This window comes from Suillus subalutaceus (assembly GCF_016647625.1).
Source record: "Suillus subalutaceus strain FC151 chromosome Unknown DFJ58scaffold_72, whole genome shotgun sequence".
NCBI lineage: Eukaryota > Fungi > Basidiomycota > Agaricomycetes > Boletales > Suillaceae > Suillus > Suillus subalutaceus.
In genome coordinates this window covers 1-224,002 of record NW_024540321.1, presented here as the reverse complement: position 1 = coordinate 224,002, position 224,002 = coordinate 1, and the positions used below count along the sequence as shown (strand labels likewise).

The 224,002-nt window shown below is 48.7% G+C and overlaps 72 protein-coding genes across 72 annotated transcripts; 34 read left to right on the top strand and 38 right to left on the bottom strand.

Annotated features, from left to right (window-relative positions):
* Positions 1-9,134: 9,134 nt before the first annotated feature.
* On the top strand, positions 9,135-11,541 carry DFJ58DRAFT_906628 (cytochrome P450; the record flags this gene model as incomplete). The annotated part of the gene is given in 13 exon segments (XM_041395020.1): positions 9,135-9,524; positions 9,574-9,617; positions 9,673-9,754; positions 9,809-9,879; positions 9,934-9,948; positions 9,998-10,308; positions 10,360-10,418; positions 10,471-10,510; positions 10,563-10,573; positions 10,625-10,801; positions 10,851-11,144; positions 11,193-11,444; positions 11,464-11,541. 12 exon segments carry the CDS (start codon positions 9,135-9,137, stop codon positions 11,343-11,345), a joined length of 1,647 nt encoding a protein of 548 aa, XP_041242630.1. The 3' UTR covers positions 11,346-11,444; positions 11,464-11,541.
* A 945-nt stretch (positions 11,542-12,486) lies between these two features.
* Positions 12,487-14,694, bottom strand: DFJ58DRAFT_729415 (cytochrome P450; the record flags this gene model as incomplete). The annotated part of the gene is made up of 14 exons (XM_041385744.1): positions 12,487-12,639; positions 12,688-12,875; positions 12,915-12,981; positions 13,031-13,114; positions 13,176-13,208; positions 13,260-13,270; positions 13,324-13,363; positions 13,414-13,472; positions 13,524-13,834; positions 13,884-13,898; positions 13,953-14,023; positions 14,077-14,158; positions 14,214-14,257; positions 14,305-14,694. The coding sequence occupies 14 exons, from the start codon at positions 14,692-14,694 to the stop codon at positions 12,487-12,489; spliced, it is 1,548 nt and encodes a 515-aa protein (XP_041242629.1).
* Positions 14,695-16,377: 1,683 nt separating this feature from the next.
* DFJ58DRAFT_794531 (Mob1/phocein) lies at positions 16,378-17,639 on the bottom strand. The gene is made up of 5 exons (XM_041390459.1): positions 17,551-17,639; positions 17,268-17,503; positions 17,125-17,218; positions 16,950-17,077; positions 16,378-16,899 (listed from the first exon to the last, which is right to left on the bottom strand). Exons 1-5 carry the CDS (start codon positions 17,571-17,573, stop codon positions 16,628-16,630), a joined length of 753 nt encoding a protein of 250 aa, XP_041242628.1. The 5' UTR covers positions 17,574-17,639; the 3' UTR covers positions 16,378-16,627.
* A 74-nt stretch (positions 17,640-17,713) lies between these two features.
* DFJ58DRAFT_906625 (uncharacterized protein) lies at positions 17,714-24,471 on the top strand (the record flags this gene model as incomplete). The annotated part of the gene is made up of 19 exons (XM_041395019.1): positions 17,714-18,181; positions 18,231-18,401; positions 18,450-18,553; positions 18,608-19,399; positions 19,451-20,270; positions 20,328-20,536; positions 20,590-20,756; positions 20,813-20,918; positions 20,967-21,187; positions 21,241-21,400; positions 21,453-21,686; positions 21,734-21,948; positions 22,000-22,306; positions 22,358-22,660; positions 22,711-22,839; positions 22,888-23,214; positions 23,265-23,420; positions 23,472-24,035; positions 24,106-24,471. The coding sequence occupies exons 1-19, from the start codon at positions 17,770-17,772 to the stop codon at positions 24,469-24,471; spliced, it is 5,763 nt and encodes a 1,920-aa protein (XP_041242627.1). The 5' UTR covers positions 17,714-17,769.
* A 113-nt stretch (positions 24,472-24,584) lies between these two features.
* On the bottom strand, positions 24,585-25,627 carry DFJ58DRAFT_794526 (uncharacterized protein). The gene is made up of 2 exons (XM_041390458.1): positions 25,341-25,627; positions 24,585-25,292 (listed from the first exon to the last, which is right to left on the bottom strand). The coding sequence occupies exons 1-2, from the start codon at positions 25,430-25,432 to the stop codon at positions 24,620-24,622; spliced, it is 765 nt and encodes a 254-aa protein (XP_041242626.1). The 5' UTR covers positions 25,433-25,627; the 3' UTR covers positions 24,585-24,619.
* A 639-nt stretch (positions 25,628-26,266) lies between these two features.
* Positions 26,267-27,221, bottom strand: DFJ58DRAFT_794525 (uncharacterized protein). The gene is given in 4 exon segments (XM_041390457.1): positions 26,267-26,358; positions 26,378-26,804; positions 26,873-26,974; positions 27,023-27,221. The coding sequence occupies 4 exon segments, from the start codon at positions 27,112-27,114 to the stop codon at positions 26,302-26,304; spliced, it is 678 nt and encodes a 225-aa protein (XP_041242625.1). The 5' UTR covers positions 27,115-27,221; the 3' UTR covers positions 26,267-26,301.
* A 1,600-nt stretch (positions 27,222-28,821) lies between these two features.
* DFJ58DRAFT_704618 (uncharacterized protein) lies at positions 28,822-29,812 on the bottom strand (the record flags this gene model as incomplete). Its single annotated transcript, XM_041383681.1, has 2 exons — positions 29,543-29,812; positions 28,822-29,494 (listed from the first exon to the last, which is right to left on the bottom strand). The coding sequence occupies exons 1-2, from the start codon at positions 29,632-29,634 to the stop codon at positions 28,822-28,824; spliced, it is 765 nt and encodes a 254-aa protein (XP_041242624.1). The 5' UTR covers positions 29,635-29,812.
* Positions 29,813-30,584: 772 nt separating this feature from the next.
* Positions 30,585-32,990, bottom strand: DFJ58DRAFT_888607 (cytochrome P450; the record flags this gene model as incomplete). Its single annotated transcript, XM_041394700.1, has 12 exons — positions 30,585-30,928; positions 30,977-31,270; positions 31,324-31,500; positions 31,552-31,562; positions 31,616-31,655; positions 31,708-31,766; positions 31,818-32,128; positions 32,178-32,192; positions 32,247-32,317; positions 32,371-32,452; positions 32,508-32,551; positions 32,601-32,990. 12 exons carry the CDS (start codon positions 32,988-32,990, stop codon positions 30,776-30,778), a joined length of 1,647 nt encoding a protein of 548 aa, XP_041242623.1. The 3' UTR covers positions 30,585-30,775.
* A 2,702-nt stretch (positions 32,991-35,692) lies between these two features.
* On the bottom strand, positions 35,693-38,137 carry DFJ58DRAFT_704612 (cytochrome P450; the record flags this gene model as incomplete). Its single annotated transcript, XM_041383680.1, has 12 exons — positions 35,693-36,081; positions 36,130-36,423; positions 36,473-36,649; positions 36,701-36,711; positions 36,765-36,804; positions 36,855-36,913; positions 36,965-37,275; positions 37,325-37,339; positions 37,394-37,464; positions 37,512-37,599; positions 37,655-37,698; positions 37,748-38,137. 12 exons carry the CDS (start codon positions 38,135-38,137, stop codon positions 35,929-35,931), a joined length of 1,653 nt encoding a protein of 550 aa, XP_041242622.1. The 3' UTR covers positions 35,693-35,928.
* Positions 38,138-38,263: 126 nt separating this feature from the next.
* DFJ58DRAFT_447641 (uncharacterized protein) lies at positions 38,264-38,694 on the bottom strand. Its single transcript, XM_041380450.1, has one exon. It carries the CDS (start codon positions 38,629-38,631, stop codon positions 38,347-38,349), a length of 285 nt encoding a protein of 94 aa, XP_041242621.1. The 5' UTR covers positions 38,632-38,694; the 3' UTR covers positions 38,264-38,346.
* A 581-nt stretch (positions 38,695-39,275) lies between these two features.
* DFJ58DRAFT_794485 (uncharacterized protein) lies at positions 39,276-40,252 on the bottom strand. Its single transcript, XM_041390456.1, is given in 3 exon segments — positions 39,276-39,753; positions 39,773-40,008; positions 40,057-40,252. The coding sequence occupies 3 exon segments, from the start codon at positions 40,146-40,148 to the stop codon at positions 39,335-39,337; spliced, it is 747 nt and encodes a 248-aa protein (XP_041242620.1). The 5' UTR covers positions 40,149-40,252; the 3' UTR covers positions 39,276-39,334.
* A 6,688-nt stretch (positions 40,253-46,940) lies between these two features.
* Positions 46,941-49,052, bottom strand: DFJ58DRAFT_630103 (beta-lactamase-like protein; the record flags this gene model as incomplete). The annotated part of the gene is made up of 7 exons (XM_041381187.1): positions 46,941-47,348; positions 47,431-47,581; positions 47,715-47,857; positions 48,108-48,236; positions 48,289-48,526; positions 48,578-48,678; positions 48,735-49,052. Coding segments are annotated over 7 exons (1,488 nt in total), but the record flags the coding sequence as incomplete, so codon positions are not given.
* A 948-nt stretch (positions 49,053-50,000) lies between these two features.
* Positions 50,001-52,167, top strand: DFJ58DRAFT_794460 (cation efflux protein). The gene is made up of 9 exons (XM_041390455.1): positions 50,001-50,383; positions 50,441-50,492; positions 50,549-50,588; positions 50,642-50,789; positions 50,842-50,922; positions 50,975-51,550; positions 51,607-51,902; positions 51,954-52,029; positions 52,082-52,167. The coding sequence occupies exons 1-9, from the start codon at positions 50,305-50,307 to the stop codon at positions 52,105-52,107; spliced, it is 1,374 nt and encodes a 457-aa protein (XP_041242618.1). The 5' UTR covers positions 50,001-50,304; the 3' UTR covers positions 52,108-52,167.
* On the bottom strand, positions 52,168-54,420 carry DFJ58DRAFT_794458 (tRNA synthetases class I (M)-domain-containing protein). The gene is made up of 7 exons (XM_041390454.1): positions 54,196-54,420; positions 53,956-54,149; positions 53,817-53,903; positions 53,283-53,764; positions 53,013-53,227; positions 52,685-52,953; positions 52,168-52,634 (listed from the first exon to the last, which is right to left on the bottom strand). Exons 1-7 carry the CDS (start codon positions 54,347-54,349, stop codon positions 52,356-52,358), a joined length of 1,680 nt encoding a protein of 559 aa, XP_041242617.1. The 5' UTR covers positions 54,350-54,420; the 3' UTR covers positions 52,168-52,355.
* A 488-nt stretch (positions 54,421-54,908) lies between these two features.
* DFJ58DRAFT_888584 (uncharacterized protein) lies at positions 54,909-56,377 on the bottom strand (the record flags this gene model as incomplete). The annotated part of the gene is made up of 2 exons (XM_041394699.1): positions 56,148-56,377; positions 54,909-56,094 (listed from the first exon to the last, which is right to left on the bottom strand). Exons 1-2 carry the CDS (start codon positions 56,198-56,200, stop codon positions 54,909-54,911), a joined length of 1,239 nt encoding a protein of 412 aa, XP_041242616.1. The 5' UTR covers positions 56,201-56,377.
* A 17-nt stretch (positions 56,378-56,394) lies between these two features.
* DFJ58DRAFT_794455 (uncharacterized protein) lies at positions 56,395-59,406 on the bottom strand. The gene is made up of 3 exons (XM_041390453.1): positions 58,431-59,406; positions 56,724-58,373; positions 56,395-56,614 (listed from the first exon to the last, which is right to left on the bottom strand). Exons 1-3 carry the CDS (start codon positions 59,208-59,210, stop codon positions 56,522-56,524), a joined length of 2,523 nt encoding a protein of 840 aa, XP_041242615.1. The 5' UTR covers positions 59,211-59,406; the 3' UTR covers positions 56,395-56,521.
* A 46-nt stretch (positions 59,407-59,452) lies between these two features.
* DFJ58DRAFT_794453 (uncharacterized protein) lies at positions 59,453-61,282 on the top strand. Its single transcript, XM_041390452.1, has 2 exons — positions 59,453-59,649; positions 59,712-61,282. The coding sequence occupies exons 1-2, from the start codon at positions 59,614-59,616 to the stop codon at positions 61,086-61,088; spliced, it is 1,413 nt and encodes a 470-aa protein (XP_041242614.1). The 5' UTR covers positions 59,453-59,613; the 3' UTR covers positions 61,089-61,282.
* A 538-nt stretch (positions 61,283-61,820) lies between these two features.
* DFJ58DRAFT_608371 (cytochrome P450) lies at positions 61,821-62,282 on the top strand (the record flags this gene model as incomplete). The annotated part of the gene is made up of 3 exons (XM_041380845.1): positions 61,821-62,039; positions 62,096-62,139; positions 62,195-62,282. Coding segments are annotated over 3 exons (351 nt in total), but the record flags the coding sequence as incomplete, so codon positions are not given.
* Positions 62,283-64,057: 1,775 nt separating this feature from the next.
* DFJ58DRAFT_716874 (uncharacterized protein) lies at positions 64,058-66,720 on the bottom strand (the record flags this gene model as incomplete). Its single annotated transcript, XM_041384275.1, has 4 exons — positions 64,058-64,354; positions 64,425-64,577; positions 66,454-66,586; positions 66,641-66,720. 4 exons carry the CDS (start codon positions 66,718-66,720, stop codon positions 64,058-64,060), a joined length of 663 nt encoding a protein of 220 aa, XP_041242612.1.
* A 442-nt stretch (positions 66,721-67,162) lies between these two features.
* DFJ58DRAFT_794445 (uncharacterized protein) lies at positions 67,163-68,273 on the bottom strand. Its single transcript, XM_041390451.1, is given in 4 exon segments — positions 67,163-67,606; positions 67,677-67,809; positions 67,921-68,080; positions 68,092-68,273. The coding sequence occupies 3 exon segments, from the start codon at positions 67,947-67,949 to the stop codon at positions 67,169-67,171; spliced, it is 600 nt and encodes a 199-aa protein (XP_041242611.1). The 5' UTR covers positions 67,950-68,080; positions 68,092-68,273; the 3' UTR covers positions 67,163-67,168.
* Positions 68,274-70,323: 2,050 nt separating this feature from the next.
* DFJ58DRAFT_746550 (uncharacterized protein) lies at positions 70,324-71,423 on the top strand. Its single transcript, XM_041387474.1, has 3 exons — positions 70,324-70,699; positions 70,763-71,021; positions 71,105-71,423. Exons 1-3 carry the CDS (start codon positions 70,620-70,622, stop codon positions 71,402-71,404), a joined length of 639 nt encoding a protein of 212 aa, XP_041242610.1. The 5' UTR covers positions 70,324-70,619; the 3' UTR covers positions 71,405-71,423.
* An 873-nt stretch (positions 71,424-72,296) lies between these two features.
* On the top strand, positions 72,297-72,763 carry DFJ58DRAFT_447314 (uncharacterized protein). Its single transcript, XM_041380448.1, has one exon. It carries the CDS (start codon positions 72,328-72,330, stop codon positions 72,574-72,576), a length of 249 nt encoding a protein of 82 aa, XP_041242609.1. The 5' UTR covers positions 72,297-72,327; the 3' UTR covers positions 72,577-72,763.
* DFJ58DRAFT_447313 (uncharacterized protein) lies at positions 72,764-74,070 on the bottom strand. The gene is made up of 3 exons (XM_041380447.1): positions 73,981-74,070; positions 73,586-73,817; positions 72,764-73,534 (listed from the first exon to the last, which is right to left on the bottom strand). The coding sequence occupies exons 2-3, from the start codon at positions 73,659-73,661 to the stop codon at positions 72,951-72,953; spliced, it is 660 nt and encodes a 219-aa protein (XP_041242608.1). The 5' UTR covers positions 73,662-73,817; positions 73,981-74,070; the 3' UTR covers positions 72,764-72,950.
* Positions 74,071-74,077: 7 nt separating this feature from the next.
* Positions 74,078-75,222, bottom strand: DFJ58DRAFT_746549 (uncharacterized protein). Its single transcript, XM_041387473.1, has 2 exons — positions 74,850-75,222; positions 74,078-74,787 (listed from the first exon to the last, which is right to left on the bottom strand). The coding sequence occupies exons 1-2, from the start codon at positions 74,924-74,926 to the stop codon at positions 74,148-74,150; spliced, it is 717 nt and encodes a 238-aa protein (XP_041242607.1). The 5' UTR covers positions 74,927-75,222; the 3' UTR covers positions 74,078-74,147.
* Positions 75,223-75,973: 751 nt separating this feature from the next.
* On the top strand, positions 75,974-77,587 carry DFJ58DRAFT_746548 (heterokaryon incompatibility protein-domain-containing protein; the record flags this gene model as incomplete). Its single annotated transcript, XM_041387472.1, has 4 exons — positions 75,974-76,147; positions 76,198-76,976; positions 77,021-77,496; positions 77,555-77,587. Exons 1-4 carry the CDS (start codon positions 75,987-75,989, stop codon positions 77,585-77,587), a joined length of 1,449 nt encoding a protein of 482 aa, XP_041242606.1. The 5' UTR covers positions 75,974-75,986.
* Positions 77,588-79,221: 1,634 nt separating this feature from the next.
* On the bottom strand, positions 79,222-81,352 carry DFJ58DRAFT_704596 (uncharacterized protein). Its single transcript, XM_041383678.1, has 9 exons — positions 80,868-81,352; positions 80,743-80,813; positions 80,611-80,696; positions 80,453-80,554; positions 80,317-80,395; positions 80,241-80,260; positions 80,177-80,190; positions 79,952-80,112; positions 79,222-79,895 (listed from the first exon to the last, which is right to left on the bottom strand). Exons 1-9 carry the CDS (start codon positions 81,268-81,270, stop codon positions 79,635-79,637), a joined length of 1,197 nt encoding a protein of 398 aa, XP_041242605.1. The 5' UTR covers positions 81,271-81,352; the 3' UTR covers positions 79,222-79,634.
* DFJ58DRAFT_704592 (uncharacterized protein) lies at positions 81,353-86,240 on the top strand (the record flags this gene model as incomplete). The annotated part of the gene is made up of 4 exons (XM_041383677.1): positions 81,353-81,832; positions 81,887-82,320; positions 82,370-83,509; positions 83,558-86,240. The coding sequence occupies exons 1-4, from the start codon at positions 81,659-81,661 to the stop codon at positions 86,238-86,240; spliced, it is 4,431 nt and encodes a 1,476-aa protein (XP_041242604.1). The 5' UTR covers positions 81,353-81,658.
* Positions 86,202-88,488, bottom strand: DFJ58DRAFT_794426 (GTP cyclohydrolase N terminal-domain-containing protein). Its single transcript, XM_041390450.1, has 9 exons — positions 88,257-88,488; positions 87,983-88,202; positions 87,340-87,910; positions 87,170-87,291; positions 87,073-87,120; positions 86,859-87,004; positions 86,629-86,819; positions 86,517-86,575; positions 86,202-86,465 (listed from the first exon to the last, which is right to left on the bottom strand). The coding sequence occupies exons 1-9, from the start codon at positions 88,335-88,337 to the stop codon at positions 86,329-86,331; spliced, it is 1,575 nt and encodes a 524-aa protein (XP_041242603.1). The 5' UTR covers positions 88,338-88,488; the 3' UTR covers positions 86,202-86,328.
* Positions 88,489-88,565: 77 nt separating this feature from the next.
* DFJ58DRAFT_447158 (uncharacterized protein) lies at positions 88,566-89,639 on the bottom strand. The gene is made up of 2 exons (XM_041380446.1): positions 89,625-89,639; positions 88,566-89,557 (listed from the first exon to the last, which is right to left on the bottom strand). Exon 2 carries the CDS (start codon positions 89,433-89,435, stop codon positions 88,707-88,709), a length of 729 nt encoding a protein of 242 aa, XP_041242602.1. The 5' UTR covers positions 89,436-89,557; positions 89,625-89,639; the 3' UTR covers positions 88,566-88,706.
* A 673-nt stretch (positions 89,640-90,312) lies between these two features.
* Positions 90,313-94,294, top strand: DFJ58DRAFT_794420 (GNAT acetyltransferase 2-domain-containing protein). Its single transcript, XM_041390449.1, is given in 17 exon segments — positions 90,313-90,471; positions 90,534-90,625; positions 90,674-90,787; positions 90,835-91,015; positions 91,067-91,186; positions 91,206-91,314; positions 91,425-91,642; positions 91,727-91,750; positions 91,773-92,180; positions 92,224-92,565; positions 92,614-92,733; positions 92,789-92,928; positions 92,979-93,121; positions 93,172-93,297; positions 93,351-93,577; positions 93,631-93,911; positions 94,002-94,294. 17 exon segments carry the CDS (start codon positions 90,367-90,369, stop codon positions 94,192-94,194), a joined length of 2,943 nt encoding a protein of 980 aa, XP_041242601.1. The 5' UTR covers positions 90,313-90,366; the 3' UTR covers positions 94,195-94,294.
* An 835-nt stretch (positions 94,295-95,129) lies between these two features.
* Positions 95,130-97,475, top strand: DFJ58DRAFT_888537 (carboxylic acid transporter protein; the record flags this gene model as incomplete). The annotated part of the gene is made up of 15 exons (XM_041394698.1): positions 95,130-95,245; positions 95,301-95,397; positions 95,456-95,500; positions 95,551-96,025; positions 96,118-96,146; positions 96,207-96,287; positions 96,338-96,348; positions 96,400-96,456; positions 96,509-96,531; positions 96,581-96,675; positions 96,730-96,807; positions 96,857-96,890; positions 96,944-97,014; positions 97,065-97,129; positions 97,179-97,475. The coding sequence occupies 15 exons, from the start codon at positions 95,130-95,132 to the stop codon at positions 97,306-97,308; spliced, it is 1,407 nt and encodes a 468-aa protein (XP_041242600.1). The 3' UTR covers positions 97,309-97,475.
* Positions 97,476-98,397: 922 nt separating this feature from the next.
* DFJ58DRAFT_794406 (uncharacterized protein) lies at positions 98,398-98,966 on the top strand (the record flags this gene model as incomplete). The annotated part of the gene is made up of 3 exons (XM_041390448.1): positions 98,398-98,463; positions 98,516-98,638; positions 98,691-98,966. Coding segments are annotated over 3 exons (321 nt in total), but the record flags the coding sequence as incomplete, so codon positions are not given.
* Positions 98,967-99,317: 351 nt separating this feature from the next.
* DFJ58DRAFT_794403 (uncharacterized protein) lies at positions 99,318-100,004 on the top strand (the record flags this gene model as incomplete). Its single annotated transcript, XM_041390447.1, has 5 exons — positions 99,318-99,538; positions 99,599-99,699; positions 99,792-99,810; positions 99,883-99,918; positions 99,983-100,004. Coding segments are annotated over exons 1-4 (242 nt in total), but the record flags the coding sequence as incomplete, so codon positions are not given.
* On the top strand, positions 99,679-101,151 carry DFJ58DRAFT_794397 (uncharacterized protein). The gene is made up of 7 exons (XM_041390446.1): positions 99,679-99,699; positions 99,792-99,810; positions 99,883-99,918; positions 99,965-100,198; positions 100,251-100,529; positions 100,582-100,725; positions 100,777-101,151. Exons 4-7 carry the CDS (start codon positions 100,139-100,141, stop codon positions 100,948-100,950), a joined length of 657 nt encoding a protein of 218 aa, XP_041242597.1. The 5' UTR covers positions 99,679-99,699; positions 99,792-99,810; positions 99,883-99,918; positions 99,965-100,138; the 3' UTR covers positions 100,951-101,151.
* Positions 101,152-101,175: 24 nt separating this feature from the next.
* On the top strand, positions 101,176-102,817 carry DFJ58DRAFT_446975 (interferon-inducible GTPase-domain-containing protein). The gene is made up of 2 exons (XM_041380445.1): positions 101,176-101,867; positions 101,922-102,817. Exons 1-2 carry the CDS (start codon positions 101,387-101,389, stop codon positions 102,746-102,748), a joined length of 1,308 nt encoding a protein of 435 aa, XP_041242596.1. The 5' UTR covers positions 101,176-101,386; the 3' UTR covers positions 102,749-102,817.
* Positions 102,818-103,940: 1,123 nt separating this feature from the next.
* On the bottom strand, positions 103,941-111,643 carry DFJ58DRAFT_746539 (polyketide synthase). The gene is made up of 9 exons (XM_041387471.1): positions 110,635-111,643; positions 109,928-110,578; positions 109,706-109,873; positions 109,545-109,653; positions 109,312-109,496; positions 108,018-109,249; positions 104,724-107,965; positions 104,228-104,670; positions 103,941-104,175 (listed from the first exon to the last, which is right to left on the bottom strand). The coding sequence occupies exons 1-9, from the start codon at positions 111,238-111,240 to the stop codon at positions 104,119-104,121; spliced, it is 6,693 nt and encodes a 2,230-aa protein (XP_041242595.1). The 5' UTR covers positions 111,241-111,643; the 3' UTR covers positions 103,941-104,118.
* Positions 111,644-113,509: 1,866 nt separating this feature from the next.
* On the top strand, positions 113,510-114,937 carry DFJ58DRAFT_446924 (uncharacterized protein). The gene is made up of 9 exons (XM_041380444.1): positions 113,510-113,556; positions 113,605-113,726; positions 113,779-113,801; positions 113,851-114,023; positions 114,075-114,169; positions 114,221-114,304; positions 114,416-114,475; positions 114,534-114,719; positions 114,770-114,937. Exons 2-9 carry the CDS (start codon positions 113,688-113,690, stop codon positions 114,812-114,814), a joined length of 705 nt encoding a protein of 234 aa, XP_041242594.1. The 5' UTR covers positions 113,510-113,556; positions 113,605-113,687; the 3' UTR covers positions 114,815-114,937.
* A 2,763-nt stretch (positions 114,938-117,700) lies between these two features.
* Positions 117,701-119,919, top strand: DFJ58DRAFT_704581 (carboxylic acid transporter protein; the record flags this gene model as incomplete). The annotated part of the gene is made up of 15 exons (XM_041383676.1): positions 117,701-117,819; positions 117,871-117,967; positions 118,034-118,078; positions 118,125-118,632; positions 118,684-118,727; positions 118,765-118,845; positions 118,895-118,905; positions 118,957-119,013; positions 119,066-119,088; positions 119,138-119,232; positions 119,284-119,361; positions 119,413-119,446; positions 119,499-119,569; positions 119,619-119,683; positions 119,733-119,919. 15 exons carry the CDS (start codon positions 117,701-117,703, stop codon positions 119,845-119,847), a joined length of 1,443 nt encoding a protein of 480 aa, XP_041242593.1. The 3' UTR covers positions 119,848-119,919.
* A 364-nt stretch (positions 119,920-120,283) lies between these two features.
* Positions 120,284-122,701, bottom strand: DFJ58DRAFT_446888 (WD40-repeat-containing domain protein). The gene is made up of 5 exons (XM_041380443.1): positions 121,431-122,701; positions 121,317-121,376; positions 121,008-121,262; positions 120,661-120,957; positions 120,284-120,612 (listed from the first exon to the last, which is right to left on the bottom strand). The coding sequence occupies exons 1-5, from the start codon at positions 122,475-122,477 to the stop codon at positions 120,391-120,393; spliced, it is 1,881 nt and encodes a 626-aa protein (XP_041242592.1). The 5' UTR covers positions 122,478-122,701; the 3' UTR covers positions 120,284-120,390.
* A 1,327-nt stretch (positions 122,702-124,028) lies between these two features.
* On the bottom strand, positions 124,029-125,261 carry DFJ58DRAFT_716865 (mitochondrial carrier protein; the record flags this gene model as incomplete). Its single annotated transcript, XM_041384274.1, has 7 exons — positions 124,029-124,141; positions 124,162-124,417; positions 124,467-124,622; positions 124,674-124,695; positions 124,749-124,993; positions 125,058-125,128; positions 125,192-125,261. The coding sequence occupies 7 exons, from the start codon at positions 125,259-125,261 to the stop codon at positions 124,029-124,031; spliced, it is 933 nt and encodes a 310-aa protein (XP_041242591.1).
* A 439-nt stretch (positions 125,262-125,700) lies between these two features.
* Positions 125,701-127,908, top strand: DFJ58DRAFT_794371 (Alpha/Beta hydrolase protein). The gene is made up of 11 exons (XM_041390445.1): positions 125,701-126,045; positions 126,101-126,207; positions 126,262-126,434; positions 126,488-126,598; positions 126,654-126,753; positions 126,804-126,894; positions 126,948-126,972; positions 127,026-127,143; positions 127,195-127,251; positions 127,317-127,696; positions 127,747-127,908. The coding sequence occupies exons 1-11, from the start codon at positions 125,759-125,761 to the stop codon at positions 127,813-127,815; spliced, it is 1,518 nt and encodes a 505-aa protein (XP_041242590.1). The 5' UTR covers positions 125,701-125,758; the 3' UTR covers positions 127,816-127,908.
* Positions 127,909-128,327: 419 nt separating this feature from the next.
* On the top strand, positions 128,328-128,819 carry DFJ58DRAFT_794365 (uncharacterized protein). The gene is given in 5 exon segments (XM_041390444.1): positions 128,328-128,350; positions 128,363-128,689; positions 128,700-128,715; positions 128,728-128,730; positions 128,775-128,819. The coding sequence occupies 1 exon segment, from the start codon at positions 128,439-128,441 to the stop codon at positions 128,649-128,651; it is 213 nt and encodes a 70-aa protein (XP_041242589.1). The 5' UTR covers positions 128,328-128,350; positions 128,363-128,438; the 3' UTR covers positions 128,652-128,689; positions 128,700-128,715; positions 128,728-128,730; positions 128,775-128,819.
* A 4,008-nt stretch (positions 128,820-132,827) lies between these two features.
* On the top strand, positions 132,828-134,961 carry DFJ58DRAFT_794347 (Alpha/Beta hydrolase protein; the record flags this gene model as incomplete). Its single annotated transcript, XM_041390443.1, has 12 exons — positions 132,828-133,105; positions 133,161-133,267; positions 133,322-133,395; positions 133,450-133,494; positions 133,548-133,658; positions 133,713-133,812; positions 133,863-133,953; positions 134,007-134,031; positions 134,085-134,202; positions 134,253-134,325; positions 134,375-134,753; positions 134,807-134,961. 12 exons carry the CDS (start codon positions 132,828-132,830, stop codon positions 134,873-134,875), a joined length of 1,470 nt encoding a protein of 489 aa, XP_041242588.1. The 3' UTR covers positions 134,876-134,961.
* A 552-nt stretch (positions 134,962-135,513) lies between these two features.
* Positions 135,514-136,194, bottom strand: DFJ58DRAFT_888486 (uncharacterized protein; the record flags this gene model as incomplete). Its single annotated transcript, XM_041394697.1, has 1 exon — positions 135,514-136,194. The coding sequence occupies one exon, from the start codon at positions 136,192-136,194 to the stop codon at positions 135,514-135,516; it is 681 nt and encodes a 226-aa protein (XP_041242587.1).
* Positions 136,195-137,684: 1,490 nt separating this feature from the next.
* On the top strand, positions 137,685-138,625 carry DFJ58DRAFT_906606 (Mss4-like protein). Its single transcript, XM_041395018.1, has 5 exons — positions 137,685-137,817; positions 137,879-137,985; positions 138,041-138,151; positions 138,211-138,277; positions 138,331-138,625. The coding sequence occupies exons 1-5, from the start codon at positions 137,737-137,739 to the stop codon at positions 138,457-138,459; spliced, it is 495 nt and encodes a 164-aa protein (XP_041242586.1). The 5' UTR covers positions 137,685-137,736; the 3' UTR covers positions 138,460-138,625.
* A 98-nt stretch (positions 138,626-138,723) lies between these two features.
* DFJ58DRAFT_446620 (P-loop containing nucleoside triphosphate hydrolase protein) lies at positions 138,724-142,011 on the top strand. The gene is made up of 9 exons (XM_041380442.1): positions 138,724-139,255; positions 139,313-139,565; positions 139,617-140,087; positions 140,142-140,281; positions 140,335-140,497; positions 140,555-140,695; positions 140,748-140,903; positions 140,965-141,297; positions 141,353-142,011. Exons 1-9 carry the CDS (start codon positions 138,798-138,800, stop codon positions 141,740-141,742), a joined length of 2,505 nt encoding a protein of 834 aa, XP_041242585.1. The 5' UTR covers positions 138,724-138,797; the 3' UTR covers positions 141,743-142,011.
* A 396-nt stretch (positions 142,012-142,407) lies between these two features.
* DFJ58DRAFT_729370 (uncharacterized protein) lies at positions 142,408-143,830 on the top strand (the record flags this gene model as incomplete). The annotated part of the gene is made up of 3 exons (XM_041385743.1): positions 142,408-142,524; positions 142,579-142,599; positions 142,655-143,830. 3 exons carry the CDS (start codon positions 142,408-142,410, stop codon positions 143,828-143,830), a joined length of 1,314 nt encoding a protein of 437 aa, XP_041242584.1.
* Positions 143,831-144,448: 618 nt separating this feature from the next.
* Positions 144,449-151,701, bottom strand: DFJ58DRAFT_888478 (polyketide synthase; the record flags this gene model as incomplete). Its single annotated transcript, XM_041394696.1, has 9 exons — positions 144,449-144,690; positions 144,743-145,185; positions 145,240-145,452; positions 145,475-148,437; positions 148,490-149,715; positions 149,778-149,962; positions 150,011-150,338; positions 150,393-151,004; positions 151,102-151,701. The coding sequence occupies 9 exons, from the start codon at positions 151,699-151,701 to the stop codon at positions 144,634-144,636; spliced, it is 6,627 nt and encodes a 2,208-aa protein (XP_041242583.1). The 3' UTR covers positions 144,449-144,633.
* Positions 151,702-155,284: 3,583 nt separating this feature from the next.
* On the bottom strand, positions 155,285-156,902 carry DFJ58DRAFT_794328 (uncharacterized protein). The gene has a single exon (XM_041390442.1). It carries the CDS (start codon positions 156,752-156,754, stop codon positions 155,528-155,530), a length of 1,227 nt encoding a protein of 408 aa, XP_041242582.1. The 5' UTR covers positions 156,755-156,902; the 3' UTR covers positions 155,285-155,527.
* A 2,628-nt stretch (positions 156,903-159,530) lies between these two features.
* Positions 159,531-160,379, top strand: DFJ58DRAFT_729367 (uncharacterized protein; the record flags this gene model as incomplete). The annotated part of the gene is made up of 7 exons (XM_041385742.1): positions 159,531-159,643; positions 159,696-159,727; positions 159,779-159,852; positions 159,901-159,944; positions 160,006-160,105; positions 160,169-160,268; positions 160,330-160,379. The coding sequence occupies 7 exons, from the start codon at positions 159,531-159,533 to the stop codon at positions 160,377-160,379; spliced, it is 513 nt and encodes a 170-aa protein (XP_041242581.1).
* Positions 160,380-162,929: 2,550 nt separating this feature from the next.
* On the top strand, positions 162,930-166,249 carry DFJ58DRAFT_794305 (DAO-domain-containing protein). The gene is made up of 10 exons (XM_041390441.1): positions 162,930-163,498; positions 163,551-163,731; positions 163,827-163,856; positions 163,888-163,991; positions 164,040-164,218; positions 164,265-164,924; positions 165,001-165,122; positions 165,244-165,793; positions 165,887-165,983; positions 166,034-166,249. Exons 1-10 carry the CDS (start codon positions 163,156-163,158, stop codon positions 166,051-166,053), a joined length of 2,286 nt encoding a protein of 761 aa, XP_041242580.1. The 5' UTR covers positions 162,930-163,155; the 3' UTR covers positions 166,054-166,249.
* Positions 166,250-170,479: 4,230 nt separating this feature from the next.
* Positions 170,480-172,730, bottom strand: DFJ58DRAFT_729365 (uncharacterized protein; the record flags this gene model as incomplete). The annotated part of the gene is made up of 10 exons (XM_041385741.1): positions 170,480-170,566; positions 170,622-170,894; positions 170,956-170,974; positions 171,038-171,315; positions 171,372-171,391; positions 171,446-171,627; positions 171,698-171,864; positions 171,913-171,995; positions 172,073-172,409; positions 172,464-172,730. The coding sequence occupies 10 exons, from the start codon at positions 172,728-172,730 to the stop codon at positions 170,480-170,482; spliced, it is 1,713 nt and encodes a 570-aa protein (XP_041242579.1).
* Positions 172,731-173,692: 962 nt separating this feature from the next.
* On the bottom strand, positions 173,693-175,949 carry DFJ58DRAFT_842533 (uncharacterized protein; the record flags this gene model as incomplete). The annotated part of the gene is made up of 11 exons (XM_041392849.1): positions 173,693-173,779; positions 173,835-173,888; positions 174,022-174,108; positions 174,170-174,188; positions 174,252-174,529; positions 174,586-174,605; positions 174,661-174,854; positions 174,914-175,080; positions 175,129-175,211; positions 175,290-175,626; positions 175,683-175,949. The coding sequence occupies 11 exons, from the start codon at positions 175,947-175,949 to the stop codon at positions 173,693-173,695; spliced, it is 1,593 nt and encodes a 530-aa protein (XP_041242578.1).
* Positions 175,950-176,472: 523 nt separating this feature from the next.
* DFJ58DRAFT_729363 (uncharacterized protein) lies at positions 176,473-177,257 on the bottom strand (the record flags this gene model as incomplete). The annotated part of the gene is made up of 4 exons (XM_041385740.1): positions 176,473-176,565; positions 176,623-176,895; positions 176,918-176,966; positions 177,019-177,257. The coding sequence occupies 4 exons, from the start codon at positions 177,255-177,257 to the stop codon at positions 176,473-176,475; spliced, it is 654 nt and encodes a 217-aa protein (XP_041242577.1).
* A 37-nt stretch (positions 177,258-177,294) lies between these two features.
* On the bottom strand, positions 177,295-177,710 carry DFJ58DRAFT_729362 (uncharacterized protein; the record flags this gene model as incomplete). The annotated part of the gene is made up of 3 exons (XM_041385739.1): positions 177,295-177,368; positions 177,428-177,609; positions 177,664-177,710. The coding sequence occupies 3 exons, from the start codon at positions 177,708-177,710 to the stop codon at positions 177,295-177,297; spliced, it is 303 nt and encodes a 100-aa protein (XP_041242576.1).
* Positions 177,711-178,924: 1,214 nt separating this feature from the next.
* Positions 178,925-181,635, bottom strand: DFJ58DRAFT_794277 (uncharacterized protein). Its single transcript, XM_041390440.1, has 11 exons — positions 181,037-181,635; positions 180,646-180,982; positions 180,490-180,572; positions 180,273-180,439; positions 180,042-180,223; positions 179,973-179,992; positions 179,641-179,910; positions 179,238-179,510; positions 179,141-179,182; positions 179,092-179,112; positions 178,925-179,024 (listed from the first exon to the last, which is right to left on the bottom strand). Exons 1-10 carry the CDS (start codon positions 181,301-181,303, stop codon positions 179,092-179,094), a joined length of 1,662 nt encoding a protein of 553 aa, XP_041242575.1. The 5' UTR covers positions 181,304-181,635; the 3' UTR covers positions 178,925-179,024.
* A 3,299-nt stretch (positions 181,636-184,934) lies between these two features.
* On the top strand, positions 184,935-187,983 carry DFJ58DRAFT_746519 (uncharacterized protein). The gene is made up of 13 exons (XM_041387470.1): positions 184,935-184,964; positions 185,015-185,391; positions 185,450-185,461; positions 185,536-185,598; positions 185,649-185,677; positions 185,733-185,854; positions 185,907-185,937; positions 185,990-186,020; positions 186,074-186,172; positions 186,220-186,374; positions 186,427-186,504; positions 186,553-186,786; positions 186,842-187,983. The coding sequence occupies exons 2-13, from the start codon at positions 185,165-185,167 to the stop codon at positions 187,690-187,692; spliced, it is 1,932 nt and encodes a 643-aa protein (XP_041242574.1). The 5' UTR covers positions 184,935-184,964; positions 185,015-185,164; the 3' UTR covers positions 187,693-187,983.
* Positions 187,984-190,172: 2,189 nt separating this feature from the next.
* On the bottom strand, positions 190,173-191,947 carry DFJ58DRAFT_794259 (uncharacterized protein). The gene is made up of 7 exons (XM_041390439.1): positions 191,720-191,947; positions 191,429-191,661; positions 191,316-191,380; positions 191,198-191,265; positions 190,941-191,143; positions 190,732-190,871; positions 190,173-190,675 (listed from the first exon to the last, which is right to left on the bottom strand). Exons 1-7 carry the CDS (start codon positions 191,866-191,868, stop codon positions 190,355-190,357), a joined length of 1,179 nt encoding a protein of 392 aa, XP_041242573.1. The 5' UTR covers positions 191,869-191,947; the 3' UTR covers positions 190,173-190,354.
* Positions 191,948-192,759: 812 nt separating this feature from the next.
* DFJ58DRAFT_662281 (tRNA-splicing endonuclease subunit sen54 N-term-domain-containing protein) lies at positions 192,760-194,181 on the bottom strand (the record flags this gene model as incomplete). Its single annotated transcript, XM_041382286.1, has 5 exons — positions 192,760-193,102; positions 193,153-193,333; positions 193,385-193,622; positions 193,673-193,994; positions 194,042-194,181. The coding sequence occupies 5 exons, from the start codon at positions 194,179-194,181 to the stop codon at positions 192,760-192,762; spliced, it is 1,224 nt and encodes a 407-aa protein (XP_041242572.1).
* Positions 194,182-194,497: 316 nt separating this feature from the next.
* Positions 194,498-195,898, top strand: DFJ58DRAFT_888422 (mitochondrial carrier domain-containing protein). The gene is made up of 6 exons (XM_041394695.1): positions 194,498-194,568; positions 194,629-194,785; positions 194,839-194,942; positions 194,998-195,159; positions 195,224-195,409; positions 195,457-195,898. Exons 1-6 carry the CDS (start codon positions 194,527-194,529, stop codon positions 195,631-195,633), a joined length of 828 nt encoding a protein of 275 aa, XP_041242571.1. The 5' UTR covers positions 194,498-194,526; the 3' UTR covers positions 195,634-195,898.
* Positions 195,715-197,373, bottom strand: DFJ58DRAFT_906597 (TATA box binding protein associated factor-domain-containing protein; the record flags this gene model as incomplete). Its single annotated transcript, XM_041395017.1, has 5 exons — positions 197,263-197,373; positions 197,113-197,208; positions 196,340-197,062; positions 195,948-196,289; positions 195,715-195,897 (listed from the first exon to the last, which is right to left on the bottom strand). Exons 1-5 carry the CDS (start codon positions 197,329-197,331, stop codon positions 195,715-195,717), a joined length of 1,413 nt encoding a protein of 470 aa, XP_041242570.1. The 5' UTR covers positions 197,332-197,373.
* Positions 197,374-197,797: 424 nt separating this feature from the next.
* DFJ58DRAFT_888419 (Alpha/Beta hydrolase protein) lies at positions 197,798-199,011 on the top strand (the record flags this gene model as incomplete). Its single annotated transcript, XM_041394694.1, has 3 exons — positions 197,798-198,014; positions 198,093-198,397; positions 198,457-199,011. 3 exons carry the CDS (start codon positions 197,798-197,800, stop codon positions 199,009-199,011), a joined length of 1,077 nt encoding a protein of 358 aa, XP_041242569.1.
* Positions 199,012-199,317: 306 nt separating this feature from the next.
* On the top strand, positions 199,318-201,086 carry DFJ58DRAFT_794242 (Alpha/Beta hydrolase protein). Its single transcript, XM_041390438.1, is given in 4 exon segments — positions 199,318-199,746; positions 199,835-200,139; positions 200,198-200,286; positions 200,306-201,086. The coding sequence occupies 4 exon segments, from the start codon at positions 199,494-199,496 to the stop codon at positions 200,769-200,771; spliced, it is 1,113 nt and encodes a 370-aa protein (XP_041242568.1). The 5' UTR covers positions 199,318-199,493; the 3' UTR covers positions 200,772-201,086.
* On the top strand, positions 200,785-201,516 carry DFJ58DRAFT_888415 (uncharacterized protein; the record flags this gene model as incomplete). Its single annotated transcript, XM_041394693.1, has 1 exon — positions 200,785-201,516. The coding sequence occupies exon 1, from the start codon at positions 200,944-200,946 to the stop codon at positions 201,514-201,516; it is 573 nt and encodes a 190-aa protein (XP_041242567.1). The 5' UTR covers positions 200,785-200,943.
* Positions 201,517-201,687: 171 nt separating this feature from the next.
* DFJ58DRAFT_794234 (uncharacterized protein) lies at positions 201,688-204,288 on the bottom strand. Its single transcript, XM_041390437.1, has 14 exons — positions 204,191-204,288; positions 203,953-204,117; positions 203,828-203,887; positions 203,688-203,763; positions 203,370-203,643; positions 203,300-203,318; positions 203,160-203,248; positions 203,027-203,110; positions 202,929-202,970; positions 202,856-202,876; positions 202,557-202,798; positions 202,315-202,506; positions 202,175-202,266; positions 201,688-202,120 (listed from the first exon to the last, which is right to left on the bottom strand). The coding sequence occupies exons 2-14, from the start codon at positions 204,021-204,023 to the stop codon at positions 201,808-201,810; spliced, it is 1,575 nt and encodes a 524-aa protein (XP_041242566.1). The 5' UTR covers positions 204,024-204,117; positions 204,191-204,288; the 3' UTR covers positions 201,688-201,807.
* A 1,835-nt stretch (positions 204,289-206,123) lies between these two features.
* On the top strand, positions 206,124-206,522 carry DFJ58DRAFT_662193 (uncharacterized protein; the record flags this gene model as incomplete). The annotated part of the gene is made up of 1 exon (XM_041382285.1): positions 206,124-206,522. A coding segment is annotated over one exon (399 nt), but the record flags the coding sequence as incomplete, so codon positions are not given.
* Positions 206,523-206,634: 112 nt separating this feature from the next.
* On the top strand, positions 206,635-208,188 carry DFJ58DRAFT_445959 (uncharacterized protein). Its single transcript, XM_041380441.1, has 4 exons — positions 206,635-206,919; positions 206,975-207,160; positions 207,211-207,368; positions 207,418-208,188. The coding sequence occupies exons 2-4, from the start codon at positions 206,975-206,977 to the stop codon at positions 208,136-208,138; spliced, it is 1,065 nt and encodes a 354-aa protein (XP_041242564.1). The 5' UTR covers positions 206,635-206,919; the 3' UTR covers positions 208,139-208,188.
* On the bottom strand, positions 208,087-211,605 carry DFJ58DRAFT_914753 (uncharacterized protein). The gene is made up of 12 exons (XM_041395404.1): positions 211,434-211,605; positions 211,226-211,376; positions 211,031-211,170; positions 210,886-210,983; positions 210,208-210,829; positions 209,944-210,116; positions 209,754-209,917; positions 209,572-209,712; positions 209,084-209,512; positions 208,667-209,016; positions 208,409-208,433; positions 208,087-208,349 (listed from the first exon to the last, which is right to left on the bottom strand). Exons 1-12 carry the CDS (start codon positions 211,471-211,473, stop codon positions 208,238-208,240), a joined length of 2,445 nt encoding a protein of 814 aa, XP_041242563.1. The 5' UTR covers positions 211,474-211,605; the 3' UTR covers positions 208,087-208,237.
* A 1,366-nt stretch (positions 211,606-212,971) lies between these two features.
* On the top strand, positions 212,972-215,000 carry DFJ58DRAFT_716850 (uncharacterized protein; the record flags this gene model as incomplete). Its single annotated transcript, XM_041384273.1, has 12 exons — positions 212,972-213,022; positions 213,081-213,220; positions 213,472-213,610; positions 213,753-213,782; positions 213,829-213,902; positions 213,952-214,097; positions 214,118-214,218; positions 214,294-214,389; positions 214,533-214,649; positions 214,735-214,836; positions 214,861-214,907; positions 214,928-215,000. The coding sequence occupies 12 exons, from the start codon at positions 212,972-212,974 to the stop codon at positions 214,998-215,000; spliced, it is 1,116 nt and encodes a 371-aa protein (XP_041242562.1).
* Positions 215,001-215,182: 182 nt separating this feature from the next.
* Positions 215,183-218,162, bottom strand: DFJ58DRAFT_716849 (Sodium/hydrogen exchanger family-domain-containing protein; the record flags this gene model as incomplete). The annotated part of the gene is made up of 9 exons (XM_041384272.1): positions 215,183-216,031; positions 216,082-216,647; positions 216,710-217,198; positions 217,249-217,521; positions 217,588-217,791; positions 217,849-217,897; positions 217,945-217,977; positions 218,036-218,092; positions 218,148-218,162. 9 exons carry the CDS (start codon positions 218,160-218,162, stop codon positions 215,183-215,185), a joined length of 2,535 nt encoding a protein of 844 aa, XP_041242561.1.
* Positions 218,163-220,057: 1,895 nt separating this feature from the next.
* DFJ58DRAFT_704535 (uncharacterized protein) lies at positions 220,058-222,108 on the bottom strand. The gene is made up of 4 exons (XM_041383675.1): positions 221,890-222,108; positions 221,383-221,832; positions 220,610-221,326; positions 220,058-220,558 (listed from the first exon to the last, which is right to left on the bottom strand). The coding sequence occupies exons 1-4, from the start codon at positions 221,977-221,979 to the stop codon at positions 220,100-220,102; spliced, it is 1,716 nt and encodes a 571-aa protein (XP_041242560.1). The 5' UTR covers positions 221,980-222,108; the 3' UTR covers positions 220,058-220,099.
* Positions 222,109-223,253: 1,145 nt separating this feature from the next.
* DFJ58DRAFT_729346 (heterokaryon incompatibility protein-domain-containing protein) lies at positions 223,254-223,883 on the top strand (the record flags this gene model as incomplete). Its single annotated transcript, XM_041385738.1, has 1 exon — positions 223,254-223,883. One exon carries the CDS (start codon positions 223,254-223,256, stop codon positions 223,881-223,883), a length of 630 nt encoding a protein of 209 aa, XP_041242559.1.
* Positions 223,884-224,002: the final 119 nt, after the last annotated feature.

The window sequence follows — 224,002 nt, the reverse complement described above, 5'->3', positions numbered from 1 at the left end:
ATCTGATCGGATCTACCTCGTACTTCAGGGTCAAAGGGTCCTGGTAAAACCCAACTGACTCTTCCCTAGATACTAACTAAAAGAGATGTGTACGTAACAACTATACTCGCCAAGTGGGAAAACTAGAACGCCAAGGTGCTCTTCCAGCCGAAGCTTACAAGCGACCGAGTCTGGACTAGGAAATTCCTCTAAATACTCGGGTTAGAGTAGCCTACGTATCGTACGAAGAAAGGTGATAGGTAAAAGGAAATTATAGTAACGTTGAGCAGGCAGGGTCTTGGGCCAGCACTCAAAGTTGTAGTGACACGCCTAATGTCGTGAACACCTCCGTATACTGGCGGCTGCAATATAAGGCAGGGCCTGGTATAGGACTACTAACTACGAAAGGATAGGTATGAATGCGCTCAAGCGAGCAAAGGGGAGAGTGATAAAATCAAGGGTCGCAGCTGTTTAAGCCGGGCAAAGTAAAACGTGTAACGGTTCTGCTTGATTGAGGATCGCGGATAATCGCAAGATGCTCAGATCAAGGAGAAAAGGTATGCAAGCAGTAATGCGTGGAGTCGGAGTCCCCTATAGTTCAAACCTGATGTCACAACCCTTATAACGAATTAACGCAGGGGCAGAGACTAGGACTCAAACAAGGTTGTCACGACAAGAGAGAAGAGGATAGCAGGGACGTCTTAGGATTGCTAGCAGTAAGCTAATACAAAAGAGGTTTGAACTGGAGAACTACTGACTACAACGAGCTACCTATATACATACATTGAAACGGAGAATGAATCTGAGTCTGAACTAACTAACCAATCATTAAATAGAAAAGAGAATCGTACGATGATCTAAATATAACTACACCTATGATGTCATGGAACGTGTGATAGCTGTGCAAGGATTCTCGAAGGTTCTTGAGTCACGTGACTTGATTGCTTGAGTAAGGAAGTCGAAATCAGGGATGTCGGAGATAGAGGTAGTGGGCGCTAATGGAATGGAGAAGTTCGGGTTAGGGTTTGTGAAGGTTATTGGTACAGACGCTGGCTGGGCGCTAACAACAGGCGCTTGTGACGGGCGCTTAACGGGTGTTTTGCGAGTGTTCAAGAAAGAATAATGGTTTGTGTTTGGAATTCGTGACACCGCGCAGTTGAGTTGTCTTCAATCGCCAGCGAAGGACCCTTAGGACTTTCATGAACGCCCATAATGCAACAAAGGAACCAGCGACATTGAATACGCCAACTGAGCGTACGGTTGTCCAGAGACTTAATGGAGAGGGTACAGAGATGACCTTCATAGTTGTGTTGGAGTCGAAGATCCATTATGAGATTTATAGCCGTTTCTGTGGCAGCAGCATGGCTACGAAGTTGAACGGCTTCACGCAGGCACAGCAGTCGACTGCGGGGGTGTCCCGGTGCCGTCAACAAGGATCATTCATAGAAGCCGGTACGGCGCCACTATTACTCACCACCAGTTCCGATCAGGAAACCCACTGCTGAGTGAAGTGACCAATTGTAGCAGCGCGTAGCACAGCGCTTCTTTTGAATCGACAGTGGATGACTTGCTGTGGGCAAAATAATGCAGAATAGATGATTATACCGGAGTTTGTAAATGATTGGAAATGACTGATATTCCGATAATCGATGCAGCTTTCTTTTTAAACCGTAGTCACTTCACATTGATTAACATATAACAAATCCACTTTACTTGCTATTATGGATGCTGAAACTCTACAGTTCGTGACGATGAACAACGAGCAAATAGTAGAGCAAGAGGAGGATGAAGACTTGCAAATGCTTGTATCAATGGTTGTTGTTGGTGCGGAGATAGTGAGGCAAGACCACATTGAAAGTCGATGGCCAAGTCGTCTTTACCTTCGTCGCTCCGAGCTGCTGCCCAATCCACGACTGGGTATGCCATGGCAAGCCCTCTACGACAGTCAAAATGATCATGCCTTTATTACAACAGCAGGTTTTGCACAAAAGTGGTACACTACTCCTATCTCCCGCGCAGATATTAACACCTTGAATGGTGATGCACGTCCTGGAAGCAGATCTCTTGATGCTGCAGGAGCTCTTGGCCTCATTCTACATTATCTCAACTCTACTATGCATGAAACCAGTCTTCAACAAATCTTCGCTATCATTCCTGCCACAGTTAGGGAACTGTTGCAGTCAAGTACACCCCTATTCATTTTCTTTCTCTTACATCATTGTATTACATCACGATCACATCTTGCCGTCGCTAGATGATCTATTCTTGTTATCTCTGACTCGTCTTATCTCTGACTCATCTCTGACTTGTCTTATCTCTGACTCATCATACCGGCCCTAAAGTCGTTACCGTTCACTATATAAACCCGTTCTGTACTATGTAGTTCTTTACTTTAATCTTACTAGGTTCTACCTGGAACTTCCTTCACTTAAGACCTCCAATCTTAAGTCGTATTGAACGTGATTCAAGTCAAGGACACTCTCCTTGTCTTGTCTTAGTGAAACCACTGAACTTCAGTATATGCCGAAGCCTTGAACCGACCTTGGCCGATTACTCTTATCGAGTAGCCATACGTCTGAACCTACCTAGTTCGTAACAAAAGATTAAAGTCTTCCACAAATACATCGCCATCACGCGTTGTAACCAAGAAAGAACAAACCCTGGTCATCACAACAGATAGAACCCCAGGTCCCAAGGAGCTGAAACAAGCTGACGTCATTAACACCAATCTTTGGCGCTTTGAACTTAGGTGCTGTACCACCCATACCACCTTTGAACCCCCCAATGTCTTCCACGAAACCCACTGAAATCAAGATCGGATCTCCCCCAGTCTTTGACGGGGATAGAGATAAATCCGAAGGATTCCTGATGTCATGCATGTCTTACCTCGATATCAACGAGAAGATCTATGTCGATGACAAACAGAAAATCATTTTCGTAACCTCCTTCATGAATGAAGGGAACGCGCGCTACTGGAAGGAAGATTTCCTCAGAGAAGCGCAGGACCCCAACAACAAAACTACTGCAGGCCTCGTCAGAGGATACGGTACATGGGTTGAGTTCCTTGCCGACTTCAAAAGCGCGTTTAGGCTGCTTGATCCCTCGGGAACCGCGTTAGCCAAGCTTCGCAACCTGAAACAGGGAACCGAACTCCAAGATTACATCTCGGAATTCCTTATGCTCACATGAAGGGCAGGAATCCAAGGTGATGTCGCTAAGAAGCAATTCTTCTTAGACGGATTACACCCAGGACTGCTTGCTCGCCTTTACGGTACGGGCGACGTCTCTGACGACTTCGAAGTTGTCCTCTCCACCTGTATCAATCTCGACAACTCACGCCTTCACTTGAATGCCATCAGGGCGCGCAACCAACCCCAGAAGAAGAAGAACTTCGGATCTAACCGATACGTACCATCCAAAGATCCCAACGCCATGGTGATCGATTGGCTTTCTGAAGAAGAACGCGCGGAGCATTTCCGAACCGGAAAATGTTTTACCTGCCACAAGACCGGACATCTTTATAAGAATTGTCCTGAGAAGAAGAAAGGAAAAACCCCGATACGTCGCAAAGAAGTAGAAAGCAGCGATGAAGAAGAAGAAGAAGCAGAAGTCCGTCGTCTCAACGAGGATTTTTGATATGGGAGACTGGATCAACGTCAGTATCTCTCGATGTACCCATAAGACTTGTACGAAAAGTTGGTGAACAAAAAGAACTTCGGGTTCCCCTTTCCCTAATTTCGAAAACTCGTCTGAAAACTGTTGAAACCACCGCAGTTGTTGATTCCGGAGCAGCCGGAACTTTTATCTCAGAAGACTTCGTCAAGAAACACAAAATCCGAACCCACGCTCTCAGTAAACCCTTGAGGGTTACTACCGCCGATGGAAGCTATTCCAAAAGCGGAGCCATACGCTGATACTGCGTCCTTACGGTCAAGATTGACGAACGAACTATGATTGGAAAGTTCAACGTCACGCGCCTTGGTAGAAGAGACCAAATTCTCCTTGGCATCCCCTGGCTACGGGCAATGAATCCGGCTATCGACTGGGCAGCCAAAACCCTTATCCTCTCTCGAACGGAAAAGAGTAACCAAGTTGAAGAAGAAGTCGACAAAGAAAGGAAGAAGAACGATCTTCCACTTCTATTCCGACAAGAACCCATCGACCAAACCTGGAAGCAATCCAAACTCAGGAAAGCACCAGCTATCAAAACCCCCGTTGTCTTAATAATTGTGGGTCTTATATAAATACGTGTAAGAATGTAATGACACCACAATTACACTGGATAAGACTTCTTGCCAGTCCTCGATTAACACGGTCTACGACTTTTCTTCTTTCGTGGTAGATAACGTGTGAGTTCTTGGGAGGCTCGCTAAACCAATCAGTCAGATTAACTTAGCCGGAGCTTTATTATCTCTGATTGAAACTATGGGATTGTCTAGGATATACTGTCTAGACACTTGAACTGGTTTCCTGAATATACGGTTAAGTGTTGAGAAGCTGGTCTCAAATGTGACTACGTGGACCAAAGCTCGTGTTGGTCAATATACAAATACCTGGTGAGAACGCTGGTCTCACAAATAACAACAATGACAAATAACAACAATGACCAAAGCTCGTGTTGGTCAGTATACAAATACCTGGTGAGAACGCTGGTCTCACAAATAACAACGTTGATCAAAGCTCGTGTTGGTCAGTAAACACTATGTGGTGAGAACACTGGTCTCACAAAACTGGGTTTCTATCGCGAGAAACTTATGTAATCTCAAGGGAAACACTTTCCCTGCACTTGTCTGGACAGTTCTTACAAAGGAAATGGGCTTTGTAAGCAGCAATTTGTTCAGACTGAAGCTTCTTAGGTGAGAGTTCAATTTGCTCAAGTGGGAGTTCTTGAATGCAACAAGTGGGAGATCTATTTTTTTGGGGGGGAGAATGGGCTCTCCTTATATACATTTTGTGTGGGAATATTATGTAAGTAAAAAGGTGATGTAATGACTTCAGAATGTGAGAAGAATATTCCAAAAACTGGAGCAGAATGTTCTAGCAGATGCAAAAGAACATTCCAGAATATTCATGGTGGGATAATGACATCATTCTGAGTCACTATGAGTCACTTTGAGTCATTATGAGTCATTGGAATGTTCTAGCAAATTCCATGGAACATGACATCATTATGACATCACTATGATATCATATCTTTCAATCAAAATACCTGCAGGAGTGTAGGTGAAGTCCTATGACATCATTATGACATCATACCCTGTAGGTACAATTTTATGAAGCATCTGATTAGTCAGAGCATCCTAATAGAAAAGTAAAGTAAAGAAACACTAGAGAAAACAACTCAGAAATAATGGAACAAATAATAGTACACAATATGCAGGCTTTTTAGATAGGTTTTTGTTAGGCTTTGAACTTTTCTCTATGGGTTTCTCTAGCCAAAGTGAATAAGCCAAATGAAAGGCAATACCTTAACCTTCATTTTGCTTCTCATATCAACTAGGTCATTATGTGATTCCCATCTCACATATGACTTTTCTTCAAAACATGGTGGATTCATGAATCACTGAGGGAAAACTGAAACTATTGGACCAAGGTTTGATACCAAGGTATGGGTTGACTAGTCTGAGGACTAAGCTAACAGACTTTGTCTTTTAGGGGGATACCTAGTAGTCATGTCCATGCATGATTCCCAAATCATGCAGGACACCGGTCGTTAACCAATCCCAGACACGGGCTGGCCCGTCAAATCCTACATCAGGCCCGGTTATCAAATCCTACATCGCCCCCTGCACCCGGTCGTTGAATCACGCCCATGCCCAGGCCCGCCCATCAAATCCTATGTCGCCACCCTGGGCCCAGTTGTTGAATCATATCCATGCCCGGGCCCACCCATCAAATCCTACATTGCCACCCTGATCCCAGTCGTTAACTATACCCATACATCGGCCCGCCCATCAAATCCTATGTCGCCACCCTGGGCCCGGTCGTTGAATCATACCCATACCTGGGCCCGCCCATCAAATCCTACATCATCCCCCTGGGCCTGGTCATTGAAATCATACCTTATCCACTGGGCCCGCCCATCAAAACCAGCATCATCGCATTGGACCCGGTCGTGAACCATAACCACACCCAAGCCCGCCCTTCAGATCCTACCTTGGGCCCAATCGTAAACCATAACCATACTCGGGCCCGCCCATCAAATGCTACATCATCACCCTAGGCCCGGGCATTGAAACCTACATCATCCCCTTGGACCCAGTCGTTAACCATAACCATACCTGCCCCCCCCCCATCAAATGCTACATCATCCCCTTGGGCCCGGTCGTTAACCACAACCACAACCAGGCCCGCCCGTCAAATGCTACATCATCACCCTAGGCCCGGGCGTCGAAACCTGCATCATCCCCTTGGGCCCGGTTGTTAACCATAACCATACCTGGGCCCCCCGTCAAATGCTACATCATCCCCTTGGGCCTGGTCGTTAACCACAACCACAACCGGGCCCACCCGTCAAATGCTACATCATCACCCTAGGCCCGGGCGTCGAAACCTGCATCATCCCCTTGGGCCCGGTCATTAACCATAACCATACCTGGGCCCCCCATCACATCCTACATCATTGCCCTGGGCCCGGTCGTTCAACCATTTCCATTCCACATCCGTCGGGCCCAACTGTCAAATCCTATATCATCCTGGGCCCGGCCATCAGATTCTACATCACCCCCGGGCCTGGTCATTGAATCCTACATCGCAATTCGGGCCCAACCCACCACCACAACCAGCTCATCATCACATGCCCCTCGGGCCCAACCATCCTGTCAGTTGCCACCCATGGGCTGGGCCGTTCATATCGAAGCATCACAAACATCATGGGCCCAGCCATGACTATCGGCCTGAACTTGTCCCTGGCCCACCTCAGGTGGCCCATCTCCCATGGAAGAATCTCAACCTCTGGGTGGCCATTTAACACGGGAAAAAGTTACTGAATGGGCTCGCCAAGTCGGATATAGTCCGGTGCGATAAGGAAAAGTCGAGTGAGTCGAGGCTTTTGCAAGGGAGTGATGTATGGATATGAGGTGGACTTCTAGGATGCTCGACCTCTATAGCACAAAGGGGTTCTGCGAGGCTAGCCCGAGTTTGAACACCACAGCATGCCCAAGGAAAGCACATGTAGAACGAGTGTAGATCGTCAGGCCAATTGATAGGGATGCCTGGACATGCAATATTGTCTTTAAGAGAATGCAAATGCATGTCAGAACGCCACATATCGTCCCAATCATCCATGTTGCTGAAAATGACATAATGTTACACAATTGTTGACAAAATCAGGCCAAAATGAACTCACATGTGTTGATAACGAGGCTCAATCATTGTGCCGACTTTGCGAGTACCATGCTTTTGCTTTTGGAAGCAGTCACTGTGCACTTTTTGCTTCCTTGATGATTTGTTAGTGATTTGAACTGACCAGGTGCGCATAGAGGTAGGCCTGTGTGGACACTGGTCTGGGACCAGTCTCCACACTCAGGACAAAGAATTTTCCATTGGTCTCCAAACTGATCCGATACTTGTAGCCGATTGGCCTTGAATAATACATGCAGGGACTCAGGTGTATTGAGCTTGAATTGTGCCTCGATATCGATGTCATTATCGTGATTCATTATCCGAGACCGAGGCTGGGACTGAAGACGTATTTGATGATTGGCTGTTGGCCAAGGATTGTCGACTCAGCGAGCAAGAATTAAGTGAGGTATAGTCAAGTATACTACAAGATGAACTATGCAAATGATTGTCTGTGTGTGATGGCACTTGAAAATCTATAGTGGGTGTCTGTGAATGTCCTGATGATGTATTACAATAATGCGAATGATGACTTGATCCGAAATGTGTCGTTTGATAGGAATTGTCCTCGAAGTCCGTGATATATGCAGCATTATCATCATTATTACTAGAAGCAAACCATGAGTCGTAACATGTAGATTTATGAGTCATAGAATACATAATGAATGAGGTTTAAGGAGAGAGAGATGCGAGTCGTTGACGAGACGCGTCGAATCGATATTGACGCGGCATATTGATATGATTATTAGTCACGTGTTCTCGAAAATCACATCCAAGATCTGACATTTAGCAGGTACCGTCTTTACATGCTCGTGTTTCATTAGAATAACTATCGAGATCTATTCTACAGTAGTAAAAACACCCCCTTTATGGTACTCGCCAAACGATTTTACGATGATTTGAGGCCGCTGGCGAGGAACTCAAAATGTGTCGCTCGTAACTTCATGTGGCTATGTATTAAGGTTCTTTTGCTTATCTAAAGTTGAGCTCTGTGTTCGGGATTTTGCAAACGCACACCTCTTGGTTCAGCAGGAATAAAACTCCGCTACGGCAGACTCGGCTTAGTGACAGGCAGACGTGATTTTTGGCTCTGTCACACCTCAACAAAGATCTCGATCATTTCTTGACCAAATTTGAAGATTCAACTTCGCAATAGTGTATTATGGGTGTACAATGATATGTGCTTGAACAGAATATAATTTGAAGCAGAGTTGAGTGAGATATTGAAAAGTGTCCGAACCAGTGGGTGACCGAAGGTGTGGTAACCGATAGTATAGGTCAAAGTCAGCGCTCAGCATCAGTTATATATACATACAACCTTTCTCAGATGTCTCAGCTTCTGATCTTTACCACAGCCTACAGGTTTCCGTCTGATACGCCAAAAATATTCTTCAGGTGCCTCATGGACAAGCCGTGGCCAGACGTGGCCGCCGTACTGCCAGCGGCACGAACTTAACTGTACTTATCCCCTCCGTGACAAGGCTGCGCGAGCCGCGTGTTTGTAACATTCAGCCAGACGTATCATGTTCAAGCTTGAATGGGCTCCCGCTCAATATTTGTTTTGTACCGTATGGGATCTTCTTCACTGTTGCAGACTGACTGGCCCGCCCACGGAGGTCCAAGTAGTGTTCGACAATTTTAGCGTGACAAGTATCGGCTTCCATCAATAACCCTGGCTGACGACTCGGAAAAACAACGGCACCGGAACACTCCCGCAGTCGACAGTCCTATCAAAGCCGTTGAACTTCGTAGCTATGCCCCTGTCACAGAAACAGCTATAAATCTCCCAATAGATCCTCGAATCCAACACAACTATGAAGGTCATCTTTGTATCCTCTCCATTAAGTCTCTGGACAACTGTACGCTCGGTTGATGCATTCAATATCGCAGGTTCATTTGTTGCATTGTGGGCTCTCGTCAAAGTCCTCAGGGCCCTTCGCTGGCGATTGAAGACCACTCAACTGCGGGGTCCGCCTCGCACCAGCTTCATATATGGTGTTTCGCATGACCTCGTCGCATCTCAAGATAGTGGTGGAATGTATGAACGTTGGGCGACAGAATATGGGGTCGCGTATATGATTCCGAGCGTCCTCGGACAGACTAGAATCGTGCTGTGCGACCCAAGAGCTATAGCTCATTTCTATGCCCGAGAGACATGGACATATGTGCAGACGCCCCTTTCGTTGACGCTTCTGGAGGCAACAGTATGTCAACATCATCATCTTACCTTGTCTTTCTGACATCTCCTGTCAGATCGGCAGAGGACTGTTATGGTCTCAGGGTGAAGCCCACAAGAGGTACTGTTCAGCTCTTGTCCTCGCGCTAGCGACTTATCTACCACCTGAAAATTAGGCAGCGGAAGGCCCTCACGCCAGCATTCAGTAATGCAGCGATTCGGAAACTCACATCAGTGTTTTATGACTCAGCATACAAGGCAAGGGTTTTGCGACGTGGGAAATATAGCATCTCTGATCTTGATACTTTGCAGGCCAAAGGTGCATGGGATACTGCTATAGAATTGAGCAATGATGGCGACACTGTCATCGAGGTTCAGAACTGGTGCGTGACTTTCCTGGCTTGTCAAGTGTCATTTCTAATCGAAACGACTCAAAGGATGAATCATATATCGTACGCGAAGATAATTTGCTATTGAGGCCTCTAACTAACGCATCATCAGCCTGGATACGATTGGCATCGCTGGTTTCTCCCATGATTTTGGCTCGCTCGATGGAAAGCGAGCCAGCGTGACCGAAATATTTGATACTTTCGGAAACAACCAAAAGGCTTCAGCAGTGAACCAGGTTGTTCTCCTGCTCGCATCAGCGTTTCCTGTCATTACAAAGATCCCTAGCAAGCGGAGGAATCTGGTCAAGAAACTCGGCGTAGCCTTGAGAGAATTATTCAACGACTTATTGGTTCGTAGCCGCCGGGAGAAGGATGTAAATGTGAGCAAGAGAGACGAGGAGAAGTCCATCATCGGATTGTTGAGTAAGCTCTCCAAGAGATCCATCGTATTCTCTCGATTAACGCTGCGATAAGTTAAATCCGAAGGCCAGGATGCCGAGCTTCATATGTCGAAGGAGGAAGTAGTGGCTCAGGTCCGTGGAGACTGTGCATGACAGCAATGACTTGCAAGCTGATATCCTGCAGATGAAGGTCTTGCTTTTTGCGGGTTACGAAACGACGTCGAGTGAGTTCATTTATGTCCCCTGCCATCATATTAGCTGACTTTTCATCGACAGTGAGTCTTACGGTAAGCCTACTGTGCGATAATGTTTGTGCACGCTATTAATGTGATGATCAGTGGGCGCTGATCGAACTATCGCGACACCCCGATGTCCAAACCAGACTCAGAGAGGAACTGCTTGTGTTTGGCGCTGATCCGACATATGACCAGTTAAAGGCCAATCTCCCATACTTGGATGCCGTTGTCCATGAAATTCTACGACTCCATCCTCCGCTGGGCGAGTTCACCCGTCTTGTGAGTGTTCATGTCTACATGTGAATAGCCACTCACAATAGTTTTATAGGCAGCGGCAGATGACGTCATTCCCTTGAGCGAACCTGTGCGCACGCTGTCCGGGGAAATGACGGACAGTATATGTATAGCGAAAGGAACATTGATCACGATACCAGGCGCGGCGATCAATCGCTCTTCGGCCATCTGGGGACCAGAGGCAAAGGAATTTAAGCCTGATCGTTGGCTGACTGAAGACGGGATCAGTGGGAAGGCCAAGGAAGTCCAAGGTCATAGGCATCTGCTGACATTCGTCGACGGCCCGAGGACGTGTCTTGGCAAAGATTTTGCGATTTCGGAATTCAAGGTGAGTGATTCGAATCAGTCAGTTTGGACGTTATTCACTGTGATATAGGCGGTTTTATCTGTTCTGGTGAAGAACTTCGTGTTTGAGATGCGGGATGGACCTGATACTCCAGTCGAAATTGCGAGGGGACTTTTACCCCGCCCGCGGGTTGTTGGAGAGGATGGCATTGGGGTGCCTTTGAGAGTTCGTCGGTATGAATGATTTAGTTGCGTTGCACTAGCAATTTTACAATACTTATTTTTTCCTACTTACATGCGGCTGACACCTTTGGATTGTATTCAGGAAGAGGAATGTGTGATTGTTATTGTAATATGAGTACTATATAGTACTGTATATGCTATCCTAGCTATTATTTCTGCTGCCAAGCGGAGCAGAATTCCCAGAACACTGACACCCAGTAATAAGTAATATGTGAAAGCTGATCAATTACTTACATTAACATTCTGGTCGATTTTCTCGTCTGATTCTCCTGTATGGAGCTTCGCTCCTGTGGTACTGGTTGCAGGCTGCATAGGCGAGGTTGACCAAGCATAACATGCAAAGAAACCGCGGTTCGGCCGCCCTTGTGACATGGACTCATTTTCTGGCAGGCGGTGTCGAGAAATCAAGTTCCAGAAGCGACAAGTCCATCATTACCAGATGAGGTAATGCAAGCAGTCGAACGTGCAACGTCGAGGTAAGACCATGATGTGACCCGGGACATCGAGTCTAGCCTGTCTGTCACCTATTGGTCAGGGGCTATTATGTCTTCCACCATCTAGAGAGTGAGTTTCGTGTTGCGTCTTCCACATACCACGTAAGTACCAAGCTTTTGATACGAGACTACAGCTGAGCAGGATATTCACCACATCCTGCCAGGGATCACTAAGGAGTATTATATTCGCACTCGTGAGGAGCGATTCGGGATTCCATCATGTATGGGAGCAGTTTGCAACGCACGAGAAGAGATAGGAACAGTGGAATGCACTGCGTGCTGGATGCAATGCCATGGACGGATGGTATGCGAGGAGCAGCGGTCAATTCATATTGGGGGATACACCTTGTTTGCTGACTTCATGGTTGCGGGACTATACAATTGGATACGGTATTGCTTTGAGAATCGGGAGCAGTGGGACGAAGTGGCGGACCGCGGCAGCACTAGTAGGTAGTCTACATATGCCTGAATTTTTTTGACGTGAGTCGAGCAGCGCGTTGAGGTGTTTTGAACATTTTGCATATCACATGCATGTTGCAGATTACCCGGAATGATAGTATACAGAACTATATAGTGCTCATATGAAATACAGTACAAGGGTTTCAGCCGCGGACAAGTGGGACAAAATTGCTAGTTCAGCGCAACTAATCATTCATACCGACGAACTCTCAAAGGTACCTCAATGCCATCCTCCCCAGCAACCCGCGGACGAAGTAAAAATCCCCTCGCAATTTCGACTGGAGTATCAGGTCCATCCCGCATCTCAAACACGAAGTTCTTCACCAGAACAGATAAAACCGCCTATATCACAGTGAATAACGTCCAAACTGACTGATTCGAATCACTCACCTTGAATTCCGAAATCGCAAAATCTTTGCCAAGACACGTCCTTGGGCCGTCGACGAATGTCAGCAGATGCCTATGACCTTGGACTTCCTTGGCCTTCCCACTGATCCCGTCTTCAGTCAGCCAACGATCAGGCTTAAATTCCTTTGCATCTGGTCCCCAGATGGCCGAAGAGCGATTGATCGCCGCGCCTGGTATCGTGATCAATGTTCCTTTCGCTATACATATACTGTCCGTCATTTCCCCGGACAGCGTGCGCACAGGTTCGCTCAAGGGAATGACGTCATCTGCCGCTGCCTATAAAACTATTGTGAGTGGCTATTCACATGTAGACATGAACACTCACAAGACGGGTGAACTCGCCCACCGGAGGGTGGAGTCGTAGAATTTCATGGACAACAGCATCCAAGTATGGGAGATTGGCCTTTAACTGGTCATATGTCGGATCAGCGCCAAACACAAGCAGTTCCTCTCTGAGTCTGGTTTGGAACATCGGGGTGTCGTGATAGCTCGATCAGCGCCCACTGATTGTCATATTAATAGCGTTCACAGACGTTATCGCACAGTAGGCTTACCGTAAGACTGACTGTCGGCGAAAAGTCAGCCAATATCACATCAATGGACCAGAAATCAGCTCACTAGATGTCGTCTCATAACCTGCCACAAGCAAGCCCTTCATCTGCAGGATATCAGCTTGCAAGTCATTGCTGTCATACAGTCTCCACGGACCTGAGCCATTACTTCTTCCTTCGACATACGAAGCTCGGCATCCTGGCCTTCGGATTTAACTGATCATCGTGTTAATGAAGATACCACGGTGAATCTCTCGGAGACCGCACTCAACAATCCGATGATGGACTTCTCCTCGTCTCTCTCGCTCACATTCGTATCCTTCTCCCGGCGATTGCGAATCAATAAGTCATTGGATATTTCTCCCATGGCTACACCGAGTTTCTTGACCAGATTCTTGTGCTTGCTGGGGATCTTTGTAATGATAGGAAACGCTGATGCGAGCAGGAGAACAACCTGGTTCACTGCTGAAGCCTTTTGGTCGTTTCCGAAAGTATCAAACACCTCTGTTACGCTGGCTTGCTTTCCATCGAGCGAGCCAAAATCATGGGAGAAACCAGCGATGCCAATCGAATCCAGACTGATGATGCATCAGTTAGAGGCGTCAATGGCAAAATACCTTCGCGTACGATATATGATTCATCCTTTGAGTCATTGTGAGTAGGAACGACACTTGACAAGCCCGAAAAGTTACGCACCAGTTCTGAACCTCGATGACAGCGTCGCCATCTTTGCTCGATTCTATAGCAGTATCCCATGCACCTTTGGCCTGCAAAGTATCAAGATCAGAGATGCTACATTGCCCACGTTGCAAATCCTTACCTTGTATGCTGAGTCATAAAACACTGATGTGAGTTTCCGAATCGCTGCATTGCTGAATGCTGGCGTGAGGGCCTTCCGCTGCCTAATTTTCAGGTGGTAGATAAGTCGCTAGCGCGAGGACAAGAGCTGAATAGTACCTCTTGTGGGCTTCACCCTCAGACCATAACAGACCTCTGCCGAGCTGACAGAAGGCGTCAGAGACAAGGTAAGATGACGACGTTAACATACGAATGACTCCAGAAACGTCAACGAAAGGGGCGTATGCACATATGTCCATGTCTCTCGGGCGTAGAAATGTGCTATAGCTTTTGGGTCACACAACACGGTTGTAGTCTGTGTGAGGACGCTCGGAATCACATATGCGACCCCATATTCTGTCGCCCAACGTTCATACATTGCACCACTATCTTGAGATACGACGAGGTCGCGCAGAACACCATACATGAAGCTGGTGCGAGGCGGACCGCGCAGTTGAGTCGTCTTCAATCGCCAGCGAAGGGCCCTCAGGACTTTGACGAGAGCCCATAATGCAACAAATGAACCTGCGACATTGTATGCACCAACCGAGCGTACGGTTGTCCAGAGACTTAATGGAGAGGGCACAGAGACGACCTTCATGATTATGTTGGAGTCGAAGATCTATTAGGAGATTTATAGCTGTTTCTGTGGCAGCGGCATGGCTCCGAAGTTGAACGGCTTCATTATGCGGGCACAGCAGTCAACTGCGGGAGTGTCCCGGTGCCGTCAACAAGGATTATTTATAGAAGGTACCTGTCACGGTGTCTGAACTCAATTTGTCAAACACGACTTGGACCTCCGAGTTAATCATGATGGACGAACTGGTAAGTCTGCGAGAGTGAAGGGGATGCTGGGGCATATGTTGAGTGGCAGCTCATTCAAGCTTGAAGGTGATACGTCTGGCTGAATGTTTCAAATACGCGGCTTGGCGGCAGCCTTGTCACTGCGGAGACAAGTACCGTTAAGTTCGTGCCGCGGTGGTAATTTACCCTCTGGCACTGCGGCCACGTCTAGTCCCAGCATGTCCGCAGTCCTGGAGAAATGCGGGAGAAATCTGGATAAAGCGAATGATAAAAACTGTGGTCCCGTCCGTTTTGTTGCTAATTCAGCAGGGATTCTTGGATGAATAAATTCAACTGAGTACTGAGCGCGGTCACAGCAAGCTATGAAATGCCTGGCGCAGGTAAGGGGACCTGGGGACAGCTCTACCAGGCGTGCGGCGTCGAACGTTGATGCATCAATCAATTATCATGATGCTGACTCGATAAGGACTCCGTGAAGGAATTGCGTGTGCTAGAGCCAATGCGTGCGCGTGAACGTTTGAACTTTAGCTAGGACGCGGGAACTCGTGGGACTAAGATTCTAATTGCGTCCATGATCGTTCTACGCGTATCATGATCATGGCCTTACAAAATTCGACTCAACCGTTAACGTTTTAAATTTTAACCATGATGCATGAGCGCTCAATCTGTTATAATGTATCGGCTCTCACGTTGATTATCATTGATATTAACACATACAACCTACGATTGAAGCAAGGCGAGACCTATTGTGACCCGCGCAATCCGAGGGAGATGATAAATGCCCTGATAAATTCGCATTCTGCTTCTCCGTGACAGTTATCTGTAAGGTGTTATTGATGCTACAATTCAAGTTGCAATGACAACCTTCGGGGCCAAGGTCACTGCCTTTGTATGAGTCCGCCAGCGGCACAAGCTCACACATCAGGCTGGATCAATGGAAAGAGCTGCAGATGGGCGGTATCCAGTTAAATGGGATACCTACTATCTCCCAAAATGATACGGTATGTGCATCCTATATTCCATAATGACTGCTCATACTTATGAGCTTCAAGTCTGTCGTAGCCGAAGCTGTATATCACTAACATCGTGCAAAGTCCCTGCCTTGCTACATAGGCCCTTGTACTCTCTTGGGGAGTCTCAGAGAAACGGACAACAAGTTCACTGCGGGCGATAGTTGGCTCCACAAGATCTGGTCTCTGATTCATGCTTTCCATACGAAATGAGGCGAATTCATTACTGTGCTAGGTCATGGAGTCATACTTCTATGTTCCTTTTTTCTATTACACATCAAATTCTGTCGGTAAATTAGAGTGATGAATTGTTGAGACGCGGTTAAGCTGTCTTCTCCCGGTACGAAATTGAGCTGCGGACGGCGACGATACCTACGACAGGAGTTCTGTGTGCTGAAGATACGGGCATCGAGTCTTCAAGTTGACTGACGGATCCAAGTCCTGTGCCTCGAAAAGCAAGGTTTGCCCGCTGTGGAACATTCTACCATCATGTTTACTAGTAAACGTGCACCATCTCTTTTGGTGAATCTATGGTCGAACATACTTGCTCCATCAATCACAAGCCTATAGCACTACACTATGACTCCGATCTTGCTGCGTAAAAACGACGGCAAAAATGAACGTAATTCCAGATTATCAACATTAATACAACGAGGTGAACGATAGACCGTCCAACAAAATCAAATACCCACCACACCGCATACTTGTCCCGCAAGTAATCTAACCCTCCAAGATTCCCATTTCCCTCCACCTCTCCCAAAGCATGCCAACGCCAACAGGTGAGTTAGCAGCACCCTTCACATCTTTGATGTCTAACAGTTCATATTCTCGCCCAAATGCGAGAAAATGGGCAAAGAGGGAGTTGAAATGAGGCTCTGAACGGAGATGAAGGATTTGAGGATAATGCGCGTGGTAGATGTGTGCGAATACGCGAAGGAGTTGACGGTAGACGTGTTTGACGGTCGAGGGGAATGATTGAGGGAAGTCGTGTCCTGTACGAACGATTATAGAGGGAGGTGAAGCTAAGTAAGAAGGCACTCACCAGACTTTGTGGGGAAAACGTTTTCATCGTCGAGAAGGTTTTGAATCCATGTCATGACATAGTCGATGTAGGTGGGCGCAGCAAGGTGGACGCTCTTGCGATCTTGATTGATCCATGTGTAGTTAAGACTGCAACACATTATGAACGAACGCGCTCGGAACAGGGAGACACGTACTTTTGCCCAGCAGACATAGTCGGACATGATTGCTGCGTACAACACTCTGATATGACGCCATAAAACTCGTTGAGATTGGTGTAAAAGTCGAACACTAACGCGGTATTTGAGACAGTTTGGTAAAGTGAGACTGATAGACATACCATTGACGGCTACCCATTCCATGATGTCGACATACTTTGGAAGAACGACGATGGTTTTGAAGTTGCCTTTGACGAGTGCTGCCTCTACAAACGGGCTACACAAATAAAGAGGTTTTTGGATGCTAGTTGTGACTGGAGACGAAGGTACAGGTGGGGGTGGCATGTCAGACGAGAACGTCGAAGAGGTTGGTGTAGGCGAACGCTTTGGTCCGCGCGGTGTACGCGACATGGAACGACTGGAATGAATTGTTAGATGGTTTTACAACTCTTACCATGAGCTCACCCTATTGAATTGAAGAAAGACATGATAAACGAAAGTTCAAAGAAGGACGATCAGTACTTGACGATCGCGAGTAGTAAAGACTCAAGAGTAGAACTATCTTATCCCAAAAAGGAAGTTAAGTATGTTACAGTGGCGTGGGAGTCTACAGCAGGCCTTACATTGTCTGCAATTTCATTCAAAGCCTTGCAAGGCTCCGGTCATCGTCTCTCTCCATATTACATGGTGGGCACAAGGCGAAAAAGCAAGGCTGCCGCAGCCGCAGCCACTCAGCACGACTACGATGGTGCATCAACTCAAGGAACAGACGAGTTCAGCCATCCGCAACCATTCAGCGTCTCACTACCTATCGACATCGATGTTGAAGCACTTTCAAGCTTGATACCAGATGTCTCATTTGCCACCCCAACCCCTGAAACAATAGTATCTGTGTACAGATTGCTCCTTGCACAAGTCACCGAAACCAATGCCACTCAGAGAGACCTAGAGGAGGCGAGAGCAGAGGTCGAACGGAGGGAAGTGGAACTAGACCAGGCTTATCAAGATGCGGAGAACAAGACGAACAGTCTTGAAACTTCTTTCGAAAATGTCCAGAGCCAACTCACAGTCACGAGGCAAGAAAAGGAGCAGCTTGGTAGGTACAGTTCTACCGTTAGTGCATTCCAAGCTTATATTCCCCGCAGCTGCATCGAAAAGTAGCCTAGAAGCGCAGCTATTAAATTTCAGCACTTCGCAGTCCACTTCGTCGACCGAACTCGACCAATTGAAGCATCGCGTCGAGGACGCTGAACGCGAAAAACGTGACCTTATGGGTGTGGTAAATAGGTTGAAGGAAGATGCAACGCAGCGCGACGGTGCGTTATTCGCATTTCTTTCATGAATCCATAGTTCATATTTCGTAGATGAGGTGCAAAACTTGCGCAATAGCCTCCGACAGGCACGTCAAGAACACCAAACACAGGAGACTCAAGTGCGCGAGCTTCGCTCATCAGAAACGTCCAACAAGGCATGTATACTCTCTGCCTGAAAACTAGTGCCCTTTCATCTAATGCACCTTTAGTTCAAGATCGACTCCCTCACGCAGCAACTCCAGCTTGCACAGTCCGAAGTCGAGCGAGCAACCGCCGAATTATCATCCAAAATCGAAGAACACGCCAAGTACCGACGCACGAAACATGCCGAGTTCGCAACTCTGCAAGCCGCTCACGACTCACTCACCCAGCAACACTCAGCATCGGAGAGCGCGTTTAAAGCTCTCCAAAGCGCGCATTCATCTCAAGCACACCAGCTCACGCAGGCTCTTGCACGCGTGCAGGATCTGACTGGACAGCTCGCAGAACAGGAAGCAGCGTTCACTAGTGAAGCATCTGGGCTTCGACGACTCGTAAACATTATGGAAGAGCGCGAGAAGCAGGCGAAGGACATTGTTGAAGGCATTGAACGCGAATGGGCAGGTGTCGGAGAACGTGCCGAGCGACGCGAGGCAGCTCTGCACGCTGAAGTCGAGAAGGAGAAACGGGCCCGAGCGGAAGCAGAGCGAAAGGTTGATCAACTTGAAACAGTTCTTGAGCGCATGAATCGTGGTGAATTGCCCGTCGCCTCCCGCGGATCACCCGTTCCAGGAACCCCAGCCACCCCTGCTCGTAATTCTGCTCAAGCGGCCGGAATGGAGGGTATGCTTGGTTTGAGCCCGACGGTCGCAATGGTCAGCAGGGCACAGAAGACCGGCAAGACGTTTACCGAGGTCTATGCCGACTATGTTCGCTTGCAGGATGAATTTGCGAAGAAGTCATCCGAGTATGATCACATGGACAGAACTCTTTCTGCAGTGTTGGCTCAGATTGAAGAACGGGTAAGTTGCATTCCCATATCGTCAAAATGATAGTCTGATCCGTCTGTCCAGGCTCCCATTCTATCACAGCAACGCGAAGAGTACGACCGCCTACAATCCGAAGCCGCACAACTTGCCTCACAGCTCTCGACCGCACTCGCCGAACGTGAAGCTAACTCAAACGCATTCCAAGAAGCCTCGCAAAAATTGAAGAAGTCTCACTCAGAGAATGAACTTTTGCAACGACAGCTCGATGATCTCGGTCGGCAAGTTCAAATTCTGCTTAAGGAACTCGGGAGGCGCACAGACCCGTCTTTGCCCACGGATGCTGAGATGGAAGAAATGGAGCCCCTACCAGCCGAAAACATTGATGCAGTCATCACGAATAACCTCGTACTCTTCCGCAGTATTGGTGGGCTGCAAGAGCAGAACCAGAAGCTACTCAAGATTGTACGCGAGCTCGGCTCCAAAATGGAGGCGGAGGAGCGTGAGTACCGCGAGGCGCTTGAACAAGAGCAAAGTGAAGCTGTGAGAGAGGCGCACGAGGCGATTCAAGATCTGGCCGCACAGCTTGAGAGACAGAAGAAGAGCAGCGATATGACAATCCAGGCGTACATGAAGGAACGAGATGCGATGAAAGCCATGCTTGCGCGGGCTGAGCGCTCGGGACTGCATGCGGGCGTCAACGGCGACATCAACGGCGTTGCTGGTCCTATCAAGAACAATCTGGCTGCGGAACTTGAAGACGTGCAAGCTCAGTTCGAGGCTTATAAAACTGAGATGGGCACAGATTCTGTGAAGCTTCGAGAGGAGTTACAGCAAGCGCATCGCGATCTCAATCAGGTCAACGTTACGCTTGCCAAGGCCAATGCCAAGATCGAATATCTCACTGGTAAGCACTTTCAGTTTGTTCGTGCTTTCGGTCGTCTAATTTTTTTTTTCATTCAAGACCGTCATCGCATGAGCCAAGACGAAGCATCGCTACATACCCGCGATCTCGACTCCTTGACCAAGCGCAATCAACAACTCTACGATCAATATATCCGAATTGATATCGAGTGTAACCGAGCCCAGCAGGAGTTATCCGAGGCTAACAGTCGTGTCGAGCAGTTGCGCAATGAGAATGCCAACCTGCGTGCAGAGAAGAAAATATGGGAGGTGCGTTTTGCAATGTTTACGAGAAACGTGATGTTGAGTATTGTCATTTCAAGTCTATCCAAGTTCGCCTGGTGCAAGAGAACAAGACCCTTTCAGTGGAACGGTCTCACCTAGCTGACCTTATGGCCAATGTGCAGAGGATGCATGGCGACCTTGAACGATCGGGAGAAAATGACCGCCGGCGTCTGGAGAACCAGATCCAGACAATGGATGACCAGATGTGTGTTATCTGAATGTACCCTCCCGATGTTGCGAAAGGCTAATTGACTACCACAGGAAAGATATGAAGGTTCAACTCTCGCAGGAGCGCGACGCAGTCCGCCATGTCACGCTTCAGAAGGATATCGACTTGAAGGACCTGCAAACCCGCCTGGACAAGACGGTATGCTTCACTTTTTCATGGAGATATGCCGGTTCTTATACTTTGCAGACCGAACAACTATCTCAAGTTCGGGAGTCTCTCGTCGGTGCAGAAACCAGCAAAGTCCACCTCCAAGAGCGCGTTGACCAGCTTACACGCCAGCTACAAGGTAACGAGGAGAAGCTTGCCGTGTACGAACGTCGCCCATCGGTTGCCAATGGCGCTGCTCCTGCTACTGAGCAAGACCTTCCACGTGAACAGCGACTCGAGCAGGAAGTTGCGGAATTGCGGTTGGTGTGCAAGCACTATGTTTGTGGCACCATGCTGAATAAATTCATTCTAGGTCTGCTTTGAAAGTCGCTCAAGTCGATCTTACAGCTGCCCGTAGTCACATGCAGCAATTCCAAGAAATCTCTCAAGCAAACGAGGCTGCTCTGTCCGCACTGAATGCTACGCATGATCAATACAAGACTGAAACTGAGGCGCAGATTTCGAAGAACGAGGTGGGGTCTTCTCCAATTTCCAGAACTTTGATTCTCAAACCGCTTTTTACAGCTGGAGTACAAGGCCCTGCAAGATAAACTGCGCAGCGTTGAGGATGATGTGCGACAGTCTGCCGACAAGTTCTCTGAACTTCAACGCACATTCGAGTCGGAGCGACTAGTCTGGACTAATGACAAGAAGATCTTGGAGGATACTATCGTCGACTTGAGCACCTCTGAGAAGACTTCTGAAACTGACCGCACCACTCGCGAGAGTGAAGTTCGCCAACAGGAGGAAAGAGCCCTTGTAAGTTGTCATTATTCTGTCATTATCCTCGTTCTTAGTCTTTCCAGGCTGCAGAAGATAGATACTCGCGTGAAGTGATCGTCCATGCTGAGTCAATCAAGACCATCGAGACCCTCAAACAACAACTATCCGTCGCTCAAGCTACCTCCAGGGAGAACCTGTCAGAAGCTGCTAATGCCCAAGCTAAACTAGCGGCATCGGAGGGCAGCTGGAAGCAGCAAAAAGAAGCTTTGGACAAGGAAATTGCTGATCTCAACGCACGGTGGGTCCCTGATTGGATGCCAATCGGTTCTTAAATCTGATTTGAATACAGGTCCAAGGATCTGTCCGCACAGAATACTCTTCTTCATCAACATCTCGAGACTGTCAGCACCCAAGCTACGCGTATTCGTCAGGCTGCTGATTCCTCCGCTACGGAGGGCACTTCTGGTGACGCAGATGTTGGTGGCGATGTGGATACTAAGGTTTCAGAGCTCAGATCTGTTGTGGCTTACCTGCGCAAGGAGAAAGAGATAGTTGATCTCCAGCTTGAGCTCAGTAAACAGGAGAACGTCCGTTTGAAGGCTCAGATCGAGCATCTGACTCAGAGCTTGCAAGAGACCAGAGCAACCCTTGCTGAGGTACGTTTGTTAGTATTCGATGTTGTTGATAATGAATGACACTGGCATCAGGAACGGGAACGGGCGATGGAGGCGGCGACTTCGGATGCTCAGCACGCTGAGATGTTGGAGAGGATCAACCAGTTCAACATTCTTCGAGAAAGCAACGCCACCCTCCGCGCTGACTGCGAGACTTATGCTAAACGCTCTCGCGAGCTCGATGCGAAACTGCAGGCATTATCTACAGAGCTTGAACCTGTCAAGGAAAAGGCTCGTGTGGCACAGGCAGAGCTGCAAGCCAGAGATGCGCAGATCACACGTCTCGAGGGAGAGAGCCGCCGTTGGCAAGAACGTAACGCACAGTTACTGAGCAAAGTTAGCGTTCAGAACCCTTTATCTTTATTCAAGCTGACGTGGCTTGATAGTATGATCGTACTGACCCCGCTGAGATCCAAACGCTGAAAGACGAAATCGAAACCCTGAAAACTCAGAAGGCTGATGCGCATAAATTGGTTGCAGAACGTGACGAGCGAGCAAACGCTATCCAATCCCGAGTACGTATTTTCTTTTCAAACGATAATGCTGTTCTGACCAGTCTCAAGCTCTCGGCTCTCGAGGCTAACTTCAGAAGCCACAAAGAGAGCAATAGGACAAGTGTAGACAAGTTCAAACATAGCCTTGGGTTACTGAACGGTGAGAAGTCTCAACTCAACGCCACTGTCAGTGAGCTTGAGGGCAAGATCAAAACCCTGACCGCCGAACGAGACGCATTGCGCACCACCTCGGCACCTGATACGTCGCAGCAGTTGAACACCCAGTTGGAGACGCTACGGAAAGAGAAGGTCGCTTTGGAGCAAGCGTTAGCCAATGAGAGAGCTACGAAAATACAGGCGCCTGTCGAAGGTTCATTAGATCAAACTGCACTCATTGTATGCTTTTCTCGTCAGTCCGAGTTTCGTTACTTACCTCGTTCGTCTAGACTTCCCTCAGGGAGGAAAGAGATAAGCTTTTGGCAGAAAATGAGGCTCTGAGCAAAGCTGGGTCCTCTACTCTGCCTTCTGATACTGCACGGTTGTGGGAGTCGGAAAAGCTTGAGCTCTTAAAGGCGCGGGACGAGGCATTGGCGCGTGCTAGTGTTGGTCACTTGGTTTGACTGTGCGAAGCTAGACTGACGACTTTTTTCCAGGCCGCAGACGATTTGGCGAAAAAGGCGTCCGATGAAGTCAGGAGCGTCCGCCAATCCAATGAAAAATTTCAAACTAGAATTCAGGAAATGAGAGAGAAGGCCAAGAGTGAAATAACTGCCGGCGGTGCTTCTGTAAATACCGAGGAACTCTCGAAGAAGCATGTCCAAGAACTGGAGGCTCTGCGAGTTCAACTGACTGCCCAGCACGAGGCGGCCCTCAAGGTGGCAGTAGACGCTGCCACTAAAGCTGCTAAAACGGAGGCTGCCACTTCTCCCTCCGATGAGTCAACAAAAGCCGCTATTGCCGCTGCCATCGCTGCTCATGACGCAGAGCTCCGAGAACGACGTAGCTCAGAATTGGATGCAGCGGTCGAGCGGGGTAGATTGGAATCGCAGGCAAAGACCAAAATCAAAGATGGTCAACTTGTTCGATCTCAGGCCAAGCTTAAGGATCTGGAAGCGCAAGTGTTGGAGTGGCGAAAGGCTGGTTTGATCCCCGAGGCTCCGCCACCGCAAACGCCCACAGCATCGACCTCCAAGGTGCCACCCCCAACTACTGCTACAGTTTCTACTTCACAACCAGCCACGGCTTCCACTCAGGCAGCAACTGCACCAAAGTACAATAGCTGTGAAGCCTGTCGCCGCAGCCCCAGCAGGTCAACCTGCAGCTGCTAGTGGTGAAAAGCCACCCACCAGTGGTGCGGTCCCACTTGGTATACCCAGAGGTGGCCGAGGCAGAATTGCTCCGCGCGGCACTGTGAGAGGAGGCATCAATACCCGAGGTGCGGCTCCTGGTCGGGGTGGCGCTCCACCTCCTATTCCACCCCCTACTGCAGCTACCTCCGGTACTACAGGGATATCTATCATTGGCGCAGCTAGCAAACGTAGTCGAGAAGAAGATTTGGCCGCGGACGATTCTCTGGCGAAGCGGCTGAAGCCTGCAGCGGAGACCACCGCACCAAAACCCCCTGTTACTCTCCGTCGCCCGCCTCCATCATAGCCAGACCCGCAGTAGTGTATGTGATACCATGACTCCTCATATTGTATCAATATTTCATCTGTCGATTCACAATTACTATTACATCCTGTTTGTCATGTGCAGAAATTCTGGTCATGTAGGTAAGCCGAGCGCATCGCGCTCAACGGAACTACTTCGAGCAATCAAGATACTTGTCAGTTGCCTCCACCAGTCTCCTCCATCGTCCTCCATTCCAGCTCTTCACTTCTTCCCACTCCTCATTCTCATAGCAATACCGTATCCAATTGTATAGTCCCGCAACCATGAAGTCAGCAAAACATGGTGTATCCCCCAATATGAATTGACCGCTGCTAGTCGCATACCACCCGTCCATGGTATTGCATCCAGCACGTAGTGCATTCCACTGTTCCTCTCTCTTCTCGGGCGTTGCAAACTGCTCCCATGGAATCCCAAATTGCTCCTCACGAATGCGAATATAATACGCCTTGCTACCGGGTTTGAGCTTCTGAGCACCTCTAAAGCAGGCCAGCAAGAAGGTGCCATTTAAGGCGTTAAAGAACGCGGTTCGAAAGACGTGCACCAGCGCGGCTGTGCCATGTGGCAGTACTTTCGGTGTGTCAGGGTATTGCTCATCAAGGTACTGTGCAATCGCAAAGGAGTCTGTAATAAACCTATTCGTATTGGGATCCATGATGACAGGGAGCGTGCACACGGGTGTTAGGGTTCCCTTGATGCTATACGAGGTGGTGGGCACAAGAGAATGCTGCTCGTAGAATGGCTTGATCTCCGGGAACTCGAGCCAGACAGTCTGGAAGGGTAGACCCTTGAAGGTGAGACAATATCTATGATATGTCAATGACGAAGAGGAACTCCTAAGGGAGGTAACATGCCTTGTGTTCATCGTATTTGCAGACCATGGTTCATTCTGCACGATGTTGGGGATATCATAGAAGATAATGGGTTTAAGCCCTGTCATCGACATTGTTTCTACGATGTCCGCGTAAAGTAGTACGGGGTTGGGTTTTGCCAGTACTTGACGTACAAAGCAAAGCTCTTAGCGCTATATAGCTAGGGAAAGCTGTCCGCCGCCCATGGAATGGGGATCGATCATCACGCCGCATGGTAACCAATTGTGTTCAACACCACGCTAGCTGTGCACTGGTGGTAATGTTAAAACAGTGATTATCCTTATTTTGCGCGGTTACTGGTAAATATCAGTACAAAGAATATTTGATTACAATCTAGATAAAATCCAAGACAGATTGAGGAACAAACAGATGAAGATAATGAAGATCACAAAGAAGATCACAAAAGAAGAGGCAGATAGCGAAACAGAACAAAGCGGAAGAAGAGACAAGAGAACACGAGGCCGGTGCCAGTGTTTTTTGGGGTAGTCCCCCTCGTGACTGAACAGGGCCGGGTCACAGCATCAGGCCTTCAGGTGTCACCCGTCCTGGGACAGTCCGAGTCATAGGCGCTTCGTGACCCTGTACATTAGTTCGTGTTCTGTTCTGTGCACACCCGCTGTTTTTGTATCATTTGTATTACTAGTACTACGACCTAATTATAACCTAACTACATGCTGCAATGCATCCGTGAAGCGACATGCCTCCTGCCAGTGGACACTCAGTGCTGCTTCCCGAGCCTCCCATCAACCTCTCCGTCGGCCGCCTCCGAGTCCATCATAGCCGGACCCGCAGTAGTGTATGTCATACAGACTTGTGTCCTACTATGACTCCACATATTATATCAATATTTCATTTGTCGATTCACAATTATTATTACATCCTGTTTATCATGTGCAGAAATTCTGGTCATGTAGGTAAGCCGAGCGCATCACGCTCAACGGAACTACTTCGAACAATCAAGATACTTGTCAGTTGCCTCCACCAGTCTCCCTCCATCGTCCTCCATTCCAGCTCTTGACTTCTTCCCACTCCTCATTCTCAAAGCAATACCGTATGTAATTGCATAGTCCCGCAACCATGAAGTCAGCAAAACACGGAGTATCTCCCAATATGAATTGACCGCTGCTCGTTGCATACCACCCGTCCATAGTATTGTATGCAACACGTAGTGCATCCCACTGCTCCTCTCTCTTCTCGTGCATTGCAAACTGCTCCCATGGAATCCCGAATCGCTCCTCGCAAGTGCGAATGTAATACTCCTTGCTCTCGGGATTGAGCTTCTGAGCACCTCTAAAGCCGGCCAGTAAAGAGGTGCCCTTTACTGCGTTATAGAACGCGGTTTGAAAGACGTGCACCAGAGCGGCTGTGCCATTTGGCAGTACTTTCGGTGTGTCGGGGTATTGCTCATCAAGGTACTGTGCAATCGCAAAGGAGTCTTTAATCAACCTATCCGTATGGGATCAATGATGATAGGGAGCGTGCACAAGGGTGTTGGAGTTCCCTTGATGCTATACGAGGTGGTGGGTACAAGAGAATGCTGCTCGTAGAATGGCCTGATCTCTGGGAACTCGAGCCAGACGGTCTGGAAGGGCAGACCCTTGAAGGTGAGACAATATCTATGACATGTCAACGACGAAGAAGAACTCCTGAGGGAAGTAACGTGCCTTGTGTTCATCGTATTTGGAGACCAAGGTTCATTCTGCACGACGTTGGGGATGTCATAGAAGATAATGGGTTTAAGCCCTGGCATCGACATTGTTTCTACGATACCCGCGTACAATAACACGGGGTCGGGTTTTGCTAGTATTTGATGCACAAAGCAAAGCTCTTAGCGCTATATAGCTGGGGAAAGCTGTCCGCCGCTCCATGGAAAGGACCGGTTTAGCGAGACTTACTAATATACTGCAGGGCGCAAGTACTTGGAGGCTCCCTCAGATTATTTCCACAGTATTAACCATTTCGTCATTGATATCATCAGTCACCAGCGAGGTCACCACACCCAAGTGGTACCCGGGGGTATATTCTATATGTACACGACGAGGGGTAGTGGACTATCACGATCTCTGTTGGATGCGAGCAGAACGACGAGGGCCCGCGGATGACTGGATGGTGGGTGGAGGATGTGCCAATCTCGACGATGATGCCATGGCCCATGGGGATCAATCATCACGGTAACCAATTGAAGAAGAAGCAGGTAGCGAAACAGAACAAAGTGGAAGAAGAAGATAAGATCTATCATAGTCAAGAGTTGCGTCGAGGCCGGTGCCAGTCCCTCAGGGAACAGGGCCGGGTCACAGCATCAGGTGTGACCGGTCACCTACAGTCACAGGCGCTTCGTGACCATCATGATATTCCATGCCTGTACATTAGCTCGTGTTCTGTGCACACCCGCTGTTTATCATTGCTTTTTATCATTTTCTGTATTACTACGACCTAATTACAACCTAACTACATGCTGCAATGCATCCGTGAAGCCTTTCGCACTAGGACATACCTCCTGGACACTCAGTGATGCTTCCTGAGCCTCCCATCAACCCCGCACTTCTACAGGGGGGCAGCGTGTCATCAGATCTGGTCCTGGGCTATGGAGGGACTGCGACTGATGCAGAAACCAATGTCCTGGTGTCCTCTGGCACAAAAACACTTGCGGAACAGGCCGCCCACACACCACCAATTCCTGCCACTCTAGCTCGAGGCTCCTGGACGAACTCTATGGAGTTACTATGAACCTCCCCACGCCCATCCAGTGCGATAATCAAGCAGTCATCGCTCTAGCGCCTAACAATAAGTTCCACTCGCGGACCAAGCACATTAACTTTCATTTTCATTTTGTCTGTATCCATGTAAAGAACGGCACGTTCTCACTTGTCTACTACTCCCTGGACAACAACATGCAGATGCCTTCACGAAACCCTTATCTCGTCCCTGCCTTCAGAAACTGCACGCTCTGATGAGCCTAGGTTGCATTCAAGGGGGAGTGTCGGATTTGATGGATTCAGGAGCGAAGACCAACGAAGAGAAATGAGGATGAGAGTTACGAGTGCAACCGCACGATGTCTTGACGTCAGCCATTATTCAGTATGTTCGAAATTTTGTTCTTACTCTAATTACATATAAAGCTACGAGAATCCCCGTTTGAATGTCTCGGTTCTTATCCAAGATCGAGATGTCAGCCTTTATGTTCCCTTCTATATACTATAGCGAACTAACATCAACGGGTAGAATATATTTGTCTTCACATCTCCTTCTCTCGTTCCCCTCGCTGCTGATCACCAGAGAAGTGGCTGAAGCCTGCAGCGGAAACCACCACAGCACCTGTTACTCTCCATCGCCCGCCTCCATCATACTATTACTCTAGATGTCGTATCAATATTTCACTTGTCGGTTCACAATTATTATTACATCCTGTTTATCATGTGCATTCTGGTATGTAGGTAAGCCGATCACATCACGCTCAACAGAACTACTTCGAACAATCAAGATACCTGTCAGTCTCCTCCACCAGTCTCCTCCATCGTCCTCCATTCCAGCTCTTCACTTCTTCCCACTCCTCATTCTTAAAGCAGTACCGTATCCAATTGTATAGTCCCGCAACCATGAAGTCAGCAAAACACGGAGTATCCCCCAACATGAATTGACCGCTGCTAGTCGCATACCACCCATCCATGGTATTGCATCCAGTACGCAGTGCATTCCACTGTTCCTCTCTCTTCTCTAGTGTTGCAAACTGCTCCCATGGAATCCCGAATCGCTCCTCACGGGTGCGCATATAATATTCCTTGCTCTCGGGATTGAGCTTCTGAGCACCTCTAAAACTGCCCAGCAAGCCGATGCCCTCTATGGCGCTATAGAACGCAGTGTGAAAGACGTGTACCAGCGCAGCTGTGTTATTTGGCAGTACTTTCGGTGTATCGGGGTATTGCTCATCAAGGTACTGTGCAATCGCAAAGGAGTCTGTAATAAACCTATTTGTATTGGGATCCATGATGATAGGGAGCGTGCACACGGGTGTTGGGGTTCCCTTGATGTTACGCAAGGTGGTGGGCACAAGAGAATGCTGCTCGTAGAATGGCTTGATCTCCGGGTACTCGAGCCAGACGGTTTGGAAGGGTAGACCCTTGAAGGTGAGACAATATCTATGGCATATCAACGACGAAGAGGAACTCCTGAGGCGGGCAACATACCTTGTTTTCATCGTATTTGGAGACCATGGTTCACTCTGCACGATGCTGGGAATGTCATAGAAGATAATAGGTTTGAGGTCTGGCATCGACATTGCTTCCACTATCTATCAATCCGCGTAAAGTAGCACCCGGGTTTTGCCAATACTTGATGTACAAAGCAAAGCTCTTAGCTCTTAAAGAAAGCTGTCCGCAGCCCCGAAGAATGTAGATTATCGATCATCAATCAATCATCATGGTATCGAATGTTACCAAGAGTGGGGTTGGAGTTACATAAATTGAACGTTGAAATTGACCACTGGCCTACCAATTGTAGTAAATATTATGTATTAGATATTTAATTATTATTTCTAGGACAGTGGCTCTGATCTTACAACCACAGTGGAAGCAATGCGAGACTCATAGTGATCCCTGGCGGGAGGTGGTGAATGTCCTGCTCAGCTGCAAGTCTCGTATCAAAAGCCTGGTACTTACGTGGTATGTGGAGGACGCAACAGAAAACTCACACTCTAGATGGTCGAAGACATAATAGCCCCTGACCAATAGGTGACAGACAGGCTAGACTCGACGTCCTGGGGTGGCACATCATGGTCTGACCTCGACGTTGCACGTTCGACTGCTCGTATGACTTTACTCACAGGACTGTCACAGCTCATGCTACAAAGCCATCTGGTAATGATGGAATAGGTAAAACTTGTGTTTTTGTCATGCACACTGGCAGGGTACTTAGTAGTAGTAGTACTGAAAAAAGTACTTGTATTGGTCTTCCCATCCTTCTCTTCCATCAACATCATCTAGCACTCATCTCCCCCACCTGTCCTTGGCTTGTCGCTTCTGGAACTTGATTTCTCAACACCGCCTGCCAGAAAATGAGTCCATGTCACAAGGGCGGCCGAACCGCGGTTTCTTTGCATGTTGTGCTCGGTCAACCTCGCCTATGCAGCCCGTAACGAGTACCACAGGAGCGAAGCTCCATACAGGGGAATAAGAAGAGCAAATCAACCAGAATGTTAATGTAAGTAATTGATCAACTTTCGCACACTACTTAATACTTCAACACGATGGGTATCAGTGTTCTGGGAATGCTCCGCTTGGCAGGAGAAATAATAGCAAGGATAGCATACACAGAACTATATAAATCACACATTCCTCTTCCTGAATACAATCCAAAGGTGTCAGCCGCATGTAAGTAGGAAAAAATAAGTATTGTAAAATTGCTAGTGCAGCGCAACCACATCATTCATACCGACGAACTCTCAAAGGTACCCCAATACCATCCTCTCCAACAACCCGCGGACGGGGTAAAATCCCCCTCACAACTTCGACTGGGATGTCAGGTCCATCCCGCATCTCAAACACGAAGCTCTTCACCAGAACCGATAAAACCGTCTGTATCGCAGTGAATAACGTCCAGACTAGCTGATTCGAATCACTCACCTTGAATTCCGAGATCGCAAAATCTTTGCCAAGACACGTCCTCGGGCCGTCGACGAATGTCAGCAGATGCCTATGACCCTGGACTTCCTTGGCCTTCCCACTGATCCCGTCTTCAGTCAGCCAACGATCAGGCTTGAATTCCTTTGCATCTGGTCCCCAGATGGCCGAAGAGCGATTGATCGCTGCGCCTGATATCGTGATCAATGTCCCTTTCGCTATACATATACTGTCCGTCATTTCCCCAGACTCCATGCGCACAGGTTCGCTCAAGGGAATGACGTCATCTGCCGCTGCCTGTAGACCTATTGTGAGTGTCTATTGAATCACATGTAGACAGGCACACTCACAAGCCGAGTGAACTCACCCACCGGAGGGTGGAGTCGTAGAATTTCATGGACAACGGCATCCAAGTATGGGAGATTGGCCTTTAATTGGTCATATGTCGGATCGGCACCAAATGCAAACAGCTCCTCTCTGAGTCTGGTTTGGACATCGGAGTGTCGCGATAGCTCGATCAGCGCCCACTGATCATAACATTAATAGCGTGCACAGACATTATCGCACAGTAGGCTTACCGTAAGACTGACTGTCGATGAAAAGTCAGCTAATATGATGGCAGGGGACAAAAAATGAACCCACTAGACGTCGTCTCATAACCTGCCACAAGCAAGACCTTCATCTGCAGGATATCAGCTTGCAATTCAATGCTGTCATACATAATTTCCACGGACCTGAGCCACTACTTCCTCCTTCGACATATGAAGCTCGGCATCTTGGCCTTCGGATTTAACTTATCGCAGCGTTAATCGGGAGAATACGATGAATCTCTTGGAGAGCTTACTCAACGATCCAATGATAGACTTCTCCTCGTCTTTCCCACTCATATTCACATCCTTCTCCCGGCGGCTACGGATCAATAAGTCGTTGGATATTTCTTCCATGACTACGCCGAGTTTCTTGACCAGATTCCTCCGCTTGTTGGGGATCTTTGTAATGATAGGAAACGCTGATGCGAGCAGGAGAAGAACATGGTTCACTGCTGAAGCCTTTTGGTTGTTTCCGAAAGTATCAAACACTTCGGTTACGCTGGCTCGCTTTCCATCGAGCGAGCCAAAATCATGGGAGAAACCAGCGATGCCAATCGAATCCAGACTGATGATGCGTCAGTTAGAGGCGTCAATGGCAAAATACCTTCGCGTACGATATATGATTCATCCTTTGAGTCATTGTGATTAGGAATAACACTTGACAAGCCAGAAAATTTACGCACCAGTTCTGAACCTCGATGACAGCGTCGCCATCTTTGCTCGATTCTATAGCAGTATCCCATGCACCTTTGGCCTGCAAAGTATCAAGATCAGAGATGCTACATTGCCCACGTTGCAAATCCTTACCTTGTATGCTGAGTCATAAAACACTGATGTGAGTTTCCGAATCGCTGCATTGCTGAATGCTGGTGTGAGGGCCTTCCGCTGCCTAATTTGCAGGTAGCAGATAAGTCGCTAGCGCGAGGACAAGAACTCAACAGTACCTCCTGTGGGCTTCACCCTGAGACCATAACAGCCCTCTGCCGACCTGACAAGAGATGTCAGAAAGACAAGGTAAGATGATGATATTCACATACTGATGACTCCAAAAGCGCCAACGAAAGGGGCGTCTGCACATATGTCCATGTCTCTCGGGCGTAGAAATGTGCTATAGCTCTTGGATCGCACAGCACGATTCTAGTCTGTCCGAGGACGCTCGGAATCATATACGCGACCCCATATTCCATCGCCCAACGTTCATACATTCCACCACTATCTTTAGATGAGGCGACGTCGTGCGAAACGCCGTATATAAAGCTGGTGCGAGGCGGACCCCGCAGTTGAGTTGTCTTCAGTCGCCAGCGAAGGGCCTTTAAGACTTTGACGAGAGCCCATAATGCAACAAATGAACATGCGACATTGAATGCACCAACCGAGCGTACAATTGTCCAGAGACTGAATGGAGAGGATACAGAGATAACCTTCATAGTTGTGTTGGATTCGAGGATCTATTAGGAGATTTATAGCCGTTTCTGTGACAGCGGCATGGCTACGAAGTCCAACGGCTTTGACATGACTGTCGACTGCGGGAGCCCGGTGGCGTTATTTTTCGTCAGCAAGGATTATTCATAGAAGCCGATACTTGCACGCTAAAATTGTCAAACACTACTTGGACCTCCGTGGGCGGGCCAGTCAATCTGCAACAATGAAGAAGATCCCATATGGTGCAAATATTGAGCGGGAGCCTATTCAAGCTTGAACATGATACGTCTGGCTGAATGTTGCAAGTACGCGTCTCGCGCAGCCTTGTCACCATGAGGAGATAAGTGCCGTTAAGTTTGTGCCCCTGGCAATACTACGGCCACGTCTGGCCACAGCATGTCCGAGACATACGCGGGAGAAAGTGGGATAAAGTGAACGATAAACACACAAGGTGGTCAGGCGCTCCAGCTTTGGTGGATTTGGGATGGATTTCAACAGGTCAAGCGGCAACATTTGGCAATGAGTGTCGGACTTTCAAACATGCATGATATCATATGTAATTTTACGAAGGCATAGGCTACCACCGTGGGAGTCGGGAATAGTCTCTACTGACCCAGTTTCAACTTTCCACAGTCTCCATCGACCTATCATTTGTGTCATCTCCGCACGGCGCAGACTGCCATGATGGTGACCGATGACATATGGAGATGCAGATTGGAATTATTAAACTCCTAGACAACCATTAATCTGTGTTAACTATGGCCCCGGAGTGCCCCATGTCAGTGTCCACTATCTATCAATTAGCGTTAGGGAAACGCACGGGTACGGGTAACACCGCGGTTCTATGCTGACGGGTTTGGAGGGTACGGGTACGGAGTAGGATAGTCGTACCCTTGAGCATACCGTGGCCATTCACCGCGGGTTGACGGTGTTTGGGCGGGTATAATATACCAAATCGGGAACCAGGCGCGCGACAGCCATTGAACACCGTGTTTGATTCTCTGTTTTTCCTTCCTCTGAGAGCTTGAGGATCACAAGTGAATGCTATACTGATTTCTGTCATGTCTTTTGTACCCCCGTGAATCATTCTAGCAATTTATTGAGCTGACACTTCGTTGCAGAGAAGCTCGAGTCACTACCATAAAGCCAAGGCAAAAACTCGAGACCAGTAAGTCCACTGAGTCGTCTCCCCATGAAAACTAAGCTCACAAAGAAGGCATCTGATGCTTCGTCTACCCAGTCACACTCATCATCTAAGTCTATCTCGTCGTCCATCTCCGAGAAGGCCAGGTCACTCAAAAAGGCTGTTGCAAAGGGTGCTAAGGCTCTGGCCCGCCCCTTGAAGAAGGTCAAGCAGTCATTTGTGTCTCGGTCTTCTCGATCGAGCCCCACAGACACCGTTGATCTTACGCGATCAAGTACTGATTCACTTGCCACTGACGATAACAAATCAACGGCAGGTGCATTCGAGCCTGATCCCGATCCTTCTGCAGATCTCGCACCATCAACAATTCGTGCCTTTCTCTGCCTCGGAGCGTGGGGCAGAAGTGATCTTCTGGTGATGGAGGACCTTTTAGCCGCTGTCAGGACTCAAAAACGGAAGCGAAATGAAGTCGAAGCAGAGGAGAATGACAAGGAAAAGTAGTACTATTTTATTTCATTGTTGTTAATACTTAATACACTCTTCTTGGTAATGTACCCGCGGTGTTCAGAGACACCGCGGTGTTTTCCATAAACCGCGACATTGACGGGTCGGTGTGTACCCGTACCCGTGAAGGGTACGGTGTTGGCGGGTGCGGGTGCGGTGTCAACTTTCCGACCCTCGGTGTTACCCGTGCGGTACCCTAATCAGCGTAAAGTAGCACCCGGGTTTTGCCAATACTTGATGTACAAGGCAAAGCTCTTAGCTCTTAAGGAAAGCTGTCCGCAGCCCCGAAGAATGTAGATTATCGATCATCAATCAATCATCATGGTATCGAATGTCACCATGCGTGGGGTTGAACGTGGCCTACCAATTGTAGTAAATATTATGTATTAGATGTATTAGATATTTAATTATTATTTCCAGGTGATCTTACAACCACACTGGCAGTGGAAGCAATGCGAGACCCATAGTGATCCCTGGCGGGAGGTGGTGAATATTCTGCTCAGCTGCAGTCTCGTATCAAAAGCCTGGTACTTACGTGGTATGTGGAGGACGCAACAGAAAACTCACTCTCTACATGGTCGAAGACATAATAGCCCCTGACCAATAGGTGATAGACAGGCTAGACTCGACCGGGTCACATCATGGTATTACTCGATGTTGCACGTTCGACTGCTTGTATTACGCTCCTCACAGAATTGTCACAGCTGATGCTACAAAGCCATCTGGTAATGATGGAATAGGTAAAACTTGTGTTTTTGTCATGCACAGGACACTTAATAGTAGTACTGAAAAAAGTACTTCAAGTTGTATCGGCCTTTCCAGTCTGCTCTTGCATCAACATCATCTAGCACTCATCTCCCCCACCTGTCCTTGGCTTGTCGCTTCTGGAACTTGATTTCTCGACGCCGTCTGTCAGACAATGAGTCCATGTCATAAGGTCGGCCGAACCACGGTTTCTTTGCATGTTGTGCTCGGTCAACCTCCCGTATGCAGCCCGCAGCTAGTACCACAGGAGTGAAGCTCCGTACAGGGGAATCAGACGAGAAAATCGACCGAAACGTTAATGTAAGTAGTTGATTGGCTTTCACATACTACTTATTACTGGGTGTCAGTGTTCTGGGAATTCTGCTCCGCTTGGCAGCAGAAATAATTGCCAGGATAGCATATACAGTACTATACAGTACTCATATTACAATATCAATCACACATTCCTCCTGAATACAATCCAAGGGTGTCAGCCGCGAATAAGTAGGATAACATAAGTATAGTAAAATTGCTAGTGCAGCGCAACCACATCATTCATACCGACGCACTCTCAAAGGTACCCCAATACCATCCTCTCCAACAACCCGCGGGCGGGGTAAAAGTCCCATCGCAACTTCGACTGGAGTATTAGGTCCATCCCGCATCTCAAACACGAAGCTCTTCGCCAGGACCGATAAAACCGTCTGTATCGCAGTGAATAATGTCCAAACCGACTGATTCGAATCACTCACCTTGAATTCCGTGATCGCAAAATCTTTGCCAAGACACGTCCTCGGGCCGTCGACGAATGTCAGCAGATGCCTATGACCTTGGACTTCCTTGGCCTTCCCACTGATCCCGTCTTCAGTCAGCCAACGATCAGGCTTAAATTCCTTTGCATCTGGTCCCCAGATGGCCGAAGAGCGATTGATCGCAGCGCCTGATATCGTGATCAATGTCCCTTTCGCTATACATATACTGTCCGTCATTTCCCCGGACACCGTGCGCACAGGTTCGCTCAAGGGAATGACGTCATCTGCCGCTGCCTGTAGACCTATTGTGAGTGCCTATGCACATGTAGACATGAACACTCACAAGACGGGTGAACTCGCCCACCGGAGGGTGGAGTCGTAGAATTTCATGGACAACGGCATCCAAGTATGAGAGATTGGCCTTTAACTGGTCATATGTCGGATCAGCGCCAAACACAAGCAGTTCCTCTCTGAGTCTGGTTTGGACATTGGGGTGTCGCGATAGTTCGATCAGCGCCCACTGATCATCACATTAATAGCGTGCACAAACATTATCGCACAGTAGGCTTACCGTAAGACTGACTGTCGATGAAAAGTCAGCTAATATGATGGCAGGGGACAAAAAATGAACCCACTAGACGTCGTCTCATAACCTGCCACAAGCAAGACCTTCATCTGCAGGATATCAGCTTGCAAGTCATTGCTGTCATACAGTCTCCACGGACCTGAGCCACTACTTCCTCCTTCGACATATGAAGCTCGGCATCTTGGCCTTCGGATTTAACTTATCGCAGCGTTAATCGGGAGAATACGATGAATCTCTTGGAGAGCTTACTCAACAATCCGATGATGGACTTCTCCTCGTCTTTCCCACTCATATTCACATCCTTCTCCCGACGGCTACGGATCAATAAGTCGTTGGATATTTCTCCCATGGCTACGCCAAGTTTCTTGACCAGATTCCTGTGCTTGCTTGGAATCTTTGTAATGATAGGAAACGCTGATGCGAGCAGGAGAACAACCTGGTTCACTGCTGAAGCCTTTTGGTCGTTTCCGAAAGTATCAAATATTTCGGTCACGCTGGCTCGCTTTCCATCGAGCGAGCCAAAATCGTGGGAGAAACCAGCGATGCCAATCGTATCCAGACTGATGATACGTCAGTTAGAAGCGTCAATAGCAAATTATCTTCGCGTACGATATATGATTCATCCTTCGAGTCGTTTCGATTAGGAATAACACTTGACAAGCCAGAAAATTTACGCACCAGTTCTGAACCTCGATGACAGTGTCACCATCTTTGCTCGATTCTATAGCAGTATCCCATGCACCTTTGGCCTGCAAAGTATCAAGATCAGAGATGCTATATTTCCCACGTCGCAAACCCTTGCCTTGTATGCTGAGTCATAAAACACTGATGTGAGTTTCCGAATCGCTGCATTGCTGAATGCTGGTGTGAGGGCCTTCCGCTGCCTAATTTGCAGGTAGTAGATAAGTCGCTAGTGCGAGGACAAGAGCTGAACAGTACCTCTTGTGGGCTTCACCCTGAGACCATAACAGTCCTCTGCCGATCTGACAGGAGATGTCAGAAAGACAAGGTAAGATGATGATGTTAACATACTGATGCCTCCAGAAGCGCCAGCGAAAGGGGCGTCTGCACATATGTCCATGTCTCACGGGCATAGAAATAAGCTATAGCTCTTGGGTCGAACAGCACGATTCTAGTCTGTCCGAGAACGCTCGGAATCATATACGCGACCCCATATTCCATCGCCCAACGTTCATACATTCCACCACTATCTTTAGATGAGGCGACGTCGTGCGAAACGCCGTATATAAAGCTGGTGCGAGGCGGACCCCGCAGTTGAGTTGTCTTCAGTCGCCAGCGAAGGGCCCTCATGACTTTGACGAGAGCCCATAATGCAACAAATGAACATGCGACATTGAATGCACCAACCGAGCGTACGGTTGTCCAGAGACTTAATGGAGAGGATGCAGAGATGACCTTCATAGTTGTGTTGGATTCGAGGATCTATTAGGAGATTTATAGCCGTTTCTGTGACAGCGGCATGGCTACGAAGGTCGACGGCTTTGATAGGACTGTCGTCTGCGGGAGTGTCCCGGTGCCGTTGTTTTTCGTCATTCAAGGTTATTCATAGAAGCTGATACTTGTCACGCTAAAATTGTCGAACACTACTTGGACCTCCGTGGGCGGGCCAGTCAGTCTGCAACAGTGAAGAAGATCCCATACGGTACAAAACAAATATTGAGCGGGAGCCCATTCAAGCTTGAACATGATACGTCTGGCTGAATGTTACAAGCACGCGGCTCGCGCAGCCTTGTCACTGAGGAGATAAGTATGGTTAAGTTCGTGCCGCTGGCAATACTGCGGCCACGTCTGGCCACGGCATGTCCGAAGTCCTGGAGAAATGCAGGAGAAATTAGGATAACGTGAACGATAAACACACAGGGGGTGGTCGGACACGCCCCCAGAGTGAGACCCATACAATACCCCCGGAGTCCGTGACAGAGCTACCCCCAGGGTGTCCATTTCCCGGACGTTCTCAGTTTTGGTGGATTTAGGATGGATTTCGATTTCGAGTGGTCAAGCGGCAACATTCGGCAATGTGAGTCGGACTTTCAAACACAATTAACAAAGGTTGATAATATTTTAACATTAATGGTTAACGCCAATCCAGGAGTCTAATCTGCATCTCCATCATCGGTCACCATTATGGCAGCCTGCAGAGACGATAAGTCGATGGAGACTGTGGAAACTGGGTCAGTAGAGACCATATCATTCAATACCTTCGTAAAATTACATATCACATACTTGCAGGGACACCATACATCAAGCATGGCCCCGCACTGCCCCGTGTTACTAACAAATGTCACAAATCAACCGTAATTTATTCACCGAGCACTACCTACTAGGCTAGTAAATGTAGTCAAGAATAAGATCTGGCCGCGGATGATTCCCCTGGCCAAGCGGCTGAAGCCTGCAGCGGAGACCACCACCACGCCAAAATCCCCCGTTACTCTCCGTCGCCCGCCTCCATCATAGCCGGACCCGCAATAGACTTGCATCCTACCATGACTCCACATATTGTATCAATATTTCACTTGCGATTCACAATTATTATTACATCCTGTCTATCATGTGCATTCTGGTCATGTAGGTAAGCCGAGCGCATCACGCTCAACAGAACTACTTCGAACAATCAAGATACCTGTCAGTTGCCTCGACCAATCTCCTCCATCGTTCTCCATTCCAGCTCTTCACTTCTTCCCACTCCTCATTCTCAAAGCAATACCGTATCCAATTACATAAACCCGCAACCATAAAGTCAGAAAAACACGGTGTATCCCCCAATAAGAATTGACCGCTGCTCGTTGCATACCACCCGTCCACGGTATCGCATCCAGCACGCAGCGCATTCCACTGTTCTTCTCTCTTCTCGGGAGTTGCAAACTGCTCCCATGGAATCCCGAATCGCTCCTCACGAGTGCGAATATAATACTCCTTGCTCTCGGGATTGAGCTTCTGAGCACCTCTGAAACAGCCCAGCAAGATGACGCCCCTTGTGGCGTTATAGAATGCGGTGTGAAATACGTGCACCAGCGCGGCTGTGTCATTTGGCAGTACTTTCGGTGTGTCGGGGGTATTGCTCATCAAGGTACTGTGCAATCGCAAAGGAGTCTGTAATCCACCTATCCGTATTGGGATCCATGATGATAGGGAGCGTGTATATGGGTGTTGGGGTTCCCTTGATGTTACGCAAGGTGGTGGGCACAAGAGAATGCTGCTCGTAGAATGGCTTGATCTCTGGGAACTCGAGCCAGACAGTCTGGAAGGGTAGACCCTTGAAGGTGAGACAATATCTATGACATGTCAACGACGAAGAGGAACTCCTGAGGCGAGTAACATGCCTTGTTTTCATTGTATTTGGAGACCATGGTTCACTCTGCACGACGTTGGGAATATCATAGAAGATAATGGGTTTGAGCCCTGGCATCGACATTGTTTCTACGATATCCGCGTAAAGTAGCACGGGGTTAGGTTTTGCTAGTACTTGATGACAGATGTGCTCTTAGCGCTATAGCTAGGGAAAGCTGTCCGCCGCCCCGGAGAATACGGATCGATCATCAGATGCATCATCACAGGTAAGTTTGAACGTTGAAACTGATCATCCTTATTTTGCGCAATACTGGCCTACAAAGAGTATTAATGTGTAGTCCCAGTTTGGTCACGATCTAGGTAAAATTTTAATTCTCCATTACAATATCTCTAGTGTCCTGACTTCCATGTCGGGAACACAAGTCGCGTCTTTGAACTGTGCAATAATATGATGATCTGAGGCGACTCTCTTGTATTCTTTGCGGCACTCGTGCTTTAGCAAAAATGCGCTAAAAGGCTGTCCAAGGCGAACAATTAATCGCAACGCTTGTTCCAAATCAACTAGCCCATGTTTTTCGGTGGACCCGCCAGGCGAAACGTCTACGGGAGATCCGGGCGGGGTCCAATCGCCTATGCTGTGCACATTATCAGGCGACTCGAGAAGATGATGATCCCACGGACGAATAAGCAAGAACTCAGGCATTCGAGCGAATCTTGTCGGCAAGAGCTCGACGTCCGTGGTGATCACTAGGTCTCGAAGTCCGCTCGCCTTGACTTCATAGGTGATACGTGTATCTTGACCTCGATTTCTCTTCCGTCTGGTCACGGTGACACGGAATGCGATGCAAGGCAGGTGTAGACGTTGATCTGCAAAACGGGGAGCATGAAGGGAGTCAAGTTCGCTGTACAATTTCGAAGCCAATTGTACAGCCCCATCATCTCGTAGCAACGAGACTGATCTGTTCATCTCTTCAGTAGATAGAGATGGGTATGTGTACGGCGGAGCTTTGTATGAAGAGATTTCGGCTGGCAGACAGCTGTTGAACTGAGATGGTCTTCCAACCCAGTCTAGGGCAGTAATGTCGCCCGACTGAGCTATGATCGCTTGCAAGAGCCGCCCAAGGGCGTATTGCTTCTTCTCCCCATAATCAACGCCTAGGCGGACGCGGAAGACGCCAAACAAGGAGTAAGCGATGTCTTCCTGCCGTGTAGTGATACGCGAGGATGCCCATTGGAGTGTCTTTCGGACATTTCTTGTCCCTGGATGGAAAGTAACGAGGCTCTCTCGGTCTATGCCTGTGGTACCTGCCAACTCCTCTATAATCTCACTGGAATCCTTGTGGTTGGGAGAGCGATCGTTAAGATATAGGGTCCAATCCTTCTGATAAAAGAGGACGCATTTCGAAGCCATGAGTTCTTGAAATGTCCATCCTCGTTTGTTCCAAACACTCTTTGCCAGTGCGCCAGGCTTGGAGGAAGGTGGAACATCTGATAGGTAAACGATTGTAAGTGCTGAATGATGATACCAGACAAACATGGAGTTGATTGATTCGTGGAGCTCGACGTTGTTGGTCTTGTCAATGCAGCACGTATCCATCCAGGCCCAGCGATAGCCCGCATCGCAAGCAATCTTGCAGAATATCTGCAACTTCACGATGCCACCAACTGGATCCAACTTGTACACAATCTTGTCCTGGATGTCGTGCAACAGTGACTCCCCCGCGTCCCACCTGTGTGACAGCATGACACAACGGAAGAACTTTGCCACCACTTCTTTGATGTGCATCAATGGTGGATCTGGATGCTCCATCACGAATAGCAGAAGTTCCTTGTACTCGGTGTTTGTCTTGAAGGTGGTTATTTGGGCCTCTCGGTCACATAAAAGACCGATGGTGGTGTCTAATACACGAAGTGGGGCGTTTTCAAGTTGAACGTCAATGGAATTTCGGATAACACCCTCCGCCTCGAATGCACTGATATACTGCTTGCGCAGGTCTGGGGAAAGAGTTGAGTATCTTGACGGATGTAAAATTTTAGGCTTACTTCGTATATGCGACTCGGAAGCATCATCCAACTTGGGGAGCATATTGTCCAAAGCATCGATAGCTTCATCAAAGCGTTGTGCGCCATAACAAGCAACATACTTCAACTGATATCCAAGATAAGCCGAAGGCTCGAGTTCGATGACCTATGCATTACAATGAGCATTATGCACAAGAAATAGATGTCGTCGCACCTTTTGCGCATCCGGGACCGCTTCCTGCCATGCCCGTTTGTCTATCTTCGCCTTACAGCGGTTTACAAAGATGGTGTGGGTTGCAGAACCGAGGTCAATCGCTGCCGAGTATAAAACGATTGCTTTGTCATAATCGCGCGCAGCAAGGGCAGTATCTCCGTTGGTAACGCAGAGCGTACTGCATTCATCCTTGAAAGCTGAGAGACATGCGGGTGAGGATTGCAGCATGAGTGACATTACAGAAGACCTGCCAGTAGACCAATCGAGGCAGCTGGCCCGCGAGATTTCATCACTCATATTCATCATATGATGGTACGATTCGACGGCGTCTCGAAATCTACCCGACAAAAGGAGTGCATCGCACCGTTTCTGGTTTACAGTTTTCCACAAGGACTCGATGTCCCATCCGAAAAGCTGGGTAAAGCACCAGTTGGGCATGAGAGTGAGATTTTGAGAGGCTGCATCGTATCAACGTACCACGGATAAGTCCTCACATATGGAGTGGATGGCCGGTTTAGATGAGAAAGCGTCAGTGTCGATAGCAACAGTGAAGTAATCAGCAGCTTCGCTGTAACGCGCATCATCGAAGGCATTTATTCCCAGTTGGACATTTAGATACGCCTGACGTACAAAAGTCAAAATAATCAGTACCGACGAGGCATGAGCTGAGCTTAATTGAGTTGATATTTACTTCCACCATACGACAGGCAACAGTATCAGCACTGCGACAAACGGCAGCCAGCTCTTGGACACGCTGTATTGCATCTTCGTGTTGATCTGCATTAAAAAGTGCAACGGCCTGAAAACAGTCAGGAGCAAGAACTATGCGAAAAAACACCGACATGCCTTTATTAACAAAAGAAGAAGGGTGTTCTTCGAATCTCCGTCTATAAATATGAACGCAAGGTCAAATGTTTTCATTGCGGCCTTGATCTGTTTTTGTCCGCAGAGGGCAATGCCCTTGGAGATGTAGCCCGTCAAAGAGGGCTGGATTTTGAGAGACTACGTGACCAGTTAGCCTATGTTAAGGGGGAGATAATGGGACAATGTATCCTACCATAAGTGCATCATCAAGCGCGCGATCCCATTCGGATTTCTGCGCCATAAGAAATGAACGATTGGCGTAAGAAATGTAGTCGATTTTGGAGTCAGCGTTGATCGCTTGTGTTAGCAGCGTTTCAGCGGTAGACAAGTCCCCATTTATGAATGCATTGCGGATCGTCGTGTTTAACGTGAAGAACTATGAGTTATGCTCGAATCATGTTATACTACATAAGTCAAGAGTGCAAACTTACCTTAGAATTAGGCAATGCGTCCTCTGGTATTGCCCACTTTGAGATAGGGCCCTTATCTTCCCCTCCACTGAGGATGTGCTTGCCATCCACGGAAAAAGTAACGCGGAGGACATAGCCGGGGTGTTTGAATATGGCGATAGTCCGTCGATCCGAAAGCCGCCAAAGGCGGACATGATTATCATGAGATGCAGAGGCGATCAGGGTCCCATAGAAATTCACGGCAATAGCATAGATCATGCCAGAATGACCTGTCCATGGATCACCGACCTGCTTCCAGGTTGACGTATCCCATTCCCGTATAGTAGGATCCTTAGAAGGTCCTCCTGAGAGAAGCCGCGTGCTATCAGGTGTCCATGCCAGCGAAACATTCTTCGATTTGGCGAATTGTGCATCATAATGAGCCTTGAAGTTTGCAACACATTTCCTTGTGCGTGTATCCAATATCTGGATATCCTTGGTCGTCGCGATGGCGAGAAGTTCGCCAGATGGTGAATACCGAACGCAGAAGACTTCACTACCACAACTAATCGGATTTCCTTGCAGCTGCCAATTTTTTGTGCTCCATAGTTTCGTCGTCATATCCGATGAACCAGTCGCAAGTATTGTTCCATCTGGAGACAAGTCCATCCAGCGGATTTCTTTGTGGACTCGAATGGGTCGAAGACGCTCGTCACGCTCCCCAGTTTCTCCATTCCAGGCGATGAGCCTCCCGTCCAAACTGCCGCTTACTATCAATTGCCCGTTTCGTGACACTGCCACACTCTGCACCCAGCTGAGATGTCCCTTCATGGTTTTCAACACACTCCCGTTCTTCAAGTCCCACAGACGAAGCATATTGTCCGTCGAGCCCGTCACCATACGTTGTCCATCGGGGAGCAGTGCGAGTGCGCATGCGGTTTTATTATGAGCTTCAAACACTCGAACGGGTTGTGGTCGTTGGAATGATGGGCTGCGCTGTATTCGCCATTCTTGTGAAAAGTAATGGTGTCAAGCAAGGTCGAGATAGACTTGTGGTGGGGGTTTTTCTCTAGGCTGCAGAGGTGCGATGTGCGTGTACTGGGCGTTTTTAAACACTTTTCACTAGAACTTACTAGGTAAAGGGCCGAGCTTCTTCCTCAGCGACCTTGTTCTTAACGACATTTGGGAGCCGAAGTATCCCGGAACAGTAACAGGGACCCACAACTCCTTGTTCCACAAGGGTTAGGGATGTTGTACGGTGAACTTCGTTATCGTAAATTCGCAACACCATAGTGTCATGTTATTATGTAATACAATTAACACAAGGTTTACTATATGGTATTAGTATAGTGCCACGAGCCGACAAATAAATGATCTGAAAGCATCCATCCACCACAACTAGCCCGCGAGATGTCTTCGCCGAGCAGATATACACATCAATCGCGGAAGCACATCACTCGCCTTCCGCCCCGCAGCAAGCGCACCCGTGACATCTCGCGCGAGCCTTCGACTTCGTTCCCAATCCATCGTCTGACGTACGTCTTCTGTATCTTCAACTAACAGCTCACGCCAGCGCTTCGCAGGACGGTTTCGAACTGCTGTTCTCGCGACTTGTTTCGACGGCGAAAAGGAAGACAAACGAGATGCGGGGCGGAATTCTCGGCGGACCATAGTTTGCGATGGCCCATTGGTCTCCGCGGAGATAGAATGAGACGGGGACGAGTCAATTTCAATTGCACTCGAGCTCATGTCGTGCATGACGGATACCGACTGTTCTTTGAGCCGAGAGAACTTCCTCGATCGTTTTGCTGCATAGGAGGGATCAACTAAATCTGGACGAGCTAGGCACAGTTTTTTCGGCTATTTCTCGTCGTTTGCGTCGTTCTGAGGAGCGAGAAGTCGAAGATTTTTCTGAGATGAAGAAGGAAGACTGTGGAACCTTGGAGGACGAGGCGAGGCTGATAGTCGAAGTGTCACCCAATAAAAGAGGTATCGTTGAAGCGGGTGTGATAGCGCGAGGCGAAGCTACAGTAATGAGGACAGAGGTAGAGGACGTTGCAAGGGGTTCATTGCGCCTGCGGTAAGAACTGATCTCTAGTTGAGGAGGGGATCCAAGTGACGGAGCCGACCGACTGGGTCCAAGGTTTCTAGGTAGGATTGCGGAGGTACGCTGCTCACGCTCGTGAGACGGTGATATTAATTCACCGGTCATATCAAGGAATGGATCTGGTGATGGAACCCTAAACGACCTGTAGTGCGGATGTGCCGCATGATGGGGATCATCGATGGATTCCTCGGTCTTTCTACGCCCGAGGGCAGAAACGAGAGATGGAATGACTTCATCTACGTCACTATTTTCTGTCTCAGGAACACTGCTGATATGTTCCTCAAGTCTGCGGCGTTTTCTCCTATGACCATCGGCATACTGTCTCTGAATCTGAGCTAAAGGGAGAGATAGATGATGAGAAAGCTCTTGATTGGAAAGGCTCTTAAATGGCTGAGAGCGCTGCGATGGTGGAACATCTGATGATGCTTGGGAAAAGGTTTTAATGCTCTGCTGATTGTACTCTGCACTCGCGTCTTCGCACATCCGAATCGAAACATTGTGCACTTCAGGAGGCTTCAAGAAGTTATCATCGAGTAGCTCAGGTAGCGATAACAGTTCCGCCTCGGCCATGACTACATCCTCTAACAATGCGAACAGAGATGTACATGCACTCCTAGACACCACGGACTGCGCACGGGTCAGGGGTTTACCCTCGTCGAGTTCATCGGAGGCAGGGAGTGTTGTTGGCGCGTGCCGGGGAATTTGGCTAAATGGGTCAGATATCCGTGAAAAAGGGGTGGCCAAGGAGCTCCTGAGCACGTGTGGGGAGGAAGGTGACAGTGAGAGATCTGTGATTTCAGCAGTTCTTTGACCTTCTATTTCCTTGCCTTTCCCCTTGACATCTCGTGGACGCAGGTCAGGTGACGATACTGGCGTGGGGAGGCTCTGATCAGCAGAGAGCGTGATAGCTGGGACGAGGGCTGTATCGTTAGTCTGTACAGACACCGGGACCTGAACGCTGCTTTCCAATACCGGAGCCTGAACGTCAACTTCTGCTATTGCAGCTGCTATAGACTGTTCTTCCACAGGACCCAAGTTTTCGACGCCGATAATCTGTGCCTCGCCTCCTGATATCCGTGACGGACTTGACGATAACCAGCTCTTAATCGATTCTCCCACGCTGTAATCCCCAGCAAAGAACAGGCGCGCAGTCCTGACATGCGCATCAGACCCATCGTCGTCGCTCGAGTCGTCCGAGTCTCCCATATAGCGCTTCACCTGCATGTGGGTCTTGGTCGTCCTTTTGGGAGTCACCGGCGCAGAATTGTTCCAGGATGATAACGGGGATGAACCTCCATGCTCAGAACGTGAATTTGGTAGACGCCCGAGCACTCGATCAACGATTGCCTTCTCCTTTGGTCCTAACCACCCTCGGAGTACATCCAGCCGTCGTCGCATACTCCCGTCATCTGCCCACTTCCGTGCTTCGAGTTCAGCAGAGTCACCGACGAGGTTTTTCATTGCCGAATCTGTATCCGCGAGGTCGAGGGAGGCGAGATCGAGGACGCTGGGATGCACAATTCCTGACGAGTTCAACTCATGTGGGATGGGATCAGCACGGTCATAAATGGGCGGAGCCATGCACTCCTTGAACATAGAGTTCATCGCAGTCCAATCGAGACCGCCGAGAGCGGGCACGAGGGTATTGGGAACCACTCGACGCGGGCGGAAGAGGGAAACAAGGTTGAGCAGTTCTGGTAGGGGAGAATGTCGTTCGAGAGGTACAAGCTATAAGAATGCCAACATCAGTGCCTTGTATCAACAATGGAGGGTAACGGAGGGAGAGGGAGAGAAATTGCGTGATACCGACCAAGCGATCGACATCCTTCCCCATTGCAAGACGTCTTCGTACATCCATGCGATAGCCTTCCCACTGTGCACATCCCATGGTTACAGGATTGACATATACAACCTTTTTCCCCTCGATGCTCCGTGGCGTTAACTCATTCTTGAAGTCGAAGCTAATTCCCATTCATTTAGTGAATGATCATAGCAGGTTTTGTCACACGTGAACAGGGATGAATATGACGAAAATGACGAACATAACATGCCATTGGTCAGCGAAGTCGACTGATGGAAGATGGAATAACATACCTAGGTACATCTACGAAACTACAGCGCTCAAACCGTTCACAAGCATGAAAGCGGGTGCTCGTCGCATCGCGTGTGACGAGAGTACGAAGAAAGGGATCTGATATATGCGTGTAGACCGCATGTTTGTATCGATCGACATGAATCTGGAGAAGCAAGTATGTCAGTAAAACGGAACCCTACGTGTAATGATAGAAATGAGAGGGCATATGAGGCAGCACAAAATACTGTAAAGAGTAGAATGCAAGCAGGATGTAAGCGCATATATGCGCCATGGAAAGATGAGAACAGTTACATACAAGCCGCAAGGGAAAAAATAGAACGAATAAATGGATTCCGAAACATACGAAAAGATCGCCCATGATATATAGATCGTAAAAATGGGCGTTTGCTTACCTGACACTGGAACGCTCGCGCGATACCCTTGAGCACGTCCTCATATCCCCAAGTCCACGAGTTTATGAAGAAATAGGTGTCCTTATCAAACAGCGCAATGAGCTCGACCAGGCCTTTGACCGCGTTTTCCTGCTCACGTTCGTAAACCATTGACCGATCTGATAGTATCTGGAATAATCACCTTTGTGGGGACAACGGTTCCCCTCAACATGCACGCCGTATCCAAATAAATCGCATTTAATGTTTTTGTCAAGCTTGCTGCTTGGCCGCCCCGCGCTATGAGAACACGGAGATCTTCCTCTGCATCTGGGATGTATGGTTGGAGAAACGGATTTCGAGTTAGAGATTTTAATAGCCAATGTTCGGCGCGTACGTCGCCCGTGTGAAGAATCGTGCCACGAGGACCTTCAATGAGGAACCTATGAAGCAGGGATGAGCGTTAGGGAGAAAACATACAAAGTGAAACGCACATAGCGGCACCCGGACAGTGATTTGCATCAATGAGTGTAATAGTCACCGTCTCAGTCGACGATAACTCAAATTCAGTTGGAGTATTCAGTGGGACCGCGTGCTTTGTGTTGATGTATCATGTCAGAACACGAGCGTGAAAAGAGCTCTTGCACTCACCAACAAATCCCTACTACATGCTCCACCTTCAACCTTCAAATGAGCAAACGTCTTCATTGCAACTTCACCTGCATCTTTCTTTGCGCGTTCCATATAAATTTCATGCCTCAAAAGCATCTCTTTTGTATCAGGCGAGCATACTACCCGGGCAGCAAATGATTTTGATGATAGGCCGAGAATGTGGTCTGTATGTGAGTGGGTGAGGAGATATAGTGCTGGTGTATTATACGGAGCTGGAAGGTGAGCTGTGCAGGTGAAACAGTCGACACGGATGGGATAAGGGAGTGCAAAAGAGGCGTAGGGCGTTCCTGGGGGCATTGCTAGGTGTCGACAACTATGGGTGAATGAGATAGGAGAAGCATGTAGGAGAGAGTTTGGTGGAAAACTGACTCAAGTCGGAAAGAGTCAGACAGGAGATGACCAAAGAAGGACGAATCCCGGGGAGTGCTCACTGCTCAGTGTGGCATGGCCCAGTGATCAGTCACGTGGTACGTGTCAGTGACCGGCACTGCGGCGACAACCGCCGGCTTTCTTGTTGTAGATTTGTTGGCACTCCTCGGTGTCGACGTGTTATCAATTCACTCTAACATGGATGAACTTATCCAACATTGGGGTACGTATAGAATCCCTCGGTACCCACGGTGACCGGCCACAGATTGAATTGTCATTAATCTCATACAATTGTATGTTTTTGATACAGGCCAGATAGCAAGTACCGGAATATTGGGTACAGCTCCTGCCTGTTGGGTATAAACCTTGATACGTCCTATCCAGCACGCTCCCCCCGCACACAAAAGCCAGACTGATCTTGTAACCGTCTTGGCCCGGGAGCACTATCTAATGTCCCCGTATAGGTGAACGCCGCATACTAGCAAGTACTCCCGACGTTTATCAGTAAGGCTCTTCAGACTGATTAATCTCCTTATCTTTCACATATTAATAGATTCCTTTCCAAACGGTAAATCTCCGTACAAATATCTCGCACATTCCTGATGCCATTCAGTCAGACAAACTTCTTTTTTTCATCATGCTCGCGCCACATTTTAATATCGATAAGCCAACATGCGACCTTATTGTCATTGATCCTCCTTGTTGCACGCCCCAATCCATTTGGCACTTGGCACCGCACGGAGACTGCGTGACTTTGAGTTCAGCCCCCCAAAATGGATTTACATAAGTACCATGCGATGATCATTACGGCTCCGAAAGTCCTAAGCTAGACAAAGCCGGATCCGTCCCATACTCAAGTTTAAGCTGCACTGAATTGTCGTGCCGGCGCCGGTGATCTGTATCTTACTATTCCGAATTTCCGAGGCAGTGGACACGCGAACGTCGCGAAGTACTCGTGGCTGACACTATGCCATCCTGTCTTCGTGTCCCAGTCAGCTCGAGGCGAATTCAGTACTAACGGCCCTTTGAAATGTTGATTCTATCACAGCATAATTTCAACACTCTTTCTCCTTTTGTTCACTTCGATCTCCCAAGTTCCACATTCTTCTTTACTTAAATCCCTTTCAGCTGCCTGTAGGTTTACGCGTACGGGTTCAGAGGGCCCCGGGTGGAGATCACAATGGCGCTATCTCGTTCAGCTCGCATAACACTGTTGCTCGTCATTGACATCCTATTTTTCTTCTTGGAACTCGTCGTTGGTGAGCCACATCTTCAGCTATCACTTTGCTCAAATGATCAAATTCACGGATCAACAGGTTATGTTGTCGGTTCCCTTGCTCTCGTCGCCGATAGCTTCCACATGCTCAAGTAAGTGTCAGCCTTCAAGTCTACGACATATAATTTTGTGACCATGACATTTGTAGTGATGTGATGAGCTTGGTTGTCGCTTTGTATGCTATCAAGGTTCGAGCCAGACCTAGTCTTTCTTCGTTGGTTTAGTGAACATGATATAACAGCTCACGGGAAAGACCGCCGATCATTCTCGTTATTCCTATGGCTGGCATAGGGCCGAAATTCTTGCAGCTTTAACCAATGGTGTTTTCCTACTTGCATTGTGTTTCTCTGTTAGCTTGCAGGCAGTGGAACGCTTCTTCAGTATTCAAGGTCAGTCCAACAGGCACTTCATGCATACCTTTACAAATACCCTACTATCAAGATGTATCGCACCCACTTCTCGTGGTCATAGTGGGAGCCTGCGGTCTGGCCTCAAACATTTTCGGGTTTCTCTTGTTCCATGGTACTGTCGCACAATTCCGATTGCTTCGCCATATTTACCATTCATGTCTCAGAACATGGTCACTCTCATTCGCATGGTCATTCTCATGGTGACAAGGAGAGCGGCCATGTACATGCATCACATGCAACGCACACTGTCACCAACGATATACCCCTTCAGGACTCATCGATCACAGTTCGTACTCGCACAGGATCTTACTCGTCGATGTACGGACACCCAGCCGCTACCCGAGCTGCAGTTTCACAAGCCGCGCAGGATATTGCCATAGCTTCCCCTGGTTCACACCAGCGAAACGCCTCATCATCATCTCGTTCTATACGGATGGTTCCTGACGGTTCGGTAGAAATAAACATCACGGAGACTCGTATCGACCACCAGCATGGCAAAATCGAATCCTCCACAAGACCCCCACTTCCGAGCGGTCAAAGTCACAGTCATGGTCATTCACATGGATCAATGAATATGCGCGCCCTAATGCTTCACGTCATGGGTGATGCTCTCGGCAACGTTGGTGTGATTGTTACAGGTCTCATTATCTGGCTCACCACTTGGGGTGGTCGGTTCTACCTCGATCCCGCAGTCAGCATCATCATCACTATCATTATTTTCACATCTGCCTTACCTCTAGGTAAGACAACTCTTAGTTGTATTCTAACGCGGAGACACTAATTCACTCTTCTCCAGTTCGGAATACCTCGTTCATCTTGCTTCAAGGAGTCCCACACACCGTATCGCTCGAAGACGTGCGCGATTCCATCCTGAAAGTAGACGGCGTCCTATCAGTACACGAGCTTCACATCTGGCAGCTCTCAGAATCCAAGATCGTCGCATCTGTACACGTCATGGCCTCGAGGAACCATGATTTCATGCCCATCGCTGCGGACATACGCAAGGCTCTGCATCTGAATGGCATCCATTCCAGCACCATCCAGCCGGAATACCATTACCGTCCTTCTATAACCAGTGAGGATGGTCTGAAAGTACGTCATGTGTATGCTGTTGATTAGCCTATAGAACTGATGGATTTGCAGACATCTGTGGATTCGCCTTGCTTGATTCTGTGTCCTGAAGATCAGCATTGCGACCCCCTAGAGAATTATTGCTGCCGTAAGTGATTTCAGGTGTTTACCATGCGTCCTCATGCTGATTCATTTCTCAGCGCCGCCACCGCCGCCCACTGTGTGAACACAGCCATAGTACCTATACCTTATTCTACTTCATTAAATAGTGGAGTCATGATCCAGAATGTGATTATGTTATTTGATGCTGCCACCGATGCGAGTGGTTTGTAACCTGTTGTGTTAATTAACACGCGTGTAGGCTGTGCAACGGCAGTCGTCGATAGGGTGGTGGCATCCAGTGTGCACGTTTGCACACTCATGCAGACGAACCTGGTAGTCTGCTCCGTGATCCAGACCTCACACAGCAGACAACTATTGATCCCCGTTGGCTATCTCTCTCTTGCCCTCAAAAAGCTTCACTCCCTTCACTTCCCCAACATTGCCCTTACCCACAGCTGTAAAGTCCATGCTCCGTTCTGCCTTTGGAACACCCAATGCATCCAATAGATTATGTGCAGCCTCGGGAATGAAGGGTTGCAAGCATATACCAGTGACCCGCAGAACTTCGAGCGAGAGGAGATAGGACACTTGTGCAGCTTCAGGCGGATTTTGCGTCGACCAGGGCGCGGTGTGTGTTAATGCACCGTTCGCCTTTGAAATTCGTCAGGAGGGTTGAACACGAAATGAACAAGACTGCGTACCTCCCTGAGGACAAGGACGATTGCATCGAGCGCATCTCCCACCTCAAACTTCTCCATACATTGCTCGACTCTTCCCTTCAGGTCCCGTAGCGATGATAGCACGTCACCGTTGGGGCCATCCAGGGACTGATCAAGGAGCTGAACAAACGTGAGTTGAGGCGCAGACGCTACACGTTTCTGGATTGTTCTGGAGGTGATGCGCATGAAGAAATTGCCGAGCAAACTACGGATTTCGTCCGCATGCTTCTCGAGTTGTTCAGGAGACCAGTCTTGGAAATAAAGCATCTTTCGTAAATACGCGGGGAACGAGAAAGGTGAACATCCGTACCAACATCGTCTCTGAAACGACCGCCGACGCGTGCCATGTAAAATCGCACAGCATCAACACCCCATGTGTCCATGGCGTCGAATGGATCGGCTACATTGCCTATAGACTTCGACATCTTGCGCTGCTGTGCTGTCCAGTGAGCATGCGCAAGGAGGGTATGAGAGAGCGGCATTCCCATCGCGAGGAGCATAGCAGGCAGGTACAAAGCATGGAAACTTGATTTCCCGTGTCAGGTATTACCAATGAAGCCCGATGCGCATTGTGACATACCGAACAATATCCTTCCCAATGACCTGAATGTTCGGAGGCCACAGTGATCCTTGCCGCTCAGCAGGAAATCCAACTCCAGTGAGATACACTGTCAGTGCGTCGAACCACACATACATAGTATGTGACATATCGCCCGGAACGGGAATGCCCCAACTCAATCTCTCCCGCGGTCGTGAAATTGACAGGTCATCAAGAGGTTCATCTTTCAGGGTCTGTATCAGCCTTTCTCGGTGAGCTGATGGATATATTGATTTCGGATTGGTAGTGTAGTAGTCTAGCAAACGTTCCTGGAAGCTGGAGAGACGGAACTTGTAGTTTGACTCGCTGGACCACTCAACTGCAGAACCAGTTTCAATAGAGATGGGAGTTAAAGAGGAGGGTGGATGAGTGATCTGACTGTCGGTATAGAAACATTCATCAGAAATAGAGTACCATCCAGAATATGTGCCCTTATAGATGAGATCTTGTGTGGCGAGATCGCGCTACGCGGTCTGGGTTTGAGAAAATTGGCTGTTTAATGAAGAATATACACACCCATACATATTCCACAGCCTCTCTATGTCTAGTTTCAGTCGTGCGCAAAAATACCGTGTTACTGATGTTAGCACGAGTACCGAGCCTCTGTAACGCATTTTGTGTCAATGAGTTTAAGAAGAAATGGGCTGGGACACACACGAAACTGCTCGCTGAGAGTATCACAGAGTACGGAAGGCTCTATTCCGCGGTCCTTGGCGGCCTTTTGGATTTTCAAACCATGTTCGTCTGTTCCTGTCAAGAAGTGCACTAGTCGGCCCGGCTCAGAGATGCGCGTAAACCGAGCGAATATATCAGCAGTGACAAGTGAGTACAGGTGGCCTATGTGCGGAGCTAGAACGCATTAGTTGAGAGGGTATTGAGGAAACGGAGTAGACACCTGCGTTCGGATAGAATATTGGTGTAGTGATGTAAAATGGTTTGCTTGTGGAAGTGTCAATGGCCGTAGAGAGAAATCGATACAGAGCAGGTGATCGTAATCTACGTGAAATGTAAATGGGAGCCCTTGTTGGAATTTTGTGGCAGAACAACATTCAGGCAGAGGATGTTGCGTTTCTAGGCGCGTTCTGGCGTTGTTTTGGCTTGTTGAAAGCTAAAGCTAAAGGCCATGTCAAACAAGTGCAAATCGACCTGCCGGCAGTGATTGTAACTTCATGTCGATCATGTTATAATTGAAGGGTAACTTCACTCATAGGCTTTTACGACGACGGCAAATGATTTCAGCGGTTGGAACTGGATTATGAGTGCTTGGAAAAATCTGGAGTCTTCCCTGATAACGTTCTCTGATGTGCACGACTGTACAACGACGCTCAGTGTGCAATCAGGGAGAAAACGTTTCTAACTATAAGTTGATTCTTGAAGACATGATACGTGTGCATGAACGCTAGTACTTACTGTCCGTACAAAGCTACAGTTGTATCATAGTATATGAAGTAAAATTCAGTCCGAGTCCCCAGCATCCCTGCAGTGCATCGTCTGATCCTGCAGTTCCGCGCGCGCTATTAAGGTCCAATTATTAAAAATGCGACAATGCATCACTCTAGTGTCCCGCCCTCCACGACTGGAAATACCAATGAGATGAATTCACCATCCTTATTGTGTCCTATCTTCGCCGTTGCCACCACTATGTGTTTCAAGGTAATGATTGATTTGCGACCATTCATGGCCAATAAAAGTATTCAGCACGAGTTTCTGGAGGCCTGGCCATATTTGATCTGCAGATACTTGTCGTATAGCCTCGAGTAACGAAGAGGCAGCCCGGGGCCCTGTCAAATTGAGGTGTGTAATGCCAGGAAAAATTAACGCAAGAGTGGCGATCAACGAGGAGAAGCGCGCGCCATCGATGCGATGAATGCCTAGGGTGCGGAGGGCGGGGTACTGATGATCGTCAGTGAACAACTGATGCGAAGAAATGTCGACCACGAGACCGTAGGTCACCAATGAGGCGAGAAATGGAAATGAGGCGAAAACACGCATGAAATCATTAAAAGTCGTAATCATGATCTCTGATGGTATGTCATTTGTGAGGACTAGAGTGGTGATTGTCGAGTGGCAGGAATTTATTCCAGAAAGTATCTTCATGTTGGCAACCTCGAGGGTAGAAAGCTTTGGAGTGCAAGACTCATCAAAAAAGAGGGCCCGTGACCAAGGCTTGACTTGCATCTTAGAACCATATAGCCTCGCAGATTCGAGGGATGGAAGATATCTTCCGTAACGCGTAAAGTAGAGCAAAACAAAATCGAACATCGGTTCCACCAGTCCAGATCGAAGAGTGAGTGAGCGCAACCGACTTGCATAACGGAGAATGATGTTCAGCTGAGCAAGCAACGACTGTGGTACAGTTCTGGTGAACGTTGTTAACATTGCTGGCCAAGGATATATGTCGACATCAATAGGTATATCCGCAGAACGATGGATGCGCGTTAGAAGAAACGATGGGGTTTCCTCCGGGCACACAGAGATATAGGTCCATAGTGACGGATTAGAGATGGCTATAGTTCGCCATCGCCGGGATACGTGCGACGCTGTCTTTTCAAAACTGTCGCCGCTCCTATCTATCATCGTCTCAGCGCCGTGCTTTATTATTTCCACGAGAATCTCGTCTGGAAGACGGAAGAGTGGAGTAAGATCATTCTGGTGCTCCCCACCGTTCCTCGAGCACGAACGAGCAAGAGGTGATTGAATACCCTCGGCAGGTTGCTGGCATCCTTGTCCCTCCTGTCCACTCAAATCCATGTCTGCGAGGGTTGTATCTGATGTGCGCTCCACATCTGATGAGCTACGTGGTCGAGTTGTTAGGATGTTTAAGATGACATGCATCTATAAACCCACCTTAGGTCTGCAAGCGGTTCCTCAAAGGTCACCATTATCGTGCTAGGCTGCATGGTTTGATAAAATCTAGACACAGTTAGTCTAGCTCGCGTGAACTAACAAACGGCGAGACGCACCCTCAGTCGCGTGTAACGGACTGAGGAGAGAAAAGGAAAGACGAACGAGAACCAGTACTTATATGTAATACCCCCCAATCTGACCCGCATGGTTCGTATTCTGTTTTCTGTACTCCGCTGAACTGTCGCGTCGTCACGTGCAGAAAAATGGGAATTGAAAAGCGGCATCCGTATTAAAACCAAGCCCAAGGCATGTGTGAGATGTAGTCTCACATTACCTTCCATTATTACAGGGCGAATCCTTGTACTGAATAGGTATCACTGTTGAAACGCATTCCACGCCTCATTCAAAGCACCAAACACCCCATTGGCGATCATCCTCTGTTCAACTGTCGTATTTTGCGCGTTCAGCTGCAAGAGGTTTGATCAGCTTTCGTGGTCTCGGTCAAGAAAACGATAGATGACAAAGGCAACATATACCGGCATCTGACAGGACCCAGAAACTGTCATAATAACTGACCTTGTCTGGATGTACACGTGCAATGGCACGCGTGTAACGAGACTTTACTTGAGCATTCGACACAAGCTCATGCATCCCCACTTTCTGCCATCTTAGCTCTGGCCACAACACAGAGTCGAGGCTAGCAATCAATGCACGGATGTTAGCTTCTTTGCCGCCTTTCCATGCTATTAACCGAGCATCGACGGAATCCTTGAGTTCATATCGCTGGTTATCTTCGGTTTCAGCTGCACTGGTCGCAGCACGCAAAGCCTTGAGCGCCCCCGAGTTGGGAGGAGTTGGCGCGGGCTTGATCGAGGGGGCTTTGGGCTTTGGCTTGGGTTTTGGTACGGGGGTATCCTCGTCGGCACTAGAATTGAGCATCCGTCTGCATCGCCCAGCTCCACGCGCGCCTTCGGCACGTATGTTTGACGGCGTCCATGCAGCACCCGCAACTGATTCCCAGTCTTTCCTTGCATCGTCCCATTTTTCTCTTCCCTCACAGGCTTCTGCACGCCTTCGCCAAGCTTTGACGAGGGCTTCCCCCAGATCTACCCCCTCGATAACACCTCTATCATCACCAACTATCTCTATCACGCTCGCACAGTCCTCTATTGCACCACGGGTCTCACCCGTCTTGAGCCTTGCGAGCGCACGGTTGTTGTGCAGTGGAATAAGGAGGATGTGTGAAGCTGGCAGTGCAGCAATGGCAAGAGAGTAAGCAGATTCTGCATCTGCATACTGCCCGAGTTTATATGCGGACGTGCCCGTGGCTTTGTGTGAAGCAGACGTTGAGAGGGCTGAAGGTGATGCGGGGACCAGTACACGTTGTGGTTTCGGAGGTGAGGGAACACGAGCAGGACGAGATGGAGCTGCAGGAGGTGGAGGCTGTGGTGTTGGACGACCGCGTCGGAATGGAGACTGATAAACGGGGGCCTCAGATGAGAAAAGATCCACTTCTTTCGGTCGAGACTGCGATGGTGACTCGACAGGCTGTGAGGGAGGTTGTCTGGTCGGCCCATCTTGTCGTCTTGATGATCTAGTCGGAGGGGGATTTTCTTCATCATCCTTGAACCCACCAGTCACTCTCCCATCATGTTGCTCCACGCCAGCTCTGTCCGGTACTTCGTCAGATATCCAACGCGGCCTTCCACCTCCTCGCTGGGTCCCTGCCCCAGCTCGAGCCGTATTTGCACGTTCTTCGTATATCCGCTGTGCTTTCTCCTTGCTCTCCTTCCAGAAAGCATTTGCGCGATTGAAAACGCTTATACCGATTTCGCTGGCTTGTGCAATAATCTTCTCCGCTTGCACGTTAAGATCTGGAGACTGATGTGCTTCCGGTTCGGTACCGCGCGGTATTTCCCTGTCTCGGTCTCGGTTTGAGTTAACACGCTGATTTGGTGGGCGTCGTGGAGGCGGCCGGACTTCGTAGGCATGTGGCGAGGGAGATGGGGTGGAGGAATTCCCAGCACCATTTGCGAGAAGAGTCTCTAAAGCGGCTTGTACATCGAGACCAGTATCCGTAGCTGCAAGCGCTATACGCGCCTGTTGGGGAGAGAATCCCATTTCCACAATTTGCCCAACGATGTGTGGAGGTGGTGAGACAGGCCTCGATGAAAGGCGCTGTAATTGAGGTGCTTGAGGTGATGGTGTAGCGCGAGTGGATTGATCCTGCCCGATCAATGGACGATGAGTGCAAATCGGTAGGGGAACTTTAGTGCAACATACACGTGAAGACGATGTGACTGCATCGACTGGTCGTGCCAGGTCACCCAAGATGTCATCATTACTATCATCAGAGTGGGTCTCCAAAAGGGCATCCTCGCGATCACCAAAGTCAAAGTCACCAGGTGTACGTGAACGAGGAGGGATTGGGGGTTTAGAGCGAGAAGATGAATCAAAATCATCGAGATCCCAGAGCGTTCCTGCAGGCTTCTTTTGGGAAGTAGACTGTGGCTGAGGGGCTGTAGAGTCAGATGAACGCCAGTCGTCATCTCCCACTGGTGATTTCATGGTAGTGGTTGAAGAAGATGCAAACACAGAGAAATCGAAGTCGGCTTGTGGTGAAGGAGAGGGTGAAGGGTGTGAAGGTGTCGACTGTCGTGCAAGAGAATCGAGGCCATCCCAAGCAGATGGCAAGGGTGCAGTGACCTTGGTGGGTGCCTGGCCTTGCTGTAACTTTGTCCTCTGAGCCGCTGCCGCGCGCTCAGCCATGGTCATATTGGCACTATTACTTCTTCCATTCGCTAACGAGCCAGAAAAAAGAGTACTGAAGGCATCTACATTTCTCGCTCCACCTGCTGGCACAGGGTTTCGTGGGTGGGTGGTGGAACCGGTGACCTGCGGGGAATGCGTGCGTGAGGTTGGTTGAGAAGCAGAAAGAATGGAGAATGCATCATGGGACCGCTGAGGAATGTTGGTTCGTTGTTTGGCAGCCCCAAGTATCTGCGGAGGTGTAGGATTGGAGGGGGCAGATGAGCTCCAGAGGTCTGCGAATGAGTCAGACATCTAAATTTTGAGTAAGTCTGGAAGTTTGAAAGCCCTTCGTCTTCAAATCGTTCTCAAGATCAGCCACGAGTAGACCAGCTACGTTGAATCTATAGGTGAAGAACTAGAAAAAGCAATATGCAGATATGTGGGCTGCTACTAGGCCCTGGAAGTAGATGAGACGTATTCAAGCTAATGTAATCGCTCTTGGCAGAAGTCACATGGCGTAGTCAGCCAATGAAGTTTCATATAAACTAAAACTTGCCAGACGCCAACACAATTTGCGTACACCGAACAACCACAATTCTAATCCACGCACAAGTACTACATCACTATGATTAGAAAGGATCAAATACACTAGAGCCTGGACTAATCAATCGAGATTCCGGATGGCTTTGAGACGGCCACCTTTCCAAGCCTGAGGATGCTTGGTCCTCGATTTGTTCTAGATCAAAGCAAGGTATGTGTCTAAGCCTTTCAAGTTATAAATAATGATCGTCGGCTTCCTTCTGCTTTGTTTAGCTAGCAAAGATTCAGTCAAAGCCCAGTTGCGGGCATTCCAGGTGCCATCATAATTGCATCGTGGCAATGTGGCTCATTCAAACCTTTATGGCGGCTTTGGCGTTCGGGAGGGCTGCTGCGCACATGCCTGTGATCTCAGGTCTCTCATATCGAGTACTATGTTCGCTTGTCATTAAACTGGTGATTATTCTTCCAGAGTCGTGTTCAGCGCTTGCGCTGCACAAGAATAACGGTCGAACACTCCCAGGGGTGCGTCCACAGCCTCGTTCATCCACAAGCAATTTTCCATTGTGCATGCCAGTGGCTTTTCCACAGTCCACTACCGAAAGCAAGCAAGGATCCGATGGCTATAAAGGTCTTACATCTGGCGTTGGTTGTGAATCCCTATCCACTCGATTCTACACCAAGCATCCATACAATATGAACTCTCGCGTTCGCCAAAACCCCTTTTCAGAAGCCCACATGGGCATCACGAAGTGTTTCTGTGGAAATCTGACGGTGGAAAATCACGATTTCTGTTTTTGCTCTCCGGAGTGTGCCCGTGCAGATGCTATGGCCGCCCTCGGGGGAGAAGATTCCCACTATCGGAAAGTCGTGCGGAAGGCATATGTCAGCTGCGGTGCTCGGCCGCCTGCCATATACAAGCGCAAGGCAGAGGAGAAAACTCCGATTGCGAAACATGTTCCAGCCATCCCTCGACCTGCCAGTGCAACGCAACACAAAAAGCAAAATATAGGCGACCAGAATGATGGGTCTGCCAACAAAGAAAAGGTGTTCCCTACGCTAGCTCAAGTCACGACTGCCGTTCTTGCTCGAAAGGCAAAGCAGGGAGGCGAAGCAACGGTCGAGACTTCGATGAAAACTCCCCAAGTCGCCATTCAAATATCCCTCGACGCGCCCCCCGTTCCCCCATCTATCCAACAAACTAGGCCAGGCCTCGATCGGGGCGTTCATAAATCACCGTTGACACAATGGCGTGGTGCGCCACAGCAAATTATGCCACTAAAATTCGACGACAAGACCGTTGCCCTCAGAAGTCAACCACCGATCCTTCGCCCGGTAGCCGAAGAAAGAGGAAGGGAGAACGGCGATGATACTCATCTTCCTCGAAAGCTGGATCGTCGCGCAGAAGAAAGGCGAATGCCTCCACGCCATCAACGACCAGTCCTTCCAAACACGACCGCTGCATCCCGCCCTCCGGGTAGCCTTCGCCGCTCAGCTTCTTTAGGTTGGCACAGCCCAGCTGAACAACATCGCGATCGCGTCTCGGAGGACGAATCTCTTAAGGAATTATTCGACCAACTTGAGGACGTTCGAACTTGGTTTGAGGGATGGAATGGAATGTCAAAGTCCAACGCGAAGCCGCACGGGGTGTGATTGGATAATTAGACGTTCAATGCTGGGGACGGTCGATGATACTCAGGTCCCAGAGGGACCCGAAAGTTGTTGTGCAAAAACAAACATATTTAGTACGCCAAAGTCGGCATATATGTATAGGACGTTATACTTTATCTAACGTTTTGTGGAGGTGCCAGCTGTACATGTGTCATCTTGGAATTGTCTTTGTAATGGACCCCAAATGTAGACTGTCCTTTTGCGTCACTCCCGGCCAAGTGACCTTTCTTCCTTCGAGTACGTGCGGTGTCATTCGTCAACCGTTCAACGTTCAACTCTAAAAACGGGACGACAAGTTGCAGAGACATGTGGATGAACTTGTATGATCCATGGGCTGCTCTCTGCTGCTCTTCCTAAGGTGCAATGAGGGTATTGCAACCTGCTACTGATATTAGCATTGTGTCATTGTTGCTGGAAAGCGTCAATAAGTCTAGGTTTGTATCGGACTCGGAGGGTTTTACTGCTGGCTGCCAGCAGCCACGGAAACTCGGACTATAAATCTCCCAATAGATCCCACTTCGAATCAAACAGCAACGATGAAGATATCTACCGTCCCTGTGCCCTCTTCATTAAGTCTCTGGACGACCGTACGCTCGGTCGGCGCATTCGATATCGGTTGTTCATTTGCTGCATTATGGGCTTTTGTTAAAATCCTAGGGGCGCTTCGCTGGCGATTGAAGACGACTCAACTGCGGGGGTCCCCCTCGTACCAGCTTCATATACGGCGTTTCGCATGACCTCGCCTCATCTCATGATAGCAGTGAAATGTATGAACGTTGGGCGACGGAATATGGGGTCGCGTATATGATTCCGAGCGTCCTCGGACAGACTACAATCGTGCTGTGTGACCCAAGAGCCATAGCACATTTCTATGCACGAGAGACATGGTCATATGTGCGCACGCCCCTTGAAGTGGCGCTTTTGGAGGTAACAGTATGTCAACGTCATCATCTTACCTTGTCTGGACTCTGTCTGACATCTCTTGTCAGCTTGGCCCAGGGATACTACGGGCTGAGGGTGAAAACCACAGGAGGTACTGTTCAGCTCTTGTCCTTGCGCAAGCGAATAATCGACTACCTGTGAATTAGGCAGCGGAAGGCCCTCACGCCAGCTTTTAGTAATGCAGCGATTCGGAAACTCACATCAGTGTTTTATGATTCAGTATACAAGGCAAGGGTTTGCGACGTGGGAAATAATAAACCCGATAACTACAGAAGACGAGTTACAACAGGGAGGGACAGCAAGGAAGACGGGGGGGGAACGACAAGACGTGGCTTACATCCCATCGCTGATTGGGCTAAATCAACAAAGTTTGCTCAATGACACGCTCACGGAGTCATCTGGTCACCTACGAGTAGTGACTACTCCAGTACCCATTTGCACTCTACCGTGTGTCGCAAATACACACACCGAAGGCGGACCAGTGACTAAACCTGCCATGCAACCCCGATCGTTGACGCACCTACCATACCTGTCAGCATATTAAAAATAGAAAATTCATCTACATGGTCTTCCATTAGTGACACCGACGACCGTCGTCCGATAGCCCTCACCTGAACACATCTTTCTTGGGTCGCAGAAAAAGACGTGGAACACCCTCACCCTCTGACGGAAGAATAGACTCGATAGGAACCAAGCAGAGCAGACATAGTAGACTTGATGGTGCCGCCGACTCACTGTATGCCCGGGATCTAACCATTTAGGAAAACATCGATAGCATTGTGGGACATAGTGCTGAATGTCGGGTGCATGGTATGGGCGAGATTACCTCTGCTGCTCTCTGCCGGTGTCAACATCTTCGGGGTGGCCTCTGCCAATTTCACGTATATCCAACAACATGGCCAATAAATCGGGCGAAGCGACTGTTGTATCCGTAGGATGCAGCCCACTGCGAGCAGTAGACAGTGACTTCGTTGCAGCGTCTGGAAAGAACAGTTGTGCTGAATTGGAATGGAGAGAAGCATCCTAATATGTAGGGGTGCCTGGATGCTCGGTGGAATAAGATAGTAGTACTGAATATACTACTAGTTAGGCTCGTAATACGTACCACTACATTCCTGCAAGATTCTTTGGTTGAGGGTCTCCCACTGTATTTGCGATTCACTGTCAAGTTACCGTAACGGCACTTGCGCCCTTGGTGACTCCTCGAAACCGTGTTGAACTGATTTACAATGTTTTGCCTTGTGCAATTTGGTCAAGATATGGGCTCGCCATTGGAGTTTCAAGTTTTCAGCAGTGTGCCGTGCATGGTAGATGCAAGTTGACATCGAGCCGTGGAAAAAAGTTAGCACAGCTTTATTCATGGTAGATCTCATACGTCACTGCCAGTTAGACGCTTTAACGGATAACTTAAAATACACAACTCATGATTATTGTGTCTCTACTGGTATTTCATCTACTATCTGCGGGTCGCAAATGCGGACTGATAAATCACTTGGGAATAGAATGACCAGGGATGATGGTGTATCATAGTCAAGCTGCTGTCCCACTGGGCCAGCCGCCAGCGATTGCGCCGTGCGTTGAACATGCGACGCAGAATCTGGACTCCCGAGTCAGCAACGATAGGAATCGATCCGAGTCATCATCTCACCAACCCCTTATGTCATAATGTTTGCTTTCTTCGATTTGATCGGTTGATCATCTTTGATGGCGTCTACAAACGTTCTGCATGACAAGCAACACCGAGCTGTATGGTATGCGCTAGAAAATGACAGCAGCATGGCCTCATAATGAGTTCAAGGCATTCCTGGCGCGGTCAAACTGCCCTTAATAACACCTGATTTTGGCGACAACGGATGGACAGCGAGCGGGATACATGACGTTTATCCCTTCCCTGACAATAGTAGTAAATCCTCGTCGTGCATAAGACTCAGTCACGGTAACAGCGGTACTACATAAGTACTTTGATTGGACCCATGCTACTAACACTGCTATTGACTTCATTCCTTTTCTCACAGATCTGTACTGCACTCTGCATTCACGTCTGCCAAGACACGCGCCCATCGTCCGCCATTCCAAGAATGGAGTTCCCGGAGTTGTTCTTCGTCGAAGATTTTATTCCACCACATCGTTCTGCAAGCCACCACCATATCCGCGAACGAGAAGGTATCCCCCATAATCCACTTCCCGCCACTTTTCTGGTACCATTTATCGATCTCATCAAGACCCTTCTTCAAGTCTTCCCACTGCTGCTCTACGTTCGCTTCTGACACGGCCTCCCAGCGCGTTTCACCGAGCAGTTCCAAGCGCTGTCTGAATGAAGTACTCCCTGTTTGAATCGTTCAGGATTTCGAGGGTCTTCGTCAAGATAAGCTTCACTGCTTTTCCGTAGGCAACGCTGCAATATGCAGGCTCGAATAACCCTATAAGAACGTTGGCGCCGCGTGGTATGACCGGCTTCTCTGGATAGGTCTTATCCAGGTACTCAGCGATCGCCAGCGAGTCGGCGACGACGAATCCAGTGTTGGGATCCTTGATCACTGGAAGGGTGTACCTGCCCCCTTCCGTAGTCGAAGCGCCAACTTCGCATTTCATGGTCATGGGAATATCCTTGAACTCTACCCAGACGATCGTATATGGGAGACCTTTGTATTCCAGGCAAAACCTATCATCTGCATGTTAGCAACGTGCAGCGATGGCTCTGACTGTGCGACTTGCCTGGTCTTTGCAGGGTTTGGAGCCCATATATTATTCGGGGCCTTGCTTGGTATGTCGTACAGTATGATGGGCTGCATCGAAAATCTGAAGGCTGACTTGACTGCCAGTAGTTATTCTAGTGTTGAACCCATGGGCGTTGCACTATATACTTTTTTCATAGGATGTGTAAAGTTTTTTTATCTCAATCATTAATGGATGACGATGTATAACCCTAACAGCGGATTCTGATCAGTTATAAGTGATTTGTGTCACCCCACAATTATCAACCTAGACATCAATCATTTGCCAACTCATCGACAGCACGACGCCGAGTCCCAAATCTGCTCAAACTCACTTTCACGTGGAGGCTTATACGGATTGCGGCGCATCTGTATGTTACTCATTTTCGCTGGCAAGGTGATGTCCGGTACGAACTGACTGGGCACTTCCCAATGTTGCCAGCGCTAAACATGAAGCCTAGATCGAAACTTTGCCAGCTTATGTGTTATGCCGGCCACTATACTGTGTGTGCCCGGCCTGGTGCGCTACATGACGTGGCAAAGTCTCTACCTATGTCACTTGTTCACTTCAAGTTCGACATCAACTTGAACGTATGTACTCCAGTATTTTTGATGTGAGTATCGATGCGATATCTACAGGCCTACTTTCGACGTTTAGCCAGATGGACCGGCGGCCTGTGAGACACTCTGGATATTTTTTTATACAGATTTCAACCGACTCTCCGCGTTCATGGCCATTGGCCACTACAATTCCGCTGAATCGATTTGGAGTGGAACTGAATTCAAATGGATTCAATGCCAATTTTCGGAACATGCAGCTGTCCCGGGTCTTATTGGTACACGGATCTAGTGGTCGTCCCAGTGCGAGAGCTTGTCACTCAAGTTCAGTGCTGGTTGTGGAGTCCCTGCGATTTATACGTGGCTTTCTGCAATTTCATTATCGTACACGTTGAGCCAGTGTTGTTGTGTCGAACCGACCGATTGCAGCTGATCGATGATCCACAACTTCGGCGCGCTGGTACACATATTGCTATATAACATGCACATCGACATCGTATGTACAGGTGAGGTCTGAAGATCTGAAGGACTCTAATTGAGGCGACTTGTGAAGCATGCATTATCATTTCTATACCCCTGAAATGATTGATCTTATACGTGCAAGTCTTCTTCTAAGCTAAATTACACTCCTTCTCGACATCTTCAAGGACTTTGGCCCATTTTCCCCCATTCCAAGAACTGATCCTGGCCCACTCATCATCCTTCAGCACTCGTTTGCATGTAAGCAACCAACAAGCAACAATGATGTCTGCATATGAAAAAGTGTTGCCCATGATCCACTTCCCGTCAGTCTTCTGGTACCACTCATACGCAGTATTGTACCCCTTCTCTAGTAGTTTCCAGTCTGCATCAAAGTTCACATCCAAGGGCAACGGGACGTCCACCGAAAGAGTTCCGATGAAGAACTTGGCGCTGGCCGGACTCAATATTTCTATGGTGCGTGGCAACATGGGCTTAAGCCAGGTAGAATAAGGCTCATATAAGCAGAGTCGAACGCGCGTATCATGGGTTCTGAGTTATTTGGGAAGATGGGCTTCTCGGGATATGTCTTTTCGAGGGTAGGAGACGATTTCGAGGGAGTCAGTGATGAGGGCACCGGTGTTGGGGTCGCTGAGGACGGGGATGGTGTAGACGTCCGAGCCATTTCGGCGTTTGCTTGGCTTTGCACCGATGGACTTCATAGCGATGGAGATATCCGAGTATTCGACCCAGATGGTCACGAATGGAAGTTCCTTGTAGCTCAAAACGAACCTGGGGCGCAGAAGACTTTGGTCAGATACCAAAGCTCGGCATGCAAGCAGCAGAACACGAAGCACTGACCTCGGCTTTGCGGGGTTGGCTGACCAGTTATTGCCTGGTAGCTCGGAGAGGATGTCGTACAGTACAAGCGGCAGCATCATGGAGTACTGAGACGTGGGGTTTGAGGCGCTGCGGCCAATTTTAAACTCTTCTTCAAGGCTGAGCTTCACTCGTAAGCACCGAATGCTATCCGAACTTGATTAGCGCACGTATAGCGCTTGATGCATACTAGTCCACATCGGGCAGAGAGCGTTGTCACCGAATCTGTATAGTAGGACCATCCAATGAACTTCAACGTTTCAACTTTGAAGAAGGTTCACGCGCGCCGCGCGGATCTCAAACGCCCAGACATAGCCACTGAGTGATAGTGCACTATAGTGCTTGATCAACGCTGGTGCGCTAGTACACTTGTTGCTATCTAACATACACATCGACATCGTATGTGCAGGCAAAGTTTGAAGATATGAAGGACTTCTATTGAGGCGATTTGTGAAGCATTCATTATCATTTCCATGCCCCTGAAATGATTGATTTATACGTGCAAGTGTTCTAAGCTAATTTACACTCCTTCTCGACATCTTCAAGGACTTGGGCCCATTTCCCCCCATTCCAAGAGCTGATCCTGGCCCACTCATCTTCCTTCAGCACTCGTTTATGCCACAGCAACCAACAACCAATAATGATATCTGCATACGAAAAAGTGTCGCCCATGATCCACTTCCCGTCAGTCATCTGGTACCATTCGTACGCGGTATTGTACGCCTTCTCTAGTAGCTTCCAGTCTGCATCAAAGTTCTCATCCCAGGGTAATGGGACGTCCGCCGAACGAACTCCGATGAAGAAGTTGGCGCTGGCGGGACCCAATGCTTCCATGGTGCGTAGGAACAGGGACTTAAAGCCAGGAAAAATCAGGCTCAGATGGGCAGAGTCAAACGCGCGTATCAGAGGTTCTGAATTGTTTGGGAAAATTGGCTTCTCGGGATATGTCTTTTCGAGGGTAAGAGGCAATTTCGAGGGAGTCGGTGATGAGGGCACCGGTGTTAGGGTCGCTGAGGACGGGGACGGTGCAGACCTCCGAGCCATCTCGGCGTTTGATCGGCTTTGCACCGATGGACTTCATAGCGATATGGATATCTGAATATTCGACCCAGATGGTCACGAATGGAATATCTTTGTAACTCAAAATGAACCTGGGCAATAGACTTTGGTCAGATATTAAAGCTTCAAGTGGCATGCATGACAACTACTGACCTCGACTTCGCGGGGTTGGGTGAAAAGTTATTTGCCCCGGAAGATTGGACATAGCATCGTACAGAACAAGCGGCAGCATCAGTGGAGTACTGAGACGTGTGGTTTGAAGTGCTGCGGTCAACCTTCAAGTTGAAGCTCTTTTTTAAGGCCGAAATTCATTCGTAAGCACCGAATTCATCTGAGCATGATTAAGCACATCGATGTCCTTGATTCTGATCACCGGTGTAGTGCTGGTATTGATCCTAGGTGCATACTAGTCCACATCGGGCAGAGGGCGTTGTCACTGAATCTATGGAACACATCAACTACCAACAGCCCATGACACATAAGGAATGCAGCCATTCCTTCTTTTACAATGCCCTGAACTTGTGTGATGGGCGGCGCGCTTTGTGGTGGTGGTTTGGCAATACCTGTTAAAGGAATTTGTCAGCGGTGATCTGGCAAGACACCGCTATACTATGGGCCGTTTCGATACTGCCAGTATCATCAATCTCGACTCCGGGACCGGGGAAAGTAGCTGATGTGCTCAGTGCTAATAAGGATTTGGCACCTGTGCCATCGAGAAAAGTCACCAACAACTTGCAAGCACCTTTGTGCAAGAGAGGGTCTTGACAGAGACAGGCTACGCCCAGACACAGCCACTGAGCGCACTAGTGCTTGATCTTGGCTTGATCAATCGATTAACGTTGCAACTCCCAAACAGCCCATGTCACATTACAAGGAAGGCAACCATTCCTTCTTTTACGGTTTTACCATCGTCTGAACTTGTGACTCGGTATGATGCCAGTTTTGTTTTGCGTCGAATCAATTGCAGTTGATCGATGATCGTATGTGCAGACGAGGTCTGAAGATATGAAGGACTTCTATTGAGGCGATTTGTGAAGCATTCATTATCATTTCCATGCCCTGAAATGATTGATCTATACGTGCGGTGCAGGTGTTTCTAAGCCAATTTACACTCCTTCTCGACATCTGCCAGGACTTTGGCCCATTTCCCCCCCCATTCCAAGAACTGATACTGGCCCACTTATCATCCTCCTTCAGCACTCGTTTGAATGCAAGCAACCAACAAGCAACAATGATGTCTGCATATGAAAAGGTGTCGCCCATGATCCACTTCCCGTCAGTCTTCTGGTACCACTCGTACGCAGTATTGTACCCCTTCTCTAGTAGCTTCCATTCTGCATCACAGTTCGGATCCCAGGGCAACGGGACGTCCCCCGAACGAGCTCCAGTGAAGAACTTGGCGCTGGCGGGCCTCAATATTTCTAGGGTGCGTAGGAACATGGGCTTGATGCCAGGTAGAATAAGGCTCATATAGGCAGAGTCGAATGCGCATATCAGGGATTCTGAGTTGTTTGGGAAAATTGGCTTCTCTGGATATGTCTTTTCGAGGTAGGAGGCGATTTCGAAGGAGTCGGTGATCAGGGCAACCGGTGTTAGGGTCGCTGAGGACAGGGACGGTGTAGACGTCCGAGCCATCTCGGCGTTTGTTTGGCTTTGCACCGATGGCCTTCATAGCGATGGGGATGTCTGAGTATTCGACCCAGAGGGTCACGAATGGAATATCTTTGTAGCTCAAAATGAACCTGACGCAACAAACTTTGGTTAGATATTGAAGCTTCAAGGTGGCATGCATAACATGGACTACTGACCTCGATTTCGCGGGATTGGGTGAAAAGTTATTGCCCGGGAGATCAGAGACAATATCATACAGAACAAGTGGCAGCATCGTGGAGAGTACTGGGACATGGGGTGTGAAGTGCTGTGATGCAACGTTAAATATCTTTTGCGGAGCGCAAGGCTGAGCTTCATTCGTAATCGCTGAATCATCTGCGCTTGGTTAGCGCACATTGATGTGACACATACTTACATATTTGAAGCCTTCATGAAGAGAGTGCACAACAGATATCGCCACCGCGATACGTATTGCTAGAATTCTACCACGGTATTGGCACCTTAAGCCGTGATAAGCCAAAGCCGCCAAAGCCTGGTCAGGACCTGCGGGCAGCCTGACGCTGAATCATGATCAAGAAGGAATGACTGTCTTCCTTCTATATGGAGCTGAGGAGTGAAAACAAACAGCAGGCAACAGCCGAGTTACTAATTTCCGCGGGTGTGTTAGCACATCTTTCCCTGTGGTTGCTTTCTTTCTCCCTATGAGCTCGGGGTGAAGCGGAGCGTAGCTATCAGACTTCCAGGTGCCTTTGGTTCTCTCCCGAGTCTCCTAGATCTGAGAAGGGGTACAATAGGGCTTACGAATTTAAACCGGGGAAAATGTGCACAAGTCTTTGCAGATGTCGAGCAAGAGTGCAAATTTGGTGCCACAGAATTTCTGAAGACGCGCGGTTAGGATGAAACATTTGAAATGCCAAATGACAAATTTCCTTTAACAGCTAGTAAACTTCAAACCACCACCGCCACAAAGCGCGTCCCATCACACAAGTTCAGGCCATTAATTTTGTATTAAAAGAAGGAATGGCTGCCTTCCTTATAATGTGTCATGGGCTGTTGGTAGTTGATATCACTGGCTGTGTCCGGGACTCCGGGTGTTTGAAACCCGCACACGACTGATGTGTCCCACAGATTTAGTGACAATGTCCTTGCCCTATGTGGACTAGTATGCATCAAGCGCAATACCGATGTTCAAGGACATCGACGTCATCCAGTGCTTACGAGGGAAGCTTAGCCTTGAAAAAGGAGTTTCAAAGTTAGTCCGCAGCACCTCAAACCCCACTATCAGTACTCCATGATGCTACCGCTTGTCCTGTATGACATCCTCTCCGAGCTACCAGGCAATAACTGGTCAGCCAACCCCGCAAAGCCGAGGTCAGTGCTTCGTGTTCTGCATGCCAAGTTTTGGTACCTGAAACACAGTCTGCTACGCTCCAGGTTCGTTTTGAGCTACAAGGATCTTCCATTCGGTGACCCTCTGGGTCGAATACTCAGACATCCCTATCGCTATGAAGGCCATCGGTGCAAAGCCAAACAAACGCCGAGATGGCTCGGACGTTCTACACCGTCCCCGTCCTCAGCGACCCCCAACACCGGTGCCCTGATCACCGACTCCCTCGAAATTGCTTCCTACCTTGAAAAGACATATCCCGAGAAGCCCATCTTCCCAAACAACTCAGAACCCAATGATACGCGCGTTCAATTCCGCCTATGAAAGCCTTATTCGACCTCTGTTAAATCTATCTTCGCACGCTGCACAAAAATATTGAGTCCCGCCAGTGCCAAATTCTTCATGAAGCTCGTTCGAGAGACGTCCCGCTGCCTTGGGATGAGAAGTACGATGAAGACTGGGAGCTACTAGAGAAGGTGTACAATACCGCGTACGAATGGTACGAGAAGACTGACGGGAAGTGGATCATAGGCAACACTCTGTCGTATGCAGACATCGTTGTTGCTTGTCATTTGCTGTGGTACAAACGAGTTTTGAATGAGGATGAGTGGGCCAGGATCAGCTCTTGGAATGGTGGAAAATGGGCTCAAGTCCTTGCAGATGTTGAGAAGGAGTGCAAACTGGCTTAGAAGACTGCGTATACTGTAGGATTTATTTGAAACAATGATAAATTCTTTCGACAGGTAAACCCAAGCCACCATCGTAGTCACAAAGTGCGTACCACATAACAATGCCTGGCTTGCTACCTAGGTCAACGGTCATGCGCACTGTGGGCCTAAGCCCAAGCCAGCCCGCCAGACTCGCGTAGCGAAATCGACACCAAGATTGCCGCGGGGCCGGGTAGTGACGCATGACCTAGAAGAAGCAGAACATTAGAAATAACTTAACTAGGCCCAAGGCTCGCGCAAATGTATTTCCACCATACGGCCCTTCGTGTTTCCTGTATTTTGCGTTTCTTTGTATCAAAACGACATTACCTTAGCTCAAGCGCCCCATGAATTAGGCCAACGGGAACCTGCATGCTGTCCTTGATCACGCCAGTGCTGCTGCTCGCACAGAGCTACTGGTGGCTCCAAAAATCATGACACCTAGAAATCTTTGAGTGATTGGAATCTTGGGACCACAAGACCTCATGAACGTAGCTTTCGAGAGCCGCGTTCCATTCCAGTTCTCATCCTTAAAATCGCAATCAACGTCTTTCCAGAACCCATGTCCTGAAGCGATGATGATATTTTCTTCGAGATTGGCGTCCAGTATTTCTTGCTGATAATTACGAGTCTTTGGCACCGAATCGACAGTGACGAAAGGTTCTTCCATGTTATTCCTCTTAACTAGAGTTGAAGGATGGGTCACAGGCGGTACAAAGACAAGATGTGAAAGAAGAATAGCGCAATAAGCTGAGCATCAACTTAGATCTGCTGACCACTTTCATATGCGAATATTTGGCCTTGTCGAGGGAAGATGAACGTGCAAGCACACCAGACTAGTAGCATTGTTTGCCTAGTAAACTTTCTAGTTTGGATGGATGTAAGAAAAAAGTGGACACAGGTTCATGAACTTTTATACAGACATATCTATCGGTATCATTCTTCTGGTGACAGCCAGTTCAACTGGATACCGCGAGCAGCGCATACGCTGTGTAGCTCATCCCTATATTGTGCAACCGCAGCGATCCGCTGCTTGGAGTAGTGGATGCCCATTGGTATACGATAAACGTCCAGCGATTGTAAGGAGGGTTGCCAATTCGTATGTAGCAGCACCAGCACAGTACGCATGCTCGATATACCCTCAGAGAACGTGAATGTCTCTAATGTTAATTGTAGATCGAGCAAACGTTCTTTGTCGATTTCCGATCCGTCGATGCGAAGTCTTCGCACGCCTGCGAACCCAGATAGCGCCGAAATAGTCTCCGGGTCGATGCGTGTTATAGAATCATGTTATGATTCTGAGGTGGACCTTCTTCACAGAACCTCCAATGACCTTGGCCAAGTGACCTAGGCTCACGCTCGCGCCTATTCCCTGGACCACCAAGCACTCTATGCTCTGTGAACTCGATTCAAGCCATTTGCATAGGTCAAGAGACAAATGTGTTTTAGATATCGATAAAGTGAAAGCTTGAAGCGAGGCGGCGAAAAGTGTTCCAGGAGACCGCCACCATTGTCACTCTGAATCATCTCAAAGGACTCGAGATTGCATAAACGCGATAGAAGAGGGGCAAGGGTGTGGAGGTTCTGCCCAGATACTTTGAGCTCCCTCAAATACGGGTACTCGGGGAGGGACATGTTGCTGGTGAAGCACAGGGAGCCATACTCTCCTGCAAGGTACCTGAGTTTCCGGGCAGCACGCAACAATCTCTCCAGCGAGTGTCGCATGCTCCTCTGGTTGCTTTTTGTTACATTGATGCGGCTCAGGATGCATAAATTGGAGAGTGTGAGTAGGACAATGGCCGCCGAACCTCTCGCGCACGGTGCAAAGAAGTAAGCGAACGGAGTTGACTCGAAACAGTCGAATATCCTGGTACAGAACTGCTCTTGCAGCCTCGTACCAGGCTCTTGATACAAGGCTGCAGCTAAGTAGAACGTTCACTATCTTTCTCCAGGCTTTTCTATCCTCGCACCGCTTCGATCTTGATTGTAGAATTAGGGCTAGGATTTCTGCTGGCAGAAAAGGTGAAGGTGAAGTAACGGGATGCCCGCTGCCAGGTTCAACGAGTGAAGGATTATCGTCGCCCTCTCCGGTTATTTGTCGTATGTTGTTCTCTGGATGACACCACAGTCAGCGAAAGTTTCGAAGTTTCAAGGACTACTTACTTGTGTAAACGGAGGCGGGAAACGATCCAGACGCGTCTATTCTGTCGCCACAGCTCATGGTCATCCTCTCCGACATACCCCGTGCCCAGCCTGGTTTATATACCACACAAGTCGAGTGCTGAGCGCTGAGCGCTGGTTGGTCGATCGAGGAGTGATTTGGCAGGCGAGGAGTTTGAATTTTAGCAGGTGCCGGTTGTGCCGACTTGTACACAGACCGGCCATTTCAGATGCCCTGAGCCTCAACATGAAGAATGGTAGAAATATATATGCGCGAGCCTTAGGCTTAGTTATTTCTAGTTTTCTGTTTCTTCCAAGTCGTGAGCCACTACCGGCCCCGCTGCAATCTTGGTGTCGATTTCGCTACGTGAGTCTGGCGGGCTGGCTTGGGCTTGGGCCTACGGTGCACACGACCGATGACCTAGGCCATAAATCTGACTGCCAGGCTAATATCGTTGTGTAGTGCGCACCTTGTGACCACCATGGTGACTTGGGTTTACCCGTCAAAAGAATTTATCATTATTTCAAATATCCCTGAAATAGATCCTATAGTATACGCAGTTTTCTAAGCCAAATTGCACTCCTTCTTAGCATCCGCAAGGACTTGGGCCCATTTCCCCCCATTCCAAGAACTGATCCTGGCCCACTCATCTTCCTTCAGCACTCGTTTGTACCATAGCAACTGACAAGCAACAATGATATCTGCGTGCGAAAAAGTGTCGCCCATGATCCACTTCCCGTCAGTCTTCTGGTACCATTCGTACGCGGTATTGTACGCCTTCTCTAGTAGTTTCCAGTCTGCATCAAAGTTCACATCCCAGGGTAACGGGACTTCCGCCGAACGAACTCCGATGAAGTACTTGGCACTTGCGGGACTCAATGCTTCCATGGTGCGTAGGTACAGGGGCTTAAAGCCAGGAAAAATCAGGCTCATATAGGCAGGGTCGAACGTGCGTATCAAAGGTTCTGAATTGTTTGGGAAAATTGGCTTCTCGGGATATGTCTTTTCGAGGTAAGAGGCAATTTCGAGGGAGTCGGTGATGAGGGCACCGGTGTTGGGGTCGCTGAGGACGGGGACGGTGCAGACCTCCGAGCCATCTCGGCGTTTGATCGGCTTTGCACCGATAGACTTCATAGCGATATGGATATCTGAATATTCGACCCAGATGGTCACGAATGGAATATCTTTGTAGCTCAAAACGAACCTGGGGCAATAGAATTTGGTCAGATATTAAAGCTTCAAGTGGCATGCATAACAGCCACTGACCTCGACTTCGCGGGGTTGGGTGAAAAGTTATTGCCCGGAAGATTGGACATAGCATCGTACAGAACAAGCGGCAGCATCGTGGAGTACTGAGACGTGGGGTTTGAAGTACTGCGGCCGACCTTCAAATTGAAGCTCTTTTTCAAGGCTGAAATTCATTCGTAAGCACCAAATCCATCTGAGCGTTGGTGTAGCGCTGGTATTGATCCTAGATGCATACTAGTCCACATCGGGCAGAGGGCGTTGTCACTGAATCTGTGGGACACATCAACTACCAACAGCCAATGACACATAAGGAACACAGTCATTCCGTCTTTTACAGTGGCTTGAACTTGTGTGATGGGTGGCGCGTTTTGTGGTGGTTGTTTGAGTTTACTACTTGTCAAAGGAATTTGTCAGCGGTGATCTGGCAAGATACCGCTATACTACCGTAGGGCCGTTTCGATACTGCCAGTATCATCAATCTCGACTCCCGGACCGGGAAAAGTAGTTGATGCTGCTCAGTACTGATAAGAATTTGGCACCTGCGGCACCGAGAAAAGTATTGTCATTCGTCCACCGGCAAGCACCTTTGTGCAAGAGAGGGTCTTGACAGAGGCAGACTGGGACATGGAATAGATGGTTCGTGACATGGATTGGAAATCCACGGTACACTACTATAGGCTATTTTTAAAACTACATTTAGTCAGCTGTTTATGGAAAGCCTGACAGTGACAGCCGCGCTCATTTCCCTAACAGTCAAAAAAAAAACCTTCTAGCCCTTTTAGCTGTATGTCTATCGCGACTCCGTCACTCATGCATCATGTCTTATTTCACAAGCACCTATCCTCGAGTCTCGCATCTTCGTTGGCTTATGCTGCCTTGTCTTGTACTTTCTGTCTCTCGGATTGCAATAAAACTTGTCCGGGTCCCCCGAGCATGGAGCGGACTCCGCTTGCCTAATAACCACAAGACCTTCATCCTGGCGTAAAATCGATTCAAGTACTTACTAAGCTGGTTCTATCCTGCCTTGAGGCGCACTGGCAAGGCAGTGAAATCGATCATCGGTTGTTTGCGTACCATTGTGACTCCGCCAGCGCTTGATTCGATAATATTTGATCAAATGCCATGCAGATACCAACATGTCCCAGAATCTCTCAAATGAACATTTGGAAGTGCGAAAACGAGCGCCATCAATGCGGGATGATGATAGAACATAATGCCGCCATCCCTAGGTGCAGAGCGTACTTGAGAGACCACAAGAACGTGACAGAGCGAAAGACAACATACTTGCCATGGCATCGGATCATCAAAAACGCTGAGTATGGCACAAACCTGTGGTGAAGCTAACCAAAGTTGAAGGCAATCTTAGGAGCAACGTCAAGGCCGCTACGACCTATGCGCGACCCCGGAACTGCATCCGGGACGGAAAGCTGATCGACTCTGCATCTTCTGCTGAACCTTATATCGCAATTAGTTACGTGTGGGACACCCGTCCTTCTTTCAAAGAATGGGAAGGCAGGCGGGTCACAGAGCAGGCATTACACATCGCCGACCGACTCTCGAAACACACCTCATATGCTCTGTGGATCGATGCAATCTGCATTGACCAGGACAACGAACCAGTAAAGATGGTTGAGCTTGCGAAGATGGCGGATATATACCGCGGAGCCACAGCAGTGTTATGCCTTGTACCGGAGATAGACCAAACGACAAGCAGAGTCGTGGAGCATGGAACCGGAATCATAGATTTAGATGGGTTCCGTGCACTTGAACACGCTGGAGACACACACGGGATGTACATGTTCGCTTCCCAAGGCTCAAACGAGGCGTTGCACAAGCTATTCAGCAGCAGGTGGTGGACGCGTGCCTGGACGTTTCAAGAGGCAGTTCTTAATCGCGTAACGTTTTTGGTGGGAGAGAAAGAGGAAACTATTCCCATTTCCGACGTCCTCAAAATCTCTCACCCGATTAGTCGACGGGCAGCGACACAGAAGAAAGACAACTTGTTGGGGCAATTATCCAGTTTTTGGGACTCGGTTCATTCCATGTCGGACGCGATGAAGGTATACATGCCGCTCGGGACAGCTATATCGAGCGTGTGGAGGCGCCAATCTACCGTCACTCATGACATGGCGTACTCTCTGCTTGGTGTGTGTCGTCTAGAGACAATCACACCTGACTATCGCTCCCAGTGGAGAAAGTGTTCACTGACCTTGTGGACAAAGCCAGCTCGAAGGGGGACTTTTCCTGGCTGAGATGGAGCCACTTAATCGACAGAGACGCCACATGTGAAGGAATGTCCATGGTGCCCGTACCTGCAACTGTGTTAGCAACCCCTGCCAGTGCTATCACAGAGTGGCGTTCCGTAGAAGTTCCTCAGAGGTCAGTTGTCCGTGGAGGAGCCGTTGGTGTTTGCATTCCGCATCGGTCAACTGGCGTTATAAGATGGCAATCACAACCGGAAGACATCAAGGGAATTATCAACATGCTCCAAAAGCTATCATACGACCCCGAAGACATATGGAACTTATTATTTGGTCTGCACGTCGGATTGGCGTGCGACGTCGATAGAGCCGTGGGAGGATCTGGGCTGGCTCAGGCGTTGCTCAACCTGGCGACTGGATACATCGACGGCACGATCAAATTGGAGGACTCGGAGGATGATTTGGTAGGACAAAAGCCATATACGAGAGGATATGGGTTCACGGCTTATGCATCCATGGCAGCAAAGGTTTGGAGAAATGCGCAGTCGGTCGTGATGCGCTCCCAGGGTGGAACAACAGTTGTACCTACCCACAGCGGAACAGGACAGGCGCGACTGCATAGATTGCCAGTTGAAAGTTATAGAGGGACGTCCCTGTGCCTTGTTGTGCATGATAGCACGAAATTTCGGGCTAGCGCAATCGGAGTCATGGTAGAGAATGATCATGCAGGGAGTGGATCGTGGCAATTTACCCGGTTTTCTTGAAGATACCAGCTTTTTTTACCGACTTATGCTTGGTGATATCATGATGGATGGTTTGATGAAGGACTTCCTGTACTACTCTTTTGCTTTTGACTCGTCTACGACTGGGCTGGTTATCTGTGATATACATGTATACCCTATGTACATAGTCCGCGTACACCACATAGAGTGCTGGCTATCCAAGTCGTCATATTGCACTTTCTCTTTCCACCACATCATTCGGTTTGATTGTCAAGTCGTACTAGTATTACGGCGGTCTGTGACAGGACCGTTCATTTTCGGGTTCACAGCGGCTACACTTCCCATGGATGCATAACTTTATCATGATCCTTCAGCTACAATTATCGACGACTTGCCTCACAGACAGGCTGGTCACAACTTACCAGTATCTTAATGCATCACAGACATGTTGGAATTCTAATAGAATCACTCATAGTGTGCCTACCTAATCTGTAGTATTGGGGGTCTTACAAGAAACAATTGCCATATTTGTGTCAAAATCGAGCGTGGCTGTTAGGGAAATGAGCGCGGTTGTCAGGCTTTCCATAGCTGTCGCATATCGCTCATCCACACAAAAGGTTTGTCATTTGGCATTTCAAATGTCCGGCACTAGGAAAATGCTGCGACTGCTGCGGTATCTGTCGCGACACGTTTGGATGACAAGCACTGGGAGGTCCCAGTGACTAGCGGTAAGTGTAGCTGATGCACACACCGTTTGGGAGTACCGCAGCAGTGGCGCAGCATTTTCACGATGCCCCCCTGAAATAGATCCCACACGCGCTCGTCTTCAGAAATTCTGTGGCACTTTGCACTCCTACTCAAAATCTGCAAAGACTTGAACCCATTTCCCTCCATTCCAAGAACTGGTCCTAGCCCATTTCAAAACTCGTTTGAATGCCATGCGACAATGATGTCTGCATATGTGAATGTGTCGCCCATAACCTACTTCCCATTACTCTCCTGGTACCATTCGTAAGCCGTATTGTACCCCTTCTCTAGGAGCTTCCAGTCTGCATCACGCTTCGGGCCCTCGGGAGAGAACTCATCCCAAGGCACCTGGAAGTCCGCTAAACGAGCTCCCATGAAATACTTGGCACTAGCAGGGCTCAATACTTCTACGCAGCGCATGAGGATGGACTTCATGCTAGGTAGGAACAAGCCCATATAGGCGGAGTCGAAGGCGCGGATCAGGGGCTCTCAGTTGTTTGGGAAGACGGACTTCTCGGGGTATGTCTTGTCGAGGTAGGAGACGATTTCGAGGTTGGAGTCGCTTAGGACGGGGACGGCGAGCCATCTACGCATTTGTTTGCCTTTGCGCCAATGGCCATCAATGTGGCAGCGATGTCGGAGAATTCGAGTCAGATACCCTTGTAGCTTATTGTAAACCTGAGGGATAGACCTTGCTCAGATAAAATCTTCATTCATTACAAAATTACCGCTGTCCTCGGCTTCGCCGTGTTGGGTGACCAGAAATTGCCTGATAGATTGGAGAGGGTGTCATATAGGATAAGCGACTGTATCATATGGCGTTAGGACGTGGTGCAAGTGCTGCAGCTACTTTTAAAGTATCGTTGGCCGAAGTTTCGCTTACAGCCGGGGCATTTGAGGATTGGACAAGGGTAAGTAGTCCATAGTCCAAGGCTCTAGAGATGGTATCGATACGCATACAAACTTACACATTAGGCAGACGACATTAATATCTGCAAGAAGAACATGCACGTGAAGTACTGGCGTGGTCAATAATAGCACTAGAACACCTCTCACGAGTCCCGGTAACCCGACGGTAGTAGACGCTGGGTCAAGCTGAGTGAAAACAGCCAAGTTAACAAATTCTACATGTGTTAGCTCATAGCATCTCCAACAACATTTTCCCTGCACTTTCCTTTCGCTGTTCCGTCTACGCGAAGATATCCAAGCAACTCCCGAATCATTTCGCCCTGCATCTCCACCGTCACTCGTAGTTCTGATATCTGCTGACTCAGCTCCGCTTGATTATGAGCGAGCTTCCGATTGGAAAGGTCCTTTAGTGGCTCTGGAGGTTGAGATTCTAGTCGATGGTGACCAAAGGCAGCCATAGTAGAGTTATGTTCTCGTGTGATTCCCTGATAAGTAGAACATCTATCTAGCTGAATTGTGAAGGGAAATGAAACAGACTAACCCCATCATCGGCCATCTGCTCCCAGACTAGGCTAAATTCTCTACCGAGAACGAAGCTTGGGAGGGCGATAAGAAGCAAGCCAAAAGCAAGAAGAGGAACTGTGATCAAGCGCCCGAGAATAGAGCGAGGTGTAATCTCTCCATAACCCACTGTAGTAATTGCTATTTTGAAAAGGAAAGTGAGCTACCACGACACGACACCGCAATGTGCCAGATCACCACTTACTGACTAGCACGAACCTGTCTAGGTCTTAATAAAATATATAGCAAGATGAGAAACACGAGCTCACCAAGCGGCTGCGGGTATAGACTATGTGGAGATAAGCGTTAAATATAGATCAGTAGATGCAAAGGAGTAGTCCGTACTTGGAACTGAGTTGCGTCACCATCTGAATTAATGAACGTTTCCAAATTATCGTCCCAAGTACCACGCTCTGAGAAATATCTGAGTAATGCGTTCAGTGAGAAGGGCTCGGATTGAGTTGAGTGGCAGAGTACGTACAATAGCGTGCTGAACACGGTCAACACCATTGCAATAAAAAAACTAAGTGCAAGCAATGCGTGATGTGATCTACGAACAGCCAGATACATGACCTCGATGGTTCTTAATGAAATGATGGTCACATGTACCCTCAGATCAAGAGATATATGTATCCTTACAGAAGTATGGTGCTATTGTATCGGAACGGCCTGAAGACCCGCAATAGTCGAAACATACGCAGAATGGAGAAGCGGAACAGGACAGACTGTCAAAAGTCAGTTCGGTGAGTGAGAAAACAACAGATCACTGACGGTATCTTGCTGCAGCACTATCTCAATGTAATAGGGCAATATAGCCAGCATGTCAATGACCCCATAGAAGGCTGGATGAAGATCCACGTGAGAAGATATATCGGAAATTATGATATGACACGTACAGAACATCCATTTAACCAATGAGATCCAAGTGGAGCTCCATGCGACACACCGTGCGGAGTACTCTACGGTAAAAAGAAGCACCATACTTGTTTCTAGACCAAACCATACTCGAGGGGAGATAGAGTGAAAACTTGGCACAGTCTCCAAAATTGTAACGATAGCAGAAAATACGATGAGAGAAGTTGATGCAAAGTGGACGAGAAAGGCCGACAAAGATGATGTTGGAGATTCGAGCAAGTCGAAGAGGGCACGTTTCCACGGTGAAGTTATGGGGTCTGGAGGCTGGTCGAACGATGGTGTAGTTGGGAACACGTCTTCGACATCTCTCGGAGTCTGTTCCTCGGTCAGAAATCTTGATGTGGCTGGTGACCTTAAACGAGAGAGAGGAATTGGTTGAGACATTTACCAACCAAGCTGCTCGAGAATGGGCGCCTCAATGACAAGTGAGGAAAACTTTCTCTCACGCCCAACATCCTATATTGTGACTGGTCTGCTGCGCAGCCTGAGTTTTCGGTGTCCATTGCTCTTGTGAAGATTTCATTGGACACGCGACCCTGAGGCTCCTAGCGTTCGTGTGGATTGGTCCATAGAGAAAGTTTCCCGTTACCTAACTGGAAGATCATCCACCGGGAATCCTTCGGTCAGTTTTCCTTTTGTGCTCATACGACAGATAAGGCGCGAAGGAAGTGCTGCGCTCTGATACAACCTGACACAAATCAGCTTAGCGCGCTGTCCATCTTTCGCATCTTGTCTTTGTACCACCTGCGACCTATCCGTCAAGAAGAACAAAATGGAAAAACCTTCTGTCACCATCGATTCGGTACCAAAGACTCGTGATTATCAGCAGGAGATGCTGGACGCCAGTCTCAAGGAAAATATAATCATCGCTCAGGATACAGGCTCTGGAAAGACTTTGATTGCGATTTTAAGGATGAGATATGAAATAGAACGCGGGTCTCAAAAGGTACGTACAGGTTATGCATGCATTCCAAAGGTCGTGTTGCACAGAGGTTCCTAGGTGTCATGGTTTTTGGCGCCTACAGTGGCTCTTTGCAATCAGCAGCACAGCGTGATCAAGGATAATATGCAGGTCCCTGTTGGCCTAATTCACGGGGCGCTTGAGCCAAAGCAATGGACTGACATTACCTTGTGGAAACGAGTGCTGGAGAACAATCGCGTTATTGTTTCCACTCCACAAGTACTCCTTGACGCGCTCAGCCACGGCTACGTTCATATGGGGTTGGATATCTGCCTCCTAGTCTTCGATGAGGCCCACCACGCGGATCGAAATCACCCCATGAGCTGCATCATGCGAGATTTTTACTTCTCCCTCCCTCCCCGCCTCCCCGCAGCCCGCGGCTCTAGTGTGTCGACTAAGCTGGATGAACGTCCCATGATCTTGGGCCTCACCGCTAGCCCTATGTTCGGCGGCAATGCTACTGTAGCCTTCCGGTATAGTCCTCAGATTGGAGACTATGAATATAATTGACACGCTATCCAGGAAATTGGAAGCCAACCTCGACTGCGTTATTCGTAGTCCTCGAGCTAATCGGGATGAGCTCTTGACTCATGTCCACCGTCCGATTTTCCGACACGTGCGCTACGATACCCCACAATACCATGACCCCAACTATACTTCTAAAAATTTATCAGCAGTCGAAGCCGTTATCGCTACTATGAACATTGAGGAGGACCCCTTCGTTATACAGCTACGTCAGAAACTAGCGAAAACTGCCCGAGGCCCAGAGTATGCACGAATGGACCAGAAGCTGTCAAAAGCTATTCAGAGTAAGAAGACATACTCCCACGGCGGAATGAACGATCTCGCGAACGCGGGCAAAGCCATATGTTACGACATCGGTCCATGGGCGGCGGACTGGTACATCGAAAGTGTTGTATCCCGAGCACTAGATAAACAAACTCCCTGGGACGAGTTGATTGGGATCTTGCAACCCAAGGAGAAGACTTACTTGATGAAACATTTGTCTCAGATCAAGCTAACACCTCTCTCTTACGATCCTACGGACATCGAGGCCGGGATCACGGACAAAGTCCGCGTCCTATTGGAGACATTGGAGTACGAAAAGGATTGGTCAGAGTCATCGAACGAGCCTTACAGTGGCTTGATCTTCGTCACCCGTCGTGACGGAGTGTTGGCATTGTCGGAGGTTCTGAAGAACCATCCTCGCAGTGCTCATTTCAGACTTGGCTGCCTGCTTGGAAGCTCTCAAAGCACCTATCGCAATTCCTTTCTTGACATCACTCGTACACTTCTGAAAGACCAACCTCAGGCAGATATTCTCGAGGGCTTTCGGTCTGGAGACAGGAACCTCATCGTCGCCACGTCCGTGGCGGAAGAGGGGCTTGACATCCAGGCCTGTGGAAATGTGATCAGGTGGGATATCCCTGACAACATGGCGAGCTGGGCCCAAAGCAGAGGTCGTGCTCGCAGGAGGCGGAGCTCTTTTGTTCTTATGTTTGAATCGTCAGGTATCGACAATGCTAGAGTGGCGGAGTTCGAGAAACTGGAGGCCCAGATGACAGCCCTTTACCTGGCTGATCGTGCTTCCAGGCCAGCGGTCTCCAGTGATGACGAAGTACCCGATCCAGATGAGCCTGTTTTCAAGGTGAAGTCTACAGGGTGAGTGATATGCGTGTATTTAAAGCTATCGTGCTCATCCATAGATAGGGCTATGCTCACCCCGCTACTAGCGGTGTCTCATCTCAATCATTTTTGTGCTGTTATTCCAAATTCAGTCAATCTTCCCATCTATGACATTGACCCCCCTGATATGCCCGAAGGCTGGCACTCTTTTGACCCTGCGAAACGCGTCGTTCCACCTCCATATCCGGGACCATTCGGGTGCACGGTGACTTTACCAAGGCGGCTCCCAGCGGAATTCCGCATCTTCTCAGTTGACCGTATATACCCCACAAAGCAATCTGCATACCGACACGTTGCATTCAAGGCATACCTCGCTCTCTATCATGCCAATCTCCTCAACGATCATCTCCTGCCATTGACCAGCGTGGTCGAGCCTGATTTGGAGGAGGAAGTCAAGAATCTTCTCAAAGATGTGGAGAAGCGATCCAGCATGGCTTCCGTCACTAGCCAGATGAATCCTTGGCAGGATGAATTGACGGATACGGCTTGGACAACTACTCGCATTGTCATACCAGGCTTCTCTCCTATTCGCATGCTCACCCGAGTCGACCTTCCATCTTTCGCGGCTATGGAGACACCCGTGCTTTATCATCCTCGTAAAGGTCGCATCGATGTTGAACTGCAGGCACAGGGTGTGGCCCGTCATTCCGCTAGTGACCTTCAAGCTGCTCATGAATCCACACGACGTCTGTTCTGGTGTTTGTACGGAATCCGCATGCAGTGGGACAAATTCGACTTTTCATATCTTTTTGAACCTGCTGAGGAAGACCCTGACCGAGATGTGTGGGATGCGCGTCGAAAGTGGCTGCGGGACTTGCAAGGGGAAGAGCCTTCCGGAGACGATCTCTTCGCAAACGCAGCCACTTTCGGACAGGCGTTCTCGCACCCGACTGATATCACCTGGATTCGCGATGGGTTTCCCTACGGCAAGGTTTATCGCTTTCTAGGGTGGAGACATGATCCTCTATCTGAGGAAGAGTTGCAAGATTTCATGGCTAGATATTCAAAGATGCCTGAAATCGAAATCACCTACCCGTTGCTTCACGTAGAGGAATTGCCGCAAAGAAGAAATTTCTTGCAACCTCTACCGTTCATTAGTGATGCGCCTCTCAGGAGGTCGTTCCTCCCTCCTCAATCATCTCGCGTCGTTCTTCTTTCTCAAGTGCAGTGCGACCATGCCATTCTGATACCCTCCATCATTCGCCACATTTCAATCGCTGCAACTGCCGTATCTCTTCGAGGGAGTCTGCTTACCGGGACTCCACTTTATCATATTCCTTTCTCTCTTCTGATCACAGCGATTACTGCCCCTGTAGCCCAAGGTCACGTTAACTATCAAAGACTGGAGACTCTCGGGGATGCCGTCCTCAAGTTTTCGGTGTCAATACATCTGATCGCCACCTATCCCTTCTGGCACGAAGGGTACCTCACCAGGCGTAAAGACCATGCTGTCTCCAACTCCAAATTGGCAAAGGAAGCCATCAGGCTATCCCTGTACAAATGGATCGTACGCGATCGATTTACCCCTCGGAAGTTCAAACCACAGTACTTTACTATGGGAGAAGTAAACGAGATTACTGAGGACGTGGTCGCTGGGGATTCGTTTCAAGGAACACTCAAAGCCCCTGAGGACCTATCCACAAAGATGCTTGCGGACGTAGTAGAAGCCATCATTGGAGCTGCCTTCCTTCACGGAGGGTACAATCTTGGCATTGAATGCACCCGACTCTTTGACCTCGGCATCGACCCCAAGGCAGGGTGGCAACCCCTTGAGGTTTATATCGAGAAGGCTCTTTCGTGTGTGGAAACTGCTGAGGTCCCCACTCCAATGACCGACATCGAACGCATGTTAGGATACACATTTACTCACAAGCTCCTCCTCGTCGAAGCCATCACTCATGCGAGCTACCAGTTCGATCTTCGAACGATATCGTATGAGCGTATGGAATTTTTGGGCGACTCTGTGCTCGACATGATCATCACAGACCATCTCTATCACTACCCAGGAAAACAATTTACCCCGGGCCAGATGCATATTCGCAAATCTGCCGTGGTTAACATACATTTCCTCACTTATATTTGTTTCAAGTGCTCGCTGGAGAAAGACGCGAGCTTACCACGTCCCACCCGTGACGGCATTGTTATGGATGAAGAAACGCAGCAGATACACTTATACCAGTGCCTGCTCCATTCCAGCTCAGTAGTTTTTGACCAGCAAAGAGCGACACTCGCTCGTTATCGGAAAGTGAAAGATGAAATAGAGGAAGCCCTCCTTCGCGGTCCCACGTTCCCATGGGCAGCCCTCACTCGCCTCCAAGCACCCAAATTCTTCAGCGACATGATCGAGAGTATTATTGGCGCCGTTTATCTCGACTCTCGTGGAAATATGGATGTCGTTCGCCAAGTACTTCGTAAATTGGGTATAATGCAACAATTGGAGCGCAACCTGAAGGACGACGTTGACGTTTTGCACCCACTTACCAGGGTGCATATATGGGCTGCACGCCAACAAAAGGAGTTAACCTCGGAATTTGAAGAGGAGAGGGGTCATGTGACCTGCACCATCACTGTGGAAGGCAGAGAGCCTGTGCAGGCCACCGCAGAGAAACGAGGACGGGCTAGCCAAGAGGAGGCACGATTTGCGGCAGCAGAAAAGGCGATACAGCTTTGGGACGTCCGAGCTAACGACGGAATCAAAGATGCATGAGGTCGATATTTGATAGTCTAAAGACATGTAGTTGTAAAGTACAAGGAACACGGAATATTGATGAAAATACATGGGCTCTGGGTTATTTCTAATGCTCTGTCTCTTCCCAAGTCCTACCGACTGTCTTGACCAAGTCTTGCTCGGTGATTGCCTTCCCGCTAGTAAAGTATCCCGCTGCGATCTTGGCGTCGATTTCAACACGCGAGTCCGGCGGGATGAGATGCTCTGGAAAGAGGGTCATCATTGATCCACGCCAACATTCAGAAGGTCACCCACCTGGTAGATCATACCGCTTCAAAATGGGAATTCCAGATTGGACAATCGCGTTGTATTTCCTGAGATACACGTGTCAGCTATGATCAATGAACGGTACTTATGATCGACGCACATATCACTCATGGACACCATGTTATCGATCTTCCTGATGCCGAGCCAGTGTAGCACATCCGGCATGAGTGCCTGGAATCGCATGTCCTTCACGCCAGCAATAAGCTCCGTGGACTTGAAGTATTTGTCGGCAGAGTCGCCACCCGCGTTTACGGAGATTATAGACCAAGTACCTGAAGAGGTGTTGTGAGCCTGGGAGTACGAAAAAAGAATTGATATTCACTTTGTGACTTCGCCCAGCGCTCTGCCCTCTTTGCGGAAGTACACTACAAGGCCGACCCCACCCCTCTGGGCGCAACGAATACACTCTTCGATCGCATAGACCAGGTAAGGTTTGCAGGTGCAAATGTCGGATCCAAAGACATCAGAACCATTACCTGATAATTATAGACATTCAGATACGATTAAGAGAACAGATGGAGAGACATGCATTCATCGTGTACACGCAAGGTCAATTCCTTGGACTCATCGGACAGGAATGCAGGGTTTCCGACTTGGGAGAGCGGTCAGCAGAAAGTTTGTGGATGAACAACAGCACGAACAAATGTAAACTGTCAAATTTCCAATGGGAGGGAGGAAGACCTTAATATCGGGGCGGGTAATCAATTCAGGATACATTCCTCCAGTGTCTTCGAAAAGAGCACGGCGAAGCAGGCTCTCGGATCTGACGGGGATTAGAAACTTGTAGATTAAGACAGCAGTGGCCACCTACATCCCAAAACGTTCAGCGACGCCAGGCAGATACCACACTGGCTCAACAGCTGCTTTACTGGTGGTGATCTCTACGCCAGAATAAGCGTCACTCTCCGTGCCATCGACATTTCTCAGAGGACGCGTGGCCAACACAATCTTGCCATCCACCTCGAGTTCGCCTTTCCTCGCAGTCTCGTCAATTTCACTGAGTTTGATGTGCGCCTTTGTGACTGCTATACTGGGACGAACATCGAGTCCAAGTTCGTCGACCTCTTTTCTAAATATCTGAGGCACAAGGTGTCCCCAGGGGTCAAAGGAAACGATCTTGTGCGGATCTGACCATGCAGGTTGTGGAGGAATAGGCACGGGCGGCTCGGTCATGGAGTAATCGGGTTTGTGGGTGGGGTTAAGAGTCCCCATAGCTATAGCAAGGGCGCGATAAATCGAATATGAACCGGAGTGGGCACCGAGCGCATTGCGTTGCTTGACTGAGGAAGGTAAACGTGAACAGATTACAGGTCCTCTCACGGAGGGATCAGGTGCACCCCATTGTAGTGGGAAAGGTTTGATTCCATGCTGGTCAGGATGAGCTGTAGAGGTCGAAATTAGCTGAAGTTAACAATGACAGAAGTGTGTGAAAGGTAGTGTCGAGATAGACTTACTAGTCAAAAGTATTCTCCCTGGATACAGAGCCTTCTCTCGCTCTTTATCGGTCTGACTGTGATCTGACGGAGTGCTCGCCTGCGATGCTGAAGCCAAGTGGACCTTGCTCAAGGAAGAGGAAGGTGATAGCAACAAGGTTGACGAAATTGGTGAATCATGGTGGCCTGTGATAGGAGTTCCATGACTTGGTGGACTTCCAGGTGTGATAAACGCATCCAACTAGTTTATGAATTGTATCAGTCTTCACATTTATAGCCTAGAGCGTCATTTTACCTTGGCCTGCAGGGTCTGCTGTGAGACCTGAAGTGCGCTGAGTTGGGCTAAGATCTGAGTCAAGAGAGCGTCAGAGGACATAATCGTAAGCAACAGAAAGATTTGGTAAGGCGATTATAGTGTACGCCGTACAAGCGAATTATGCTGCTGGTGTGCTCGTGCGGTTTAAGGGCTCTTAGGATCCAAGGCGATTTAGAAAAATGTTACACGATAAGCCGGATTCCAGTCTCGATCGGAGTCGTTTGTTCTTGAACACCTTCCTGTTTCGGATCATGACATCAACACGCTCGATAATAAGTTCATGCAGGATCAGAAGCCAAAGAATAGAAATCGTTGTTAGAAATCATAGCATAAGTAGTTAATATAAGTAGCCGATAAGTAATCGCAACATAGTACATAGTGTGGCATATTCATATCAAGCTCCGAGTATTCAAAGGCATTAATGGCTCGCTAATCCTCCTCGTCCGACCTCTCATCAAAGTCCGGTATGAAATCTGTCGTCTCGTTCCACGCTTGACGAAGTTGGAACACTGCCTCCATTACAGATCCCCTTTCGCCGTTCCGATTTTCAATTTGGCTGTTCAAGCCTGCGAACGAAGCCGAGCGACGAATGATACGTGATCGCCGAATAGTAGTAGTCTGTCTGACTTGATGGTGAGCCAAGGTAGGGGGCCTAGACCCGTCCTCCGTGCGGTTCAGAAGTCTCTGCGAAGCAGCCTCTTCCTCGATTTCCTCTTCCATTTCTTGTAATATCGCTCCAGTTACCGATGACTCTCTTCGAATCTTCGCGTCAGGCTGGGAAGTCTGTTTTTTGCGGAACATCGCAAAGATTGAACTACGGACGCCCTTGTTAGGCCCTGATTTAGAGGGCAAGGAGTGCTTGAGGGTCCGCTGAGGAAGAGGGGATTGTTGTGCGCCAACGAATTCGTTCCGTGGTTCGAAGGGTCGCCGAGTACTGTAAACAGAAGCGTCCTCGCCTTCGTACCTCCCTTGTTGAGTGAGAAGAGAACTCGTAATTTCTTTAACCGTGGGGAGGGCCTTCGTCGCCTTGGGGGGATGCGGAGGATGCTGTGACACGGAGACATGCCTCGAGGGTGAAACACTGCGAAGCTGTTGCTCCGACTTGTGCCTCAATAGTACATGCTTTGGAGCAGCCGAGTTGGCACATGCCCTCTGCATGATGTTGCGATAATGGCAGTCACCTTCACCGCCTAGAGTACGCAAGGAATCCGCGCGAGCACAGTCAGGAGAGCAAAAACAGAAATCATGATCTTCCACCGTCGGTTTGCCGCAAAAACATTCTTTGACACCGATGTGAAAAGCATTGGTGAAGATGAGAGGGTTCATTCTGAGTGATCAGTGACTTACAACCGCTGCCATATACAAGGGTTTTATAGCCATTGAATCCTGCATGCGGACTGTGGCGGAACACTCATAGTGGGAGTGGCCTGTGGACTAATGCAGTTGTGGACATTCGGGAGTGTTCAATGGCTGTTGTTGTGTATAGTGAGTGCAAAGCAAAATTTTAATGAACACAATACCCACCCGATATTTGAGATGCGTTCGACGCACGAATGTGTGGCCTCACAAATGGGAGTTGCCTGAGGACGAATGACGTTGCAGATATTCGGGAGTGTCCACCGGCTGACATGTGTAAGGCTAGCCCAAAACTGAACTGTGACGAACACGGCACTCAACATACGTCCTCACACCGGGGCATTTGCACCCTTAGAGGTGTCCAAGACTAGATCGATCATTGCATTCGTCGGTATAGTAAGTAGATCCCCTGGCAATCGGATATCAATTGAAAAAAAAAAACCTAGAAGCTGTTATTAGGGAAGAGACAGAGCTGCTGAACGTGGGCAAAAACAATATTGAGCACGCTGATCAGCACATCAGCCCTTCCAATCGACATTGGTGTGTATTTGATGAGCCGACCGATGACCTTGAGTCACTTGGAGGATCGGTTCTAATTGATACTATAAGGTTATGAGCGTGCGAAACACCTTCCTTCTGTGAACGCGATAGTCAATTTTGTTGTACTGTACCTTGAACGGAACGGTAGGACCTGCAGGACTCGCCTCGGCTTCAGCTAGTATCAGCAGCCTCCATGCGCAAGCAACTTGATCCCCGTATACCCGTACTAATTAACAATAATGTCAAGAAAAATCACCGGTCCTTCATAGTTCTGGTCGGTGATAAGGGGAGGGACCAGGTATGCAGATGCTGCTACCTCTTCTCTAGTTTGTCGACCGTCCTTGACTTTGTCTGTTCTAGATCGTGAATCTCCACTTTTTGCTTTCACAAGCGCGCGTGTCGGCACGCCCTTCAGTACTATGGTGCTATAAAAAGGATCTTGGTTTTACCGCGTGAGTGACATGATGTTACTTTGCGAAGAGACCTGAGATGATCTGTAGGGCACGAAAAAAGCGAGAGGCAAAAATCAAGCGGGACGTGAAGAGAGGTGTGCGGGAGCCAAACGAGCAAAATCCATTCGAAATTTTTGTGACTGTCACGGATATCCGTTATACGTACGTGAACATCGATAATATCTAGAAGCAAGCTTATAGTCCTCTAGCTATTATAAAGAATCGCACCGTATATTGGGAAACACCTATGGAATGTGCATCCTGCAAGATTTTGAGGCAATCACACCCAATCTCCTGGCACGCACTATTGAGACGGTAGAAGGCGGCGGACTAGTGGTGCTTCTCCTGAAAACAATGTCATCTTTGAGGCAATTGTACACTCTTACTATGGTGCGGTATTACCATCTTATCCAGAGGGTCGCTCACTGATTCGTTTGGCAGGATGTACATGCCAGATACAGAACCTCATCTCATGATTCGGTAATTGCGCGATTTAACGAACGGTTCATTCTCTCCCTGGGATCTTGCTCGGACTGCTTGGTTTTGGATGATGAACTGAATGTCTTGCCCATATCTAAAGCCAAGGATATCACCCCCAATTGAAGAGGAACGCGGGAAGGGTAAGGTGGACTCCGAGCTCAAGGACCTCAAGGATAGTCTCGCAGACACAAAACCTGTCGGGCGAGCTCGTCAAGCTTGCCAAAACCATAGATCAAGGCTCGAGCTGTTCTAACCTTTGTCGATGCGATTGCCTGAGAAGAACACTCTCATCCACCGTCACGCTCACCTGCTGCTCGAGGTCGCGGTAAATCTGCGGCCCTAGGCTTGGCAATCGCTGCCGCTCTCGCTCATGGATACTCAAATATTTTCATTACGAGTCCCAGTCCAGAAAACTTGAATACACTTTTTGAATTCATCTTCAAGGGTATGGATGCTCTCGGTTACGAGGAGCACTTGGACTACGACATTGCACAGAGTACGAATCCGGAGTTTAATAAGGCCATCGTCCGCGTAAATGTGTTCCGTCAGCATCGTCAGACCATTCCAGGTGAGTACTTCCGTCTCGGCACTTGCGCGCACATTATGACAAACAATTCTCAGTATATCCAACCTGAGGATGCACACGTTCTTGGTCAGGCCGAGTTAGTTGTCCATCGATGAGGCAGCCGCCATCCCCCTTCCCCTTGTCCGCAATCTCCTGGGCCCGTACCTTGTTTTCATGGCCTCGACAATCAACGGATATGAGGGCACAGGTCGATCTCTTTCTCTCAAACTTATTCAACAACTTCGCGAAAGTACCCGACCTTCACTCACAAAAGATGCTGCTGCGCCTGTCGAAGATGGTGCTACTGCCTCAACTTCCAAAAAGCCCACGCGCTCCGCCGCCCCTAAAGCTCGAACCCTTCGTGAAATCAAACTTGAAACACCTATCCGATACTCTGCTGGCGATCGCATCGAAAAATGGCTGAATGGCCTTCTTTGCTTGGATGCAACGATCGTACCCAAGGCCGCTCAACAAGGCTGCCCGCACCCTTCTTCATGCGAGCTATACTATGTCAGCCGAGATACGCTCTTTAGCTACCACCCCCGCATCAGAGGTGTTCTTGCAGCGCATGATGGCGTTGTATGTTGCCAGTCACTACAAGAATCAACCAAATGACCTCCAGTTGATGTCGGACGCCCCAGCACATCACCTTTTCGTGCTCCTACCCCCCATATCAGACGACGAGTCTCATCTTCCAGAGCCACTTGTCGTACTGCAAGTCGCACTGGAGGGGAATATCAGCAAAGCCGCCATCATGGATGGCCTGAGCCGCGGTTTGCGAGCAGGAGGTGACATGATCCCTTGGCTTGTCTCCCAGCAGTTCCAAGAAAGCAAATTTGCACTCCTCTCTGGTGCCCGGATTGTACGGATCGCAACCCATCCCGATTACGCAAATGTGAGTTATCCGCAATGTAGTTTAGCTTGTAATTTATTGGCCCGCTAGATGGGGTACGGATCCCGGGCTCTGAAAGCGCTAAATTCTTTCTACAGCGGAGAGTACTTTAACTTGGATGAAGCTACTCCCGCCGAACCCTCCTATCCCGATGCAGCAGCCCTAGATCCGGTGAGTACGACATCCGTTTCAGATATTTTTGTGAAATGACGTGCATCCGGTGAAGGAAACGGATCTTAAAACGGATCACCCCACAGTGCGCGCCCCTGAGGCGATGCCCCCACTTCTCCAGAGGTTATCAGAAAGGAAACCTGAAACTTTGGATTACCTTGGAGTCTCGTATGGCCTAACGCCTCAACTTCTTCGGTGATTTACTTTCCATTAATCCAATAATTCCTATTAATAACCGACTTCAGCTTCTGGAAGAGAGCTGGATATGTACCACTATACATCCGTCAAACGCAAAGCGAGCTAACGGGAGAGCATACGTGCGTTATGGTCCGGGGACTTAACAGTTCGACCGATGGCGAACTGGAGTGGATGGGCGAGTTTTCGAAAGGTGCGTTTTTCTGATTATCCATACGGAACACAGCAAAAATTGTGGCGTAGATTTCAGGCGGCGGTTCCTATCTCTGCTCTCTTTCAAGTTCCGTGAGTTCGGCAGCATCACTGCGCTAAGTGTGCTTGAGGCTGCGGATATCGGCGTGAAGAAGCTCGGTGGGAAGAAGTCGCGAGGTAAAATTGTTTTCAAGAGCTTTCTAGGGTTTGTTGACTTACACTACTTCTAGCTGTTGAATCGTCAGAGCTCTCCATCCTCATATCACCATTTGACCTGAAGCGTCTAGAGTCATATGCCAACAACATGCTTGACTATCACGTTGTCCTCGATCTCCTCCCAACAGTAGCTTCTCTGTATTTCGAAGGACGGTTAGGAGATGACGTGAGACTGAGCGCGGTTCAGGCCTCTATCTTCCTTGGTCTCGGTCTTCAACGAAAGACCATCGAGGAGGTCGAGGTACACTATTTCATCATACACACTGGATGATACTCAAAGACGTGGTTCTTCAGGGCGAGCTGTCGCTGCCGGTTTCACAGGCACTAGCTTTGTTTGTCAAGGTTATCCGCAAGATCACAAAACATCTTGTCGACATCCAGAAGGCTTCGATCGGCGCCGATATTCCGCTGGCCCTTCCAACCACAACTTCACGTGTTGGAGATGGTGGTGAACCTACGCAGTGGAAACCTGTTGAAACACATATTGAGGACGAGTTAAACGAGGCTGGCGATGAAGCAACAAAAGCGCTTCGCGAAAAGCAACGCGAGATGATTGACTCTCTGGATCTGAGCAAGTGAGTGCGATTGCATCCTCCATTTTGCCGCGGACATGGATCGACGGGACCTAGAACATCTATAACGTGACTTATGGTCGTGCTCCACAGGTATGCTATTGACGATGCCAGCGCGGACTGGAGTGTCGCCGAGGCACAAGTATCGAGGCTTGCTAAGGGAGAAGGAGCTACCGTTATTAGTGTGAAGACGATTGAACCTACTGCTGGCAAAAAGCGGAAAGCGGAAGGTGGAGATGAGAAAGATAAAAAAACGACGAGAAGGGGCAAGAAATCGAGGCGCTGAACAAAGTATATTATAAGTACCGCTATCGAGTGACGGGTGTTCCGCGGATGCATTCCGTGTGTGGTCAGCCTCCGTCGTAAGCGTGAGCTGTTGGCGCTGTTTGAGATCAATTTGAAATCATTTGCATACATAACAAGCACGCTACATGTAGATTTGAGCCCTGCTGTGTCATGACGGACTCATAGATAACAAAGAGTTTGATTGTAGCAATATGTTGCAGATTAGTGATAGTGGCCCATCATTCGTTGCTATGTTAGTATGTATCTGACCTGACTGAGTACTGAGAAGGCTTGCTAATTGCAGCTTGTGACTATAGACAGTGCAGCCTATATGTAGTATATGGTAATAGCTCCCGATAATGGGCGTTGAGTCTTGACGCGGACGATCGATATGAAGGAGTCAAGTGCAGCCGGCCAATCGATGAAGCTTAGAAGTTCCACGTTCTTTACATAATTGCAGCGAGGACATAACTCACCCTACTTATTCCCGCTCTTCTAATAGGTCACCTTGCGTCTGCCATGACGCGTCGGCTATTAATTATGTAGCTTTGGGTTAAGTTTGGGCCAACCTCTCGCACCGTGCACGCCAGCACTATGATCAGCGCTGCAGCCTGGAGGCTTAGCGGACACGTAGCAATTGAGAGCCGAGTCCGCAACGTTGTGATGAATTGAGGTAGGGACCCCAAGGCACTGCTAGCTAGCACTTAGCTGGCACCGTCAGCTGAGGAAACGGGTTTGTAGTAGCTTCATTTTGTGTGGGGATGAGATGAAGCGTGAGTACTTGATTTTGGCACCCCGCCTCAGATATACTTATGTTACTTTATTAAGGTGCCTGACGGGTTAAAATGTTCCTGATCTCGTTCTCAATATAAAGTAATATTATGACAGATGTCCTAAGACCGACCTCTCCTCGATCAATTGTCATCCTCCCCCATCATGGCACCAAGATTTTTGCGGGAGCTCATCCCCCGTCGAGAGAAGCGTGCCCCTGGCAGTGTAGTTGCTGCGTTGAGGAGTCTCACATGGATGCACTGGATTCAGTTCTGGTCTGGGTCAGTGTCATCCTTCCATCGCTAGCACTATCATCTTAACCACATGTCGCACTAGCTGGCTTGCCTGGACATGCGACGCCATTGATTTCTTCGCTGTGTCGCTCACGGTAACTCCCTTGGCGACACAATTTCATAAGTCCACGAGTCAGATCGTACGCTGTTTTTGTCCTTCCCTCGCTGCTTGCGCGCTAACGCACAACACGATCACAGACGACCGCCATTACGTTGACTCTCTTGTTCCGGCCTGTCGGCGCTGTAAGCATTATTCCTGCTGTTTCTTACTAACTAAACTTATCGTTTCATAGATTATTTTCGGTATCTTATCTGACCGATTTGGCCGCAAGTGGCCATTGGTTTACAATCTCCTTCTCTGCTCTGTCCTTGAGCTCGGAACTGGCTTTGTCAACACGTTTTCACAATTTCTCGCCGTTCGTGCCCTATTCGGTATTGCTATGGGTGGAATATGGGGACTTTCGTCAGCCTCAGCTCTTGAGAACTTGCCCGTTGAACTTCGTGGGATTGGAAGCGGGGTCTTGCAGGAAGGCTATGCTGTCGGATACCTGATTGCAGCCGTCATCAATCTGACCTTGGTAGCCCAGCACGGATGGCGGGTACTTTTCTGGACTGGATCAGGCATCAGCTTTTTTGCTGCAGTCATTCGGTGTCTTGTCCCAGAGAGCGCGTTCTTCCTGCGTGCCAAAGAACAAGAGATGGCGAAAGGGACTAATACCTCGCAGAAAACCAAGATTTTCATTCAAGAAACGAAGGATATGCTTAAGCGTCACTGGCTCCTATGCATTTATGCTGTGCTCTTAATGACAGGCGAGTCTTCTCTTGTCCCTAACAATCAACATATCAACATTCCTGTGCAGGATTCAACTTCTTGTCTCACGGTTCACAGGTAGGCGCATCTCGTGCATGAAAATTCGCGGGACGAGCCCATAATGACATACACGTTCAGGATTTATATCCCACATACATGGAGGTTACCAAGGGTTTTAGTGCTCACGATGCCACTGTTGCAACCATTATTGGCAATTGTGTGAGTCTTATAAAATTATCTGTGTGCAAATTCTCAATGTGCACTAACAGGGTGCAGTTGCGTGAGTTGTCAATTGGTTATGTATGCATTTCAAGTTCTGAGGGTCATACAGTGGCGGTGTTATCGCTGGATGGGCCAGCCAGTACATCGGACGCCGCCTGACGATCGTGTATGTGCCTTTAATAAATGATGATTTCATGATTTTACACAAATTCCATCAGAATTTTTACGCTTCTCATCGGAGGTAAGCACCAATCCTGGTGATATTAAACAAAACTGATGTTCTCTCGCAGTGTTCATTCCATTATGGGTTATACCCACCTCATTCTCTGCCCTCTCCGCTGGGGCATTCTGTATCCAAGTTGGTGTTCAGGGCGCTTGGGGCGTCGTACGTGCCCTCCTACTCTTGTTGCGACCCCGGCCTAAAAAATAAATGTACTAGATCCCGATCCAACTGGCCGAGATGTCCCCGCCAGCTTTCAGAGCAACATTTCCTGGTGTTGCTTACCAGATCGGCAACGTAGGTCGAATGAATATCGTGCGATGTTTGTGGCTAATGTTCGCGGTAGATGGTATCGTCAGCGTCAGCACAGATTGAAGCCAGTGAGCGGATAGTCACAATTCATTCCGTTAACGAAGTTCTTAATGTATATTAGCTGGTGGTGCCAACTTTCAGACAACGATCATAAAGGACGGAGTTCCTACTCCGGAGCCAGATTATGCAACGGTATGTAACAAAGTTCCACTCCCGCACGGTCTTATTCATCACTTGATCAGGTGCAAGCCATCTTCATTGGTGTCGTTGCTGCATTCGTGGTCATTATCACGATCATTGGGCCCGAGTAAGTCTCGCACGTGTACTTGGACATACAGACACTCACCTTCCTTTAGAAATCATGGCTCGCATTTCGAGACACACAAGGCCGCTTTCGAAGAAGGAGGTGGAAGAGATGATGCTGTGGCGGATAACGCATCACAAACGTCATATCATGAAAACGACGAGAAGAGCGGCGCTGCTTAGGCGCCTCCACCACTGCGTAAATGATTGTAGTATTTATCCACCACAGTTTGATGACACTTTAATGGACGAGTTCGCAATGGCCCAGGAAGCCGGGCTTCCGGTTGATGCATCGATGCTTTATGTAATAATGATAGCCAAATTTAGCGCCAAAGGGCTTTGTTGCCAGGCCAATGAATGTCGAATGTAAGGCCATAGGCGCCTCGAGGCCACGTGATGATATTGTGGGTTCAATTTGAGTTTCAAACGTTCACGCTGGCCAGTGGCCACCTACCACCGTGACTACTTCAGGGTGCTTAATACTAGTACTGGTGTACCTGCCGCCGCCATTTGGCCTTTGTTCTTCACTGAGTTTCTTTTGGGAAACAGGACTTCTGTCGGCTGATACCTATCCTTCAGGCCAAGATTACAGGCCGCTAAACAATATTCACTTCAGGTTTTTCGCTGACTAGGAATTATTATGGACTATAGCAATGCTGGCCGTACCACTCTGGCAAGCATGCCATCTCTTTGAGGTACGATGATGAAGGACACGGTCTCATATACGAGTGGTTGGCCGTCGCCAAATCAAGGGATAACCAGGAGGCCTTCCAACTTGGCTGCCTCAAAGGCCAGACTGACCAAACACAATGCCAGATCATGGAGATATGTCCTGGGCCTGCCATTTGCCTGTAATGCCTGCTAATCCTGCGATCCTTATAAAAGACCAGGGAGGTATGATGATACAGCTCTTTTAAAGCTGGACATCCAAGACCTTCAGCTGTAGAGCATAATTGTGTTGCCCGTACGCTTGACCCACCGATGGCGCCTCAGAAAAGGTACTCTAGCCGATCCTCTGGGGAATCTTCATCCGTATGTGTCAGTGGAATTAACCCCTCATGACAACATATTCATCATCTGTAACCCGATAGTCATCTATTGAATGGAGCACTCCGCCCCCCCTCACCTACGAAGCAATGTTCAGCTGAACGTTTGACGCTACCAAATGGAACAACAGCACATCGTGTCCCGGCCCCGTGTCATTCACACGATCGCACGATTCCGTTTTACGCCAATGGTAATCCTGGTGTCTCGGTCAGGAATGTCTTGAGTGGTGGACATGTTCAGGACAGCCCAGAACGTGATTTTAAGGCGGGGTCTCTCAAAATAGTCTTCCAGGTACAATCGATGCATGTTCTAATTCGATCGAGACCTGATATTTGATTCGCAGTGGCCAGGTTATGATTTTTCGGATGTTCTTCATGCCAGACACATCACAATCAATCCGAATACCAAACAGGAACTCGTAACTGCACTATGCACTGCATTGCATAAATTTTACTTGTCTGCATCAGTGGGTAATACCTTCAAAATTTGATTTTCGTCAGAACTAACCGAGTCCACAGAAAATAACACCTTCAGTCGAATCTGGCTCTTGGGCCCTCTCTTCACGAGTCCGCTTAGGAGATATCATGCTCACGTCCATACATTTCGACGCTGGTGTGTGGTTTCCGCAGTTTTATGTACTCCGGAAGTAGTAGTATTGTTGGATTCGTTGAGTCGAATTCGCGCTTATAACACATAATAATACATGTATAATATAGCAGGACACATGTCATACACCTGTAGGTAGTGAATATGAGAAAACGCACAAAGGACTTTCCTGCCGCGTGTGCAGGTCCCTCCACTCTTGAACTTATACTCGTGACAAGTCGTCTGAGGCAAACCGTCGATAAACGCAGATCTCGGGCTGGCTGGCCACGATTCTATCTCGAACTTGTCGCTCCACTCCTATATGCGTAAAGGTGGCATCTTTTACAGGCAGTGATCGGTGAGCAAAAAAATCGAGGCTACGGTACGGCACCAAGCGAGAAGATAGCATCACCTGCGCCTTCAAAGTTTCACTAGCTTCACTCCCGAGACTCGGTACCGCACAGGACAGCAAACAGTACTACTTGTGCTTTGTCGCTCATATTGAACCACATTATATGCCTTTTTTTGGTAATTTCAAATTTAATCAGAACACAGGTTCACGCCACAATGTGCAGGACTACTAGTGCCCAGTGTGGCTGCTACATCGACCCTAGGCCTGTCACCCATAGTTGTAATTTCTGTATGCTCGTTGCAACAAATGCTCCTTGTGTAACCAACAATCGTCACCAAGGATGACTAGACTAACACACGGTATTTTCTCTACCAATGTTTTGGTATGCCTCACCCGGGCCCCCGTGGCAGTTGTCGGAGACAGACATTGGTAATCATTCCAAGCTCTCTCTTGAATGTCTCGTTTTAATCACCCACTCTGTTCTTCTAGTTTCATGTTTATTGTTGTCACAACGTACGTAGTACCTTTACGGTCTGCTACCATTTGCGTCAAGGACCAGTTGTTTCCAATTACTGGACCACCCGCAGTTGGTGAGCGTTGGCTTCCGTTAGACTCCATAAGGATGCATATACACAATTACTCTAAGGATTATGTTTTGCTGACAGACGCTGGATATTGACAGGTCTTACGTTGCGTTACACGTGCGTCAAAGACAGTTTGTCTCAAAGTCTCTTAGTGACACTCTTGGTGACGCCGCCGTTTAATGGAGAAAGTTACGTTCATTGTGTCACGGTCTATGTTGTTGAATGGTTGGTGTCCCGCTTCATAATTTACAATTTATTGAACAACTTTGAGTGGTCGCTTTGGCCCTAGACGACTGGCGCTTCATGACACGCACCGCTTTGTGGTCCATGTCGAAGCTACGGGTAGTATAAAACACGCGAGTGTTTAGGATGGGCACCCCATCAACTCGAACATCTCAAATATTCTGTAGCACAGATTTTATATTTCAGCTTCAATCAGTCCAGTATGGCATACATGCAACCCAACCAATCGATTGTGAACTCTGGTGGAGCCGGGTCTCCTGGGGTGAGCCTTCATGTTCTTCCCGTGTTTTTTTCTTACGCAGAAATTACATCAGTACTACGCTTGGCAAGCCAATCCTGCCCCTCACCCCTTGACGATAGGTACCGAGATGCCACTATATTGGGGCGCCAGCAATGGAAGACAAGTGAAGCGTGTTCCACGCTTGCGGGAATTTACTCCTTCTCAGCAGAGCTTCCCCGGCATCCTTTTTAGCGTTAATGGTTGGGGCGGTGTGTCCGTGACGGATATTCTGAACCGACAGACAGTTGTTGATTATCCGACTGACATGGTATTCGCTCATCACGGCTGGCGAGCAACTACTCTGGCACTAAATGTAAGCATCACCTGTCTCTGATATAATTGTGTATGTTAACCAATTTACGTAGTGGCCCGGATACATACCCAACCGTTCTTCGGATGCGTCTCGTCGTCGCTTTAGCACATATATGAATGGCAACATACCAATGACTCGTCAAGGGTTCGCCAAAGTGATTGCCGAGCTGATTCAAGATCTTTACCACTGTGCAAAGGTTTGTGTGATCTTAAAATTGACACAAGGTTACTAACTCGTCGGTCATTAGGACAAGCCCGTTGCACGTGGTTGGGAAGATTGGGGATTCAGCGAAAACAAAGTTGATCCGTCGAAGGTGTTTATCCTATCGGCCCATTATTACAGGAATGTTTGGGTCCCTGAGCTCTACGTCGATGGTATACCCATGATGCTCTCTGGTGGACTCCTTTCCCCTACGACCTAATAGCACAGACATATATCTTTAATTTTCAAGTCACTAACATTCCCTATACGAATCACGACACTCCATTGCGCCTACCTTACAATGTCATTAATTCATTAGCCGGTCTAATGTTTATCGTTTTTATTAGGTACTAGCTTCACGCGCATGCATATCGATCGTACCCTATTTGAGTACAAAAATAGAAATCCACCTGCGCAATGCCCTGGTTTGGATTGAGAAGCGGAAGTTAGAACCTCGTGGGCTTGATGCTGTACGATAGTCTCCATAACTGCCCTCTAAAGAAGAGACGATCAGCCATGAGACATCCAGTGTATTGGCAATTTGGTCCTCGAGGCAACACGGTGCATATAAGCCACCACCTTCTGCGATAGTGGAAGATGACCCATCTTTGCTACCTTCCCTTCGAGACACAGAACTCTAACTTTTAGCGTGAAAAATGGGCACGTCGATGTCCTCCCCCCTTAGACTGCAAAGTCTTCGGACTATCGCTGGCATCGTTCGTACAATCATCGAGGAAATTCGGTCATCGAGGATCTTCGAAAACCCCACTTTTGCCGACCTAAGACTGGCCAGAGACTCGCATCCTCAACGACAAGCTAGTAGGACATCAATGGCAGGGTGGCAGGGTGATGAATGGCAGGAAGAAGATCCTATTACTATGGACACCGAAGAAGAGATCAGAGAGGAAGGAATAGATGAGCTCCTAGCCGCTCGAGCTCCACACGCCACCGGGGGAAACGTTGGAGGATCTTACCCTGTACAAACAGATGTGTGGCGGAGGCCGAGCGAAGTGGGAATACATGCTGTAGAAGAAGCTCCGCGTAGGCGTCTTTATGAAGCGCCAGAGCGTTGCGCTGCTGCACTCCACATGAAGACGAAGGAAGAAGGGGTCTCGGCCACGAGGTTGAACAATGAAGGCAAGGAAGTATCCGTTGTCCACTTGCATTTGGGCTCAACTCGAGGTGCAGCAGATGTTCCAATAACTGAAGATGCCATAAATTGGAAAGACGACCCGCAGACCTTGGAGAAACACAGCGCGTTCCAGCTCGTGAGCATCCCCAGTGATGAGGAGATACAAATAGCGAAGCAAAGAGTCCAATACCAAGAGGGGCTATTCCATTTCGCAATGACGGGGGTTTCTGGTGCTGGAAAGTCGTCGCTGATCAATGCCTTCCGAGGCCTTCGAAACAGAGATCAGGGGGCTGCACCAACGGGCGTGGTTGAGACCACCACGGATATCACTAGATTCCCAGATCCAAGCCCCCATAACCCGTTCGTTTGGTATGATGTCCCAGGGTCCGGCACGCTGAACACACCGGACTGGCAATATTTCACTGCACACGGACTCTATGTTTTCGACTGCATTATCATCCTTTTCGACAGCCGCTTTACAATGACTGACCTTGCCATGCTGGTCAATTGCCGGCGTTTCAACATTCCTACTTATATCGTGCGGTCGAAATCGGACTCACATATCAGAAACATCATCAAGGAATCGGGTTACGACAGCGATGAAGATGAAGATGAAAATCGCTCGCATCGCAATGCATTGTATAGCTCCGCACGCGAGCAGTACATTGCTGAAACTCGCGCAACCGTGAAGAGCAATCTTCAGGAGGCGAATTTGCCCGATCAAAGGGTGTACATTGTCGCCAACAGCACCATGGTCTCCACAGTGAGAGACCAGAAACTATCGGAGAAGACTATAGACGAACTAGAATTAATGCGGGATCTCTTTAGGGAAGCCCAGTCAAGGCGTTGTGGTGAAGGTAGTCGCTCACAGGCATACGAAGTTTGAAGTCTAGAGCCCCGTCCATAGTCAGGTTGCAGCAATTGTCGGTATGTACCACATCTATGAGAAATCATAAAAAAAGAGGACGTGGTCCAGCTGGTGTCACGTTCATCGGTGATCGATGCATTAGTGCCAAGGTTTCCCCCGCAGAGCATCTCGTATGAGAATTCAGACATTTGATTGACACCCAGCCTCTGGTAGTAGTTCTGCAATCGTATGAAGCACCAGTGACGTTTATAGATCCGGCCTGATTTTCACAGCTATCTTGCAAAAAGTGGTTGACAGAACGAGTTCGACGCAATGAGTTGCAAAACGGCTGCAAGGTTCTGTGGCTCTGTGAACAACGCACGCGAATTGCTTCCGCGGGATTAAACGCACCCTTGGCAGCACTTTTGCGTTGTTCCCACGGTCTGTTAGACCCGGTTTCATTGTAGGACGAAACCTATCTCTGAGACCTGCCTCTCCCCGGGGCCTCCCCTCAACTCCTCAAGAGGTACAACGTGAACAGCACCCTCGCAAGTCACCCCATGGACTCGTCCGTTATCGTTGGAGGGTAGCCCCCTCCTATCCTAGTGGCCTCTCAGGGACCCCCCAGCATGTTATGAAGGCGCAACCAAGTCTTCTGGATCAAATGCCCGAGGATGAGTGATGTATCACGGACGATGTAAGTTTCGAGATGGAGTCTGTGAAGCATAAGTCCGGACTCGGAGTGACAAGGTCGGAGAATCGAGACAAGAACGTTTTTTGGAGCAAGGAGAACATACCGTTGTAACTTTTTCGAGGTCCGTTTTGGCAGTAACTCCCCGGGATCACTTGTACATCTCATCTTGTTTTAATATGTTTTCACTTTCATTTCTGTATCACTGGCAATTCATGGATAGCTGGGTTATTCTTGCCCCGGTATCTGACGCTGAAGTTTCTCCTCATGGACTTCAGAACCTTTTTCTGCAGTGGTTTACTCGATCCATGGAGAATATATCACATTGGACAAGTATCCCGTCGAGCTTCTCGTCAAATCCCTTCCCTGAGGAAATCTGTGTTGCAACGTTTGATTTTAAAGTTACTGTGCAAGTCTCATTTGAATCACGTTCATGCGGATGAGTGAACGTGAAAAAGGATTATCCAACAAAGCCGATAGTTTCAACCTGCGGCCTTATAAACAGACTGAATTTCATTTATTGACGGAACACTAAAGTCGCAGTCGCGTGACAGTCAACTGGCTATATAGATACAGAGATGCAGAAGCACGAGCAACGAGAAAGGAATTTGTGGGATACAAGCAGGAGGGTCGTGATCCAGAAAAAGAAAAGAGATCTATACACAAACAAAATCTAAAGTGGTATGGAGCAAGCGAAATCAAAAGCACATGGTATCCTTTATAGCCTTTCCACGAAGTGACACGCATCCTTGAGCTGCTGAGATGTTGGTCCAATCTACATAATCGAGTGTTAATTGATTTGTCTTCCTGACATATCAAACACCTACGTTTTCGGGATTGAAAGGTGAGAAATGGTCACCTGGAATTGACCAAGTTTTTACAGGGGACTGTGTGAGAGCTTCCCATTCGCCAACGACGGCACTTTCACTTCCACGATGTTGCAACCAGTTGGGAACGTCCAAACCCGGAGGAGCATACCCCTCAGACGAGCGAAGGAGGACTATCGGAACTTCAAGCTTTCCTTGACGACATGGATCGTAGACAGAAAGGAGTCGCGAGCTTTCTTTGAATTGTTCCGCGACAAGACTTATGGTTCCTGAATCAATTCCTCGGGAGTGTGCCTTCGTGACGTGGTTTATAACAGATGATGAAAGGGGCACGTGTTTGCCAGGACAGGGAGAGTCGATGAGAACGATGCCGTGGACACGTACGCCGTTCTGAGCAAGCTTCTTGGCGGTTTCGAAGGCCACTACACCACCAAATGACCACCCTGTCTTGCACCGTTAATAATGTCCTGCTGAACAATAGCAACCGACTGCTTACCGCCAATGATGATCCGATCTGACTTCGCACCCAAAACGACTTTGGCGTAGGATTCTGCTATCTGCTCAACGCTCTCCCATTTTCCACCGGTAATCAGACAGGGATTGGAGAGAGCAAAGACGTCACGATGTAACGGCATCAAACGACTATAATGGCTTATTAAGCCGCTGCCATCGTGAATAAGAAGTAGTGGGACAGCGGCTTCGTCCTTGCTGAATTGGAGTTGTGACATGCGAGTATCAAACGATGCGGGTTGTAATGTTCTCGTCGAAGATCTTCCCGAGGACTTCTTGGGGGAGGAAGATTTATCGAAAAAAGCACTCAAGGATGCGATTGTGGAATAAGATTCGAATGCGTCGTGAGGGAGGTCGATATTGAGGTCGACTTTGAGCGCATGTAGAGCCTCTAATGAACTGAGAGAGTCAAGGCCGAGCGACTTGAAGTCGGAGTCATCCTCTACATCGGAAATCGGAAGGCCAAGTACTTCCGCAATGATACCTCTGATGCGGATGCGTCTGTCACCATCAGATATTGTTTTTGTCGACTTAACGGATCTAGCTGGCGGTGATTGTGGTCTTTCCAAGGACTTCTGGGGAGTTCTTTCCACAGACTTATCGGGGGAATGGGGTTTATTGAGCGTAGCACTCAATGATGCAATTGTGGAATAAGATTCGAATGCGTCGTGAGGGAGGTCGATGTTGAGGTCGCTTTTGAGCGCATGGAGAGCCTCTAATGAACTGAGGGAGTCAAGGCCGAGCAATTTGAAGTCGGAGTCATCCTCTACATCAGAAAGCGGAAGGCCAAGTACTTCCGCGATAATACTTCTGATGCGGATGCATTTGTCACCATCAGATACTGTCTCTGTCGACTCAGCGGATCTAGCTGGCGGTGGTTGTGATCTTTCCAAGGACTTGTGGGAGGTTCTTTCCACGGATTTCTCGGGGGGATGGGATTTATCGAGGAAAGCGCTCAAGGATGCAATTGTGGAATAAGAATCGAATGCGTCGTGAGGAAGGTCAACTTTGAGATCGGTTTTGAGCGCGTGGAGAGCTTCTAACGAACTGAGGGAGTCAAGGCCGAGCGATTTGAAGTCGGAGTGATCTTGTATATCGGTAGTCAGAAGGCCGAGCACCTGTGCAATGACATATCTGATGCGGATGCGTGTGTCATCCTCAGACACTAGGGTTTCCGGTGAAGATGGCCTGCTGGAATTACCAGAGTTACTTGTTTGTACATCGCATGTGCTTTGTGTACTGGCTGAATTGGTTCGATTGCGTGTCTGCGCAGGGGCGGAGTCTGCTGCATTTGCCAACGCGCGAGCAAGACCGTTCATGCGGACGCGCTTGAATTGAATGCCTTTCATAAGCGCGACAACACGATGAGGCTCTTGTTCTTGGACAGCATAAGCCTCGGTGAGAACGGTGTGGTTAAAGGACATCCATGACCCGCGACAATGAACAGTGTATGTTTGTTCTTGATCAATGAACTCGGAGAGCATCTGGAATGATCCGACCTCGCTGCAGATATAAGCGTCACCGATATCGCCTTGCGTATTTGCTAGGAATCCAGCTGTATGGAGGAGGGTGTCGGCGAAAATGGGATTAGAGGCAAAAGAGAGTCGTGGGGCATCTGGAAGCTTGATCTGCGCTATACCATCCATTCCATTTGCGCTGGCAGTCAGAGACTGGATCGTGTGATACTTCGCGGAGTATTCAACAACACGAGGGAAAACAACTTTGTATAGCGTTCGAGTGGAATAGACCTCTGCTTGACCTTCCTTCCGAGAACCAATCTCCGAAGCACTGGGTCTGGGCATGACGCGGAATTCACTGTCAAGATTAGCAGCTGTCTCCTTGGTGGATTGGAAGCGTATTTCTCCGCGGACGTGAACCGATTCATCCGGAGAAGATTGCAGTCTGGATGTTATATCGAAGAGACCAGTGCCATCTTCGTTGATGGTGATATGCGTGCGGACGACCCGATTGACTTGGGGATGGTAAACAAGTGGTTTCGCAAAATTGACTCCTCGGATGACAACTATATTCTTCCCAAAATCGAAGTTCAGATGACGCCGTGAAAGATCTGCGCCCGAAAGAACTTGTTCAAGATAGATTGATGCTGGGCATAGGTAGTGCCCAGCAACCTTGTGTCCTTCAATAAACGGAGCTAAAACTTCGATGGGAGTATCGAAACTGGCCGTGTTGCCGTTCTCGTGCGATGGGTACTGCGCCCACCACCCCAGCATGGTATAGTCAGATATCATATCGGATTTCGCAATGCTTTGTGATGGCGCTGTGCTTCGTGCTGGTTCCATGCTTCGTGTTGGTGCCGCGCTTCGTGTTGGTGCCGCGATTTTTGATGGTGCTATGGTTTGTGATGGCGCTGTGCTTCGTGCTGGTGCCACAGTTTGAGGTGATGAAGGAGATTCATGGAAAGGTTCTTTGTATGGTACCCAAACTTTGTTCCTCTCGAGTGGATATGGTGGCAGATCAGCGCAGGTTGCTGGGGACAGCTCCGAAAAGACTTTGCGCCAGTTCAGAGGAGCATTGGTTCTGTAGAGCTGGGATAGGCTGGAGGCAAGAGTAGCGTTATCATTTTTGTTCAATGAAGGCAATAGCGCCGCTTCGCTAGGAGCAGCCGCACAAGCCCGTATCATCAACAAGCATGACGCTTGGGGTCCCATCTCGATCCAAGCATCTATCTGTGGCAGCGAGGGGTGCTTACACAGGGTGTCGACGGTGGGGGCAAAAAGAACAGGCTGACGGAAATGCGAAGAGAAATAGGTTGCGTCGAAGGTCGAAGTGTCTCCTGCGGGAACAAGTCTTCCAAGAACGGTAGAACCAACGGACACCTTTGGAGAAGACAAGGGTACAGTTCGTGCTAGCTGGGTAAGATCATCCAGAACCGGGTCCACTGCTTGACCGTGATATCCATAGGGAACGTCAAGGAGACGGGCCTTGCATCCTGTAGTTGCCAACTCCTCGGTCAGAGCGTGCAGCTGAGACAGTGGGCCAGAGACGACACAGGCATGATCACTGTTGACGCAAGCGACAGAGAGATCCGAGTATGACCCAGATTTCAAAACGGTGTTGGTCTGTTGCTCCCCGAGCCTGATAGCCAACATGCCTGATGCACTTGGCACACAACCACGCCATGTAAGGCGAGCGCGTGATGCGACCAAAAACAAGGCTGCCTCGAGCGAGAGCACCTCGGCGATGACTAAACTGGCGTATTCACCAAGGCTAGTAAGATAATGTTAGGTATAGACCAGACGTGTATTGAAATAATCTTCACCTGTGCCCGACGACCGTGGAAGGCGTCAAACCCCAATGTATCCATAATGTTGCCAACGCGACTTCTAGCGCCATCGTAGAAGTTTGAGACACTTCAAACTCTTCCATTTCATCCGACCCACTATCTGCATCTGCAGCTTCTCCAACAATACTTGGAAGGATACCTGCAAAGCCTTTGGACACGAGGTATCGGTGACACCTGTCAATGCAGCGCTGGAAGACCGGAGAGGTCGAAAAGAGGAGTTTCCCCATGCCACGATAGTAGTTGCCTTGTCCAGAGAAGACAAAGACAACTTGACCGAAATTTCCCTCGGAATGAGACACCTCAGCGCTTGCAAGAGCTTGGACAAGTTGCGCCTTGCTCCCTACGTCAACTGAAATTCTGAAGGGGTACAGCTGTCTTCTTGCCGTGGCAGTATACGCGATGTCACTAATGGAAATTGAGCGATTTCTGGCGTCGTGAAGCCACCGGAAGTAGCTAGAGCGGAGGGTTTCGAGAACATCGCGAGATTTGGCAGAGATACCAAAGACGTAAGATGTGCCACTAGCTGCAGATTTCGCTTGCTTTGGATACTCTTCCACTATGAGTGCCCCATTTGAACCTGATGCTCCAAAGTTGTTGAGTAGTGCCATGCGAGGCGACGATCCGCGCACCCACGGCGTGGGAATCGTGTCGATGATAGTATTATCCTGGGCTAGCGGTGTGATACGTGGGTTCAATATCTTAAGGGAGATTTGAGCAGGAATTGTATCATGTTGGAACATGAGCAAAATTTTGGCGAGTCCAGCAGCGCCAGAAGCAGCTTCCAAGTGACCGAGGTTGGCTTTAATCGAAGTGACATGAAGGGGGTTTTCGCTATCGCGAGCACGGCAAAGAACGGCGCGAATACTCTGGAGCTCAGCAAAATCTCCAGCCTGGGTGCCAGTACCATGCGCTTCTACGACACTGACGCGTGATGCATCGATTCCGGAGTTCTTTAGGAGCCTGTTCATCAGATAAACCTGGGAAGGTACGTGAGGGTGGGTGATTGAATGCGCCAGCCCACTCTGATTGAGATCAACACCACGGATGACACCGAGAATATCGTCATTCTCTGCAACTGCATCTGAAAGACGTTTGAGAACGAAGAGAGAGCATCCCTCTGATCGAGAGTAGCCGTCAGCCGATGCATCGAAAGATTTGCACTGGCCGGTTGGGCTGAGAAAATGACCATGATCCAGGCCAATGAACATCTGCAAGGGGGGCATCATTAGTGTTAAGGATTGATATCAAGAATCCAGAAAGTCTCGCTTACATCCGGACTCGACATAGTGTTGACTCCACCTGCAATTGCAGCCCTGCAGTCTCCATTGACAAGTGAACGACAGGCTGTGTGGATTGCGACAATTGACGATGAACAAGCAGTATCGATAGTCATCGAAGGACCGCCAAGTTGCATTGCGTACGATATGCGCCCACTAAGGAAAGCTTTCAGGGTTCCTGAATGTTTGTCAGAATAAGTACTGCATCGAGAAGAAGGCCGCATACCTGTGCTGTAATGCACGTCAATATTCTCCCGTAAATTGTCTGCATAATCATGGGTTGCAGTACCGACGAAACAACCAAAGCTATCACGCTGGAAAGACGGGGGTAGCATCTGGAACATAACCAGCGTTCTCAAGGGCGTCATGAGCAGTGTGCAGAAGAACTCTTTGCTGTGGATCCATGCTCTTTGCTTCCCTGGGCGATACCTTGAAGAATTTGTAGTCGAACTCGTCAACACAATCTATGAAATTTGCGGTATGAGCCTTCATCCCCCGACCGCTTTTAGCGTCGGCAGATGTGTAGCGCTCTAATTGGAAACGATCTTCTGGAATCTGTAACAGGGAAGTTTAATGTGTATGATACCATGGAACGCAGAAACAACATACCTCAGAAATGGTATCGATTCCTCGCTCAAGAAGTTCCCAGAGCTCGTCCGCGGTTCTTGCACCACCAGGCAAGCGAAGTGCCATCCCGATGATTGCTATCGGCTCTTGTTTGAAATCATTCTCCTTCGGACTATCAGGGATACTGGAAGCGCTAACGGCCACATCCGTACAAGTAACATTCTTGTTTGATGAGAGTGATTTCTCCAGTATTCGGAGAAGACCAGAGCTAGGGCCGAAGTTTAATACTTGCGTGGGAGCATCGGCCGGTACCGAACTACCAAGCCCCTGTGCCACAGACAGCCAGTCTACAGGAGACACGATTATCATGTCAAGGACTGCGTCAACAAGAGTGGAGTACTCAGAACTCGGCAACAGATACTTCCCAGATACGGTCGAGAATACGGGAAATCTAAGGTTGGAAAAATCAGGAAAGCGAATCAGATATCTTCCGACATCAGCCAAGACTTGGTCGCGGACATTGTGGAGGGTGCGTGCGTGATATAAAGCATCTACAGTTGTTGGATGAATGGTGCAGGACTTGGACATTGAAATTGAGGACGAGAAACGCTGTAGGATATCAGGATGTCCCGAAACGGTGACGTGCTGTGCATCTAAAATAGCCGTGAGGTGAAGGGAAGAATTGCAATCGTTCTGATAATCTTTGTTGAGCTTTTCTTGAAGGTCACGAATGTGTAACCGCCTCTCACCTTGGTTTCGAAATCGGAGATGAAGCCCAAGACATCGGCTCTACTCAGGCCGACACAAACGACACTCCAAGGGAGTCCTGTGTCAGGAAAGCCTAAGGCAGATTGAAGCTCCCTGGTTCTATACTGCATAGATCGCACGCCGATCCAAAATGTTAGGCGAAATGCCTCTACTGCATTTGACATGAACGTGAACACACTAGTTGAAGCTCCTACCACGCATGCCGTGATAATCCCTGAGGAGAAGCCAGACACCCCAAGACTGTGGTCGGGTGCGCTTGAGAAGTGCACAAGGTATCTCAGAGCTTGAACGAGGAAGAGGGATATTCCGGAAATGATAGGATTATTCTGGTAAAGACTCGAAGATGATAGAAGCGAGGTGGCTTCCTCGAAATCGACGAGGGAAATGTGGGTTTCGTTGAGCTCATCTCCTGATAGCTTCAATACCTCTGCACGAAAAGCCTCGTGGCATGCAGTCGAAAGCAAATGGCCAGATGGTGAACGGATGTCGCGGAGGGCCTGCTGAAGAGCAAAGGCTAGGGCACCAGCTGAAGACCCTTGGCCAGGAAATAAAGGTACGGAAACGGTTGGTGAAGTACGGTTTTCCATGCTAGAAACTTGAAGGGCTTGGAGTAATATGATATAACTTTGAGAGTGATGGAACGAACTGCACTACCTCTCTTTATTAAATACTACAGGGTATGTTATGGCTTTAGTACTGCTTCCACTGGGAGGTTCATACATAGATTTTGGCATCCAGTCCAGAGATAGCACTGGCCTACCGACGGCTTGCCTCATAGAGGGGCTGGCCACGCCTCTAAGCACTGGCAGGTACGATCATTGCGGCAGTCGCAGGATCTAAAGTTTAAAATTAGGGACGTTCAAAGTTGAGGCGTTTTCGAGGCTGTTTTCAAACCTGTTTTCGATTTTCGGCAGCGACAGCGGGGGCCCATCGGACTCCGAAATTCGTTAAAGAACACTACTGCGTCAAATGATTCAAAGTTTGAGTGGGAAAGGCATGTCAGTGGATTGAGAAGCAACAGCTGGTATATTCATATCAATTGTACGAAGAGGACGGGCACCCACCCGAGATGTGACCTCCGCGGTCTCTCTCATTCCTTGACAGAACTTATCTTTCACTGTCTTAATCATCACATGTTGCACTAGCTGGCTTGCCTGGACATGCGACGCCATTGCTTTCTTCGCGGTGTCGCTCACGGTAACTCCCTTGGAAGTTGGCGACACAATTTAAACAGTCCACAAGTCAGATCATACGCTGTTTTTGTCCTTCCCTCGCTGCTTGCGCGCTAACGTACAACACGATCACAGACGACTGCCATTACGTTGACTCTCTTGTTCCGGCCTGTCGGCGCTGTAAGCATTATTCCTACTGTTTCTTTCTACATATTGTAAGAACGGAGCGTTTGATCCCGCGGAACCAATTCTCGTAGCCGCCATGTGCCCCATTTTAGCTTAGGTGTGTGTTTCATAGAAATATTCATTCAAAGTTCGCTAAGTAGCAGAAATTCTGACGCCTTGTCCTTAAACATCCTCATGTACCTTATGGAATTGCCGAAGGAAATTAAGGTCTAAAAATGGACTCGACGTTTTCTTGAGCGCTCGAGCTCTAGGCTATTGCTGACGTGTTCTTACACCATCTCCGCCGCATGAGCGCTCCACTTTCAAGTAATCGAGCCCCTGTCAACACTTCTTCTTTCCTCCGGAGCTGCACTGTTTCTGTATACTTTCTCTGTCAATTGTCATGGCGTCCTCCTGCTCTTTTCACCGTATTGTTGGCATTCAAATGCAACTCCTTACTCTCTTGAGAAGAAGCGCAGCCAAGGACTCACTCTCCGACGGAGATCCATGTAGCCCGCACCGTCCACAGGCGAACGGATCGCTTGTACCAACTAAACCTATCATTTCATAGATTATTTTCGGTATCTTATCTGACCGATTTCGCCGCAAGTGGCCATTGGTTTATAACTAGCTCCACACCTGTTGTGCCCTTTCACGAAATACACGAAATACGCGCAAACCATGCGAGCGCCCGTCACGCGTCACTCTCCGAAACCCGTTCTCCCCGGGTCAAGTTGGAACGAACCGACAGGAGGCGAGCCGGGTAGAACGACAGAAGGGTCGGCCATAATGCATTAATGATTAAGCAAGCGCGATCTATGTAGCGGTATACGCCAATAATAATAGACAAGTATGTACGCTCTAGAGGAGAACGAAAGCAGACAACGAAGATAATGTCGCATACTGCCGCCGGAAAAGGCCGAATTCGCGGAGCAAGGTCCGCGTCGGCAACCCTGATCCCTAGTCCGGTATTGCTATGGGTGGAATATGGGGACTTTCATCAGCCTCAGCTCTTGAGGACTTGCCCGTTGAACTTCGTGGGATTGAAAGCAGGGTTTTGCAGGAAGGCTATGCTGTCGGATACCTGATTGCAGCCGTTATCAATCTGACCTTGGTAGCCCAGCGCGGATGGCGGGTACTTTTCTGGACTGGATCAGGCATCAGCTTTTTTGCTGCAGTCAGTCGTGTTCTTGTCCCAGAGAGCGCGTTCTTTCTGCGTGCCAAAGAACAAGAAATGGCGAGAGGGACTAACGCCTCGCAGAAAACCAAGATTTTCATCAAAGAAACGAAGGATATGCTTAAGCGTCACTGGCTCCTATGCATTTATGCTGTGCTCTTAATGACAGGCGAGTCTTCTCTTGTCCCTAACAATCAACATATCAACATTCCTGTGCAGGATTCAACTTCTGGTCTCACGGTTCACAGGTAGGTGCATCTCGTGTATCAAAATTCGCGGGGCGAGCTCATAATGATATACACGCTCAGGGTTTATATCCCACATATCTGGAGACTACCAAGGGTTTTAGTGCTCACGATGCCACTGTTGCGACCATTATCGGCAATTGTGTGAGTCTTATAAAATTATCTGTGCAAATTTTCAATGTGCACTAACAGGGTGTGGCAGTTGCGTGAGTTGTCAATCGGTTCTGTATGCATTTCAAGTTCTGGGGGTCATACAGCAGCGGCGTTATCGCTGGATGGGCCAGCCAGTACATCGGACGCCACCTGGCGATCGTGTATGTGCCTTTAATAAATGATGATTTCATGATTTTACACAAATTCCATCAGAATTTTTACGCCTCTCATCGGAGGTAAGCACCAATCCTGGTGATACTGAACAAAACTGATGTTCTTTCGCAGTGTTCATTCCATTATGGGTTATACTCACCTCATTCTCTGCCCTCTCTGCTGGAACATTCTGTATCCGAGTTGGTGTTCAGGGCGCTTGGGGGTGCTTGTCACTCTCATGCAAACTTACCAAATCACCTATAAGGGTGCGAAGTGGATGCTGCCCATGGTCCTCGGGGAATATTGCACGTCTCAATCTTACACTTGTGTTGGTTCTTCCTGACGTTTGGCTGTAGTTTATGTTATAGGTTTCGGATTTCGCTTCGTTTTGCATTATAATCCTGATTCACTGGGGATTTACATCGCCGAATACTTGATGATCGTATTATCTGTGAGTCAGCGTCAAATTGCAACGGTAGTCGTTTGTTAATCCTTTATAAAGCCCTGTTTTTTCATTGCCACGAATTACGTTCTCCTCGGTCGTCTTGCCAGGGAAATTGACTGCGTCCATCGGGTCTTGCTTCCAGTGAGACGGCTCACCCTCGTTTTTGTCTCGTCTGACGTGATTACCTTCGTTATCCAGGTGAGTATCGACTTATTTTTTTCAATGAGCTTCTCTGACGATGTTTTGCCAAAGGCGGCAGGAGCCTCAATAACTACGTCCACCGTTTACAGTTCTGCTTTGACAGGACTTCATGTATGTTTCTGTACCCGCGTTTTTCCCAATCTGAGTGAGCTCTAATCATCTCTGTCAGATCTTTTTGGCCGGCCTCGTTTTGCAACTGGTCTCCGTCAGTTTATTCAGTGTCATTTACGCACGATTCCTCTACAAGGTCCACGCTGAAGAGCAGACCATTTGGATGCGAGACTCAAAGCAATACTGGAATAGCGACTGGCGAACACTCGCCGCTGCCGCAGCGGTCAGCTGTATCGGCATTCTGGTTTGTCTTTCACGCAGAAACCTTGTCGCCTTTAACAAACGCTTGTACAGATTCGTTCATGCTACCGTGTTGCGGAGGTCGCTCAGGGGCTTTGACGGCAGCCTCAGCTCAAGTGAGACAGCCTTCTACCTGGGTGATACGCTTCCCCTTTTTGTGGCCATCGTGATCTATGTTCCGTTCTGGCCCGGAAGGTTCATCACAGCCAAGCTAGCGCCCTCCTTCAACGAACTGCAGAATGGTCAGAAGTTGTCATTTCCTCGCAGTACTTTAGGTTACAACCATGAAGTACCCACAATGGTGCTACACGACTGCTAACTACACATATTCATTGCTTATTATATCAGGATACACATAACAAACGAATAGGTGCTATATAGGGACCTTGCGGATCCGGTAGTGTCAGTTCACGTATGTTGGTCCAGTGGCGAGAGCGCTTGAGTAGGATGTTGATTACAGTCCCATTTAGAGTGCTTATTATATAGAAGGAACGACTGTCCTATATCAGGTTTGAGTATACGGAGACTATTGAGGAGTACGTACTCGAAAGTACTCAGGATAGAACGATCGGACTGAATGAATACATTTGCCATACGCGAGGGCTGGCACAATTTCACACCAACATCAGAGAAAACCTCCGTCAGGAAATTCATTACAATATTCAAACTCGAGCTTAAAACAGTCGAATGTAGTATTTTAACAGAAATCATTGTATTTTAGAATATCCTATCGGTCAGATTATACTTATTAGTTAAATAAGTATACCTGTCACTGAACGAGTTTACGAAGAAGGTAGAACAAAGCTCTAGAACAGTACTGCTCGTCCATTGGCGAGGTGCTACTGGGCCGAATGATGTACACCGCTGCGAATATCAGAAACATCAATAGTGCTGGAGAGACATTCCGTTACGAATGAGGCGGGAAACTTTATACAAACCATGATTTACTTCAGGTTGCCCGAATGGCATGAACCATTGCACATAAGCAAAGTGGGTAAGTCACTTAGCAGGTGTGCGAAATAAGGCAGCTGACTTGTGCAACGCAATACCCTAAAATTCATGAACATTAGTCTACACCCGGACTCATCTGCAGGCAGAGCGATCACATTTCCAGTAGTTTTTATTGTTTGTATTGGTACCTAGATGCATTTTGATACCAATCAATCCATGAAAAGTACAGGTGGTCGCCATATGGTGCTGGTGAAAAAGAGCAATGAGAAGGGGCAACAGATGAGAGCCTATGAGAGCTTGCGTCAGTGCTGCACAGCTGGACACGATTGACACCGAGCCAGCGGCTATTCGTGCTTATATATGTTAGATTAGAAATATGGCCATATCATGTTGGTTGGTTTTCAGGGATGCTGTTTTCGATTTACGGTCGAGCTTGAATGTGCTGGATTGAAAGCGAACATGATACAAGGCAGGCCATGTATCTTTTCTGTATGAGGAATCTGAACCTCCACGAATCTGCGACGAAGAGCGGTAGTGCGGACTCGCGCATTTCGTACCAATCCGTTTTCGACGGACATGTTTCGTTGTATTACACATACAACATTTACTTTGGGATCCAATTGATGGGGAGGTATTCGGATGAGTCAACATCGCGAGGTAGTCTAGAGTTTGCTCGAGTGCGTCTGGTGTACGCCAAAGCCATGACGGAGGAATATAGTTAGGAGAAAAATGTGGGATCGCACGTGGAGCAGGCATTGGAAATTAAGATAGAGTACAATTGCAAAAGGAGGAGTATGGAGGTAAGCACGCGAATTGCTTCCGCGGGATTAAACGTTCCGTTATAGCATTCATCACGTCATGCTGTGTTGTCTCGTCCACCGCGTCATATAACCATGACACAAACAACGGAGACTGTTAAGACCGGTAGTAAGTATGTCTAGGGTGTAAGCATAGTCCTAGTGGTACGGACATTTGAGGGATCCGCGTTTGTGATGATAAGCGTGACTTAGAGTTAACGACGGCCTCTAGCAGGGGCAGTAGAGCGGTGGGCTTAAAGTTTGCACCCTGGCACGCGATCGAACCATGCGAGACGCACACGCGGATGGACACCGCGCCAAGGTCATCTAGATATGGCGCCATTTGAAATGTAGTTAATGTGGAGCTCAATCTGTGGAAACACTGGATGAGATTGCGCGTTCCTAGGTTTTTTGCTTTGTGAATCGGTGTGGACGAGGAGGAGGAGCGGAGCGCTCGAGCCCCGATGATCACTTCGGAATCGGGAATCCCCGACCCGTTAACGATGATCACCACGTTTACTTTGTTTCTTGACCAACGACTCTATCTATGCTATCGATGAGATGTTTACCCTGTCGCCCACTGAGCCGACTAACGTTCACGCTAGGTAGTATATATTAAACTTCCATCATACGCGACAAGCTCGGTACAGAACCGACAAACCGTATCTCATCAGAACCCCATTACCCTATAGGCAAGATGCGGCAAACAAACCCTGACCGAATTCGATTTAGCAGACTATCTGAACGAGTTCGAATTTGTCCAAGATGTGATGCCCGTTAACTGATATGCATGGTCCATCCATATGGGTCTGGGGGTTACTTGGAAACAGAAGTGCAAATTGAGTATGTAAAAAACTCATCCCCGCCCTTATACATCTCGCACTTACCATGATTTGTCGATTATCACAGGGTGATGGTTTGTCCTATCCTGTGATCCGAGATGAAATGCAGTGCTCAAAAGTGGAAATTGTAGCTCCCTACTGTTACGATACCGATCACACAGGACTCCAGAGTCACCCGAGTCAACTTTCTCAGCATGAAGGTTTGATCTGAGTGATATTAGAAGCACCACTTTGTATAGAGAATCACTGATGGCATGAAGCGTGAGTACCTGCGGCCAAAGAACCGTAATGGCGGGCTTGCCCACCGGGTGCCTGAGCTCAGGGGATCCTGACCGCCTCCCGAATATAAAGATGATCTCATGTTGGCCCTCTTCTGAGATCAGACTATCTCTATCATGCCACCGAGATTTATTCGCGAGCTCATCCCGCCTCGCGAGACTCGTGCCCCTCTCGGTGCTGTAGTTGTTGCCCTCAAAAGTCTCACCTGGGTGCAGTGGGCTCAGTTCTGGTGTGGGTCAGTGTCTTATCTCCTTCATAATATCATATTTACCACATATCACAATAGCTGGTTTGCTTGGACGTGCGACGCCATTGATTACGTCGCAGTAACGCTTACAGTACCGCTCTTGTCTAAACAATTTGGAAAGTCAACGAGTGCGATCGTATGCCCTTTCCCTTCCTTTGTTGTTTTTTCGCGTCGCTGATGCACAACTCGGACACGGTCAAAGACGACCGCCATAACGTTAACGCTCTTATTCCGAGCAGTCGGCGCCGTAAGTGCTACACCTGCTATTCCCTGCCAAGCTCACCATTTCCTAGGTGATATTTGGTATGATATCTGACCGGTATGGGCGCAAGTGGCCCTTGGTTGTTAATCTCCTTATCTGCTGTGTGCTCGAACTGGGAACTGGCTTTGTCGACACCTATTCACAATTCCTCGCCTGTCGTGCTCTATTCGGTATTGCTATGGGTGGAATCTGGGGACTTTCGTCATCTTCAGCTCTTGAGAACTTACCCGTTGAGCTTCGCGGGCTTGCAAGTGGGATTTTGCAGGAAGGCTATACTGTCGGCTACATCCTTGCAGCTGTTATAAACTTGACCTTGGTAGCCCAACATGGATGGCGGGCGCTTTTTTGGGCCGGAGCAGGCATCACCTGTTTCGGCGCAGTCGTCCGTGCTCTTATTCCTGAGAGTCCGTTCTTCTTGCATGCCAAGGAACAAGAGAAGGCGAAAGGGACCAATACCTCGCAGGGTTTCCTTAGACAAACAAAGGAAATGCTTAAGCTTCACTGGCTCTTGTGCATTTATGCAGTGCTCTTAATGACAGGTTTGACTCTCTTTTACTTCCTAACACCTACATACCAACACCTCCCTGCAGGGGTCAATTTCTTGTCTCATGGTTCACAGGCACGCGCATACCACGTATGAACGTGCACTCGATAATGTAATGTCCGTCTAGGATCTTTATCCCACGTACCTCCAGATCACCAAGGGCTTCAGTGCTCACAATGCCACTGTCGCGACCATTATTGGCAACTGCGTGAGTCTTACAAACTTATCTACTTGTCAAATTTCAACGTGCCAAACAGGGAGCTATTATGTGAGTTGTTGGTTGGTTCCGCATGCAGCCTAAGTCCTGAGGGTCGTACAGCGGCGGTGCTATTGGTGGATGGGTGAGCCAGTACATTGGACGCCGCCTGACGATCGTGTATGTGCATCCAATAAATGATGTTTTCACGGCTTTACTCACCTTCCATAAGATTGTTTGTGCTTCTCGTCGCAGGTAAGCACCAATCCTAGTAATAGATAACGAGACTTATGTTCTTTCGCAGTGTTCATTCCATTATGGGTTCTACCCTCGTCATTCTCTGCCCTCTCTGCTGGAGCATTCTGTGTTCAATTAGGTGTTCAAGGCGCTTGGGGCGTCGTACGTGTTCGCCTACTCTCGTTGTGAACTTGACTCCTAACATCATCGTAGATCCCGATCCAACTGGCTGAGATGTCACCACCAGCATTCAGGGCAACGTTCCCTGGTGTCGTTTACCAGCTCGGCAATGTAGGTCGCATGGACATCATGCGATACGTATAGCTAACACGTTCGTGGTAGATGGTTTCTGCGGCATCAGCACAAATTGAAGCCAGTGAGTAGACAGTCACGTTCCCACTCGCAAATAAAGTTCTTACATTGATCAGCTGGCGGTGACAATTTGAAAACAACGATCATGGAAAATGGAGTCCTCACAGTAGTCCCAGACTATGCGACGGCGAGTCACTGAGTTCCGCTTCCGCACGGTCTCATTCATACTTCATCAGGTGCAAGCCATCTTCATTGGTTCCGTTGCTGCATTCGTGATCGTTATCGCACTCATTGTGCCCGAGTAAGCCCTGCGCATGACCTTGGACAGACAAATACTCACATCGCACTAGAAACCACGGTTCTAATTTCAAGAACGCCGATGCTGATTTCCGCGACGGGGATGAGGCTACGGATCACAAGTCACAGATATCATGTCATGAAGTGAACGAGAAGAGTAGTGCTTAGGTACCCCTTAACATCTTATTACTTGTCTACCACGAAACGAGACGAATTATTGCGTCCGTTTAAATGAACGGGTTTTATCCTCTACGATATAGTTGCGGTATGAGACACAGGGGTGCGCAATGGAATTCTGGCAAGCCAGGTGCGCTTCACCTGGCGTTGCAGATGGCGATTGTCTATTGTAACGAGTCTGGCAGGCGCCTTTCTTCCTCTGTTCACTCCATGTAACCAAATGTTGTGCTCGTATTCAACACATTTATCCTAATTATTTCTTAACCAGTACATGAAACGAAGTAGCATGTGGGTTTCCCCAGGCATTTCATCGCTACCACTGCCAACGTAGCTTCTGTGACTCAGTGAACTGTGGACAGCCCTTTCAGTCGATCGAATTTCGGGACAACTTGCGGCTCGTTCGAACTGAGATGATATTATGCGGTCAGCTAGGTAAATATAACAGTGGGCTCAGTGGGTATGAGATATGTAGTCCATATACAACATACATAAAAAAATTATCGAGTGATAGTGTCTTAGTAAATGAATTCATGACTAGTTGGAATGACGACGATGGCCAAAGAAAAATCCACAGCAGCTGACTCCGATTTCTTCTAGTCCGCTTGTCGAGGCTTGTATTTGTGTGAGCCGTCCTCGAGGCACAGGTGCCCCCATTGCAGGTTGGTCTGGTCGCGTTGAATTGTCGACCACATCGCCATTGGTGCGTAGTATGGTTGGAGCCGCTTCTGCGTTAGATCCAGGGGCAATAGCATATTTCTGTAGAGTGATTTCAATAATATGAAAGAGTAATGACGAGTTACTCACGTCTTCATCGCGCCAAGCAACAACATCGACGGGACGTCTGGAAGATCTTACGGGAAATAAGCTGGAATTCCAGTGCCAGAGCTGGCGTAGTATTGGTTGGGGCGCATTTGCAAGTCGAGTGCTGGAATGTATGGGTTTTTCCCCCTCGAAACTGCAGTAGTCGTTCCAAGATTGTTCGACGATCTTTGCTATCGAGGCACGCGGTGGGAGTGCGATCATAAGACGGCGGGCCCTGCTCATCGGCGCGAGGTTGATTTCGCTGTTTGCCTTTATCCTTTCTGGCGCAGAGTGACCGCGCTGAAGGCCGTGTTGAGATAACAGTGTGCGAAAGTTGAAACAGCACTTACATCATCAATACTTTCACCTTGTTCACCTTCGCATTCGCCTTCTGGCACTAGTCGGCTGTGTTTCGTGGTTGCGAGCTCCAGTGACGAGTTTGAGCGAACGCGACGACTGAAGAAATCACGCTTGGAGCGTTCTTGTGGAACAGACTCGTCTGGCGGTGGGCGACGTGGAAAGATAGCATTCCAAAGGGGGCGAGCCGAAAATAAGGAAGGGAGGTGGAAGCCAGGCGACGGCGATGGAAGATATTGTTGCGAAGACTAAAAGTACTTGTTGTCAGCGCCAATGCTCTTGCATGAAAACAATAATCTTACCTGGAAGAATGTGTCATCGTGCGCCTCCTCGATAAACTCATCACACCCCTTAGCGTCAGCCTGCAATAATACTGTGAGAAAGGAAGACAAGCAGTCAAATCTGAGGGTACTGACGTCGAGGTATGATGATGTGGAATTGGACCGAGTTTCCTGTTGTGTACTGCGTCTGCCACGTAGTGAAAGTGCTGGAAGCTGAGGAGCTATGTCTTTGACCGTCCATAGAGTGAGTTTCCCGTAGTCTCCGCCATATACTAGGTATTTCCCGTCTCGAGAGAAGGATACGCAGAAAAGGTTTGTACGATTCTCGGGCAATGGCGGGCCAAGTGGCTGGTGGGATTTTGTGTCCCATAGTTGTGCAATGCCGTTTGTGCCTACGCACGCAAGTACATTTTGTGTGGGTGAAAGTGCGATGGCATAGAGAGCATGGTCGTGCTGGAAGCGATGGAGTACTGCTCCTGATTTGCTCTGGAAAACACGTGCCAATTTGTCGGATGCGGAATAGAGTTTCTTGCTGTTTGACGACCACACCAAGGACGTTACAGGGAACCCCAGCTGGTCTTCGATAGGGCCGACAACGAGCTCGCCAGTCTTCTTGTTCCAGATGCAAACTGTCTTGTCGCCCCCACCTGATGCGATTCTCTTTCCAGAAGGCGCATATGCGAGACTCCGCACAATGTCCTGCTTCGTCTCTATCGGGCCCACCTTGATTTTTCCGCTTTTTGCTTTGCGAATCAGAATTGTTCCATCTTCGGACCCGCTGGCGATTTGTTTTCCGTTGGGTGACCACGAGAGCGACCACACCTTCTTGCCATTACCCGTCCAAACGCATTCGATCATCTCTCCATTGGTAGTCCACCGCTGAACAGTTCCGTCCTCTCTCCCACACGCAATTGTCTTCCCGTTCGGTGAAAGTGCCAGTGCATATATGCCTCCTCCCTCCCCTTTCCATGGTTCCCCGACAACAAGTCCCGTGTCGCAGTTCCACTTGCGCATAGTGCCGTCTTCTGAACTACTCACGATGTGGACATTGTCGTGCAAGAAAACGAAACTCCAAATCGCCTTATTGTGTCCTTCGAACTCGTGCTTTGTAGTTGATACTTTGGCTTGCGCTGAGGTTGAAGCTTCCTCAAGGGTCGGCTTTGTAGAAGATCCAGAAGTCATGACGTTACTGCAATCTGGTGGATCAGTTCGACTCTGTCACGGGTGGTGATCAATTATGGAGACGAATGAGTTGCCAGACACTCACTAGTCGGTATACTGGTCTGTTGCTTAGGGGAAAGCTAGAAAGACGGGCGAGCTTTTATGTTCAGCAAGTAGAAGGCATGGGTTCCGCGAGGCGTCGCTAATCGTCCATTCACAGGTTCATACCGCTACATAACAGTTTGATCTTCGCAAACCGTGGTCCCTATCACCCCGTTCGTCTGTTTCCGGTCGTCCTTGCATGGTGAATCATGCATCGATCCATATACTCAAGACAACGCATCGACCAGTAAGTAACATAGCTTCTCGCGTCTACGGTTTGCTTCAGAGCTCATGGAGTTGTATATTGTACTCTGCACTCTAACCATCTCTCGCTCCTTTAATGCTCTACTCTTACCCAGAACACCTTTCAGTACTCGCTGACGTCAGTATAGCATACGCGAGACGATATAGTTACTCTGTAGCCTAGTGCCAGTGAGTCAACTTCGTCCAAGTCTGACTGATTACATGACAGAATACAAAGCATAATACCCATCGTCCCTTCAATGAATGGAACTCGGACCCACGGCACATTAGTATGCGCTTCGACTATGGGACGGGACTTCCAGAATACCAATCGCGAGGAAGTCATCGAAGTACCACCAGTCAGGCGCATCTTGAGCACCTTCTCTGGGAACGTCGTAGTCAATGCCTGCCTGAGCTCGAACGGCTTAAAACTTAAAACACATCGTGCGGCGCGCAGTCATCCTGCCAAGCACTATACACCGCATTCTCACACCGATTGACGGCGTATTGGTTTAGGTCATCTGTGATCCACGCGACTTCAGTGTATATCCTTATACCATGATGATGATGCTAATATTAATGTTCATACCCTGGACCCTGGTTAAAGCCTGGCCCGTCTTGCGCAGCACGAGTTGAAGAAGACTTCCTAAAGCACTAAGCAGTCCATGCAGGCAAGTTGTTCCGATAATTGAATGCTGCCAGTGCGAACTCTTGTCTTCCTCTACGAAGAAGGTCGACGACCTATGCGAGATGGAGTTCAGCTGGATTGACTCGTTTGCTCGTGGCCGGAATTGATCGATCTTGGAGAGCCTTCGACGTGCCTTGAACACCGATATTAAATAAAATAATGTCAAGGGCCCACGCCAGGAGGGCTGGGCTGCATCAACTAGATGACATGGCTTATGTTTGAAAAGACAACTCTGCGGCCCGAATATGCATCTCTTCAGTAAATTTCGCGCATCCAGTTATGCAGTTATCTACAGCGATTTTTTTGGTTGCCAAGTAGACCTGCACGCGGAGCCGCAGGTACTACATATTTATTGAGAGGCAGAGCTACCACGCTCGTCCTTGACGACTTTTTTTGTAAGGATGTATTCTTGTTAGTTTGTCATTTCCGGATCACTGTAGCAAAGCGAACAAGGCTGCAGTCGATGTCTAGGCGCCAGGCGCCGGTAGCAAAGCCAGACAGCACCGAAACATCATAGACTAGGGGATGTGTTTCACCGTTCATACGTACTTCCCAAAGAAAGGTATTAGTGATTGTGCGAGGGTATAACTGAAGACCAGCTTCGGCCCAACGACAAGAATCTGCATCCGCAAGTGATTAGTACGAAGTTGAACTAGGATAAATGGCAATCACTTTTGGAGTTCAAGCCCTTGAAGAACGCTGTAGGGCCTTCATTCCGGATAAGGTCCCTCATGACCGTCAGGCCAGGCACCTTCTGCTCGAAATTTGCATTCTGGATACGAGTCTTGACTGTGTCTAGGGGCGCTGCAATTGTGATCGATGCAACAGCTCCTGCGATAGATGCAATGAAGTTTTGGGTCCACGTGGCTTTGGAATAGTCAGTGACGCCAAGGGCGTACTCCTTCGTAACCGCCGACGCGCCGAAGAGCTGGAATAGAAGTTCAGAACGATGGGTCCGGCCATCTAAGTAGACTTACCGCAAAGGAGCCTGGCGCATTACGCGCCATGGTCCAACCCCATCCACGGTATAGGGTGGTGCCTTCCTCCATGAATATCCGAAGGACTCCTCGTCCACGGAACGCCTCGGGGTTGACTTGTCGTTTTATCTTCAGGGCGTCTAAGGGAAGTAGGACCTGATAGAACATTACTAACCCGTCAGGAAGCTAAGGTGAAAGATGACTCACAACTTCACCAATACCAGTCAAGCTGCGCGGAGCAATCAGCATATTTGCATTCACCACGTGAAAAATGAAATTTGCCTGCCAGCAGTCGCCTGCATCATCATCTTGCCCTTCCTCTCGCCAAACACGCTCGTGAATTCGTCCTTGTAATTTCGCGTAATGATCTCGTTGAACCACGGCTGCCCACCGAACTTGTATATCCGTTGAGAAACTTTGTACCCTGCTGCATACCCAAGACCGGGGAAGAGAGACAAAAGTTTTTTGGGTAACGATGCCGTAGCGTAGTCGCGGAATACGATCGGGGAGAGCGTCGAGAAGGATACCTGGACGTCAAGGGCAAGGGTGGTCAATAAATTACAGTAAATGAGTTTTATAATAATAATGTACTTTGGCTTTATTGCTCATAAGCCGTTTTGCTACTGTGTCAACTGGGTGAAATACCAGTAACTCGGCGACACCTAATGGCCATGGCAGTGAGCTACTTTGTTGCTTGTACAGCAGACCGGGACTAAGGTACAAACCAGATGCACCAGAACCTAGAACCCGGGCAGTCCCTGATTCTTTACTTTTCCCAGAAGTTGGAGGAGACATAGTTGCGAGGTTCTGGTAGACGGGGGAGATAGCTGAAGTAGTTTGGAGGCGTCTCTATACGTGTCAATGACCCGACCTGCTTATACATGCTTGCATTAAATTTCCTTCAAGTGCGCCATATGTGTTTATACTTGTTTGTCCAGTGATAACGAATGGCTTAAATATAGCAAAATAGCATTCAACTGGATTTATAGGCTAAATTGACCTAAATTTGAGAAAGTCTGCCAAGTCCAGACTCCACTGAGCGGATGAATTTGAAATTCAGCATCTAATCACGGAAGACGGGCCCAGAGCAGAATCCAATGAGAAGAATGACTACTGTCACCGTCTCCCACACTCCGTTAATTGGTTCTCACTGAAATGAAGAGTTTGGGTATCACGCTGGCCTCGTGATCGCTAACAACCTACATGGTCAAGAACATAGTCTGGGAAATTGGAATCACCTCTAACTGGGGCCGTGTCGTAAGCCTTTTGTTTCTCAATTCTATCCCACCACCATGTTCACCAAAGCGAGGGCTTTTAGCATCCTCTGTTTCGCGCTCGCAGCTGGTGCGACAACCCAGACGTTCCTTGGTTTAGGCACTCCCAACCGTGGAACTTCAAGGCAGCCAGTGAAGTCGTTTACACAGTCCTTCACAGCGCCTTACGACGAAGGGTTGTTTATGCCTGTTGAGGAACTCAGTGCACTTTCAGAGGCACAATTCACCACCCTCGGCCATCCTGTATTCCCAAACTATAGCGTCCGGATTAAGAAGTCATCTGATTTCTGTGATGGAACTGTGAAGTGAGTACAGTCTGCAGATATTTAGGACTGATATGATAACGTGTGTAAATCTCAGCACTTACACGGGGTACATTGATATCGAGGCCAGGCATCTATTCTTTTACTTTTTCGAGAGTAGGAACGATCCTGCCAAAGACGATGTGATCTTCTGGACCAATGGTGGTGAGTTGTCTTGTAGGCAGAGTTCTGTTACGGTTCATGCAACGCGTTTATCAGGCCCTGGGTGTTCCTCCAGTCTTGGTGTCTACGTGGAACTAGGACCTTGTCGAGTGGTGAACGACACTAGCACGGTGTTCCATCCCGAGTCCTGGAACTCTAATGCCAATATCTTCTTCGTGGATCAGCCAATTGGTGTTGGTTTCTCGTACGCAGATTATGGAGAGACCGTGGTAGGTCGACCGTCCGTTGCATGAAACCACACTATTAATAAACGTCTGGCAAGAGCACTACTGAGGAAGCTTCGAAAGATATCGCTGCGTTTGTTGCGATTTTCTTTGAAAATTTCACTCAGTTCAAAGGACGTGCGTTCCACATGGCGGGAGAGTCTTATGGAGTACGTATGGTTCCTACCGTTCCGGTGTGGAGAGAGATTAATCGGAAAACTCAAGGGGCGTTACGTCCCAGTCTTTGCTGCTGCAGTCTACGACCAGAATGCCATGTTGACTGCAGCTGGTGTGACGCCAATCAACCTCCAGTCTATCATGATCGGTAACTATCGGCACCAGAAACAATGTTTCATTAGCTTATCCCATGTGCAGGTAACGGTATAACCGACTTTTACACAATGTCGGCGGCCTATGTAGACATGCAATGCACTGGCGCATCAGTCTTCCCTGTGCAGAGCATCTCGTATGTGAATTTCGACATTGACATTTATTGACTGACGTACATATCTCTTCCAGTTCCTGCAATCGTATGAAGCAAGCGGTTCGGTGTCTTTATACAGGTGACATTGTTGGAAGCTGACCCAGTTTACATAGCTCCCTCGGTGCCAAAAGTGGTTGACGGAGTCGTGCATTGATCAGTTCGATTTAATGAACTGTGAAGCAGCTTCGAACTTCTGTGACACCGAGATATCAGAACCTTTTTTCGCGACCGGTAGGTTTAATGATCTCCTTGTCCAGGTGCACACGTTCATATTATGGGTAGGCATGAATCCCTACGATCTCAGCAAGGCCTGCGATGGACCTATCGCAGAGACGTTATGTTACCCGATCACGCTGTGAGCCGACAGTCTTTTTGTGCAACCAGCATAGCTAACTCCATGCTAGGTCTATGGCAAAATACCTTGACCAAGCCCTCCGTGCGTCACAAACTCGGCGTGGATCCCGCTGTCACAGGTAACTATAGCTCCTGCAGTGATCCCGTTGGACAGGCTTTCTCGTTGGCTATGGATGAGTATCACGCAACATACCCTCACGTTGCCGCACTTCTTGAGCGCGGCGTACGCGCATTGATATATGTGGGTTCGTATGACTGGATTTGCAACTGGCTTGGTAACCAGGCGTGGACGCTCAACATGGAGTGGAGCGGCAAAGAGGCGTTTGGGCAGCAACCGCTCGAGTCTTGGCTGGTTGAGGGGAAAGTTGCTGGAAAGACTAGGAGTGCAAATGGACTCACGTTTGCTACTGTGGATGGTGCAGGCCATATGGTCAGTCTCAAGCTCTTCAACTTCGTTGCAATGCCGACTCAAAGTCACAGGTCCCGCTCGACAAACCCAAAGAAGCACTCACCATGGTACAACGTTGGTTGGCTGGAAGTGGTTTGTAGGTGTTCACACAAATACCCAAGTATATCCGTTTATAGTACGTTCCCCGACAAAACTTGGAAGCAGATACAATTTTATTTTGAGTTCTCCCTCAATATGCCTGATGGTATCCGTTAGAAGACGACAGTTCATCGCAAAGCATGCACGAAGGACATTCACGCAGCCCCGACTTAGACTTTCAAGTACCAGACGACCAATATGAACTCTGTTATTCACCTAATTCCCCCTACTCTGGCTTCTCAGTTCCAGACTCGTCCGAAGCTTCCGATTCCCGTATTACGACCGCGTGCTCTGAAATCGATGTAACCGAACTACTCAGACTGAATACTCCTGACTCTATTTCAATTGTTCAAGGCGCAACAACTGGAAGTTAGCATCAGCCTGCAATAAAGATGGAGACTGCGATATCCTGATTGCAACGTGTGGTCCCAAACGAACATTCCGTCTAACATTCCACTATGGTCCGAAGGACAATTCAAGTCCTTGAGCAATCACCGAGGCAGCAAAAAGTGAACGCGAAGATACTTGACTATATAATGTCATTGTTACAGTCACAAACTAAGTACATCATGACGCTGGTAGACCCTTAGAGACAACATCTTTTTAATAACAAGCGGTGAACTAAATGTTATCCTGCGTCCTCCTGGTGCTCCTGCCAGTCTTGCGTAGCAAACACTGTTTGATTTATTTCCGACGTTTTGATGAGCTATTAGCGGTGTCCGATTCGAGTACGCTGTTGCTATTGATCAGACACTCGTCCACAGTTCGCTTTCTGGATGTGCCAACAGCGGTGTTGGGCCTTGGAGAGGGAAAGGGTGGCCGAAGCTTCCGTTGTTGAGTGCCGGGAATTGGGACCGATGGCTGGCAACCGTTTATTGGGCTGTGCGTTGAAGGCTCAAACTAAGGATGAGAGAATTAAAGGAGGTTCCACAAGATGAAAAAAAAAGTCAAACCTGAGGCAAGGCAATAACCTTTGCAAGTTTCTGCCCCTCGGATAAAATATCAAGACAAGACCGCAGTCCCTTCAAACACCACTGCTGTTCGAGCCAGGAAAGGAGGTGACGATTCCAGAAAACCTGAAATATATGGCTGAGAGAGTCGTCCCATGGATTTGGAGCACGCGACAGGTGAACAACCCAGTTTTGAGATGCATACTTAAGAGCGTCGGAAGATGACTGACTTCGTCCCTGTGCCTCGTTTGCAAAGGCTGTAAAGAGATTCATAGCACGGATGATCTCCCTGTCAGGAACTTCTGGCGATGCAGAGGTGAAATGATCTTGGGGTATCAACGCCAGGAACATTGGAAACATCAAGAAATCCGGTAAGCTTTTGAGCTGCTGGAATACTTGAAAGGTTGGCAGCAAAGCCAATTCTGGGGCAATGATATAGTTGCTGACTGCTTCCAACGTACTCGAGAATTCTTCCATGGTCGCCCATACGGACCCCGCAGGAGTGGACTGCCACGCTTGGCCATGGGGCGTCTGGATCCAGTTTTCGGCCGCCAAGGGTCTGCAGCCACTCTCGTCCTCCCTCGGTCTGCAGCCACTCTCGTCCTTCCTCGGTGTCCAGCCACTCTCGTCCTTCCTCGGTGTCCAGCCACTCTCGTCCTCCCTCGGTCTGCAGCCACTCTCGTCCTGCCTCGGCGTCCAGCCACTCTCGTCCTTCCTCGGTGTCCAGCCACTCTCGTCCTCCCTCGGTGTCCAGCCACTCTCGTCCTCCCTCGGTCTGCAGCCACTCTCGTCCTTCCTCGGTGTCCAGCCACTCTCGTCCTCCTCGGTGTCCAGCCACTCTCGTCCTCCCTCGGTCTGCAGCCACTCTCGTCCTGCCTCGGTGGTCCAGCCACTCTCGTCCTTCCTCGGTGTCCAGCCACTCTCGTCCTCCCTCGGTGTCCAGCCACTCGAGTCCTTCCTCGGTGTACAGCCACTCTCGTCCTGCCTCGGTCTGCAGCCACACTCGTCCTTCCTCGGTGTCCAGCCACTCTCGTCCTCCTCGGTGTCCAGCCCTCTCGTCCTCCTCGGTGTCCAGCCACTCTCGTCCTCCCTCGGTCGCAGCCACTCTCGTCCTTCTCGGTGTCCAGCCACTCCTCCTCCTTCACGGCCTGCAGCCACTCTCGTCCTGCCTCGGTCTGCAGCCAATCTCGTCCTGCCTCGGTCTGCAGCCAATCTCGTCCTCTCCAGGTCTGCAGCCACTGGAGTCCTCTCCGGTCTGCAGCCACTCGAGTCCTTCCTCGGTGTCCAGCCACTCTCGTCCTCCCTCGGTCTGCAGCCACTCGGGTCCTTCCTCGTTATGCAGCCAATTGAGTCCTCTCCAGGTCTGCAGCCAATCTCGTCCTGCCTCGCTCTGCAGCCAATCTCGTCCTCCCTCGGTCTGCAGCCAATCTCGTCCTCCCTCGGTCCGCAGCCAATCTCGTCCTCTCCAGGTCTGCAGCCACTCTCGTCCTTCCTCGGTGTCCAGCCACTCTCGTCCTCCCTCGGTCTGCAGCCACTCGGGTCCTTCCTCGTTATACAGCCAATTGAGTCCTCTCCAGGTCTGCAGCCACTCTCGTCCTGCCTCGCTCTGCAGCCAATCTCGTCCTCCCTCGGTCTGCAGCCAATCTCGTCCTCCCTCGGTCTGCAGCCAATCTCGTCCTCTCTCGGTCTGCAGCCACTCTCGTACTCCCTCAGTCTGCAGCCACTCTCGTCCTCCCTCGGTCTGCAGCCACCCTCGTCCTGTCTGGGTCTGCAGCCAGGCACACCCGTCCACGGTCCCCAACCAATATTGTAAACCTGAAGTACGATCTCCCCGAAGCCATAGCATACAGATGAGAATCGACATTGGCGCTGGCGGCCGAACAAGGAAGGATAGCGAAGATTGTAATTGATGGGGGTCCTCAGGTCGCATAGCTTGGCTCTGTTTCTTCAGTTCTGAGAGCGCATCCAAAAGGGCCGTGCTTTCTGGAATATTTTTCACCATCAAGCGAAAAGAGGAATCAGCGAGTAGCGAGTGGGCTGGTGGCATATCATGTTCGTGTACTTGAGGGAGGCCGCAGTTTGAGGGGTCGGAAACATAGTCGCGAATGGACGAGTGATAGATATTCACGGGGAGAGTGCTGTCCGTAGGGATATCCATGACAGACCGTAGCTGTATCAGCGTTATCTGCACATCCCTACCCAAACCAGGGCCAAGAAGTGACGAGATTTGCGAGATGGGAAGAGGGTCCGCGAGCGCTGCGACGATGGACAAATGAGTGTATGCCCGCTTGGGGTCAGCACACGTGGAGAGAATACAATCGTATAACTTGTACACCTCCGTTCCTGGCAGCAGTTCGCTCGTTAGCTTGAGCATCAGCTGCAGCCGACCATGGGGATCATCGTCTTCATTGTCGATAATGAACTTCATCATCGTAGACGCCACGATGAAACGTCTGCCCGCTCGGCTCGCCAGCTTCGCAAGATCATCTTTCGATGGCTGAGGGAAATCAGTATGGCGACTTGCCAGCTCTGCGAAGGAATGCTGCAAGAAAATATAAATGTCTTCGTCAACATCGGCGCCGTCGAGCGAGATGATGGTAGCAACACCCTCCCCAGAAGTTCTCACGGGTATTTCGCACAACAACTGTTGCACCTCCTTGTCCTGAAAGGCTTTGCGGATATGTGATTCCGAGCGACTCGTGAGTAGAATGTGCGTCAGGGGTAGATCAGGCTCACGAAGAGCCCGTGCAAGGGAAAGGATAAGTTCGGTAAGCTCGGCTTCGGATGTGCATTCATCAAGGGCATCGACAACAAACGTCAGAGGCGGACACTCGCGCAATCTGGATCGAAGCAACCGGAGAGGTTTGAGAAAGAGAGCCTTCATCTGGTCACAGAGAGGTGCGTCGGGGAGTAGTAGAGCAGGATTATCGCGGATGACTCTGTTCACATCCTTCCGGATGGATGGAAAATTGTTGGCAAGCTGGTAGGCAAGCGTTGCAAAGAAATATCCAGCCGTGCAACGTTTGGTATGCTTGCGCGAGAAAAAGAATGTTCCCGCTAGCCGCATTTCGACATTCGTCTCCTCCGTTACTTTTAGACCTTGCATCCTCTCAGCTACGGTGAACGCGACGGCAGACTTTCCGACACCTGCCGTGCCATACAGCCATATAAGTTGATTCTGCTTCTCTTCGTCTAGTAATCGGTGAATGTATTTGAGGAATTCCACTCGGGTCCTTTCCAGACACTTCGGGTGGGGCAGACGTTCAGGGGAGTTATATTGAGCACCCTGGACAGCAACTTGTGACAGCCTCGCCCAAGTTCCTTCAAACGATGGAAGAACTGTCAAAAAAGTCAGAAAGCAAGAGAGGGAAAAGAATGGGAACAACCGACATTGTTCCTCACTCATTCACGAAGATTGTGGTATGCGTGATGAAATGGACAAATTGAGAGTACTACTAGCTGGGTGCGGTTAGAAATCGTCTAGGCGATATCTATCACCAGGGCCGACGTACGAAGATTTGAAGGATCTGTTGGAATCAAAGTAGTAAGTTATCGACTCAGGGTCCCAAAGCGCGATGGAGATGGGATGGGATAAATGGATGCTTCAATCTATGGAAAGCTTGCTGGACGGTGGGTGCTTGTCCACTTAACTGCAGGAGGCCACGAAGTTGCTGTGCATGCTGTACTAGCTGTACTAAGTATTACGTCTTAAGATGTGTTATGTAAGTAAAAGGATAAAAGCTCTGGAGCCTTGCCTCATTACCACTTACATGCCGATGTACTTGCGCCACAGGAAATACGAAATTTTGGCTTACACAACGGTTATACTGAACGAGCTCAAAGTTTCTTATAATAAACAAAGACGGTGAGTTTGTAAAATGGAATGTGGCCTATCGATTTGGAAATAGCTGTAATCGGTTCTTATTTGAGTGAATTTGAATCTGGCTGGCCTCATGATCCCCTGATGACCTATGTGATAGTCGAGAACATGACTTGGAAATCACCTTTAACTAGGGCCGCGTCGTAAGCCTTTTGTTTCTCAACTCCACCTTACCAACATCATGATGTTCACCAACGGAAGGGCTCTCAGCATCCTCTGTTTTGCGTTCACAGTTGGTGCGACAACCCAAACGTTCCTTGGTCTAGGCACTCCCAACCGTGGAACTTCAAGGCAGTCGTTTGCACAGTCCTTCACTGCGCCTTACGACGAAGGGTTGTTCATGCCTGTTGAGGAACTCAGTGCACTCTCAGAGGCACAATTCACCACCCTCGGCCATCCTGTATTCCCAAACTATAGCGTCCGGATTAAGAAGTCATCTAATTTCTGTGATGGAACTGTGAAGTGAGCACAGTCTGCAGATGTTTAGGACTGATACGATAACGTGTCTAAACCTCAGCGCTTACACGAGGTACATTGATATCGAGGCCAGGCATCTATTCTTTTACTTCTTCGAGAGCAGGGACGATCCTGCTACAGATGATGTAATCTTCTGGACTAATGGTGGTGAGTTGTACTGTGAGGAGATTTCTGTTGCGGTTCATGCAACGCGTTTACCAGGTCCCGGGGGTTCCTCCAGTCTTGGCGTCTATGTGGAACTAGGACCTTGTCGAGTGGTGAACGACACTAGCACGGTGTTACACCCCGAGTCCTGGAACTCTAATGCGAATATCTTCTTCGTGGATTAGCCAATTGGTGTTGGTTTTTCGTACGCAGATTATGGAGAGACCGTGGTAGGTCGAACGTCCGTTGCATGAAACCACACTATTAATAAACGTCTGGCAAGAGCACTACTGAGGAAGCTTCGAAAGATATCGCTGCGTTTGTTGCGATTTTCTTTGAAAATTTTACTCAGTTCAAGGGACGTGCGTTTCACATGGCTGGAGAGTCTTATGGAGTACGTATGGTTTCTACCGTTCCTGCTTGGAGAGAGATTAATCAGGAACTGAAGGGGCGTTACGTCCCAGTCTTTGCTGCTGCAGTTTACGACCAGAATGCCATGTTGACTGCGGCTGGTATGACGCCAATCAACCTCCAGTCTATCATGATCGGTAACTATCGGCACCAGAAACAATGTTTCATTAGCTTATCCCATGTGCAGGTAACGGTATAACCGACTTTTACACAATGTCGGCGGCCTATGTAGACATGCAATGCACCGGCGCATCAGTCTTCCCTGTGCAGAGCATCTCGTATGTGAATTTCGACATTGACATTTATTGACTGACGTACATATCTCTTCCAGTTCCTGCAATCGTATGAAGCAAGCGGTTCGATGTCTTCATACAGATGGCATTGTCGGAAGCTGACCTATTTTCCATAGCTCCCTCGGTGCCAAAAGTGGTTGACGGAATCATGCATTGACCAGTTCGATTTAATGAGCTGTGAAGCAGCTGCAAAATTCTGTGAAACCGAGATATCAGGTCCTTTTTTGGCGACCGGTAGATTTAATGATCTCCCCATCCACGTGCACACGTTTATGCTATGGTAGGCGTGAATCCCTACGATCTCAGCAAGACCTGCGATGGACCTATCCAGGAGACGTTGTGTTACCCGATCACGCTGTGAGCCGACAGTCTTTTTGTGCAACCAGCCTAGCCAACTTCAGGCTAGGTCTATGGCAAAATACCTTGACCAGCCCTCCGTGCGTCACAAACTCGGCGTGGATCCCGCTGTCACAGGTGACTATAGTGCCTACAATAGTCAGGTTGGACAGGCTTTCTCGTTGGCTATGGATAGCTATCACGCAACATACCCTCACGTTGCCGCACTTCTTGAGCGCGGCGTACGCGCATTGATATATGTGGGTTCATATGACTGGATTTGCAACTGGCTCGGTAACCAGGCGTGGACGCTCAACATGGAATGGAGCGGCAAAGAGGCGTTTTGGCAACAACCGTTCGAGTCTTGGCTGGTTGAGGGAAAAGTTGCTGGAAAGACTAGGAGTGCAAATGGACTCACGTTTGCTACTGTGGATGGTGCAGGCCATATGGTCAGTCTCAAGCTTACCTTCAACTTCGTTGCAATGCCGACTCAAAGTCACAGGTCCCGCGCGACAAACCCAAAGAAGCACTCACCATGGTACAACGTTGGTTGGCTGGAAGTGGTTTGTAGGTGCTCACACAAATACCCAAGTATGTCCGTCTATAGTACGTTCCCCCACAAAACTTGGAAGCAGATACAATTTTATTTTGAGCTCTAACGCCCGATGCTACAAACATGATGCTACAAACATGACTAGTCCAACACCCGTTGTGCCTTCGGCACAGGAAGCAAACGGAGCGCTTCGCGCTCCTTTTTGGCTTCCTGGCCTTGGCTGCATCCTAATAATATGTGCAGTAAATTTATTGACATGTGCTGCACTCGAACGGGCAATGGTATTGAGTCGGCGCTCGAAACCACGTGACAAAACCACGCGAGATTCCAAAAAGAGGTTTAAGCGAGCTAAGCGTTCCTAAGCGAATCTAAGCGCATCTAAGCGTATCTACGCGAAAGCCACGCGAGCTGGCGAGACGCTTCCCACACCGTCGCACCTTACTTTATAGATTCTGACCAAACATTCAACAAAGACGTGTACTATTATGGTACGCGCAATCGGCAGCCCCCAGAAGTCGGCAGTCACGCAAATGTCACAGTAAGTCACGACATGTTACTGAGCCAGTTTCAAAGTCAGCTCGGCAGTCAAGCAGGAGCGCAAGGAAGTGAGTTAGTATTCGGCGTGAGCAAGCAAGTACAGTATATACTAGTAGAATCTAAGTACGAGGGTGACCATGATTAGTACCGTAGTTGTATAATTGAGGGGGATGTGTAGGGAGACTGTGTGTGTTGTAAGGATGCTGAGGTTGTCTGTCCAAGTTTGATGATGACGCAATGGGACCGCCGGATGAATTATTATGTTGCGTTGTAGAGTAAGATGGTGCGCGGAGAGCTGGATTAGCATAAAATTGATGAAAATATGGCTGGTTAGTAAAGTGTGGAGGATAATATGGATTAAAAGAATGTGCACTGGCAGGTGGGGTGAAAAAATGAGTACCGGAAGTGTTGGATGAGGTAGCGTCATTGTCTTGCGAGGCGCCACTACTAGCCTGTCCTGTCGATGACGCAGTGGCTAAATTCTTATTCTTCGAACGCGTTTTTCCCGTCTGGAAGAGCGCAGCAAAACGTGGATTGTAGGCAAAGTGCTGATTTGCGGCATCAGCAAGAAACTCTTTGAGTCTAGTCCTGAGTTCCTCAACCGTTCCGTCTCTTGAAATCTTGAGAGCGCCAGCAAGTGCGATAAAATGATCATCCTTGCGCCGGAGTGTTGAGAGTTTATCAAACGTCTTCGACTCGATATCGCGTTCGATCTGAGTGTGGCGCGCTTCATCTTCTGTCTTCTTTTTGGCCTGCTTCTCCGCGTCGGCCTTATCCTTTTCACGCTGCTCTAGCCCCATGACCAGCAGCACAGCACCAGTCGGCACTGGCAAGGCACTGGTGTGTGCAGTATTGAAACTCCGTCACGGCATATATCGGCAGGTGACATTTCTGCGTGACTTCGGCACTTTCAGCTATCTCATTCAATTCTGCTTCAAATGTATTCGTTTGACCTCGTATCGAGTTGTGTTAGAGAGAGAATGATGTCTATGTAAAGAATTTTGTGTTTAGGTAGCTGGAAACACGAGTTTTGTGAAAGTGCCGACTTCTGGGGGCTGCCGATTGCGCGTACCATAATAGTATGAGTCAGTCAGTAATTGGCGCAAGAGCACATTGTAGAGTGTCTCACGACAACAAACCGTGATTGTAATATCAATCATGGTTACTTGTATTTGGATGACGAATCACAGCTCGACGACCACAGTCTAATTTCGGAAGGGCAGAGTCACGATTTGGATCGCGTTTTCCAGGTGAACAGGACAAGTTTTCTTTCAGTTGTAGGACCCACACTCCATTAGTCTGGCCTTTACTAACGCGGGCCCGCCTGTGCACTCATCCCTCGTCAAATCCAACTGCCCACACTGTTCGACAATCTGGCGCAAAGGCGCCAGAAGCGAGTTACGAAGATGGTGTCCGTCACCGTAGAAAGAATGATGAGGCCTGAGGACTGGGAATCAAATAGCGTTCGGTACTGTGGAGGCAAGCAGCTTTGCCTGACTTTTACTTGGCCGGAGCCCCGACAAGAGGTGCGCTCTCGATAACATTCAAAAACCTTATCAATTGATATTGGAATGGTGGCGACATGAAAGACCTACATCCTCTTGAATGATAACAGTAGTACTTAGGCCATCTGGTTTACTAAATGTCAGGTTCACTTAACAATACTTGCTGATTGGCCTGAAAGTCTGGGACTCTACCTAGATGCAGTTGCGGCACCGCATATAACATACATGACACCGAGTCCGGAGGATGTGCAATTATTATATTCAAATCCTATGGCGTGATGTACATGAACAAGAAAAATCATCAAGAGTATTCGACAAACACCTGCAAGATAGGCGCAATCAGCAATCGAAGTAAATGGATGGGATGAGCAGAGAGTAAAAAAAGTCTCAGAAGTAAATATGGTGAGGTCATGTCCTGCTTGTCGGGCAGGTCGTATTCATTAAAATCAGTATATTTTTAAGATCATGGACGACATAAATGTGCATAATATGAAGGACAAAAGAATGCCAGACTCACGTTATGTAGTAGGGATCAGGATTATAGACAGACGGAGATGTCCCAGAGAAAAATCGACATGCCACGGCCTCAGGATGGCACCGCGACACTTCCTATAGTGGGTTTGTTCTCGAAGGTAAACAAAGACTCGTAGAGTCCATGGCACTGAGTCGACAGTGGAAAATTCTGCAAAACGACCAGCGTGGCAAGCCTTCTTGAAGGCACATCAAAAAAATAATACGGCTTATATAGAATGTTTCAAGCGGAGCTCAAACCTGTACTCAGCAAGCGCCAAGTCATATATTCTCAGGGGCCTGCTTGACTGCGATCGACCTGACGCCATGCCCATTACACTTGAAGGGAGCTGCCATTGTGGTACTGTGCGATTTACGGTGGAAAGCAGCACACCTGTCCCATATCAGGTGAGCAGATCCCAAACATCTTAAACCTCTAGAATTTTTCGAGTTGTGACTGTGGATAAAGCTATGTGTATGTTCCATCTGCCGCAAAGTAGGCGGTGTTGGCGGCTCGATCAATCTTGGTGCGCACTCCGAAACCTTGATTATCACCCAAGGTAAAGAACATATCGGGTACGTAGTTCAGTCACAAAACTTCCCTTGCGTCCTTGTTGAGTATGAGAATAAGAGTGTATAAGGCTGTGATGGACAGGGATACTCCAGAAGAGCATATCGCCGTTTCTGAGCGCAATTTTTGCACTAAGTGCTCTTCTATGCTCTGGCTTTATGACGAAACCTGGTGAGTATTTGAGTGATATTTGTGCAGCGAATGTTTTATCACGATATATTGGCATGAAGGCCTGAACTATTGCATCCATTTGCATCGGTTATCGACTCCCCAGAGCTAGATGTGCCTGATGAGCTTGTAAGTGTTCTTAGCCACTCAAGTGCGGTTACTGATGCTATGGATTTCAAAAGGTTGTTGTTAAAACGAACTCAAAGCCGAACTACGTGCGCCTTCCAGAGGGAAGGAAGAACGTGTTTGAGGATTATTCCAGTGATTCAATTGAGAGCTGGCACAAGAAGCACAACAAGTACGTGAAGTGAAATACTGACTTTGTCAGAAGCATGAAAGAGCGAATGGAATTCTATGTGCGCTCAAAACTGGGAAGGAGATTACCGACGAACTGGCCGGACAATTGTATAACTTGAGTAGCACTTGCCCTGTATTATGAACATCAGCCAGTAATTGGGCAGAGCTGCTAGTCGTGAATCACTGATTCGAATTTGTAAAATCACGTGGTGAGACGCGTCCCATCTGGCACGTGACCATGATACGCGTTTCCATTCCCAGGGTTGAAACATACTAGTATTACTACTACTTGCATCGATCTGCGAAGACATACTTCGCGCCTTTATTGACGACGACCACAACCTCAAGATATATGCTAACGATGGCGTCCACACCTGCACCCAGCAAGCTCACACGTTCTATACCTTTCACACCCAAACGTCCGCTTTCCATGGCATCCAGCAGTGAACTCCCTTCTACAATAAAGACTAGCGTTCTTGGTTCTACAGCAAAGAAATTTAAGGCAGCTTTATCCTCTGAGTCCAGACTACGGACTACTGCCACGACCAAGTCGTCTCTTGCAACTGTGCCCGCAACTCCAGCAAAGAAGTCCATCGAAGGAACTCGCCCACGCACACCTGGAACGCCTAGGAGTCAGACTCCAAGCTCCCACATAACCACGAGTGATATGGATGTTAGTCGAATTGATCCAGAAGATGCACTAGTCGATTTTCAGACTGTCGAGCCCGGTGATATTTCAGCAGACATCGATGAAGCAATGATCCCCGGGCCTAACTACGGAAAGGAAGACAAGGTTCTTGTATCTATCAGGTTATTTCGCTCCTCTGGTTTATTCTTGACACATACTGAAACCATTCCAATACACAGAATCCGCCCTACCACCTCTGCACATCCCGCATGGGATCACAGCGCACAACGCACCATAAAGCTTTTCCCTCAATACGCCAAGTCAACTGCCACCACACCACCAGAGTTTCATTTTGACGAAGTTATTACTGGCTCTGAGAATCGGCCGGTCTATAATGCTGTTGCTCGCAGCCATGTCTGCGCTGCCATGGACGGCTACAATGCTATTATTTTCGCTTATGGCCAAACAGCCAGCGGGAAAACATTCACTCTTGTGAGACCGCGCCTTTGCATCTACATTTGAAATGTTCTTACTTTCATTTAGTCTGGGAGCGAAGATCAACCGGGCATAATACCACGTGCAATGAAGGATGTGTTTGCTTACATCCGCCGCACACCCACTCGTGAATATCTTCTTCGGTGCTCTTACCTCGAAATTTACAATGAAACGATATATGATCTGCTCGCATCGCCTTCAATGTCTGCTGCTCAACCTGTTCAGATTCAGGGTTCGGGTATTCTAACGCCACTTCGAGAAGAAGTTGTAACAAGCTTGAAGGGTGTCAAAGAAGTCCTTGAACGAGGAGAAAGAAACAGAAGGACGGCTAGCACAGACTGGAATGAGCGGAGTAGTCGAAGCCACAGCGTATTCCGACTTGTAGTGGAGAGCAGAGAAAGGGGAGAGGGAAGGAGCGAGACACCAAGCGGCCGTCACACTCCTGGCACACGCCCACCGACACCTGGCGGTCCTCGATTACAGACCCTCGGAGGAAGAAGCGTGCAGACTTCGGTGCTGGTGGGCTTCATTCTCTTTTCGGTCTCAGTGGGGGTATTGAATATCATCATCCAGAGCCTGATTGATCTTGCTGGTTCCGAAAAAGCTACTTCGGATAAAGAGAGAACCAGGGAGGGGAAGTATATCAACACCAGCTTGCTGACACTTGGAAGCGTCATTGGTACTCTTGCAGAGAACGCTGCAAAGAATAAAAAGTCAGAGGCGTCATCTTATGCTATGCTTGGGATACTTAAACTGTCTTTCTCAGTGACCACGTACCTTATCGTAACTCCAAGCTAACACGACTGCTCCAGCCTTCACTATCAGGAGATGCTCGAATCTCGGTCATATGCACCATCAATCCCGATGCAAATGCCGTGGCAGAAAGTACGAGCACGCTTTTGTTTGCTCAGAGAATTAAACGAGTGCAGGTTCGCCGTGTTCTTCCTGTTCATTGCTCCGAGGATGCTGATTCTTCGCGCTCGTAGCTCAATGCGAAGAAGAAAGAGATTGTCGATACTGATGCTTTGATAGAACGATACAGGAAAGAGATCGAGGACCTCAAGAATAAGCTTTCAGAACGAGAAGCAGAGGCGCCAGCTCGAACTCGCAGGCTCTCAGCACGCGAGGTAATGTCCGCCTCCCGCTACATAATTCTCAACAGACTGATTTTTGTCACAGCAACTTGATGAATCAAAAGCGATGAAGGACCTCAACTCTCGAATCCAGCAGCTCACGAAACTCATTCTGACATCTCAAACGGTTGATGAAAGCAAAGGAGACGAATCACGTCCCGCCAGCCCATCCAAAGTTGATTTCGATATGTCACCATACCAGGTTTGTACACTCGGTACTGTTGGACCGTTCTATCTAGTTAAACAATGCCGATTCATGACAGCTTCAACAAGAGCTTCTCGCGACTCGCCGTCAACTCGAGTCACAGTCGACTCAAATTCTTTCCCTAGAAGCTGCTCTCCTTTCTCGCCCAGAACTTCCACCGGATGCTTCAGAAACCGAGAAAGACAAGCTTATTGGTGAGCAAGCGAAGACGATCCGTGAGCTTGAAATTGTAGTACGTGGGTATGAGGATAATCTAGGGGAGCCTCTGAGAGCCGTCAGAGAGGATGTTGAAAAGGAGTGGGTCGGAAAACTTGAAGAAGAAGTAACGAAGCGAGAAGAAAAGGAGGCTTGGGCAGCCGAACTTGTCAGGCAGCTGGATAAAGAAAAGAAGGTCAGCTTTTGCATGTTGCCATGCGTTCTTTTATGGTTCTAAGAACCGAATATAGCTGAGGATAAAGCTTGAGGAAGAACGCCGTGCTCTTGCATCTTTTGTCAGCAAATTCGATTCGCTAGGCCTTAGCGCACTGCCATCAAAGCTCAAGCCTCCAAAACCAACGCCGGGAGGTGCATCAGCTGCATTCGCTGAACGTCAACAGAGCCGAGCCGCAAATGTGGCGCCTGCAATCATCGAAGATGTAGAATGCTCTCCCGCCCGTGTTGATTTTAGCAGTATGAAGGCGCAGCCAAGTCTTCTGGATCAAATGCCCGAGGATGAGTGGTGTATCATGGACGATGTAAGTTTCGAGATGGAGTCTGTGAAGCATAAGTCCGGAGCGACGAGGTCGGAGAGTTCAGACAAGAACGTTCTGTGGAGCAAGGAGAATATACCATTGTAACTTTTTCGAGGTCCGTTGGCAGTAACTCCGGATCACTTGTACATCTCATCTTGTTTTAATACGTTTTCACTTTCATTTCTGTATCACTGGCAATTCATGGATAACTGGGTTATTCTTGCCCCGTTTTTATCAAGAGATCGTTCGTGTTCTTCCTCCTGTATCTGACGCTGAAGTTTCTCCTCATGGACTTCAGAACCTTTTCTGCACAGTATTTTACTCGATCTATGGATAATATATCACATTGGACAAGGTACCCGTCGAGCTTCTCGTTAAATCCCTTCTCTGAGGAAGTCTGCGTTTGCAACGTTTATTTTAAAGGTACCATGCAAGTCTCATTTGAAATTTGAATCACTTGAGAGCCATAAATGGAGATGCAAAGCGTCACGGACAAGAGGAGTTCGGAGTTGCAAAAAGCCAAATTTGGAATCTTTGATAGCATGGTTTCTCGCCGAAAGTCTGGTCCGACTCCGGCCATCCATCCTCCATCCTGTCTGTCTGATCTGCGAGAGCCATATATATCGTGCATAATACATATGTTCCATCGTTGTTGATACTAGATTTGCCTACGTGAGCGGGTTTCAGGCACAACCGTCTTAAATTTCAAACAGATCTCACTGTCAGGCTCGAACAATATTGCCTAGCATATGATTGAACCTTGCAGGCACATGTCCTTCGCGTTAGACGACCGTCGACAACATACAGACACGATCGATGCTATGACAGCCAACTCAAAAGCAAAATTTTCCTTGGTCTCGGATATCATTGGTGCTCTGCAAAACGTCGTAAGCAGTTTCATAGACACTTTTCTGCATATAACAATAAACAAATTACTTCAGCTCGCTCATTCACAAGTAATCGTATGTCAATCGAGTTTAATGCATGTATCGATGTCATTGATTCACGATGAAGCAGATACCAGACCTCAAAACCCAGTATCCTATTAGCAATACGCACTACTCTGCCTTCAACCTCAATTACCAGGACATCAGTGCCATCATCACCGAACGCCAGCAACAATTGGATGCAGCATCCCACGAAATCTCACGTTTTGAAACAGTCATAGATGGTATCAACCATATTCACCAACAACTGGTCGCGAAGAAGGACAAGATCACTCAGTCCATGAATTCGCACAAGCGACTTGTATCAGCTCTCTGGCGCTTGCCAGCCGAAGTACTATCCCAGATTTTTGCTCACTGTCTCCCGAATCGGCACCGCTTGTCGCCCACGTCAAAGGCAGTTCCTATGGTGTTGACAAGAATATGTCGACGATGGAGGGAGGTTGCTGTGGATATGTCCAGTTTGTGGCAAGGACTAAATGTGGACAAAGACTGGCAGCGGGCAGCTTTCTGCTATGAGTCATGGCTCAAGCGATCACGAGGGCGTCCACTCTCGTTGGAACTCCAGTGTTGCAAAAGCAACTGGACTGAGCTGCGAAGCCTTCTTCAGCCCTACATAAATCAACTCTCGTCTCTGTCTCTTGATTTTTACCACAACGACCTCCAACCTGAGGTTATAATATCAGACTTCCTCGCACTTGAGGAGCTGACCATATCATTGCATTTTAATTATCAGGCTCCCGTCGTCCAATCTATCTCGCAACCGCCATGCACTCTACGCAGTCTCACGGTAACAGGGACGTTCTTCAACATGGAGTACGCAACTACCTTCAATCCCGCCTGGACCCGCCTCACAAATATCCAGATCGACCTAGACGAACCAAGTGCATTCCCCCAATTGCTCCGTTTATGCCCCAGCCTCTCCTCCTTGACGATAACTACATTTTTTATCACCATGGAGACCTTGGAGCCGTTCACGCACACCCAACTCCAATCCTTACGGATCATTTCCAACGATTATGACCACGACAACGAGCCTCGTAACCTATTCGGTACCCTCTCACTCCCCAATTTGCGCGCTCTCGAAGCTCGCGCTATGTACTCATGGCCTCATGAGTTCAAGGCATTTTTGACGCGGTCAAAGTGTCCCCTGGAGAGCCTGACTCTCGGCTCCCACTTATCAGTAACAGACGAGCAGCGAGCGGAATACGTGGCCCTTATTCCTTCTCTCAAAGTGCTAGTAGTTTAGAGCTTTGCGTAAACAAACTCGCCACGGACTCGCGAAATGACGATGATGGAATCAGACTTAGACTGTTATGATCTCTATGTATTCTACGCAAGTGATTTAAACTCAAATTCTATAACGACTCATATGTAGGTGCTTTCCACGATCAAGATGAGTCGCTGACTTCGGGAAGCACCACGCTGTACTGGTAGCTTCGGATACAGGTACAACGTACGCAAGGTACACATACAGCTCAGGATAGATGCCAAAGAGCAGGCAAGAAAGAACTGCGCTATGCGAAATAAGCACACCTCTGCTCTGAATTGACTGACGGTAGGTCGTCTCGCGGTGCATGTCAGTGCTGGTGGTAACAGAGTGTTTGAGAATTCGAGGCGTCGAACGACTCGAACCAAACAACTTGAGTCACAGAGGGCGGGCATCGATGGCAATTTGTAAGTAGTATGGGTCTGGGGGAAGTTTTGGGGGCAAGCCTGAGAAACCTTGCAAAGAAGAATGGACGGACTGCAGGACGGACGTACTGCCGTCGGAGAGTCAAAACGGCAGTGTGACACGATGACTTAGTTGTTGTGTTGTGAAAAACTGGTCGGAACCTGGGCCAGAGATAGTACAAACAAACTGAATTTGATTTATTGACAGAACAGTCGCGTGACAGTCAACTGGCTATATAGATACAGAGATGCAAAATGACCAAGGAAAATGTGAGATGCAAGCAAAAGGGTCGTGATCCAGAAAAAGAAAAGAGATCTATACACAAACAAAATCTAAAGTGGTATGGAGCAAATGAAATCAAAAGCACATGGTATCCTTTATAGCCTTTCCACGAACTGACACGCATCCTTGAGCTGCTGAGATGTTTGTCCAATCTACATAATCGAGTGTTAATTGATTTGTCTTCCTGGCGTATCAAACACTTACGTTTTCGGGATTGAAAGGTGAGAAATGGTCACCTGGAATTGACCAAGTTTTTACAGGGGACTGTGTGAGGGCTTCCCATTCGCCAACGACGGCACTTTCACTTCCACGATATTGCAACCATTTGGGAACGTCCAAACCCGGAGGAGCATACCCCTCAGACGAGCGAAGGAGAACTATCGGAACTTCAAGCTTTCCTTGACGAGATGGATCGTAGACAGAAAGGAGTCGCGAGCTTTCTTTAAATTGTTCCGCGACAAGACTTATGGTCCCTGAATCAATTCCTCCGGAGTGTGCCCTCGTGACGTGGTCTATGACTGATGATGAAAGGGGCACGTGTTTGCCAGGACAAGGAGAGTCGATGAGAACGATGCCATGGACACGGACGCCATTCTGAGCAAGCCTCTTGGCGGTTTCGAAGGCTACCACGCCACCAAATGACCACCCTGTGTTGCACCGTTAATAATGTCCTGCTGAGCAATAGTAACCGGACCGCTTACCGCCAATGATGATCCGATCTGTTTTCGCACCCAAAACGGCTTTGGCGTAGGATTCTGCTATCTGCTCAACACTCTCCCATTTTCCACCGGTAATCAGACAGGGATTCGAGAGAGCAAAGACGTCACGTTGTAACGGCGTCATACGACTATAATGGTTTATTAAGCCAGCTGCCGTCGTGAATAAGAAGTAGCGGGACAGCGGCTTCGTCCTTGCTGAATTGGAGTTGTGACATACGAGTATCAAACGATGCGGGCTGTAATGTTCTCGCCGAGGATCTTCCTGAGGACTTCTTGGGGGAGGAAGGCTTATCAAAAAAAGCACTCAAGGATGCGATTGTGGAATGAGATTCGAATGCGTCGTGAGGGAGGTCGATATTGAGGTCGGCTTTCAGCGAATGTAGAACCTCTAATGAACTGAGAGAGTCAAGGCCGAGCGACTTGAAGTCGGAGTCATCCTCTACATCAGAGATCGGAAGGCCAAGTACTTCCGCAATGATACCTCTGATGCGGATGCTTCTGTCACCATCAGATACTGTGTCTGCCGACTTAACGGATCTAGCTGGCGGTGGTTGTGGTGGCTTCTGGGGAGCCCTTTCCGAGGACTTCTTGGGGGAGGAAGATTTATCAAAAAAAGAGCTCAATGATGCAATTGTGGCATGAGATTCGAATGCGTCGTGAGGGAGGTCGATATTGAGGTCGGCTTTGAGCGCATGGAGAGCCTCTAATGAACTGAGGGAGTCAAGGCCGAGCGCTTTGAAGTCGGAGTCATCCTCTACATCAGAAAGCGGAAGGCCAAGTACTTCCGCAATGATACCTCTGATGCGGATGCGGATGTCACTATCAGATACCGTTTCTGTCGACTCAGCGGATCTAGCTGGCGGCGGTTGTGATCTTTCCAAGGACTTGTCGGAGGTTCTTTCCACGGACTTCTCAGAGGGGTGGGACTTCTCGAGGAAAGCGCTCAATGCTGCAATTGTGGAATAAGATTCGAACGCGTCGTGAGGAAGGTCAACTTTGAGATCGGTTTTGAGCGCGTGGAGAGCTTCTAATGAACTGAGGGAGTCAAGGCCGAGCGATTTGAAGTCGGAGTGATCTTGTATATCGGTAGTCGGAAGGCCGAGCACCTGCGCAATGACATCTTTGATGCGGATGCGTGCGTCATCCTCAGACACTAGGGTTTCCGGTGAAGATGGCCTGCTGGAGTTACTGGTTGAATTGGTTCGGTCGCGTGTCTGCGCAGGGGGGGAGTCTGCTGCATTTGCCAACGCGCGAGCAAGACCCTTCATGCGGACGCGCTTGAATTGAATGCCTTTCATATGCGCAACAACACGATGAGGCGCTTGTTCTTGGACAGCAAAAGCCTCGGTGAGAACGGCTTGTTCAAAGGACGTCCACGACCCGCGAACATGAACAGTGTATTTTTGATCTTGATCAATGAACTCGGGGAGCATCTGGAATGATCCGACCTCGCTGCAGATATAAGCGTCACCGATATCGCCTTGCGTATTTGCTAGGAATCCAGCGGTATGGAGGAGGGTGTCGGCGAAAATGGGATTGGAGGCGAAAGGGAGTCGTGGGGCATCTGGAAGCTTGATCTGCGCTACACCATCCAGTCCATTCGGGCTGGCAGTCAGAGACTGGATCGTGTGATACTTGGCGGAGTATTCAACAACACGAGGGAAGACAACTTCATATAGCGTTCGAGTGGTATAGACCTCTGCTTGACCTTCCTTCCGCGAACCGATCTCTGAAGCGCCAAGCGCGGGAATGAGGCTGAATTCACCGTCAAGATTAGCAGCAGTCTCCTTGGAGGATTGGAAGCGTATTTCTCCGCGGACGTGAACCGATTCATCCGAAGAAGATTGCAGTCTGGATGTTATATTGAAGAGACCAGTACCGTCTTCTTTAATGGTGATATGCGTGCGGACGACCCGATTGACTTGGGGATGGTAAACAAGTGGTTTCTCAAAATTGACTCCTCGGATGACAGCTACATTCTTCCCGAAATCGAGGTTCAGATGACGCCGTGAAAGATCTGCGCCCGAAAGAACTTGTTCAAGGTAGATTGACGCTGGGCATAGGTAGTTCCCTGCAACCTTGTGTCCTTCAATAAACGGAGCTAAAACTTCGATGGGAGTATCGAAACTGGCCGAGTTGCCGTTCCCGCGCGATGGGTACTGCACCCACCACCCCAGCATGGTATAGTTAGATATCATATCGGCTTTTGCAATGCTTTGTGATGGCGCTGTGCTTCGTGCTGGTTCCGTGCTTCGTGCTGGTGCCGCGCTTCGTGTTGGTGCTGGTGCCGTGGTTTTTGATGGTGCGATGGTTTGTGACGGCGCTGTGCTTCGTGCTGGTGCCACGGTTTGAGGTGATGAAGATTCATAGGAAGGTTCTTTGTATGGTACCCAAACTTTGTTCCTCTCGAGTGGATATGGTGGCAGATCAGCGCAGGTCGCTGGGGACAGCTCCGAAAAGACGTTGCGCCAGTTCACAGGAGCATTGGTTCTGTAGAGCTGGGATAGGCTGGAGGCAAGAGTGGCGTTATCATTTTTGCTCAATGAAGGCAATACCGCTGCTGCGCTGGGAGCAGACGCACAGGCCCGTATCATCAACAAGCATGACGCTTGGGGTCCCATCTCGATCCAAGCATCTATCTGTGACAGCGAGGGGTTCTTACACAGGGTGTCGATGGTGGGGGCAAAAAGAACAGGCTGACGGAAATGCGAAGAGAAATAGGTTGCGTCGAAGGTCGAAGTGTCTCCTGCGGGAACAAGTCTTCCAAGGACGGTAGAACCAACGGCCACCTTTGGAGAAGACAAGGGTATAGTGCGTGCTAGCTGGGTAAGATCATCCAGAACCGAGTCCATTGCTTTGCTGTGATATCCATAGGGAACGTCAAGGAGACGGGCCTTGCCTCCCGTAGATGCCAACTCCTCGGTCAGAGCGTGCAGCTGAGACAGTGGGCCAGAAACGACACATGCACGATCACTGTTGACGCAAGCGACAGAGAGATCCGAGTATGACCCAGATTTCAAAACGGTATTGATTTGTTGCTCCCCGAGCCTGACAGCCAACATGCCTGTTGAACCCGGCACACAACCACGCCATGTGAGACGAGCACGTGATGCGACCAAAAACAAGGCTGCCTCGAGCGAGAGCACCTCAGCGATGACTAGAGCAGCGTATTCACCGAGACTAGCAAGATAATGTTAGATATAGACCAGACGTGTATTGAAATAATCCTCACCTGTGCCCAACGACTGTGGCAGGCGTCAAACCCCAATGTATCCATAATGTTGCCAACGCGACTTCTAGCGCCATCGTTGAAGTTTGAGACGCTTCAAACTCTTCCATCTCATCCGATCCACTATCTGCGGGTTCTCCAACAATGCTTGGAAGGATACCTGCAAAGCCTTTGGACACGAGGTATCGGTGACATCTGTCAATGCAGCGCTGGAAGACCGGAGAGGACGAATAGAGGAGTTTCCCCATGCCACGGTAATAGCTGCCTTGTCCAGAGAAGACAAAGACAACTTGACCGAAAGTTCCCTCGGCATGAGATACCTCAGCGCTTGCAAGAGCCTGGACAAGCTGTGCCTTGCTCCCTACGTCAACTGAAATTCTGAAAGGGTACAGCTGTCTTCTTGCCGTGGCAGTATACGCGATGTCGCTAATGGGAACTGACTTATTTCTGCCGTCGTGGAGCCACCGGTAGTAGCTGGAGCGGAGAGTTTCGAGAACCTCGCGAGATTTGGCAGAGATACCAAAGACGTAGGATGTGCCACTAGCTGGAGCTTTCTCTTCCTTTGGATACTCCTCCACTATGAGTGCCCCATTTGAACCTGATGCTCCAAAGTTGTTGAGCAGCGCCATGCGAGGCGACGATCCGCGTACCCACGGCGTGGGAACCGTGTCGATGACAGTATTATCCTGGGCTAGCGGTGTGATACGTGGGTTGATTATCTTAAGGGAGATTTGAGCAGGAATTGTTTCATGTTGGAACATGAGTAAAAGTTTGGCGAGTCCAGCAGCACCAGAAGCAGCTTCCAAGTGACCGATGTTGGCTTTAATCGAAGTGACATGAAGGGGGTTTTCGCTATCGCGAGCACGGCAAAGAACGGCACGGATACTCTGGAGCTCGGCAAAGTCTCCAGCCTGGGTGCCAGTACCATGCGCTTCTACGACACTGACGCGTGATGCATCGATTCCGGAGTTCTTTAGGAGCCTGTTCATCAGAGAAACCTGGGAAGGTACGTGGGGGTGGGTGATTGAATGCGCCAGCCCACTCTGATTGAGATCAATACCACGGATGACACCGAGAATATCGTCGTTCTCTGCAACTGCATCTGATAGACGTTTGAGAACGAAGAGAGAGCATCCTTCTGATCGAGAGTAGCCGTCAGCCGATGCATCGAAAGATTTGCACTGGCCGGTCGGGCTGAGGAAATGACCATGATCCAGGCCAATGAACATCTGCAAGGGGGGTATCATTAGCGTTGAGGATTTATATCAAGAATCCAGAAAGTCTCGCTTACATCCGGACTCGACATAGTGTTGACTCCACCTGCAATTGCAGCCTTGCAATCCCCATTAACAAGTGAACGACAGGCTGTATGGATTGCGACAATTGACGATGAACAAGCAGTATCGATAGTCATGGAAGGACCGCCAAGTTGCATTGCGTACGATATGCGCCCACTAAGGAAAGCTTTCAGGGTTCCTGAATGTTTGTCAGAATAAGTACTGCATCGAGAAGAAGGCTGCATACCTGTGCTGTAATGCACATCGATATTCTCCCGTAAATTGTCTGCATAATCATGGGTTGCGGTACCGATGAAACAACCAAAGCTATCACGCTGGAAAGACGGGGTAGCATCTGGAACATAACCAGCGTTCTCAAGGGCGTCATGAGCAGTGTGCAGAAGAACTCTTTGCTGTGGATCCATGCTCTTTGCTTCCCTTGGCGATACCTTGAAGAATTTGTAGTCGAACTCGTCAACACAATCTATGAAATTTGCGGTATGAGCCTTCATTCCACGGCCGCTTTTAGCGTCGGCAGATGTGTAGCGCTCTAATTGGAAACGGTCTGATGGGATCTGTAACAGGGAAGTTTAATGTGTGTAATACCATGGAACGCAGAAACAACATACCTCAGAAATGGTATTGATTCCTTGCTCAAGAAGTTCCCAGAGCTCGTCCGCGGTTCTTGCACCACCAGGCAAGCGAAGTGCCATCCCGATGATTGCTATCGGCTCTTGTTTGAAATCATTCTCCTTCGGAGTATCAGGGATACTGGAAGCGCTAACGGCCACATCCGTACAAGTAACATTCTTGTTTGATGAGAGTGATTTCTCCAGTATTCGGAGAAGACCAGAGCTAGGGCCGAAGTTTAATACTTGCGTGGGAGCATCGGCCGGTACCGAACTACCAAGCCCCTGTGCCACAGACACCCAGTCTACAGGAGACATGATTATCATGTCAAGGACTGCGTCAACAAGAGTGGAGTGCTGAGAACTCGGCAACAAATGCTTCCCAGAGACGGTCGAAAACACGGGAAATCTAAGGTTGGAAAAATCGGGAAAGCGGATTGAATATGTTCCGATATCAGCCAAGACTTGGTCGCGGACATTGTGGAGGGTGCGTGCGTGATATAAAGCATCTACAGTTGTTGGATGAATTGTAGCAGGACTTGGAAATTGAAATTGAGGACGAGAAACGCGATAGGATATCAGGACGACCCGAAACGGTGACGTGCTGTGCATCTATAATAGCCGTGAGGTGAAGGGAAGAATTGCAATCGTTCTGATAATCTTTGTTGAGCTTTTCTTGAAGGTCACGAATGTGCAAGCCGCCTCTCACCTTGGATTCGAAATCGGAGATGAAGCCCAAGACATCGTCTCTACTCAAGCCGACACAAACGACACTCCAAGGGAGTCCTGTGTCAGGAAAGCCCAAGGCAGATTGAAGCTCTTTGGTTCTATATTGCATAGATCGCATGCCGATCCAAAATGCTAGGCGAAATGCCTCTACTGAATTTGACATGAAGGTGATGACACTGGTTGAAGCTCCCACCACGCATGCGGTGATGATTCCTGAGGAGAAGCCAGACACGCCAAGACTGTGGTTGGGTGCGCTTGAGAAATGGGCAAGGTACCTCAGAGCTTGAACGAGGAAGAGGGAGATGCTCCAAATGATGGGATTGTTCTTGTAAAGAGGCAAAGATGATAGAAGGGAGGTAGCATCCTCGAAATCGGCGAGGGAAATGTTGGTTTCGATGAGCTCATCTTCTGATAGCTTCGATAGCTCTGCAAGAAAAGTCTCGTGGCATGCAGCCAAAAGTAAATGGCCAGATGGTGAACGGATGTCACGGAGGGCCTGCTGAAGAGCCAAGGCTAGGGCACCAGCTGAAGACCCTTGACCAGGGAACAAAGGTACGGTAACGGGAATGGAAGAAAGCATGCTAGAAACTTGAAGGGGTTGGAGTATTGAATATGATATGATGACTTTGAGAGTGAAGTAAGGAAATGCAGTACCTCCGTCCCTATTAAATACGGGCCTGGTAGTAGTAGGTGTAAAGTTTAAAATAGAGTAGGTGCGTCAAAGTTAAATTGAGTGGGAAAGGCATGTCAGTGAATTGAACTGCTATATTCACATCAATTGTACGAAGAGGACGGGCACGAACCTGAGATGTGAGCTCCGCGGTCTCTCTCATTCCTTGACAGAACGTGCACTGGAAGCCCTATTCCGAAGATGAGTTACATAATTAACTCAGAAACGCCGTGCTAGTTGTGTTGAATCTGGCAAGTATGTCAATTTTTCATGATACATCATATTGATCGGAACATTCGTTGGACCTTCCGAAGAGACGACGTCAACCGGCTATACAGCGGGCAAGTAGTAGGTTTTGACATGTTGAAACCACCAGGGCTGTTAACAATTGGAAGAAAGGGTTGGACAGCCTGAGGCTTCGGTATGGTTCTAATGATCAAGTAACCGAGGGAATTTCCGGAGTGAACGTTAAACGATTATAGATGGCAACTGAATAAGAATTTGATAAGGATCGACAGTTTCTGTCATGGAACATTTCGTTACCGTTCCTGAAGAAGCCATCCCTTGCCCGTACCTCAACACAATACGAGTGTCTTCAAGAACACTTGGAAGAAGGTCTCCTCTGAGAGGTTCATCACATATCCATTCCGTTGACGATGGAATTCCCTTTGCATCCGCTTATCAAATCCTGTCAGCCTTGTACTATGAGATGAGATGACAGCGTGGATCCCTAGTGAAAAATCCCCTACCTAATATATATGGGACTTGAGATTTTGGCGTTTTGACCGACAGCGTGAGTCATGATTACGAACTATTTTTCTATTGTTACTATCTGCCTAGCCTATTAAGTACCTAACCTACTAGGGGTGTGAATGTGATAATCTAATTAATCTCAATAAACTCTTTGAAGCAGAACTTCGGAAACGACATAGGGGTTTGGCGCCTTGGTAGCTTCGACCTTATGTGATGACAGCGTGAGTCAGTCACCACTCCACCTTTTCGACATGTAGTTACTATCCTTTACTATCTCGCTGTGAACGTGATAATGTCCCTTTCGGAAAGTGTTAGCCAGATTCAATGAACTGACACTTGGTATCCGTAGCGAGCGCACCGGAGTCCGATTGTAATCGTGTGACCAAAATATAGCTATCAATATCGAGTTGTTGGTAGTATGCAGCTTAAAGAGGAGTTACTAGCAAGATTGCGATATCAACGCGCAGCATGGTACAATAGTGTCCGAGTTGTTACATTTAATGGTAACTTACAGTCGATAGACCAGATTTCTTTTTTTTTTGGTGCAGCCGAAGCCTATTTACTTGTGGAGCTGAACAAACAACTTGCAAAGGGTCCGCTTATTACGTTACCTTGATCGGACGAAATACCCCAATTGAATGGCAAGGACTCCTCGGCTGTCAAACAGCAATAGGTGTTTAAATCCCTTCGTCGTCGTACGCAGCAGTATACATGGCATCGTGTGGACCACACAGCACAGTGAGCAGCCGTGGGAAACGACGAGCAAACGATTCTACTCCAACAACAGCTGATTTGTGCAAAGTGGATACTTGTAATCTCGTGTACTTACGAAACTGAAAACTGTACAATGTATCAAAAAATGTGGAGCTGAGGGAGGCCTCAGCGGCATCCTCGTGCACACTCAAAAGGTTCTGAAACAAATTCCATAATTAGTCTGGTCGCCGTACTTGAGCTTGAGCTTGTGCATTCGTCCTATTGTAATAACGCCGAATACTCTCCATGTGAAACCGGTCCGCCAGTCCGCCAGTCATACGAAGATTACTGGGATGCTTACTTGTGCTTACTATTACTTTCTTATCTGTTCACCGGATCTCTAATCGCATCACAATATTAATGATCTGACTGGTTCTGCGTTTTCAGATAGTCAAAATACTATCACAGTGGGATTTACAAAAAAAAAGGACTGAAAGCTTAAATTATTAATGAAACAGTTGCGATGAAGGGTGTTGAGAGAATTCGGACGAAGCAGACTTCGGTCAAACTTAGGAGTATAGTCGGCTTCTTCTGAAGACTTCCGAATGTTGACACTCACTCGATGCAACCGAATGGCACACTGACCAGGCCAGCTTGAAAGCAATGGAGGTCATGGCTGTGACTAGTGCAAGCACAACTTGGCCTTTAAGCTTTTAAGGCTAATAGTAGTGCAGCACCTGCTGTCTCCGATGATCGGTCCGAAGACCGTTCACATGAAGTAGCTCATGCGGAGTGGGGCCCGGAAGTGTTAGTTACCGTGACTAGACTAATGTCATAACATGAGATATGTCCTAGTCCAAAAAATGTAACATTCTCAGTCAAAGTTTGCCACGGACGACTATCTTGCGTACTTTGTCAGTTGATTCCGCAGTTATTTTAATAGTACCCAACCGCTAACGGCGGCTGTCTCGGACTCGCCCCGACCGGATCGGATTACCGCTGCCATTGGGTATGGTTCGATAAATCATGCACATGGACTTGTGTACACTTTTCTGACAATGAGCTTAAGCTTGTTGCCGGAAAAGTATACAATCAATGTACATATCATTTTCAAGCTCAGCACTAGGCCCTTGCCACCAACCACAACATTAATGTATTGAAACTCCCGCCAAGCTCGCACAGCAGAGGAAATTCCGAAACTCGTTTCATCTACCAATCTGGAAAGGTCAGACTCAGATCTTGCTGCGTCGGAAGTTGTCGTGCGTCAAGCTACGTATTCGCTATCGGCACCCCTTCGGATCCTGCATTATTCTTTATTCTTTTGGAGTTTAGGTCCGTTTACCCCTTAATCGCGCCTCCTCTGATCTGTCCGCATTTGAAATTAGATATTTGGTTCCTATTGAGTTCTAGAGATGAGACGAGGATGCCTGAATTGACTGATCGAGCCGGGCTGCTCGGGGCTGATCCTGTCATGCCTGTCCCTGTGCGGACTATTTCCAGCTAACAACTATTACTAGTCCTACGGGCTTGCCTCGAATTTAATGGTCAGTTGATTGTCAGGCTACTGACACTAGTACTGACAATCTGTACGTACTAGGCCAGGACTGGGAACCTTGATTTCGGAGCGACCGAGGACATCTACACATTAAGATTTCAGCCGGAAGGAGATAACGACCAAGTAGTAATCGGGGAAGCACATTGTGCCGGTACGATCCCATACGAGCGCCAGCCATTAGATGCAATGAGCAAATCTGTGTGCGCGATGTTGTGGGCAAAGTGTGGCCTCGATTGAATTTTGAAACGGAGCCTCATCAAACCTTCCCACCGCCAGCAAGAGTCTGAATTCTTGTGTTTTCTTGATCAAGGTGATTCTTTTATCACCTCGAGTTAGTTTCCACTTCTACTATAATGAATCTTCCTTGCAACGATTGCAATGACCAGTCTAGGCCAGTCACTTCACATCATTGCCGTGATAACCCGAATTCTTAGTAGAAGGCTCCGGCTCCGTGCTTCTACAATCTTCAAGGCCGCTGAGTTTCCCATTCGGGGGTTTGTGTCGTAAGCCCTGGAATTTAACATGAGTAAACAAACATCTAAACGTGCACAACCTAAAGTAATTGTATTATTTGAATTATTGAGCGAGCTATACAAAAACAACTGACAGCTGAATCAAGAAGCTCGAATAAGTAACGCAAATTGACCCACAGCGATTAAGAAATCGTAATAAACCAAGTAGGGAATAGAGAATATGCTTCACACACTGGACAAACATGGCATTTCCGCTTGCTCGTTATCGACCGGCTTTTCTAATCCTACGCAGATCAGCGAGCTCACTAAGGAGTCTCGAGCGCTCGTTCAGAAGTGCAACTGTGCGTTCTGTGGGAGAACAATAATCTGTCTTCCGCATGTGTGCCGATGACGACAGCGTCCCCAAGCGGGAGGGGAATGTCCCAAGGTCGGAGAAGTCGTCGACCCGGGTCCGTGCCGAAGGTGCACTAGCAGGAATGCGCACTGATGTTGTAGGCATGCGAGGGGTAGAATTCCCACTTGCCACGGGGAAAAGACCAGAACTCCGCCGCCGACCCCTGGCCTTGACAGGCGTGCTTGAGTTACACTTGTTCGCTGCGAAAGCTTTCATTTCAAGTTCAGAATCGACAGCACCAATCCAGCCTTTCAGACGGATGGGCTGAGGCGTGGGAGTTGGGGGCTGTTCTCCTGAGGAGGTCGATTGGGTTGAGCAATCGAGGTCTAATCCTTCCATCGAATCATCGACATTGGACGCATAAGAAGCACCACGCCCGAGGAGATATGATGGGTCCTCGAGCTCGTGAATACAATGTGGTTGGTGAGATACACCAGTGTCGTGGAACAGCTCCGTCTCTGTACGGTCTGAGAGTTCAGAATCTGCCATGCTCGTGTCAGACTCCATATGCGGGGCGTTATGCATGGATAGATCGCTCTGCACGCTCATGGTGATAGTGGATCGCGTGGAGGGAGAAGCAACGCGCGGATGCCGCGGGACGTCTGTGATATGCGACAGTTCAACGTTGTAGGAAGGTTCTGGACGCAACAGCATTGACGCTGTAAGATCTACCTCGCCCTCGCTATCATCACCAACCAATGCTTCGATGATGCCTCGTTTCCTCCCAAGCCAGCAAAGCAGTTCACCAACGAAAACTGTTTCTTCCCAACATCCATCCGCCAATCTGCGTGGATCAAGGTCTGCGAGACCGACGTCCTCTTCTGCTGGGAGGACGTCGCACTCGAGTACGCCAAGAAAAACCTTCATTGCTTCTACTTTCGCAAGGGATGAACGAGAGGCGCGTATCGAAGCTGGGATAGGGAGGCGGGACTCGAGTATGGACTCCAGGATAGCAAGGAGTAAAGAAGGCGTCAAATCCGTCGGGGAAGTGAGCCCGAACGGGAGAGATAGGCCAGCGAGGAGCGCATTCAAAGTCGGCACGAGGGTTGGTGGAGAGAATGACTGCGAGAACTCTGCGAAGGAAAGTTCAGACATCAAGCAAGTACATACACAGGGCGAATATTTGGCTAGAAACCGAATAGACAGAGTATTACTCTAGGCGGGCTGCTGCTTGTACGAGTGGCTGATTAGTGTAAAGTTTGTGTCAGAAAACTTGCAGGTGGTCGGATCATGGACGGTTGTGTAAGAGTTAAACATGACCATTTCGAGAAGGTCGCCGACTTTCAGCGTCTATCTTATGTTCTGAGGATCGCCGCATCTTCCCACGCGTTCACCTAGTGCACTAGTCTGAAACACGAAGGCCGTCAGTTCATCTGACCTCTGCCTCCATCAAAGGTATATAATTGTAATCAAGTATCACATACTAGTGCTCATAGCTTGCATGGACCCTGGTGTGGCTGAACTGCGCAGCGCAAACAGCTCGAGGCTGACTCGGAGCTCCATAAGCTCAAGTCTGTTACGCGTTTCACCTATCCCCGGCACCCCCCGAATATTAATTCCCGCTACCTTTAGGTAGCTGGGTCTTTGTCGATCGCGAACAACAGGGAATTCTGATATTGCAAATTCTGTATAAAAACGGCAACTACTTCTCACTCTGGTTCTCCAATGTTTTTCTCGGGTGTGTCGAGTGTATTCGCTCTGTTAAGCATGTCGTTCATGATTGAAGGTGTACATGTCTCTGCTGCACGAGATATCTCTTCAGATGTTTCGTTACTATCTGCGTCTTTTTTTGACTTCGGATGCGCTTGCTCATTCTCGAGAGGGCGTTTTTCCAGCGCTCGTGACTTTGTTCCAAGGCGACGTTCGGTTAGAGTTGGGATAACACCCGGACAAAACCATATGACACATAGGAAAAAAATCCCGATAAACCGAAAAAAGTGCCCTCAAAAACAAAGGTAGCGGGCCCTGCCATGGATGTCGCCCTGCGTAACTTATATTTTAATGATCGCTACCACAACAATTGGATGAGTCCCTTAAAGCGGCCTGGCCAGCTACCGTCGAGTGTCATTGGCGTATAGGCCTACCCCTTGATGGAGCGGTTGTCTCGCCTTTCATGCCCAGTGAGAACCGGCCCTCACCATATCGACGGAAAACGACGGATATATTCACAAATATGCTCAAAGCTACGCAAATCGGTTGACGTGCACGGTGCGTTATGTTTGATCAACACAACGCAGACACACCATTTTGTCGATGTCTTGCACATTTGCAGACATGTTAATCAATCAACATGATGTGAATTACTTGGTCGTGCTGCTTTTGACTTGGTAAGCGTATACGAAATGATCGATTGCACGAACTTAGGCAAGACTCCGACATTTTCACTAGTCCACCATCTTTCTCCCTCAAACCATGACGATGTCTAGTCCAGGAGCCTCTCCCATTTCCTTGGTTTCGGAAGCACCCTGGGGCCTGGCATATTCTCGTTTACAGTAGTCGTTGGACCAGACAGGCCTCAGATTGATGATGTTTTTGGATGAACAGTGATAAAGTTCCCTGTGTGTATCTTCTCCGACTTTGATATTTTCGATAACCTAATTCGAGATGTTTTCTAGGACACTATCTATGCGGCCTGTTTCTCTGCACTGCCTGGCTCGCAAATCAGTAAGTGACTCGGATACGCCTAACTCGTTTCAAATGTTCGCTGAAACATCGATTACAGCGCATATATGCGCATGAATCTCTTATCTAGGTGCAAGATAGTGCTGACTTAGTACACGCAGCACAAAGCTTTCTGAATGAACATGCATCACTGAGTCTGACCCGAAGCCCCAGTATCCACTGTCCCTGGTCTACCATGCCACTTTCAACACTGGGTCCTCGTTGTCCGTGCCTGGGCATCACCTAGATCTAGTATTTCGAACAAATAGGAGGTACATCAATCTAGAAGACTAGAACTTCCAGCAACATCTGACTTTAGAACTTGCGACACGATCAATGTCATCAGCAAATTCTCATCCGACGCCTAATATATTAGTTGACATCTAGCGCAGTTGCAGCGGAGCAGGTGGGTAGCAGGTAGTTATTATTTCACGGCATTGATTTATGTTTGCAGGCATATGAATCCGAATGGAACAGCAACACAGTCGACATCCAGCGCATGACAGGTGCAGAGGTTGACATCAGGCAGGCAACAGGCAAGGACCAGGTGGGCAGCAGGTGCCAGGGGCAGTATCAACCAGCTATCATTTTGCGCTGTCATTTGTTTGTTCTTGCAATGCTTATCAGCGTCATTTTCGTGCGATTTCCGTAGTTTTATTGCCTGGTACGACTACAGTTGAGAATCTACCATCATCGACGGAAATATCATATGCGAGAATCAACGCGATAATTGTGAGATCTCCGTCGAATAGCATCGCTAGAAAATCTCATATACGTCCCGAAATCTACGGAAATCTTGTGTTACTGGTTCATCAATATTTTGGCCGTTTTCCGTCGATACGGTGAGGTCCGGTTCTCACTGGGTTTCATGTCTCTGGCTTGACGTTGTCAACTTGAAAGGAACGAACAGGCTATAATTAGTATCTAACAAACCCTCGGTTTCCCGCGGCGCGTCGGTGTCACTGCTGCATTCTGCCACGACGACAGAAGGGATCTAAGAGGGAATTACATAACTACTGAACTTGTGCCTAACGTGTGCGGACCCGACCAGTGACGCATGCTCTTCCTCAAAATGGATGCTGAGGGACGCGTATATGTGATCACGTGCTGGGTCAGCCACAAACGCGCGTCAAGTTTTAATTTAAACCTTAAGTGACCGACTCCGACTGACCAGAAAGACTCGCGTGTTTTCTCATTTATATCATCCAAGATGCCCGGAAGACGCTTGTCATCAGTTAGACCTCCTTCTCAAACACTATCAGGAGACGAAGGAAACATAGACTTCGAGCACTCTCAAGGCGGCAGCGATGACCACAACAACGAGTATTTTTGTGATATTTAATACTACTTACCACGCTGACAACAGATCTCTAAGAACGTTCGCGGTCGTCGCAGCGGAGCTTAAGTGTATGTCATTTATCATAGCGCTAGCTGGACATGATCATACGCGCTTGCTAGCGACATGGGAGAAAAAGTTGAGGGAACGCGACGATAATATAATACAGACAACACAAAAGGAACTCCATCTTGCTGTTTGTATTATTTATATCCGTGATCTCTCATCTTCACCTTTCAATCAGTTCCAGAAGAAGGAAACTGAAATCGCCAACATCATAAACGATATGTAGGACGTCCTGTCAGGGCGTGTATATCACCGTCTGCTCGGCACTGATACGCAATCGAAGGGAGACCCTTCACCAGGATTTCCTCGAAAATTTTGCGATTATAGAAGAGAAGAAGCGCAAAATCACAGCTGCGATTGCTGAAGCACAGGAAGAACTTATAGTCTGTCATTTAGCACCAACAACCCATTATTATATTCTCTAAGCAAATATAATCTTTTTATAGCCACTCGCGGTTAAACGCCACCAAGCGACCATCAGTCTTGGACACGAGGTCGAGAACGGTCAACTGGAAGGGATGGCCCTCATCAAAGGTGCTTGTCAGTGTATGCTTATCTCTGTTCTCTTGCGGCTCCGTAGCTGATCTTCCTTCCCTCCGCTCCGTAGCCACGCGGGACATTGCTCAGGAGCTTGGCTCGTTGCACTTCGATTGCTGACTGATAGAGCAATCTATTGTTCCCCCTGGCCAGCTTGCCCTGTATTAATTAAGCGTAGATACAGCCAGCATGGCCCATGTTCATGGACCGTATTTATGGACTGTTCGATATATCAGGCGTTTCATCCCCGTTGCTGTATCGCATGGAATGCAGCAGTTCTATCAGTTACTGCTGAACATCATGTATCAATCAGTCACCAATAAAAGGGCACAGCGACAGGTATCATGGTATTTCCACCGATGAGCGCGCAGCAGAGCGTATAATAACGTTCATAAATACTGTCCCACTAGTAAGCACCCAAAATCCTATGCCATAATCCGTTGATCGATATTGATGGGCATGCAGCCAAGATTGACGAGACCATTCTGAAGCGGTACGTTGGTTGTATGCTAAGCTCGTGGATGTGGTACTTACGTATGAGTTGTCCTGGCAGCAAAGTGGCTACTGGTTGACAGAACAGCCGGTCGAGGCGCCGACAGGTCTTTAGTTAGAATTGCGTCGCATGCCTTGCATGATTCTGAACTCATGTTAGTACCGCTATCGTAGCATTGGATTTTACCTGTTGCAACTGGCCACTGTCACCAGCAACATCGAAGAGGGCGAACGGAAGGAGAGCGGGGATCATTTTGATGATAGAAGACCGGTTGAGAATGACACTCAGTGAGAGGATGGGTTGCTTTCACCTTCTTGCCTTGCTTTCATACATTCTCTCTCGTTATTAGGTGAACATTCCCATCCTCGCCTTCAGATTCTGATCAGCCGAACATTTTGTAGTGAAACAACGACAAAAATTGTCAGGAATTGTATGACATTCATCTTCAGCTTTGCCAAGGGGCCATTCAATCAATAACATTTTAAATCTGTCTAGACTCTGGTATCGCACGATCTAATCACGGTGTTTTTTTTGAACGGCCTGTGGCACTGCCAGTTAGAAGCCCGCTCTCGTGCTCTCGTCATAACTTTTATCCGGGTTGGCGTCTGCAGCACCCGTGGCGCCTGGAAAGAAGTCCTGATACCCCCATGAAGAATCCGGAGTATCAAAAGGACGCGACTCAGACGTCGGTGTTAGTCTCTTTAACTTCTGTCACAACGAGACTGATTGGCGACCAAGCGTCAATCGCGCATGTTTAGAGCTGATTCTACTAGTTGCGACCTACTACCGATCAGTGGTAGACACAGATGTCATGAGCTGCCTGAGGCGAGCACGTGGAGAGAATGATGTATGTTGTTACACAATAAAGCATACGCCAGCGTTTTGTCGCTTCAGAGAACTCGCCAGTAATGCGATAGCTCATTGTTAAGTAGATTTTTATTGCCCTGGTCACCGTGATCCCTACCTAAGTTGACCTTCTTGAATGCACAATTCCGATGAGTCCTTGCATTTCTCAAGTAACCTGGTCGTCCTTTCTCCGTTTTCCATCAGACACGTCTTCATGGTGCCTCGCAAGAAGAAGTTGGTACTTCTCCTTTCTGTACCTACACACTGGTCAGCGGCAAGACCCGTAGACACAGTATTACCCCTTTTCACACAACCTATGCGACCAGGTCATCGGTGGAGATGGCGTTAAGTAGCAAGATCTAAGAACTTACGATAACACGAGGCCGTGATTCATAACACGATAACGCGACATCAATATTTTCACTTCGGCGTAAGCCGCATATTTTTTCTAGTCCAGTGCGTGAGCAAGGTCGCTGTCCATGAACGAATAAGTCTCGTTAATGTTTGACAGGCCAGGCTGTGCGTCCTATGTTCAGACGTACGATACGGAACGATCAAAAATGTCCAGGATGTATCTGTTCTGAAACTTTTGATTCCTCCTTCGTCGAAATCTGATAAGTTTACGATATTCGCAAATCGACAAGTTGATAACCGAAAGCTTGGCACGTACTAAGTAAGCTCAGGCTGTTGACGATATCAAAGCCTATCTGACCCTGGTTGTAACCGCGATGCTTTAATCAAACTCAATTCAATGAGGGCACTGACGAACGTAAGACGCACTCTATCGCTTAGTTCCGGATTAAAGAGTTGCCATCCTGTCGGCAGAAGACCCGGCACCGTGACAGATAGAGAGGAACGTTGAGAATGTAGAGGCCTTGTTTTCCCTACTTGCAGCAAGTCCATTGTAATCCGCACTATCTTCAACCCTTACTTCAAGGAGCGATTACGGTTGTCGACAAGGATCACGGTGCTCTGGAACAAATTTGTCCTGCAGGAGCTCTTCTTGCACAACTCTGAGAAAAGGTGAAAGAGCATATCCAAAATAACATCCGTGACAGACCGCAGCTCGAAACAATACGTCTATCAGTGGACCTCTCGTGATCGACGTCGTGTTGAGTAGCAATTTATGTCAATCATTACCTTCTCGCGGTCATAATACGATTACTGGGTCAGGGCATCGAGGTCGTATTGTCGTATAATCTGGAAGAAATAAGCGTGATGGAGGCTTGCATGGTGGAGGCCGTACTTGATACAAGCCTGTCAAAAACTTTGGGTCGTGTCAGAGTTTGGGATTAATATTCAAGGCGGGCCGATGAGCCATGCGACCCGCACTTAACCAAAAGCGTGACAGGTCCCGAAAAACCAACGAGCAGACACCGATGACCAGTCGAGTCCACGGCCTTTAGAAAAGAAACGAACGTGCTTGGAGGACAATTGCCACGTTCCAGTACTGACTTCGCGGGAACTGATCGTGGTAGTGTCGAAGACTCCAAGTCATCGAGCCTTCATAGTGTCTAATCAGATCTTAGAGAAGGGAAGACCGTATTTCTAGTATCGATGGCTCTGCGACTGCGCGCATTAACCCGGCGCACACTTACCCTCCTCACCCTATCCACCACAGCAGCAGCAGGCGCTGGCTACCTCTATCTCAATTCCGGTCCTGCCTACCCACAAACAACACACGAGTCTCGACGCCCACCACCACCATGGTCTCCTCCTCCCCGCGCAGCCATGATCGACGCCTTAAAGCGAAGTACTGATCCAAAGCCGGGCGAAGATGATGATGCCCAGTTCGATATATTGGTCATAGGAGGAGGTGCAACTGGTGCCGGTGTCGCTGTCGACGCTGCAAGTCGCGGCCTACGAGTCGCCTTGGTTGAGAGAGAAGATTTCGCTAGTGGCAAGTCTGTTCACTTCTTTCATGCAACCCCACTACATACGTTTATCAATAGGTACGTCCTCCAAGTCAACAAAACTTGTCCATGGCGGTGTGCGCTACCTCCAGAAAGCCATATTCGAGCTTGACTACGAGCAGTACAAGCTCGTTCGCGAGGCTCTGCGCGAAAGGAGGGTCTTCCTGCAGACTGCCCCTTATTTGAGTCATATGCTCCCTATCATGCTCCCCATTTATAAGTGCGTCATTATCTCCAATCCCCCATTCTCAACCCAAATCCAACTCTCCCATCTATTAACCCCTCCAGTTATCACCATCACTGACAAGTAGTCAGGTACTGGCAAGTTCCGTACTACTGGTCCGGGTGCAAACTCTACGACCTCCTTGCTGGCAAGGAAAACTATGGAATCCTCGTACCTCATGTCCAAGGGCAAGGCCCTCGAACAGTTCCCCATGCTCAAGAGCGACGGGCTCGTCGGTGCCGTGGTCTACTACGACGGTATGTCCCATTTCTGTTTGACCTTATCTTCATCCTCATCATCCTTAGGCCAACACAACGACTCCCGCATGAACCTCGCTCTCATTCTCACAGCTATTAAAGCAGGTGCAACCGCCGCCAATTACTGCGGCGTTACCTCCCTCCGCAAAGACCCTACTACAGGTCTCATCACAGGTGCACGCGTCAAGGACTACATCGCCGGAGGCGAATTCGACGTCAAAGCCAAGGCGTGTTCTGCCATTCCACCCCAGATAACAACTAACACTCGAACAGGTAATCATCAACGCTACAGGCCCATACACCGACTCCATCCTCTCCCTCTCCACTCCCACACACAAATCCATCGTGCGCGCAAGCTCAGGCGTACACATCGCCCTCCCTTCTTATTACGCCCCTAAAGGCATGGGTCTCTTAGACCCCGCAACGAGTGACGGCCGCGTCGTCTTCTTCCTCCCATGGGAAGGCGGCGTCGTAGCAGGTACCACTGACGACCCCTACGACATGCGCGCGCATATCAAGCCCCAAGAAGAAAAAGACGCGTATCTAAGCGGTGACGATATTCTCCCCCGCGAGTCTGAGATCCAATGGGTCATGGATGAGGTGCGTGGGTATCTAAGCGGGGACATCAAGGTGCGCCGCGGGGATGTGCTTTCAGCGTGGTCGGGACTGCGACCGCTTATTTCATCTGGCACGGCGGGCGGTACGGAGGGGTTGGTGAGAAGTCATATAGTCAAGGTTGATGAGGGTGGAATGGTGACCATCGCGGGTGGGAAGTGGACTACCTATCGTGCGATGGCGGAAGAGGCGGTCGATGAAGCGATTGAAGTGTGTCCCGGGCTAAAGGCAAAGGCTTGGAAGTGTCAGACCCAAGAACTAAGACTTGTCGGAAGCGAAGGGTGGGATCGCAACATGTTTATCGGGCTGATTCAACGCGTGAGTATCAGCCCTTTGCCCACCAATGCATTTCACATTTCACACTCACTACTACTCTTACTGACGTGCACTGCAGTACGGCCTCCACCCAGAAGTCGCACAGCACCTCTCATCATCCTACGGTTCACAAGCATGGACGCTCCTCTCCTCAACGACCCAAATGGCTGTTTTGGACCCACACCGCCCTCTTTCTGTCCCGTACCCCCTTCACACACTCCGAAATCACATACGCGCTCACGCATGAATACGCACAAAAACCGCTTGATGTGCTCCTGCGGCGCACACGCCTAGGTTTCGTCGACGCACGTGCAGCACTCAGTGCACTACCAGAAGTTGTACGGGTCATGGGCGATACACTAGGGTGGGATACGAGACGGAGGGGGGAAGAGGCCAGGAGGGCAGAGGAGGTGCTGCGCGGGATGGGCGCGGGTGGACGGGTCGAAGTGGGTACAGCTTCGTCGGGAGAAGGCTGGTTACGCATAGGGGAGGTGCAGCGGCGTGTGTGTGCACTGTTTGGATATCCTGCGCTTTTACGCCCGTTTTCGGGTGCGGCGACGTATCCACGTGCGTTGTTTGAGCCAGGAGAGATTGAAGCGTTGCGGGAGGTGTTTGGGCAGTGTGCGTGTGTGTGTGGCGATTCTGGTTCTGGCTCCGATTCTGAGCCTGATTTTTGTCTGGAGGCGCAGGAGGAGATGAGGATGCCTGTATCGATGATACGAGAAGCCGTGCGGTCTGTTGCGGTGCTTGGGTATGCTTATGACGGTGTGCGGGAGTCAGATTTCCGGTACGTCCTCAGGGAGGCAGGGTTTTCTGATTTGTTTGAGGGAAGGGGGAGGGGGAGAGATGTAGATTTCGAAGAGTTTGTTGAGGTTCGTTCTTACTTATTCCATCTCCCACTTCATCTTCGTTGTGTTAATTCATGCAATCTCATACTCATGCTCACATAAACCTTGACTTTACAGATCTGTGGAGATTTGAAAGATGTGTCGATCGCACCTGCTGTGAGCAAGAAGGGTGTGCAGAGGAGGAGGATACCTGTTGAGAAGAGTGGTGGGGGGTGTTTGAGGTGTAGTGTTGACGCATTTTTTATGTCTTGCAGCTTTAAACAGTATTAGACTTAGTTCGATAGGTTTTTGCACAAGTAGAGGGCTTTCTCTTCAGGTCATTGACGCCTAGAGGCCCATCAGCTAGTTACTTGGATAGATCGTTGACCTTGTACAAAGGTGAGTTCTGACGCCTGCACTCTGACACCATGGCGTCTCTTGGCACACTGTTAGTTACAAGCGAAAATTTTCCTTAGCTTGGTGATGGCCGGGGATAAGTCTGTGCTACCCTTCGTTCCGAAGGTATGACCCATCAGGGTCATCACAAGATTCACATGACATCTCATCGATCTCATCAGTCTCATCAACACACTTATCAGATGGGTTGTCATCTGCCACTGCATAATAGCCATGATCAATTTGTAGTTGTTTGTGCGTGAATCGTAGTACTCGTTCTTTATGACCAGCTGAGAATCCGAGGAATATTAATATTCTCTGACTTCCAAAGTGGAGCTGTGCCATGTGGAGGAGGTTTTTGTCGGTTAGAAACGTACTCGTCTCTGTCAAAAATTTTGTGGGGGTTGTTACTTGTTGCAACATCGATTGCTCTATGTATCTTAAGATTTCACCAATTGAACTTGTCACAGCATCTTGATCATCTTCTTAATGTACCCCGCTTACGTTCACGCGCGATTCCGGCTCGCTTGCACTTTTCTTTCTGCTGAGATATTCCTCGCCTTAGATTCAGACTGTAATATTGCCAGTCTACTGGGTGGGTGTCACTTGACACAACTGAATATTCTCGAACACTGAATTTCAACTCATCCTTCCGATCTCCAGGACCCAGACTGACACACTGATCTCGTTTTTGTCGCTGGCAGTACTAGATACGTCATGACAGCCCGGGCATCTTGGGCTTACTGTTTGACGACCCCGTTGATCCACCGCATGTCCTCATCTCCAGGTTGCAGCCTATGGCATAACCTTTGTTATTCCTTACACGTGTTTGACCACTAAGTTGCTAACACATTCCAGTGACATCGTCTGCGTTCGACGTGATTCCTACAATCTCGCGAATCAAAGCCTATCATCGACAATTTGATGGCGCGTGTAGCAATGAATGTTGCCGAAAGAACGTCCAAGTGCCGAGGCACCCACGGGCATGTCCTTAATGAGATTATACGTTTTGCGAAACCGCCCTGTAGGTGATATGAAGAGATCTGGTCCAAGCTGATAATCTTGATCGACCCGTCACTTGGAGTTGCGAGATGTTGGTCACTGTCTCCACGCTGTCCCAGAGTGGGACTGACACCTTCTTGCGCTACTGAGAGTCGTATTGCAGTGAGTGGCAACAAAGGTGGCGATGCGATGCGGGCGCAGTCGCAGAATCAGGGGAGTCGTCCTAGCCACGGTCTTGGCTGCTGGGGACAGAAAATATTCTGTCAGAAGCATTACTAAGGCGACATTGACGAGGCAGGGGAGCGAGTAAATTTTTTTAGAAGAGCTTAACGATAAAAGTTGTTGAGACAGGTTTGTGCGATGGAAGGGGTGGGAAGGGGTGGGCAAGAAGTTAAGCAAGCGGGGAATGACGCGGTTAGTTATTAGACTGGCAAACGGCATCCATCAAGTTAAGATCCAGGCAGTGAGAAGTTAGACATAAGGAACTGTCCAAGTTCCTCCTCAGGGAAACATCTTTATGGGGTCAATTCATAAGAAGCTACGTCTATTTATTTTTCTTAAAGGAGCCTAAATCCGTGCTGCACTCGGAATTCACATCTACCAAAAGGCGTGTCTATCACACTATCTTTCAAGGTTGAAGGCATGCATCTCCGGAAGTAAAAATAGTAGCGCACCACCAAAACACCCAACAAACTACCACGCCACCCACCTCCCTTCACTCTTTGAATATACCATCCATGCACCACACCAAGGCCCTGCTTGAGCGCAACCCACATTTGTTGTGCCTTCCATCTGGGAGTCAGATCTTCCCAGCGTGCTACTCTGCATGTCTTTAACCGTGATTCGATAAATAATATCCGGCTAAAATCATTCTGTATCTCAAGAGTTCTGGCTATAAGGAAGATTCCAAGATCAATGAGGTATGTACGAGTGCATGTGTCCCGCGGAGTATTACTATCAGAGTAGGCCTCGTCGAAGGATTTGGCACTTGCGTGGGAGTCGGAGGCTACCACGCCAGTGTTGGCTCTTTACCTGGCAAGGTGTATACTTCCTTAGCTGTTGAAGATGCGCCAATGCCTTTGACCGGCGCCCTTCATGGTTGCGGCAATATTATAAAACTCCGCCTATCTGGCTTCATGCGGAACTCTCGAGGAAGGCTTTATACCTTGACCTGGGGCGTCCGGTCGCTTCTAAGGAAGCTTGCCTGGTGTGTCAGGAGGCCGGGTTGTAATATTCTTAGCATCCGCAATTGGTATGTGAATCTACACTGCCTGGTATTATAACTGCGAGGTGCGCGACGGTATTACAACTCAAGTTACCGGTCTATTAACCCGTGAAAGCTGACCAAGTCAGTCTTCACACCACTTCGAGCGAGGTGAAATTCCTGCTGAACAATATCCCTGCTTACCCGCCTCTACTCCGAGAACCAATCATGTCCCTCGCATCTTTCAAGATGCCCTTGTCACGATGAAGAGAACGAATCTCCCATAACCTGCTGCCTATCGCTATTCTCGTGCCACGCTAGTCCCTTATCGCAACCCTGCTCCAGATATGCCTAATCTCCATCGCATATCGGACCGTCGGGCGAGAATTCTTCCCAAGGAAGTCACGGTCAATTTGGGCACTAGGAAAATGCTGCGGTATTTTCCGCGACTTGACTTGTACGCTACTTACTATTACTACTAGTAAGTAAATACAACTTGCTTGCTGCTGACCACATGCTCCGGACTCTACATCAGTGCCTTGAAGGACTTTACATGATTAATATAAACTCACTCGGTTATTATTATTTACTTGAACTGCGGCACTGAAGACTAATTTCTAGTGTGTTCCAAGTTCCAACTCCCGGCGGAGTCCCGAGTCCCTCGGGCCAGATCTCAAACTTCGGCTTTCTGGATTCTTAGATGATACGAAAATCCACCACTAAAGTATATATTGCAATGTAAGTCTGCAACATGATGCGCAAAATAACTGCTGAAGGACCAAGTATTATACAACTTGAGTTTATTTCTAAGGTCTTCAATCATGTTTCAATGCTCGAGTCATGAGCACTCGGCAACGAACTACTTACATGCCGTGTCGTCAACCACGCTGCACCTTGAAGGCGAAAGCAGAAACTCACTGTAGATCAGTGGGTCACTCAGGCTCGCACACATACTTTGTCTACCAGGCCGGTGAACCACGGTGTTAGAAGAAAACTACTCATACTCACCTGAGGTCCAAGCCTGAGGTTGTCAACTACTAAAAGATGGCATTGCTGGCCAGGGCAGCATTCTTGCGCTGTGCAGAGTTCGGGACAATAATTGACAGCTGGCATAGACGCTGACAACCTGAAAGCAGCTAGACAGACGAGGATGAAGGAGAGACGCATCATTTGTAAGATGCGATATGGGATTCCAAAAACAGATCTGAAGGGGACGGCAGGAATAGTACGGCTTGCTTTTATGTCCTGAATAATTAACCCGTCCACCTGAAACACTCTTTCAGATAGATGACATCTGCTTTACCAGCACATTGCCAGCAGACTTCAGGTTTAACTCGCTCTTTCCCCGACATTCTCTTGGCAGAAGACCTTGAAATACTGGTAATGTGTAATTCCGACCCGTTGTTCCATACGGCCTACGATAGCTCAGGGGTCATATAGATACTGAGAGAAATTCAGAGTCTTATCATGCATGGAGGAATGCGAAATTGGATACCAGGAGATCAGCAGCTGGCTTGAGAGATCTCTACTCCAAGGGAGAGTGCTCCCCAGGTATACTGTTATTTTCGGAACGCACCTCATGCAGTACCATATAGCGCCGGACGGGCCCAACCACGTCAGTGATCTGCAACACCTAATTTAGCCCTGCCAAGCCACTACAAATGCGGGCCATTATGTGTGTCTATGTACGTAGACTCTGCCGTTGGTTCTCCACTAAAATGCACATTTCATAGCAGGCACAGACGTGGCACTAGACACGATTTACGTGAAGGAATGCTGTATCTTTTCATTTGGTCCAGTTAGGTGAGATTAGTTTCCATTGTTGCGAGGATGGAGCTTGATGCATGATGCCTCATGCCCAATAGAGTCCACTGCATGAACATCAGATAAGTGTTTACCCTCAGAGCGGACGGGACCGACATCCAACCTTCATTTGTATACCATCCCTCACGAACTATGGCTAGTGTTTATACTGTCCTAGACCAAGTGTTGAACAACTTAAATCCGTTCTCCGAGTAAAGACAACAATCACACAACTTTAGTACATAACAAGATGGCAAGTGGTCGTAACGACGACCCGTCGGTCAAGGGTATCGAGAAAAACATACGAGAAACTTGCATGTGACACTTCACAGTTTTGCATTCGCTTTAACCTCTTTTTCATACCCCTCAACCAGCACCCGTCTCAACACCTTCCCAGTCGGCGACTTCGGAATCTACCCAAGGGCTCAATCAACTCATCCCCCAAAACAAGACGAGGAAAGAACCTACCGCCTCCACAATCCCAATGCCTCCCCTCAACCACTTATACCGACTAAGGCGCTCCTGCACCCACGCATTGAGTTGTGTCACAACCTCTTTCTCACCCAACGCTGCCCCCGCAGGGGATAACACGATCCACGCTCGGGGTATGCGTTCGTCCGAGGTACGCCCACCCGAAACACCCGCGACGCTCACATCAGTAATCAGCTTGTCGGGGTGCGCCAGGATCGTGTTCTCGATTTCGACGGGAGAGACTTGCATCCCTGAGATTTTGAGCGTATCCTGTAAGGACGGGGATCAGTACAATGCAAAACCAGTTGTGTTTATGGATAGTGCAGCTTACCTTGGTGCGGTCTTCGAAACTGCAAACAGGACAGATCGACTCTAGGATGAGTGTGCATATTGTACTTGTCTAACTAACTTACAAAAGCACCCCATCCTCATCGATCCGCATTCGGTCGCCCGTGCGCACCCATCCATTCACAAACGTTTCCAGAGTGGCCTTGTCGTTTCCCTTGTATCCCATCGCCGCAGAGCCTCCGCGGATGAGAAGCTCTCCTGGCTCGTTTGGGCCCGCAAGGGACCCGTCGGGACGGACAACGCGGGCTTCGATACCGGGAGCAAGAATTCCGGCAGAGCCAGGCTTGTTTTTAGCGCGTCCATCGAGCATGCCAGGAATGGGCTTCATGGCAATGCCAATTGTCTATATCAGACAATGACGTCAGTGATTTGAAAGGAGCAGACGGGGAGATCACTTACGAATTCGGACATGCCATAACCTGTGAAGATTAACAGTAGTACCTGGTGTTGCACACGATATGTTGAGGACGCACCTTCAGTAACTCTTGGCATGTCTGGGAAACGGGCGCAAACCTGATCGGCGAGCTGGGGCGGGAGATATGCGCCGCCGCTTCCGATTGCCTTAACCGACTTCATATCAGCAGTCTTGAAACGTGGATGATGAACCAGCTGGTGTAGAAGGGAAGGGACGAGGATCATGGTCGTGATGTGGTATCTACATTGCGGTTCAAGATGAGTACCAGAAGTACGACAGGACACACTAAATGCTCTTGGCAATCACTTACTTGGGGATGCTGTCAAAGAATATATCGATGTTCCATTTCGGGAGCATGACAATCGTGGAGCGACTGAAGAAGTTGAAGAAGCTGGTCGTGTAAAGGCCGATAGAGTGATAGAGCGGAAGGACATTGAAGGTCACTTGTAACCCATCAGGGGTGTTCCATACTGGTGGCTAGTAGGGGGGTCAGGGAGACCAAGAAAGCAGCGTCGGAAGACACACATCCTGAGTTTTAGCCATTTCCATACCGTTTACCATTGCTGAGAAGGTGGCAAAAATGATATTTCCGTGGGATATCATGACGGCTGTACAACATAGTCAGACGGTGCGTCTATGTTTCTGCGATTCGGAAACGAGACCAGTGGCAAAAACAGACACATACCTTTAGGAGGACCGCTTGTCCCACTGGAAAAGATCAGGTAGGCCAGAGTATCCTTAGTAGTATGACGGACTGGCAAACGTGGAATGCTATTCTTGCGAGCAGAGGAGATGAGCTGATCGTAGCTTGTATAACCTTTACTCTCTCCTTCTAAGAGGTAAATCCGATCTGCTGGGAGACCCGAAGTCAAAGCAAGTTGAAGTAACGAGGGACTTGCAAAGATCCTAGTCGCCTGCGCAAGCGAATTGGCGTGTTGGAACTCGTATGGTGTTGAATAGGATGGGAACAGCGCAAACGGGACGGTGATAGCCAGTAGGGAATGTAGCAGGGCTACATAGTCCTGAAAATTTTACCTTGTCAATCAGTCTCGAATGAACAATTGGATACAACGTACTGGGCAGTTCTCGCTCAGTATGCCTACGAGATCTCCATTTTCTGGACGAAGACCTAGGCCACCTTGTGTCACATCAGCACCCAGTGCAGTAGCACCATCGCGGACACGCTCGACAAACTCCCTGAACGAACGTCGCTGGCCAGTGGCTATATTGATGAACAATGTGTAATCTGGCCACTCCTGCTGGTCAGGCCGGTTGAAGAGCATGCGGTGAACATTAGATTCTGGGACCTTTGGCAGGTCTGGGAAGAGCGACTTGTGGTACATGCTTAGCAACCGATGCTCGAGCCTTCAGCGCTCAGCAGTACGATATTAACTGCGGCTGAGAATATTAAAGGTCCTGTAACTGTATACGGACTAGTACGTTTGTAGGTTAGGAGTTGACTGGTTTACGAGCGCTGTCTGCCAGCTGCGGATTGAGTCTTGTCAGCTGCTAAATTTACTCAGGACGTACCATGAAAAAACATTGACGCCAGGTGTCATGGCAAGGTAGTTACGTTAGAGCTGACCAACTGGCGAGTCGAAAGAAATCAATCACGGACACCGGGATCAAGAAAAGCTCAGTGAGTTGCAAATGATTATGATTACACTCATGAAATTCGCTTGTATGTTTCTGGATGCGATAGAATGTGCCGCTAACGAGCTCGGATCGGAAATGGCCGAAACGTCTTAAACCTTAAATCAGGGTGCTACATACAGCTGCGATTTCATGTACACTACGCGTTTGTTTACTCGGGTTCCCTGAAAACCTAGTTTGGTCTTAGTACTTCGACGACGTGTCTGAGACTTGCGGAAACTCAATAATGCACCTCACAGTTGAAAGTACTTGCACTAGTGGTACTCGAATGTGACGTTGACTATTTAGCGTAAGACAACGGCACACGTGAGAAGAGTGCTTTCGAACGAAGTGACAGTCTGAATTGGGGGTTCAAAACACACTACTAGCTGTAACTCTAAAACTATGGACTGTATAAAAGGTTAACTGTATCATTGGGGACAGATCTGAGAGCGGACGGGACGGATATCCAACTATTGGTATACTATCCCTTACGAACTATGGGCAATGACACCTGGTCCATACTATCCTCTAGAGTGAGTGGTAAATTCGTTCTCCGAGCAAAGACAGTGATCGCACAACTTTAGTACATAACAAGACGGCAAGTCGCACGATGACGACCCATCGGTCAAGGGTATCGAGAAAAACATACGAGAAACTTGCATGTGACACTTCACAGTTTCGCATTTGCTTTCGCCCCCTTTTCATACCCCTCAACCAACACCCGTCTCAATACCTTCCCAGTCGGCAACTTCGGAATCTACCCAAGGGCTCAATCAACTCATCCCCCAAAATAAAACGAGGAAGGAACCTACCGCCTCCACAATCCCAATGCCTCCCCTCAACCACTTATACCGACTAAGGCGCTCCTGCACCCACGCATTGAGTCGTGTCACAACCTCTTTCTCACCCAACGCTGCCCCCGCAGGGGATAGCACGATCCACGCTCGAGGTATGCGTTCGTCCGAGGTACGCCCACCCGAGAACGCCTGCGACGCTCACATCAGTAATCAGCTTGTCGGGGTGCGCCAGGATCGTGTTCTCGATTTCGACGGGAGAGACTTGCATCCCTGAGATTTTGAGCGTGTCCTGTAAGGACGGGGATCAGTACAATGCGAAACCAGTTACGTTTATGGATGGTGTAGCTTACCTTGGTGCGATCTTCGAAACTGCAAACAGGACAGATCGACTTTAGGGTGAGTGGGTATATCGTATTTGTTTAACCAACTTACAAAAGCACCCCGTCCTCATCGATCCGTATTTGGTCGCCCGTGCGCACCCATCCATCGACAAACGTTTCCAGAGTGGCCTTATCGTTTCCCTTATATCCCAGCGCCGCAGAGCCTCCGCGGACGAGAAGCTCTCCTGGCTCGTTTGGGTCCGCAAGGGACCCGTCGGGACGGACAACGCGGGCTTCGACACCGGAAACAAGAATTCCGGCAGAGCCAGGCTTGTTTTTGGCACGTCCATCGAGCATACCAGGGATGGGCTTCATGGCGATGGTCATCGTCTGTTTCAGACAATGACGTCAGCGAGCCGGAAGGAGCAGATGGGGAGATCACTTACGAATTCGGACATACCATAACCTTGTGAAGATTAACAGTAGTACCGGGTGTTGCACACGATACGTGGAGGACGCACCTTCAGTAACTCTTGGCATGTCCGGGAAACGGGCGCAAACCTGGTCGGCGAGCTGGGACGGGAGGTATGCGCCGCCGCTTCCGATTGTCTTGACCGACTTCATATCAGCAGTTTTGAAGCGTGGATGGTGAACGAGCTGGTGTAGAAGGGAAGGGACGAGGAGTATGGTCGTGATAGTGGTATCTACATTGCGGCTCAAGATGAGTACCAGAAGTACCACAGAACGCGCTAGATGCTCTTGGCATTCACTTACTTGGGGATGCTGTCAAAGAATATATCGATGTTCCATTTCGGGAGCATGACAATCGTGGAGCGACTGAAGAAGTTGAAGAAGCTGGTCGTGTAAAGACCGATAGAGTGATAGAGCGGAAGGACATTGAAGGTCACTTGTAACCCATCAGGGGTGTTCCATACTGGTGGCTAGTAGGGGAGTCAGGAAGACCAAGAAAGCAGCATCGGAAGACATACATCCTGAGTTTTAGCCATTTCCATACCGTTTACCATTGTTGAGAAGGAGGTAGTAATGATATTTCCGTGGGATATCATGACGGCTGTACAACATAGTTAGACGGTGCGTCTATGATTTCTGTGATTCGGAAACGAGACCAGCGGCAAAAAGAGACACATACCTTTAGGAGGACCGCTAGTTCCACTAGAATAGGTCAAGTAGGCCAGAGTGTCCTTGGTAGCATGACGGACTGGCACACGTGGAATACCATTCTTTCGAACAGAGGAGATGAGCTGATCGTAGCTTGTATAACCTTTATTCTCTCCTTCTAAGAGGTAAATTCGATCTGCTGGGAGACCCGAAGTCAAAGCAAGTTGAAGTAATGAGGGACTTGCAAAGATCCTAGTCGCCTGCGCGAGAGAATTGGCGTGTTGGAACTCGTACGGTGTTGAATAGGATGAGAACAGCGCAAACGGGACGGTGATAGCCAGTAGGGAATGTAGCAGGGCTGCATAGTCCTGAAACATTATCTCGTCGATTCACGGTCTCGATTGAACAATGGAATACAACGTACTGGGCAGTTCTCGCTCAGTATGCCTACAAAATCTCCATTCTCTGGACGAAGACCTAGGCCACCTTGCGACACATCAGCACCCAGTGCAGTAGCACCATCGCGGACACGCTCGACAAACTCCCTGAACGAACGTCGCTGGCCAGTGGCTATATTGATGAACAACGTGTAATCTGGCCACTCCCGCTGGTCAGGCCGGTTGAAGAGCAGGTGGTGAACATTAGATTCTGGGACCTTTGGCAGGTCTGGGAAGAACGACTTGTGATACATGCTTGGCAACCGATGCTCGAGGCTTCAGCGCTTAGCAATGATATTAATTGCGGCTGAGAATATTGAAGGTCCTGTGATTGACCTGGCTTTTTATACAATGGCATCATGATGGAGCCGGACTTGTACGTTTGTGGTTGGAAGTTAACCGGTTTACGAGCGCTATCTGCCAACTGGGGATTGAGTACTCTCGGAGTCTTGTCAGCAAATTTACTCAGGACCGCGAAAACATTGACGCCAGGGCTGTCATGGCAAGGCAGTTCCGTTAATCAAAGTTGGAGCCGACCAACCGGCGAGTCGAAGAAATCAAATCACATTCACCGGGATCAAGTCAAGCTCAGTGAGTTGTAAATATTATCATGATCCGGAGTGGGAGTGCACGTGTTTACACTCATAAGATTCGCTTGTATGTGTCTGGATGCGATGGACTGTACGTCGCAGTTGAAAGTAGTTACTTGCACTAGTACTCGAAGAGCTAGGAGGTTTGATTTGAAATTTGAAATCCTACAAAAGTTCCGCCACGTCTTCACAATCTCGCCTTCCCCTTCATCTTCCCATCCTTTGCATACTCATCTACAAGCACCCGCCTCAACACTTTTCCGGTTGGCGACTTTGGAATCTACCAAAGCGTTCAGTCAACTCGAGAAAAATACAATAAAGGCGAAAACACGCCCACCGTCTCCACACACGTGATTCCCCCCCTCAACCACTTATACCGACTGAGCCGCGCCTGCACCCATGCATCAAGTCGTGCCATGACCTCTTTCTCACCAAGCGCCATGCCTGCCGGGGAAAGCACGATCCACGCTCGCGGGACGCGTTCGTCTGAGATACGCCCGCCCGAAACACCTGCGACGCTTACATCAACGATCAGCTTGTCCGGCTGCGCTAGAAGCGTGTTCTCGATTTCAACAGGGGAAACTTGCATCCCCGAAATTTTGAGTGTGTCCTGTGACGACTTAGTACAGCACCAATGAGTGATATAGACGGTGCAAGCTTGCCTTGGTGCGGTCCTCAAAGCTACAAAGGGTATATCAGCATCATGGGGTGATTAGCGTGTCGTTCGTCTCACAAAAGCACTCCGTCCTCATCAATCCGCATCTGGTCGCCCGTATGTAGCCACCCATCGACGAATGTCTCTCGTGTTGCCTTGATATTTCCCTTGTATCCCAGCACCGCGGTGCCTCCACGTACATGGAGTTCACCTGCCTCGTTTGGACCCGCGAGAGACCCATCGGGACGGATAATGCGAGCTGTGACACCCGAAGCCAGAATTCCGGCTGAGCCCGGTTTGCTTCCTGGCCCTTCCATCGAGTATGCCAGGCAGGGGTTTCATGGCCACCACTGTCTACCCTCGGGCAGTGGGGTTGGGGGTTGAAATGAGTAATGGATGCTCACCTACGAATTCGGACAAACCATAACCTGTATAAGTGGGTAGTAATACAATAACACACGAACAAGAAGGGAAGTGGAGAACGTACCTTCGGTAATTCTTTCCATGTCTGGGAAGCGGGCAAAAAGCTTGGCGGCGAGCTGGGGTGGAAGATATGCAGCGCCACTGCCCATGCCTTTAATCGAACTCAAATCGGCAGTTTCGAAGCGGGGATGGTGAACCACCTGGTGTACAAGTGATGGGACGAGGCCTACCGTTGTGATACGGTATCTAGTCGCGACCCAAGCATAAATATCAGTAGCACAACATATGAACTGCACTTACTTCGGGATACTGTCAAAAAATAAGTCGATGTCCCACTTTGATAGCATGACTGTCGTAGAGCGCTTGAGGAAGTTGAAAAAAACTGTACATGTACAGGCTGTACGAATGGTAGACAGGAAGGACACAGAAGGAGACTTGAAGCCCATCAGGGGTGTCCCATACAGGTGGCTGGACAGAAGGTTGGGATAACAAGAAAGTAGCTTCGGATGAATACATACCTCTTGTATTTTAGCCATTTCCATAGCGTATACCATCACTGCTAGGGTGGCATGCATGATATTTCCATGGGATGCCATGACGGCTTTAGGATGAAGTCAGAAATGCTGCATATGGCGTGCCCATGCTTTTGCAATAAAAGCCAGAAAAGATATACATGCCTTTGGGCGGACCACTTGTCCCACTGGAAAAGATCAGGTAGGCCAAGAGTATCCTTAGTAGCATGACGGACTGGCAACCGTGGAATGCTATTCTTGCAAGTAGATGAGACGAGCTGATCGTAGCTTGTGTAACCATTACGTTCTCCTTCTAGGATATAGATCCGATCTTCGGGGAGACCTGAGGTTAAGGCGAGTGGCAGCAATGAGGGACTGGCAAAAATCCTAGTCGCCTGCGCGAGCGAATTGACGAGTTTGAACTCGTAAGGTGTAGAGTACGATGAGAACAGCGCAAATGGAACTGTGATAACTAGCAGTGAATGCACCAGAGCGAAATATTCCTGACAAAATATGCTTATTCGTTTTACGAGCTCAGGCAAGGAAAATGCAACACACTGGGCAGTTCTCGCTCAAAATTCCTACAAGCTCTCCATTCTCTGGACGAAGACCTAGGCCACCTTGCGACACATCAGCACCCAATGCAGTAGCGCCATCGCGGACACGCTCGACAAACTGCTTGAACGAATCGCCGCTGCCCAGTAGCCACGTTCACAAATAGTGTGTAATCTGGCCACTCCCGCTGGTCAGGCCGGTTGAGGACCAAGTTGTGGACATTTGATTCGGCCACCTCTGGCAGGTTGGGGAAGAGAGATCTGTAGTACATGCTTGACCGTAAGATGAACAACCTCAGTCTGAATCCTGAGACCTCAACCCTTCAACTGAGGAATATAAACCTGGGGGTCTGGTAATCACATGAAATGAAGCCAGAGTACCTATCATAATGATGACGTTTGTGGTAAGAACATGACTAGTTTACGTACGAGCGCCAACCAATGAATTAATGATCACTCAATGCTATTATTAGCTTTAAGCCATTGCCAGCCATTGCCAGCTCGATGTTGGCAATATCAAGTGACTGGTGATTCACGCGTGCATCCGCATACCCGTTGAACCAAGGTATCATGTAATAAAACAAGGCACCAAACGCTTTATAGGGGTATACAATCTATGTCAAAGTTCCGTTAAATATAGTGATGGAATAAGTGTTATTTGCCTAAAGTTTGGCCTTAATTGCCTTCCTGCCCCTGCTCATATTTCTCTACTAGTTGTCTCCTTAATACCTTTCCCGTGGGCGATTTTGGAATCTGACGATCTCTGCATGAACACATGACCGCCTTTGAAATAAAACTGGCAACGCACCATATCGACCACTTCGATGCCTCCGCGGAGCCATTTATATTTACTCAACGACTCACGCACCCACACGTCGAGCTTTGCCATGGTTGAAGAAGCTCCCAATTTGTGACCCTCAGGAGACAACACGACCCACGCCCGGGGTATCCGCTCGTCAAGGGTGCGTCCACCACTCACACCCGCGACTGATGCGTCAATAATGAGTTTATCTGGGTGCACCAAGAGTGTGTTTTCGATCTCTACAGGAGAGACTTGCAATCCAGAGACCTTGAGTGTGTCCTATGATCATGTCAGGTAGGTAAATGAGGGCGGTTTCTTTCCTCAGTAGTTCGTACCTTTGCTCTATCCTCGAAGCTGCACTGCAATCAGAAGGGCTTTCATCAGTGCGTCAAGACACTCACAACAACACGCCGTCTTCATCAATTCGTATCCTATCACCGGTGCGAAGCCATCCATTGACGAACGTTTCCTCGGTTGCTTTCGGATTATTACGGTATCCAAGCGCAACACACCCCGATCGGACGTGCAGCTCTCCAGGTTCGTTCACTGCGGCCAGCGTCCCGTCCTCACGCACTACCTTAACCTCAATGCCAGGCAGTAGGACGCCTGTGGAGCCTGGCTTGTTTTTCGCCCGCCCGTCGAGCACGCCGGGAATGGGTTTGTTAGCAATAGATATTGTCTGACGAGTGAAGAGCCGAACGTCATTGCCACAGAAACGATTCGTCGGGCGAAAGAACTCACGCTTTCAGACATCCCATAGCCTACGAGTGATTAGCAAAGTTTAAAGTCAAAAGAAAATTTGCAGCCCACCTTCACCTATCCGCTCAAGGCCCGCAAAACGAGAAAGCAGTGCTTCCGAAAGCGACACAGGCAAGTAGGCAGCTCCACAATGCACAACTTGGACAGTGCTAAAGTCGGCGGCCTGGAACTCAGGACGATGTACGAGCTGATGGACCAAGGAAGGAACAAGGTATAAAGTGGTGGCGCGATACCTGAAACGAATTAGCTATCATGTAGATGTGCGTTGAGGAATTTGCACACTTAGGAATGGCGTTGAGGAAGGCATTGACGTCCCATTTCGGGAGCAAGACAACGGTGAGTGGCGAAAAGAACACCCGAAAACATGATATGTGCAAGCCATACGTATGGTGTATCGGGAGAACGTTAAATAGCACCTGCATGCCGTTGGGACCATTCCAAACGGGTGGCTAAGTCGCTATGTAAGCCTATTTCCGCACAAGAGGAAATGAATGAGTACTTTCTGGAACTTGTTCACTTCTTCTGTTACAACCTTGACCTGAAGGAGTGAATTCGTTAGGTTTCCATGAGATATCATAACCGCTGTTGAAGGGAGCAATGATCAGGGTGGATTTTCAATATGGTTATAATACAAAAACCAATGCAGCACGCATACCTTTGGGAAGACCGCTTGTTCCGCTGGAAAAAACCAGATATGCCAAAGTGTCTCGCGTGGCGTGCTGTACAGGTAAGCGGGGTATCCGATTGCGTCGAGCACGGTTGACAAGGTCTTCATAACTCAAGTGGCCTTCGACGTGACCTTCCAGCAGGTAAACCCGGTCATCTGGGAGACCTGAAGTCAAAGCGAGGGGTAGTAATGAGGGGCTGACAAAGATCCGGGTCGCCTGCGACAGTGACACAGCATGTTTGAATTCGAAAGGAGTCGAGTACCCAGAAATCATAGCGAAAGGCACTGCAATCGCCAACAGAGAATGCAATAACGCAATGTAGTCCTGGAGCTGCGTATATAGATTGATAATACATTACTGACTGATATAGAAGCATACCAGGGAGTTTTCGCTTAGGATCCCGACGATCTCACCCTTCGCAAGAGAGATACCGAGGCCACCTTGCTCGATGTCAGCTCCGAGAGCGGTAGCCCCATCGCGCACACGCTCAACGAATTGACGGAAAGACCACCGTTTACCAGTGGTTGCATTCACGTACAACGTATAATCTGGCCAGGCCTGCTGGTCTGGCCGATTAAAGAGCAGATGATGAACATTAGCCTCTGGCACGACAGGGAGGTCGGGGAACATGGACTTGTGGTACATCCTGCCAAGTCGTTTGGGTGGACTGGGGAGAGGCTAATATGTGCGTGTTCGAAGACGATCTACCTTATGAAACTTTTCTGTTGCTTTTTATCAGCGACTCAACTAGTGAGTCTGGAGTCGTTCGGAATGGCTATTGCCATAGCCGGAGTCGTGGGGCCTGGGAAGGTTGCTGGGAAGGTTTAGAAGTTTTTTACGGTTTGCTTACACTGTTGTGTTGACTGACCTCGGCAAGTTGGATCTAACGGGTTACGGTCCTACGGAAGTACTTAGTGCCATGATCCATGATCCATGATCTGCCGTGCTCTCTTCCTTGGATGTTTTGACATCCAGAAACAATCATCCACGCGTCGCAATACGAATTCTTGTGGGTGGCCTGAAGACACCGATCAGCACATTAATGGACATGTCAGTTCACGGCGTGGTGGTGAGTAAGAACCGGGTACACTATCTTTTTTTAGCCGGTTTCTGGTACTACCTCCTTGTAGGAGCCATTCAAAACACCCTTTACACTTGTGCACCCATTCTTTGGGGAGTCAAGTCTCTTTCTATGGCAATGATACTCCCTCTCATTCCCTGATAAAGCTCTGCAAATCATTCAGTTGGTATTCACTCAGCTTTTCCGCCACTGAAGGATCACTAGTACTGTGTCATCGGGTCGCATGATTACAGAGTAGATATTCCGCGGGGCTGTCGGTTCTCTTATCGTTGGCAAACCTCCACGGTGGCCGCTGGGGATTGACGGCCGAGATGCATTCTGTCATGCTTCCACTGCAAGATAGTACTTGATATCAGCCATTTAGCGTAATGGCATCCCAGACTCCCAGCGCTCCGCCAGTTGTGTGAGTGATGGATGGCATCAGAATTCATCATCGAAACTTCGAAGGTTCTACTGGTGTGTCATTTCTCTGCATCGTTTTTATATCGATTATGATCATGAAATTCGAATCCTTTGATGTATCCCGGTTAGGCTGTTAGGCTGTCTTCAAGTTCATCTCGTGATTGACGCTGGGTGATATCATTACAACGGGAACTGCCTGCACTGCCTGTCGGCCGTTTTGATGCCGCTTGCTCCTCATCCGGGCCCGTCCTCCTGCCCAAGTTGGTCAGTCACATTGATCTTCACTTCTTAGTGTGTCCGCTTATCACTAATTTGTCGTGAATAGATATATATATACATTTTTGCTACCGGACGCCAAAGATAACACCTGGGCAAAGAGCATGGAGTGACGTGTCGGAATGCGGGCTCACTAGAACGTCCCGACCATCCGTACCCGGTTGCGTCATTGAGGAGAAGCTGTTAGCTTGAACTGCCAATGGCTTTTAGCCGGTTATAGCATGAACCGGATCTTGGCACGCTCGATAAGTCCGAAGACTACCAAGTTGATGATATCGCTAAATCCTCACCCACGTCCGATAATATTTGCCACAACATATCCCCCTTACTACCGTTCGAGAGGTATAGGATCGGCCCCCGGAGATCTCTCAGTTCTTTCTGCAGGTCAAACGATGCAAAAACTCAGTTGATCAATGTTTAGGTGTTCGAACCAATTCTTGGACGTAACGAGTTGCTCACGGACACCAGTCAAGTCTAATGTACTGGTGGCGGGTAAGTACTGGAGTGTCAACACCATTCCAATAAGAATATACCAAACCGAAGTAATGATTCTCATCTGGGCAGCGGCAGGGCATTTTGCATTCCCTCTCAATTGAGCAGATTATCGCTGATACCGCCCATGCTCTCACCTTACCCTCATATGACGAGTCGTCTTTTGGACCTAAAGCCGTATCGTGAAGAACGCAGCCTTTTCAGAATATCCACGGTTGCAGCTTGCCCTTCTTTGGAATATACGCACTAAGTTTTCGATCACACCAGAGCTTTACATCCCCCCCAAAAAATTAAACCAACCCATGACCACCCTCATCGAGCGACCCAGGGACCACTTTTAAATTTAAATGTGGAGACTTTGACATTCGTGTAACAATCTGCTCCATCTATGCAGACATCTTTCAAGGTCAACGACCAAAAGACCTGCCATCCTTACGGTCAAGTTACCGCAGACTGCTACTTGTCCCGAACGTGATATCGGAAGGGCTTGTACCGTGCCGTACAAGTTGACAAACGATAAGGCACCACAGGGCACCATGGTTTTCTGGAAGGGTGCCTTGCAGCTTCCCATTTCCTCCATGTGGAGTATTTGTATGCACTATCCGATCACGTCAGAGCATCACATCCTGCCAAAAACTCTCCGATGGACAATCCCTACCAGGATGAACCAATAGCCACTCAAGTACTCGCTGTTCGATCTACGTGTAGTGGCATTGCCAACCTCGGTTTACCGCTCATGGTCGGTGACTCAAAGATTGCCGCTCTATTACGTAGCGAGGCACGTGTGTAAGGTTAGAGTATGATCTTTGGGCGAGTGGAAGACGCCAGCAGCGTCTATTGCTTCTGCTCTCCCGTATGGCTCGTAGACTTGAGTCTCATCGAGCTTCTTTTCCCCACCCACCACTCCCTGGACATCATAACGCGCGCCCAGCGCTCGATGATGAGCCTCGCTGTTGCTCGCATTATGCTAAACAACTGCTCTTGTGGTCCTGATCAACATAATCTTCCTTTGAGAATTTTCATGTGAGGCTGGCCGCCCACCCTCGCAGCTCACCTTCTTTCTCTTTGGGCGGATCTCCGATTGGGGCCGGAAGCGCTTCACGCCTTCGCCCACTCACTTTGTAGTATCTGGTCTTCACACGGAACGCTCTTTGTAGCTCCCGGAAATTCTCTCTCTACGAGCGTCACAAGTGACACCCCAAGACCAACTGTAGATACTTGCGGAACAGCCCGGCCGGGCCGTGGAGTACGGTCATTGGAGCTCTAGACCCGGCTTAACGTATCTGTAAGCTTGAGCTGTGCCCTCGAGTCGCGGCTTTCAGTGCGAAGCAGAGTGAGCGCATGCGCAGGTAACTTAGCGCCCCCGTAGCCCCGGCTTTTTTTTTGAATCCAGTTTATTGTCACTGAGAGATTATCGATTATCCCCCATGTTAGTCATCTGCGCAGGATTCGTTATCATATACGTAGGGCCCCAAACCTTTCAATCAATGTCTCACGACCCCGACAACTTCTAAACCCCTGCGCAAGTAATTTCGTACATTTGAGTAACTGATCACTAGCCGCAGCGCAATTGCAAGTTCCACTTGCGCTGCGGCGGCAACCACCGGTGGTGTCAGCCCATTTCAAGTTTCATCTTGCGCACCGTGACTGCGTGCGTGATGGTCGATGCATCGCATTGGCTAATCCAATTACCATACATGAAGGCTAGCCTCGGGGGCCATTACCGCAGCCCGAATCTTCGCCCGAGAGCAACCCGCCAAGCTCACCGATTACTAGCCTGAGTATTTGGCTAACGTTGCCTTGCCATTGAATGAATGCAACACAACGCACGCCCATGAAAACTAGCAGCGAGGCGAGTCAGATATTTCTTTTCTGACGCTGGATCTCGTCATTTTGCACCTGGTTACATTCATCAGAGTCATACAAAGGCATATTACTAGACTAGCCTGTCCAGACTTCCGAGTCATATTGGAATATACTTTTAGTAACTACTAGCAGTGACCTTGAGGTTTATTGCTAGATTGCGGCCTGCTGTTACCGTACTGGGTTGCGCTCCTGTATATACATGAGAGAGTACTTGCGGATATAATAATAATATCAGGCACCGGTATGGTTACAACGTTTCACCATCATTGACAAGAGCACTGTCACAAACAGCCAACACACGCTCGCCTCGTTGGCAAAAGTCAGCTCAGCTGTAGTTCCTTTCCGCTTATTCTCTGTACCATTTCAACTTGTAATAACGTTTCCTCAAGATGCCGCCCAGCTTGAAGCAGAGACTTGCTGCTCTTTCACTTGCACAATCTTCTCCAACATCTCCTCTCGGATCCGACTCGGGTCCTCATTCTCTTCTCAGTCGAAGAAAAGTATTCAATCCGCCGTGGAAGCAAACCCTGGGTGCTACGGGAGATGAACCCGGCGCGAGGAATAAAGTACAAGAGGTTATGGGCAAGGTCATTTTCCAGGCTGGGGTTGATTTCGAGTGAGTGCGATATATGGTTAGTGGCTGTCAAGCTATTCATAGTTCCTTTCCTCCCTAGGACTAGGCCTATGTAAGTTCCCGTACTGCCTTGGGTCTTGTGACAGATACTAGGACGCTCTAATTGACGGCTAACGTGGCCCTTAGGGTCATTCTCAATTCCTCGGCGTTACCTGATCCGCAAGAGGTCTCCTATGATCTACTCTTGCAGTACGTGTCTGTGCAGAATGCAACCACTTATTATCCTCATACTATGTCAGGCGAATTTTGGCATACCTCGATCTCTTCGGTTCGTTCGTTTCTAGCACTATCACTATCTACTGGTCTCACCTCGTTCCCTCCAGTTGAATCCGATTACACTGTAGTATTCTTCGCAGCAGGCGGTCGCCACGCTCCCAACTGGAGCTGGATTTGGAAGGCATATCGAAGCCTGAGTAGGAAGTATCGTAAGAACTTGAAGCGCCTGGTCAGGGATACTTTACTTGCTCACGATGCAAGCAACTGAATGTTCAGCGCAGCTCATTGTACACTCTTCTTTTTTCTCGAAAAGTAGGTGAAATCTTTCATTCGGTCGGGCGCTCCTTTTACCTGCGCTCCGCAGTGCTTTTCTCGTTGGCAGGTGCTGTCGTCAGGTCTTTCAGTTTCACTGTCATGGTTTCTAAACGCGCTGAACATATTTGCACAGCCCAAAGTTCTTTCGCAAAATAGTCTACGTCGATACTCTGTCGGAACTTGCTACACAGGTCCCATTAACTCAAATTGACATTCCACCTGCGGTGTATAAGTAAGGACACTTTAGCCTGTTCAATACTTCTGATAACACATCTACAGAGAGAATTTGAAACAGGAACGGCATATTGTATTACCGACTCCCATTCGCTCTAGCGTCTTTGGTGTGCCCTTAGAAGAACTCATGGGTCATGACGGCGAAAAGGGCAGCATTCCGCGGGTTCTGAAAGATTCTATCCAGGACCTTTTGACCTCTGGTGAGCATCGAGGATGATTGTTATCTTACTTAAACTCATCAAACACACATAGGGTTGAACGAGGAAGGGATTTTCAGGCGCTCGCCAAGTTCTGTGTTGCTCAAACAGGTTCAAGAAGCCTACGACAGAGGTATTTTTCTACGTTGACACCGAATTGCATATTATGACACTCGATCAGGCCAGGTCGTTTCCCTCCAAAGCTTTAACGACCCTCATCTTGCAGCTGTGCTATTGAAGAAGTATCTCCGCGACCTTCCCGACCCCCCATTCCCAGAATCTCTGTATCCCGATATACGTCGATGTCCGACTCCATCGAATGACTCAACTGGCATCCTTGCTACGGCATATATTCGCGACACACTCCTGCCACAGCTGATGCCATGCATGTACATCTTATTGAGTAACATATTTTGTGAGCTACGCTGTCCTTTGATATACCAGAAGACATGCACCTAACGCCGATTTAGACGTGCTGCACGAAGTGTCTCTACGATCAAATGTAAATCGCATGGATGCACGCAATCTTGCTGTTGTCATTTGTCCCAACCTAGTCAAAGGCTCGGACCCTATGCAAGATGTACTCCTATGTTCTATACCAAGTGGACCATCGATGTCCAGTACACCCTCCACGATTGCAACGCCCACACATGCGGCACCAATGTCCTCCACTGAGACTTCAGAGGGCACTACTCTGGGATCTATCGTCAAGCTCTGCATTCAGCGCTATTATGAAATATTTGATGAAGTCCATGATCGCGCGGAGGCGGTGCCCCCGTCCACTCGAAGGTCACCTTCTCCACCATCATCGGAGGGTTCATCAGGCTCACAGCTCAAGCAGTCCCGTCCATTGAGTTTACGGAGCGATGATGAAGACATTGATGATGCGATGTTGGTCATGCCGATTGGGCCAAGTGGGTCGGGAACTACTTTCACGAACGAGAATTTGGCCGGCGTATGGGGCAGTGGTGGTGCAGATGCAGATGCAAATGTCCTCCCATATCAACCGCGGCGACGAAAGTTTCCTGTAAATGGGGCCAGAAGTGGAGGCGAGGGCAATGAAAATGGCGTAGGCCTTGTTAATGACGAGAGTCGCGATGGTGCAGGGCGCCGCCATCGAAGTCCAGCGCGCTCGATAATCAGCATAGAGCATCCGGGGAGTGCGTCTGGTTCCGGGAGAGGTTCGATATCCATTGGTCGTGGGACGCTTCCCAAGGCTAGTGGTTCAGGGGTGGAAGCAATGGGAATTACTGCTGGGGGGTTTTTCACTCCACCGGGCAGTCCTGTGCCCACACCAACGAAGCGTCGAGCATGGGTATGAAAACCAATACTTGATACAGTTTTTTGGGGTTTCGCTATATTTTCCTATCCGTTATCTATTCACCGGCTATCTAGTTCTATCTCATGCTTATATTTACAATGTACATGTACTATGATAGTCTTGTAAATTGGATGCTGTACCGATTCGGGTTCCACACTTCCAGATATCAGTTTGTAACACAAAGCCGCAGGGACAGGACAGGTCAACAATAAGGTTCCATAATGTCCTGCAGGAACCTCCGTCAGCAGCAAGGTCCGACAGGGCCAACGATAACCAATAACCAACGATAACGGATAATCGGAACCGCCATATCAACTGTCGCGGTACCTTTGTCAAATGGTTCGGCTAACTTAAACTGTATAGTTCAAACCCGGTAATTTCCGCTCTTGTCATAATCGGGATTCCAATCTTCGGATTCCTCGCTACCGCTTCTCTTCTTTCCCTTTCATGATATGCATCCTCTACTATGAGTCTACGTCCAAGTCTTCAGCTTGTGTTCATGATCAGCCTCGAGTCGAAAGCACGAGGGAGTGGCTGGCAGGCCCTCTTATCGGCTTCCTCTGTGGATATATATTTCGCAGCGAGGCAGCGATCCAGATAGGCAGATGCCTCCCGGCAGTACTTTGCTGTTTCACTCACCGTGCAGGACTATGCCAAAGTTGTCAAAGCGCCAAAGCGATATTTCACGATACTTGACTTCATGTCGATGCCTATCACAAACTTGACAGACACAAAGCCATGAGCAATTGCTACTATGACAATGATACCAAGGGTCAAGTGGCTTTGTATTTTGCATACGAGGACTGCGCTTCGATACGTCGAGCGTGGTTTATCGATGCATTTGTGCGTTCGCGTGCGGCGTTGCCCTCCTTGACCCGCCAAAGTAGAAAGCATCTGACGAACGCATACCATGCATTCATCATTGACCAGATTAGTGCCTACTCGTACAGCAACGCGCATACCACGCAGTCATACCATTGGCAAGATCAGTGCTTACTCGCACAGAAAACGTGCATACCACGCAGCCATATCATTGGCCAGATCAGTGCTTACTCGCACAGAAAACGCGCATACTGCGCAGTCATATTGTCGACCAGATCAGTGCTTCCCGCACAGAAACGCATATACCATGCAGTCATATCATTGACCAGTGCACTACAGCCGCACTGAATTGCGCATACCACGCAATCATATCATAGACCACGCAGACATACATGATGCGTTGCTCTTGGAGCAAGTCATGGACAAAGCACACGAGGATGACCTTCAAGGAATTTATCGGTGCTTCCGTGCTTGGTGCGGCGTGACTCAAGTCTCCCTGGGCGTTTGAATATTACCAGGACATGGCCCTAACTAGGACATGAACCCCGCGACATGTGATTCACAAGATCGTCGCCATATCCAAAACTCTACCGTGATGCCAAGCTGTAGCTGCACGCTGTCGATCCAACGAGGCTAGCTTCGAGTCGGACTCACTATACCTCGAGTTGTTTCGGGTGTATGTGGGTCTCTGTGTGTACGCACGCGGCGAAGTGGAAGTCTGTTGAAAATATATCCTGCCGAATTTGCTTTCGGTGGCGGAATTTGTAAAAAATTCATCCTTCCGCTGGGAAGAGTAATATCATCGCCGTTCTACGGAACTGGTTGTTGTTCTATAATCTGCATGTGCCTTTTGGAGCCTTCATGGTTATTCTTGGTCGTACGTCATATATGTTTACCGTATCTTGGCGCTTATGATAAGATCTTGCAGTGGCTTGCCGCCTTGACTTTATCTGACGGTTCAATGCGGGGCAGATCCCATGGTTTATGCCACGGTCTGTTATCTTCAACTGGAGCCCTCGGGCCTGTTGAAGATTATCGCATAATTTTTTGCTCATTCCCTTCTTCGTGAAGGGTCCTTGTCTGGATTACGTTTCGTGTAGGTGGATATAAGTTACGTCCTGTAGCAGAAGTTACGTGTCGTAGCCTGTATCCTTTGTACGACGTGACACTCCCTCCCCTTAGCGATGCGGCGCGTTCGTCCCTGACTCTTCCTTTGTCTTCCATTCATAATTATACATGATATTCCATGGCGGTAGGCTGATCCGTTCAACTCACAGACGAATATCTATCTGTCTACACAGTCGGGTACCTTTGTCGAGATGTATCAGAATGTTTCTGGATGAATTAAAATTTAACGTGACAGTGACACCGTATAAGCTTGCTGTCTTCCACAGCGGGCTCAAATACTTGCCCAATTCTTCACCGTTTTCCCTAGTTCTTTTTGTGGGACATGAATGCGTGCGCGTGCCATCATATCATTGTTAAACGGATCAAGCGTTATAATATCTTGCATGTTTTCTCGAGTACTTCAGATCATAGAAGCGCAGTGCGCACAAAAGCGTTTCCGTATTCTCAGATCTATATAATATCAAACTACCTGGCGAGTGACCTGCTGTACCACGTATACCTGCAGGCCGCCTTCGCACGCTTTCTGGATGTTGAATTTTTGAAGTGTCTCATTATCAAATGAAGTAGATATTCAAAATTGCTCTTTAACGTAGACATGTCAATTGTTCTTAGCCTGTTGGGTATTTTATTTTATTTAGTTGTTTTTAATGAGCGTGACAGACAAGGAGTGAAATCAAGGAGAGTCCGAAAATAAAAGAATTTGTTTGCGCTTTCAGGCGCCAATCCAGTCTCTCCATGCCGAGAGCATCATCAGTCCAAATGCTTGCGATTCCGTACTCAGCAATCCTGTTTGATTCCAATATGGAAATGGATCTGGCAAGGGATCCACTATGGGCTGCATGGTACCGAGGTTCGTGACGTTACCCACGACAGCATCTCGTATTTTCGCAGCCACATGCGTGTAGTTCGTGTCGAATTTCCGGGGAAATAGATGTGCAACCCGATATGCTACAGAGGCAAGGGCAGCGGAAGAGGCTGCATCAGGAAAGGACGGACCCCCGGTGATATAGTTCGGGACCAAATTGTCTGATCTCTGTGTCGAGAACATAATGTTAGCCATGAAGGGGGCCAGGAAAGATTCATCCCTACCAGGGAAGCAAACTCGCCGTCCAGAATTTCCTTAATCCATGAAGTAAGATTAGCAATCTGAGATGCCATCTCTGAGGAGTGCTCAGTCTTGTGAATCGTCACGGCAACACGTAGCATGCCAAGTGCTGCCCACGCATTACCTGCGCAATTCGTGCGATTGTAAGTTGCTTATTGCGTTTATGCGGATTCCGAACAACGGGAGCACTCACCAGTTCCCCAGATACCTTCATCTATCCACGTTTTATTATCATCGGAGTAAATATGTCCCCAGAGTTTTCCAGTGGGACCGTCCAGAATCAGGGCATCACGGTACAACCGACATTGATCGTATGCGATCTGGAGGAGTGTTGCGTTGTTGGTGACTGCCCCAAAGTACGCAATAAATGGGAACCCCATGTAGACACCATCTGCCCTGTTCAGTCATGTTGAGCATTTTCAAACATGCCGCAGACAGCAAACATCGAACCAATATTGACGTGAGTCGATACGATGGGAAATAGCTCCAGTAGAGGTGCGAGGAGCTACGTTAAGTATCTAGTAGTCATAGGTCAGTCCGAGGAGCTGGAAGTAAGTACAGAACACACAAAATTCAATTGGGCGTTAGCTGCATTCAGCCAAAAGTTGTGCCGAGATGTATCAGTAAAACTGCCTGCCTAGTTGAATTTTCAATTTTCTGGAACAACAAAGTGGTGTTTACCCAGCAGAACCGCAGAGCCAGCGGAGGCTCCATCTAAAGCAGCACCATCCAGCGCATCGCCGACTTCTTGGCTGAGGCGACCGTCAGGACTTTGTCGTACGACAGCGCTATAAGCCAGTTGCAGGGTTGAAAGAGGGAATTCTCCGTCGGAAACGAATGGAGAAGATCCAAAAACAGAGTACTCTGGATCATCAAATTCGAGAATGGCACCCGCTGCGGTTCCTTGTTCCCAACTAAATATCAGGTTGTCAGCACGATCCAACTGGATTAAGTTATCATACAGTGACTTACCTGGTCCTGATAGAAGCCAGCATGACTGATCGAATGTTGCCTGCCACCCATAGCTTGCTCTGGTACAGTGATGCATCCGAAGAATGAGTTGCATGTGCACCAAGGCATAGAAGGGACCATGCACTGACTGCCAGCTTGGTCTGGCGCATGATGAAGCAATTGGGGTAGAGACGGGGAATGCATTGCGCAAACTCGCTACTTAAGTTGGGTCTCACACCATGACGGAATGAAGCTAAGTTCAAGACTCCGACATGCACGTGTAAACTTACATATACTTAGCGTAACGGCAGCCTGATCTACACATCAATTAGCTTTCAAGTGTCCAGCTCTGCTTTGTGCACCCAAATTTGCAGCCCTCACACTCTTGGACATGACTTGGGATATTCTATGTAGTACTCCAATAGGCATCGTCTATGACTGAGATAGGTCTGCGTTAAAATCTTGTTGGAGTCGAGAGCTTGGGATGGAATGAAGAAAGCACCACCTTTCACACACTGCTAAGGCTGATATAAATAACGCTTTTGAAGCAACAAACCAGGCAACGCTATATATGTGCTATAGGCATGCAAGCAGATACACAGTGTATGGTAGCGTACGCACTGGGGTAAATACTGTTCCAATTGCTTGAGGACAGCTGAAGCTTCAGGCACTTGCGTGAATTATGTGAGGCGTTGATCTAGAAACAACAATTCACGCAAATACCGCTGGAATTTTGGGCGGATATTCTGTGAGTATTCCGAAGTGTAGCCGCGAGTACGTAGGAACTGGCAGGGCGGAGACAGATTTTAACAGTGGTCTCACTATTATCTAGATTCAGCTACCCCATCGTCCACGGCGGAAGGAAAGGCCAGGTCCCGACGTCTCTGCAGACCTGCAAAAAACACTCAACCAGAGCGCTTCGAATCCGCATGCTAAGACATGCAATTACGGGCTGTTTGGAGCGGCTCAGTCTGTAATAATCTGTCATCTGTATACATGACATTGTACATAAGCGTGTACTTTTTCGTGGCGAAAAGACCAGAGCTCGAGCGCCAGAGATGCTAGAGAGTCGGCCACTCTTCAAAAGCGCCTTGACTGAATCGAAAGAAACTGATATTGCCCGAGTCTACAGACGCGATGACTATGTTCTTTTTGCCAGCCTTGAGTGCTGCAAATGGATGCGGCCGTGGTTGAGATGACACAGGCTGTGGCGTCGACGACGGCAACAACCACGAGAAAATATGTCTGAATGTTGATGTGTGGACGGGCGATGCGACTGTTGCAGGGGATGGTTGGACTATCGATGGTGCTCCGCGCTTTCGTGGGAGAGGCGGGGGGATTTCCGGAAGAACGTTGAATAGCTCCGTTAATTCGTACAGAGAGGGCACAAAAGCGGTTCGCGCGCTGTTACGCAAAGTTCAGTTGGCAGGCCTCGAAAATCAATTTGGTCTTACTTGATAACAACGATTTGGAAATCAGGTTGCGGGGGAGCAGTTTTCCGGAAGTTGGTCGAGGGCTTGTACATGTTGTAGAATATCTTGTATGGGGAGGAGGGTGCGACAGGAGTCGCACGACTGGAATAAGGCGCAACTGAGTGACCTGCAGGTATGACTCGCAGAGACTTGAAGACCTTGCCTAGACAAAACTCGTTAATGACGGGCTCGAGCGGAGTAGAGTGGTCCCAACCATATGATTTATCGTGATGTATCCACCGACTTATCCTGAGCGGTCTCCACCAATTAAACGACCCCCTCCAAAATCTCAAAACACTCGTCGTAAACAGCGAAAAAATTGATGATAATCTTTGGTAGAATGACAGAGGTGCTCCGTCACTCCCTAGGCGAGGTGGGGGTACTGGATAACTAGGGCTGGGTGGATCTGCGCGGGTGATGACATAGCCCAAGCGCCTCAAGTATGCAAAGACCTATGAGCGATATTGAGTATTGTTGATGAAAATTTTGTGGTTTCAATCACCTGATATTTTTCGAGCGTCAGGTCTTCCTTCCCAATTATTTCTGCAAAAGCCTGTTGAACAGACATCGGAGCACCTTCAATGTCATCCAAGCCAGTCAAATCCGTTTGAATATCCATCCAACAGAACAGAGCGCCCCTTTCAATTAGATAAAGCGCCTCTTCGGGCAGTAACTCTAGTCTCTTCTGCAGCTTCGTTGAACCGTTATCAATTGATGTGGACCGTGCTGCTGAATGGCCCATGACAGAAAAGTGAATACCTCTGGCAATGGTGACATGAACGCGAGATATTTGCGGGCACCAGATGCCATAGCTGGCAGATTTACTATACGGTGATTAATGTTGATTCACGCAACTCAAACACAAAAATACCTAGATATGGCGCGATCAGCTTTGAGGGCGTCAAACATCGCAGCGCGTGCTCGGTCCAACACATGGACTTGAAGACCTGAACCCCCTCCTGCAGCGGGCTCAAAATCTTTCTCTCCGCGTTTTGGGATTACCGGACGCATGGCACCAATCTTTCTGCTGCGCTTAGTATAATGTATATGCTTACGATGCTCACGGCTCACGGTAGCTTTGTCCAATCCAGACCTCCATCTTCACTCCCTGAAGATTCTTCTTCAGCTGGATCCAAAGTTGATATCACAGGCTGAGGTCGCGGCCTTTCTAGTGCATCATCCATGTCAGCGATTTGCAGGAGTTTAGTGAACTAAAAATCGTCAGTGTTTGAAGTTGCAAGTACTATGTAGTCATCATGATGAAATAGAAAGCACTATAATTACGTAATTTTTGGGCAGTCACAAAAATGTTTGTGTGAAACTTTTGGTGAAAGAGCTTCGGAGTGGACCGCAATCATGGCCGCAGAACGGAAACCGGCATTCTTCCAGTCTCTCGCTGTGCGCAAAGTTCCTTGCAAGACGAGAATATGTTCTGTGCCAACGTGACATCCCTCATAGGCTGGTGGATTGGCGGGAACAGCGGTCGACCTACTTTTCTTCCCGATAGACACCGTCAAGACGCGTCTGCAGTCTGCACAGGGATTCGTCAAGGCCGGCGGCTTTCGCGGGATTTACAAAGGTGTGGGCAGTGTGGTTGTTGGAAGCGCCCCAGGAGGTATGCATGGAGTATGTTGTCAGGTAATGGTTATGCTGACGCGGATATTACAGCTGCTGCATTCTTCTCTACATATGAAGCCATGAAGCACTCGATTCCTCTTCATGGCCAACTTGCGCCTGTAAACCATATGTTATCTGCGTCTGTGGCAGAAGTGGCAAGTTCTTCATTTGCAAAATTTATCTTCCGCAAATGAATCTTTTCCTGCTCAGGCTGCTTGTTTGATACGTGTTCCTACAGAAGTCATCAAGACCAGGACGCAAACATCGATGTATGGTGCTTCGGCATCTTCGTTTAAAGCCGCAACGCTGGTCCTGCAACATGACGGCATTCGAGGGTTCTATCGTGGTTTTTTGACTACTATCATGCGCGAGGTAAACAAATGGATTCTCACACCCTATATGAATATTCAACTGATCTAGTGCTTGTATTTCCAAGATACCCTTTACATCACTCCAATTCCCGCTATATGAGTTTCTCAAATATCGATTATCAACACATCTGGACCGAAAACCCCTATATGCACACGAGGCTGCTGTCTGTGGGAGCATAGCTGGGGGGACTGCAGCAGCGCTAACAACGCCGCTCGATGTCCTTAAAACACGCGTCATGCTCGATCTTAGAGTAGGTCTCTGTTATGAATCTCGATGGCATATCTAAGGCATATCCAGGACCCTTCGAAGCAGCAAGTGCCAAGTCTTCCTATGCGACTTCGGCAAATCTACGTGCAAGAGGGCACAAAGGCTCTTTTTGCAGGTGTAGTCCCGAGAACGATGTGGATATCTGCAGGAGGAGCTGTATTCCTCGGCGTGTATGAATGGGCCGTTCATGGTTTTATGAGCGCCTAAGCGAGATGATTAATTGCGCCTACTCGTTCACCATATCATTTGTTTACAACGGACAACAAGATCAATAGCAATAGACTAGAGTCAGCTTTGCTGTTTTATGCTACTCAAAATACCCAGTGCCCAACTTTTGTCGCCGTAAAGCTTCTCGGCGAAGAAATTGCCTAAAACATCCTGCAACTGTCCAATAGTCACAGTATCCCCATCATCTGTTGCATCCAATGACTCAGGCATGTCTGATGCAGGATGCAGAACATGCAAAGCGGTCTGTTGGATACTCAACACGCATGATTACGCAGAATAAAAGAAATACTGACCATAACGGAATCGACGAGGGGGCCAGTCTCCTCTGGTGCGCATTCACTTCCCACAACTTTCACTCCACCACCCTCCACGAGTCCCTTCCTCACCGCCTCCTTTCCGATCCCCACCAAGCCGCGGATGGCACCTTCCCGCGTTCCCTTGGATTTGTCTGATGAAATAAGAGCAACGAGGAGTGTTTTCATAATTCGTGGTGAAAGGGATGGATAAGTCGTAGAGTGTTGGGTAAGTAGACGGGATAGCGTCTGAGCAGCGGACGTGCGCAAGTGGGTGGCATGTGATGGTGGAAGCGTGGAATGGAGAAGAGTTGAAAGGATAGCTGGTAATAATTGGTGGAGCTGTACAATATCATTTTACTGAACTGTGTCGGGTTTGGAGCATCACTCACATAAGGCTCGATGAATAGCGTATTGTTCTCGAGAATAGCGCTGACGACATCCAATAAAACCTCCAACGATCGACCATCTGCTTCAGTTTGAGCACCCTCCTTTAGCGCAGTCACAACGCCCTCTCCAACCCAGCGGATAAGGTAAGGCAAGAGCGCTTGTAATCCTGCATCATTGCGCAAACTCGCAAGAGCCGCTGTCCGCTTGGTAGAGTCGGTGGGTGGTAACAATGACGCCGTAAGCCGGGTATAATACAGCTGTAGTTCTCGTGATAGCACTTGTTTGACTAGCTGTTGCTGTTGCTGTTGCTGCTTCTTGACAGTAGATCGGCTTTCTGATGGCGGGGTCAATGGGAATGCGCCGTTTGCTTGGGGTGGTGACTTTGTGATTTCTTGATCGACGTCCTTCGGTATTGCTGGCGGATTTTCAGGAATGAGAGGCTGGACACCTTCAACTGCAAGCCAGTGAGCGGTCCAGCTGACTCCTTTCGGCAGTGTGATTTTCTCCTCTCGAAGCACACGGTCAAAGTCGATCTCTTCGTCATCCACGAAGTAGACAGGGCCTACATTAGCGGCGTTCGGAAATGGCAGAGCGCGTCTGAATACAGGGGGATTGTGTGGATTGTGACCATAAAGAGGTTCGATGTTCAAAACTCGAAGGGCCTGGTCAATGTCTGAAGTCGTGATCGTGGTTCGTCGGGCATGGCGCATGAATCGCGAAGCTTCCTGATATTTCCTTAGCTTTTGACAGGTGCATTTAGACGTAAATAACGCACCTCTATGACTTGATGAATGCGATACTCGACATCACTAGCGAGTGAGGATGCTACTGTTTCGGATAAGTTGGCGATGCCCAGCGACTCGGCGACGTCCTGCAAATGTCGGCTTCATCTCGTCGCATAAACTGACACTGTTGTGATGCGTACTCTGACCGAGTCTGACTTGTATATCCCTGTTTGATGTGTCTGAGTAGCTTTCGCTTTCGGTTTGCTCATCGTGATATTGGTGCCAGTACTCTCGAGTCTCCAGGAGTCCAGGACGCTTCGATAATTGCTGAGTCACGTGCATTCAAGCCTTTTAGTTCAAATTCAAACCTCACTTCAGCTTTGCAGTACACGCATCATTATGCATAGACCTTTCTAGTGTCCTGACTGGCAGAACACTAGCCCAACGATGATAGTTGTCGAGTAATGTTTACTCAAGGACTACCAACGTTGGGCTCAGTGACTTCTACTTCTCTTCCACCAAATTTAATCACGTCGACCAACAGCGGCTTTGTCATCGGTGGTGTCTTGGACACTGCCGCACTTGCCGATGGGCCTCTGATCTGAAGACTGACCCCAAGGTGTCCAAATCCCTGACTTTCTGCTGTTCTGCTGGGTCACGTGCACTTCGAGTCCTTGCCACGGCCACTGCAATGACTGCATGTCCCAGCACCCAGATCTCAGACCAGAATCAACGATGCCAGAAAACCAATGCAACGTTGACGGTCCTTTGACCTTTACTTATAAAGAGGTCGACGGAATCAGCGTCCTGCTCGACGTCTATCTTCCACCAGACGACGTCGACCAACAGTTCACCGGACAGGCGATTCAGTATCACCCAGCAGTCGTTTACTTCCACGGAGGAGGGCTCACTATAGGAAATAGACGAAGCTGGTTCCCTACTTGGCTGAAAAGTCAGTTTTAGCCTTGCTCCAAGTCCAACCTTTCCCTCATGCTGACCACAATAACACCTATGTACTAATTCGACTAAGACCGGTTGTCTGCACGCGGTATCATATTCATCAGTGCAGATTATCGACTTATTCCTCCAGGGACCGGATATGATATACTTGCCGATGCGAAGGACGCCATCGCCTTTGTCGCGGGAGATTTGAATGTTCAGCTTGATCAGGAGCTGGCTGATCTTGGCTCTGGTTCACGTTTCCGCATCGATCCCACGTCGATCGGTGTGGCTGGAAGTAGCTCGGGCGGGTTCTGTGCGTATCTATGCGCTATTTATGCAGTCCCGAAACCGAAAGTGGTTCTCAGTTTATATGGTCTGGGAGGCGATTTACTGGTATGCCTCGTCTTCTCACCTCCAAAAGTCTCTGATCGTATTAATACTACGTACTTCAGACAGACCAATATCTCGCTCCCAAGGCACAATCTTTCCTCCGGGGGCTAGATCCCGCACAGCTCTCAGGATACATACATCCGTTCGACAGTCTCCAAAGCACTTCAGACTCACCACTCGTATACCATCCACAGTCATATCACATCCCTGAAAACCCACGAATGTTAATTCCACGTTTATACCTGCAGCTCGGGGTCGTCTTGGACTATATTACAGGCCAGCATGAACCAAGTCTTAGTGTTACGTTACGCAAGGCTATCCATACCGAGGATCCCTTCGACGAAGCACTCATTTCTGATCACAAGATTATTTTCCCTCAGTTCAACGTCACGTCGGATTGGCCGGCAACATACCTCGTCCATGGAACCAGCGATATGAATGTCCTCCCGCGAGAGTCTCGTAATTTGCATTCCCTGCTCTTGAAGGCTGGTGTAGAAGTTGTATTGGAAGAACTACCAGGTCGAGAGCATTCGTTCGATGATCAGCCAGGCGCAGAGCTGGAACACAAAGGATCATTTGATGACATGGTTCAATTTCTTTATCGCCACCTAACTTAGAATTTATGATGGCACCATAAAATATGTAAAGATACTCGGAGGAAGACATACTACTTACTTGGCGGCAGTGGAGTAATCTTATGAGCTACAGCAGATAGCGGCCAGCGCTGGAAGTATCACGAACGGTTCACGGAGGCTCGTAAGGGGGTGCTGGAGGCCCACGAGGGAATGTAAGAGCATGAACTATAATTAGATGGCGGGGTGGGTCTCAGAGACCAGTTTCCCATAACATAGACACCGGGTCTGAGAGACCCTTATAGGCACCGAGAAGTGCTGCCTTTGATCCTCTCTTGCCTGTTTTGGTGGGCTGCTTATGTCGCTCGAAGTGAATTCCAAACACTTTGAATCCTCGCCAATGATCAACATATATATGAATTGGGCCTCTGAGTCTGACGGTCTCTGACCCCAAGGTGTCTGGCTTTCTGCTGTTCTGCTGGGTCACGTGCACTTCGAGTCCTTGCCACGGCCACTGCAATGACTGCATGTCCCAGCACCCAGATCTCAGACCAGAATCAGCGATGCCAGAAAACCAATGCAACGTTGACGGTCCTTTGACCTTTACTTATAAAGAGGTCGACGGAATCAGCGTCCTGCTCGACGTCTATCTTCCACCAGACGACGTCGACCAACAGTTCACCGGACAGGCGATTCAGTATCACCCAGCAGTCGTCTACTTCCACGGAGGGGGGCTCACTGTAGGGAATAGACGAAGCTGGTTCCCTACTTGGCTGAAAAGTCAGTTTTAGCCTTGCTCCAAGTCCAACCTTTCCCTCATGCTGATCAGTGATCACAATAATACCTATGTACTAATTCGATTCCTAAGGCCGGTTGTCTGCACGCGGTATCATATTCATCAGTGCAGATTATCGTCTTATTCCTCCAGGGACTGGATATGATGTGCTTGCCGATGTGAAGGACGCCATCGCCTTTGTCGCGGGAGATTTGAATGTTCAGCTTGATCAGGAGCTGGCTCATCTTGGCTCTGATTCACGTTTCCGCATCGATCCCACGTCGATCGGTGTAGCTGGAACTAGCTCGGGCGGGTTCTGTGCGTATCTATGTGCTATTTATGCAGTCCCGAAACCGAAAGTAGTTCTCAGCTTATATGGTATGGGGGGCGATTTACTGGTATGCCCCGTTTTCTCACCTCCAAAGTCTCTGATCGTATTAATACTACGTACTTCAGACAGACCAATATCTCGCTCCCAAGGCACAGTCTTTCCTCCGGGGGAGAGAAATGCTAGATCCCGCACAGTTTTCTGAATATATACATCCGTTCGACAGGTCTCCAAAGCACTTCAGGCTCACCACTCGCATACCATCCACAGTCATATCACATCCCAGGATACCCTGCAAACCCACGAATGCTAATATCACGTTTATACCTGCAACTCGGGGTCGCCTTGGACTATATTACAGGCCAGCATGAACCAAGTCTTAGTGTTACGTTACGCAAGGCCATCCATACCGAGGATCCCTTCGACGAGGCACTCATTTCTGATCACAAGATTATTTTTCCTCAGTTCAACGTTACGTCGGATTGGCCGGCAACATACCTCGTCCATGGAACTAGTGACACGGCTGTCCTCCTGCGAGAGTCTCGTAATCTGCATTCCCTGCTCTTGAAGGCTGGCGTAGAAGTCGTATTGGAAGAACTACCAGGTCGAGAGCATTCGTTCGATTATCAACCAGGCGCAGAGCTGGAACACAAAGGATCATTTGATGACATGGTTCAATTTCTTTATCGCCACCTAACTTAGAAACAGTACCTAATTTGATGGATGACTTGGATTGACTAGTGCTGACTCTTAGTCTTGGCGGCTAGATAGATAACACAGCATTGAGTACAGTATTTAATAGGCTTCCTTAGACGTGCTCGTCATCATCACATACGTATTGGTGGTTGAGACGTTTCACCAACGTTTCACAGTTATGGTTTATAAACTTTTCCCTATCACCGAACCGGACGTGGAGAAATACAAAGCACTCCGCTTGACCTCCCTCAAAATCGATCCTGCCTCATTCAGCTCCACATACGAACGCGAGATTGCGTTCACGCCTGAAATCTGGGCACAACGGCTTGCATCACGCTTCAAGCGCACGTTTATCGCGTCCGTGAAGGATGAAGGGGGCATCAGTGAAACATGGGTCGGAATGATCTCGGTACTCGGGCCTTCAGAACTAATACCTGCCACGTTGGAACCACTCGAGAGGGCAGGAGTAGGGGCAGACTGGGATATGTATTTCGTAGCCGGGCTGTGGGTGCACCCGGAGCACAGGGGAAGAAGTCTAGGGACACGTCTGATGAAAGAAGGGCTGGAATGGGTACGGATAAATATGGATCCGAAAAGTGATTCAGAGGGGAAGAGAGATAGAATGATCTTATTACTGGTCGGGAATGATAATGCGAGCGGCGGCGCCCTTCATCAAAAGTTGGGCTTCACAAACTTGACGAGCATGCCCCCAGGGGAAGGAAATAGTTACATGAGTCTGAAGGTTGCATGATGAATAAATGTTGGATATCTTGTCTACAAAGAAACTGTTTGACCGTGTTCATTGAGTAACATCTAAGCTTTCAAAGCGAAGTCCTTGGAGTACTGAGCCCATGGGGAAGTTGGCAACCTGAGCCATCGGGTGTTCGGAGTTCCTAGGGGTAGCTTGCCGAACTCATTTGAGTGTGAGTGACGTTGTGCAGTGATATAGTTTACCAAGGGGAATAAACAGCAATGCTAGAGGAGATTTGATGATAATAGTAGTAACTGTTCGGATCATCTAACTTGGAGCCGAGAAGTCGAATCAACACGTCTTGAGACCTGTTTCCATATCTCCATCACCCTGAATGTCTGCACACTGTACTGGATCGTCCGGCTTCCGCAATTGCTTGTACGCAGCCGGAATAAACCCTGTGATCCGCCGACCTATCACTCTCCAGCTCGAGACCTTGGGTGGGCCCATGACTTTCTCCTCCTTATCTCGTGGTCCAGCAGTATACAAAGACCCAAACACAGATAACAAAACCAAGGAGATCGCAACTGCAACAGGCGTGCGAGTCTCGACATCTGTCTTATTGAAAGTAATCTGGCAAAATGCAATCGAAAACAGAATCAGACTAGCGGGTGGGATGAATACCAGGTATTGATGAGTTAGAGTAAAACAATCTCACCTCCACATCAGCAAGATGTATGGCAGGCTGCAGATAACAGCAATCCTCTCGAGACCATATGGCTCGCGGAAGATCCGCTTCAAGATTGTGATCTACATCATTATGAGCAGTTTCAAGAAGAAATGATGTCAACCCCCTACCGCTCTCGCAGGAGTATCAGCACCCTTTGCACGGTATTGTTTGAAAATAATAAGACCGATGATGATACTTCCGATGCTGCAGATGACGGAACAATATATGACAACCTGCTCTCCTGACCTTGCATCTGCACCGCTTGAATCCACACTTCCAATTGTCAAAAAGCCAATGCTCGTGCTAAGCAGGACAGTTGCCTGATATATAGATGAGCTGTGTAAAACGATGGCGCCTCTGTAAACCGTACCAGCAGATTGGAATCGCGGATGCTGATATCCACCTTATTCACAAACTTCCTCCACCGCGCAAGGGAGAAATTGTCTCGCAAGCTGTGTAATTCTTCTGCGTAGATTTCTGCAGACTTCAGCATTAATGGAGACAAAACTGCCATCAGGATCGAGCGTCGATAAGGTTCCGAATTTGGCTCAGAGTTCTCGATGTCGAAATAGTCGTCATTTTGACCATATGAACTTCGTAACATGCCGGTGTCTGATACATGGGCGAGGACTCAACAGAACAGTTGATACCAGAAAATCAGACACGAACGATATAGCGCCATGAATTTCGCTACAGCATGTTATGGGTCAACGAAGGGAGTCTAAAATATGCAAATTCATACCTATTGTCCAAGCTGAGCGCCCATCCTCGCTCTTGCCCTGAGCTACGTTTCACGCGCTTGAACGTTAACAAATGAGTGGAGTTCTGATAGCCACTTACGCTCGATATTATTCACAAGTTCTAACATGGTTGAAATATTTTCTGCGTCATAGGGCGATGTCGAGAATTTCGAAGTCACGCGATCTGTTCCGAGTTGTCATCGACAGTATCTGACACCAAGCAACGTAAATACCTGCAGATGCTTGAACTAAAATGCTCTTGAGTTCACGGATGACAACCTCTGTGACATCGAGTGTATTCGGAAAGAGTTCGCAATGCTTCCTGTTTCGAAGTCGCACTGCTCAATCATTTGACGAGTTGTCAATTACCCACCAGTACTGTGCTTCAGCGCCTAAAAGACAGTGTGATTCGTACGCATGCTTGAGCATGAACTTGAGCTTACATCTAGAAGATGATTCCACAGGTCCGTCACATTCTTCTGACAAGCAAGCGAGACTAAAATCTTCCAGCCAAAGGACTCGCTTGTGAGTATGAGAAGCAAAATAATATCCGAAGGTGGGTCTCTGGTCTGCACAGACGGAAGACGAGACTAAGTCCAGAACGACAGTCATCTCGGAGTTGGCATCAGGAGGAGCCCTTTCCTTCAAATCGCGCAGTAGCTGGGTGATGACGCTATGTAGGGCGCTCATTTCAGGATTCATATTGCTGCAAACTCCCTGTGTTTTGGGTTGGTACGCAAAGTGACGTGCGTTGTACTCACCATCTCCTTGTGAAAGTAGTAAGAGCCAAAATCCGGATGTCGTATCCTGGTCCAACCGGTGGTGAGTCCAGACAGTCTGCACAATGCATATGGAACATGCTAGATTAGAATAAAGAAATTGTGTCGACCCACGACCTTACTGATCATCCTGAACAGTAGCATTTGGGAGTGCTCTCTGAAGATGAGAGTGATTCACTAGACTGGATTAGAAGGTATCAGTCTCATGGCAGGGTGCCAGCGAATACTGCAACGATTGGTCACTAACGCTGGACTTCTTTTCCTTCGGATAGTGGATGGTGCCAACGGTCGAAACGAGTGTTCAGATAAAGAAGTCATTGACGGTATGGTAGTCCCGGCCGCAATATCGGTCCCAGTGGTAAAGTGATTCAGAGTGCCAAATTCAAAGCTTAGACGACTACGAGCGAGAGTGCTATGCGGGTTTTCGACATGCAGTTTTGATGCGGTTAAAACGTGGATGCTGAGAATGGAAGTGCTGTACACACCGGCTGATCGAGCTCGAGTCGGACCGAGCCTTCTTCGGTCTTTGGATTGCAGTGATCTTAACTTCAACAAGCGCTCCGTTCACCTTCGGACGTTTTCTACTGCGAATTACAATTCTAGCAAGAGATATCTGTAAACTACGTTTGCTGTTGTCTTTTCCTCTTCCCCTCTTGCCAAAAGCGTTCGAACATATGTCTCGCTGACCTCGTACTCTTAAGAACAGGAGTATAGTTAGGAGAGAAATGAGCGATCCCATTGTGGAGTTCAGAAGACAGGCATTGGAAAAGGTGGAGCACAATTGCAACAGGTGGGTGCGAATTGCTTCCGCGGGATCAAACGTTCCGTACGTCCGTCCTTAGTCCATATATTAGATATAACCCGGTAGCCCGGGCCAGTGGAGTGCGTCAAGTCGTGCTCTCAGCTCCACTAGTAGGGGAAGAGCATGGTGCTGCGCTGTACTCACCACACATCGACATTAATTGCTCGAGCTGTCACGGTGCAGCCTGAGGCTGGTGAGTAAAGTTCACCGTGAACTTTGATAATACTCTCCGACGCTGACAAATATTTCACAGATGAATTAATCTAGAGTTCTTCATTGAACGTCACCTCTTGCTCCTGGGTCATCGTAGGACGTGAACGCTGTCAGGCTGGCCATAGCAATGTACGACCAGACGTGTCAATTCCCGGGTACGGATGCCGAGCGACACTGCAAAACCCTCCCGTTTTCCACCACCCAGTTAGTTTCAAATCACGAAGAAAAAATGTACGCGAGGCATAGCTTGAGATCTTGTATCATTGGGTCGTTCTCTCGAGACAGGAGGCGCGTAGTATATGATAGGGACGAAGGGAATTTCACTCTGTGGATGGTCAAAGACATTACTCCTGAGCTGGCAGCACCCATACCTCAAGAGTCAAGAAGGTGACAGTGAAGTTACGCAGGAGGAAGCTCGTCCCGAGTCCTCGTTATTGTCTTGCCTCGATGTTAGTACTCTCACATGTAATCACATGTATTGCATTGCTCATATTTTTGTCATAGGCTGATGCTACGAGAGGCTCAGGTGGATGGGCACTGGACTATGTTTGTGTAATGACCAAACCGTCCCCTAGGCTGTCAGTGAATTGTCACTACTTTGGAAGGCCTTGTACTCTTGCTCAATCGTCCTTCACGCATCCAGCTTTTGATCATGTTGCCTCGGGGATCATCAACACAGCCTCACCACCACCAATTCTCAACTTGATGGCCCTCTTCGCATTCTGTCACGAACTTTACCATAATAGGGTGATCAGAACCGCAAGACATCATTTACAGACTTGGTAAGCATCCCTGTACATAATGTATGCTGCAGCCTCAGCTGACAACCCGCTACTTAATATGCTGTTGTTGACAGGCAAAGATTTCATTGCCAGTGCAGCAATCAATACGTCTCAAACAACACAGTACGTAGAATCTCGTTTCTTTCCCACTTGCTCATTTGCATATATCACGCTAATATCAAAACAACCAGAGTTTTGCATCATCTTCATCGCAATCCTCCGTTGTCTCAGTGCTTGAATTTCTGCTTGTGCCGTGCATATTTGCCTTGGTCTCAATTGGTTTGCACTTATCAGCGAGACATTCAATAGTAATTGAAATCTATCATCAATATCATCAAAGAATTCATGTTAGACACCATTTCTCTCGCCATCCTCAACTGTTCGATTTCAATGCTTGAAGTTCTGCTGTTGCCGTGCGTTTTTACCTTGATCTCAATTGATTTTGTACTTATCAGTGAAACGCTTAATAGTATGACGGGGGAATTGCAATCAGTCTCTGTCGAACGGCTTTTCCACCTCGCAAACAGCTTTCAACATGGATACAAGGAGCAAGACATTACGCCAACCTTGATGAGGCCATCTGCACTGGCGCTCCGTCCCCCTGGTCATTCCGATCGATAGACGTCTCTGAAAAAACTTTCCGACAGCCTTCATGACATATTCAAGCAGCGGGGCACATTGTTTGATCTGGATGAGGCCCTGAAGCTCCATCGAGCTGTACTGGTGCTCGCTCCTCCTGGTCACCCCGATCAATTCGATTTTCTCCACCACCTTGCCAACAGTCTTCGAGCTATATTTGAGCAGCGAGGCGCCTTGTCTGACCTTGATGAGGCCATCAAACTCCATCGAGCTGCACTGACACGTCCCTCTGGGAATTATGCTCGATCTGTATCTCTCAACAACCTTGACATCACCATTTTTTTGCAAATCGAGCAGCAGTACACTTCATCTGGCCTTGATGAAGCAATTGTGACTCACGGAGATCTGGTGGATGTCATCACTCATGCAAATCGGCCTTAGTTCTACGATTCTACAACTGTTCGCGGGGCCGGAAACATAAGTTGTGGTGCTCCGATCGGATTGTTAGCCCCAGGAGGGCGCATCCATAACGCAGTTCTCGTCTTTGCATTGCAGACTTGCAACAATGAATAACTCAAGTGTGGATGCAAAGCTGAACGCATTGAGCAAAAAGACCATTGTCCCATCGAGTGGGTAATGGTGGTCCACAGGAAATTCTCCCTGAAAGGAAGATGTACGCAGTGGAAACAACTCGAGGACACTTTCAAAGTGGCACGCGACAACCATATAAATACTGTTTCGGTGACCTTCATCCTCTATCTCTTGCCAACTGTACCTGCTACCACTGCGAACGCATACACTTCCTCACAACATTTTAATCAATTATCTGCTGACCCAGGTACGTGTATTCAACACACCTACGCTTTCTAACTATATTTATTTCTTAACTTCAGATGACCCAGTCCACCTCCCACCCCTCCTCATCGTACGGTTTCAAGTTTTCCAGTGCAATGCAGACGCATGCTGCGGCTCCACCATACGCGCCCGTCGGTCAAAAGCACTTCGCAGAAGACCTCGAAGACAGCGAGACCAAGCGAATCAAAATGGGCTCTGGCGACATAAATAACGACCCGTATTTTGTGAGTTTTCTTTTAACCTTGTGAGGTCGAATTCTTAATCCTTGGGACAGAAACCTGTGTTAGATCAATATGGTCAACATGATGGGACATACGTGTGCTCTAAGGATGGTATGGTAGTCCGTCCTGGCAGTCACATATACGATGTCAAGACAGCAAAACATCTTTGTTGCGGGCTCGTGCTACTCCAATGCCCTCTGTCTCCGGAAACGTGCGTATGCCCACCCTTGAATAAGCGTGTCTCATTGTTGTATGATTAGTTGTACCCGACGTGGTGTCTGCAAGAGGCATTGGGATGACGGCTGTAGAAAGCTAGCAGCTGAGGGTACTCCCCCATACTCAGCCACTTACCAAGGTTCCATGGGTTCTGCTTCTGCTTCGTCTGTGGGTGTACCCACTGCGGCATTCACGTTCAGTTTACCTACAACCGCCACGACGACGCCCGATACCTCACCACCGGAGACTATACTGACGGAGGCCACCGAACACGCCGAGTCTTGGGCGGCTAATGAAGTACAGGACCTTGCTTTAGTGGCACCCGTGCTTCCCCCATCTCGAGTACTAGAGAGTACATTCGCAGAGGGCCATGGAGACCTTGACTTTTGGAGGGGGATTGATGATATAGAGGACTTTGTGGATCCTGTCCTTCCCATCTCTGAGCCTCCGTCCTTTATGTTACCAGCGACCATGCTCGCAGTGGCCACCGAAGAACCAGGTGTTTGGAATCTCTTTCATGAGATAGAGGACTTTGTGGATCCTGTCCTTCCCATCTCCGAGCCTTCGACCCCTCTGTTGCCAGAGACCATGATCGCAGAGGCCATCGAAGACCCAGCTGTTTGGAATCTCATCAATGAGATAGAGGAGTCTGTGGATCCCGATCTTCCTCTGTGCGAGTCTTTCACAGATGCCGCTGAAGACCCTGATTTTTGCCGCTTTCCAATCAGGACCCTTTTTATAAGTTCTTGGCTAAATAATTCTTAGGGAGCGCTTTACACCAACGATCCCCCTCTGAATTAGAATCTCTCTCCTGCCCTCATCGACCATAAAATGTAGAGTTGATCACTTCTTTACTACTATCCACTATCCTTTCGATGTTTTGCTACCTGCTGTCACCAATTCATGTATAACACCATACATTCTTTCATACTCTGTGGCACAGCGCACTACCTCTTCATTCTCACTATTACTATTACTGTTGTTGTTATCATTATGGTAAAATATACACATTACTTTGATCTTGTATATACGCACTGGAAGATGTCCCCTACGCTCCCCCCTTGCACAAATGCACAAAGAACATACTGCTACTGGTACTCGGAATATCAAATGAATTGCAAAAGACCCTACAGTGGACAATATCATGTGAGGGAATGCGAAACAACAGTATGATAATATGGAAGGTAATCCTACAGTCGACAGGTGCTACACGGAGACCGAGATGAAAGAGGATAAAAATCAACAACTTGAAAACCCATACCAGATGAAAGCAATACGGCAGGAACTACACACCAACATGAATGAAAACCATCCCCTGCTCGAGCGGCACTTTCCTCTTCACGGCGTGAGATTGGTGCTTTAATTTCAGGTCTTGCTGGAGAACGTTGACGATGGGTAGCATGATCTCGTCCCAAATTGTCCGCAAGAGTACTATTAAATCCGTCCTCGACTCTGCTGGGTTCATCCAAGATGCCTGTCGTATTGCCCTAGTGAAGCGATCCTTAAGATCCTTCAGATCTGTAAGAGTGACAGACGGCAAGGGAACATGATGTCTCCTGACGTCGGGACGATGTTGGCGCTGCACGAGCATTGACTGGCAATGAGGATGATGACTGGGCCATGACGCGCTGCCGCTTGCAAGTCTTCATATGAAGGTGGCAGCAGGAACCGCGAGAAACCTCGAAGATTACGGATTTCAGCTACCATTACTCTCCTCGATCTGTGCTGAGCGTGGAACCTTGAGCCTCGGACAGACACTTGCTGAGCTCCGAGAACATGTGAGCTAGGTTGGGATTTGTGGACTCGAGGTCTTCAAGTGGACTCCTCAGGCGAGAGGCCAACGACCACTGTTGGCCACGGCCCTGTTCCACGAGTTCGACTGCGCGTCGTAGATTGTCATGCAAGATGGCACATGTTGCCGCATCTACAGGCAGTGATCTGGCACCACTGAATGCAGCAGCAGCTTCACGCCTTGAAATTGTCGATGATCGTGTTGCCAAGTGACGGTCAAGAAGTTCGAAAAATGTTGTGTAGGACTCCAGCACAGATAGGGGACTGTGCTGCTCTGCTGCGATAATCCAGTTCCAGGCTGTCATAATGCGCTCTGGAAAGCCTTGCGTGGGATGTTGTGATGCCACTCTGTAGTTCTCTACAGCGAGCGACAAATCAGCAGACTTGCGCCGCACTCTGTAACTTACTGCAACCACGGGTAGCTGAAATATTTGTCTGGGTGCAGTGAAGGCAAAACCTCCAACGATTCTTGGCATAGTCGAATGGCCCCCTCGACATCTTCATTTTTCTGGGTTTGAGCGAAACGAGAGCAGAGCGCCGAGCTCAATCTGTAAAGAGCTTGATGGTGAAATGGCCATGCGGCCTTAACTGAAGTGGATCCCAGCACAGGTCAATGGCCTCGCTGGGATCTTCGCTGACATTCAATTTGTTATATCTAGTATTGAGCGCGAGGGCAAGGTTGTTGAGTGTGTAATCACAATATAGATTCCCAGGCGGGCGCAACATCAGTGCCTCGTGATGGAGGCTGAAGTGCTGATGGCTCCGTTGATATCATTCACATCACCGCGTTTGTTGAAACGGGTGAAGAGGGCGACTCCTAGGTTGTCCAATGAGAAGTCACAAGATTCGTGTCCAACAGGGCACAGGCGCAGCGCTTCTTTGTACAGAGAGATGGCCTCGTTGAGATCATGATATTTGTCTTGGCAATTGAAGCAGGTCCAGAGTGACAAGGCTGTTATTCAGGTACAAATCGCGTTCAGAATGTCCCTCAGAGCATAGAGAAATGGCTTTACAACCACATTGTATACACTCTTCTAGATTACCAATACTGCTGCGTTGTTCAAAACGTGAACCGAGGGCCCATGCAAGATTATCTAGTGCTTTTGGACAGTGCTCATTGCCCAGAGGACAGAGCTTGAGTACGACTCGTCGAAGGTGGATGTCTTCATCAGATGCGTCTATTGGAAGATTGTTGCATTCGCAGATTACAAAATCAATGCCATCTGCCCCCGCCGCAATGCTACGAAGGTAGGTGCCCTCTGGACAGAGGGGCAGTAGCTTGCAGGACAGTTGCGCGGATTCATGGATATAGACGGCGGTGAAGTTCTCCTGTTTGTAGCGCAAGATCAACGCGTCAATGAGATGATAGATGGATAATGCGTGATTGGGATGGCCCTGCGGACGCAATGCAAGGGCTCCACGGAAGAGAGAAGTTATACAGTCGATGGCTTGAAGATCCTTTTGAATGTAGCATCGAAGGCGGGCCCACGCAAGGTCGGTGAGAGCCCCTGCGTGGTCAGGATGGCCGATCGGACATTGGTCCAGGACCAACTGAAAATGCTGTACGGCATCATTCAGGTGTGAGACCGTCTTGCTTGTCACATATGTGGCAAATCGTTCATGGCCCGCATCCGTGTCTCGAGCAATCTCACTTTCAACGATGGACTACACCAGGTGTTCCGTCAAGAAATGCCAACAACACAGAGGCTGATGTCACTCACGTTAAGTAGTGCGCCGTCCTGATTGTCGCAAGAAAGTAGAACGGTGGCCTTCAGTGTGAGGGAAGGGTGAACACCATAAACGGGCGGGAACGAGATGTCTGCAACATGTGAGTATATACGCATGAATGAGAAGCATGTTGCTCACCGAAAGGCTCATCTCCACGGTCGAGCAGTACATCCCATGACGTCTCAAGTTTTCCAACGACCTCTCCACTGCCCAATATCCGATCGAACTCGAAGGATGCCCTGATCTCCGCCGATAGTTCGGGTGATATGTCTAATAATCTACAAGCGGAAGATCAGTCATCAAGTCGCATCCGAAAATCGCCATGCACTGTACAGGGTCACGGCATCGCCCCACGCTACTGATTCGTCGGATGATAGAACTCTGGTGGCTGATTTCCAGCGTCTCCTCGAGTCAACATTGATGGATATGTAAATGCCGGCGGAAATGCGCTTGGAGGAAACTTGAAGATTTTTTCCACCGATAACTGTGGATAGGGCTAGTGAGGATACGAAACAGATGCGAAAGTGATGGAGCGACTCACCTTCGAGATTGATATATTGGCCTTCTGAGCTACCGAGCATGATGGTGTGTTAAAGGAAAACGACAAGAATCGAGGATGGACTGGGTGGTGGACAGAATAAGTGGTACGAGAAGACGTGAGTGGGGAAATGGGGGGCTGTGCATGAAGTTGAGGTGAGAGGGTTCAGGTGATGCCGCACGTGTACTTCCATGTTGTTCTATGGCAGTTCGGCATTAGCACGATAGACGCTCGTATGATTGCACTAAGCGCTGAGGCTAAAAGATCGCCAGCTAACAGCAAAATGCCATGGATCAGCGAAAGTGGCATCCCAAGGACACTGTGCAAGTCTCAGAACGTCCTGTGCTGTAGGCTCTACTCTCATAGTGGTTGTCTGAGACGTAGTATGATCATCACCACATTGCACAAGGCTGAGGTAGAATTGTAGAATTCAGTGTATTTCATGGTGCAAACAGTACAAACCACTAAAAACGACGGGGGCAGGTGAAATTGACGCTATGCGCACTGAAAAGCTGATCCGTTCTATACGAGTCCATGCCAAGGGGGAAGGATGACCGAACTAGCTAGAAACAAAGGCAACAGCTTGCATGGCAAGTCGAATGCAAGAACTACACGATGGGACTTAGCCACACTCAAGCTCGGTCCTTGAGATGGACATAAAGGATATATTGACTCTCATTAGCATAGGAAATAAAAACGGAACCTCAACGAACCTGTATACGGCTGTGCAGTGTATTCCCCAGAGTTCCCCAGGTTGTGGCAACCATCAATGAAGCGAAGGAAACACAGCCGCTTATTATGTAATTATTCTTGAAGCTTGAAGCGGGGTTCTCATATTCTGAAATGACATGCTCAGTGTGCTGCAATTTCAGGAGGACTTGGAGGATCCAGGCTACCGCCACGTTCTGGATTCAGCTAATGCGGCAATTTTAGTTGCGACTGGCGTTGAAGAAGAGAAGTCCTCGTGGAGTTCACGGCTTCAAGTTCATGCTCAATTTCGGTGAATAGTGGGTCTAGGGTCACCAGTCTACGGTGACCAGATGCACAAAGTGCGTTTTTTCTTTTTTTAGCCAGTCCACCTCGTTCATGTAGATCGCAACACAGTAATCTCGACCAAGTGTGCGAGAGGCTCTGTGGTGAGCGTACGTACTATGGGTTGACCCTTACCCGGTTTTGATGCCCTGCAAGTAAACTGGAAACTTGGAATAACAAGTCGACTGCCATATACTCAGCAGCCTGAGAGAATGTGTAGAAAGACAAACCAGTCTCTTCTTTTATCTCCACATCACCCCAATAAGCACCCCCCATTCCCGTCCCACTCTGTTACTTCTGCTCGAGGGGACCATCGCGCGATTAATTAATATTCCTCTGCGAACCTAGTATGAGTCCCGAGGCAGACGGAGGTAAGTGGGGATTCCTTTGTATATTATGGCGAGCGCCAGATAACCCGAGTGTTCGATCCACTTCGTTTGACTTACATTGCCATTAGATTGCTCCTGGTTATCCTCACGCAACCACTGGCAATACTCGCTAGGTTGTCGATGAAATTTGCCGTCGTAGGGTCTGGCGTTTCTAGCTTAGCTACGACATGGGTACGTTCATGCTATGATAATTGCTGCAATGTAACGATCGTTAACCTGGTGCCCATAGAATTCATCCCAAGTTCTAAACCAACATAGTCTTCATGAAGTGTATCTGTACGAAGTCGAAGGTTGTGCGGGAGGACACACGAATACGATTGTATATATACATCCAGATAAATCAGACGGGTACGCAGTTGATGTGGACACGTAAGCGCCCTTTCGCTCTAGTTGTCTGGATTCTAATTAATCCGTTGATACCAGAGGATTCGTACTTCCTGGTCTTTTCACTTTCTCGCATCTCGCACCGTATGATTAATCATCTACGTAACGTGGAGATTATCTTCAACCCGACCACATATCCCGATTTCTCTAGCGCATATTCGCGATTCGCGTTCTTCAAACTGAGTTGACGTTCAGGGTCTGCAGAGACTCGGACATTTTTGAATGTGCTGCAAAAGTTTGGCAACCTCGTTCTGCCAGTCATCACGTCTTCTAGATCCCGACATGTGGCGATTAATCTATGATGTGCTCGGGTTCAGTGCCTGTGCACGACGCCTCGTCTCTAACAAGGCCTCTTCCGACGATCCAGACTTGTCTGTACCTTGACCAAGAAGGATACTTTGCATCTTTCCAGAACAATTTTATTGTATCGCGTATTTATTTAACGAGAATGAGAACTATCATTGACAGTTTCTGCAGCTTATGACAACTACAATATGTAGTACAACCGCCTGAGAAGTGCCTTATGAACATCCCTGCTCGGACTTTGGTAATTTCGTTGTATATTAGGTCGAATTGACAGTCATTGTTTACAGGTACGATTCATGAGTAATCATCACCTTTCACAGATTACGGGTAAGCCGTCGTGCCTTACTATTGAAGGTGGCGGGTAATGCAATTTTATAATAGGGGCTATTGAGTCTGACTGCATTCGCTAGTCGCAACTGCGTTGATGCGATATTGTCAAAACTTCCTAAGGAAAGGGTACACTTGTCGTCTCCGGTCACAACGATATGCGGACCAATCCAAGGCGAAGGCCGTCATGCCGTCCTGCTGAAGACGCATAACCAGATGCTGTCAAAGTGTACGTCTGGGTTATTCTAGCATGTCATTCGGACGCATGCACGACAATTCTGAAAGGCGGACGCGATCTTCGTGATGACCAGGAAGACATCCTCGAAAGGTTCGAATGGAATGCAGATATCGTAGTTCTGCAGTGACATTATTGTCGGTGTTCTTGCACTTTCACATCACGTCCGACCGTTCATGCACCTCTCCAGTTAATGCCAAAAGCCAGGACTGCGTGGTCTTGCTGGAACTACCTCACATTCTGCAGCTCGAACGACAAGGGTAAACACAAAGCTAACATAAACAAAGTCGCGCTGTAATTTTTTACCCTTATCGTTAAAATTTTATTTTCCATTCTAAAATCTGCATTACAGCCGCGATGGAATTCCGCACCGTCATCTTCAACGGTACAAATGAACGGCATCTTTGAGACTACATGAACGAGTTGCAGCATCTGCCAAAGGATCTTCACGGCCCGATGCTGGCCACCCTAAACCCACCAACCGATTCAAACGTCACTAAACCTGCTGCGCGATTCGCCTACGAGCGCCCCATCCTCGACACCAAGGTGCGTTTCGTTACGTCTTGATGCCCATTACCCATTCATCAACATACGCGCATCCCCCTGTTTTCAAGCGATCATCGCTCGGAAGGCAATGACGAACATTCAGGGCCGTGGCGGTGTCTTGTTCGCGGGAGCGTGGCTTGGGTATGGAGTTCACGAGGACGGGTTTACGTCCGATCTGCGCGCCGTTGTAGAGCCTATCGATGGCGTTTAGCTTTCATTTGATGTAGCTGGTGCTGATCGCGAACCTTGCGTACCTTTGTTGCTCCGCTCTTTGGCAGCTTGGAAATTACTGGTATATGTGCTGTAGTTGGCACAGCTTTAACATTGGCGCTCCTCATCGTGCAGTCATGACAAAAGCTCTTTCATATACAATAGTAGTTTAGAGACGCGTATATCTATACATGTTCAAGCCATTAATGCTACATTGACGACAAGTTATGAGAATGCGATGTGATGCGAAAGCGATATCCAAGTGATTTCGACGAGGTGACCCAGACAATTTAAAAAACGCACAACGAGATATATACGATATATTAATCTTCAGACGCACGTCTTATTTGAGTGAGGCCGAATGTGACTTTCCCTCTCGACTCCGAGCCATCGGCGGTAGACGGTTCGCTAGAACTGCCCTGGGGCGTCTGTTCAAGTGTCATCCTAGGAGTCGTGGCACCACTCCGAGGCTCTTCGTCGACGAACCGGACCGACCGAGTAGGCGAGACATCACGGGAGTTATGTTCGCTTGTCTTCAGAGACTCCAACCGTCGGTGCTGGATGGAGCGACGGCAAGTGTGCCCTGATCCCTGACGTTGAGGTGCGTGGCTTCTCCCACGTTGGTCTTCATCTTCAAACGGTACGATCTCACTTGGCTCACTCGTAAAGACGGACGGTGGGTCCTGCTCCAGAAGCTGCCTAGCATGGCTCGAGAACGTTCCGCCATCTCCCGTTGATTGTCTTCGTCGATGACTCCTTGCACTTCTGGCAGCTGCAGAATGGGTTCCGCTCTTCGTTTTCCATGATTTTGGACGCTTCTTGTGATCGCCAGGCAGCTCCCCCAACGGGTACGTAGACCCGTCGCCATCTCCGCTTTTGTCTGACGACCATCCTTCTTCGTCTTCATCACCTTCAGCACATGCGCCCGTGTTTTCATCACTTGATCCACCGATTTGAAAAACTTCTTGGACTTTTGATTCTAATGCATGTATATCATGCTTGACATTTTCTTCGACGTGTTCAACTTCCCGATGTATATCTTCAGGCGCATGATGTAACTTGCGAAGATACGCGCGACCTGCTTGTAAGGCGCCACTTTCTCCTACAGAAAACCGGGAGTGCACGACCCGTTCCGAAGGTTTGAATGCGTTATAAATGACTTCCACATCGACCTGTAGACGACGTCAGCATCACCATTAGTACTGTCAATCAACCCACGCACCTCCTCACCAGGACCACCTCGTCGCTCGATAATTTTATGCGGGCCTTCCTTCCACTCCGCCGCCGTCTCCTTTCCATCAGGTGGTGTCTCCTCCTTCATCTCTTCCTCATCCTTTGCCAGCGCAGCTTCCGCACGCGTCTCCGCACTGCTCACCTCGCCGACCTGTTCTGTCTCGTCGGGCGACAGCGGCGACGCAGTGATCGTGCTTGCGCGCTTGCTCTCCAGTGCAGACTTCTCTTCTTCCGTCAGTCCGCCCTCGCCACGCTCGAGTCCAGTAGGATCACGGTTAATGATGACGTCTTCCGCACGTGTAACGTGTCGTGTATGCGTTGCCCAGTCGGGCACGTTGGATGAGGCATGGCGGGACCACGTACGAGACCCAACTGAATGCACGCGACGGCCTAGGAGTGAGAATGGGATGGACAGACCGTGAATAGCAACACTGCAGAGTACCATGAATGCAACGATGGGTTGAATGGCAAGTGCCAGAAATTCAGTCTGGTTAGTTGGAGGGTTGCTAGGTTTTGGTAGCCGCTGGGCTGCTAGTGTGGAAATATATATAGCACCTGGAATGGTAACACACGTCATATCAGTATGTTGCAAGGATCATGTTAGATATACCACGCACCAATGCCTATGGGCCCGAAATGGCCACTGAAAACGGCTTCCCGGAAAGTCTTTACGTCGGGTATGAACTTGTAGAGCGCAATCATGACCGGCAACCTTTTTAACATCAACACTAAAATGGCAATAACGATGAGCCTCCACACGCTAAGTGAGAGGGTTTCGTTATTGAAACTGTCGAACGGCATCCAGGCGCCGACATAAACGAAGGCAGCGACATTGAATAACAAGTCGATAACGGAACTGAACACTGATTCCTCTGTCTGGCGATTGAAGAAACCGTCCCAAGCAAATGCCGTTCCGCAACAGAATGCTGCCAGGAGATCATCAGAACCTAGGATAGTCATGATGCCGATGGTGAGCAAAGCCAGGGATATGTACTGTGCAACGTAGGACTGGCGATCGACGAAGTCATTGCGCTGGCAGAATTTCATGAGGTGCCGGAAACCCCATCCTATTAAGGCGCCAACGACCACACCTAGGATGACCTGATCTGTTATAACGGAATCAGGTGAAGAACTGTCACTGTATTTTTTATCTCACAGAGCCAGAGTAGAAGGAACCAATCTTCAACTGCACGACTGGTAGTGGAGTCCAATATGAGATACAATGCGATGTACAGGAAGGGATAGGCTGCTCCATCGTTGCAACCGCTTTCCGCTGCGAGAAGATGGCGAAGATGAGCGGGGACGTGCTTGTCGGCATATTTGCCACCGACAACTGCAGCAGCAAGGATCGGATCAGTTGGGGTCAAGCATGCAGCGACAGCAAGGCTTGACAAGAATGTGAGGTCAGGTATGAGAGCATAGATCAAGCCTTGCCGACACAAACCAACCCTGGTGATGGTTAGAGAATGGGTGAAAGACATGTTCAAGATGTTACCCACCCATGTCATGACAGGAAATAGAAGGTATAATAAACTTTTCCAGTGACGCTTCATATAAGCTTTTGGAAGCTCGACGCCGATTGCGAAGACTCCAATTGCAAGGACAACACGAGTGAACTCTAGTGTGATTTGATTCACGGTATCCTCAGAATTGCCACTGCCCCAGCTACGAGGATCAAATATGCCGGCACCATAAGGACCTAAAAATAAAAAAGTTAAGGCAACGTGATTAGAAGGGTTTGATCCGCTGAGCTCACCGATGATGACGCCGAAGAGAAAAGCCCAGCATGCCTCGCCAATGTAAAGCTATATATAATGAGTATGGGGGTTGATATGATCAGAAATTGTATTACCTTTTCTCGAATGAACAAAGAGAACATGCCAAACTGTAATGGATATTATAATGAGATGCTGCAAAAGTGGAGAGAAGCAGGGTGCACTTACCACAACGACAAAACCTCCGAGGCATGCATAGGCGATGTGCGGTATGGTTAATGAAAGCTAAGAAGATGAATGAGCGCTGCAACAGTCGGGTGCGGGAATAGTGGCTTCGTACCGGCCGGAATAGCATATTGTGTGGTGCCGAAGAGTACTCAACCGAAAAGAAGCTGGATAACGCGTGCAGCTGGACAATGATTATGCCCACTGGAGTTCATAAAATAGGACGTGGCGGGTCGTTGGAGTGAAGATACAAGAAGATAGAGGAGTGTCTACGTAGTACGGCAAGTCGGGGTAGTCTGACCGTAGTAGCCGAGTCTTTATTCCAGGTTATGTCAGCCAATATCTTCGCCAAGCAAGTTGAAAACCAAAGATGCGGCGGGGGACCTGGCAGGTCCATGGAAAACCATCCCATCTTTATAGTCGCAGCGCTCGGCGCGGAACCTACTGACAGTGGGCCGGACAGATGACGGATGTTGCGAGAGAACGCATGTTCAACGTTTGACTTCCCTAATTAATTTTCGGCTCAGGTCACCCCTCGACCCTTCATCCGACGGTTCATAGACTATCCCGCCAATCAGCTTAACTCTGGGCAGTACAGATAAGCCGATAACAATCACAATTGGAGCCACGGAGCGCCAGTTTCCTGCAACACGGGACTACTCTTATATGTCTACTTATGTATGTGGCTAAAAAATTTTGAATTGAAGATCCAGGAATGGAAATTCACCTCCACCCCCGCCGCTTAAAGGCGGTACCTACGTATAATTTGAGTAACATCGTTGCACGGTTCGTCAGCCATGACTTCACAGGTGGAGTCTCCTGTCAACGGCTATCGTGTTCGGACTCTCCAGAGGCATTATCGACTTGCATGCCTACACCCCCCGCCACCGTAGGATGCCACAAATTCACCTATGATTGGCAGGTTAGACATTCAAGATCTGCAGCTGACAAGTTTCAAGTTGAACCTATCCTCGATCGTATATATTTCGGTCTTTCGGAGGTCCCAGGTCCCTACACAGTACACCCTTATTGCCAAGCACTCAGCAAGCAAGCTCGTGACCTGCTCTATTCCCTGACTCAGGGACTATCTTACTCACTTAGTACCCTGACATCCACTTATCCGCACTTAGTTAAATTTTCCGCCTCCTCGTTACGAAGGCTGTTCGGAGATTCGCCTTATGTGTTCCCGATGTTTTACATAAAACGCTCTGGCGTCTGGCTGCGTGTTACTCCGGTGTGTTATCTCGATAATTACCGCCAGTACTACATATAATCTGATATGGAGCTGCTTATGAATATGGGGTCCATAATGAGGACGCCGGACGGCTCTGCCGCAGAAACACCGGAAACTTTATCATTGGCTTATCGGCCAAATGCTGTTCATCCTATTATGACGCTTGCCACCGCTCCAAACCTATATCACCGTGTAATATCAACCAAGTGCGAGTTTCATTTCGAGTCCCTGCGGCTTATGCGTTTGCACATCATTGAGAAAGGGGTAACCCTACTGCGGCATCGTTTCGCGCATTCATGTCAAGTGTGATCAATATTGCCATTGGATTTCAGCTACTGGTGTCCTATATTCGTATACACCATGGCGCGAACCACACACACACTTCCTGAATTCTTTGTTACACCGTTCCTCATGTCCTAGGTGAATTTCGATAGGAATACGCCATTGGGTGAAGGTCATATTGAAATATGAGTGAATCTTAACCTGCGTCATTCATGCACTACTGCTGAGAGCAGAGCTCAAGAAACAGGAGGTATCCACAGAGATGTGACGAAACCAACATGCCTTCTCACCTACCATCTTCGTCCGCAGGCGGTGTTCTTGTGAGTGCAGAGAGCATGTCAGATACCACTCTGCTGGGTACATGCAATTGTGATGGTGTCGGTTAATAATTCTTTGAAGCACACCGTCAAGGTGTTCGATTCGATCATGGGTTCAGGGAATAACTTGCTCGCCAAAGATGAGAAAGTTTAACAACCCAAAATCAAGCATATACTTCAAGCTCAATAAAATGAGACACGGCAATCTTCCCTTGAAGAACAAAGGAAGAGATATCATTTCTTCATATTTCGTTTTGACATACTCTTCTCACTCCGGATCCTGCTCTGTTTACGAGGTGCGATAGCGGCCTTCTTGGCAGCGCCCGTCTTCCTCGTTCGTCCAACGTCCTTCTCCTTGCCACGTACAGGCACACCCTCCTTCGCAAGCGCCATTCTCGCTTTCTTCTTCGCCATCCTCCGCGCAAGCCGGTCAGCGTCCGCTGCTTTGATCTGTTTTCGTTCCTCTTTGGAGAGGGTCGCAATTTTTTCACCCAGAGAGGGATCGCCCTTTGGCACGTCGATGGGTGGAGCTACACCTGCACTGTGACTAGTGGTTGCAGTCTTTGAAGCGGCAGCTTTGTCAGTGGCGGAGCCCTTGGGGAGTATTTTGCAGCGTTGAACGCGTAGTTTGCGCTTTGCAAATTTGAGTTTCGACTCTTCCATTGCAAGAGTTTCGTCCACGCAAACGCGATCCTGAAAATGAATGTTCAGAATATCACCCACAAGTAATAATCAAATACTGACCGTAAATTGCACATATGCGAAGCCCTTCCCAAGTTGAGTCTCCTTATCCCGCACAATTCTGACGCGTGAAACCCAATGCTTGGGTGCATCTGAAGCCTGACTAGGTGGCCCGCGTTCGGCAGTGATAAGACTTTCGAAGAATATCCGCAGATCTTCCTCTTTGCTCGCAAAGTCAAGGTTGCCCACGAAAACCGATGATTTTGGATCTCCCGCAAAAGTACCTAAGAGAGCACTTTGCTTTCCAACGCTATCTGCAGGCCTGCCCAAAGAATCTACACGGATCGTACGGTCCATGAAAACAGTCCCGTTGCACGTCTCGACAGCAAGACGAGCTGCCTCGTGCGGGTCCATGACTGGTAGAAGGGGTGGCAAATTCGAAGGCCGCTCTTTCGGAGGAGGGGGATATGCGAAGACGACGTATGCATTAACTGAATCGGCGCCGGGGTGAAGTTCATGATTGATAAATGCAACTTTTTTTTTCTGACTTGGAGTAAGAAACTTCTTCTCGTCGTTTTTTGGTTCGTCCGCTGTGGGATTAGCTTTGCGCCACGATGATGCACGGTCTAAGCCGTGCTGCCGTGGGTCGGTCTTTTCTTTCCCATCATCCGGAAGTTTACTGGTAGGGTTTTGAAATGCGACGGAGCGGAATCTTGTGGATTCGATTTTTGCGGTAGGCACGAGCGATAGAATGTGTCTATGGAGTTTTTTCTGCAAAGGCTGTCACATGTTCAGTATGCGTTGATGCCATCATCAGCAAGTATTCAATAACTCACTCGTTTCTGAGCGACCTCGGACGGGAGGTTACCCACGAAGATCGTGCGCAAGTTGCGTTGTTCCTCGGACTCATCTGGCGGAGCGAATTTCACCTTGCGCGCGGATGCACGTTGGTTGGACTTTGCACCACCACTGAGCAGCGACTCGTGTACGAGCGTAGATGGTCCACTCTCCTCCTCGGAGTCGGAATTGTCGATAGGTTCAGCCCCTCGGTGTTCAGCGCTGCTGCCCTCCACGGCTGAGATCGCCTTTAATTTTTCTTGAGATTCTAATTTCCGCTTGTCGACTTTTTCTTTCTTGTTCTCCCGCAGCTTGACGCGTTTTGGAGGGGAATCGTGTTTTTGCGACTCTTTGAGTGCGGACTTGTGCTTTTTCAAACTATGTCTCTGCTCTCCCTCCGGTTTACGCTTCTTGTCATTGGACGCTGCAGTGCTGCCATCATCTTGGACCTTATGAGCCAATATAATTCAACGTGGACCACCGTAAAACAAAAAAGGGTGACGTACCTGAGTATGAAAAAGGGCATCTAATTCCGTGTCAATAACTTTTTGGTTGCTCGTAGCTTTCCCTCCGAGTAAAAATGATGAGAGACTCATGATTGAGTACTCAGTACTGAGTGAAGGAATGTACTCGAATGACGCTGAGATCAAGTTGTAGATGGGGAGTGTCGGAGGTCCTGGTGCCAGATGGAGTGGCGCCCAATTCAGCGATTCGCCCTTCTAAAAATCAAACTACTCATCCGAGCCTGCCGTGAGCTGCCGTGGCGGTGTTCTAAGTACAAGAGTACGACGTATTACGTAACCTGGACCAAGTACTAGTAAGCCTTCGAGGTACTCTCCCTGTTTCTCGTCTTTCCTTAGTTGTTTTGACAGTCTTGTAACAGTTTTTTTGTGTGCAAAATTCATGTTCGGGGCCCGGGCTACCCAACCATACCATCCAACTTCCAGTGCAGAGTGATGCGCCACCGCTTGTGTTTGCAGCCTCAGGCATTGATATACCATTCTGCCAGGATGTTGAACTTTGGGAAGTAAGAATCGAATCTGAAGTTTGGGTACGTTGTGCAGCTCTGACAATACCTAGGTCGATTTTTTATACATCTTTGTGTGTATCAAATACAGAGGACTAGTGGAAACTCTGGAAAGCTCCAGATAGGAGTATGGCTGGAAAAATACCAATACCGCTCTGAACACTCAGATGAAGAGTGGCAATGCTGATGAAATATACTGAAGGCCTAGGATGTGGACCTGAAATGCAACTTTGACTGCATTTAAGTCTTGCGGGGGCACACAGATGCTGTAACAGCCAGATCCTTATCGCATCCACTGAAGCGAAAGCACTCTGACCTCGTTGTCAGGTCTGTCTTGTGCCAGAGTGTCCTCATCAGTCATGAGGTTCTTGGACTCGAGATTCACAGTTTCCAATGGCAATGGATTGAACAGACGAGGGCCTGTGATTTCGCCTCAACCACCCCAATGCTGTTTCCGGTTGTCTGAATGCGATAATACAGACATAACGTTCACGCCAAGGACACTGCTCTTCCTGTAAGAGTCCTTGCCTAACTAGTAATGCATCAACATTTGAGATTCCGCTATCGCTCTGAAAATTGATGGATGCTATGCCGTGGATTCCGATCACTTGTCAGTAAGATGCATATCTGGTTTAATTTTAGGTGATGATGTCAGGCGAGGTTGATAACAAATCTTGAATGTTTCAACTTTGCAAACTCGGATGAATATTCAGTCAACTAGGTTCTATGAGTGACCACCTGATTTCGAAGACCCTACGTATCCGGTATGCTTCTGATTTATATCAATTGGTTGATGGAGTTTACTTGCCAATCCAGGACGATCGTGCACCATGTATATGATTGATGCTTGCCCTCCAGTTCCCTGACATCAATCAGCCTCGCGCCCGTAATATGCCAGGCTATTCCAAGATTGAAGGTTGTTGTATCCAGGCTAACGAAGACAGGTATCGCTATGTCTGGATAGACACTTGCTGCATCAATAAGAGCAGCAGCTCTGAACTCTCTGAAGCAATCAACTCGATGTTCATGTGGTACAAGAAGGCCCAGATCTGCTACACATATCTGGACGACGTGTCCAGATGTGACACTTTGCTGGAAGAGTTTTCCAATAGCCAATGGTTTAGAAGAGGGTGGACTCTCCAGGAGCTCATTGCCCCCAACAATGTCGTATTTTTTTCGTGCGATTGGGAGGAGATAGGAAGTAAATCTAGCTTCGCTCCCTTGATCGAACAGATCACGGGGATTGACCGTGGTGTCCTACTTATGAACTACCCGGAAGAGGTCAGTGTAGCGACAAGGATGTCCTGGGCTGCAGGAAGGCAGACGACGGGGGTAGAGGATCAGGCATATTTGCTGCTTGGTTTGTTTGGGGTATACATGCCTACGATATACAGAGAAGGAGAAAAAGCATTCGTCAGACTTCAGGTCGAAATCATGAAGAGCTCCAATGTCACAACCCTTATAACGAATTAACGCAGGGGCAGAGACTAGGACTCAAACAAGGTTATCACAACAAGAGAATAGAGGATAGCAGGTACGTCTTAGGATTGCTAGCAGTAAGCTAATACAAAAGAGGTTTGAACTAAAGAACT

Bases quoted from the DNA above. Each gene is read 5' to 3' on its own strand.
- DFJ58DRAFT_746539 (XM_041387471.1), bottom strand. From the start codon at position 111,240: ATGGAAAACCGTACTTCACCAACCGTTTCCGTACCTTTATTTCCTGGC. The intron at 104,671-104,723 runs GTAAGCAGTCGG...GGTGCAAGACAG, and splicing joins AGATCGGATCATCATTGGCG to GGTGGTCATTTGGTGGTGTA. The intron at 104,176-104,227 runs GTAGGTGTTTGA...TCGATTATGTAG, and splicing joins CACCTTTCAATCCCGAAAAC to ATTGGACCAACATCTCAGCA.
- DFJ58DRAFT_794526 (XM_041390458.1), bottom strand. From the start codon at position 25,432: ATGTCGATGACAGGGCTTAAACCCATTATCTTCTATGATATCCCCAAC. The intron at 25,293-25,340 runs GCATGTTACCTC...GACATATCATAG, and splicing joins GCAAATACGATGAACACAAG to ATATTGTCTCACCTTCAAGG.
- DFJ58DRAFT_746549 (XM_041387473.1), bottom strand. From the start codon at position 74,926: ATGCTGCCGCTTGTTCTGTACGATGCTATGTCCAATCTTCCGGGCAAT. The intron at 74,788-74,849 runs GTCAGTGGCTGT...CTATTGCCCCAG, and splicing joins CCCAACCCCGCGAAGTCGAG to GTTCGTTTTGAGCTACAAAG.
- DFJ58DRAFT_746550 (XM_041387474.1), top strand. From the start codon at position 70,620: ATGATGCTACCGCTTGTCCTGTATGACATCCTCTCCGAGCTACCAGGC. The intron at 70,700-70,762 runs GTCAGTGCTTCG...GCTACGCTCCAG, and splicing joins GCCAACCCCGCAAAGCCGAG to GTTCGTTTTGAGCTACAAGG. The intron at 71,022-71,104 runs GTTCAATTCCGC...GAGTCCCGCCAG, and splicing joins CAGAACCCAATGATACGCGC to TGCCAAATTCTTCATGAAGC.
- DFJ58DRAFT_888422 (XM_041394695.1), top strand. From the start codon at position 194,527: ATGGCCGCAGAACGGAAACCGGCATTCTTCCAGTCTCTCGCT. The intron at 194,786-194,838 runs GTATGCATGGAG...CGGATATTACAG, and splicing joins TGTTGGAAGCGCCCCAGGAG to CTGCTGCATTCTTCTCTACA. The intron at 195,160-195,223 runs GTAAACAAATGG...TGTATTTCCAAG, and splicing joins TGACTACTATCATGCGCGAG to ATACCCTTTACATCACTCCA.
- DFJ58DRAFT_794420 (XM_041390449.1), top strand. From the start codon at position 90,367: ATGCGCAAGCAACTTGATCCCCGTATACCCGTACTAATTAACAATAAT. The intron at 90,626-90,673 runs GTGAGTGACATG...GATGATCTGTAG, and splicing joins AAGGATCTTGGTTTTACCGC to GGCACGAAAAAAGCGAGAGG. The intron at 91,315-91,424 runs GTCAAGCTTGCC...CTGCTGCTCGAG, and splicing joins AAAACCTGTCGGGCGAGCTC to GTCGCGGTAAATCTGCGGCC.
- DFJ58DRAFT_794460 (XM_041390455.1), top strand. From the start codon at position 50,305: ATGGCGCTATCTCGTTCAGCTCGCATAACACTGTTGCTCGTCATTGAC. The intron at 50,493-50,548 runs GTAAGTGTCAGC...TGACATTTGTAG, and splicing joins GATAGCTTCCACATGCTCAA to TGATGTGATGAGCTTGGTTG. The intron at 50,923-50,974 runs GTACTGTCGCAC...TTCATGTCTCAG, and splicing joins CGGGTTTCTCTTGTTCCATG to AACATGGTCACTCTCATTCG.
- DFJ58DRAFT_794277 (XM_041390440.1), bottom strand. From the start codon at position 181,303: ATGTACCACAAGTCCATGTTCCCCGACCTCCCTGTCGTGCCAGAGGCT. The intron at 180,983-181,036 runs GTATGCTTCTAT...ACGCAGCTCCAG, and splicing joins TCCTAAGCGAAAACTCCCTG to GACTACATTGCGTTATTGCA. The intron at 179,183-179,237 runs GTGCGTTGCCAG...AGAGATCGTCAG, and splicing joins GCATCGAAGTGGTCGATATG to ATTCCAAAATCGCCCACGGG.
- DFJ58DRAFT_746519 (XM_041387470.1), top strand. From the start codon at position 185,165: ATGCCGCCCAGCTTGAAGCAGAGACTTGCTGCTCTTTCACTTGCACAA. The intron at 185,855-185,906 runs GTCAGGGATACT...TGTTCAGCGCAG, and splicing joins GTAAGAACTTGAAGCGCCTG to CTCATTGTACACTCTTCTTT. The intron at 185,938-185,989 runs GTAGGTGAAATC...TGCGCTCCGCAG, and splicing joins CTCTTCTTTTTTCTCGAAAA to TGCTTTTCTCGTTGGCAGGT.
- DFJ58DRAFT_446975 (XM_041380445.1), top strand. From the start codon at position 101,387: ATGGGCACGTCGATGTCCTCCCCCCTTAGACTGCAAAGTCTTCGGACT. The intron at 101,868-101,921 runs GCAAGGAAGTAT...GAGGTGCAGCAG, and splicing joins CACGAGGTTGAACAATGAAG to ATGTTCCAATAACTGAAGAT.
- DFJ58DRAFT_446924 (XM_041380444.1), top strand. From the start codon at position 113,688: ATGGGCCAGCCAGTACATCGGACGCCACCTGGCGATCGT. The intron at 114,024-114,074 runs GCACGTCTCAAT...GTTTGGCTGTAG, and splicing joins CATGGTCCTCGGGGAATATT to TTTATGTTATAGGTTTCGGA. The intron at 114,476-114,533 runs GTATGTTTCTGT...CATCTCTGTCAG, and splicing joins CTGCTTTGACAGGACTTCAT to ATCTTTTTGGCCGGCCTCGT.
- DFJ58DRAFT_794485 (XM_041390456.1), bottom strand. From the start codon at position 40,148: ATGTCGATGCCAGGGCTCAAACCCATTATCTTCTATGATATTCCCAAC. The intron at 40,009-40,056 runs GCATGTTACTCG...GACATGTCATAG, and splicing joins CCAAATACAATGAAAACAAG to ATATTGTCTCACCTTCAAGG.
- DFJ58DRAFT_794242 (XM_041390438.1), top strand. From the start codon at position 199,494: ATGTCCCAGCACCCAGATCTCAGACCAGAATCAGCGATGCCAGAAAAC. The intron at 199,747-199,834 runs GTCAGTTTTAGC...TCGATTCCTAAG, and splicing joins GTTCCCTACTTGGCTGAAAA to GCCGGTTGTCTGCACGCGGT. The intron at 200,140-200,197 runs GTATGCCCCGTT...TACGTACTTCAG, and splicing joins GTATGGGGGGCGATTTACTG to ACAGACCAATATCTCGCTCC.
- DFJ58DRAFT_794426 (XM_041390450.1), bottom strand. From the start codon at position 88,337: ATGTCCTCTGACGCTCTCTTGACTCAGATCTTAGCCCAACTCAGCGCA. The intron at 87,121-87,169 runs GTTCGTGCTGTT...CGCTCTCCCAAG, and splicing joins AAATTTGACAGTTTACATTT to TCGGAAACCCTGCATTCCTG. The intron at 87,005-87,072 runs GTGTACACGATG...TATAATTATCAG, and splicing joins GTCCAAGGAATTGACCTTGC to GTAATGGTTCTGATGTCTTT.
- DFJ58DRAFT_794371 (XM_041390445.1), top strand. From the start codon at position 125,759: ATGTTCACCAAAGCGAGGGCTTTTAGCATCCTCTGTTTCGCGCTCGCA. The intron at 126,046-126,100 runs GTGAGTACAGTC...TGTAAATCTCAG, and splicing joins TTCTGTGATGGAACTGTGAA to CACTTACACGGGGTACATTG. The intron at 126,599-126,653 runs GTACGTATGGTT...GGAAAACTCAAG, and splicing joins TGGCGGGAGAGTCTTATGGA to GGGCGTTACGTCCCAGTCTT.
- DFJ58DRAFT_447313 (XM_041380447.1), bottom strand. From the start codon at position 73,661: ATGTCGGAGAGGATGACCATGAGCTGTGGCGACAGAATAGACGCGTCT. The intron at 73,535-73,585 runs GTAAGTAGTCCT...GGTGTCATCCAG, and splicing joins TCCCGCCTCCGTTTACACAA to AGAACAACATACGACAAATA.
- DFJ58DRAFT_794305 (XM_041390441.1), top strand. From the start codon at position 163,156: ATGGCTCTGCGACTGCGCGCATTAACCCGGCGCACACTTACCCTCCTC. The intron at 164,219-164,264 runs GCGTGTTCTGCC...ACACTCGAACAG, and splicing joins AATTCGACGTCAAAGCCAAG to GTAATCATCAACGCTACAGG. The intron at 165,123-165,243 runs GTACCCCCTTCA...TGCAGCACTCAG, and splicing joins CACCGCCCTCTTTCTGTCCC to TGCACTACCAGAAGTTGTAC.
- DFJ58DRAFT_794234 (XM_041390437.1), bottom strand. From the start codon at position 204,023: ATGACTTCTTTATCTGAACACTCGTTTCGACCGTTGGCACCATCCACT. The intron at 203,644-203,687 runs GTGAGTACAACG...CCCAAAACACAG, and splicing joins ACTACTTTCACAAGGAGATG to GGAGTTTGCAGCAATATGAA. The intron at 202,267-202,314 runs GTAGGGGGTTGA...ATAATGATGTAG, and splicing joins CTGATACTCCTGCGAGAGCG to ATCACAATCTTGAAGCGGAT.
- DFJ58DRAFT_446620 (XM_041380442.1), top strand. From the start codon at position 138,798: ATGCTAACGATGGCGTCCACACCTGCACCCAGCAAGCTCACACGTTCT. The intron at 140,904-140,964 runs GTTTGTACACTC...GATTCATGACAG, and splicing joins TCGATATGTCACCATACCAG to CTTCAACAAGAGCTTCTCGC. The intron at 141,298-141,352 runs GTCAGCTTTTGC...AACCGAATATAG, and splicing joins AGCTGGATAAAGAAAAGAAG to CTGAGGATAAAGCTTGAGGA.
- DFJ58DRAFT_794531 (XM_041390459.1), bottom strand. From the start codon at position 17,573: ATGTCTTTCTTCAATTCAATAGG. The intron at 17,219-17,267 runs GTATGTCTATCA...ATACCGCGTTAG, and splicing joins GGAATGGGTAGCCGTCAATG to TGTTCGACTTTTACACCAAT. The intron at 16,900-16,949 runs GTGAGTGCCTTC...TCGTTCGTACAG, and splicing joins CGTTTTCCCCACAAAGTCTG to GACACGACTTCCCTCAATCA.
- DFJ58DRAFT_794455 (XM_041390453.1), bottom strand. From the start codon at position 59,210: ATGTCTGACTCATTCGCAGACCTCTGGAGCTCATCTGCCCCCTCCAAT. The intron at 58,374-58,430 runs GTATGTTGCACT...TTGATCGGGCAG, and splicing joins CAGTCACATCGTCTTCACGT to GATCAATCCACTCGCGCTAC. The intron at 56,615-56,723 runs GTCAGTTATTAT...AACCTCTTGCAG, and splicing joins CACGTGTACATCCAGACAAG to CTGAACGCGCAAAATACGAC.
- DFJ58DRAFT_704535 (XM_041383675.1), bottom strand. From the start codon at position 221,979: ATGAGTCTCTCATCATTTTTACTCGGAGGGAAAGCTACGAGCAACCAA. The intron at 221,833-221,889 runs GTACGTCACCCT...TTGGCTCATAAG, and splicing joins ATGCCCTTTTTCATACTCAG to GTCCAAGATGATGGCAGCAC. The intron at 220,559-220,609 runs GTCAGTATTTGA...ATTCATTTTCAG, and splicing joins TCGCATATGTGCAATTTACG to GATCGCGTTTGCGTGGACGA.
- DFJ58DRAFT_445959 (XM_041380441.1), top strand. From the start codon at position 206,975: ATGACCCAGTCCACCTCCCACCCCTCCTCATCGTACGGTTTCAAGTTT. The intron at 207,161-207,210 runs GTGAGTTTTCTT...TCCTTGGGACAG, and splicing joins TAAATAACGACCCGTATTTT to AAACCTGTGTTAGATCAATA. The intron at 207,369-207,417 runs GTGCGTATGCCC...TTGTATGATTAG, and splicing joins TGCCCTCTGTCTCCGGAAAC to TTGTACCCGACGTGGTGTCT.
- DFJ58DRAFT_794328 (XM_041390442.1), bottom strand. From the start codon at position 156,754: ATGTCTGAACTTTCCTTCGCAGAGTTCTCGCAGTCATTCTCTCCACCA.
- DFJ58DRAFT_906606 (XM_041395018.1), top strand. From the start codon at position 137,737: ATGCCCATTACACTTGAAGGGAGCTGCCATTGTGGTACTGTGCGATTT. The intron at 138,152-138,210 runs GTGAGTATTTGA...ATTGGCATGAAG, and splicing joins TGGCTTTATGACGAAACCTG to GCCTGAACTATTGCATCCAT. The intron at 138,278-138,330 runs GTAAGTGTTCTT...GGATTTCAAAAG, and splicing joins TAGATGTGCCTGATGAGCTT to GTTGTTGTTAAAACGAACTC.
- DFJ58DRAFT_794458 (XM_041390454.1), bottom strand. From the start codon at position 54,349: ATGTTGTTCTGCCACAAAATTCCAACAAGGGCTCCCATTTACATTTCA. The intron at 54,150-54,195 runs GTGTCTACTCCG...AATGCGTTCTAG, and splicing joins AATATTCTATCCGAACGCAG to CTCCGCACATAGGCCACCTG. The intron at 52,635-52,684 runs GTACGCAGTCTT...CGAATTTCAAAG, and splicing joins TCGTCCTTGTCCTCAGGGAG to GCGAACGGTGCATTAACACA.
- DFJ58DRAFT_794365 (XM_041390444.1), top strand. From the start codon at position 128,439: ATGTTATCCTGCGTCCTCCTGGTGCTCCTGCCAGTCTTGCGTAGCAAA.
- DFJ58DRAFT_447641 (XM_041380450.1), bottom strand. From the start codon at position 38,631: ATGGGTCTCACTCTGGGGGCGTGTCCGACCACCCCCTGTGTGTTTATC.
- DFJ58DRAFT_447158 (XM_041380446.1), bottom strand. From the start codon at position 89,435: ATGCAGAGGGCATGTGCCAACTCGGCTGCTCCAAAGCATGTACTATTG.
- DFJ58DRAFT_447314 (XM_041380448.1), top strand. From the start codon at position 72,328: ATGAACTTTTATACAGACATATCTATCGGTATCATTCTTCTGGTGACA.
- DFJ58DRAFT_794397 (XM_041390446.1), top strand. From the start codon at position 100,139: ATGGCATACATGCAACCCAACCAATCGATTGTGAACTCTGGTGGAGCC. The intron at 100,530-100,581 runs GTAAGCATCACC...CAATTTACGTAG, and splicing joins CAACTACTCTGGCACTAAAT to TGGCCCGGATACATACCCAA. The intron at 100,726-100,776 runs GTTTGTGTGATC...GTCGGTCATTAG, and splicing joins ATCTTTACCACTGTGCAAAG to GACAAGCCCGTTGCACGTGG.
- DFJ58DRAFT_914753 (XM_041395404.1), bottom strand. From the start codon at position 211,473: ATGCTCGGTAGCTCAGAAGGCCAATATATCAATCTCGAAG. The intron at 209,513-209,571 runs GTAAGTTACAGA...AGAGAACTACAG, and splicing joins TTCAGCTACCCGTGGTTGCA to AGTGGCATCACAACATCCCA. The intron at 209,017-209,083 runs GTAATGGTAGCT...CTTCATATGAAG, and splicing joins CTCAGCACAGATCGAGGAGA to ACTTGCAAGCGGCAGCGCGT.
- DFJ58DRAFT_794445 (XM_041390451.1), bottom strand. From the start codon at position 67,949: ATGCTGCCGCTTGTTCTGTACGATGCTAT. The intron at 67,810-67,920 runs GTCCAATCTTCC...TCTATTGCCCAG, and splicing joins CTTGTTCTGTACGATGCTAT to GTTCATTTTGAGTTACAAAG. The intron at 67,607-67,676 runs GTCCTCAGCGAC...ACCCTCGAAAAG, and splicing joins CGGAGGTCTGCACCGTCCCC to ACATATCCCGAGAAGCCAAT.
- DFJ58DRAFT_446888 (XM_041380443.1), bottom strand. From the start codon at position 122,477: ATGACTTCTGGATCTTCTACAAAGCCGACCCTTGAGGAAGCTTCAACC. The intron at 121,377-121,430 runs GTCAGTACCCTC...GTATTATTGCAG, and splicing joins CCACATCATCATACCTCGAC to GCTGACGCTAAGGGGTGTGA. The intron at 121,263-121,316 runs GTAAGATTATTG...AAGTACTTTTAG, and splicing joins ACGATGACACATTCTTCCAG to TCTTCGCAACAATATCTTCC.
- DFJ58DRAFT_794259 (XM_041390439.1), bottom strand. From the start codon at position 191,868: ATGCGCCAGACCAAGCTGGCAGTCAGTGCATGGTCCCTTCTATGCCTT. The intron at 191,381-191,428 runs GTAAACACCACT...TCAACTAGGCAG, and splicing joins TGGCTCTGCGGTTCTGCTGG to GCAGTTTTACTGATACATCT. The intron at 191,266-191,315 runs GTGTGTTCTGTA...TATGACTACTAG, and splicing joins CTAACGCCCAATTGAATTTT to ATACTTAACGTAGCTCCTCG.
- DFJ58DRAFT_704596 (XM_041383678.1), bottom strand. From the start codon at position 81,270: ATGTCTCAACCAATTCCTCTCTCTCGTTTAAGGTCACCAGCCACATCA. The intron at 80,814-80,867 runs GTACGTGTCATA...ATCTTCATCCAG, and splicing joins ATTGGTTAAATGGATGTTCT to CCTTCTATGGGGTCATTGAC. The intron at 80,261-80,316 runs GTACGGACTACT...ATCTCCACATAG, and splicing joins GTGACGCAACTCAGTTCCAA to TCTATACCCGCAGCCGCTTG.
- DFJ58DRAFT_794453 (XM_041390452.1), top strand. From the start codon at position 59,614: ATGCTTGGTCCTCGATTTGTTCTAGATCAAAGCAAG. The intron at 59,650-59,711 runs GTATGTGTCTAA...TGCTTTGTTTAG, and splicing joins TTGTTCTAGATCAAAGCAAG to CTAGCAAAGATTCAGTCAAA.
- DFJ58DRAFT_794525 (XM_041390457.1), bottom strand. From the start codon at position 27,114: ATGTCGATGCCAGGGCTTAAACCCATTATCTTCTATGACATCCCCAAC. The intron at 26,975-27,022 runs GCACGTTACTTC...GACATGTCATAG, and splicing joins CCAAATACGATGAACACAAG to ATATTGTCTCACCTTCAAGG. The intron at 26,805-26,872 runs GTATAGCATCAA...CCATACGGATAG, and splicing joins TCTCTTGTACCCACCACCTC to GTTGATTAAAGACTCCTTTG.